The sequence below is a fragment of the Bos taurus genome, chromosome 1 (assembly GCF_002263795.3).
Source record: "Bos taurus isolate L1 Dominette 01449 registration number 42190680 breed Hereford chromosome 1, ARS-UCD2.0, whole genome shotgun sequence".
In the NCBI taxonomy this organism is placed as follows: Eukaryota; Metazoa; Chordata; class Mammalia; order Artiodactyla; family Bovidae; genus Bos; species Bos taurus.
Window position 1 is genome coordinate 144,858,585 of NC_037328.1, and position 230,455 is coordinate 145,089,039.

General features: G+C 50.9%; 1 protein-coding gene across 8 annotated transcripts; it reads left to right on the top strand.

The window, feature by feature from the left end:
* The first annotated feature begins 79,148 nt into the window (after nt 1-79,148).
* ADARB1 (adenosine deaminase RNA specific B1) lies at nt 79,149-195,646 on the top strand. 8 transcript variants are annotated; one of them, XR_233448.5, is made up of 13 exons: nt 79,149-79,356; nt 125,121-125,275; nt 147,228-147,263; nt 153,691-153,765; nt 153,929-153,967; nt 157,501-158,435; nt 162,075-162,189; nt 162,894-163,062; nt 163,673-163,821; nt 165,095-165,263; nt 170,385-170,566; nt 171,046-171,138; nt 188,768-188,856. XR_233448.5 is itself a non-coding variant. In XM_005202040.5 (13 exons), exons 3-13 carry the CDS (start codon nt 147,251-147,253, stop codon nt 191,420-191,422), a joined length of 2,205 nt encoding a protein of 734 aa, XP_005202097.1. In that variant the 5' UTR covers nt 79,149-79,356; nt 125,121-125,275; nt 147,228-147,250; the 3' UTR covers nt 191,423-195,646. The 8 variants fall into 8 exon arrangements, 7 of the variants coding, with proteins under 7 accessions (XP_005202097.1, XP_002685172.3, XP_005202098.1 ...); XM_005202040.5 differs by lacking the exon at nt 171,046-171,138 and adding an exon at nt 191,243-195,646 and having other exon boundaries at nt 188,768-188,946; XM_002685126.7 differs by lacking the exon at nt 171,046-171,138 and adding an exon at nt 191,243-195,646 and having other exon boundaries at nt 188,768-188,902.
* The last annotated feature ends 34,809 nt before the right edge of the window (nt 195,647-230,455 follow it).

Genomic DNA, 230,455 nt, shown 5'->3' on the forward strand with positions numbered 1-230,455 from the left:
TACTCCGGCTACTACAGGTCCTTTGCATTTCCTTATGGATTTTAGGGGACATCTGTCAGATTCTACTGAAGAAAGAGAGCCTCCTGGGACATTGGTTGGGTGTTTTTTGACTCTATAGATCAACTGGTTGATATTGCAAGAACATCACTGCTTCCAACCACGATGCAGAGTAACCTCGAATTTCTTTAAGTCCTCTGCAGTTTTCCTCAGCAACGTCTTATTGTTTTCTGTGTACACATCTTACACATCTTCTGTCAGTTTTATCCTTACATATTTTAAACTCATGTGACTATAAATGGGGTCTTCCTTTTCATTTCACTTTCTGGTTGTTCATGGCTCACCGCAGAAACTCACACTGACCTTGATCTCACGACCTGGTAGGCCCCCTCCGCTCCAGTCACTTTTTTTGTGGATTCCGTTACATTTTCTGCATAGATGAGCCAGTCATCTGCAGACAAAGACAGCTTCATTTCTTCCTCTCCAGCCGTGACCTCAGACTTCCGTTCCTTTTTTTCCCGCCCCAGCGGGACGGACTGTGAGAGCAGACCTCCTCTCCTGTCCTGATCTGAGGCGCAAAGCATGCAGTCTCACCCGTAAGTATGACGTCAGCTGCAGATTTTTCTAAATGCTCTTTATCAATGGAGGAAGTTCCTGGCTATTTCTAGTTTGCTGAGAGTTTTTATCAGAATGTATGTTGAACTTTGTCGAGTGTTTTTTTCTGTGTCTATGAGATAATCATATTATTTTTCTTTTAGTTTTAGTATGCTGATTTACACGGATTAAATTTTGAATGCTAAGTCAACCCTGAATTCTTGGGCTAAACTGTGTATTACATTTGTTGTATATTGCTGGATTTGATTGAGTAAACTTATTTGGGATTTTCCATCTATGTTCATGAAGGATGCTTTCTGCATCTGTTCTTGGTGACTTCTTGTCTGGTTTTTTCTCTCAGGATAATGCTGGTCTTATAGAATGTGTAGCTGTTGTTCAGTTGCTCAGTTGTGTCTGACCCTGTGCACCCCCATGGACTGCAGCACACCAGGCTGTCCTGTTCTTCACCGTCTTCCCCAGTTTGCTCAGATTCATGTCCACTGAGTCAGTGACGCCATCTAAACATCTTGTCCTCTGCCACCCTCTTCTCCTTTTGTCTTCAGTCTTTCTCAGCATCAGGGTCTTTTCCAGTGAGTTGGCTCTTTGCATCAGGTGGCCAAAGTATTGAAGCTTCAGCTTCAGCATCAGTCCTTTCAATGAATATTCAGGGTTGATTTCCTTTAGGATTGACTGGTTTGATCTTGCTATCCAAGGGACTCTCAGGAGTCTTCTCCAGCACCACAGATCACAGGCGTCAGTCCTTTGGCATTTAACTCTGTTTGTGGTCCAACTCTCACATCCAAACATGATTACTGGAAAAGCCACAGCTTCAACTGTACGGCCTTTATCAGCAGTGATGTCTCTGCTTTTTAATATGCTGTCTAGATTTGTCACAGCTTTTCTTCCAAGGAGCAAGCATCTTTTAATTTCATGGCTGCAGTCACCATCTAAAGTGATTTTGAAGCCCAAGAAAAGAAAATCTGTCACTGCTTCCACTTTTTCCCCTTCTATTTTCCATAAAGCAATGGGACCAGATGCCATCATCTTAGTTTTTTGAATGCTGAGTTTCAACATAGTCTCATAGAATGACTTGGGAATTACTCTTTTCAATTTTATGAAAAATTTTATGTAGAATTACTGTGAGTTCTGCCTTAACTATTGGGTGGAATCCTCCAGGCTGCCATTTAGGTTATTTGTGTGGGAAGGTTTCCAACCTCAAATTCACTTTCTAACCTGTGCTCTTCTGCAGATGCAGGGATTCTGGGTCTCCCTGGGGTCTGTGTGCAGCTCCATCCTCACGGGTACATGACTAGAGCTGTCAATGCCTGGGTCTCCCTGGGTTCTCAGTATCCTCAACCTGGGAGGTCCACCAGCCTCTGCTGGGTGCCCTGTGCTGAGGCGTGGAAACTCTGCACGACAGCGGCCCAGGGCTCCTCTGTCACCACCTCCCTGGCTTCGTGGCTCTTTGTGGCCTGATGTCTGGGGCCTTGGAAACCCTGGTGTCACGTGTTCCATCTGTGGTGGTGGTTTCAGGTAGGAAAGTAATCCAGTCCCGGTCACTCCATTTGGTGGGAAGTATTGTCCTTTTATTAGACAATAAGATGTTTATTAGGGAGTAAGAACTAAAGAGCCTCTTGATGAAAGTGAAAGAGGAGGGTGAAAAAATTGGCTTAAAACTCAACATTCAGAAAACTAAGATCATGGCATTCGGTCCCATCACCTCATGGCAAATAGACAGGGAAACAATGGAAACAGTGAGAGACTTTATCTTTTTGGGCTCCAAAATCACTGCAGATGTTGACTGCAGCCATTAAATTAAAAGACCCTTGCTCCTTGGAAAAAAAGCTATGACCAGCCTAGACAGCATATTAAAAAGCAGAGACATTACTTTGCCAACAAAGGTCCATATAGTCAAAGCTATAGTTTTTCCAGTAGGCATGTATAGATGTGAGAGTTGGACTATAAAGAAAGCTGAGTGCCGAAGAATTGATGCTTTTGTCCTGTGGTGTTGGAGAAGACTCTTGAGAGTCCCTGGGACTGCAAGAATATCCAAACAGTCCATTCTAAAGGAAATCAGTCCTGAATATTCATTGGAAGGACTGATGCTGAAACTGAAACTCTAATACTTTGTCCACCTAATGCAAAGAACTGACTCAATGGAAAAGACCCTGATGCTGGGAAAGATTAAAGGCAGGAGAAGGGGACAACAGAGGATGAGATGGTTGGATGGCATCACCGAATCTATGGACATGAGTTTGAGTAAGCTCTGGGAGTTGGTGATGGACAGGGAGACCTGGTGTGTTGCAGTCCATGGGGTTGCAAAGTGTTGGACACAACTGAGTGACTCAACTGAACTGAAAAAGTTTATTGTAGGAAATCTAGAAAATGCAGACATAGGAAGAAACAAGTCGGAATCACAGACAATCTCACTGGCAGCTGACATGTTTGATGTTCTTAATGGCATAATGTTTCCTGTGCCCACCCCAGGAGAGGGATGCCCCATCTCCTGCCTCCTGGCACCACCAGGCCAGCGCTGGACTCAGAGAAACCAGGTGGGCCCAGGATTGGCAGGCTGAGGCGCAGCTCCCCTCCCTGCCTGCTGCCCCTCAGCCTCTGGAGCCCGCAGCGCCTGTCCAGACCTTGGCCCTGCCCAGGCCAAGTCCTAGCTGGTCAGAAAACCCTGCAGGAGGGCTCCCCACCCCATCTGCAGAAACTGGGGAGCAGTTTCTTGAACTTCGGATGGGTGGGGGTCAGGCTTCTTCCGTGTGTGTAAATGGGTCTCAGTGTGGCGCTTCCTCAGGGCAGATCTGAAAAATGAAATTCCTGAGTCCAGGTGTGCTAAGCACATGGGCTCCTGTTTACCGAGGTCTGGGTGTGCAAGCCGTGTGGGCTCCTATTCACTGAGCTCCGGGTGAGCAAGCAGAGTGGGCTCCTGTTCACAGAGAGGCTAGGTAAACCCAGACAGCAGCGTGGGTGCTGGGCCCCAGAGATGACGTGGTTTTCTGGCCATTTGTGACCTCTTCTGGTCCAGAGATGGCTCTTGGGGTATCTCCCGGCTCCCTGAGGCTGGTGGGTATCCTGTTTCCTGTCACGGGGGCTGCAGTTCTCAACACACCCCTTCCGGTCACGTTGAAACTGACAAACCCTTCCTCTTGCCCCAGACCCCTCCTGGCCAACCCCTCTCTGCGTCCACAGCTGTGGGGCAGGACCTGGCGGTGGAGGTTGCCAGGAGTGAGGGGGAGGGCCCCGTGGCACACCGCCCGTCACCAAGCTGTGGAAGGTCAGCTTGTCCTGATGCCACTTTCGTGGAGCGTGTGCTTTTAGTGGCTTCATCCTGTCCACGAAAACCCTAATCAATAGTCAGTCTAAGAAAGAAATGGACGCTTGTACATGAGCCAAATCGAGCACTGGCCCCGTGGGCAGCCTCTCGTAACTTTGAGATCTGTTCCGAGGAGGTGACGGTTGTACACGTGTGGCTTGGTGGAGGAGTGTGTGTAACCAAGCACACGTCTTGGTGGAAGGCTGCTGCTGGTCCCCGGGAACAGACGTCTCCATTAGTGGTTTAGTGCTTTTCTAAGCATGGAATCTGCAGGAATCCAGGATCATAAACATTTTCTCCTGAAGATGTCATCTGAGGGCCAGTTCTGCCTGTCTTCCCGGAGCACAGAGAGCCTCAGCCTGTTCTTCACCTTGAACCCCCGATGACCTGATCCTCATAGAGCTGGAGGCGGGGGAGTAATGTTCCTTATTTTAGAATCCTCTCCCTTTCAGTCTTGTGATGTGTGCTGTGCTTAGTCACTCAGTTGTGTCTGACTCTGCAACCCCACGGATTGAAGCCCGCCAGGTTCCTCTGTCCATGGGAATTCTCCAGGCAAGCATACTGGAGTGGGTAGCCATGCCCACCTCCAGGCAATCTTCCCAACACAGAGATAGGACCCAGGTCTCCCACATTGCAGGCAGATTCTTTACTGACTGAGCCACCAGGGAAGCCCAAGAATACTGGAGTGGGTAGCTTATCCCTTCTGCAGGAGATCTTCCCGACCTAGGAATCAAACTGGGGTCTCCCACATTGCAGGTGGATTCTTTACCAACTGAGCTACCAGGGAAGACTTTCAGGTTTAATTTCAACCAAAGTTTGGAGGCATTTCATGATCAGTTTGTCCCAAGGCCCTCGGGGGCTCATTCCCGGGTCAGGAGAGGATGTTGTTGCGAGGCTGCTCCCTTCATGTGCTGTCCCCAGATGAGGCCCAGAGCCTCTGGGCTGCCTGTCCTACTGGTCTGTTCAGGCCCAGGAAATGAGTCCCTCATGTTGCTTCTTCCATGAAGCATTGCACGATCACAACCATTGATCTTTATGTTCAGAACTTCCAGCCCAGTATCTCCCTGGGTGTCTGAGCAGTCTGTTCTAAATCACTGCCTTTAAGGGGAATGACATACTGGCATTTTACTCCAAATTCACCGAAGATGTCTGTGTACAAGGCCAGTGTGTGTGTGTGTGTGTGGGGGGGTGGTCACTGTGACCTTGTACGGGACTGAGAAAGGGATGTCTTCTCAGAAGTTACATGACTGGTGTCAGGAGGAGAGAAGTTAAATCATGGCTGAGTTTCCTGTCCTTGGGGCGGTTTGGTCAATGCAGGTGAACACTGAAGTCCAAAGGGCAGACAGAAGCTTTCTGCTTCAATTTTTCTTATCTTGCCTCAAAATGTGAATTTAAAGTTTGAATCAGCAGGTATGGGAAGCAGTGACTGGTGGCCAAGGGGTAGCAGAGCCCACCCAACATCCCACATGATCCCACATGGTTGCTTGGCTGGGCCATGCGACCCTGGTCCCCTGAGCCCCCTCACTGTAGGCAGCTTGGGTCTAGGGGGGTGGCTCTCTGCAGGGAAGGGCAGAGCCCTCAGCTCTGCAGCCTGGCCTCCCCTCCCCTGGGCACCACACACCCTCTGTTCTTCGGCTGGGCAGACAGAGGGTCAGGCCCCTGGAGCCTCCTGAATGGAACGCCGGAAGTGGGTGTGCGTGCCCGTCACTGGGGATGTTCTGACAGAGCCCCCAGCCGCGCTCCCAGAGACTGGCGCTCCGAGGGCCTGGTCCTATGATGGGAGCTCTGAGCTCCTATTCTAATGGGCAGTCAGGCAGCCAAGACAGAGGACTGCAGGGAGCAAAGGAACCACCCACAGGTGTTGGGCAGAGAGCCGGCAGTGGAGCCTCGGGGGCTAGGGGGAGAATGTTCCCATGGGAAGGGCATGACCACCGGAGGGAGGGCAAGGGGCTGTGTGAGCGATGGGGAGGGTTGGGGACGGGAGGGACAGGAACCACCCTAGTGTCCCGGGTGTCTGGGGATGTTTAGGTTGGACTGGATGTGACAAGCACCCTGCAAGTTTCCAGCCAGGAAGAGAAGATCCCACCTAGCTCAACAGTGCACGTTCATGAACCGCTTTCATGCCCATTACACAGGAATGGTGAGTGAAGTCGGAAAGGCCACCTGCAGAAGCCTCAGAAGCAGATGGCAGCCCCCCTGCCAGCCACCGACTCTGGGCCGTGTCCACCCCACAGCACAACGACCTCTCTGTTCTTTCCATTTTTGCTGGCCGGATGCGTGGAGGCAGGCTGTTTTCTAAGTCAGCAAACCCCTAGCCTCTGTGAGGCTGAGAAGCCAGATGTTCAGGGAATCACCCACCCAGAGATGTGGCCTCATTCACCCAGCAGCCCTGCTGGAACTCGGCCTGGCCTCAGGCCCTGCGCCCCGGCAGAAGCCCCTCTCCCAAGAATGGCTCCGCCCAGGAGGCGCAGACCAGCAGGCAGCCCATTTTAAGTAGCTCTGTTCATTTGCCTGATGGATGTTTGACCAGAGAATTCAGAACTGAAGTGTAAGCAGTGTCTGCTTTAAGTGAATTATTCATCAGAGCAGACCAGGCATCCCATGAGATCAATTTTTGGACTCCTGTTTTTATTTTCCTACCAGAATCATTTAATACTGGCAGGAGGGCAGCAAGGAGCCAGGGAGGTGATCTGGGGAGGGACTTTGAGTGGGGTCCGTGGCAACCAGGTTTCGGGGGGCTGTGACCCTGCATGGAGGCTGTGACCCTATGTGGAAGCTGTGACCCCATGTGGAGGCTGTGATCCTGCATGGAGGCTGAGACCCCAGGTGGGGGCTATGACCCTGCATGGGGGCTGTGACCCCGTGTGGAGGCTGTGACCCCGTGTGGAGGCTGTGACCCCGTGTGGAGGCTGTGACCCCATGTGGAGGCTGTGATCCTGCATGGAGGCTGAGACCCCAGGTGGGGGCTATGACCCTGCATGGGGGCTGTGACCCCGTGTGGAGGCTGTGACCCCAGGTGGAAGCTATAACCCTGGGTGGAGGCTGTGGCCTCATGTGGGGGTTATGACCCTGTTTGGAGGCTGGACCCCAAGTTGGGGGGTGGCTGTGATCCCAGGTGGAGGCCGTGTGTGTTTCTGTGACACCACCAGACCTCTCTTTGCTTGGTGGAGGGGGTCAGGGTCCTGCTGACATGTCTCAGCAGCTGGTGAGTGGTGGGAGGGGGGCATCATGGGGAACGTGCCCTCTGCTCAGGGCAGACAGAGGGCCTGACCGGGTGAGGCCTGGTGTGAGGTCCTGGGCCCACGGCTAGGGAGACGGGGCCTCTGTGAAGACCCTGGGTGTCTGCAGTCCTCACCTCTCTTCTGCATGGAGGATGACCAGCTGGCAGGCATGCGGTGCCAGGCCATCCACGCAGCCCACAAGTGACAGCCGAGAACAGCACTGTCTCCTCACGAGAACACATCCGTTCCCATAGCCCCTGCCGAAGCTGAGCCGGGCCTGGGGTACCCGCGGACATATATTAATAGCTGTGCTTTCCCCTTTATTATAGAATTAATGTGCGTTCCTTTTAGAAACTTGAGAAAATGTAGATTGTCCAATGGAGGACAATAAAGCCCGCGGGCACCCTCCCGCTCTGAAGAAATCTGTGTTGCTGTCCACTTGTCATGCGGCATTTCAGACACTGTGGGGCCGTCCTGTGGCTGTCGCTGGTGGCCTGTTTTCTTACGTCACACTCCGTCTGTGCGGGCGACTGGGAGCCTCCCTGTGCGTGTCCTGGCTACTCCACATCCCGCCGGGTGTGCAGACCTGAGTGGGTCTAACCCAGCCCTGTGGTTGGGTGCTGGTTTTTTCCTAGAGTTTTCACTCTGTGAACAATCAGTGGTGAGCCCTCACCCTGCCCTGCAGTCGGCCTCACGTCTAGTATCTGCCTCACCGCGCCCTGCAGTCGGCTTTACGTCTATTATCTGCCTCATGTCTGACCCGGCGCCCCGTTCTCAGACCACATGCTTCACTCCAGATAGGGCTCCAGACCTGGCTGTGAGGCAGCCTTGACCCATCATCCTGGTCAGAATGGGTCAGGGATGGTCATGTGGTCTGAGCTGAGCCATCTGGACACTCTCCCCGGCCCCGGGGAGAGGGCCCTCTCTGTTCCTGGGGCTTGCTAGCCATGGAGGTCACCCCGGGCCAGCCTGGAGGGAGATCCTCTGCATAAAGAAACAGGCCTGGGAGTGGGTGGGACAGTGGCCCGGGATCCACCTGGACCCCTGGCTTCCCTGGCCCAGATCAGTCCCCTCACCTTTGTCATTGCTCCAACCACCATGCTATTTGCTTGTCTAAGTGGGAGATACACCAGAGAATGGACCTGGCTTTGCAACCTGAGCATCTGGACAGATGCAGAAGTGGTACCAGGCCCGATGTTGCACGTGGCAGCAAGGGGACAGGCCGGACAGACATGGGGCTAAGGTGAGCAGAGGGCTTCTCTGCCCGAGGACGGCTCCTGGGGACATGCAGGGCCACCCACCGGGCAGTGGCAAAGAGGGCCTCCCACCCCATCACAAGACTCAGCCCAGGGGCATCAAGGCACAGCTCAGCTCGCTGATCCCAGAAGCTCGCTCCTTCCCGTGAAGGAAATACAGCTGTGCAGGGATGGGGTGAGCCCCTCCCAGGCCCTCCCCAAGACAGTGGGGTCCGGTAGACGAGGTGGGAGGGCCGCGTGGTCCTCCAGGTGAGAGAGCTGATGCTCTCCCTCCAGCTGAAGTGGGGGTGGGGGTGAGGCCCCTCCTTGCACCCCTGTCTCCCGGTCCCCAGGGTTTGCTGTCACGTGGGTCCTCTGCTGGCAGTCTGGGGGTAAGACATGTGCCCCTCCTCCCAGCCTGGGGACCCTCATCTCTGGGCCTCCGGCCTGGGCAGGCCTTCAGGGCCAGTGCTGAGAGACCAATGCCCCAGGCCAGGTCTTGGTCAAATACCATTTTCTCCATCGGTCACGGCTTCCCGGTTCTGCCCCCACAAGTAAGTGGAAGCAGTCAGCCGACGGAGACCCAGATTCTGCGGTCGAGGATCTGGTTGCTCCCACCTGGGCGGCCCCGGGCCTCTCCTCTCCCCGTGCCTTCTCTCCCTTCCCCCAAGTCCTGCCCACCCGGAACTGGACAGCTCCCAGCCGCTCCCAGCCCCACTGTCCCACTCCACGTGTGGCCACTGGGGAAATGAAGCAGCATTGTTAGGGGAACCAGAGCAACTGGACATGGCCCTCCTCCATGGTCCAGTTGGGCTGTCCGGGCTGTGGCCTGAGGCCTGGCTCTGCCCACTTTTCGCCAATGCCAGGTCCGGTCTACTGTTTCCATGACCCAGACGTTCCCACGGAGCCGAGTGGCTCCATCCTGACCCCTTGCCGGGGGAGCAAGTCACTGGGGGCTGCACGTGGCAGCCTCTGCGTGGCTGGGGGCAGGGGGCAGTCAGCCTTCCTTTGTGTGACTTGGGGAGCAAGACCACCCTCTGCAGTTAACACACCTGTGACCCCAGTGAGACCTCACAGGATGTACCCCATGGCCAAGCATGAGCCAAGAGCAAGCCCTGGATTAGGGGCTGGGACCCGTGGGAGGAAGGGAGAGGGGCCAGGGGAGCAGTGGTGGGAGGTCGATCGAGGGCACGCGGCCCCTGTGATGACCCCGATGGCCCCAGAGCCTCTGGCGCGGCCTGGGGAAAGGCAGAGAGATGGCACCAAGACAGCTGAGGAGGTGCTGGAAGCTAGCACGGATGGGTTTCCCACTGCGAGGGGGACAGAAGAGGAGGGAAACAGCCAGGGTGCTGGGCTGAGCGCCGCTTGCACGGCCCCATGTCAGGCTGACCGCTGGGGGACAGGCAGGCAGGGCTGAGGCCCCCAGGGTGGTGGTGGTGTCCCAGAAGGGCAGCGGCTCCAGCTGGGTCGGGCTTCCCGTCAGTACTGCTCGACCTTCACACTGCGTGCAGTTATGGCTCTGACCAGGTAGATGTGTAAAGGGAGGAATAGCCATGGCAGTATGCCCACGCTCGGCCCAAACCCGCCAAGGGACCCCCGGGTCCCATCCCCCTGCACTGCTCAGCCATGCTCATCAGCAAGCCCGTTATTTCCTGATAAGCCTGGTGACAGGATGCCAGGGAGTCGCTCTGGCCTCGCCAGCCCTGCATTCCCCCCTGGAAGCTGGATCTGGATGTGGAGGGCCCGAGCCTTCCCTCCCCCCAGCCTGTCCTCTCCTGTCCCCTGACGTCGGGTGCAGTGTGGGCGCTGCTAGTGCCAAAGTCAGCAGAGGCCGGGAAGGGAGCACAGCCTTATCTGTCCGCTGTTTTCCTTGAGGCCCACTGCGCCCCGCTGGCTGCACACTCTCACCCTGCCCGCCCGCCGTCCAACATTCCCAGACATTCTTCAGCCCTGGGCCCCTGGCATCCTGGTGGGCGGTGCTGGGAAGCGGTCCGGCTTCAGCTCCCACATGTACACTCTGTCGCTGCTGGGTTCTGGCGAGGCCTCTGGTTACTGCTCTGTTTTTGTGGGCAGGACACCCTGGGGCTCCATTCCCACACCGCCCCCAGGCTGCCTGTTTCAGCCACCATGTGGGGGACAGATGGGGGATGGCTAACCTGTTGCCACGAAGGTCCCCACCCTGCGGACGAAGCCTGAGGCTCCTGGGTGGTGGCGTGGAGGCAGTGGCCACACCTGCCCCACGCGGCCTGTATAAGGAGGAGTCTGAGGTCCCAGCCAGGACGGCTTTGGAACAAACAGAGCTGTGGACGAGAAGACTTAGAGAAAAAGAACCAAGTTCTCCCCCAGCCAGTGAGCAGTGTGGCCACTTGCCTGGCTTGTCTGTGTCCTGCTCCACAGGACGAGCCCAGGGTGCCCTCATCCGGCACTCTGTGTGGCCATGGCCTCGGTGTAGGGACCTCAGCTTCCAACCTCATGTCTACACAGCCAGCAGCAACCGCCTGGGCCGGCCTGGTCTGTGGACACACCGGCTTTTGACATCAGCATGGGGTTGTGGCAGTGACGGGGCACAGACACAGAGTTACTGCAAGTCCACTGCCATGTAGGACTGCTCTTGCTGTTGGGGGGACATGGTGGCTGTGGTCTGTGAGGTCACTGGGGGTATCCAGTGGGTCTTGCACTGGGCCTTGCCTTTCCTGGAGGCTGTGGCTTGCTGGGGGAGGGGCATCCACGGCTAAAGACGCCACCGTCCCCACCAGTCCCTGCCTTCAGGGCTCGTCGTTCCTGCGGCCCCATTGGTGGGTCATTGACCTGAAACCTAAGGGCTCCAGGCCTGGTGTTGGGGGCTGCCTGCCCTGGCCCTGGGCCATGGCTCCTGGCAGGTGTGATGGGCTGGATGGGAGAGGATGGAAGGAGAGGCATACAGTGGCCCCGGCAGAGTAGGAGGTCCTAGGGAAGAAGGGCGCCCCTAGCAGGGGCCAGAAGCCCCACCAGAGACCACAGACCTGACACCCCATTTTCCCATCGCTGCCAATATAAGCGAATGGTCCTTGCAGAGCTGGAGGCCAGGTGTCTGGACAGCATGGGCATCCCCAGGGCGGAGCCACATCTGCCTTTTCCTGCTTCTCGAGGCTCTGAGAGTCCCGAACTTGTGGCGCCTCCTCTGTCTCAAGGTCTCGTAGGGGCCATCCCCCCTCCCTCCCTCTCTCCCTCTCTCCTATCTCCTTCCTCCACGTCCAAGACCCTGATGTTTGCATTGGACCCACCTCCTCAGCCAGGAGAATCTCCCCAAGGTCAGCTGTTGGCTCCCCTTCATCACATAGGCCACCAGAGTCACTGGTCTAGGGATCCAGACGTGGCCGTCCCTGGGCCCACTATTCTGCTGACCAGAGCCATCAGGGCTCTGACAGGTCAGAGCCTTGGCGCTGGGCCTGGATGGAGAGGGCCTGCCTGGGGACCTGGCAGAGGAGACTGGCCATCGAGAGAGGTCAAGACCCTGCCTGCGGGCCCCTGGGCAGTGGGTGGGGGGAGCCATGTTAAGCAGTCCACGGCTGCGCCTGCTCCTGCAGGGGCCCTCACTTGGGCCGCCTTGGCTTTTGTCAGCCACAAGGGCTGTTCTCAGTGTCAGGAGGGCAGCGGCGAGGAGCGGGGCTTCTTAAGTGTCATTCTCCATCTCCCGGGGACCACGCGGATCTGGGGTCAGTCAGGGTGGCCAGACGTCAACGGTGCTGCCCCAAAACCTCACTGTGATGTCAAGGGATGGAGGCGGGAGAAGGAGTAGCATGGTGTGGCCAGGAGCAGGAGTGGGTCAGAACCCAGGACGGCCTCCATAGCGCACCGGACGCTTGGCCTCCAACCCGGCCAGTGCAGCAGGGACAGCCAGCGGACGCACCCTGGGGAGACCAGGATGGCCTGTCACCATCAGCAGTGCTGCCCTGGGTGACGCCCCAGACCCAGGGGCACTGTCTGTGGCAGCAGGGCCTGGGAACCTGCCTAGGAACAGATCAATCGGACTGGCTCCTCCTTCATTCATAAGCATTGGAAGCCCGCCACCAGCACCCCTCCAAGGCAATCCGCCTCCTGCTCTACCCTGGCCCCCACCCCTACCCTGGATACAACAGCTGCAGGGCCACTCCCCAAGGCTCCTGCCTCCAGGGAACCCAGCCCCGTGCACCCGCTCGCCTCTGACCTCACACATCCACCCAGCCGCACACCAGCAGCACCGTCACAGTTAGGCAGGCATCTTCCTGCAGCTCTCTGTCCAAAGTAACCTCCTAGGGCTTCCTCCGCCACCACTATAACATAGACCCCCACCCCCGACCCCAATACCAACCGCCGGCATCGATCCGCATCCTCCCAGCCACTCCAACTTTCTCCCACCACGTGACACTGGTGACTTGCCGCTGGTAGTCCTTGTCTCTGGCAGCTGGGCTCCCTGCTCTGTGTGGCACCCCGGCACGCCTGGTAAGTGAGAGGTGCTGGTCGATAAGTGAGTATAGAGCCACAGAAAACACCCCCCAGAGAGGAACCATCTAGAAACTGAGGCATGGCTGGGTCAGCACATGTAGATGGGACAGATGACAAGAGGAGACACTGGTGGACAGTGACACCTGCCCAGACACCCAGCCTGCATGGCAGGCCTCACAGCACACGTGTGTGCAGGGGAGCAGTAAGGGGCCAGCTGGGCACCAGGCACACAGCAGTGTCCCAGGAAGAAGGACGACTGGATGGGACAACGTGGCCAGTCACAGAGGCGGCCTCTGCAGTGCAACTTGGCTGCCATGGTGAGAGGTCAGATGTGGGGACTGGCCCGGGCAGCCCCTTGTCCTTGCAGAGCAGGCCCACGTGCCGGGTCTGCGTGGCCTCGCTGTTCGCCAGATGGATGCAGATTGCTCGGGGCAAACTCAAAAGAGGACTCGTGGAGGATGTAATCTTAACCAATTCAAATCTTACTACAAAGCCACAGAGGCCAAAACAGTGAGGTGTCAGCCCCAGGGCAGACATGTAGACCAACAGACTAGATGGGGAGCCAACCCCCGCACATGTGGCCAGATGGTTTTGACAAGGCCACCAAGACCATTCAGCAGGAAGGATGGTCTTTGCAACAAATGGTGCTGGGAAAGCTGGATCTCCCCGTGTGAAAGGATGAACTCAGACCCTCCACTAACACCATATAAACAATGAACTCAAAATGGATCAAACGCCTAAATCTAGGACCTAAAACAAAACTCTTAGAAGAAAATACCGGATGCAAACTCCACGACACTGAACTTGGCAATGATTTCTTAGGTATGACACCAAAGGCACTTGCAACAGAAGGAAAAAAACGACCAATTGGAGCAAGAGATCTTCTGGCTGTGCCAGAGCCCCATGTCTGTGCAGGCCCACCTGGTCACAGGCCTCTGCTTCCACCGCCGCCGCCCCCCACCATGCTTCAGTCTGCTCTCACCGGTGCACAGCAAAGCCAGATGCTGTCCGGGCCCCCTGAGACCCGGCTGCTGATCCCCGGCCACTAGGATGAGCCCCGGGGGAAGTGTATGCAGCTAAACAGTTCATCGAAGTGGAGAAAAGGCGGAAATGCCTTTGACCTCTGCAGAGTCAAGCAGGGCAGAAATCCGCAGTGCTTCTCATACGCAGGTATGAGGGTCATGGGGCAGAACAGGAGGTTTGTCATCTGACCTCTGGGGAGAGGCGAGGCTGCAGAGTCCACGCTGCCCCTCGCCTCACCGGGGCTGGTGTCTGATCCCCAACAATGACTGCCGTCAATGTGCTGAGGGACACGGCTCTGTGTGGCACCACCCTGAGGTCGTCATCCACGAGTACTGAAGGCAGAAGGAGGTGGGAGAGGGGCGGGGACAGGGCCACACCCGCAGGGGCCTCTCCATGCACCTGGAGCTCAGCAACTCTCCTGCCACCCTGCTGTCCAGATGGTCCCTGGCTCAAAGATCTCCATCCCTGGAAAGGAGCAGAGGAGAGGCGGGCTGGGGCCCCACATGAGACAGGATGGGACACGATCCTGTGTAGTTATGTGAAATTCAGTGTCGGGGTCCATGGTTTACTGGCACACAGCGCGTTCATCTGTGTCTTGTTTATGTACAGTCTGTGGCTGCCATCGTGTAGTTGAGAAGCTTCAAGAGGCTGAGGGGCCCACAGAGCCTCACAGAGCCTCACAGACTGGCTCTCTGCCTCTCCTGGGAAGAGTCACGAAGCCCAAGTGGAAGGAGCAAGCACAGCCGCCCATTGTTTGGAGAGCAGTTCCACAGGGAGGGGCGGCTTCGGCCTCTGTGCAGGCATTGTCCCTGATCTTGCCCCCAAAAGAACTGGAACCCCTGGGCAGCCCCAGCCGTGTTCCCGTCCTTCCTCAGCCTGGCGGGCTGAGCCGGTAGCAGGGACTGGGCCTTGACTTTACCCTGAACCTGGAGGCCACTCCCTGCCCTGTCCACACAAGTGCCCAGTGCTGGGGAGGGACCCATGTGAGAAAGTGCGTTGTAGTGTAAATGTTTGCTACTGTTATTCACAAAAGGGACTTATGTCGTTGATCTTGTCTAGATTTATGCCATTTTCTGTTACAGACATAAACTCAAAACTGGGCTGTTCAGGGTCCAAAACGCCCCCAGCCTCACAGCCCCTCCAGGCATCCCTTGCCAGCTTCTCACCAAAATACCAGTGAGGAGTCAAAGAAGCCACCTTCCAGATGGGTGAAACACAGTGATTAAAACACGAGGAATAGACGAGCACAACGTTTGTATTCACTGAGTGAAGAAATACTCTCTAAGCATCTCATAAAAGCAGAAATTAAGGATTCAGAGTTAAATTAAGAATTGAAACTTTTTTGCAGGTCTGAAAATAGTCCACAAACAAACTGGGAAGGGAAACGGCTGTGGGAGGCGGGGATTTCAGGCTTTCCAGTGCACGCAGTGTGTGGCGAGATAGTCAGCGCTTGGAACTGTGCAGAGACCCGGAGGACGGGTGCGTGGCTGACCTGCCAGACATCCTGGCCCCCTCACTTGCCACCCGAGTCCCCTGCACCTCTTTTCAGGGCCTGCACGGTGGTGGCCTGGAGTCCTGGGGAGCTGTGTCCCAGCCCCATCTCCACCAGCAGCCTCAGCAATGCCTGATGGGGGCTGGGGTCAATTGCTCAGCTTTCCCAGCCTTGGGAGGAGGCACCCAGGCCAGTGGGACAGCAAGTGGCTTATAGGATCCCCGCACTGGCTGCCTTCTCTTTTGGCCCCTTTCGCCTTCCCTAGGTGGGTGGTGGTGGTTTAGTCGCTAAGTTGAGTCCAACTTTTGCGACCCCATGGACTGTAGCCTGCCAGTCTCCTCTGTCCACTGAATTTTCCAGGCAAGAATACTGGAGTGGGTTGCCATTTCTTCTGGATCTTCCTGACCCAGGGATCTAACAGTGTCTCCTGCATTGCAAGCAGATTCTTTACTGACTGAGCCACATGGTAAGTGGTGGCTTATTCTCCCAAACAAGCCACTTAGAGGCAGTCCTGGACTCAGGATCTAGTCCTGAGGGAATCAAACCAAGACACATCTCTAATTAAAAGTGAGAGAGAGGTCCATTACCAGGGAAACACAAGTAGCCAGGAATTACATGAAAGGTTTAGGAATCCAGAATTACAGATTGTAACAGAGAAGTGTGCAGCCTCCAGAGGGTGACAAAGCAGAGCCAGGACTTGTCATCCCCACCCCTCTGAGACATTTTGGGGCCACATGCACGCAATCGTTGAACACACGCATGGCAGGAGTTCGGCTTTGTCTTTTACTCTAAAGGACTAATTAGGTAAGTGTGCAAAGAGATCCATGTATGCACAAGATGTTTAAACCCCAAACAAAGAAAAGCAGCAAATAGAAATGTCCAGTAACAATGGACAGTTTGTTTAAAGCATCATTGATTCCCACAGTGAAATACCATATAGTCATTAAAAATGATGACAGCATTCTTTATTTACTGTCATAGAGAGATATTCATGATACTAGGTGGTGAAAGTGGGATTATTCAGTAGTGTGTAGAGCAGAACCATTTTACGCATAGACGCTGATGGGTATAATTTCTGCTCAGGAGAATGTCTACAAAAGGAGAGAGCAACCGACTGCTGTTACTTTGGAAGTGTGGGCGGCGTATATCACTTTGTTTTTGCCTGTTTTCTCACTTTTCTGTGATAAATATGCACTAGTTATGTGGTTGGAAAAAACCTGGCACCTGCTTCTGCCAGAGCATATTTGCTGATTGCCGAACACTCTGAGAGCTTATACGCTGTTCACACCTATCCTCGCCAACGGGTGGTGTGTACCCAAATGCAGGGGTGTGGTCTCCACCCCACCACTCTGACCCGTCAATGCGGGAGCAGGACACCCCCACACACCCGCACCTGAGGCCGGCTCTGCTCTAACCAGCTAGACCCACTCAGGGGGCTGCTTTCCCGGGGTACCTGTGCCTTCAGCCTGGGCAGAGTCATCTCTGCTTCTCCCCTTGATTCTTGTGAGTTCCTGTTAGCGCCACTGTCCATGGCCTTGGCCAGCCCCAGGGTCATGTCCCCCTGGCTGACAGTGCTTCTTTCCTCCTGCTGCTGCTGCTGCGTCGCTTCAGTCGTGTCCGACTCTGTGCGACCCCATAGACCGCAGCCAACCAGGCTTCCCCTCCCGGGGATTCTCCAGGCAAGAACACTGGAGTGGGTTGCCATTTCCTTCTCCAATGCATGAGTTCCAGGCAATATCCCAAGGAAGATGTTCATTGGTCAGGAAGGAGTCACATGCTAATCCTGAACCAATCATGGTGGTGAAGCCAGGGTGGAGTGCATTGATTGGTCAGCCAAGCCCCCCCCCCCCCCCCCCGCTCACCTCTGAAGTGGAGGAGGCTGGGTCAGCCTAAGAGGACCACCTAAGGAGAGAAGGGGGTATAGGGGCTAACAGGAGGGTGTGGACATGCCTACCACCCTGGCTGGATGTTCTGCACCAAGGGAAGGTCTGGCTCTGTGTGACCCCACTGAGTCTGCTGATCCTTGTCCTCACAAAGTCCACCTTGAGGAGCTGCTGCTGCTCCCAGCCCCAGGAGGGCAGGTGATCACTAGGAGGGTCAGACCCTGGGCTGGGCTAGACCCGAGGCAGGACAGGGAGGCTCTGGGCTGCAGTGTCCAGGAACCCCTTGACCACAGACAGGCTTGGTTGGGGAGCAGGGCTGGGGGGAAGGTGGGAGGACTCTTGGCCCATGTCGTGGGGAGCCTGGCTGATGTCCTGAGCACCAAGGTCGAGTGGCAGGGCTGGGGTGGATTGCCCACCAACACAGGAGAAGAGCCAAGGGGGCATTGGGAGGTCAGTACCGGAAGGTCCCCAGAGCCCCCAGAACATGGACTGGATCTGAGATTGGGCAGCCTGATTCCAGGCCAGCCACCCCAGGGACCTCCTGCTCCCACCTGAATCCAGCCAGCTTCACTGGGGGAGCAGAAAGGTGTCTGAGAATTACAAGGCCATGGCCAACAGCCTGTACCAGCCTGGACATGGTCACTCTGGATGCACAGGACACTGAGAACGTGGACGGGACCTGAGGAGCAGCTCAAGCCCAGAACAGCCCAGACTCACGCCATCCCTTTGGGCCCAGACCCAGCCAGGGAGCACCCTCCCTGGGACTGCAGCAGAACAAGGAGAAAAGACTGGGACCACCAACCTGGGAGACCTGACCCTGGGGCTGGCGGGGCCATGGAGAGTGTGGCTGTGGGGCCATGGGGAGCAGGATGTGAGTTATCCCTGCTGAGGGCTATGAGGGTTGAAGCTGGCGGTGTATGTGACAGTGACCTATGAACAACCAGCCGTGTGCAGAGATGACTTTTACCTTCCCGGTCCTGCTGTGCTGGCTGTGTTCTCCAGAAATCCATGTTCAGGCCTTTCACACTCCCTCTCAAGTAGGGAGGTCCCTCCCTGGATCACCAGATCCCCTGCTTACCCAGTGACTGCTCAGCTGACAGTCCTGCCCTGAGTTGGCCCCATAGGATCGGCCCCTTGGTCTCAGTGTCCTTGTTGATAACACGAGGCCTTTTCATTACTCACCGTGCTGTTTTGGGAGCAGAGAAGCCAGGACCAGGTGGACATGTATCTTGGGCAAGTAGGGACCCAGATCCAGGACACCCGAATGCTATGGAGTATCCTAGTAGCAAGAACCTCTCCACACAGCACATGTGGAAACACGGCTACAGTTCATGCATCTTACCAAGCAGAGCTGGCCTGGTACCACACATGAGCTGCATGACCCGTGACCCATGTGGCAGTAACAGGGAACTGGCACACACGTGCTGCATGACTGGTGTAGCAGTAACAGAGGAAAGAGTGTTTCTCCCAGACCATCCTTGACTCTCCAGCCCCATCCCGGTCATCGATGCAGAGGTCACCTCTGGGCAGCCAGGGCCATCCCCTGCCTTCCTCCCCTCACATCCCAGGTCCAGGCAGGGGAGCCCTCTACCTGGGCTTACACACACCAGGGTCTTACATGCACACGGAAGACTTCTGCTTTTGGCACATCCCTGGACTTGGTTCCCTGCCCGCCACTCGCATTGGAAGCAAAAGTGCTGAGCAGTGTTTCCTCAGACATTTGCAGGAGCTGGCAGGTGAGGAGTGAAGATGCAGGGGCTGGAGCTGGAGCGTGTGCAGGAGCTGGGGGAGCAGGGGAGACCAGGTGGGGGAGGCTCAGGGGCCGTGCACTCCAGTGGGGGACAGTGCACTCCACTGGGGGGTACATTCTAGTGGGAGTGCACTCTGGTGGGGGTGCACTCTGCTGGGGGGAAGTGCACTCCAGTGTGGCCTCCTACCCATGGAAGAGCCAGCATCCTCCTCACATGGATGAACCAGAATAGCACCCCAACCCTCACCCAGGGGACTGCTGGCCCCTAATTGCCATTGAGCAGTGGAAGAAGCCTCTCCCTCAAGATTTGTGTCCACCAGCAGACCCTCAGGAGGTTGGCATCCCAAATTCACATTCCCTGTGGGGTCCAAGGCTCATAATTTCAGCTCAAGTAGTTTCAGGCTGGCAGTACCTCTGGGAGAACCCAAGTTCAACCTGACTCCAAGGGCTCCCAGGGTAAAAGTTCAGGACACAGGAAGTCCTAGTAAAAGCTCACAGTGCACCCAGGCAATAAGGCACCACAAATAAGCCAAAAAACCACAGGCAGCAGAATAAGGCTCACGAACACTCTGTCTGGGGGTCGTCAGGGCAGATAATCTAGTATGTAGTTATGCTTAGGGGCTTCCCAGGTAGCTCAGCGTAAAGAATCTTTCTGCAATGCAGGAACTTCAGGAGACACAGATTTGATCTCTGGGTCAGGATGATCCCCTGGAGGAGGGCGTGGCCACCCACTCCAGTATTCTTGCCTGGAGAATCCCATGGACAGAGGAGCCTGGTGGGCTACAGTCCATGGGGTCACAAAGAGTCAGACGTGACTAAAGCAACTTCGTAGCAGTGGCAGCATGCATGCTTAAATGCATAAAAAGGAGACAAAAGTAGGAAGTCAAGAAACACCTGGAGTAACAGGCAAATTTGGCCTTGGAATACAGAATGAAGTGGGGCAAAGGCTAATAGAGTTCTGCCAAGAGTACGCACTGGTCATAGCAAACACTCTCTTCCAACAACACAAGAGAAGACTCTACACATGGACATCACCAGATGGTTGACACTGAAATCAGATTGATTATATTATTTGCAGCCAAAGATGGAGAACCTCTATACAGTCAGCAAAAACAAGACTGGGACCTGACTGTGGCTCAGATCATGGACTCCTTATTGCCAAATTCAGACTTAAATTGAAGAAAGTAGGGAAAACCACTAGACCATTCAGGTATGACCTAAATCAAATCCCTTATGATTATACAGTGGAAGTGAGAAATAGATTTAAGGGACTAGATCTGATAGAGTGCTTGATGAACTATGGTCGGAGGTTCATGACATTGTACAGGGGACAGGGATCAAGACCATCCCCATGGAAAAGAAATGCAAAAAAAAGCAAAATGGCTGTCTGAGGAGGCCTTACAAATAGCTGTGAAAAGAAGAGAAGTGAAAAGCAAAGGAGAAAAGGAAAGATATACCCATTTGAATGCAGCATTCCAAATAATAGCAAGAAGAGATAAGAAAGCCTTCCTCAGCGATCAATGCAAAGAAATAGAGGAAAACAATAGAATGAGAAAGACTAGAGATCTTTTCAAGAAAATTAGAGATACTAGGGGAACATTTCATGCAAAAATGGGCTCGATAAAGGACAGAAATGGTAGGGACCTAACAGAAGCAGAAGATATTAAGAAGAGGTGGCAAGAATACACAGAAGAACTGTACAAAAAAGATCTTCACAACTCAGATAATCATGATGGTGTGATCACTCACCTAGAGCCAGATATCCTGGAACGTGAAGTCAAGTGGGCCTTAGGAAGCATCCCTACGAACAAAGCTAGTGGAGGTGATGGAATTCCAGTTGAACTATTTCAAATCCTGAAAGATGATGCTGTGAAAGTGCTGCACTCAGTATGCCAGCAAATTTGGAAAACTCAGCAGTGGCCACAGGACTGGAAAAGGTCAGTTTTCATTCCAATCCCAAAGAAAGGCAATGCCAAAGAATGCTCAAACTACCGCACAATTGCACTCATCTCACACGCTAGTAAAGTAATGCTCCAAATTCTCCAAGCCAGGCTTTAGCAATATGTGGATCATGAACTTCCAGATGTTCAAGCTGGTTTTAGAAAAGGCAGAGGAACCAGAGATCAAATTGCCAACATCTGCTGGATCATGGAAAAAGCAAGAGAGTTCCAGAAAAACATCTATTCCTGCTTTATTGACTATGCCAAAGCCTTTGACTGTGTGGATCACAATAAACTGTGAAAAATTCTTTAAGAGATGGGAATACCAGATCACCTGACCTGCCTTTTGAGAAATCTGTATGCAGGTCAGGAAGCAACAGTTAGAACTGGACATGGAATAACAGACTGGTTCCAAATAGGAAAAGGAGTACATCAAGGCTATATAGTATCACTCTACTTATTTAACTTATATGCAGAGTACATCATGAGAAACTCTGCGCTGCAGGAAGCACAAGCTGGAATCAAGATTGCCGGGAGAAATACCTATAACCTCAGATATGCAGATGACACCATCCTTATGGCAGAAAGTGAAGAAGAACTAAAGAGCCTCTTGATGAAAGTGAAAGAGGAGAGTGAAAAAGTTGGCTTAAAGCTTAACATTCAGAAAACTAAGATCATGGCATCCGGTCCCATCACTTCATGGTAAATAGATGGGGAAACAGTGGAAACAGTTGCTGACTTTATTTTTCTGGGCTCCAAAATCACTGTAGATGGTGATTGCAGCCATGAAATTAAAAGACGCTTACTCCTTGGAAGGAAAGTTATGACCAACCTAGACAGCATATTAAAAAGTAGAGACATTGCTTTGTCAACAAAGGTCTGTCTAGTCAAGGCTATGGTCTTTCCAGTGGTCATGTATGGATGTGAGAGTTGGACTATAAAGAAAGCTGAGCACAGAAGATTTGATGCTTTTGAACTGTGGTGTTGGAGAAGACTCTTGAGAGGTCCTTGGACTGAAAAGAGATCCAACCAGTCCATCCTAAAGGTGATCAGTCCTGGGTTTTCATTGGAAGGACTGATGTTGAAACTGAAACTCCAATACTTTGGCCACCTGATGCGAAGAGCTAACTCATTGGAAGGAAAGTTATGACCAACCTAGATAGCATGTTCAAAAGCAGAGACATTACTTTGCCAACAAAGGTCCGTCTAGTCAAGGCTATGGTTTTTCCTGTGGTCATGTATGGATGTGAGAGTTGGACTGTGAAGAAGGCTGAGCGCTGAAGAGTTGATGCTTTTGAACTGTGGTGTTGGAGAAGACTCTTGAGAGTCCCTTGGACTGCAAGGAGATCCAACCAGTCCATTCTGAAGGAGATCAACCCTGGGTGTTCTTTGGAAGGAATGATGCTAAAGCTGAAACTCCAGTACTTTGGCCACCTGATGCGAAGAGTTGACTCATTGGAAAAGACTCTGATGCTGGGAGGGATTGGGGGCAGGAGGAGAAGGGGATGACAGAGGATGAGATGGCTGGATGGCATCACTGACTCGATGGACGTGAGTCTGAGTGAACTCCGGGAGTTGGTGATGGACAGGGAGGCCTGGTGTGCTGCGGTTCATGGGGTCGCAAAGAGTCAGACATGACTTAGCAACCAAACAGCAACAACAAAAACATGAATAAAGGGCATGTGACGGTAAAAAGGGTATCAACCCAAATTGAAAATAACCAAATGGAATTTCTAGAAATTAAAAACATAATACATGGAAATAAAACTCAATGGATTAAAAAATAAAGTTAAAAACAAAGATTCAATTGATTCAGTTGCAGTTAGATGTAGTTGAAGAAAGAACTAGTAAAATGGAAGATGGAGCTGCAGAAATGAGCTCTAATTCAGCAGAAACGGAACCATGGAAACATGAAGAGTACATGAGATGGAGCTGCAGAATGTGCTCTAATTCAGCAGAAATGGAACCGTGGGAAACATGAAGAGTACATGATTAAGAGCAAAAAAAGTGGCAAATGTACAGTTAAACCTACTGAGTAAGTAGCTGATCCAAGACACCACATGTGGAGGTGCTGGATGCAGAGCACACAGCAGCTTGACTTTTAAGGGGGAAGAGGCAGCCAGGCAAGAGCGGAGACTAAAAGAAACATAGGGAAAGAGAGACAAGTATCAGGTTTAAGACAAACATGCTGTGGCAAGTCGACAATGCCAAAAGTCACTCCTTGAAGATGGCGAATAAGATAGACAAACTCCAGTCATCCTGGTCAGGAAGAAGGAGTCATAATGACTAGTGTTAGGAATGGGAGCAGGAGACAAAACCACAGATGCTCCACCAATTACATGGGAGATATTATGAATAATTTTATGCTAAGATATCTGTCCACTTGGATGAAGTGGATAGAATTCTAGAAAAATATAACTTAATAAAAGCAAACCAAGAAGAAATAAATAACCTGAATAGTCCTTTAGTTAAAACAAATCAGTAGATAAAAATCTTTCAAAGAAAACCAGTCCTAGATAGTTTTACTATGATGTTTTATCAACATTTAAGAAAGAAAGAATTCTAATCTAAAAAACTTCTTTCAGAGTATATAGAAAGAACGTTTTTCTAAAAGTCTATGTAATATATCGTATTTTAATGGTAAACTCTTAAAAGTGTTCCCTTTAGGATGAGGAACAGGTGGAGGTGACCACTGTCACCATTCCAGTCAACACAGTATGAGTCCAAGGAAAAGGTCATAGGGAGGACAAGGAAAGAAGTAAAAAGCAGCCTAAATAGTTAGAATTTTCTTTTTCTCATGTAAATGTAGAAAAAGACTCAGGACTGGGACTGGGGCCCCTTCCTCAGTTTATCCCATTGCACAGTCACCCTCAACACCTGGTTGCTAACTCGTAGTCCAATATTGCTGCCCAAGTGCCAGCCATCACGTTTGTATTCCTGCCACGTGGAGAAATTAAATGAGAAGGAGATATGACTGCTGTCTGCTTGGATGTTACTTGAGAGGCATATTTACCACTTCTACATCTATCCTGCTGGCCAGAGGACATTATCAGACTCAGCTGTCACCTTGATTCTGGGTGGCCATTAGTGGAGAGAGGTCGTCCCTGTGGCTGAGTTGGTAAAGAGTCTGCCTGCAACGCAGGAGACCTGGGCTCAATCCCTGGGTCGGGAAGATTCCCTGGAGAAGGGAATGGCAACCCACTCCAGTATTCTTGCCTGGAGAATTCCATGGACAGAGGAGCCTGGTGGGCTGTAGTCCATGGGATCACATAGAGTCAGACATGACTGAGTGACTAACACACAGTAGTGGACAGTAAATGGAGAATGGGACAGGCACGCAGGGACAGACACTCAGAACCCGGGGGGCAGCCCAGACAGTGGGCCAACTGAAGGCTGCCCAAGCCAGGGTCAGAGGTCATCCTCTGCTGGGAGCTGTACCATGCCACTGATACCCTCTAGCGGTGCCCACCCAGCCTCCAGCCCCTTTGGGGGATGACGGAAGGCGGCGGGGAGGGGTGGCCGTTGGTGCTCCACAGCACCTGGAGCAATGTGGGCAGAGGTGATGGGTGCGGAGCTCTGGCTCAGTTTGCAAGATGCTGCATGACCTTGCTCGTTTCAGTGCCACGAGTGAGAAGACGCTTTGAGCAGCCGTTTTGCTGCCTGGATCCACGTATTGGCAGGAGGACTTTCAGCAAATGTGCAGAGCACGTTGCTTTTGTCATAATTTCAGCAAGTGTATTTTTAGCTTAAAGACTCAGGAGCAACCTGACTGTGCAGCCTCAAGAGCCTAAAGATGCTGTCAGAGCCGGGACAGAGGTGGCAGGTCTCCCCAGTCCAGACGGCGCCCTGTCAGGAGGGCCAAAGCCAAGGTCTCATGGGTCACACACTCAGGAATGTTTAGGACGCTTGCCAGATGAAGGACTGGCTGGAGCGCTGGGGCTGCATTTAGCAGTGGATGAGCAGGGGCCACGGGGGCTGCAGAGCCTGCAGCTGAGCAGAGGGGACCTGGGGATGCAAGTGGAAGGGCGGGGTCTGGGGGCGGCAGGACCCTGGCTTCTATTCCCTTGTTGTGGACCCCTCTGTCTTCACTGTAAGGTCACCAGGGAAGGCCTCTGCGACAGGGGAGCCCAGACGTGCAGCCTTGCAGGTTCCCATTGAGGTCATTCTCAGAACGGAGTGGCCAGGAAGATGGGGTGGGGTGGGTGGGCATCTGTCAAGGGTGGGGCCGAAGTGATCGCCAGGCAGTGTGCCCTGGGAGCGGAGGGGTTCTGGGGAGGGAGATAACAGAAGTGCTTCCAGTGCAGTCTAGCCGGCTGCCCCACCCCCATGTGGGACAGGATATTCAACAAGCCTGCAGCCCTGGGGCACTGTCTTCTTCGGGCAGGCCCTGTGGCCCCTCCACATCCCACCCCCACCTTCCATTAGAGCCCACCATGGCAGATGACCTCATCTGTGACACTCAGCCTCAGAGAGCTCGATCCCCTGGCCAGTTCAGGGTCTGGAGGAATTGGCCCTGACATCACCCAAGGGCAGCTTGGGGGCTCTGGGTGTTTAGGGGGCGACAGGACTTCATATTGAGAACAGGGTCCACTACCGACCAGCACAAGGCCGTGACATCCTGCCTGCCCTGGCACTGATTGAGGCCAGGCTGCATTTGGTCCCTGCTTGGTGGAGGGGAGGGGCACACAACTCTCGTCCCCAAGAACAGGCGTCATCAAGTGTGACCCCGATGTACGGTCCCCGGAGTCACCACGCTCTCGCTCCCTCTCCCCTCTCCCTGAGTGGAGGGTATGTAGAGGCGGGGAGCTCTGGCCTCCCTCTGTCCCCTTGGGTGTAAGGAGACCCAGACGGGCAGAGAGTGCCTAGTGCAACAGCTCAGAAAATGGCACTAATGAGGGGCCCCGGACAAAGACGGCATTCAGTGCATTCTGGGACGGCAGGTCCCTCCCCGCGGCCGGCAGCAGGCAGGCCCAGATTCCCGCACCCAAAGCTTGAGTTTAACAAGCAGCTCCCCTGCACAGCCATCTGGTCCCCTTACCCTCCTGACCCCGCCTTGGCTGGAGTCGCCTGTTCCCACAAGGCTGCCGGGGCCCCAGCCTGGCTTCACCCACGGGGCCTCCCGCTTCCGAAAACGGTTCTGCCTCGTCATCTCGTCTTCCTCAAAAATGGGCAAAAACTAACCAAGGGTGGCTTTCTGCAGCTTTGGTAGCTCTAGCCCCGTTTGAAACAGTTTAAATGAGCAAAGAGCAAAAAGCGGGTAAAATTGCAATCAGTGTACAAATAAAACACACTTTCCAGTTCCGTGCATGAAGCATGATAGCATCATGAGTAAACACGTGTGTGCCCTACTCGACTTTAGAGTCAGAAAAGAGCAAAGCTGCTGTGGTATCACCCAGGGTGCCCCATACACTGCAGGTGTCCCCGCCTCTCCCCAAACGTTCACCCGATTCCTGTAATAGTTCACGGTTTTTGGAGCTTTGATACTTGAAATGCCAGTTCGTCTCAGGCGCGAGCGAGCGCATGAACCGCTGGGATCCTGTCTGGGCCGGGGTGGGGGATGCGTTCTGAGCAGCACCCTGGGGGCAGTGGGGCTGTCATCTGGGGGTCTGGGGGGCAGCACCCACTCCAACGGACTCCAGGGGCGTCGTCTGGAATCCGGAGGGAGGCTTGGGGCTGGAGGAGAGGAAATGGCCATGTCTGGAGGCGAGGAGCCGGCAGAGGTGACGGGGCGCGGTGGGAGATGGGTGTGCTCCTTTTCAGATTGTAAATGATGCTGTTTGAGGTAGAAAACACGGGAAACCTGCGAGAATCTTGGCAGGAGGAGTCACACTGCAGTCAGCAGCCTGTATTTCGTCTTCAAATTATCTCTGTCCTTATGAGTCCCCCATGGTAAGCCTACAAGGTGTAAGGAAGTGTAAACACATCCCTGCTGTATTTAAAACCCTGTCTAGGAGTCAGGGTCCCACTTAGGCGGGTGTACTTGCAGGGGCCGGGCTGGGGCTGTGTCCCCTGAGGGGGCCCAGGGAGGCGGGGGACAGGATAACAGCTGTTTCTCTGAACCCCACTGACATGGCCCAGCGTGCTCCAGGTGTCAAGAAGCCATGTGAGAACTGGGGTCCCTGCTGCCCCGAGACCCTGAGGCTGTGGGAACCTGAAAGCCAGGCCCACCTCTCATCAATCAGCTGCCTCGGATGTCAGGGCTCAGAAGTCAGGCATCAGGGTCTCCCTGGACTCAGTCCCTGTTCCTGGACATCTGGGGACTCCATGTCTTCTAGAGCTGGGAGGAAGGAGCACCTGGTGGGGTGCAGTCGGGGGGCCGGGGCCAGTTCACCAGGCCCTGCTTGGGGGTCTTGGCCCCGGGCCTGCCCTGAAATGGACCGCCCGCACTTCCGTGTTATTCTGAGATGCATTAGGACTCCATCGGTTTCCCCTGGAAGAACTTGTGACTGGAGGAGAGAAAGTGGGCGAGGGGAGGCAGACACCTGACCGCCCCCCCCCCGCCCCGCCCCGCCCCCAGATAGTGCCCTCAGTCCCAGTTCAGAGAAACAGGAAGCTTCCCTGCTAATCACGTTCCATCCATCTTCGTGTTGGCCTTGAAAGCAGGCTGCGGCGGGGCCAGCGGGGGGTGGGGGCACTTGGACCCTCACACGGGCTGCACGGAGCCGCTGCTGGGGGAGACCGGCTGCCCGGCTGGCAGCGCCCTCTCTTCTGACTCACATGTGTATTTATAGCAGAAAAGATACTCTGAGGCCAAGCTCCCACCTCGGGAGTCAGGAGAAATTAAATCTCTGCACAGCCCTCAGCCTATCTGCCCCTTCTGCCCACCTGGCATCTGACGGCCACTGGTGAGGCCATGTACATAGGCTTCCATGAGTTCCAGTTCTGGACGCGGGGCATTTGTCCATCACCATCGTGAGAAGAGGCCAGCCCCAAAGGGGGCAGGTTGGTGCTCAGACACTGGGGCCTGGACTCAGGGAGACACCAGCACTCCCCCCAGTGGAGCCCCCCGGGGTGGGAGCCACAGCCACAGCCTCATGTGCTGTGCCAGCCACCTTGTGTCTGGTGGGCCCGCATCTCTCCTGGGGAGGGTGGGCCTGGGTACCCTGAGCAAGGCTGTGAGGGGAGCCAGTGGGGTGCCTGGTGGCTGAGGAAGGGCTCCTCTGGGCTCGGCCCCTAAGCATGTAGAGTTCCTGCAAATGAAACAGCTGGAGGAGGGGATGGCTGGTATCCCCGGGGCTCCGTCACAAGTGTGACCTGAGTCCTGGGTGTCACCCAGCCTGTCAGGCCAGTGAAGTCTCAGCTCCTCCCCCACCCTGGGGTCTGGGCAGTCACAGACAGGAGCAGAGAGCTGACAAACGAAAGGAAGGCCCAGGACTGCCGCGTCTCAGCAGACACGCAGCTGGGCAGAGAGCGGGTGGGTTTCCTGTCCCAGCCACCTAGGCTCCATGTCCCCTCAGGGCTCCCTCTCCAGAGAGGCCGGGGCGCACCCCCCAGATGTCCTGCTGCAGAGAAGGAGCTTCTGGAGAGGGCTCCGTGCCCCGCTCCACCGCACCCCCAGCCACATGGCTGTTTGCCCTTGAGGCCTGGGGTCAGCCAGGCACCTGCCCCTGCAGGACAGCCCCACGTCCCCCTCCCACCGGGCTCCTCCGAGGCCACCTTGGGTCCTTAGCCTCCCATCCCCAGTGAGGTGCACACAACCTTTTCGGGAGGGGGTGGTGCTGAGATGACAGATGCTGCCTGAAACATCCCCGCCAGGACATGCCTCTCATGTGCATGAGAACCCCCCTCTGGAAGCCCCCAGGAGAAATTAAAAACCCTAACCTGAAGTCTAAAGGAAATCAACCCTGAATATTCATTGGAAGGACTGATGCTGAAACTGAAGCTCCAATACTTTGGCCACTTGATGTGAAGAACTGACTCATTGGAAAAGACCCTGATGCTGGGAAAGATTGAAGGCAGGAGGAGAAGGGGACAGCAGAGAATGGAATTGTGATGGTTGGGATGGGATGGTTGTGTGGCATCATTGACTCAATGGACATGAGTTTGAATAGGCTCTGGGAGTTGGGGATGGACAGGGAAGCCTGGCGTGCTGCAGCCCATGGGATCACAGTGTCAGACATGACTGAGTGGCTGAATAACAATAATAAAGCTAAAGTCTGAAAGAAAGTATGAAAGTGCCAGGTTCTTGGGAAATTCTCATCCCATCTCAGAGATCTGGTTTCCCCTCTGGGTAGGCTCAGCAGGGTCAGAGGTCAGCTGTTAGCGAGGCCAAAAGGGGACCCTAGATTCACACATGCCCCTCAGCTGTGGCTGTTGGGGAGGGTGTCCCTAGAAGCCCAAACTCAGGGGCAGGGACCCTGGCCTAGGGCTGAGGGAAACAAGAGAGGAAAAGTGACCATCTTAGGCCAGGTCTCGCCAGCACCCTGCCAGCCCCCGCCTCCCTGTCCCGCTCCGGGACCCACAGAAGTGCTGGCAATGGCTCTGGTCACTGGCCTTACCTGGGGGGAGACTCCACCGTGTCCGTCCCCTCCCAGGGCACTTTCCACCTCCTGAAGCCCCCACTCCAGCCTGCTGTGACACTGTCCTTTACCCTCAGGGTCCCCGTGCCCACTCCCCTGTGTGCCGTGGGCGTTCCCGGTTCCTTGAGCTGCAGGGAGGGGCCTGGCTACAGGTTCTGGGTCCCTAACTTGGGACGGCGGTCGCCTCCCAGGCCGCTCCCTCTGGTCTGGGAAGCCTGCATCCAGGCAGGCCCTCTCCTCCCCCGTGCCTTTCAGGAGACACTCCCCACCCTGCCCTGTGGAGCTCTGACCTGGGGCTGCACAGAGGATCCTGACCTATGGAGAAGAATCCTCATGGTTTCACCTGCACCCCTCAGAAGGTGAGAACACGCCTGTGCTCACCCAGGTGAGCTTCACACTTAGATGTGTACACGCACGGCTGAGACCACGGCAGCATTAGAACAGAACTAGGAAAGCAGCCTGAGATGGTGCAGTGGCAAGGAATTTCACACGACCCAAGGCCAGAACCATAAAGCTGCTGGGACATGTCTGATTTTCTAAGAATCTGAAATTTCTCTCGAGCAGGGTTTAATGAACATGGTTGGAACATAACCTCAGGCTGGGGAGATGGAGTTCACCCCAGTCCTACTAAGGAGCTGCTGGTAGGTTTGAGGGGCTTTTCTCCAGCACCTCCTTCCTTGCTGAGGAGGGATTTTGGCCAGCCCTCCGGCTCCTCTCTCCCACAAGAAGTTCATCTCGGGGTTTATGCTTGTCCTCCTCTCTCTCTCTCTCATATTTAATCATCAACTTTCCTGTTCTCACGAGCCCTTCCCATCTGAAGACGTGAATCTGTCTGACTCAGGGGGAAGGCCTTTCCCTGGGTCTGTTTTTCCTCTGTCCCCACGTCAGCTGTGTGCCCCCAGCCTGACTCTGTCTCCAGGACTCTTGGCCACCCTGGTCACATTCATCTCTACCCCTGTCTTTTCAGTCCTGGGAGGATTTCTGAACTTCTTTTTGAATTCCTGGGTTTGTTTTTTAGGGGTGTGGGGCAAGCTACCCTTTGCTTTCAAAGTCAACAAGCCTACCACTCTCTCCAAGACCTTAGCCTACTCTCAGAGTGATTCTTGCCCATGGCCTGGGCACAAGATCCCTTTGAGATGAGTTGGGTGCACAGGTGGGCTATCTGAGTCTAGCGCCCACTTCCTAGAGGGGCCAGCTCAAAGGACTTGGATGGAGGAGTATTGGAGTGCCCCCTTGCCCCCTCCCTTCCTGGAGGGGCTGGCTCAAGCACAGTAGTGTCTGTCTGGGGAGCTGAGATGTCAGATTCTTCAGCCCTGTGGTCAGATGGCCCTGCCACCTGGGGGGACCACCCCCGCTCACCCCCCACCCACCCCGCTGTCCGTCAATCCAGCCCCAGGGTGAGGGTAGGAGCTTCCCAGGAGATTCTGTGTCTGAGCCTGGTGGTCAGGGTGGAGCCTGGCCCCTCTGGGGGTAACTTCCCCTGGGGATGCCTAACTGGTCGGTAACCCTGGAGGCCTCCCCTGCCCCCTATGAGCAAGATGGGGTGGTCACCCTCCCTCTATCACTCAGGGCTGTGTATGTATTCTAGAAACTCTGAGTCATTTCTCCTATGGACAGGCACTTCCTGCTCGTGAGACCATGCTCGGCTTGTACCTAGGACACTCGTTTCAGTGACTGTCCTGAGTGAGCTCCCACACGCCAGCCCCCAGCTCCCTGAGATGGGAACTGCCCAGTGAGGTTGAGATGGTGGAGACGATGCCACCTGACACGGCCCCTCAGGCCAGGCTGGACAGCTGGACATGACAGGGCTTGCATGGGGATACTCGTCCCCCCAGATAAAAAGGACTGGAGGCTTACCCTACCAAGGAAGGAACCCAGGCCCCTGCAGTGGAAACTTGGAGTTCTAACCACTGAACAGCCAGGAAAGCACCCTTCGGGTGAGTTCAATAAGAACCGGTGAGAGAGTGCAGGATATCGAACTGTAGGCTGGGCTGGCATCCCCGCTGTGAACATGGAGCCCCAGCTATTTTTCATGCTTCTACCAAGAGGTTTGCAGATGCGGTCACCCTGTGTGTAGGGGACATGCATGTTCCAGGGCTCAGGGCACCTGCCAAGGCCCCATGGGTGAGGGGCACTCAGACCTGCCGCCTGAGGCCCAAGCCAGAGAGGTCTCCCTTTACTGGCGGAAATGCATGTGCAGGGGAGAGGCAGGGTTGACGGCCGGTCGTCGTGGCAGCAGAGGGCTGTTCCCGCACGTCTGTTTGGGAGCACGGTGATTTATTTTCCTGTCCGAGCCTTGCTTTGCAGTGGGATTTGCAGCCACGAAAAGTTCTTGGCCAGGACATTTGTGTCTTAGGAAATGTTGGGTTGCACTTTTATTTTTAGCTTTAGGAATGCGACACTTGATATTATTTGGGTTGTTTAAGATGGGCCAACTTTAGGATGAGAACTATGTCCCCTAACCCACGCCAATCCTGGAACCTTCTCGTCAGAAAGGGAGGGTCTCAGCTCCACACTGGAGACAGCAGGCTGCATGTGCCCTGTTTCTGGGGAGGCTTCTGTCCAAGGTTCCCCCACCCCGTGTGTGCTGAGTTCACGCCATCAGCTGGGAACAACTGGTGAATCAGAAAGCAAACCTGTTGTCCAGGAAGTGCAGGAGTGGGTTCCCAGTCCAGGGGACAGGTTTCCCCAGGAGGGGCCTCTCTGAGTCATGACCCCTCACCCCTACCCCATGGGTTGCAGACCCAGGAAACCGCCTCACTTGTGCTGTCAGCTGAGTACACAGCCATGTACACAGAGCCCTGGAGCTCTAAGCCTGGGTGGGGGGCTTCTGTAGCAGTGCCGGGGGTCCTGCTGTACTGAATGGCCCCTAAGCTGGGATCAGGGTGTTCTGGAGTCACACCCAGACCCCTGCCCTCAGCTGCTCCCCCAACACCCATTGGAGGGGGCTGAGCAGTCTCCATTCACTCCAGCCTCGGGATCCACACTTCAGTCTCTGCCACTGGGAGCAGAGCCTGTGGGGGAGACTTGGCCTGGACACGGAGTCCCAAGCTTGAGTTTTGTTTCAGTGACTGTCCTGAGTGAGTTCACACACGCTGGCCCCAAGCCCCCTGAGATGGGAACTGCCCAGTGAGGTTGAGATGGTGGAGATGATGCCCCCCGACACGGCTCCTCAGGCCAGGCTGGACAGCTGGACATGTCAGGGCCCTCATGGGGATACTCTTCTTCCCCCAGACAGAAAGGGCTGGAGGCAGCCGGTCTTCCCTGCTCCGTGCCTCATGGTGGGGGAGCGGCCGCGCTCCATGAAGTTGGACCCAGTGCATCTCCTTGATGTCCTGAATTGAGTCCCTGAGTCTCTGAGCGCTTGTCTCTCAGCTTCATTTTTTCCATTTTGCAGGGATTTTTAAAATGGAAGGCGAAGGCTTTTCCAACAGGAAGTGGAATGTGTGTCCCGTGGGGCTCCCCGGGAGAAGCCGACCAGACAGAGTCCGGGAGAGCAGGGGGGCAGGCACAGGTCACCAGGGGTGGGGGGTGGGCGGGGAGTGGGATGGGCTTCCTGACCTGCAGAGACCACAGCCTCTCCGTGACTCCAGGTCCTGGTTCAGGGACCACAGCCCTGCCGGGAGGTCACACACTTGTCCCTGAGTCCCCACGTATGGCAGAGCCTTACAAATGCCAATACATTGAATGTGTGCTGAGCCCCTGACAGCTCCGCAGGGCAGGACGTGGCCACCTGGGCTCTGACCACACTGCAGAGGGTTCGAGGGATTCCCTGGAGTTTTCGGCTGCTGCAGCAGAGGCAGGGGCAGCAGAGCCGATGCCCCGGGACAGAGTGGTCTGGAGGCCTCAGACCTGTGTTCTCACACTTGCAGGATGTGGGCCAGTTGGCAGGGACTCTGCCCCTGGGGCTAGAGTCAGCGGCCCACCTCAGTTCCGTGGAGCTCTGAGAGCCAGCTGGGGCTTTGGGAGTAAGACTAGGTTTGGGTTTGGGAGGCTCCCCGTCTTCTTCCTACTTCTCTGGGTTTCTCACATTTTCCACCACTTTTCATAATTTGGAAAGCTGATTTTTAAATGTCTGAAGTAAGTTTGAAAACAGCATTTCTGTGTATCCTTGTTGCCAGCCTTGCTCCTGAAGGGTCTAGGATGCATCCCCTCCATTCCCAGGATCATGGTGGGATGAGCTCGGTCTGCTCACGGCCCATCCGCCTGTCGGGGGGTGAACGTCCCTCTGTGCCACATGCTCCTCTCCAGGTCTGCCCAAGTACTTCCCCCCCTCCCCAGGTTCATCCTGTGCCCTTGTGTCCAGACCTGAAATGGCCACTTCTCCAAGTCCTGGCTCCTCAGAGTGACAAATGGTCCCAGAGACCACAGTTTGTGTGTGCTTATTGTTGGGCTTCCCTGGTGGCTCAGTGGTAAAGAATCCACCTGCGATGCAGGAAATGTGGTTCAGTCCCTGGGTCAGGAAGATCACCGGAGAGGGAAATGGCAGCCCACTCCAGGATTCTTGCCTGGGAAATCCCACGGACAGGGAAGCCCAGCGGGCTGCAGTCCATGGGGTCACATCGAGTCAGACACGACTTAGTGACTGAGCATGCACATGCTTGCTGCTGCTACAGTGCCGTTGTTTCCAAGCTTCTCCAGCCGACAGGTTTAGGAAATACACATATTTCTAAGAGGAGAAAGCAGGGGCCCTTACTATTTGTTCAAATTTATTATTAACAAGCTTTTACTTCACTCCATTGACTTTACACGGGATCTCTGAAAATCTCCCTTGTGTTGTGTAAAAAAATTCTGGCTGTTACCAGCAGTAACTTAATTCCTTGTTTGCTTATTCCTACAGTTTATCTAAATAGTTTCAAGAAAACAGCACTGATAACACTGCCAACCATAAGGGGACCGGATGCTGGTTAAGACTTCTGTGTGATTCTGTGAGTCCCGAGAATATGTCCTGCTGGGGAAGTGCACTCAAAACCCTGCATTTTAAAATCTCTTGAAATAAGGTAGAAACCCATGCAATACTATAAAGCAATTACCTTTCAATTAAAAATAAATAAATTTTTAAAATCTCTTGAAATAACAAATTTTGAAGTCATTTACTAACCACAAATTCATTTCCAGCTTTAAAAATATTTTTTTAGGGATTGGTTTTACTTTCGATTTCTTCAAAAAGTTATAAAAGACAACCAAACAGTCCCCCAGTCAAAACTCTATGACCAAGCACATTCTAGAAAACTAACCTCCACCCCTCCCCTTCCTCACCCATCAGGTAAGCATTTACTCATGGCATTTGGTTTACCTTCCATTGCTCCTTTTCAAAAGTTTGAGCAGAATGAATGCCCCTTCCTTACATCAAGTGTAACTTTGCTCTTCGTCCACATAAAAACCCGTCCTGGGCCCCCTTCCAGGTGGACACATCTGGCCAGGACAGCACCGCAGGGCAGGCCCTGGGGACAGAGGGATGGAGGTCTAACAGTCACAGAGGGGAAGTCATGGCCACCATGTCTCCTGCTGTGAGGAGCACAGGCCCAGGAGAGGCAGGAGTGGGGGGCATCACAGAGGCACAGGAGGGAAACGACCCCACCCAGGATGGCCATGAGGGACATGGGTCCTGGGGTGCTCTGAAGGTAGAGGTGGAAAGGTTTGCAAAATTAGATGCAGTATGAGAGGAAGAGAGGGGCCGAGAAGGACCCCAAGGAAGTGGGCCTGAGTTACAGGATGGCTGGAGTGGCCCGCAACTGAGACCAGTTTCTCAGAAGAAAGGACCCAGAGAGGAGACATGGACTGACCCAGAGGGCTCAGCTCCTTGACCAGCACCCCTGGCAACTGCCCCTGACAACAGCCCTCCCCCAGCAGCCCTGGACATCAGCTCCCGGCCCTTCTCTGTGAGGTGTCAGCACAGAGGTGGGCACACAAGGGGTCTCAGTACACATCTTTGGAACGGAACTGTAAAAGAGCAACCTATTTTAGCCTCTTAGGGTTTAGGGGATAAGCTGACACCCAGTGATGTTAGTGGTAAAAACCCATCTGCTAGTGCCACAGGAGATGCAAGAAACTTGGGCTCAATCCTCGGGTCAGTTGGGAAGATCCCCTGGAGAAGGGTATAGCTATCCACTCTAGTATTCTTGCCCGGGGAAATCCAATGGACAGAAGAACCTGGAGGGCTTACAGTCTCTCCAGGTCCACAGATACGGACTTGACTGAGCAGCCGAGCACTGACACCCAGAGTGTGGGTGCAGAGAGTGCCTGAGGCTACTCACAGGCAGAGCCAGAGTTAAACAAGCTCTGTCTTCTCAACGGTTCCAAATTGCCCCTCAGGCGCCACGGTGGGAATGCGGCCCAGGTTCTCATAGATACTTAATGTTTCAGAGCTGGAAGAAACCTTTGGAAACCATAGTTACTGTTGGAACAGGCTCATGGTGACACCACACCCACAGCAAGAACAGGATTCTCTGAAGAAAACAAAAAAAGAAACAGCTGGAGAATAAGCCAGAGTTCTTGAAATTTGAAATGTAATTTCCAAAATAAAAATTCAGTGGAGGGCTGGAAGAGAAAGGGAGGGAAGTTTCTAAAAGGCAGAGAATGTAGACAAAGATGTGGATGAATTTGGGACAAATTAAGTATGGCAATTTAACGCAGGTGCTCCAAAAACCACCTGATAGGATTTTCAGAATGAGAAAACAGAAAACTGGGGGGAGGAAATACCAGAAGAATTAATAGAAGAAAAGTTCCCAGAGTTGAAGAAAGTCAATTAGACTGAAAGGCCACAGCATCCTGACTGGGGGAAGGACAGAACATCAGCCCTGATGCACCTGCTGAGATTTGGGAATGCCAGTGCAGAGAGAAGTTTTTACAAACTCAGCCAGAAGAAGACAGAGCTCCCTGCAAGGGAACAGAAGCACATGAATTCAGCATCATGGGTATTAGATTTCCATGTAGGGCCCTGGAGCTTCTGATCAACAATGATTTGGAATCTGGAATTCTATACCCAGCCAAGTAGTCCATCAAGGCTGATGGAGAAGCCAAGCCACGTTCAGACCTGCAGGAGCTCAGAACATGTGCTTCCCATCAGCCTTGAGACAAGGCTTGGAAGGAAGAGGAAGATGTGGGATGGAGGGAAAGTGCCCCCTCTCACCTCACCTCTCCTCACCGAAGAACACAGAGAACAGGTGAGGACATGGCCCAGGTCCAGACGGCACCATCCAAGTCAGGCGGGGTCAGAGCCCCTGGTGGAGTCGTTCAGCAGCAGAATCATTAAGCAGCAGATGAGCTGTGGTGAAGACACATGTTTCCATCATCAAGAAGAAGGAAAGCAATTAGAAACTCCAGGACAAATACAACGTGCTGAGAGACAGCAGACATCCGGCTGTGCAAGAAGCCGATGCGGGGGAGTGAGGGCAGCAGAGGACGTGTGGGCTGAGGGCTTCCACCTGCCCATCCGCCCTAGCGGCCCTGCTCATCCACAGGACCCCCCGTTCCTTCTCGGCACACTCAACCATGGTGCAAAGGGAGAGCGCAACTCCAGGCCACGGCTGGCGGAAGGGTGGAGCAAACCCTCTGTCTGACTTGGGAACCAGAACGCCAGAAACTCACCTGCAGAAGGCAAACTTTTTAACAAAAGAAGAAGTAAAATTAAAATTGAAGAAAAACTCAGAACGGACATTTGGCCTGATGGTAATTTATTTCATTATTAAGTGCTAAATCCCTTCTCTATGCTGATGAGCAAGGCTGGAGGTTAAGTATCATTTTTGGTCCAGGGAGTGAAGCACTGCTGTGGGAGGTGGCTGGGTAGGTGAGGCTCTGAACAGGGTCAAAAATAAATGTGACACGTCCTCTGTCCTTCATTCCCTCTGGGTCAGCGTCAGACCCCACCCCAGCCACATTCCTCTGCAGGAGACTCTGGGGCCAGAGGGTTCACACTCAGAGCCTCTCAGGGAGAAGGAGGAGGGGAGGGTGTCTGCACCTCTGCCAGTCCACCCTCCTGGCCTGGATGCTGCATCTGCCATGAAACACCAGCACAGCTGTGGCCCAGGATGGGACTGCTCTGTTCTCCTTCCTGCTAGAGATGTTTGCACTGGGCTTAGAGCACCGAGGATGCTGCTGACAGTGCCAAAACCCGAAACGCAAAGCAGAGGTTTGTACTCCTTGACATAAAAGGGAGTGTATGTGGCGAAAATGTGGAAGTGTGAATGTAGGGCTGTAGCTGATGGAGGGGGAGGGGGAGAGGGGAAAGGAGGCGGGAGAGGGGAGGGAAGAGGGAGAGGAAATGGGGGAAGCAAAGGGGGAGGGGAGGCAGTGCTGCATGCCCCTTCCTCAGCTTTCGGAGGAGGAGCTGAGGATGTCCACAGGGGGCCTGGACCTATAGCCCCAGGCCCCACAGGGCTGCGAAAGCTGGCATGTCCCTTTTCTCCTTGTAGAAATGACCCACAAGCAACAGGGAGAGAAATAAATGTGCAACTCCATTTTCTGGAAACTGAGGAACACAGAATTGCCCAGACCTCCCAACAGCTGAAGCCAGGAGCCTGGGATGAGCAGGAGGGAATGAAAATTGAGGACCTGCTCACCTCCTAGAGTAACGGAAATTAAAACAAAAATTAAACAAGTGGGACCTAATTAAACTTAAAGCTTTTGCATACCAAAAGAAACTATAAACAGGGTGAAAAGACAACCCTCAGAATGGGAGAAAATAATAGCAAATGAAACAACCGAGATTAATCTCCAAAATGCACAAGCAGCTCAATACCAGAAAAAACAACCCAATCAAAAAGTGGGCAGAAGACCTACAGAGACATTTCTCCAAAGAAGAAAACCAGATGGCTAATAAACACATGAAAAGATGTGTTTTCATCTCAACATGGTTCATTATTAGAGAAATGTAAATCAAAACTACAATGAGATATCACTCACACCAGTCAGAATGGCCATCATCAAAAAATCTACAAACAATAAATGCTGGAGAAAGTGTTAGTTGCTCAGTCGTATCTGACTCTTTGCGACCCCATGTACTGGAGCCTGCCGGCCTCCTCTGTCCATGGGATTCTCCAGGCAAGAATACTGGAGTGGGTTGCCATTTCCTTGTCCAGGGGATCTTCCTGACCCAGGGACTGAACCTGGGTCTCCCACATTGCAGGCAGATTCTTTACCATCTGAGCCACCAGGGAAGCCCAAATGCTGGAGAGGGTGTGGAGAAAAGGGAACCCTCTTGCGCTGTTGGTGTGAATGCAAAGTGATACAGCCACTATGGAAGAGAGTATGCAGATTCCCTTAAAAATCAGGAATAAAACTATCATACGACCCAACAATTCCATTACTAGGCATGTACCCTGAGAGAACCATAATTGAAAAAGACACATGTACCCCAGTGTTCACTGCATCGCTATTTACAATAACTAGGATATGGAAGCAACCTAGATGTCAATCAACAGATGAATGGATAGAGAAGCTGTGGTGCATATACAATGGAATATTACTCAGCCATAAAAAGGAATGCACTTGAGTCAGTTCTGATGAGGTGGATGAACCTAAAGCCTATTATACAGAGTGAAGTAGGTCAGAAAGAAAACAAGTATATGTTAATGCGTAAATATGGGATCTCGTAACACGGTACTGATGAACCTATTCGCACGGCAGCAACGGAGGCGCAGACATGGGGAACAGACGCGTGGACACAGTGGCGGAAGGAGAGGGTGGGGCGAACGGAGAGAGTAGCATGGAAACATGTACTTACCATATGGAAAATAGCCAGTGGCAATTTGCTGTGTGACTCAGGGAGCTCAAACCAGCTCTGTGACAACCTAGAGGGGTGGGATGAGGTGGCAGATGGGAGTGAGCCTCAAGACGGCAGGGACATATGTATGTATGCCTATGGCTGATTCATGTTGAGGTATGGCAGAAACCAAGACAATATTGGTAGGACAATTATCTTTCAATTAAAAATAACTACAATTTTTAAAAAGAAAGAAAATTGAGGATCTGGAGGGGACAGAAGGCACCTCCTGGCACTCCTGGGGGCTGCAGCATCAGGCAGAGAGGGCAGGGCAGCTGGAAGGAGGAGGAGGTGCAGGAGGCGGCCCGCACTGAGCAAGGTGGGTGAGGAAAGAGGGTATTCCTGCAGTGTCAGGGGAACCACTGCAGGGACTGCCAGGGTGATTTCTAAAGCGAGGAGTATTTAAAACAAGTTACAGGGAATTTCCTGGTGGCCCAGCAGTTAGGACTCTGCACTTCCACTGCAGGGTCCCAGGTTCCATCTCTGGTTGGGGAACTAGGATCCTGCATGCTGATTGGTGCAGCCAAAAAGCAACCAACCAACCAAACAAACAAAAGTAAGTTATGGAGCCTCAGTGTGTAAAGTAGCACCAGTTGGTGTAACTAAATAGAAGGTTCAGAGGTCGACGCCCTCACCCCATGCACACGGGGGTGTAGTGTGTGCTGAGACTGAAACCCGCATCCATGGGGAAATTAGTAGGAGCCTGGGGACACCAGGTAGCTACCTAAAAGCAAAGTTAGTGACATTTATACATTACCCTGTCCAGCAGGATACACTCCAGTTGGCTTGAATATTTAATAATTAAAAAACAAAATCTTAAAAGTTGCTTTTAATGGAAGAGTCCTTTAAAACTTCAGAAAGGAAAAGGCTTTTTAAACTGTGACACAAAATCTAGGAACTGTGAACAGCTGACAGAATTGACTCCATAAAAATGAAACAATTTCTACATGACCTGAGCTGTTGTAACCAAAGTCAAAAGGCACTATGGGCTGTGCACTTGGTCTCAAGGGCTGTAATATATAAAGAGCTCCTAGGAGTCAAGAAGAAAAAGACTAGCAATACAAAAAGTGAGAAATAAAACGTCAGAGAGACGGCACACATGGAAAGTGAGAGTTCTAAGCCCATAAGAAAGTGCCCTTGGCTCTGTCTGGGGCCCCATTTGACAGACTAGACTGGACAGGGCCCCTGTTTGCTGGTACTGGGCTGCAGCCTCGAGAGTGGGCCTGTCACACCACTGACATTCTGCACACAGACCCGTGGACCCACATGTCCTCGTCCAGGAGTTTTCCTATAAATGCACCACAGACACGGAGCAGGGGACACTCTTTCTGTCCAAGGGTTGCTCAGATGTCCTGGTTCATGGTTCAGGCAAAGCCCAGCAAGGCCATGGACATAATGATCAGCCTGTGTCATCTCTGGAAGACCATGGGATTCCAATCCTGGCACAGTCCATTCTCCTTTATTTTGAACTCTGTAAATGTATTATCTATACTAAAAAGTGGAAGTGTTGTTGCTGTTTAAAGAATTCGAGTGTAAAGCTCTTCAGTTCAGTTCAGTCGCTCAGTCATGTCCGACTCTTTGCAACTCCATGAATCACAGCACGCCAGGCCTCCCTGTCCATCACCAACTCCCGGAGTTCACTCAGACTCACGTCCATCGAGTCAGTGATGCCATCCAGCCATCTCATCCTCTGTCGTCCCCTTCTCCTCCCGCCCCCAATCCCTCCCAGCATAAAGCTCTTACTTGGGTGAACTGGCCTCCCCTGGAGGAAGGAGCAGAGGCAGCCCATGCTTCCCTCCCGGAAAGGGCAGCAGGGATACAGAAGGAGCCAGAAGGCGTTCCTGTACTTTGGTTTCATGGTTTGAGTATTTACCATCATTTTTATCACTTTTTAAACTGCCATTTTGGCTTATGCTTATGATTTGAAAAAAAATAAATGGAGAGAACCAAATGAATTGGAATTGCATTGGCATTTCATTGACAAGTAGAGGTTTAAGAACAGTGTCTGAAATACACCGTTGGTTCACAGGAGAGGTGGGGGCCCTCATTCAGCTGCGGCTGTATCCCAAGATGCCAGAACACTGGGGCCTCCCTGGGATCCAGAGGGGACAGACCAACCAGGGGCCTGCAGATGGTGGGGGCAGTTGACTCGAGAAGCTCTTTTCTATCTGATTTATATAATGGGATAAGATTTTGCTGGGGAAAAAAGGCCCTGCCATTAAATGTGCTGTGTTTAGTCGTTCGATCATGTCTGACTCTTGTTGACCCCATGGACTGTAGCCCGCCAGGCTCCTCTGTCTGTGGGATTCTCCAGGCAAGAACACTGGAGTGGGTTGCCATGCCCTTCTCCAAGGGATCTTCCCAACCCAGGAACCGAACCCAGGTCTCCCGCATTGCAGGCAGATTCTTTACTGCCTGAGCCACCAGGGAAGCCCACCATTAGATGCTGCAAGAGTGAGGACCTCTGTATGCATGGCCCGCACGGGTACTCATGTCGGCTGATGCACTTGGTACCAGTGGCCATTGGTGGAGCCTGGAGCAGGGTTCCCTCACTTCTGTTTTTATGTGGAAGCCGCAGGGAGCGGGAGATGGGCCTTCGTGCCTTGCGCCCAGCACAGAAGCCTTTCTATTTACGGACGTGGAAGTGGTGATTAAGGTGGATCAGCCTCACCACAGTGCCTGTTATTTTAAGGCTCCACAAATGTTTACTTTCAGCCTGAAGTTTTCTGTCTAAATTCACATTTTACGGTTTAACTAAATTAGTTTCATTTGTTTTACAATTTACATACGGTGACGAATTCCTTCCTTGCCACTTTAAAGGCATCTTCAAGGGTTTTGCTACGTTGCCCACAGATAAATGCAACACAGATGAGACTCAAGAGCTGAAATGTTTGCTTTGTCTGGCTGCTGAGAGTTCCCCCTGTCCCTGGGTGATTCTGGGAAGAAAAATAAAAACTAACAAAATTATAAGTGAAAAATCACTTGGGCTCCATGAGTTGGGAACCTCACCAAAGTTCAGAGCTGTTTGTGCCTGGAGGCTCGGGGTGGGGGGGAAGGGGAGCTGCTTGCTCTCCTTCCAAGTGGAGTGGAGGGTCTCCTGTGGTGGGGGGAGGAATGACCTGGGAGCTCCGCCTTCACCTTCACACCCTTTTCTTGCCTTTTTCTCAACATCCACTTCAGGGAAGAGAAATTAGGAGAATTCAGCTAGGCCTCGGCCCTTCCAGGATGCTGGCCCCTGTCTCTCGCAGCCCCAAGGGACTGTCTTGGGGACAACTTGTTACCAGGGCAAGGGCGGTAGCCAAGGCCAGGAGGGCTGGTGGGCAACCCCTCTTGTTTATTTCCCAAGATCACTAAGGCATGAACAGAAACATGTTTTCAAATCATAATAACGTAGAATAAAGGTGACAATACCAGCAGCATCCTCTTCTATACATTAACACACAAAGTAGGTGTTTATTATTGACTCTATTTCCTTTTAAACACAAATCATCTTTTTTTCAATGGTTGACACCTCATAATAAACATATGGTGACTACATGAAATAATGATAATCATAAATTTGATCATACATTTGTTCAGCACCGTATGTATATAAAAATGTTAGATAAATCATTTCAGGGTGTCTACAAAATACATGTAACATGGCAAAGCACGTAGGAATGCCCCGGCTTTTAAGAACCAGACGAGACACAGCGTTGAAGACGGAGCACGCCTGCTGTGTATGCGCTGTGTTTAACACACTGTTGGATCTGGGTTAGCCAGGACACCTTGCTCTTTAAAAAAAAATCTTTCAGCTGTACCACATGGCATGTGGGATCTAGTTCCCCAGCCAGGAATCGAACCCTCACCCTCTGCATTGTTAGTGCTGAGGCTCAGCCTCTGGGCCACCAGGGAAGTAAATCCCTGGAACACCTAGTTCACAAGCCACTTGGCTATGCTTTTCCCTCTGTGCCGTCTCCTCCTCTCAGCCCCCATTCCTGCCGACCCCAGAAGCCCCATCTGAGCCATTTAACCAGCGGCCCAATAGGGTGAGGTGTCTCATCACCGTTTAGACACATTGCTGCGTTCACTGGCTTCATTCTGGCCTAAAGAAAACCGTTAGCAGCTCACGCTTTCCACACTTCATCACTCTGTAAGTGTCCGGGAGGCACCGTGCTGCGCGACTATACCGCCGTGTGACGCCTGTGAAGCTGATGTAGCAGCTGATGTAAAATTGCCTACCTAAATGCTCCTCTCTCTCAACCTGGTTAAGATTCCAGGGACTGTGTCTCGCCAGGAGCGCAGAGCCCACCCTGTAGCCGAGGAGCGGCTTGAGGCAGGTGGCGCTACCTGAGAGTTCCTCAAGGACTGCCCCTTCCCTCCAGACTCCCCATCAACATGAAGCCAAGCCCAGACTTCTGTATCTGCAGACACAAAGCCAAGCTGTGATTGTCCGAAGGAGATGTTGTCTCTTTGCTTAGAAAGGAGGTGAAACTCGGGGAGGACGGAAGAGAGGTGGGATGCTGCCCGGGGTGGCAGGTTCGTGCGGCCCAGAGTCAGTGAGGCTAGGGGCAGGCAGTGGCCGGGACGTGACCTGCAGATCCAGGGCTTGGGGTAAGCACGGTGACACTGCTAGTGAAAACAGTCAACTTCGGATTTTTTTTCTTTTTTAGTGAATTTAGCAGTCAGGCAAAGGAAAGTGGAAAATAACAGGACAAAATCTATCCATTTCAACAGAGCACCCAAGGCCACTTAGGCTAGGTCATCATCATTCCCCTCGTGGCCTCCCCAGGAAGACCACACCCCGAGTGGACAGGACGGAGCCCAGGGAAACCTGCTCATGCCCACAGGACAGCTACAGGAAGGCCTTTCCTGTTATTTGCATAAAGATGATTTATTTGTCAGTCTAAGTATAAATCTGGAGAAGGCAATGGCACCCTACTCCAGTACTTTTGCCTGGAAAATCCCATGGACAGAGGAGCCTGATGGGCTGCAGTCCATGGGGTCGCTAAGAGTCGGACACGACTGAGCGACTTCCCTTTAACTTTTCACTTTCATGCATTGGAGAAGGAAATGGCCACCCACTCCAGTGTTCTTGCCTGGAGAATCCCAGGGACGGGGGAGCCTGGTGGGCTTCCATCTATGGGGTCACACAGAGTCAGACACGACTGAAACGACTTAGCAGCAGCAAGTATAAATCAGTAAACTATTTCATCATTAGAAATAAAATGTGAACTGCTTATTTGCATCAGATTTGAATGTGGAGTTATAAAAATTTGATCAGGGAATATGATTCTTCTCTGAAATTTCAGACAATGGTGAATTTTTCCCCTGCTGGTTTTGTCTTAATATTTTAAAATATTTCTGTTGTGATCTCCTTGTGAAGAAAAGAATGAGCTGTGACATGTTCTGCTTCCAGTCATGGCTCCTAAACAGACCCTCCTCTTGTCCTTTGTAGGTGACAATTGTAAATGCTGAGTAGTACATGAAGGCAAGTCTGTGACGGTGCTGGGCGGTGATCCAAAGTGGCCAGTTCAGCATTCTAAAATCAATTAATGTAATCTCCCACACCAACAGGGTAAGGAAGCAAAATCCCATAATTATGTCAATAGAGGCAACAAAGGATTTGACAAAATGATAGGGAAGCCTGGTGTGCTGCAGGGCATGCAATGGACTCTGCGAGGACAGCAGAGAGGTGAGGAAAGAGTCAGACACGACTGAGCAGCTGAAATGGTGCTGGAATAATTGGATATCATGAAAAACATCAGTCTAGACGCAGACCTTACACTCTTCACAAAAACTGACTCACAGTGGATCACAGACCTAAATGCAAAATATGAAACTATAGAACTCCTAGAAGATATGGCAGGAGAAAACCTGGAAGCTCTGGGTGTGTCAACAACTTTTTAGATAGGACACCAAAGACATGATCCACAAAAGAAAGAACTGGTGGACTTCATCAAAATTAAAGTTTCTGTTCTTCAAAAGACACTGTCAAGAGACAATAAAAAGACAATCCAAAGACTGGAAGAAAATATTTGCAAAACACATATCAGATAAAGGGCTGTTACCCACAGTATGCAAAGAACACTTAAAATTTGAAAATAAAAAAATGAACAACCTGATTAAAAATAGGCCAAAGACCTTCACCAACACCCCACCAAATACAATATACATATAGTAAACAAATGTATTTAAAGATGCCTCACATCTGATGTCGTCAGGGAAATGCAAATGAAAACAACAATGAGATATCCCTATACATTTATCAGAATGACCAAATCCAGAACGTAGACACCACCAAATGTTGGTGAGGATGTGGAGCAACAGGAACACTCATTCACTGCTGGTGGGATCAGAATGTGCAGCCACTTTGGAAGACAGCTTGTTGGTTTCTTATGAAACTGAATAGACTCTTATCATACAATCCAGGAATCAAGCTCCTTGGTATTTAAACATAGAATTTTAAAACTTCCATCCATACAGACACCTGCATGTGGATGTTTATAGCAGCTTTATTCACAACTGTCAAGGTTTGGAAGCACCAAGATGTCCCTCAGTAAATAAATGGATAAATAAAATGTGGTCCATTCAGACAATGGAATATTATTCACCACTGAAAAGAAATGAGCTAGCAAAGCCTGAAAAGACACAAGGGAACCTTCATTGCATATTATTACTAAATAAAAGAAGCCAATCTGAGAAGGCTACATAGTGTATAATTCTAACCATACAACAATCTAGAAAGGGTAAAACTATGAAGACAGTAAAAATATCTGTGGTTGCCAGGGCTTAGGGGGAGGGAGAGATGAGCAGGTGGAGCACAGAGGATTTGGGGGCAGAGACATTGCTCTGTATGATATGACAGTAGTGGCTACATGGCATTATGCATTTGTCAAAACCAATAGAATGCACAAGACCAAGAGCAAACCCTCATGTCAACTATGGACTTTGGGCAATGATGTGTCAATGTAGGGTCATCAACAATAACAAAGGTACCGTCTGGTGGGAGACGATGATGCTGGAGGCCGTGCATGTGTGGGGGCAGGCAATACATGAACTATCTGTATTTTTTTACTCAATTTTGCTATGAAAGTAAAACTGTTCTAAAAATGTCATTTAAAAACTGTACAGCTAAGATTTGGAAGGACTGTTCCTGAAGCTGAAATGCGAATACTTTGGCCAGCTGATGTGAAAAGCCAGCTCACTGGGAAAGAACCTGATGCTGGGAAAGATTCAGAGCAAAAGGAGAAGATGGTGGCAGAGGATGAGATGGTTAGATAGCATCACCAACTCAATGGACGTGAATCTAAGCAAACTCTGAGAGATAGTGGAGAAGCCTGGCATGCTACAGTCCATGGGATTGCAAAGAATCTGATGCAATTTAGCAACTGAACAATAACAAGATTTGTGAATTTTGATGAATCTAAATGTAAATAAAAAACTAAAACAGTAATAGTAACTGAGTGAAGGGTGAGGAGTAAGTGGAAGTATAGATTATCAGGAATGGGAGAATGCTAATAATCAGTATTGAAGTGTTGGATACACAGAAGTATATTATACAATGTGTAACATGTTTGAAATCTTCCATAACAAAGCATTCTCTTTAAAAAAAAAAGCAATTGAAGAGGTAATGTTCAACAAGGAAGACAGTCAGAAGAGATTCAACACATGCACAACTGGAGCCCCGGAGGAGGAAATTTACACCACTGCAACAGAACAAATATTTAGGCATAGAATTCAAGAATACTCTTTACAATAAAATAAGACAAGTTTATAGATTAAAAAAGTCACATTGGATCTCAAGAAAAAGAACACTCCACAGCATTGTTAATACAAAGACTCCTGGAAATTTACCAGACTTCAAATAAAGAACAAATCTTTGCTCAGCAACCCAATAAGAATATGAAGTCAGTTATAAAGAGAAAAAAATCAGTCTGCCCCCAAACTTCTTCACAAAGCAATTGACACCAGAAGATAGCAGAGTAACGCCCTCAGGGAAAGACAGCAAGGATGCAGTTTTATATCCAGCTAAATTGTCATGAGTGAGAGGCAACTAACACACACGTTTGTGCCTGCAAAGCCTTGGGGATGCTATTCCTATGAGCTAGAATGTAAACTGCAGCCAACTAAGAAACGAATTGTAAAACATTACCAAATGTGGCTAGGACAAGTTTGTAAGAATGTAAGGTCATAAATTTCCACTACAGAGAAATTGTACTGCTAACAATGGTGTGAAGTGACAAGGAGCAAGGAGCTGGGAATAGAAAAGACTGCTGACTTCTGTATCTTTACAGCCAGGGGCTAACAAACAGTGTTTAACACCACTACAGCAAATGATGGAGGCACAGGTGTACTTACCAGTGAGAGGCTGGCACTCAGCAAGGAGATGGGGATGAGGAGGGGGGAGAGAGGAATCCCCATGTTGCTCAGCCCTCCACTCATGGTGGCACTCAGCACAGATTGCTTACAGATAAGAGACGAGCAGCAAACACAGAAACTAATTATTTAAAATTTTAAAATAAAATAAATACACTCAAAGTGGTTGTCAAAATACAGGGTGTTTATTTTAGGGCCTCCCTGTTGGCTGAGCAGGAAAGAATCTGCCTGCCAATGCAGGAGACACGGCTTCCATCCCTGGTCTGGGTGGTTCCTGCGTGCTGCGGAGCAACTAAGCCTGCCACAACGACTGAGCCTGTGCTCTAGAGCCCAGAAGCTACAGCTACTGAGCCCATGTGCCTCTAGAGCCTGTTCTCCCCAACAAGAGAAGCCACCACAATGAGAAACCCAGCACTACAACTACAGAGTAGACCCCGCTCGCCAACGAGAGAAAGTCGGCAGGCAGCAACAAAGACCCAGCACAGCCGAAAACAAAATAAATATAAAAGTTTTAAAAGTTGTTTATTTTATACAAAATGTGATGACAGAAAGAAGTACTGCCAGGGTGTACATCATTCCTTTCATGCTGATCTTTTTTATTTTGTATCCGGAAATGGTGGTGGTGAAGACAGGGCAGCCAGAACCAGTAGCAAAAAAGACGTTTCCATTTTGTGATTATATAACTATGTCATCAGCAGAGCTCGATAAAATAGGATTTTAGAGTTGTTTTTATCCTTTCGCGAACGATTATATTTCCTAGGCCAACATGAAGTTGGATGGTTAACTTTCAAAATTTTTCTGCAGAGTACATTTCGACATCTTAAAATTCCTGAGAGTGGAGAGTTGGCCTTCTGTTCCACTAAAAGCATGTGGCGGCTTTCTCAACCTGCCTGTGGACCTCAGGCGTTCCACTGTGAAAAGAAAGCAAGCCTGTTTCCGTCCCTAGACGAGATACTTCTTCGGTAAGAAATAACTCCCAAGGAAAATGCCATAGTTGATAGCTGCAGTTTTAACTTTGTTTTGGGGTTCTGCATATTAAAAACAGGCTGAGTGGAAACTGTTACCAATTAATACAGTGATGATTATGCTTCCAAGATAAACGTATCTTCTTCTGATCATCCTTATCCACTGCATGTCCTTCAAATTGAGAACAACTTAGGTAAGAGCACTGCTTTCCCCTCCTTGCATTGAAAGTCTCCTCCTCTCTAGATGCTGGCGGCTAGGAGACAGATGATCCGCCCACTGTGCCCCCATTCAGCCCGCGTTCAGGAAATATCACGACCATCTGGGCAGGATTTGGACGAGTTCTGCAGGGAACGCCAGACAGCAGCCCATCTGCTGAGCATTCAGACTCGCTGGTTGAGGTAACTCTCACATAGTTTTGGTACAAACTGGAAAGACAGTGTTGGATTACAAAAGAATTTAGAAAAATAAGTGTGGTCAGAGCAAAGTTGTCCAGTGATCAAAAAAATTTTTTAAATACCAGGAAAACACACTGGCAGAAAAACAGGAATATCGGTTTAAAACAAACTAAAAGCCATTCAAAGAAATGCGATGTTTGCCACAAAAGTTCTTTTTAGAAACCACATCTTCACTTCAACATTTTTATGGTATTTATATTAATTTTGGTTGAAAAGAACCACATAGATAAATACACTCAGTAATCTGTGAGTCTAAAATCATGATGTTTCTCTGTATGCTCATAAAATAACAATTGCTGTTTTCTAGTCACTAAGTTGTGTACAACTCTTTGTGAGATATACTACTTATATTTGCCCATTTAAAGGAAAAAAATAGTTCATAAATGCCAAGTATATATCTAGAAATCTCCTTGTTTCTTGCTGTTAGTGGCAGATTTAAAGTGACCTGAAACGACTTAGCAGCAGCAGCAGCAGCAGCTGTGTCTGTATGGATCCGTACCTCCGTCATCACCACATTCAAACCTGTCTTAATCATTTTCAACTCTAGAAATCTCTGGGGTTTCTCAAGTGCCGGCATAGTCAACTGTCGACTATGCCTGACCCACTGTCTGGTCACCTCGCGGTCTCCCTGTGGTCACTGGGCTCCCGCTGAGCTCCAGCTGACAGCTGAGCCAAAGGGGCTCAGCAATTCCAGACGCCTCTTCCTGCAGCAAGTGGGATGGGAGGCAGCCTGGGGGCCTAGGGAACCGAGGAACCTCAGTAGCCTGCTCCCTGAATGCCCCAGCGGTGGAAGACCTCTGTCTCTCCGCTGAGACCCCCATGCCCACCCTGCCCGCCCTCTCTCCACTGGTGGCTTGGGCAGTCAGCACGCTCCTCCTGTCTCTGCCTCTGAGCACTGTGCGGTCTGTCTCATGGTCCGCCCACCCCAGCACATCCAGTGAACAGTAAGGTTTCCTCGCAGCCTTCATCCTGAAGCACCATTTGGCATCCCTGTCTTCTGTTCACCAGCCCCCCTCCCCCGGGATATTAGCTTCCGTTCTGTCACTGGAACCGGTTTAGAAACGCTCCTCCCAGACACCGAGGTTTTGTTCCCAGCATCCCATCATTGTGGTTATTTCCTGGCAGCGACAGATCAGCTGTGCCTCTCGGAGGCTCTGGCACACTGGCCACGGTCAGCTCCATCCTGGGATCTGGACGCTGGGTGTCTACCAGAGCCCCTGTTCTGACCTGCTGCCGCTCTGAAACGTCCCGTCCCGGTGGGTCTGAGCACAGTCTTGCGGGGTCTGAGCACAGAGCCCACGTGCATGGGGTGATGACTGGCCCGGACTCCTGTGGGATCTGCTCGGGTGGAACCCTACTCAGCTGCAGGCTCCTCTCGCCCAGGGAGCTTGCCAGGCCTGTCCCTGCAGGAGGGTCTGCTCTGAGAAGGTGACGGGGCAGCAACCTGCAGAGGCTGGAGGTTCCAAACCGTGTTTCCAGAGAAATGAGACCTGGGATGTGAAAATGGGAAACACTGATCACTTTTGCTGTTTAAGCCATTCGTGTTGCTATGTAGTTGCTAAGTCGTGTCCCGCTCTTTCTGACCCCATGGACTCTAGCCCATAGGCTTCCCTGTCCATGGTATTTTCCAGGCAAGAATACTGGAGTGGGTTGCCCTTTCTTTCTCCAGAGGGTCTTGCTGACCTAGGGATTGAACCCATATCTCTTGCACTGGCAGGTGAATTTTTTTTTTTTTACCATTGAGCCACCAGCAAAGTCTATAAGCCATACATACCATCGCATAAATACATAGAGTTAATCATAAACAAAAAGAAGAAAGAGACACAGCTCCATCACACAAACAACTGACGTCTCTGTGAACACACAGAACTATGCTCGCTGTCCTACAGATGGCTGGGGATGCTGCATACGCTCTGTCCTACACAATTTTTATGGAGTAACTATACTGCTAGCATTTTCAAGATCAATGATGTAGATCTCCTGGGTCATTGTAACAGTGGCAAGAATGACATTGCTTTAAATAAATAAAATTGGAGCCTTTACTGTTGACCAGCTACTTATTTCAAGTTTAGCTATTATGAGAATGCTGTGAAAACATTGTTGGGCATATATTTGGGGGCAGGTCTCTTATTACATCTCAGGGTTAATTCTAAGAAGCTGTCCATGTTTCTGGTGGGTGTTATCAGTGTATCCCACAGAAATAAGTGGCCGAAATTCCAGCGTCCTCCACATCCCCTCCACACTAAGAATGACATCATTTTTTGTTGTTTTAGCCACTAAATCGTGTTCGACTCTTTGTGACCCCATGGACTGTAGCCGGCCAGGCTCCTCTGTCCATGGGATTCCCCAGACAAGAATACTGGCGTGAGTTGTCATTTCCTCCTCCAGGGGATGTCTTCAACCTAGGGACTGAATTTGCATCTCCTGCAATACAGGTGGATTCTTTACCACTGAGCCACCTGGGAAGCCCATTCTTTTTAATATCTGCTAATCAGATCACTGAAACGTAGTATATCTTTATTCTTTTTTTTAAATATAATTTTATTTATTTTTGGCTGTGTGAGGGCTTGGGTGGTGCGTGGGCGTTTGCTCTAGCTGTGGAGAGCAGGGCTTACTCTCTGGTTGTGGTATGTGGGTTTCTCACTGTGGTGGCTCCTCTTGTTGTGGAGCATGGGGTCTAGGGCACTTGGGCTTCAGCATCTGCGACAGGTGGGCTCAGGGGTTGAGGCTCCCAGGCTCCAGAGCACAGGCTCAGTAGTTGTGGCACATGGGCCTAGCTGCTTGCTGGCATTTGGGATCTTCCTGGATCAGGGATGGAACTCATGTCTCCTGCGATGGCAGGCAGATTCTTTGCCATCAGGGAAGCACTGTTATTCTTTTAATTTACAGTTTTATCTGTGGTGTTGATCTGTTTTCATGTAATTGACCACTTGCCGTTCCTCTTGTTAACTGCCTGTTGCCTTTTCATCAGTTCTTTCTTCGTTTGTCTTTTTTAAATTGATGCATTTGTTGTTCAGTCACTGTCAGGTCCAACTCTTTGAGACCCCAAGAACCGCAGCACGCCAGGCTTCTCTGTCCATCACTATCTCCCTGAGTGCTGAAACTCATGTCCATTAAGTCTGTGATGCCATCCAACCATCTCATCCTCTGTCGTCCCCTTCTCCTCCTGCCCTCAAACTTTCACAGCATCAGGGTCTTTTCCAATGAATTGGCTCTTTGCATCAGGTGGCCAAAGTATTGGAGCTTCAGTTTCAGCATCAGTCCTTCCAGTGAATATTCAGGGTTGATTTCCTTTAGGATTGAATGGTTTGATCTCCTTGCAGTCCAAGCAACTCTCAAGAGTCTTCACCAGCACCACAGTTCGAAAGTATCAATTCTTGGGTGCTCAACCTTCTTTGTGGTCCAACTCTCATATCTGTACATGACTACTGGAAAAACCATAGCTTTGACTAGATGGACCTTTGTTGGCAAAGGTAGTAGAGGTGATGGAATTCCAACTAAGCTATTTCAAATCATAAAAGATGTTGCTGTTAAAGTGCTGCACTCAACATGCCAGCAAATTGAGGCATAGATGTTCTTTAAATAGCGTGACATTAAACCCTTGTTTGCTATACTTGCCACAAATATTTCTCCCAGTTTGTCATATGCCTTTAAACTTTTGGGTTTTTGTTGTTTTTTTTCAATCTATCAGTTTTCCCTCCCACTTGACTTATGCCTTTACCCTCAATTGTTATAATAAGCGTGTAAGTTATTTTCTGTGTGTATCTGTGTTTGATTTTTACACTCAGCTCTTTAAATGTAGGACATTTTTCTGGTGCATGATATGAAGTGAATACTCTTTCCCATGGGACATGTGAGGGATTCTCAGAAGCTGGTAGATGTTAGGGAGACCCCACACTTCCTTCCTGCAAGGCAGGTATGCATGCTGGGGCTGCCAAGATGGAACCAGAGCCTACTCACCCCCATCCCTGGCTGCTGGACCCTTGAAGAGACTTGCCTCCTGGATACGTAAATCCACCCACCCTAAGTGGGATAGTAATAGAAATGCTGCTGTGGAGTTTAGCCTTAACGTTAAGTAGCTATATGATTATTTCATTACATACAATCACAGGTTAATTCCAGTCCTCCAAGAGTGACAACTTGGACCTGGGTTGCGGGTTACTTAAGAGAGGATGGTCTGAGCTGCAGCTGCCTGGGGACCCCGAGGACCTCACAGCAGGAAAATGACTGGCAGACAGTGTCCCTGGGAGGGGAAGCTTAGAGGGAAGACCAGAGTCCCCAGAGACTATCCATTAAACAGAGAAACATCCTCCAGATGCCAGCTTGCCTCCATAGCCTGGATGCTGCAGAGAGCCTGCAGCATCAGCCATGTAACCAAACAGGCTGGCATCCAGAAGCTTAATACGGCCACGGCTTATGGGCCGGGCAGACACGGGCAGATCTTGGGGGTGTGGGTCAGAGATTTCGCTCAATTTATCGCCTGGAGACGATGCCCTGAACTCTCACTTGGGCTGGAGGGAGCCAGTCCATGTACTGCCAGGGGATGAGAAGGTGAGTCCTTCAGTCCTGCAGGCCCGCTTTGGCAGAGATACAAATGGCACGGGTCCTGGGTAACTGCCACGCTGTCTGTGGAAGAAGGACGGGAGACAACAGCCAGGCTGTGACCAGGACGGACAGCACTGCTGGGTGCCCGCCAGGGACGCCAGTGGATCCCAGCCCCGCTCATCTGGCTGGCCGCCCTCCTGCCCCCCGGCCCGAGCTGACCTCTCTTCTCCCTTCACTCGCCTGCAGCCCTCCCGCGGGGACCGGCTTTGTCCAAGGCAATCCACCCACACCTCCCTCTGAAAGTTCCGTGGGCACAGCTGCACTGGTCAGGGCTCCGCAGGGAGACAGGCAGTGGGATGTGTGTACAGAGAAAGCATTATTGCAAGGATTGGTTCACATGACCATCAGGGAGGCTGACAAGACCCAGGACCTGTGGGCAGGCTGGACTCACAAGGGCTGGTGGGTTTGTTGAAGGGCAGAAAGGGGTCGATACCTTATTTAAAATGACGTTAGGCAAGAGAAGTCTTTCTAACTTGGGGGAGATCAATCTGATTGGATGAGGCCCACCCACATGGCAGAGGGCAATCTCTTAGTCCATGGACTTAGATGTTAACCTTGTCCAGAAACACTTGAAATAATGTTGGACCAACAAGCTAAAGAGGAATGAGGACGTAAGACAATTCAAGTAAGAGAATTAATTCCTGCCATGACAGAGGAACAGGGACCAAGTTAAGCTTCTGCTTGGAACAAAAAGGACCCAGGAGAGACAAAATACATGAATCAACTGTTCATGGGCTCAGACGAGGAAGAACAGCCACCTGAGAGACAGGAGATGGACCAGGGGTCCTGGGCTGCAGTAGGGGAGCAGAAATGTGGGGACCCTGACCTGGGCCATTTCTGCAAGCCTTTGGGACGGAAACACTCAGCATCTCAGAAATAGAGCCTGTTTGTCTGCCTCTCCCAACACCTGCTGATGGGGAGCGCAGAGTGGGGGCCCCGCGGTGTCGGAGTAGGGGACGGCACATCCGCCTCACGGTGGTGCCCAGTCTGCCTTAGCTGGATGCTGTCAACCAAAGGCTCTGCTGGTTTTCCTGAACTAGAACTGCTGGACGGGGACAGTCACGTTAGATTCTCAGCCAAGTGCCCTGAGCTGAGTGCCATCCCTGGCACGGGAATCCCGCCTTGAAAACAGCAAGGCTGGGGCTGGTGCTCCCACGTGCTGAGCCGTCTGGTGTAGGATCCCTCTCCACTGAGGACTTGAATCACCCTCTCCCACCTCGGGGCTCCTTGAATAACCAGGATCTAAAATTAACCATGAGAAGAGCAAAACAAAAGCCCATTCCTTGGTTGTGAAGCGGGAGACAAAACCCCAAAGCTGACCTGCGGGGCAGAGACAGCTCCACTCGTGGGCATTTATCTCCCTTCCTGCTCCGTTTGGCTTCCTCTATTCGTGGAAGGCCAGGATCGTGCTGCCTCAGAATGACAGGAAACGCAGGACAGCAGGCAGCAGCGGCAGAGCAGGACCAACGGCCGCCCCAGAAATCCTGAAAGGAAAGTGGTTTTCCCATGAAACATGTGCTTGTCAGAGATGTAAATGAGACACAGTTTTAGGAAAGATCAAGGCACTCAGCGCTAATTTGCAGACGGCCACCCCCTTCCCCCTCTTCTACCCAAGGTCATCTGAGTGACCGTTTACAATTCTTTCTGAGAGTAGTGATGTGGTTGTTTTTATAGGAGGGAGGCATGCACATTGTAAAGAGTCCAACGATTCCAAAAGTTAGAAGAGAGACAGCAACAACAAACAAAGCATTCACTGCTGGCCCCGAGGCCAGAAATACCCCGTCCTCATCAGTGGAGGCAGGCCCCAGCAGACCTCAGCAGAGCGGCTGCTGCGTCTCGATACCCCGTCCTCATTAGCGGAGGCAGGCCCCGGCAGACCATCAGCAGAGTGGCTGCTGCGTCTCTTGCGTGGATAGGCAGAGGGAAAGAGAGTAAGGATCCTCCTTGATTTTAACAGGAAAAAAAAAAAAGAAAAAAGAAATTGAGCACAATTGAAGGCTGTAAACTTCACATAGATTAATCTTTGTCACGAGAAATCATCTCTGAAAGACCCTGCAAAGAGAGCCAGAAAAGCCCCGAATAGAAGGCGCCAGGCTGGGACCAGGCTTCGTCCCACACAGCAACCCTGTCAGATGTGTGGACACGCAGCAGGCCCAGGAGAGAGGAGGAGCCGGGGAAAGGCCCACACGCATCAGGGAGTCAGCACGTGGCCGAGGAGGCTCGCACATCCCTGGGCAAAGTGGACTGTCTTTAAAAAGATTTGTTTATTTATTTATTATCACTACGGCTGTCCTGGGTCTTTGATCCTGCACGCAGGCCTTCTCTGGTTACGGCAGGTGGGGCCCTCTCTTGTTGCGGTGCTTGGGCTTCGCAATGCAGTGGCTTCTCTTACTGTGGAGCACAGGCCCTGGAGCACAGGCTCAGTAGTTGTGGTGCTTGGGCTTAGTTGCCCAAGGGCTCAGCCTATGAGTGCTTCCCAGACCATGGATCTAACCCCTGCATTGGCAAGCAGATTCTTAACCACTCAGACCACCAGGGAAGCCCCAAGTGGACTTCTAATAAATGGTGGGTCCCCTGGGACAGCATTTGGGAGAAAGATTAAAGAAGACACACCTGGGCGGGGTAAGGGGGCTGGTGGTAGGAGAAATAGGTGAAGGGGATCAAAAGGTACAAGGAAAAAACGGAGACAGAAAAAAGAAATATAGCTAAGCTTCCCAGAAGAAAGGAGAGTCTCAGGGAATATCTTTGGAAGTCACAAGGTCCAGTCTTTTTCCATATAAGGTAAGTGCAAGTGTCTGATGAGAAATTTAGGGAAAACCTAAGGATTGCTCATCACTCTTCATCTCCAAGGCCACATCTGATGTAAAGCAAATAAGCAAATATCAAATAGATCCTTAAAATACATACATATATATACATATAAATTTAAAATAGCCTTTCTATACCCAATCTCCTAGGGAGACATATAGGGAGAAAATAACTAATCATATTAGAGGGAAAAGGTAAAACACTTAATAGTTAGAAAAAAATGTTGGAGGTGGGAGTGAGAGGGGGCAGGGAGGAAGAACACAAGCCCATGTGAAAATTCTGGGGAAAGATGAAAGACGGGCAGAGTGTGAACTCAGGCAACAGCAGTGGCGTGGGGGCTTGAAAAGGCACGGGTTTGAGCAGCTATAAGAAAGAAGGATGAATATAACTTGACGGCTGATAGAATGTGGGCACTCAGGGAAAGAATCGGGGGTGACTCTCAGGTATTTGGCTGCAGTGGACAAACAAAGCTACCACTGGTCGAGGCGGGACTTGGGAAAGGCAGGGGTTGGGGGAGGCGGGGAGGAGAGGGTTAGGAAGGAGGGATGACCAGCTGACAAGAGGACTCTCCAGCACGTGGTGAGCAGAGCAGAGGGTCCTCTGCACACGGGTGACATAGCGCATGTGCACATTCCACTCATGCAAATCCCATCCCCACCTTTGAGGAAACAGAGGGAAAGCAGTAAGGATTGAGAAGGCGGTAACTGAAATGATACGGTGGTTTTTCCCACCATTCCTCTTTTATAGTAGACACCCCTTCCCTCCAAAATAGATCCACGCTTCACACCAGACCCAGGAATGGACTTCTGGTGGAGGGGACCTGGTGTGAAGCAAGAAACCACACGAGTACTACATGATGACATGGTGAGGTCCACTCTCACCTGGATGAGAAGTTCTTTCCAATGAGGACACAAAGAGAGACTTCCCTGGCAGTCCAGTAGTCAGAACTCTGTGTTTCCACTGAAGGGGGCATGGGTTCAATCCTTCGTCGGGGAACGAGGATCTTGCATGCTGCATGGCATTGCCAAAGAGACCCAAAAAACAAACAAAAAAATGATGATACAAAGAAAAAATTGAAAAGTATGAGAATAAAAAAAATTGCAGAGCAAAAAATGATGAACTGAAAACAACTAAAACACATTAAAAATTTTTTTTTCCAATGAGCCTTGAAAATTACATAGCCAGTCAGGCTCTCAAACTTTACACAATATGAAGTGTTCTCTTGTGTTTCCTGGGACCTGAGATTCCTGTGTTCCCTACCAGTGCAGTTGTGGGCCCAGCAAGTGCTTTAAGCAATGCTGCATCTCAGCTCTGGCCAGTGCAACAAGGCAGGAAAAAGAAATAGAATAAATCTGCATTTACTTCTAGGCAACATGACTTGGATGTAGACATTGTTTCATCGATTAGTCATATCTGACTGTTTGAGATCCCATGGACTGCAGCATGCCAGGCTGTCCTGTCCTCCACCATCTCCTGGAATTTTCTCAAACTCATGTCCATTGAGTCAGTAATGTCATCCAACCATCTCATCCTCTGTTGTCCCCTTCTCCTCCTGCCTTCTATCTTTCCCAGCATCAGGGTCTTTTCCAATGAGTTGGCTCTTTGCATCAGGTGGCTGAAGTACTGGCGTTTCAGCTTCAGCACCAGTCCTTCCAATGAATATTCAGGGTTGATTTCCTTTAGGACTAACTGGTTTGATCTTCTTGCTGTCCAAGGGACTCTCAAGAATCTCCTCCAGCACCACAGTTTGAAAGCATCAGTTCTTCGGCACTCAGCCTTCTTTATGGTCCAACCCTCTCATCCGTACATGACTACTGGAAAAACCATAGTTTTGACTAGATGGACCTTTGTTGGCAAAGTGATGTCTCTGCTTTTTAGTATACTGTCTAGGTTTGTCATAGGTTTTCCTCCAAGAAGCAAGCATCTTTTCACGGCTGCAGTCACTGTCTGCATGTAGATATAGACAATTCTAAAGAACCTACAAAACAAGACTGAAATTAGCCAACACAGCAAGGCCAAGGAATACAATGTAACACAGTAAATCGGTAGTATTTCTACATGCTAGCAAGAGAGAGCAGGAAAATCAGATTTAATGTACATTTAGAGCAACAGCAAAAACCATGGACTGCAGCCTACCAGGCTCCTCCATCCATGGGATTTTCCAAGCAAGAGTACTGGAGTGGGGTGCCATTGCCTTCTCCAAAAAACCATGAAGTGCCTAGTAATTAGGACTTCCCCGGTGGCTCAGACAGTAAGGCGTTTGCCTACAATGTGGGAGACCTGGGTTTGATCCCTGGGTCAGAAAGATCCTCTGGAGAAGGGAATGGCAACCCAGTCCAGTACTCTTGCCTGGAAAATCCTGTGGACTAAGGAGCCTGGTAGGCTCCTCATGGGGTCTCAAAGAGTCGGACAGGACTGAGCAACTAAATTTTCACTTTCACTTTTAGTAATTAATTAAAAAAAAAAAAACACATGGGACTTCTACCTGGAAAACTCCAAAATGCTGCCCAGAGAAAGAAGAGTGGCTAAGTGACCAGGGCACTGACCATGACCATGGAGGGAAGACTCAGCAGGAAGGCCCACTCTCCCCCGGATGACCGATCCAGCCATCCTCACCAAACCCCAGCAGGCTTCTGTGTGGAAACCGAAGAGCCAGCTGATTCTACAAGCGCGATGGAGATGCAGTGAACTCGAGTGGACCCAGGGGTCCTGGCAGGGTCTAGGGGTGGACACAGCTCCTTCAGGGCAGAGCTACAGGCAGCATGGAGACTGGTGGTGGTGACGACACTCAGACCAGCGGGACGGAACAGAGTCCAGAACCAGACCCGCTTTGGGTCGGAGAAGAAGGATGGCTTAACTTGAAAGGGACTCTCCGGGGGATGGTTGCTCTCATGTGATTAAACCTCTGTTGCTGGTTGTCCCACCGTGAGACTGAGGCCCTTAAGCACGCGAACTGTGTCTTGGTGCAGTGGGCCAGGGCGGGGCTCCCATGGGGCATTGTTGAGGTTGCGGGGGGCTAGGGGGGGAGGCTCATGTTTCTGGTAGAGCCACTGCAGGCTCTTTTTAGGGCAGCAGGGGATGGGGAATGTAGATTACTACTTGAACAAATGTGTTAAGTTTCTGTTACTTTCTAGAAATGTCTAATAATGAAGCTGAAATCCTCCTGCCAATTAACCAGTTGTGATGGCTGGTGGGACTGAGCCGAGCTGGGCGTGTTCTTGTCACACCAGCCTGAGAGGGCTGAGGCTTTCCTGAAATAGCCAGTGAAATTCCCCAGTTCTGTTCATAGCAAGAGCACCAGCGCCCACCACACACAACTTTAGGGCAACATGATGAGAGGGCCTCTCTCTCCCAGTCCCCCTCTCCCCCCTCCCCTCCCAGGGGGCAGATTTGAGACCTGAGACCTGGAATCCTCAATTATGGAGCAGTGGGCACAGCTAACACCCTTATTCAAATCCACCTACCGGGATATGGGTTACAAACTGAGGCATGAAAACCGCAAGCAAACAAAGAGAAGGCAGGGTGTGCACAGTCGCCTCCTGCTCAGGGGTCAGGCGGGCACAGAGCCCATCCAGACTAGAAGGGTGCACTCAAGGGCAACCGTGAGCTGTAAGACACTCAAGGCAGAAAATGTGTTTTTCCACTCTGGGAAATAGTCAAAGCTTTTCTATTCCACCAAAAATAGAAGTGGAATTCTAGAAAGCAAAAATAGGTGGGCTTCTCCGTGTGTGCAGCTCAAGCGCGTCTGCGCAGCCAGCAGTGCTGTCATCTCCGTGGAATGTGGGCCTGCGTTTCCACGAGGCTGCGGACCAGCTCGGGGGCGGCACCAGCTCGGCCCCCTTGAACCCTCCCCCGGCAGGCCCCGGCCCCCTCGGGGCCACTCGGGCCTCAGGAGTCTACATCACTCACAGGCCAGCCTTGCTGGCTGGCTATGCAGTCACAAGTCCCCGTGGTGGCTGGCACTGGATGGGTAGTAATATTTTCCTGTTAGGACCCTCAGTGGTTTAAAATTCTGATAGCCATGCCCATCTCATGGTGGTAGGGTTCTTTGCATACCCACCCCGCCCCCAAAGGCAGAAACATTGAGTTACACCTGAATGTGCCTGCGTGCTAACTCGCTTCAGTTGTGTCTGACTCTTTGCGGCCCTATGGACTATAGCCTGCCAGCTCCCCCATCCATGGGATTCTCCAGACAAGAATGCTGGAGTGGGTTGCCATGCCCTTCTCCAGGGGATCTTCCCAACCCAGGGATCGAACCGGTGTATCTTGTGTCTCCCATGTTGGTAGGCGGGTTCTTTCCCACTAGTGCCACCTACGATGTAAACCTTATATAATATTTATGTTTAGCTTACATTTTGTTTTACACACTTTACTATAATATCAGCTGTTTACTTCAATGATACATCATTTAAGACAACCTCTCTGAGGACAGGCCCAGAGAGGCCTGTGGCCCACCCAAGGAGTGATCTGTCCACCAGCACAGTGGCCCATCCTGCACGGGCCAGGCTGCCTTCTCCCAAGGGCATCCCCCTTGCCAAGCTGAGTCGGGGGTTAGGATGCAGTTCACAGGCGGGCAAGGCTCAGCAAGGCCAGCAGGAGGCCTGAGGCCCGAGCTTTCCCAGGCATTGCCTTAAATCACTCAGGCTGGGGGAGAGGCGCAAGGTGAGGGGGCCCTGGATGGATGCTGGCATGTCATGGGAATCCCAGAAGCACTGGGCACGCCACCTCAGAGGCACAGGGAGCAGGTGGCACCAGGCCTTGGGCAATGGTCAGGGTGTCAGCACTCTGGGGGGTCCTGCCATCATAAAGTCACTTCCCAGAGCCCCCATCAGTCCTCAACGGGTCATGGGCCAACCAGCCTGAGACAGCAAACAACAGCTTCTCAGTGACACTTAACGCCCCCATAGCTGCCACTGAATCAGGTTCCTGGGCCGGCCGGGGGCTCTGCTGCCGGTGGTGGGAGGCAGGAGCAGCCCCAGAGACTGTAGGGTGGCCAGTGTGGAGGCCACGCTTGGAGGACAACTCAGCTGACTCATCCAGCCATACTCTTCAACCGAAACATTGAGTTGTCTTCTTCCCTCCACACCTGCTGGCTGGATTCCACGAAGATCGGGAGCAAATGGGGAATAAGGAGACGAGAGGGCCTTTAAGCAATCACAACAAAGGGGTGGGGCAGAGGCCCCCCGGACTCTGCCCCCGGAGAGGAATCCACAGAAGCCAAGGCTGCTGGGCAAGGTGAGGGCAGGGCAGAGGCTCCCCGAGAGGAAGCCACGGAAGCCAAAACAGCTGGGCACGGTGAGGTCTGGGGTTCGGGGACAGCGGACTTCCCAGGGGAGGCAGAGGGCAGGAAGGTCTGCAGGGGCCATTCTGTGTGTGGGCACACGGCGCCTCTGCTGCGGTATCCTCGGATCACTCGCACAAGATTTAAGTCGCTTTTCAATTCTTAATGCATGTGAGGCCGGCGTTTCTTCCAAAGGGAACGTCATGCCGAGGCAGGTGAGTGGCTCGGCTGCCCTCTCCCACCCAGCCATCCTCCTCAGGGCAGCAGAGATCGGGTTTGGCAAGACCAGACTCTGACTTTTGCGCAATTGAGAAGAAATAGAAACTTGATGGTCTGATGGCCAGAAAAGAAATGGAATCTGTAATTATAAACTATCTCACAAAGTAAGCTGCAAGCTTTCCCCCAAGGCTTCTGAATTCAATGAAGGTTAATAAAGAATTACACATGTCTTATATTAAACTTTTCCAGAGAAGAGCAAAAAAGGGAACACTTCTTAACTAATTTTATGTAGTCTAATATAAACTTTGATACTAAAATCTGATCAGGACATTATAAAGAAAGAGAAAAGTATAGCTTATTTCCCGCTTAAGTATAGATGCAAAGGTCCTAACCAATATATGAGTGAACGAAATCCAATAATATACAAAAAAGATAACACATTGCAACCAAATTGGGCTTATTCCAGACATATAAGATTTGTTTAAAATTTGAACTTCAATCTAGTTCCTCATGTTGACAGAACAAATCAGAAAAATCATACTATCATCTCAATAGGTGAGGAAGAAAACATTCAATAAAATTCAACATGCATTCATGAAAAGAAACTCATAGTGAAGTAGGAATAAAAGGGAATTTCCTTAATCTGATAGAAGGCATCTATGTAAACGACATTCCTACAACAAATATCACACTCACTGGTAAACAGGGAATGTTTTCCCTCTGAGGTCAGGACCAAGATAAGAACATTTGCTATGGACACTTGTAGTCAGACCAGAAGTGAAGCGAGCCAAGAACAAGGCAGTGAGGAACGATGTTTGGAGAGGGAGAAATTAAAAAGTCAGCCTTCACAGGCAAAATGATTACGTGCATAGAAAATCCAACAGAACCCACAGATAACTCTTGATAAAATTATTAAGTGAATCTGGAAAGATGGCTGGATACTAGGTCGACACACAAAAATCATCTGCATTTTCTGTAAACTAGTAACCAGTGGTTACAAAATAAAATATCATCAAATATCATCAAAGCAGCAAATACCCAGGGATGAACCTAACAAAATATGTGTGAACCGTATACACAGAAGACTCTAATAAATTAATGAGGGAAATTGAAGAATCCTTAAATGAATGTCAGAATAAACAATAGCAGGGCAGCAATACTGTGAGAACATTCATTCTCACCCAACTGATCTATAGGTTCTCCACAATTATCATTATTCTGGCAGGACTTTTGGGGAAACTGAAAAGCCAATCCAAGAAGTTATATGGAAGTGTAAAGGAACATGTTTAGGAGAAAATTCTGAAGATGAACACAACTGAAGATGACTCTACCAGATAGTGAGACTGTGATCTACTCCAGTGATTAAGACAGTAAGTGTTGGTGTAAGGGAGTCTCATATGAACACGAGTCTTGCTTATGTGGGTTCTAGGTTTATGACAAAGGCAGCGTTGAAGAACAGCAGGGCAAAGGGCAGTCTCCCTATCAGTGCTGGGTCAGTGGATACCACATACAAACAGCAATAGCAGGATGAATCCCACCCCCTACCTCACGCTGACCAGAAAAAACAATTCCAGGTGGACTACTGCTCTGAAAAATAAAGTTGGGGGACTTCCACGATGGTCCAGTGGCTAAGACTCCAGGCTCCCAATGCAGGGGACCCAGATTTGATCCCTGGTCAGGGAACTAGATCCCCCATGCTGCAACTGAGACCCAGCCACATTCAAATAAATAAAATAAATATTTTTTAAAAGAAAATTGGAACAATAAATGTTACAGAAGGTAACAGGGCATGTCTTCATGAGCAGGGAGTTTAGTCAAGGTTTTCTAAACAGGGCACAGAGAGCATTAACCATAGTGAAAAGGTTGAAGAATTGGATCACACTGAAATTAAGAATGCCTGTTTGTGGAAAGGCACAGTACTGAGAGTGAGAAAATATCTGAAATACAACAGACCAAAGAGTTTGTGTCCAGAATACACAAAGAATTTCTATAAGCAAATGAGAAAACACTGGAGCAGTTTCCTCACCAACAGGGCATGCGCAGGGATCACCAGCTCCTGCAAAGATGCTCAGCCCATGGGCCACATGAGACCCACACACTCTCCAGAAGGGCCCCTAAGAAGAGGACCACCAGCATCAAGTACTGCTGAGGATGAGAGCAGCTGGAGCTCTCACAGGTGCTGGCGGGAGTGGGATGTGGCTCAACATTATATAAAACTGGTGCTACCTAACGAGTGGGACATACGTGTCACCTGCGATGTGGTAGGCATCCAAAATAAACCATGTACACATGTGTGCTGAAAGGCACATATGAGAGTGTTCACTGGGGCATCATGCACAGAGAAAGGATCAGGAAGCAATCCAGATATCCATGCACTTCCCTGGTGGCTCAGTGGTGAAGAATCTGCCAGCAATGCAGGAGACCTGCGTTCAATTTCTGGGTTGGGAACATCCGCTGGAGGAGGAAATGGCAACCCATGCCAGTGTTCTTGCCTGGGAAGTCCCATGAACAGAGGAGCCTGGGTGGGTTACAGTCCGTAGGGTTGCAAACAGTCAGGTGAGACTGAGAGACTAACACTCTCACTTTTCAGATCTGCATTGACAGTAGAATGAATCAATATATTGTGGAACTAACATTCTGGACGATTAATGTACTCGGGACAATGCTCGGACACAGCATGATGGCTTTCCCAAACGTGGCATCCAGTGGAAGAAGCAAGACCCTGACGAGTTTGAGTTGTATGATTTTACTTGTGCCAAGTAAAAAACAGGCACAGCCAACCCATGGCGCTGGAAGCCAGGGCAGAAGTTCTCTGGGAGCTTGGAGGGAGCAGGTGTGAAGGAGCCTCTGGTGGTGACCAGATTCTATTTTCCTGAGCAGAGGTTCCACCATGCATCCACTTTGGGTTAATTTGTCAAGCTGCACCCTTGTAAGATGGATATTTTTCTACATGATATTATCCTTCAACAAAACATTTAGAAATGCATGTGTGATTGTCCCTTTTCATGGCACCACTCCCAGCCACTGTGTTACCAAGTAATATGTGTAATAATCAGCTGGAATCCCTAGAATTCAAGTCTAAAGCTGTGACCCTCAAGAGCTGACTGCGTGGGAGCTGAAGTCCCCTGGAGAGAAGGCTTTAAATAACTGCACAACCATCTGAACTGTCATTAACCAACTTTCATCAGGCACTGGCTCAGCCTCCAGACCCCCCAGAAGGGCTCTGCCAGGAAGGGAGAAGGGGGCAGGGTCCCTCCCACGACCCCTCTACCCCTCTCTCACTTGCCCAGCTTCAGTTCTTAGTTGCCTTTCAGCTTCTCAAGAATGACTGCTAACATAATAATTAAGAGGTAACTCAGCAAGAAAGAAAAAAAGAAAGAAAAAAGAAAAGTTCCTTTTACCAGTACTAGTCCATGATCTTAGAATAGTATGTACCAGAAGCCATACTGTGTTTGCATCTGATTTATAAAAAAATACCCCAAACTACTACCATGCAGAAGAAGTGGGTGCAGGTACTAATTCTGTCTGATTTATGTATTTCTTTGCACCCATTTTGTCCCACAAGGAATGTGAGGTGTTTGGCAGTATTCATCCTTTGCATTTAGAGTCCCTTAGCATCCACAGAGCAGTCTGCTGTATGTAGTCCTCACAGTCAGGTGTGGTGTTACCACCCCAATGTCACCGTGGAGAACCCGTGTCCTCCCACACGCTGTCCTGGGGAATCTGCACGCACCCTAAGCCTTCGTGGAGAATGTGCTGAGTTTGCCCAGGTTTTGACATCATGATTTGAATTAGCTCAACTGGTATTCCATCACCTCCACTAGCTTTGTTCGTAGTGATGCTTCCTAAGGCCCACTTGACTTCACATTCCAGGATGTCTGGCTCCAGGTGAGTGATCACACCATCATGATTATCTGGGGGGTGAAGATCTTTTTTGTACAGTCCTTCTGTGTATTCTTATCACCTCTTCTTAATATCTTCTGCTTCTGTTAGTTCCCTGACATTTCTATCCTTTATTGTGCCCATCTTTGCATGAAATGTTCCCTTGGAATCTCTAATTTTCTTGAAGAGATCTCTAGTCTTTCCCATTCTATTGTTTTCCTCTATTTCTTTGCATTGATCGCTGAGGAAGGCTTTCTTCTCTCTCCTTGCTATTCTTTGGAACTCTGCATTCAAATGGGTATATCTTTCCTTTTCTTCTTTGTTTTTCGCTTCCCTTCTTTTCACAGCTATTTGTAAGGCCTCCTCAGACAGCCATTTTGCTTTTTTGCATTTCTTTTTCTTGGGGATGGTCTGGATTCCTGTCTCCTGTACAATGTCACGAACCTCCATCCATAGTTCATGAGGCACTCTGTCTATCAGATCTAGTCCCTTAATCTATTTCTCACTTCTACTGTATAGTCATAAGGGATTTGATTTAGGTCATACCTGAATGGTCTAGTGGTTTTCTCCACTTCAATTTCAGTCTGAATTTGGCAATAAGGAGTTCATGATCTGAGCCACCGTTAGCTCCCAGTCTTGTTTTTGCTGACCGTATAGAGCTTCTCCATCTTTGGCTGCAAAGAATAGAATCAGTCTGATTTTGGTGTGGACCAACTGGTGATGTCAATGTGTACAGTCTTCTCTTGTGTTGTTGGAAGAGTGTGTTTGCTATGACCAGTGTGTTCTCTTGGCAGAACTCTATCAGCCTTTGCCCTGCTTATTCTGTACTCCAAGGCCAAATTTGCCTGTTACTCCAGGTGTTTCTTGACTTCCTACTTTTGCATTCCAGTCCCCTATAATGAAAAGGACACCTTTTTTGGGTGTTCGTTCTAGAAGGTCTTGTAGGTCTTCATAGAACTGTTCAACTTCAGCTTCTTCAGTGTTACTGGTCGGGGCATAGCCTTGGATTACTGTAATATTGAATGGTTTGCCTTAGAAACAAACAGAGATCATTCTGTCATTTTTGAGATTGCATCCAAGTACTGCATTTCAGACTCTTTTGTTGACCATGATGGCTACTCCATTTCTTCTAAGGGATTCCTGCCCACAGTAGTAGATATAATGGTCATCTGAGTTAAATTCACCCATTCCAGTCCATCTTAGTTCACTGATTCCTAGAATGTCGATGTTCACTCTTGTCATCTTCTGTTTGACCACTTCAATTTGCCTTGATTCATGGACCTGACATTCCAGGTTCCTGTGCAATATTGCTCTTTACAGCATTGAACCCTGCTTCCATTACTGGTCCCATCCACAACTGGGTGTTGTTTTTGCTTTGGCTCCATCCCTTCATTCTTTCTGGAGTTATTTCTCCACTGATCTCCAGTAGCACATTGGGCACCTACCAACCTGGGGAGTTCCTCTTTCAGTGTCCTATCTTTTTGCCTTTCATACTGTTCATGGTCAGTTTTCATTCCAATTCCAAAGAAAGGCAATGCCAAAGAATGCTCAAACTACTGCACAGTTGCACTCATCTCACACACTAGTAAAGTAATGCTTAAAATTCTCCAAGCCAGGCTTCAGCAATACATGAACCGTGAACTTCCAGATGTTCAAGCTGGTTTTAGAAAAGGCAGAGGAACCAGAGATCAAATTGCCAACATCCACTGGATCATCAAAAAAGCAAGAGAGTTCCAGAAAAACATCTATTTCTGCTTTATTGACTATGCCAAAGACTTTGACCGTGTGGATCACAATAAACTGTGGAAAATTCTGAAAAAGATGGGAATACCAGACCACCTGACCTGCCTCTTGAGAAATTTGTATGCAGGTCAGGAAGCAACAGTTAGAACTGGACATGGAACAACAGACTGGTTCCAAATAGGAAAAGGAGTATGTCAAGGCTGTATATTGTCACCCTGCTTAGTTAACTTATATGCAGAGTACATCATGAGAAACGCTGGGCTGGAAGAAGCACAAGCTGGAATCAAGACTGCCAGGAGAAATATAAATAACCTCAGATATGCAGATGACACAACCCTTATGGCAGAAAGTGAAGAGGAACTAAAAAGCCTCTTGATGAAAGTGAAAGAGGAGAGTGAAAAAGTTGGCTTAAAGCTCAACATTCAGAAAACAAAGATCATGGCATCTGGTCCCATCACTTCATGGCAATTAGATGGGGAAACAGTGGAAACAGTGGCTGACTTTTTTTCCCCTGGGCTCCGAAATCACTGCAGATGTTGATTGCAGCCATGAAATTAAAAGACACTTACTCCTTGGAAGGAAAGTTAGGACCAACCTAGACAGCATATTAAAAAGCAGAGCATTACTTTGTCAACAAAGGTCCGTCTAGTCAAGGCTATGGTTTTTCCAGTGGTCATGTATGGATGTGAGAGTTGGACTATACAGGAAGCTGAGCACGGAAGAATTGATGCTTTTGAATTGTGTTTTTGGAACAGACTCTTGAGAGTCCCTGGACTGCAAGGAGATCCAACCAGTCCATTCTAAAGGAGTTCAGTCCTGGGTGTTCATTGGAAGGACTGATGTTGAAGCTGAAACTCCAACACTTTGGCTACCTGATGTGAAGAGCTGACTCATTGGAAAAGACCCTGATGCTGGGAAAGGTTGAGGGCAGGAGGAGAAGGAGACGACAGAAGATGAGATGGTTGGATGGCGTCACCGACTCGATGGACATGGGTTTGGGTGGACTCCAGGAGTTGGTGATGGACAGGGAGGCCTGGCGTGCTGCGGTTCATGGGGTCGCAAAGAGTCGGACACGACTGTGCGACTGAACTGAACTGACATCACGAACTCTGATGTGATACATCTCTCCAGAAACAGGTGCAAGCTTCCTGAGGGTGTGTGCTTAGGAGAGGGCCTGCAGATTCTCGGGGGAATGAATGTGTCTTTGCAAGACCATTCCAGATTTCCAGAGTAATTGATCACTCTGTTCCCTGGTCCACTTTTGAGGAGCCTTTGTGCCAGGACTAGTTTTATTATCCACCTTGACACCTGGCGGGGTGCCTGGGCGGGGGCAGGGCTTTTTCCTGCCTGATCCTTCTCTTGCCCAGCCTTCCCCTTCTCCTAAAATTTACAGTTTAAAATATTCTTAAAAACTTAAAAAATTGAAGTATAGATGATTTACAATGTTGCATTAGTTCCAGGTGAATACACAGTGATTCAGTTTTATCTATATCTGTATCTATTTTCAGTTCTTTCCCCACAAAGGTTGTTACAAGATATTGAGTAGAGTTCCTTGTGCTATATAATAGGTCCTTTTGGTTCTCTATCTTACATTTATAGATAAATTCATTTACATCTTTTTTTTTAAGATTACACATTGTCTTTCTCTTTCTGGCTTACTTTGATTAGTATGACAATACCTAGGTCCATCTGTGTTGCCGCAAATGTCATTATTTCATTCCTTTTTTATGGCTGAGTAATATTCTCTTGTCTATAGTACCACATCTTCCTGATCCATTCATCTGTTGATGGATATTTATATTGTTTCCATGCATTGGAATATTCTTAATATGCTATTTGATTGACCAAATGTTGTATGTAGCACATATGGAAGTTAAAAAGTATCGAATCCGAGCTCTCATCTACCACACAACCCAAGAGCATCACTATTTCTAGGAGCTCATGCACCCACCTGCTCTTTTCCAAACCTGCTCCCTGTTGTCTTCCTGCTGGAGGCAACCTCCCCCCAGAGCTTCATGTGCCTCACTCCCTTGCTAGGCCACTCACCATGTGCACACATGCATGTGTGTGTACATACACACACATGTACACATAACAGGTCTTATGTATACATAGTACTCTAAACACAAACGTGCCACGTGCATGCCTAAGCCTAAACCCTTGATGATTACTGTCCCTCGTTTCTTAGGCTCTAGAGAACGGCATGCTTTTCAGCCAGCATCTAATTTCCAAGATTCACCCACAGTGGGTGCCACCATTGCTGACTCACTGAATGGCTTTACCATGTGTGTGCCATGTGTGGATCAGCCCCGCTGCAGCTCTTCTTCCCCAGGAAACGGACAGTGGGCTATCGTGAGCACGGCCTGCTGCCTGTCTCCTGACCACACAAGGAAGGACTCTTCCCGGGGACACTCAGGAGTGAGGTCCTTGGCCAGTGGGGTACATAAATATTCAATTTTAAGAGACCAGTGTTTCCCCAAATGGTTGCAAACCATCCTCCCATAGCAATGATCCAGAATTCTGGTGATCCACGTCTCCTCTAACACCTGATATTTGTTGTCAGCCTTTAGAAGTTCTGCCAATATGGTGGCTGTGAACTTGCACTCCTGGGGCCAAGAATCTGTATTTGTCTTACCGATGCGTCTGAACATCTATTTAAGTGTGTTGTGGCCGCACAGACCCTCTCTGTCCATGTCTGTCCGGTCTTTTTCCCATTTTTAGTTAAGTTGTGTGCCTTTGCTCATTGGACATTTAGTTCTTTTTATGTCCTGGATACAAATCCTCTCACAGTTATATGTGTTGCAAACATTTTCTTCCTACTTGCTGTGTACTTTTTTTTCCCTTCATTGCATCTTCTGATGAGAAGTCATTCTTAATTTTAGTTATGATCAGATTTATCAGTCTTACCCTTTGAAGGTTAGCTCTTTTTGTACCTTATGAAATTCTACTTTCTTCAAGGTTATAAAGACATTCACCTATATTTTAGAATTTTTAAAGTTGTGTTTTCCTTAATCCATCTGGAACTGAGTTTGGGGTCAGGCGTAAGGTACATTCTTAATTCTAGTTATTACTCAAATGGCAAACACATGTCCAAGCATCATTTATTGAAGTCACTGCTTCCCCCACTGATCTGCAAAGCCTCTTCAGTCATATGTCAAGATGCATGGGGGTCTGTTTCTGGATTTCTCTTTTGTTTCAATGGTCAAGTTGCCCATCTGTGGGCCAATAACAGCACTTGGTTGACTAAAACTTAATAGTATACCTTGACATTTGCTGGTGCAAATCCCCTGCCCCCTTCTAAAGACTGTCTTGACCATTCTGGACCCTTTGCCTTCCTGTTACATATTTTAGAATCAGTCAAGTTGAATGAAGATCCATGTTGGGACAGTTACAAGAATTCCATTGACTGTATAGGTGATTTAGGGGAAAGAGATATTTTTATCTTTATCTGTTAAAATAGCAGGTCTCTACATTCACTTGCTCTTTCAATAACTTTTTAAAACATTTTTCTCCTTAAAGATCATACACTTTTTTGTTAGATTCATTTGTAATTCATACTTGACTGCAAACAGAATCATTTTTCTCAATTACAGGTTGCTCATTGCTGATGTACAGAAATTGGCTTTCTGGATGTGCGTTGATTCTATACCCAGTAATCTTGCAGGATTTTATTAAGTCTAATAATTTAACTGCAGATTATTTTTACTTTTCTGTATATGGAATCATATTACGTGTGACTGCTTGCTTTCTTTACGCATCTCGTTCCTCGGCCACGTCTGTGCTGTTGTTTGTACTCCATTACAATGCTGAATGGCAGTGGCGAGAACCATCACCCTTGCTTTGTCCCTGGTTTAGAGAGAATGCTGCTCACACGGCACCACTTTTTTTTTTTTTTTTTTAGTATTTATTTATTTGGCTGCAACAGGTCTTAGTTGCAGAACACAGGATCTTCAATCTTTGCTGTGGCATGCGAGATCTTTAGTTGCAACAAGTGGGACTTTTAGCTGTGGCATGTGGGATCTAGTTCCCTGACTAGGGATGGAACTCAGGCCCCCTGCATTGGGAGCGCGTAGTCTTAGCCTCTGAACCACCAGGGAACACCTGTACCAGTGGGTCTGCTGTGTGTCGGTTCCCTCACCAGGTTAAGGAGTTTCCCTTCTAGTCCTAGTTCTCTGAGAGTTTGTCTTCCTCGGTGTGAGTGATGCTGGGTTTCAGTTCAGTTTCTCAGTCGCATCTGACCCTTTGCGACCCCATGGACTGTAGCACACCCGGCTTCCCTGTCCATCATCAACTCCCAGAGCCTGCTCATTTATTAACAGCCTTTTCTGCACCTGCCGTGTTGATTATCTGGGGGTTCTCTGAAGTCCTGATGCAGTGATTTACAGCGATAGATTTTTAAGCGTTAAATCAGTTATATTCTTGGGTAAACCCAAGTTGTTTATGACATCTTTGTTTTCATTGTACATATTACTGGATTTTGGTTTGCTAAGTGTTCTGTCTAGGATGTGCCGATAACTTACTTAGACTTTGTTCATGAGTGAAGTTGGTCCATGCTTTTCCGCACTAGTCATCCTGTTTAGCTTTTGGGGTCAAGATTAGGCAGGCCTCATGTGGGAGGGGTGTTTCCCCTTTCTAGGCAGTTCTGTCCCCAGCACTCTCTTGAAGTTTTCAAGGTCACTATGACCTTCAGTAGATTTTCCGTCCTCATTTGCACTATCTTTTCTTCTTGAAGCACCACCCCGTTTGGCTTCCCGGGTTCTCAGCCTGCCTGCTCCCCTGTACCCCAGGCTGACGGCGGAGGCTCCTCAGGGGTGGCCCAGGCTCTCTTCCCTGTGCTCTCTCTCTGGGTGGCTGCTTCCACCTCCCAGACCCCCAGGTGTGTGTCCCCAGCACAGCCCCCTTTTCTGGATCCCCATCTTCCACTGAACACAGATGTCCACCGGGACATCTCCCAGGGCTGCATACAAGCACAGCCAGAAGGACCTCAGCTCTTCCCAGGCTCTACTTTCAGTGGTGGTGATGGTGTAGTCATGCAGTCGTGTCCGACTCTTTCTACTCCATGGACTGTAGCCTGCCAGGGTCCTCTGTCCATGGGATTCTCCAAGCAAGAACACTGGAGTGGGTTGCCATTTCCTTCTCCAGGGGATCTTCCTGATCCAGGAATTGAACTCAGGTCTCCTGCCTTTCAGGCAGATTCTTTACCCACTGAGCTATGAAGGAAGACCCCTACCTTCAGTACAAAGCACATCACTGGTCACCTGCTCCAACCCACATGGCCACAACCCTTTGCACACCCTGTACCCAACACTCCACCAGGTCCGTTTCCAGCAAGCACACCAAGTGCCCCTCCCAGCATGTCTGACCCCTTCCTACTCCCTCCACTGTCCCTGGTGGACGCCATCAGCAGTCCACCTGGGAACACGCATTAGCGCTGGGGCAGACCCCAGTGGGTGTCTCACAGCCACCTCCCCTTCCTAACGTGCCCTGGCTTGGGTTTGCATCTCACTCCTCCCAGGCACTCATGACTGAGAAAGGCTTTCTCTCTCCTTGCTGTTCTTTGGAACTCTGCATTCAAATGGGTGTATCTTTCCTTTTCTCCTTTGCCTTTAGCTTCTCTTTTTTCTCAGCTATTTGGAAGGCCTCCTCAGACAACCATTTTGCCTTTTTCATTTCTTTTTCTTGAGGAGGGTCTTGATCACTGCCTCCTGTACAATGTCACGAACCTCCACCCATAGTTCTTTAGGTACTTTGTCTATCAGATTTAATCCCTTGAATCTATTTGTCACTTTCACTGTAAGGTATTTGGTTGGGCTCCAAAATCACTGCAGATGGTGACTGCAGCCATAAAATTAAAACATGCTTGCTCCTTGGAAGAAAAGCTATGATGAACCTAGACAGCATATTAAAAAGCAGAGACATTACTTTGATGACAAATGTCCGTCTAGTCAGAGCTATGGTTTTTCCAGTGGTCATGAATGGATGTGAGAGTTGGACTATAAAGAAAGCTGCTGCTCCTGCTAAGTCGCTTCAGTCACGTCCGACTCTGTATGACCCCACAGATGGCAGCCCACCAGGCTTCCCCACCCCTGGGATTCTCCAGGCAAGAACACTGGAGTGGACTGCCATTTCCTTTTCCAATGCATGAAAGTAAAAAGTGAAAGTGAAGTCGCTCAGTCGTGTCCAACTCTTAGTGACCCCATGAACTGCAGCCTACCAGGCTCCTCTGTCCATGGATTTTCCAGGCAAGAGTACTGGAGTGGGGTGCCATTGCCTTCTCCGAAAGAAAGCTGAGTGCCGAAGAATTGATGCTTTCAAACTGTGATGTTGGAGAAGACTCTTGAGAGTCCCTTGGACTGCAAGGAGATCCAACCAGTCAATCCTAAGGGAAACCAGTCCTGAATATCATTGGAAGGATTGATGCTGAAGCTGAAACTCCCAACACTTTGGCCACCTGACAGGAAGAACTGACTCGTTGGAAAAGACCCTGATGCTGGGCAAGACTGAGGCAGGAGAAGAGGACAACAGAGGATGAGATGGTTGGATGACATCACAGTCTCCATCTGTGGAGCCTGAGCAGGCTCTGGGAGTTGGTGATGGACAGGGAAGCCTGGCATGCTGCAATCCATGGGGTCGCAAAGAGTCAGACGAAACTGAGCAACTGAACTGACTGACCTCCCAGGCAGGCTCTGTGCGCTGATGGAGCAGGCCAGCTCCAAGCTCAGGGGCAGGCCCTACTCAGCTAGAACCTGGGGCTGGGGGTGGGGGGTGGTGTCGAGGGGGACACGCCTTTTCTTTAAAGGTTCAGATGGTACTGTCAGGTGAGTGTATGCTCCTCGGTTCTGTCTCGTCACAACAAAGATTTGGAGCTATGGACATTAAAGCCCTCGTCACGTCACAGCTCTCGGGTCTTGGACAAACTGTGTTATAGCTCTTAGACAAATCAGTGTTACAGCTCTATTTTATTTAGAAGATAGCAAGAGAATCCATCCTCGAAGCGTGAGGGCATGCCGACCCAAAGATGTGAAGAGAGTGGAGGAGCACTCCAGTGAGAGGTGGGCGGGGGTGGGGGTGGGGGGGGGTAGAGAGAGAGACAGCGAGAGCGCGAGCGAGCCCTTTGGCTCCTCTTTTCATACGTTTTTCCCTCCCCCTGGGCCTGCCCTATGCAAATTGGGCTAGCCAGGAGTGCTGTTTGTTCCACCTGAAGTCCTCACTCTGGTCCTCGGACCTTCCTTTGTTCTATTTTTGCAGGCTTTTCCCTTCCTTGTCTTTTAGCCACTGCCATTTTGGACTCCTATTTCCTATTCTAACTACCTAACAGTACCTAGCTCAGGCTTTTCAGGTCACATGTGTGTCTGTTCTCTATTCCCCCTCCCAGCACTTTATGAGTGCACAAGTCATCCCAAGCTTGTAGACGATACAGACACAGGCCACAGGCCTGTCCCCAGGACTCACGGGTGGGCCTCTAGTGTGACCACTGGTGGCCTGGGAAGGGCAGAGGACTCAGGGGGCCCAGTCAGCACGACTCTCAGATCAAGTGCTGATGGAGCACCCCCCTGCCTGGGCAGCCTCATTCCCAAGGCCTCCTGGTCCTCAGGGGCTCTGCTCAAGGCTGTGGCATCACAGGGAAGCTTGCTCTGATCACCTGAAGCTCCTGGGATGAAAACATCTCAGCACGCAGGGCCCATGCCCTGACTTTGAGCCTCTCTGCACGTGGGGCCTTGGGCTGGCCTGGGACATGGGCGTCATGGATGAGGAGCAGGTTCTGAGCAGCCAGATAATGTCTGAGTCACAGGATAGTGAGGGGTAGGGTGGGGTGAACCTGTCCAGCCCAGCCTGTGCCCCTCACACCAGGCTGGCACAGCCCTGAAGACCCCTCCCCTCCCCCTACCTTCCCTCCCACTCTGCCCCCAGCTCCAGACTATGGACAACGTCACAGCAAGTTCATTTCCCAATGTGCACAGGACACATGGCCTGAGGCACCGAAACACCATCTGAAGGTCCTCAGTGTCCTGCCAGTCTGCCTGGCGCCCTGGAACTCACCTCAGGCCGCCTTCCTGGTAGGGGTATGTGGCAGGCGATAAGAACCAGCCTGACCACCTCTGGGTTTAAACATTTCAGGACTTGGTACACAGATGGGCCCTGGCTGAGTCAGTGCTAGCCCCAGGTTCCCAGTGTAACCACCCTGGGTCAGAACTCCTCCTCTGGTCCTGGAGATGGGGGTGGGCGGTGAGTGTGTGTTCCCAGCAAAGCTGAGGCTGCTCTGGGCCCATCCCATGCCCATGTAGGATTAATGGAGGGGGCTGGGGGCCCAGAAGAGGAGGTTCATCAGGAGCTGAACAGATGCCAAGCTACGTGTCCACTCCTGAGAGGAGCTGGCTGAAGCTTTAGTAGCATCTGATTTTTATCACTCTAGTCTCATGCTTTTTTAAAAAAAATAGGGCAAAAAAATATGTCTCAAATAAATATAAGACAGTATACTGGTTACCACTCATTAGCAGTTTTAGCTTCCTGACATTTTCAGAAACCAAGAAATCAGTAACTTACTTTTAGACTATCATCTGGGCTACCCTGGTGGCTCAGACAGTAAAGAATCCACCTGCAACACAGAAGACCTGGGTTTGATCCCCAGTCTGGAGAAGGGAAGCCATTCCCTGGAGAAGGGAATGGCTACCCACTCAGTATTCTTGCCTGGAGAATTCCATGGACAGAGGAGCCTGGCGGGCTATATAGTCCATGGGGCCACAAAGACTGGGACATGACTGAGCTTCTAACACAAACACACACACACAAACATTTCACAGGGACGACAAAGTGGCTTCCAAAGAACAATTAAATGTGGTCCTTCCCCACCATCAAGTGACCGAAACCAACACTCCCTGAGGTGCAGCAAGGCCTGAGTGAACTGTGGCTGTGGCGGGTGGCGGTCTCAGCAGGACCAGCCTGGACCATGCTCGGCCAGCGGGGGACAGGGACTGGGTCACTCGGGTCAGCTTGCCCCATGTGAGCAGGACGGGCGGCCCCCAGGCTAGAACAGAGGGTCAGGGAGCCAGGCTGACAGCCGCCCCTTCTCAGGGCTGCTGGACTGCCACACTTCGCTGGATTGTTGGACAAGACAGTGGTTTCTACACCTGGGACACAGCATTCTGTGGAAACCCGTCCTGAGAGTCAGGATGTGAACGCTCAGCGAGCAGCTCCTGGCCATTGGCCTGAGCCCCTCACCCCTCCTTCCAGCTTTCCCAAACAGCCCTGAGCTACCAGCTGAAACCAGTCACACACCTGCCCCAGAGCAGGCGAGGTCTTTGTCCTTTGTCCCTGACAAGTCCTTCTGCACCATTCTGTCCTACATGTGGCAACTGGAGAAGTCCTTGTTCTGCTGCATGGTCAGGCTGTCTGGTTCAGCTGGTGAGAAGCAGCAAGGCAGCCAGTGCTCCCAGCAGAGGCTTCATGCACTCACGTGGATCCTATCCCCCAACTCCTGGGGTAGAGAGGGGACAGCCAGATCCCTACAAGCACATTTCTAGGCATCACCTGCATTTCCTTGGACAACCTTCACTTTCACAGTTGCACAGGGAGGTAAACAGAATGGTGTCTGGGTGGTGGTGGTGCTCTGGCTGCTGCTCTTTGCACTGAAGGCTGTGCGATCACAGCTGCCAGCACCTCTGTGGAGGCTGGGGCCCCTTCCTGGACGGCCATGGGTCTGACACAGAGTGAAGGGGAGAAGGACCGGCTTTCCTCAGGGGGCTGTGGGATCCCACTTCAAGGAACCTGACCTCTCAGGCACCTGCAGGACCCTCCCTGTTTGGTGCACCCGTCTTGGCCCTGGGGCCTGAAAGTCGCTGTCTCCCATGTCCATGTGTACCGGCAAGCTCTGTGTGTCATGCCCCCAGGTCGGGAGACCTCCACCATAAACCCCTCTCTGGAGACGACGGAGGCAGAGGTTAGAGTACAACAGTCAGGGGTGACCTCAGGTTCTACAGCTGTCGTGAGGCTGACCACCCAGCAGGAGCAGCATGCAGGCCTTGGTCACGGAGGCACCACTCTCGACCCTGCTGCTGAGGTTCACACCACCCGCTTCGACAGGAGGGAGGCTCATGTTTCCTTGCAGGACACGTAGGAGGCCACGGCTTCCAGGGCACACACAGCCCCCCTGGATACGGGCTCGGGCTGGGCCCTTTGCCTGGCTTCTGCCAAGAGGATGTTAGTAAACACTGTGCAGTGGCTGAGAAGCCCTGTGACCGAGCTCTGCTGGCCGTGTCTCTTGCTGGTGACTGAGTCATGCCAGTGCAAGCAACAGCCGGGGCCACAGGGGGTCCCAGGCCACAAACCATAGGAGGGGAGTGGCCCATGGGAGTCCCAGCTAATACGGGCTGCACCCCAAGAAGTAGAGATGAGCTGTCCCACCTGCTGGCCCTCAGCATCATGAGCAAATAAAGGAATGCTTCAAGTCACTTAGTTTTCAGGTGGTTTTTGTTCATTAAGGATGAACTCCTAGGAGGCATTACAGGAGTCTTGACTTCTCCAAGCCCTCACAAGCACCCCTTTGAACCCTGTGCTGGCACTTAGCCCTCAGGAGGGTGTTGGGCTTGCCTGGTGGCTGGCTGGCCCCGAAGGCAGGTTTTCCTTTCCATCAGACAGCAACCTGAAACAGATGACTGGCCGGCTGCTGCACTTTCCCCTGTGGTTAAATTATGCTCCAAGCCACTGAGTCTCAGGGAAGCTCAGTTCTGTCTGATGACAAGAATAGCTGCAAGAGGGAACCATCATGGAGCGCTGCGCTAGCCTCTGTCCCCACATTTGACTTTTCTCCCCCATTTTAACAGGAGAAAACAGGCAGAGGTCCGGAGAGACCTCCTGGCCTCACAGCTGAGGAGGGCGGCAGTGGCACTTGACCTCGGAGTCTTTGCGGTCACCGGCCTTGCGCAGGTGGAGGCCCCAGGCTTGCCCAGCTGCCCTGGCGGACGACCAGTGGCCCAAGTGCCTTCAAGAATTAGTTTTCCCTACCCAACTATTGTGTGTTGAGTAGACGTGCTGCTTCGAGTTGCTTATTCCGCTTCGGGACGTGGCACTTCTACAAATGCTTGCCGTCCGGTGTGCAAACGTTCTTGGTGTAGCTGTTCAGGAGCCAGTGGATACAGACAAGAGTCCACGTACTGCCCGGCTGCAAGAAGCTTTCACTGCCTCACGGCAAACCCACCGACCACCACCCCCAACCGCTCATCTGGACTCGCTTCTGCTCGCATCCAGGGCGCCCCTGGGGCCGTGACCCCACCTCCTCCTCCTCCCAACTCGTCCCGACCAGACCCCGCACAGGCCGGATGCACCCTCGCGTCCCGCTCCCGGCGCGCCCTCCAGTGCGGGGATTGTGTGGACCGGCTCGCTTTGTCCAGGGCTTCATGCTTTAGGGCGGGGTGTCGTGGTGCGGGCCCCGCCGGGTTTTCCGCTTCTCGCGTCCCACCCGGGTCCCCGGAGCCCATCCCCACCCTGGCGCCGCGTCCTCCCGATCCTCCGCGTACTACCGGCAGGGTTCTGCGGGGCATGCGTGCGCGCGCCCTCCTGCGCCTTGGCGTCGCTCCCCGGCGTGCGCGCGGCCGGCGGCGGGGGCGGTGGGAGGGCGGAGCCGATGCTGGGGGCGGAGGGCGGAGGCTGAGGCGAAGGCTGAGGCGACGGCTGAGGCGGCGGCCGGTCTGGCCGCGCTCGGGGGCGCGCTCGGGAGCGCGCTCGGGGCCGCGCCAGGCCACGGCCAGCGCGCCGCAGCCCCCGGCGCCCGAGCAGAGTCCCGCGGACTCGCTGTCCGAGCCCAGGCGTTGAGCTGCGCGGAGCTGAGCGGCCCGCGGCTGAGGTGAGGCGCGCTGGCGGGGGCGGCAGGGCGGCGGGGTCTGGGGGGACGGCGGGGCTCGGACACCGCGGGCGGACACCACGGCCCGACCACGCTGCCGGGCAGCGCTGGGCAGCGCCGCGACCGCGTTTATGTAAGCGCCGCCGGGCAGGTGGTGAGGCCGCGCCGGGCGTGCGGCTCGAGCGGGACCCGTGCTGCCCCGAGCCCTGTCCGGAGGGCCCGCGGCCGCCCGCCAGGGGAGGCTTCGCCTAGGACGGCCCCGCGTCTCCTCCCCGGGCGCCGCATAAGCGCGGGATGCGCTGCGCTGCGCCGCGCCGCGCCGCGGGATGGAGGGAGGCTGCGTTCCCAGAGTGAAGCTGCGCCCCGGCGCGTGTACACCGAACCCGGGATGGAGGGGAGCCTGCGCCCCCGGGGACAACCCTGTCCCCTCCCCGGGGGTGCTGTTTCTGCTCCGGATGCGCTGCGCCCTAGGGAGGGAAGGCTGCTCCCGGGACGGCCCCCGGGTCCCCTTCGGGAGAGCGCCGTGTCCGCGCGGGGTGCCCTGCGCTGCGCAGAGGGGAGAGGCACCCCCGGGGGAGGTTGCGCCCCCGGGGAAAGGGAGGCTGCGCCAGGGCGGCCCGCGTCCCCTCGCTAGGGCGCAGTGTCCGCGTGGGATGCTTTTCGCCGCGGGCGTCGCGGGGCGGGGAAGTTCCCGCTGGTGCCCGGCGTCTGAGGCGACTGGGGGCTCGAGGTGAATTCTGTCGTGCTCAGGTCTGCAGTAGGAAAATCACCGAGCTGTGAACGGGTCTGGGGGAAGGTGTCAAGATGGGCTGTGGACGCTACAACGGGTGGGAGTCCCAGTATACAGACTGGAGAACCTGAAATGTGTTCTAATACCGATTTATATATGCGAGACCCACAGCGCCGTGTTTGGTTCGCAGTTCATATTTTTAGCCAGCAGGTTTGGGTTGTTACTAATGATAAGGGCGTTTATTTATTTATTTTTTTCCCCAACACAAGCAATAGTGGTTAGCATTCAGCCCTCTAAGTATAAGGAAAACTGGCTTGGTTGTCAGACTTACTTTTCTACTCTTAGTGCCCTAATTGAGATGATGATCAGTTAAGTTTTGAGAATAGGAATATTTATTTACCTCTCTTTAATCTCTCCTAAATTTACAGTATATTTTATTCCTTCAAAAGGTGCCACCTAGAGCTACAGTTTCCAAAACCTGGGATGTGTTAGGAGCAGTTCCAGCAGTGTCTTTTGATACCGTGGTTTCTCTGAGGCTGAGATTCCTTTACCTGCTTGCTGAGGGTTTCCCTGAGGGGAAAGGGAGAAGGAAAATGCAAAGGTTGGCTGGTACCCTTCCTCTTGGGTGTGAGAAGTCGCTGCCCTCCCTGCAGGGTCCCTCCAGGGACAGGGTCCCCTCCCCATGCCACCCACAGCAGGGCCTGTAAAGTATTGGTTGAGAGTGGCTCAGCTGGGTGGTGAGCCCGCCCTGCTGGGGTGGAGGCAGGGACTGACCCCTGCTTTGCAGGGAGAACCTTATCTCTCAGTGGCATCCTGTTTGACATCTGAATGTTCCTGAGACTGAGTGTATTCAGGGACATCTTCAACAAAAATTGAAGCTGTAAGTGGAAGGGGAAAAAAAAAAGGCTTTCTGCAGGGGGCAGTGGTGAAAAGAAAATTGGTCCAGCTCTGAGAAAGTGATGACACATGGCTCTGGAGATGCAGCATGCTCATGAGGTCAGTTCTGACCTGGGAGGTGAAGGACGGACAGTTAGCTAGTAACAGCTTCCTCAAGAAACTTCTCAGCCTATAGGCGAATCCAGTCCTCCGTAAATTTACAGGTTGTAAAAGTATCTCAACTGCTTTTAGGTTGGAGTAGGAACATTCTTTAAATTTATATTTATCTGGTGAACGAATGAAGCAGACTGATTCACTTGGCAGGTACTTATCTGTGTCGTGCTGCTCACTGTTTTAGGCTCCTTCGATACAGTGCTGAACAAATGAGGCAGAGTTCAAAAAAGCTTGAAAGCTGGCAGTTTGTTTTACTAAACTGTGTTATAGTATTACATTTTAAAAGTTACATCTGTACTTTTAGTTATAAAATTTTAAAATGTGTACTATTGAAATTTTTATTTATAGATGTGAAAGTATGAGCATGCATATGCACAAAGGTATAAACACATAAGAAAACCCCATTCCACTCCACCCCAGCCACTCGGGTCCCTGCCACTGCTGTGGTCATTTGACTGTGGATTGTCCCAGCAGTAGTCAAAATATTCATGATTATGTGTATGTTTTAATATAATTTTTAATATCTGCTAAAAGTACTGCAGTGAATTTTTTTTATATATTAGTGTGCAAACAAAATCCACTAATCATTTTTTATTAATTGTCAAAATTCCTTAGCTGTAAGGTTTATTTAAGAGCTGGTTTGTATTCCCTTGAATGCTGTGATGAGCTATGTAAGTACTTAGCACCAAGGAATTTATTTAAATATTTAGGTTGGAGATAGTTAGAAAGTACATTTTCAAGATTAATAGGTGAAGTTATCCAGCCTATAAAAAACTTGTTTAAGAAAAATTGTTGGAGGAATTCCCTGGAGGTGTCAGTGGTTAGGACTTGGTGCTCCCACTGCTGCTGCTGCTGCTAAGTAACTTCAGTCGTGTCCAACTCTGTGCGACCCCATAGACGGCAGCCCACCAGGCTCCCCCGTCCCTGGGATTCTCCAGGCAAGAACACTGGAGTGGATTGCCATTTCCTTCTCCAGTTCGTGAAAGTGAAAAATGAAAGTGAAGTCGCTCAGTTGTGTCCGACCCTCAGCGACCCCATGGACTGCAGCCTTCCAGGCTCCTCCGTCCATGGGATTTTCCAGGCAAGAGTACTGGAGTGGGGCGCCATTGTCTTCTCCATCCCACTGCTGAGGCCCTGAGTTTGATCCCTGGTCAGGGAACTAAGATCCTGCTATATGAGTGGTGGAGCAAAAAAAAAAAAAAAAAAAAGTCAATCTTCGTATGAAACTGAAGAGCTTAGAGAGGTCAGATTTTATTGGAAAACTTGATGTTTTTTTGTGTCAGATTTCTAAACACAAATTTCCGAATCTGAAATTTGGTGTGATAGAAATGCCTGTGTGTGCTAAGTCACTTCAGTCATGTTTGACTCTTTGTGACCCCATGGACTATAGCCCACCAGGCTCTCATGTCCGTGGGATGCTCCAGGCAAGGATACCAGAGTGGGTTACCATGCCCTCCTCCAGGGGATCTTTCCAACCCAGGGCTGGAACCTGCATCTCTTATGTCTCCTGCATCGGCAGGCAAGTTCTTTACCACTAGCGCCCCTGGTAATGCTGCTGTTGAAAAAAAGAAAAAACAGAAAAAAACCTTTAAAAACGTGTGTTCCTAATATGTGAGGTAGGAAAGACAATTTCATTTAAAAATTGTAAGTTGAAGCCATTAAGATTTTCTTGTTCCGAGAGTGACTTTTCTTTCCGAGGTCACGTTTTGCTTGGAGTGTGGACAGAGGTGTTCACCTGGCCTTGCTGTATTCTTGGCGGTCTGCTTAGTACTGCCAGCTGCTCTCCTGTATGTGTGTGTTGTGTTCTAGGAGTGTACCAAACAACGAGTTTGGTTTTCAGTTTGTGTTTGTGGTGGATTTAAAATGAAGACAGGGCAGGGAGTTGGGGGAAGTAGCTGAGAGGGCCTGGTATTCTTTCGGAGAGTGCAGTGATGCTCTGTTTGCATGGAGGGCAGTTTCGCTTCATTCCCATGCTCATCCCACAAGTGTTTACCACGTGCCAGGTCCTGTTCTAGGTGCTGGAGACAGAGGGGTAAACACGGAAGGGTAGTCCCTGCCCTCAGGGGTTCACATTCTGGAGGAGACAAGGATCGTAAACCCCAGCTCCAGCCCTAAGTCCTGGCCAGAGAAAAGCACAATTCGAAATGATACGTGGACCCCAGTGTTCACTGCAGCATAATTTACAGTAGCCAAGACATGGGAGCAGCCTAAGTGTCCGTGGACAGAGGAATGGACAGAAAGATGTGGTACACGAATACAAGGGAATGTTACTCAGCCATCAGAAGGAACGAAATAATGTCATTTGCGGCACCACGGATGGACCTAGAGATTATCATATCAAGTGAACTGTCAGGCAGAGAAAAACAGATATTGCATGGTATCCCTTATATGTGTAGTTAAAAAGAGCGATACAAATGAACTTACTTACAAAACAGAAATGGATGGCCAGACATAGAAAACAAAACTATGGCTGGTTACTAAAGGGGAAAAGTAGGGGGAGGGATAGATTAGCAGTTTGGGATTAACACACACACACACACACACACACACACACACACGCTGCCGTATATAAAATAGATAACCAACAAGGGCCTACTTACTGTAGGGCACAGGGAACTCTTCTCAATGTTCTGTAATCACCTATATGGGAAAAGAATCTGAAAAAGAATAGATGTATGCTTATGTATGAGTGAATCACTTTGCTGTACATCTGATATTAACATATCTTTGTAAATTAACTATATTCCAATGTAAAATTTACGAAGTCCTGAGTGCTCTGCTGGGATGGGGATGGGGCTAGCAGGCCGGGAGGTCTATGGGGAGAGCTCAGGGTGGAGGGAGCTGGGTGCCGCCTGGCTGGGCGCTGGTGAAGGGGGTTCTGGACTCACAGGTTGGCCCCATCGTCCCAGCTTCCTGTCCTGTGCTGATGATAGCCAGGAGCCCAGTGTGGCCTGGAGGGAGGGAGGGAGGGAGGCAGGCAGGAAGTGAGCCCAGAGCCTGGCGGCTGGCTGTGGCTTGCGGAACCTGGCTTGGGGTGTGGAATTTAGACGGTAGTCTCAGCCTTGCTGGGGCTGCCGGCCTGCCTGCTTGCAGTCCCCGTTGGCGTCACAGTTTTGGACAACAGATGACACGATCTGCTTTCTCTTTGAAAAGAATTGCTCTGGCCATTATGTAGCAGTGTTTATTGGGAGCTTGTGGTGTGCCAGGCCATTTAAATACTTCACATATATTAATTAAATTCTTGTGATCATCTGTAAGGCATGCAGTACTCTCAGTCTCCCACATTGCTGCTGCTGCTGCTAAGTCACTTCAGCTGTGTCCAACTCTTTGCGACCCCATGGACTGCAGCCTATCAGGCTCCTCCGTCCATGGGATTTTCCAAGCAGGAGTACTGGAGTCACGCCATTGCCTTCTCCGGTCTCCCACATTATGTGTGCGTAAAGCTCGGTGCAGGGAGACCACAGATCAGGGGCCAAGGGCGGACTCCCCCGTCCCTGCCCGGGGCTGGAGGGGAGCAGCCTGGCCATGGTGACCTGCTGGGTCACCGATTTCGGCACCATTTTGTACTGAATCAGAAAATGCTGCCCATGTGCCTGTGACACAGTGCTTTCCTGTCACTTGTGTGCGTGTGCTCACTTACACCCACTGAGATAGCTTTCAGACTTTACGAATAGACTTTTAAAACCATCCCAGTCTCATTTGATGTAGAAGGAAAATGAAAGTGAAATAAGGTGATTATAAAATTGTGTTTCACCTTTAGCATTCAGTTCCTCCGAGTTGGCGCCGTGGCTGGGTGCGCTGTGCTGTCACCATCTGTTGAGAGAAGAGCCCTTCTTGACTGTCCCGCTGCCGTCTCTGGGGCGCGTCCAAGCTTCGGGACACACGATCCCAGAGGCTGGGAGCTTTCTGTCCTACCAGCAGGTGTTAAGGAGAGGTTTCCGGTCCTCGAATGGTTTGTGGACTGACCCGTTGACGGGGTAGGGAGCTCACAGGGTAGGGAGCTCCTTCAGTCATGCCTCCTCGGAACTGCTGGGCTTGAGTGACTGCTCAGCCCCCACCCCACCTCAAAGTCACGATAATGAGGGAAAACTCGGGTCTTAGGGCCCAGAAGCCCTGGCATATTTGCTGGTGGGGATTGCTGGCAGACTCTGAGGTGGAACAGCCCAGAAACGCCCCCAGGTGCTGGCTGGCATAGCAGCCAGCCAGCGGAGCTGTCTCTGACCCTGGCCCACCAGCTGTGTCAGCCTGTGCTCCCTCTGCTGCCGTCCAGCGCTGCCGTTTTCTCTTCTGTAGATTAGGAGGAATGGCAACACCTGGTCCTCCATGGCCCGTGGGTCGATAGCCAAGCTGATGTAAAGGGCCTGAAACAGTATTTCACTGACGGAATTTAGGAGGGTTTACTCTGCTTGTTATCTTTGTGATCAGTCATTGAGTGGAGGTGTGTGGGTCTGCGCAGAATTTTAGGGTTGGGTTCAAGGAGAGGCTCGGGGTCATTTGTATATTGCTGGTGTTTGAGACTATAGGCTGGGCCCTGGGTGTAGACAGGGTGAGGACTGAGCCTGGGGGCTTTGGGTCCACAGAGGAGGAGGGTTTGGGGTTTAATAAGAGGCGGTGCCCTGTGGTGGGTGGAGAGCATCAGGTGTGGAGGACCCCCAGGAGGGGCCAGAGTAATGGGACAGTGACTGGAGGGTTGTGGGCTCAGGGAGCTTTTACTGTTAATTTTCAGGTAGAGTGATTGTTGTGTCTCCTGGGGCTGATATGACAGATTTCTAGCAAGAGGGGAAGCGGCCAGGGTGGAGCGGCAGGGCAGTACAGCCCCCCCACCCCACCACCCCGGAGCGAGGCGGGACTTCTGTGCGTGGGAGCCTCCGAGAATATTGCTAAGAGACACACTGCCCCTTTGAAAGGAGGGCATAAAATAAAATATAATTTTGTGCTCAGTCCAGGAACCTTGGGAACTGTGCTGTAGGACTTAGGATCTAGTTTCTTATTAGCTTGTGGTGCCAAACATACCTTGGGGTATCCTTACAGAAAGATACATGTGGAAATGGCATTTTTCTTTATTAAAAATATTCACTTGTCTCTAGAAGTACCATTAACTCAACTAGAAGTGCTGGCACCTTTATTCACCAAATCCAGTCCTGCGCAGAGGGCTAACCAGACTTGGCTTCTGGTTTGCCCTTTATTTGTCTGAAAGCTCTCGAGGGAGGTGCGTGGGAGCCGGCTGCCCCCACCGCCCGGAGGCTGGCACTGTTGCTTTGGGCCGTGTGGGCTGAAGCTCCCCTGAGGCAGCAGTGTTCACTTCCAGTTGCCTGGTGAAATGGTAGAACATCTGCCCTGTGTGTTGATTTGTACTCTGTGTGGTTATTTGGGGTTTTTAGGTTTTGGAGTTCCAAAATGTCAGCCTTCTCAGTGGTTCAGTCAATAGGATGAAACACACGAGTCCCCCCGACCCCTTGTCCTCAGGCCGTGGGGGAGCCGAGGGGGAGCTGGTCATGTCCCCCTGCCCTCTGTGGACGTGGAGGTTTGGCTGGGGACATTCTCTGGCCAGACTCGTGGAGGGGGACACTCTCTGCCTCTGGGAGCCAGCCTTCCTGTGGGACGACCCAGCCAGGTGGAGGTGGGGGGCAGACACCCTGCCCCAACGTGGTGGCCACTTATCAGAGTGACTGAGGGAGGCCAGCAGCCTCCATCGGGTTATGTGTGGTGATGCCAGCTGTGGGGACTCTCCTGGGCCTGGGAAGGGCCTGCAGAGAGGGGCAAGGGGCCCTGGAGCAGGACAGGGGGCCGTGGTGGAGGACAGACCTGGCTGGAGCCGTGTGGGGCCGCTGGGGAGGAGGGGCAGAGATGTCCGCGGAGTCAGCAGGGTTTGGTGACGCAGGGGGTCTGGGGGGTGGGGTCCAGGAGGGTTAAGAAGGGTTCTTGGAGCTGTGGATCCGATGCCGCTGAGGCCAGAGGGTCCGAGGTGGGGAATCTCAGTCATGGACGTCAGCTTATGGTGGGTTTGGTTTGAGTCTGCACCTCACTTCCCCCTGCTGTGAGGTGTGCAGAGTATTTCTTTGTACATACTTAGGTGTGATCTGTAGACATAACATGCATTGTTTGTGAAAGGCAGGCACGTGTGTGCTTACACTTCTGTGGGGCAGGACTTTGCTTCCATCAGCCTTTCCTCACAGTAGATGTTTCATTGCCCCTATTTTTCAAATCAGGAACTGGCAGAAGAGGCTCAGTAACTTCCTGGGAAAGCGGAATAATTTAATTTTATTATTATTATTAATAATAACTTAATAATATTTAGCTGACATTTATTAAGTTCCTGCTGTGTGTCAGGTGTGGTGGAACCAGTTTAATCTCGTTTACTCCTGAAGGTAATTTCAGAAGGTTCCTGTTCTATGGAACCATGGTTGTCCCCTTTTACCTGGCTCACCTGAGTAGCTACGTTACAGCCTCCGCTCCATTCCCCCCTGCCCTACCCACTTCTCCCTTCTCCCTGTCCGTTCTTGACCAGCAGCCAGATTCAAGCCTGTACTAGAGCCCTGTACCTGCCCCCACGTCAGGCCTCCTCTCCTGCCCTCCCCTCTGGCCACCCCCTCCAGCTGTCCCATGGCTTCACTCCTCCGTGCCCTTGCCTCCCCCTCTCCCCTGCTGTGGGCCCTTCAGTCTGTTCTGTTCATCTGCCCTCCCCCCTACCCCCTCCTTTTACCAGCCTGCCTGGCAGAGTGGAGGCCTCAGGAAGGCAGGGATCTTAATTCTGCCTTTCTCCTAAGGGCCCAGAACAGTGCCTGGCAGATAGAGGCACTAATCACAGTTTGCTGAATGAATGAATAAGTTTTTCTCACTTGCAATGTAGATAGTAGAATCCGAAACAAGGCTGTCTGCCTCTGAAAATATATTTTTTTCCACCCGAGCATACTGCACCCCCAGCTGCCCTCCCCGCACCAATGGGTCCCATTGTACTTGGTGAATCAGTCATATATTTACGGCCCATATGTCTGTGTTATCTCCAGATTTCTGTGCTTTTCTCTGTAGAACAGAAACATTTACAAAACATTCAAACTTGTTCTGAAACTATCAAGTGCAATATAGCAGTTAAACACAGAGTTCTCAACTTGAAAAAAAAATAGCTCTGTTCTGCTAACCCCTTTCAGGTGGCGGATTGAAATACATTCTCATAAGAACTAACAGTATCCGTTGTAGAGAAGTGATATTCCTAACTACATCTTGATGAAAGTGAGGATACTTTGAATAATTCTGGGAGATTTCAGAAAAGCAGCCAAATAAAATGAAGTAGATTCACGGTGGAGGCTCAAAGGGTTTAAAGGTTGGAAGGAACGTCATGTAAGAGCTGTTTGGCAGGGGGGCCAGTGGTAGGGGGTACCGGAATGGGGCGCTGGCACTTGGTCCAGCCCCACTGCCACGTGGTGGGCTCCTCCCGCGTCTCCTCCGCAGGTCCTTGAGTGTAAAGGGTGGTCGAGCTGGCAATGTCCAAGGTCACGCTATTCCTAGAAAGCTGTTGTACCTGGGAGTCAGATGACAAATTCTGAGTGCTCTGAGAGTTGACAGCTCTCAGTCAGCTGTCAACAAGTGTTTGTCAACAACAGCCCTGTGAGGATAGCACGGGGTGCCAGTCACCCAGTGACTGTGCATGCACAAGAGCCTGGGCTCGGCATGAGGCGTCCTGTCACCTCCCGGACCCACAGCTTTCCTGAAGGAGGGCGAGGAGGGCTTCAGGACACAGGACTGGTCTCTGGGACATCCCGATGACCCCGTCTCTTGTTTTCTCAGTCTCTGGGGACGAGACTGGATTGTACTCTGTCACATCTGACTCTGTGACACCAAGGCCCATAGTCCTCCAGGCTCGTCTGTCCATGGATTCTCCAGGCAAGGATACTGGAGTGCTGGGGAGTCCAGATGAGCCCTCTCTCTCTTTTCTCAGTCTCTGGGGATGAGACTGTATTAGTTGTTGAATTAAATTGGGTGAGGATTGGGTTTTCAGGTTTTCACAGTGACGCTTTCTACTCTTTAATTTTACCCTCCAGTGAAACCAAGGGTATTGATGACATTTCCACAGGAAAAGCAGGTGCTGTGTGACCCGGCCAGTGCCCCTTGAGTTCTCCCTGAGCACAGCTGGGAAGGAGGCGCTTGATGGCTTTCAGCATTTCTCTCTGAAAGCCTCACTGTAGGAAAAGCAGGGCTTTCCCTTCAGGTCACCAGGGCTTTGAGCCACACACTAGCCGTGTAGCTGGGTAAGGTGCTCAGGACTTGTGGGGCCAGAGCTCTGCTGGGAGCAGCTGGGGAGGGAAGTGCTGCATGGCCAGCATGTGCTATTCATGGGCACAAACCCCAGGAGCCCGCCCAGCCTCACTGGAGGGGGAGAGAAGCCACACAGATGGACAGATGGTGCGCACCGTCAGCCTGTGGCCTGCGTGTCCAGGCTGTGGCCTGCTTGGAGGTCGTGGGCAGGAAGTACAGGGACTGGCAGGGCCTGGGGAAGCTTTGCTTTCTTGCTTTAAAAGCTAGTGTGAGCTTCACCCCCGGTAAGTGGACAAGTCAGCGCTTTTCATGAATTCTGAGTTGTGCAGCTAGTACCACAGTCCAGTTTTAAAACGTCGCCGTCACCCCAAAGTGCCCCTTGTGTCTGTGGTCAATTCCTGTTCCCACCTCCAGCCGTGGGCAACCACTGATCCGCTTTCTGTTTCTCTAAGTGTGCCTTTTCTGAGCATTTCACGTAAATAGAATCGTGCAGCCTGGAGTCTTTTGAATCAGGCTTCTTTCGCCTCACCTGACTTTTTTGGGGTTCGCCTGTGCTGTAAGTGGATCAGTGGTTTGTCCCTTTTAGTGGTCGACTAGGACTCTGCTGCGTGAGGGGCACATGCCTGTATTACCCTCCACCAGGGACGGGCGTTTGGATGCGTTCTGCCTCTTGCCTCTGTGAACAGTGTGCTCTGAGTGTTAGCGGGTGCATCTCTGTGGGAACCGGCTCTCGGGTGGGGTTGGGATGATGGCACAGCCGCTCTCGGGACCCCAGGCACACTCAGGCCTGTCGCTGCGAGGGGCACTGCGCGTCCGGAGCAGTGTGGACCCGTTAATTCTGGGATGAAGTACTGTGATGTGATGGCGCCCTCGGGGCCGAGTGTTGGGCCAAGGAGCCCTTCCCAGTGTTCGTCTGGCTTTTCCTTTCATTCATCAGAAGCCGTCTAGGAGGAACTCTGAGGTTTGTTAAAATCCACACCCTGCCTGCAGACACCATGGGCTTCATGCTTTGACACTGCAGTCCTCTTCTAGGAATTCAGCCCGAGGACACACCGCTAATAAGATGGAAATACAGATGGAAGTGACCTAACTGTGCAGTCAGGGGCAGGCAGATGGGCTCTGGGTGACCACACCATAACGAGCTATGTGGAGGTGTTGGTCTCTGATCTGAGGCGATTTCCAGAACATACAGGAAGGGAGTTGGGCCAAGCACTGGAGCGTGGCCAGTGAGCACCCTTGAAGTGAGCAAACGTGTATCTGTGCCTTCGTGCGGAAGGGACACCAAAAAGGAAAGCCAGGGCGAGTGGGGTGGGGCCCCGGCCGGTGGGAAGGAGCGGGGACACAGGAGGGTAGAGGGCTGGCCGGGGCTTCTCTGAGCGACCCTCTCAGTACAGCCCAAGTCTGGGAACCACAGACCCCAAGACAAAATAAATGAGCGTCAGCCAGGATGTGCGGGACCCAGAATGGAACACAGACAGAACCAAAGCTCCGTGTAGGACAGACAGTCATGGAGCTACAGTGGGGGTGGGGAGGGATTAGCTGGATTTTGGAAAACAAACTTTTCTGGGTTCTGTAAGGGCTGCACACCATCTGTCTCTCTATCTCTCCCAGCGCCAGGTTAGTGGTGCAGTGTTCACAAAGGTGGGACAGCCAGTGTGTGGTAGGGACAGGATCCGGAAGGAAGGTGCGGACGAGGGGAGGGGACAGAGGAACCTGGGCACTGGGCTGGAAGCAGGTGTCAGTGTGCACAGATGGGCAGAGAGAATAAATGTCAGAGCCCAGGCCACTCAGCTCCTCAGCCAATCCCCCAAGGACAGTCAGGGGCTCTTCCGATCAGAGAAGCAGGGCTCCTCTAAGAAGATGCAACTGAAAGCCCTAGGTGCAGGAAGCAAGGAGGAGCCCGGAAGGGACCGGCCCACACGGAGGGGGTAGGGCAGAGCTGGTGGGTCTGAGCGAGGACCTTCATGGCGATGGCGTGGCTCATAACCTGTAGAATAAAGTAAAGCCCATCACTCCATGCTGGTGCACGTAAGCAGCAGTCAGTAAGCAAGGAGAGGGGAACCAAAGAGTTCCAGCTAAGCAACGGGGAAGGAATGAAGACACAGGATCACCAAGAGGCAGACACCAGGGTAATAATTACTTTAGGCAGGGCTCGGGACTCATGCTAAATTAGTGAGAGTTTGAGGAGAAACAGGATATTTGTCTCGTCTCAAAGTATCTGTTCCCCAAGTTACTTATTTATTGAAAAGGGAAAAGCAGTAACTTTAGAGTGGAGAGAGCCAGCAAGACACCACCCCACCCGATGATCTGGGCAGTGTCACCTGTGATAAGACAGGTCACCCTCGTGCCCTCCCTCCTGCTTGGGCACGGGCACAGTGCAGGCCCGCCCCACAGAGGACGTCCCCAAAACACCAGGCCAGGCCCTTCACATGTCCACATCCCGAGAGACCAGGCAATTGAGGGGGTCTCGGCCTGGAGGGGCCTAAGGAGACAGGGAAGCGTGTGTATGGTCCTAACTCTGTCCCAGGGGAGGGTCAGTGTCATCTCAACGAGAAACTCATGCCTTCTTACCAGAAGTTCTGGCCATCTGGACCAGGCATGGAGCATTCTGGAGACGTGTGACCTGCACCCTCGGCAGAGGGGCATGGCTCTTTCCAAAGTGGGAGCATTGGGGTGGCCTGGACCCAGTGGGCAGAGACCCTGTGACCCAGAGGCAGTGACCTCCAGAGGCACAGGTAGGGACTTCTCAGCAGCAGGAGGGTTGTCCTGGATTGTTCTTGATCTTTTGATTTTATTATTTTTTCCAAAGTGAAGTGAAAGTCGCTCAGTCATGTCTGACTCCTTTGCGACCCCATGGACTATACAGTCCATGGGATTCTCCAGATCAGAATACTGGAGTGGGTAGCCTTTCCCTTCCCCATGGGATCTTCCCAACCCAGAGATCGAACCCAGGTCTCCTGCATTGCAGGCGGATTCTTTACCAGCTGAGCCACAAGGGAAGCCCAAAGAGAAATTTAAAAATTTTAAATGTTCAGATTTGCCAGTCTTTTCCTTTATGACTTGGTTTTGAATCTGCCTGAGAACACTGTCCTGTTTCAGGAGTCATTCTTCTTCCAGCAGTTTTCTGTTGTTTTCCACACAGCCTGTTAATCCACGTGAAATCTGCTTCTGTACCGTTTGAGGCCAGGATCTAATATTTTTTCTGGTTGGCTAGCCAGTTGCCTCAGTTGTTGCTTGCTCTGCCTTTTGCCCAGTGTTCAGAAATGTATTTAGTATTGTATTAGTCATTGTATCCTGACTAAATTTATTTAATTTGCTATTTAACTTGCTATTTATTTTAATGTTTTCTCTCTCTTAGAATGTGTCTCTTCTCTCCCCCTTGTCCTGTGTGCCTTTGAGACATGGTGTGCACACTGGGAGGTGCCTGCAGGGCTGTGCTGACCGATGTTTAACAGATGGTTTTCTTTGGTGCTGGTGCTGGTGTAAAAAGCCCTGATTTGTAGCATTTGCCAATTTCCACAGCGTAAATCTTCTCACCATCACCTATTTCAGGATACTGATGAGCTATTGGCTGATGGTCCTGAGATATAACAGTCCTCTTGAGCTGGTAGGAGCTGGCCCAGCTGCCAAGTTTGGTGGGCAGCCTGCTGACTGATGGCCACACCCATGTGGCTCATGGGACCATCTCAGACATCCTCTGTGCTTCCTGGCCGTCCACTGGCAGCCACGCCCTAGGTCTAACCTTAGTCACCCAGGGTCCTTGCCCCGTCTGGAGCCCTGGCATTCTTTCCTGTGTTCACAGCTCCTCTCTCCCACCGGCCACCTCGTATAGAAAAGGTAAGACATTGGGTCACAGTGAGCTCTGTTGAAGAATTGAACATTGGACTCATGATTACTATTGTGGCACTAACTTTACTAGAAAACAGTGAGGGTTCTCGGATAGTGACTTTCTTTAAATCTGAGGGGTTGCTAGCATGTTATAATCATGCAGCTTTTCATCTTCCTTAGTATTAATTAGGGCCTTTTCCCTTCATTTATTTGTTCAGTCATTCAGTCGCCATTTAATGAACATCCACCAGTGTCAGGTATATGGGTGCCAAAGGTATAGCAGTAATAAAAGACTCAGTCTCTGTCTTCATAGTGGGCTTCACCAGTGGCACAGTTGGTAAAGAATCTGCCTGCATTCAGGAGCCATGAGATGCGGGTTCGATCCCTGGGTCAGGAGGATCCCCTGGAGGAGGGCACGGCAACCCACTCTAGTATTCTTGCCTGGAGAATCTCACGGACAGAGGAGCCTGGCAGGCTACGGTCCATGGGGCCGCAGAGTTGGACATGACTGAGCAACTGAGCACGCACGCGCTCTTTCTTCATAGAGCCCAAGTTCTGATATACCTTTAAGTTGTGTGTTTTTCTGATCTGATCATCCTTGTGAGTTTTCTCCTTAGACATCCACTTGTCTTTGCCGCTGGTGTTATCTTAAATCAACCCTAAATTAGTCCAATTCCTTCCACTGCTCCAGTTTTGAAATCCCCTGCTTCGATGCTAGTTGACATTACCTTAACTACTTATACAGCAGTTTCTACTTTTACCAAAATCTCACCAGGAAAAGGGAAAGAATTGCATCTGGTGACTTTTACGTTAGGAAAGATCAGTGTTTTTAAAGGGTTTGGTCAGTAGACTAATTGAAGAAGTTTAGTGAAATGACGTTCTTTATGGCCTGTTGTCCGAGGAGGAACCGGGGATGAGCTGGTGGTCTTCCACTACAGTTCTGGTTGCGGGGGACAGGTGTCCACGGGCTGCTCCCCAGCACCGTGGTCTCATCTCACTCTGGACAGCATCAGGGTGTATGGGACTGTGCCCTGGCAGCTCGGCTGCTCTGAGGGTGGGAGCCCAGCCACCGATCCTTGTTAGACATTCACTGGGAGCTCTGGAACCAGGCGAGGTGGAGGAGGTGGGGGCCAGGTCCCTGTGCCCATGGGCCACAGGCCAGGAGAGAGGAGGCTTCTGTGGGGAGGAGGAGCGAGAAGACCTTGATTGTGAGCAGCCGGCCTGGGGGCAGCTGGAAAATTAGGGTGCAGCCGGCGGGCCTTGCCAGTTTACCTCCCCGTCTCTGCTAAGCTGATTGTGATTTCTGTTTTTCAATCCTTTGCACAATTAGTTTGTCTTTAATTGAAAAGTCAGTATTTCATTTTAATAAGAACAATCAGTTGTAGTTTATTTATTCAGGATCTTAAAAGACCTCAGAGATCAACTTTGCTGCCTCTCCGGGAGGATATGAGGAAGTCAGATGTGTGAAAGAACAGCATGGGTAGGCCTTGGCTCCTGGCCCCTGAGTGTCCGTCTGCACAGAAGAACCTTCCAAGAAAGGACGGGTCACTCTGCTGCCAGCTGTTGGTCCAGAGGTGTGGTCTGGCCCTCAGTGTCAAGGATGGACAGAACCTCCGAGAGCCTTCTGCCATGGGTGACTTGTGACCATTAGTAAACGCTCCGCGAGCTGGCTCTCCTTTCTCTTCTGACTGTATTGCAGCTGGCTTATGAAGTGGATTTACTATAAAAATGGATGTGACGGAAAGTGTTTTTCATGGGATTAAATATATTTTGGTGGGGGTATAGCTACACCTTGGAATTTAGTCTTTGAAAGTAACAATTCTGGGGGTGCAGGCTTAATCTGAAGGTTGAATCCTCACAGACTACCTTTAAATCTTAGAATCAGAATTCAAGAACCCTTGTCAGAAATAATTTTCCATTGTTGTGGTCCTATTGGATTTTTAAATGGATACATCTTATTTATCTGTACTTAAACGTATAAGTCAGATACTAATAGTATCACAGAATATGAAAACAAAACATCCGTCTGTAGATACCAGAAGAATGGACGAGTTAGAGGTTGTACCAGACACAGCAGATGAGGTGGGGGAGATCAATGAGGCTCCAATGGCTCAAACCTAACTCTTGTGTCCTTATTTAATGTGTCTTAGTGAGTAGAGCCTCTCCCTACTGTGAAGTGGCAGTCATTCATCACTACACATTTGTATTCTTGGTTCTTTTTCCCGAAGCTGGATCCAGGGTCCTGGAGACGCCGAAACCACCGTCACTGAGTTTCCTAAAGCTGAGGGAATCTTTGTCCTGCTTCCTAGAGTCCACGAGGTGGTCTGTTCCAGGCCTGTGACACCCTTCTGGGGAGTCTCAGATTGCCCTCACCCCTGTGTTTACACAATAGGCACAATGAAAACCAGGAAACCGAGGCTCTGAGATAAGTAAGGTCTTTGGGAGGAAGGAAGCTTGGCTCCCGACACCCTGTGCGGTCACACCCACCCGCACGTGACTCTGGCCAAGAAGGACCTCGAGACCCTGGCTGCTGGGCGCTGGGCACGGAGGTGGGGGCAGCCGCTGGAGGCTGGCCTCCTTCCCACTTCCCGGGCAGCTCCAGAGCTGGACCTGGGCTGTGGGGCCCTCTTACACCCTGGGCGCTGCTGTCCCGGGGCAGCTCCCCTCCGGTTGGCCATTTTCCAGACGCACTGGCATCCCTGACTATCAGTTGGGAGAGAGAGAAGCGGGACCTCTCACGGTGCCACCTTTGGAGCCCCCTCTCTGTCCTCTGACTCTGCAGCCCTGGGACCAGCCTTGCCCTCCACGGGGAGGCTCGGTGGGCAAGCTCAGGGCTGCGGTCTCACTGCGAGGGCACAGCCACCCCTGGGAGGAGGCCCTGGGGCCCGGGGCCTGGGGAGGTACAGGCCTAGTTGGGGAATGCAGGGTACAGGCAGGCCTCCTGGATTTCTCAGTCACAGTCCGGAACCTCCTTCCTCCATGTCCTTCCTGCTGGGCACCTTGGGGCTGGGCTTCGTGTCCCCGCTGTACACGGTGCCCAGAAGAGGTTTGATACAATCTGATGAAATAACTTGCCTTCCGGCGTTTCATAGGACAATCTTTTTAGTTGCCTTCTCAACTTGTGACTCATCTGAGTATTTGTATTGCTCAATGTGATTGCAACGCTTTTATTCAAAGCATTCTTAGAGGTGGTGCCTTGTTTTTAGCATATAATGTCTTTTTTGTTAAGATGAGTTTCTGGTGATTTTGTATATAAAAAGTGAGGCTCTTTTCCGAAATGGAATAAATCAAATGATTTGTTCAGAAATGTCCAGAAGTAGGGTTCACAACTCTGAGAGCAGCTGGGTTTAAACACAGTCTTGAATGTGTCTCATTAAAGGCCCAGGAGAGCAGCCAGTGCAGGGCCGCTTGCCTGTCTTTATCGAGGGCGGGGCTTCCCAGAGGCTGTAGCCTCCTTTGGAGCCAGTGCTGGTTTAGTGCTGAAATCACCTTTAGGGTGGGAAAGCTTTCGGTAAAGTTTGGAAAGCTTAGGCTTCGTTCACCAGGGTGCTTTGGAGTTGTGGGTTGGGCGGATAACCTGCTTTGGATGGTTCGCCTCCACTGCCGCCAAGTGCCCCACTGCCGTCTGGGCTGGTGTGGTCACTGGTCGGGACACCCCCTGCCCGGAGAAGCAGCCCCAGCGTGTCTGCTTTGGTGGGGCCTGTCCCCTCACCCCAGCCCAGGTGAACGCAGGTCCCTCAAGTGCCAGCCTGGGGGCTCTCTGCACAGGTGCCTCCCGCCTCCTGGCCCCGCTGTCAGCATCTCCTGGGCTATTGTGGTCAGGTGGCCTCGCCATCCCTGCACGTGGCTCTTCCAGCCCCTGGGGACCTGTCTTTGTTGAGGACAGTGGCCCATGCCAGCCTATCTTCCTGTCCACCCTCAGCCCGAGACCACCCTCCCTCCTGCTCTGGAGTTGGGGCCTCTCCTGCCCACCCCTGCTCCCCACCAGCTGGCCATGTGCTCAGCCCCCTTCTCAGCTTCGCTGTGTCTCAGCCTGGCTGTCATCCTCTCCTCCCAGTTCCCGTCTCCCGCTTGAGCCTCGCTCCGGGCCGTGGATGCTCCTCCTCTGCTTCCTGGGTCTGGACTTGCTCTCGAGAAGCCCACCCTTCATCTGGCCTCCGCAGGCATCTCTCTGGGGGCACATCCTGCCCGGGAGCCTTCCTGGTGACTTCCCATCACACCAGGGGGGCGCTCTGTCGGCAGGAGTTCACAGTCTTCCCTGAGCCTGCTTCCCTCCGTTGCCCTGTATGCTGCTCTGGCGCAGAGCCGCCCTCCCCCCACCCCCCAGGGCCGCAGTGTCTGCTCTTCCTCCCGTGGGCGATGGCTGTCTCCTGGTGTTCATGGGGCTGCTGCTGCTCCCTGTTCAGCCATCCGCGCTGGCCCCCTGGTCTTCCCACCCCTATTGTGAGCACTCAAGGTGCCCCATTTGCTTGGAGGCACGTGTGCTGTCTGTCCCCTGCCCTGGCATGTGAGCTTTTGGAAACCAGAGGCGGTCCTGGGTCACTGGGGGCTTTCTCCCGGGCCTGTGTTTGGCTTGGGGGTGGTTTGGCAGCAAGTAGCAGACCACTGGCTCCTGTCAGGGGCCGGTACCCTCTGTCTCTCCTCTCTGCTGTGCCACTGTTCCGCTGGCTCCTTGGCCTCGGGGAGGCTGCTCTGAGGGGAAGCAAGGGACCGATCTCTTTCAGGAGCCCTGCCGCCACCCCGCTGGCTGGGAGGGTGTCTCTGGAGTCAGGCTCTGCAAGGAGCAGGGAGATAGTCTGGGGAGGCCTGGCAGGGCTAACGGGTATGGCCTCCTGTCACCTGCGCCCACTCTTCTTGGCTCAAGTTCCTCCATGGGGAGGGCCCCACGCCCCATGGACGGGCTTGTGGTTCCTCTGTGGGGACAGCCCCCATACCCATGGATGGGCTTGTGGAGAACAGAGGCGGTCCAGCCCTATGGGACGACATTATCATTAGCCTACAGGCTGCTCCTCTTTCATCTCAGATTAGTCAGACCGACACCCCTAGTGTCGAGCATGGCCAGGCAGGTGACCTCGACAGGGACCAGCCCCTCCTGCACAGTGACTTGAGGGGCCGGTCTCAGGGGTGGGCCACCCTCCCCCAGACCATCATTGCTGCCTCCTCCCTCCTTGAGGATGAGCTGGCTTCTCCCCTCAGGGCAACAGGAGCCAAAAGGCAGCCTCCTCATTTGCCGTGGGATTGGCCATCTCCAGTGGGGGCAGCCTGACATGGGTCGGCCTCAGGGATGGTGGCCCTGTCCTCACACAGCCCCTGATGAGCCCCTCTGCTACCTCTGTGACCCCCCGGGGGCCCTGCTGATCCTTGCCCCCTTCTTGCTGCCTCTTTGTGGCTTCAGAGGAGAACCCTCCCAAAGGTTGATTCCACAGTCCTGACAGTCAAGGGGCACCTCTGGGGGCACCCTTCTGGGATTTGGTAGCAGTGTTCCCCTGGCATCCCCCCACCCCCCACCCCCTTGTATCCTGCAGGGAAGGGTCTGGGTTTCCTCTGCAGCCCCAGAGAGGGGTGGCGAGAGCAGGTAGACAGCCCCTTCGGTTCTTCAGAAAGAGTCACTCACCACCAGGTAGGCCCTGTACCTTCTCTTTGTTAGTCAATGGGGATGGAGCAGAGCTTTGCTGGAAGCCTGGGTTGCAGGAGAGGAGGCTGGCGGAGGGTCTGTGGGCGGCAGGCGGTTGTGTCTGCTCTGAGAATTAGGGCAGGAGGAGAGCTCAGGCGTGTTGGGGCTGCGTGTGGGGCGAAGGGGTGCCTTTGCCTGAACAGAGCTTGCTGGGAGGCAGCTGTAGCAGTGAGGGGCCTGGAGCAGCAGGTCTGTTCTGCACGCACACACTTGGCTGTGAGGGAGGTTTGCGTTTCCATCTCCAGCTCCCACGCGTGGCTCTGGGCCTGGGCCTGCCAGGAGCACGGTACACCCCCCGCGCCACGCTGACGAGCCACAGGCCCCAAACTGAACGTCTGGAACCAATCCCTCTCTTTTCCTAAATTTTCTACCCTTCCCCCCCAGTCCGTGTCCCAACACCCCCGGGTGTCCTGCTAGAAACCGGCAGGTATCCTAGACTTTCCCTGCTGTCACCTCCAGCCCCTCTCACATTGTATCACTGCTGTCCCTGCGTTCATCTCCTCCTGGATGCCTGCTTCCCGTCCCCTGCCACTTCCCCCCCCCCCCCCCCCTGCTCCCTGCAGCCTGCAGGCCGCTGCTGTCTCTCCTTTGGCCTTGACAGAGGCATCCCACTGGGCCCTGAGTCTTACCTTGTCTCTCCGAGTGCTCCGCAAGGTAGTGGCGGTCAGACCGTCTCACCTTGCGCTTTCAGTCTTTCCTGACGTGCCTTTGCATCTGCAGAGAACCCTGACTTAATTCTTAGCTACCAGCGCCCTGCTTTCCCTGGCCTCCAGCTGGCCCCGGCTTCCCTCTGACCACTGTTTCCTTATGCCTGGTCCACCCCAGCCTTGTGCCTGGTCGGCCCTAGCCTCCCGCTTCTGACCATTCGGGTGCCCGCCCCCATCTGCCTGGTCCGCCCCAGCCTCCCAGCCCGTGTAGGTGCTTCAGTTGTTCCCACCTCCTGGCTTTCCCTGGGCTCTTCTCCATCAGGAGACTGCCACTGAGGTGGGCCTGGCGCACCTGTTCGTGGGGGTGTCTTCTGATGTTCTGTTGGGAGGTGGCTTCGGGATATGGTCATGGGCCTGGTCTCTGGAACCAAACTGGGTTTGAGTCATGCTGACCTTGCCTCTTACTGTGTGACCTTGACATTTAACCTTCTGGGCCTCAGTTTCCCCATCTGCAAGATGAGGATTAAATGGTCATGTGAGGCATTTGTGACAGTGTGTGTGTGGACAGCAGGTACTGGGAAGAACTGGACGGAACACCTGGCAGAGTGCCCTGCAGAGAGTGGCCGCGCAGGCAGTCAGGAACTGGTCTCCTTACCTTTGAGCCCTACTGCCTTGCTTTGGGATTGGACACATGGCCAGGCTTTTCTTAGTATTTCAGCCTGGTAGACCAGAGTGAGCACGTTCCCTGCAGAGCAGCCGTGGCTGACCACAGGACAGGAACACAGTTCCCCCAACAGAACGGATACCTGATGCCAGCAGGAGTGGAGCTGGCAAGGGCTGCTCCAGCCTTCAGAGGTGAAATCTAATAGATGCTGGAGATTGAAAGGAATTCCCATATCTTCTCTTAAGGGGTGTTAATTCAGCACCACTCCTTGAGAAATGGGTTTTGTAGGATTGGTGGCCAAGAAAATGTTTCCTGTGGGAGAGCAGCATTTTCATCATCATTTTAAGTGAAATAAAGCTGTTATTGGTCACCATTCTTTACTGCAGAGTAAAACCTAGCTGTTAAATTAGGATCTTTTTCTTTCAATTGCTCTATAAGCTTAAAAAAACTACCACTTATGTTCAGTGCAAATACTTTATCATTTTATGTAAATCAAAGCATAATTATACACTAAACACAGCGTGTGATGCAGGACATACGCAGTGTTCACACGTGCTGTCCTCCCGATCTCTGGCCCCGGTGTTTCTGGAATGCCCTCTAAGGCTGGCACGTGTTTGGTTATGAAGGCCTGTAGCCTCTGGGTGCCGGAATGTCCACGTGCAGCTGTGAACCACAGACTCTAGAGGGGGTGTCTGTGCATCACTGGCTGTATTAGAGTTACCTCTGGAATCTATTTTAGGCTTTGCCCCAGATACTATCTGAAAACACTGATAGCAAGCAGTCCAGGTGTGGATTTGTAAAGAGAAAACACACCTTATAAAAAGAGCATGAAATCTGTGTGAACTGAACCAGGCAAGTTCCAATCTTCCCTTTCCAAACGCTCAATTTTTTTACCCAAACCTTATGTTCAAGATTTTTAAATATGTTAAAAAAAAAACCCTCACCTTTAAATTGTAAAAATTATTGAACATAAAGAAATAAAGCAGTAGCGTCTACAGTTCAGGGAGGTTGTGTGCGTCTCTCTCTGGGTCAGGGTAGGGTGTGTGGGGAAGCGGGGTGCACAAGTGACTCACGAGGTCTGGATTTGGGGACCATCTGCCATCACTGTGTAGGCCCCTGTCACTTACTGTCCCCAGGTCAAATGTGGCCACCAGCTCCTAAGAGAACTGCAGCTTACGAGCTGCCCTGGTGGGAGGCCTGGCTGCTGCCGATGGCCCATGCTTCAGAGACATGCTTTGCCGTTTTTCAGAGACACCACCCAGCCATTGTTTGGCTTTATAATTTAATGAATCAAAGTAGAGATAAACTATCTTCTGGTTTCCTGGTACCCAGATTTCCTGAGCCCTGTCTTCAGTTCGCTGGGATGTGGCATATACTTTCAGGCTGTTCAGGGAGTCGCTGGGAGGTGTGACCTTGACAATCACTGACGGCACACGGGGTGGTGGTGGGGTTCTGCTTTCTGGACCTGTTTCTGTCCGTGAGGTCGAGACGTGGAGGCCGGCGAGGTGCTGGTGCAGTGTCCACGCTGGGCAGGCCTGATGCAGCGTCCCTACCCGAGGACCAGCCACAGGGCAAGTGGGGCCAGCAGGGCGAGTGGGCCAGGGACGGGGCTCGAGCTGCGGGCTCTGAGCTCGATGCCGGGCAAGGCCCGGCTCTCCGAGATGTTGCCCTCCGGGGTCAGGGTCGCGGTCGGGGTGGGCGCGGTGTTCGTGGACTCCGTGCAGGTCTGCGTGGGCAAGAGCAGCGCCAGCAGCAGCAGCAGCAGCACCGTCATGGGCGGGGTCGCCATGGCCGTGAGCTCAGGCACCTCCCAGTCAGGCCTGCGGGACGCGTCAGTGCCCGGTGAGTCTGCAGAGACCTTTCGGGGTCCTTTCGGGCGAGGTCTGGGAGGCTGCCCGCTATGAACTCGCGTCCGCTACTGTTAACGGTCGGCTCTGGGCTGGCCGCGCGCCTGCGCCCTCGCACTCTCAGGAGCCGCGGTGCGCGCGCCCAGCTTTGGGTCAGGGGTTAGCGAGCCGCCTGCTCTGGGTCTCCCCCTCCCACTTCCATCCGCCGCCAGCCCCACCCGATTCCGTAGATCCCCAGGTGCGGATATTTTAGGGGACGTCGGAAAACCTTGCCTCCTAAAGTATGCACACAGAGATTTGGTTTTAGAAACCTTGAAGTTATAAATTATACTTTTTCTTAAGTATACCTGTGATGTCACTAAAACATTTTTTGGCTAATTTTTCTCTTTTGCTAATGTACAACATTTATTTCCTGTCCTGGAGTTTAAGGGGTATCTGCCACCTCATGCGAAGAGTTGACTCATTGGAAAAGACTAATGCTGGGAGGGATTGGGGGCAGGAGGAGAAGGGGACGACAGAGGATGAGATGGCTGGATGGCATCACTGACTCGATGGACGTGAGTCTGAGTGAACTCCAGGAGTTGGTGATGGACAGGGAGGCCTGGCATGCTGCGATTCATGGGGTCGCAAAGAGTCCGACACGACTGAGCGACTGAACTGAACTTCTCAAGTAGGTTAAGAATGCTTTCGCTTTGGGGAGTTATGGTGAACCCCACCATCTTTGCAGCTATAAAACTTCTCAAGCAAAGCGTTTTGTAAAAGTTTCTAAATACTGTGTATTCGGCAAAAGCATTTGAATACTTTGAATGCTGTTCATGTTAGTTAACCAGAGTCTCTGCTGATTGTTAAATGATTGAGAGAGCAATGTAAAATTGTGTAAGAAAAAGAGTGGACACTAGACAGGTGGTGTGTGCTTTGCTAGACTCAGTCCATTCTGAAGTGAGCATGCTTTGTGTTCATTTTTATTCAAAATCAGAATTGTTACTATTCTCTCTCTTTCTTAGATTTGGTTTGTACTTATTGACAACACAAGGGTTTAAATTAATTTTTTACATTTTGAAAAATTTGTGGAAATAATACACATCCTTGGAAAAAGTTATGCAAGCAATTTAAAATGAAAAGTTTGGGCTTCCTCCGCCATCTTACTCCCTGCAGGTAACCCTTTCCAGAGGACCACCCAGTCATGTCCAGTGGGAGAAAGTCATTACTTCTGAACAAGGTCTAGGTGCTGTTCCCAGGAGGAAGATGCCTACCTTTGCAAGGTAGGCAAAGCTAGCTGTCTGCCACTCGTGTTTTTTTAACATGTAACTGCATGCTCCATAAATGAGCATGTGAAAAATAAAGAGTGAGGGTTTCTTTCTGAGACTGTGCAGGAAATACCCAAGATGACCTGGAGCCCCTGGTAGTGCCAGAAAGTACAGAAGTGCTAAAAACAAAACAAAACAAAAAGCCAGCCCCCATGGACGGGCGTGTCAGGGGACAGTGGAGCCAACCGAGGAACTCCCGAGGGCCAGCGCTGGAACAGGTTCAGCAGCAGAACAGAGTCGTCCTGGATCACGGCCCAAAGCATAAAATAAATAAATACCCCCGGGGCCAGCCTGACATAAACAAGTGACAGAGAAGGAAACCAGGAGGATCCACGTGGCTCTGCAGCTGTCCCGTCCTCAGAGGAAGGGAGCGCCCCTCCTCGGGTTGGGGGTGGGCACAGCGACCTCCTTCCAGAGGACGGTGGGAGGTGGTGGCAGCACAGTGGAGACACCTGCCAGACTCGCCTGAGCCGGGCGACCACGGTCAGCGTCCACCATGAAGGTCACGTGACGGCACGCACCCTGACGGGACGTGGTGAGGAGGGCCCCTCCCCTCTGTGGTCTTCCCTGAGGGGCGTCCTGAAAAACGCCTGGCTCCTCCAAACCGTCAAGGTCGTTAAAGACAGGAAGGTCTGAGAGACTGTCACAGCCCAGAGGAGCTCTGAAGGGGACACGATGGCTGCGTGTCACGTGGGGGCCTGGCTGGAGCCCTGGGGCAGCAGAAGGTCAGTAGGGGAAACTGAGGAGTCTGAACAGACTGTGACTTCCTGGTTTCATTAGCTAAAGTCCGACTTAGGTGACAGCTGTCCACTTGGTTCTCATAGATATCACGTTGGTGTGTTGCCCTGGTCAGTGTCTCTCGTGAGTTTGCCAGTGCAGACCCTGCTCAAGGGGAAAAGGTCCGGTCACTAGTGAGGGTTGTGAGCAGAAACTGCCCTGCTTGTCAGCGGTGCCTCTGGCAGAGTTGAGGTGCCTGTTTTTCCCAGTGGGACGCCATGCGGCCTTGGGAAGTGGGGCCTATGCCCTGCGGCCTTGGGGAGCGGGGCCTCTGCCCTGCAGTGGGTGGCAGCCCTGTGAGCCCCCTGCCTGCTGGCCTGGGAGCCCTGCTCCAGTGTTGCCTCTGCGCATGCTCCTGCTGGCTGGCTGGGGAGGGTCTTGGGTTTTATGACCTTAATACCAATCTCTGTTTTCCCCAAAAGGACACCCTCCCAAATGAAGGGCAGGGTTTAGTGGAAGAAACTCACCTCCCACTCAGGGTGACAGTGCTGGGGGCGTGTGAGCTGGCTGGCTTACCTCCTCCAAGGCTCTTCTGCTGCCTCAGATGCATCACTGAGCCTTTGATTTTCACTTTTTGACGGTGGCGTTTGTGTTTTTAGAGGAACATTTGGGTTCTTTTTGGCCCTTCGTGTGATAACCGAGGGGCAAGGCCAGGTCTCTTGTGTTGGTCATTCTCAGAGGATAAGTAGTGGAATGTATTCCTGGTGGCTCAGCTGGTAAAGAACACATCTGCCAGTGGAGTTGCAGTGGATGTGAGTTCCCTGGGTAAAGAAGATCTCCTGAAGAAGGGAATGGGAACCCACTCCAGTAATCTTGGCTGGGAATTCCATGGACAGAGAAGCTGGTGGGCCACAGTCCATGGGGTCTCAAAGAGTCAGAAACTGAGCACTCACACATACACGTACCCTAAAGGAGACAGCCCCCGAGAGCCGGCTGTAAGCAAGCAGGGAAGTATTTCGAGCACTGTACAGACGAAAGCACCCAGAAGTGTTGGTTCTGGCTCTCCGGTACACCTGCTATCTAGAGACTTGGTAAGGGGGTTTATTTCAGGAACTGGCCTCTTTCATGAAGGTGCACCAGAGGCCATGGGGGGATGTGGGACGGACTGCGTGGGGTTCACCGGCCTCAGAAGCAATGACTCCCTCACCCTGGCTGGGCTTTCTGGACCCGTCGGCTCTGTGCTCTTTTCATAACAGGTCTCTGTCTAGGAACTGGGGCTGAACTCAGCTTCTTTGCTTTTTCAGACTGTTTTGCTCGCGACACCGTTGCTTCTGTCCAGTGGAACAGCTGTGGGGGAATGTCAAGAACCCGGGGTCCCTTCTCTCCTGAAGAGAAAGCACCTTGATGCCATTTCGAGTCTTAAGATTCTTCTCAGCTTGTTTACAAAGCTGTTCTTAGGTTTTCAAGCGCCGTCAATAGGGTTCAGGCTTTCAAAGCTGCTTTTTTTTTTTTCCTTCTTCACAGCAGTGGTAATACCTTTCTTTGTTTTTGTTGCAATTGTATCCTGTAAAACCAGGCTTATTAAATTCCTCTGGAGGTTTTTATAGGTCCCTCTCTCCATGATGCCTGCTGAGTTTAAAGCCCTTTTCTGGGTCCAACAGAGCTCTCTGTGTTCAGGGCAGGAGGCGGGCCTGCTCCGTGTTGCAGCCTAGACTAGTATATTCAGTACACACGTGGTCTGTCAGCTAACTCATCCTTCTGTTTCCACGATCGTTTCTGCACCACCGTCCCACCACATGAACTTGCCTAGGCCTGACCACTGTGGTGCCTGCTTCCTGGGTGTGGTCTCCACAGTAACCCTTGCGAGAACACGGGAGGCCGCTGGCCTGTGGCGTGTTTGCTGACCCCTTTTTTCTTCCTCTCTAATAATGAATGACTTGGGAATTAGAACAACAAATTAATAAAAAATGAATTTTCCCAGCAACATAAAGAAGTTCAGCCCACGTCACTTTTACAAACCGTGTTACTGCATCTGCGGTGGCCTCGGGTCCTCCCAGTGAAAGACCCTGAGCAGCAGGATGCAAGGAATCCCACGTCCCTGTGTGAGCGCGCTGCCCGGGCCTAAGCATGGGGTCTGTGAGGCACGTGATCATTGGATGCTGCACTCATGGAACGGGAGGCAGAAACATGTGTTCTATTTGTTTCAAATTCTAGTGAACGTAACCTTTAGAAATCTTAAAGATCTCTTTTTCAGGTCCACAGGTGTCAATCATTCAGTTTGTCCCAGATGGAAGTTTTGTTTTTCTGTCTGAAAAAGTCTTATCAGAGGTTTAAATAAGAGTCAGAAAAGTAAAGAAGGTTTTACTGAAAAATAAATTTTAGGCGCTAATTGATCCTCCTTCCATCCCCTGTGCTCCCCTCAGAGACGTTGACCTGGCTGCGGACCAAAGGGAGGGCAGGAGGCAGGGGCTGCACCAAACACAGGTGTGTAGTATGACGACTGATCACAGTGTTCCTCCAAGCCAGGCTGAGGAAAGAACAGAACACAAGTGGGGTTTGGACCAGAGGAGGTGAGTGGCCCCTCTTGGCAACAAACCCGGGCAGTGCTGTCCAGCAGAACTTTCTGTGGTGGCGGCGGGGCTCCTCACACCTGGGCTGTCCACGCAGAGGCCACCACTCAGAGAATCGGTGATGAGAGCAACTCAGGTAATGAAAGAATTTGCCAAGGTAGTGGGAATACAAAGTTAATATGCAGATATTCCTAGTGCCTTTCACATTCACAGAATTAACCAATTAGAAGATACCAGGGAGAAGACAGCCCCCTTTACAATAGCAAAATAAAGTCCTTAGGAGTAAATGGAATAAGAATTGTTCAAAACCTAAGGAAGAACATTCTAAAAGTTCTCCAGAAAGACACACAGGTAGCCTTTGGCAGACAGAAGGACAGGCCTTTTTCCTGATTTGGTTGTTGCAGCACCAGTGAGATGGCCGCTCTCTCTACATCAGGTTTTTTTTTTTCCCCTGGGGCTGGACATGTTGATTGTGTCGTTAACAGAAGAACATGTGTGACCACCTAGAAAACTCAGAAGAGAAAGGGCCAAGGAGAAGAGCCCTGCCAGACATTAACTCATCCTCTAAGTAAGATAAGGTGATGACGGAGCAGGACAAACATGAGTAACAGACAGCCCAGCAGACAGAAGTGCAGGAAGAAACAGGTACAGACGGAAGCCTCAGGTCTGACGAAGGCGGCATCTCAGAGTGCTGGGTCAGGATGAACTTTCAGTAAGTGATTTTTGGACAGTCTGACACCATTTTGTAAAAGACAACATTAGGTTTATGCCTTAGACCATGTACGAGGATAAGCACCAAATGGATCCGAGGAGACTATTCTGGTGTTAGAAACACCGGCCAGTATAATCTCAGTGCTGGGAAGGGCTTTTAAAACATGACTCAGAGTTGAGAGTCAACCAGGAGAGGGAGAATCTTATGACATTACAGTCCTCCACCGATGAAGAACTTCTGACGAGGATTCAAACAGCAGCAATAACACTGTACATGAGGTCAGAAGTCAGAAAGGTCAGCTGTGAGAAACATCTCCGCAACATATCACACATGCACATGTGCATGCGTGCGTACACACAGACCTGCACACAGGCCTATGCGTACATGCTCAAGCACATGAGCACATGCAGGCACGCATGCATGTCTACATATATGCACACACCTGCGCAGTGCACACGATCATGCACACACACTGTATGCATGTATGCACACATGTGCATGCATACACATGTGCACATATGTGTACATGTGTTTGCACACACATATAAAAACGGCCCTTCAGCTTCTTGGAGGTACTGTTTCTCACACATCAGATGGGCAGAAATTCAAAAGCCCTTTGGCAAGCTGTCACTGTGTATGTGCTTAGTGGGAGAAGACAGTCAGTGGATGAAGGGGCCTCTTGGTTCCACCAAGAGGCTGCGTTCACAGTGGTTGACTCTGAGCTGACCTGCAACTGGCCTTGAAATGGACTTTATGATGGAAGTGACAACCCTGCCCTTGTTTTCATTGTTTGTAGGTTCTGAGCATAGAGCGAGTGTTTGGGAAGCTGTGTGTGTGAGCTGCTGGGCCCCGGGCCCCATCCTGGGTCCCATGGGTCCCTCGGGCTGTTTGTCCTTCCCTCTCCCCACGCCTGAAGTTTAGGAGCTGCTGCTCTGCTGCCCTTTCCTGTAGGTAGCTCTGTGCTCACATGGATTTCACGCTGTGCTTGGCGGGAAGGTGTCTGCGATGTGTGTGTGGATTTAGGGGGAAGGGTAACGCCTCGTCCGTGTAGGCCATGTGGGTGCCCCTTCATCCGTCCTCGAGCCGGCTCACCCTAGGGGCTGGTCTCTGGGCACGAGACAGCCCCGTGCAGTCAGTGTGGAGAGTGTTAGCCTCGCTCCGCTGGCATCTGTCTCGGGAACTTTATGCGAAGAAGCGAGACAGGGAGGAGGAGAGGCCAGAGGAGAGGTCAGACCTGCAGCCTGGGCTGTGCCGGGCCCTCCCATCCTGGCCCTCAGGCCGCTGTCTCACCACTGACAGCCTCTGCAGACACTGGACAGCCTTCTCTGCTCCTGGGTTCTGGTTAAAGGCCAAATTGTTTTGATTTTGTGTCCCTCGTGTGGACCTACGAGCCCACAGCCTTGCACACAGGGAATGCAGCCTCAAAGGTCTGACTGAATTTCAGGGCTGCTTCCGGCCCTGCTGTGCCCAGTGTGTGTGCGTGTGTGGGAGTGAGCATTCACCCAGGGTGGGGTGGGAAGCCAGGCCAAGGCCTCTTCCAGGCTAGGAGCCGTGCCCCCATTCCATGCGGGTGACAACATGGGGGAGTGTTGTCCATCCTGCCAGCCGCCTCTGAGGCTGAGGCCTGCTTCTCGCTGGGGATCCAGCTTGGCCCCGGCCGGCTTCAGCAGCCACCCTGTCGCTCACATTGAGACAAACCCCCACCACCACACCAGGGTCAGCAGTGGGAGAGTGTGACGGGTCCGCCCCATGGTGGGGCCAGGAGAATGGCTGGCTGGAGGCTTGCTCCCTGCCCTCCCAGCAGACACTCGCAGTCCTCCTCTGTGGCTGCAGCCTGGCCTGGCCTCTGTGTCTGCAGGAGAGACAGTGGGCAGTGGGTGAGAGGTCTGGCAGGCGCGCATCCCCCTCTGTCCCTCACTCCCCCCCACACACAGCGGGTGCCCCATCCTTTACAGGCTGCTCAGGCATCGCCCGCCACATTGGGAGCTTCCGTCCCTGGCATCTTCCTGCTCTGCGTGCCAGGCCTTGAAGCTTCGTTTCATCTTGGGGACCGGCTGGAGAGGAGGAGAGATGCCTCACCATGAAGAGGGCCTGGGAGGGAGGCACAGGAGCTGCCTCCCCAAGTGGCCATTAGGACTTGCAGGGACCCTGACAGCAGTGCCGCCTGCCATGCTGGTTTGCATTTAAATTAAATAGAGACAGAAGTTGGTCTGCTCAGATGCAATGGATGCTGAGGGCCTGAGTGGGGGACAGCAGGGACAGTGGTGTGGGGCACCAAGCCCAGCCCAGAGCCCAGCCATGGGTCTCAGGCACAGGGGCAGCCAGGGCTCAGCCACCTCCTCTCCTGTGGGGCTTGCCCCTCTCACCGCTGGAGTTTTTCTCTTGTGAGAATCGTTTGCTTTGCTGTAGAAAATTCAGACTGCAGAGATGAGCAGAAGAAAGCAAAAGACGTCATCTTGCCACCCAGAGGGGACTGCAGTGACCATCTGGGGTGGTGCCTCCTCGTGGACACATGTGGGCGCACGGGTGGGTGTGCCTTGACCCAAGTCCCCCTGGCGTGTCAGTGGCCAAGGGGACATGGGGTCCGGCCTCTCTGCTCTCATCACAGATCAGGGAGCCGAGGGGGACCAAGCAGCTGCCTGGGGGCTTAGCTTTGGGCTCACATGTGTGTCACTGTATAGCCACGCCCAAACATGCGTGCCTATCTGTGTGGGCTCATACCTGAGGTCGTGGCACCGCTGGCTTCTCAAGCACCCGTTTCTGTGTGTGAGTGCTCCCGTGGCCAGTGGTGTCCCTCCGCGCCCCTTCCTCTGGAGCTGGTGTGTGCTCCTTCTCAGCCCCTCCCCAGCACCTGCCTCTGGGGGCCTGGGCCCCTCGCTTGTTGGAGAGTGGCTGGGTACCCCAGTATTTTAATTCTGGTGTGCTTTTTGCTTGCCGCCAGGTTTGTTGTTTAACCAGTGTTTGCTGCGGCTCTTAGTGTGCTTTCAGCTGAAAGGATAGAGAAGCCAGTTCGATCTGATTTTCAACAAACATAGTTAATCTACCCCTGAAGTTCCCTTTGGGGTCCTGCCGCGAGCGGATCATTCCCAGTGCACAGCTGCTCGCCAGCCGCGAGGTGAGGAGTTTCCTCTCCTGCTGCTCATGGAAACGTGCGGGTCGGGCGCAGGGCTGCTCCGCAGTCACGACTCAGCCCCGAGTCAGATGTGAGTGTGTATTTATATCCTCAGCCTTTCTCCAGAAAGCTCAGACCGCTTTGCTTTCTAACTTTAGCTTTCTGCTCTATTAGCCAGTGCAGGGAGGAGAGAAGCCCAGATTAGTCAGTTTGCTTTGTATTTATTTTTACTTGGCCTTTTCACTTCCAGAGTTTGAGGAGAAAATGTGTGATTCTTTTCTCTGCATAATTTTGTGTCTTGACAAGAAGCCACTTTCAGCATGAGATGCTCCGAAAGTGGTGGGATTAACCTCAGGGTAGCATGTTCATTTTCCGTTCATGAAGCACACTTTAAAATGTTAATCCGTTTACTCTATGAAGCAGTTGTTAATTCTTTCTCAGCAAGTTGGAGAACAGCACAGACCTGCCTGAGTGGTGGTTGTGTTTTCCAGGCAGTCCGGCAGAGTCCCAGGGCAGAGGGTCTTGGGGTGGCCGCACATGAGGGCCGTTCTGTCAGAGAGCCAGATGAGGCGAGTGTGCGGTGGATCTGCTTACTGTTTGGTGTTTATTTATGTTTTCCTACAGGAATTAAACTAAATAATAGTCACTGGCAGGAATGTATTTTAATTCCTCAGAGAGTGAACCCCTCACTGGTGGCCATGGGAGGGGTCAGCCTGATGCGTTTAAGCCTCTGTCCCTTTGGAGCGTCTCACAGTCGAGGACTTGCTAGCATTTATAGCACCTTTGACCTTTCTAGTTAGCTTCCAGCAGGATTCATTTTGTTTTGAACAGGTGATGAATCTTTAGCCATTGTTAAAAGTAATAAACAAACACGTTGAATCTCATGGAAAGTGTTGCACAGACTCCTGTCCTGCCTCGTAAAAGCTCGCCATGCATCTCTGTCCAGTTTGGCTCTTCCAGAGAGGACAGCCATTGGCCCTGCGAGAACTTGTTCCTCTGTGGAGGCCCTCGTGGGAGGTGAGGGTGCTCGACTCTCTCAGGAACCCTCGTGCACTTCCTGTCTCACCTGTTCTGACTCAGCAGTGACTTAAAACAGTTCGTGTTTGAACTGTTGTTGAGAGGCATCACATGCACGGAACGCGCACAGAACAGAGACATGCAGCCCCATGGGCTGTCACAGAGCAGGACGCCGAGCACTGGGAGCGAGCCCTGCTGGCCCTCCCCACCCCTATCCCCCAGGGCCGCCCTGCAGGCAGGGTTCACCAGGCACGCGGAGCTCAGAACGCCACGGCACCCCTCACCCTGCCAGTGCCCTCTCCAGAGTTCTCGTTCCCGGGTCGCGTTGTGATGAGGGGTGATCTCCTGGTTGTGCATGCCTCTGGCTTCAGCACCCTCCCCCTTCTCCTGAAGTCTTGGGTTTTGAACTTCACATGTTTAAGAGCTGAGATGTCTTTCTTTACTTGTGTTGATGAAACCTGAGGATTCTTGCAGAAGTCGTTGAGGTTGTCTGGAAGGTGAGGGTGACTCATTTGCTCTGAATGCCCTTGTGGGGTCTGCGTCCTGTTGTGTAACACGTGGGGTTGCCAGAGCCAGGCCTCATCCCCTGAACTGTGGGGTGAGGTCATCCCCCTAAGTTAGTGTTTGGAACGCGGACTTGTCCAGAAAGGAGCTTGCTTTGTCATCTTCTGCACAGACAGAAGCTGGGGAGACAGACACCTGTTAGCTCAGTGACCTCTCCTTGGTTGCCACCACGCGGGGCCCGTGTGCTGCATCTCCACCATGGAGACTCTGCCCGCTCATTAGGGCAGGTAATGGGGCGGGGGTGGTGAGTGCTTCCAGGGACGCTGGTTGGTCAGCGTGTCCCCGTGGTCCTCCTTTGAGCCAGGTTTGTCTTACGAGCAGGGTCAGTCTGGGAACCACCTTGCCCGGGCGGGGCTGGCGGGACAGGGTTGTGCCCTCTGGCCCCACTGTCCCACCACGTGTGCCCTTTGCCTCAACTGCGGCCTCTGCAGAGCACTCCTCGCACTGCTGAGTTTGAGTGAGATTTTATGTTTTATTCAGAAACAAAATATTGTTGTGAACCGTGTACTCTGCAGGGATGCAAACTAGGAGCAGGGAGGTGCAGTGATCCCTCTGCCTGATGGCAGCTCTGCTGATAGCATTTGTCTGTGTCCTCTGAGTCTTCTTTCATACGGACATGTTTTATTTTTCCCTAAACACATTCAAGAGACTGCTGTTCCTCTGCGTATTTCTGCGGGTCTCTCATGTCATCGGAGCAACATGTGCTACAGATTAGCAGCAGCGACTGGAAGAATGGTTTGTATTTCGTTTTCACTGTACAGTGTCGTTTAGTAGGACTTTGCTGCAGGTCTCACGTGGAGTGGATGGCACTGTTGTGCATCTGGGGTTTCTTCCTCTGAGGACGGTGGCGCAGCAGAGGAGCAGCCCTGGGCACTGCCCTGGCCTCTCTCTCCTCCAGGATGCTGTGCCTGCTGCCCGCCTGAGTTTCCAGGGAGGCCGTCTCCAGGCACTCCGGCATCTTCCCATGATGTCTGTTCACTCTCCCGGCCGGCGTGTGGGGTGTGTGAGTGTGCAAGTGTACGTGCAGGATAAATGTGCTTGTAGCCCTGACTTCCTTCCATGCTGGGTTTGGGTCTGTCGTCATGTCCGTGGGCTTCCTGTGACATGTGTGGGGTTTCTGTTGTCTCTGTGGCATTTCTGTGGTATGTATGGGACTTGTGTTGTGCACATGAGATTCCTGAGATCTATGTCCACATCGTATAGCAAGCGTATACACATACATGACGTATGTGCGGGCTTTCTCCATTAGATACTGGCTTACTCTCTGTACAGTTGTAACACCTTTTCCATTACCTTGTGGGCGTGTTAGTGCACAGGGACCTCCCTCTTCTTAGAGCTGATACATTTTATCTGGTACATGTTTGCTTCCACAGTTAAAAATAGTTTCAGAAGCCTTCTGATTTTGTGTAACTAATACCATGCTCATAACCTTGTTATCGGGCTCATTTTGCCATATTTACCAGGACAGCCTGTCCTTCTGTCCTGCAGATGGACTGCAGTTGTTCAGCATGCCCTGATGGGTGAGGGTGCCCTTGCAGTTTAACTGTTTAAAAGCCCAGAGTGCTGTGAGCATGCATTCGGAACGAAGTCACCCGTCCCCTTCTGCCCTCGGTGCTCCCCGAGGTGAGCAGTTGAGAGTGTGTGGCTCCTCTGCTTCCCCATCCTTCTGGTCCTGACCGTCATCGCTTCGTCTCTCTTCTGTTTCTGTGCAGAGCCAGCAAGCAGCGCCTCTCCAGTGCTTGACTTTTACGAGTTACATTTTTAGATTTATATTGACTAAGCTCTAAACATTTGTAGTCTGTTTCTCATCTACCATTATTTTAGGCTTTCTGTGCTTTTTCTACAGCGTTAGTCCAGGAACGTTAACAGAAGGAAAGCGGCGTGTATAGTACTATGATCATATAAATGTATTTCACTGCAGAGCCAAGTAGCAGAAAATGCAATTCCGAATCACAGAGCTCCTGCCCAGCAAAGAGGACATTCAGACGGCACCTTCTGCCCTCTTGTGGGGCTTCTGTACTGCCTCTGGCTGCTCCAGCTGCTGTGGGTCCTCATACCCCATGATGTTCATTTCTTAGATTCCATTTCTCTTTTGATGGTGCACCTCCTTCATCCACTTCCTTATGGAATGCACAGCTGAGAGACTTCCTGGGTTCCTGCACACAGTCTTCAAATGTGGTTTTTTTTTTTTGTTCCTGAACTCAATCGATAATTGGCTGGGTCTAGAATTCTTGGTCCGTGTCACTTTCCTTTAGAACTTGGCAAGTATTCTCTAGTATCTTCCAGGGTCTGGTGTCACTGATGGGAAGTCAGGACGGCGATGCTCGTTCTTCTGCAGGTAGATCTCCTGCTGTCCCGTCACATCCCTGCGTGGCCTTGAGTGCTATTTATCTGACTTAGGATTGCCCTCTGCTCCCCTCTGCTTCTCCTCCAGTCCCATGCTTGGGCCTCCTTCAGACTCTTGGCCTGTCTTTTGACAGTCATTCTCAAGTCCTGCTCTTGGTTCCTTGGTCTTGGAACCCCTGCCCTGCCATCCTACACATGGCTCCTTCCACTCACATGAGTCAGGCTGGGTCCACCTGCCTTCTGCCATGATGCCTGTCCCAGCTTCCTCCACTGCTGGGCCCCCTTGGTGACTTTTCAGCACTATTTCGGCTCATTCACCTCCAGAATGTACCTTTTCTGACCCTTTGACAGGGCCTTGGGAAGGAAGGAAGGAAGGTGTGGACTTTATCTCTGTTTTCAATTAAAAGCCTTTTTAGATCACTGTGAGTGGCAAGGTTCTTGAACATCTCCAACAGTCGGGGTTCTTTCTTTCCACTGGAAGAACTGCCTAACATTATCAAAGAATTGGGAAGAAATTAAATGAGCCCATTCCAGTAAATTTGTCAGCAGCATATACTTGTCATTTTGTTTTATGTAAGTGTGCCCTATAAACTTAAAAATAGCTGGGTAATATTGTTACATTTACCTAGATACTGTGTTGCATGTTAGTTAAATTTCACAGACTCAGAGTCAGCACCTGGTTTCCTGATAAACGTCTCTGCTGCTGCTGCTGTTGCTAAGTCGCTTCAGTCATGTCTGACTCTGTGTGACCCCATAGATTGCAGCCCACCAGGCTCCCCCGTCCCTGGGATTCTCCAGGCAAGAACACTGGAGTGGGTTGCCATTTCCTTCTCCAGTGCATGAAAGTGAAAAGTGAACGTGAAGTCACTCAGTCGTGTCCGACTCTTAGCAACCCCATGGACTGCAGCCCACCAGGCTCCTCCATTCATGGGATTTTCCAGGCAAGAGTACTGGAGTGGGGTGCCATCGCCTTCTCCGGATAAACGTCTCTACTGGATCACAATTCAGAGGGGCTCTATACACGTGTTTAGCCATAAGGTTGGAGATCATTTATGATACTGAAAGTTTAGTTATTGAAAAATTATGGTCCAGGAAAACTGACCAAATTTCCTCCCTCTGTACCCAGATAGCCCATATTAAACTAATATGGAATGATAAAGCAAAGGTAATGTTATAATGATTAAAAAAAACAATAGTTAGCCATTGGAGTCCATGGAGTCCAAATTAAAGCCATTATTGATGAAAGAACTGTTCTTTCTGAACTTGGGAGTGCATGGCCCTCTGCAAACTTGAGAACACCCCAGGTTTGGGTTATGAATTACAACTTTTAGTTTTCCTTAATGATTCACTTTATAGGTTACCATCGAGTGATAGTTATATCAAAAAAAGAAAGGCTGTAACATCTTGTTGGTTAAGTGCCAAAGAGAGGAATGGGGGCTGCCCTGGCGGTCCAGTGGATAAGACTCTGCCTGCCAGTGCAGGGGATGCAGGTTTGATTCCTTCTCTGGGAAGATTCCACACGCCCCAGACCAACTAAGCCCATGCACCAAACTCCTGAGCCTACGTGCCATAACTGCTGACGCCCACGAAGCCCACATGCCTACAGCCCGTTGCTCCACAAGAGAAGCCACCACAGTGAGAAGTCCACGCAGGGCAACGAAGAGTAGCTCCTGCTTGCCACGGCTAGAGAACGCCCATGTGCAGCAACAAAGACCCCCAGATAAACGAGCAAATAAAAGAGGCTGAAAATCATTAAAAAAAATAAAAAGAGACTGGGTTTGAGGTCAGCCACAACCTGTGGTTAGACATGCCTGAAGCAGGGTGCAGGCCAGAGGGTCTCTGGGCGTCTGACTGCAGCTCTGTTCATCTGTCCTAGGAAGGTGTGTCTGGACACACACACACACCGTTATGTGTCTAATTTTATGTTTCCACAGACTCGAGGACCCCTCCATGCACCCCTTCACTAGATAAGGTGGTGGGGCCACTGTTTCCCTCTGCCCAGCACCCACCGGGCGGGAAGCGTCACGCATGGAAGCAAAGGACAGAGGGCCCACAGGCCGCTGCCCCCTCCTGCCACAGCCTGCGGCTCTCACAACTTCCTGACGGAAGACCCAGAGTCTTCCGAGGACACCGAGCCCTGCGGCCCTCCTCCTCCCAAAGGAAGGACGGGGCCGGGAGGCTTCTGTGTGCTTGGTTTGCATCTTTGCGATTTGCGAGGACGCAGACTTTCATTCTCTTGGCTTCTTTATTTCTCCTTGCCCTGTTTTCAGTTCTTTTCCGTAATAGAGGGTGGTTTTGGGGACGAGCACCAGGCTCGCCACACTAGTGCACAGTCAGGAGAACACCAGTTGGATCACTGGGGAGCCTTGTCGCTGGTGACGTGGGGACTAATGTGTTTTCAGATCCAGCCCACCGTACCCTCTCGGTATGAACACAAGGAGCTGATGGTGACATGTTGTCACACGTGCCAGGGTTTGAATTTGCTTGTATTTTCGTTATGGTTTTTGTCTCTCTGTTTCTAAGAGAAGTTGGCCATTAGGTTTTAATTCCTGTAACTGATGTCCTCAAGAGGCTTCCAGCCGAGGTCGTGGCGGCCATGAGGAGCATTGGGAAGTGCGCCCTCTTCCCTCCTCTGAGGGTCTGGGAGGCCCTCAGGCTGCCCGCCTCATCTTCATCCTGCCCGTCCTCCACCTCACCTCGTCCTGCTGAGATGACTACTGCACCCGGCTGCAGGGGGCCCCAGGCGCCCGTCTGGGCCTCTTGGCTTTCCTCACTGTGGAAGGACTACTGCCCACGTCTCTTGCTTGTGGGGGTCTCACCACCCCCTCTCCAGGCCTGGGCTCTCTGGGGTCTAAGCTCATAGTTTTTAATAGCTTCATTTATTCATCTGGAGTGACTGGGCTGGTCCCCCACCCCCTCAGCCACCTGGCTATTCCCTCCTTCTAGTGACCTTCCCCCTTCTCTTTTCTGATCTCTAACCAAAGACCATTTTCTGGTTAAAAACTTACATTTAGTTCATCTTATGTAAGAGCAGGGAGACAGATTTGAGAACTTTCTATCAAAAATGATTAAAGGTTTTTCTTGTCTAGACAGCTCATCTTCCTGCAATGGATAATAGGATATATTAATTTTCAGTATTTGATACATAACCTTACTGACGGCTTTTAAAATTATAACATTACTTAAGAAATACAGAGATCACATTTGTTTGGGCTTTAATTAAGAGCATCTGAGAATGTGTTAGTTTGACACATGAATCGGATCCAAGAGGTTGATGGCTGGCCCAGGTTTATGTAACACAGGGACGTGACGGTGGAAGCTGGCGCTGCTGTCACTCAGGGACATGCGTCCTTAGGGCAGTTTCCGCATTATTGGTATTTTTAGACCTTGCAGTGAATGGTGGATCCCTGCACTCCCTGCCAGGGCTGCTGCCCCAGCATCTCTGCTTGTCCGCTCTGGTCTGTACGGGTCTCAGAGTCTTGTTCTTTCTTTCAGTTACAGGAAGCTTCCTGAGTTTTGCTCTGCGTGTTAATTCTTCCTGTCACTCTGCCTTCCATACTTGGCTTGTGCATTTCAGTCTGGAGAGCGTTTTGTTTTCTCCAGTTGTTCAGTTCATGATCCAGTCCGGGTTTCTTGGGGGAGTGGCAGGGCCTTCCTTGTGGGTTTCCTGGTGTCTGTGGGCAGTGGCTGCAGACTAGGGGCAGGCAGGCATCCTCTGGGGCAGGTCCCCCTCACCTGCTGCTCTGGGTCCTGTTGTTTGTCGGCTGTGATGGGGTGTGAGGCTCCACTCTAGGCCAGTGTGCCTTTGGGGTCCCCTTGGCAAAGACACCTCCTCTGCTCACCCATTGGTCTCGCTGGTTTGTCCTGAAGGGTGCAGGGGCCGAGGACAGGGCAGGCTCAGAACGCCTGTCCCTCCCCATCTGCTGTACCTGCTGTTCTGGTGACCAGGCCTCTGCCCTGTGCCCAGGATGGAGTCACTCCTGCTCCGGGCTGGTGATGCCAGTGCTGCCCGCAGCCCATGTCAGCATCAACTGTCCTGGGCCTGAGTGTGGAAGGGCAGGGGAGGCCGGGCCTTGGGCGCTGGGTGACGGCTCGCTCTGTTCCTACCAGCCTCTCTGGCCCTCTCTCGCTGCCTCTCTTCCCTCTGTGTGCCTCTCCTTCTCTTTGGGTGTGTGTCTCTCTCTGTGTGTCTTTCCCTTTCTGGGTCTCTCTCTCTCTCTCTCTCTCTCTTCCACTCCATCTCTGCTGTCTTCCAGTGGAGACCCAGGGCTCATTCCTAGTGTTGGGAACATTGGGTTTCTCTAAAAATGATCATAAAACAATAAAATATATCCAGACAGGGGGCAGCCTCCCACCTACTTAATGAATTGTTTTAATATTTGCAACATGCTTTAATTGCCCATGAAGCATTTGATTGTTGAAAGTTTGAAAAAAAATAACATTTCCTTCAGGTCATAAAAATATTTCCAATAACTTTCATCAGTTCACTTCAAAAAATAAGTGGGGTTTTAAAATACAAAACAAAGTAGTCTTTTTTTTGACGGCAGCCTTTTTGGGGTGCGGTTGACGTATGCCTGGAACCTGCACGTGTAACGGGAGCAGCTGGCTGAGTGTTAAGCCCCAAGGGACCTCGCCCTGTGAAGGTGGTGAACGCCCCCACCCTGCCCTGTCCTGTCACGGTGGATCCTGTGCAGCTCCTGGCTCACGTGGATGGGACCAGGCCATGCGTCCCTCTCTGTCTGGCTCATTTCACTCAGCGCGATGACTCAGAGACCCAGCGTGTTGTTGAAACTGTCAGTGCTTCATCCCAAAGGAATCTTTCTTATGAGGGAAAGGACAGTACTCTTGCTTGCTCAGAAGGTGGGGTAGATCTAATTCACTGAGGGGAACAAAGTCCACTTCGACTGGGGCTATTAAGCCCCAAAAGTGGGGGGAATGAAAGGCTGGTGAATTGAGGCCCTGCTGGGCGGTCCCAAGGTCACGTGAGAACCTGTATCTGGCTGAGCCTTCAGGACCAGGCAGATCCAGTGCTCTCCCCTGGACCCCGTCCCCCTGGCTCAGACTGGAGTGGGCCCTGCTTGGGAGCAATGTCGAGGGTGGTTCTCGGGTGTCGTGGAATAAATGCACTGTCCGGAGCGTTTCCTCGGCGTGCAGGGTCTTGGATCCCCAACCAGAATTTGAACCTGGATCCTGGCAGTGGAAGTGCCGAGTCCTAACCACTGGACTGCCAGGGACTTCCAAGTGGAATGTAAGTAATACAAAAAGAGATGAAATCAAACCAAGGCCTCTGGACTAGAGAATCATTTCCTCCGGCAAGTCTTTCTTCATAGACTTCCCAGAGGAAGTGAGGGCCAGTGCCCCCCGCCCACTTCCCTTCCTTGGGTGTCCCCTTCCTCGGGATGTTTTTACATTTAAGTGCTTATTGTAGTTTTACCACATGAAGCTGCTGCTTGTCTCCACAATGGTCATATACCAGGATCGACTTGATTCTTCTGAAATCAGCCAGGGAAGCTTCTGTCATATTGGAGCTGCAATATCAATGCTCAGAGGTTTCCCTAGTTCAGAACAGTTGAAGACACCTGTCTTCCAGAACTTCCTTTGCATTTTCTCATGCTAGTTGTTGAAGAGCCGCTCTGCCCTCTGGGTGGAGGCAGGATCCTCGGAGTGAGGATCCTGAGTCACTCGGCTTCTATGGTCTCCTCCACCCATAGGCCTCATCCCCGGGGCCCGGCCACTGAGCCTCCCAGTGAGAAGCCTGACGTTTCCATCTCTGTCATCCTTCTGCCCCCAGCTGTCCCGGCCTTACCCCTGGCATTGCTCACAGAGCTATCAGCCTGATCTTTCAGAAAACACATCCCAGATTCCTCTATCTCACACCAGCTTCTGCCGAGAGCCCCTCCTCTACTAAAGGCATCCTGAGGGGGGACTCCTGCCTTCAGTCTCAGCCTCAGCTGAGGGGCATCTGCACCCCCTGCCTGGCTCAGTGACTTGGGGGGCCCCTCCTGGCTCAGTGACTTGGGGTCCCCCTTGCAGTCCCTCGTCTGGTGCTCCCCTGTGATCCCACCTCCTGGTGCCCCCCCTCCCAGCCTCTCCTCCTGGTGGCCCCCCATGGCCGCTCTTCCTGGTGCCTCCCCTGTGGCCCCTCCTGGTGCCCTCCCTGCCCGCTCAGTGACTCAGGGGGCCCCCCCTGCGACCCCTCCTCCAGTACCACCCCCTGCAGTCCCTTCTCTGGTGCCCTCCCCAACGGCCCCTCCTCTGGTGCCTCCCCCATGGTCCCTTGCAGCGCCCTCCCTGCCTGCTCAGTGACTTGGGGTCCCCTCTGGTGCCCCGCCCCCGTGATCCCACCTCCTGGTGCCCCCTTCCCAGCCTCTCCTCCTGGTGGCCCCCCCATGGCCCCTCCTCCTGGTGCCTTCTCCATGGTCCCTTGTGGTGCCCTCCCTGCCCGCTCAGTGACTCGGGGGGCCCCCCCACGACCCCTCCTCCAGTACCAGCCCCCGTGGCCCCTCCTCCGGTGCCTCCTTTGGTGGAAGATGGCAGGACTAGTTAAGCACTTGAAGCGGTGGTGGCAGCAGTGATGCGGAAGCACCCCTGTGTGTCAGCATCCCTCTGCTGACCGTTTTCGTCCCCTGCCTTGAGCCTGTGAAGCCTTGTGTCTCAGACAGTCGGCATCTCTAACATCAGGGAATCTGGTGTGTGTAACTGCATACTCACAAACTGCACTACACACCCGCAAGGTAGAATGTCGGGGCAGAGTGAGCAAGTAAATGTCCGACTCTGCGACCCCGTGCAGTCCATGGAATTCTCCAGGCCAGAATACTGGAGTGAGTAGCCTTCTCCTTCTCCAGGTCTTCCTAGCCCAGGGATCGAACCTAGATCTCCCGCACTGCAGGTGGATTCTTTACCAGCTGAACAAGGGAAGCCCGGGAATACTGGAGTGGGTGTCTGCTTTGTGTATCTGCACACTTACGAATGGTGCTAAGCATCTGAAAGGTAGAATGTGAGATACTTATTTGGGGGCGGAGTGAAGCCTTGATTTCCAGTCAAGTAAAACTGTAACGATAAATACCACTTCTCAAGGGAATTTGAGAGCTTCATTCAGTCAGCAAGGTTCCCAAGGGCACAGCAGTCCATCGGGTGCCGAGCAACGCGTTCGTGTAATGGGACTAGTTCTGTGTTTGCAGTTAGTGCCCACGAGCTCAGCCCCACCTGACCCTGTTCCACCAGCACTGCTGTGGCATCTGAGCTCCATTTGTCAGCAGAATGGTGAAGCCCTGCAGAAACCCTTGCAGCCTGACTAATGAGTGGTCACGCTGCTGTCAGAGGAGGGTGTCCTGAGCCAGGCGCAGCCACCAGGAGAGGGCTCCGGGAGGTGGTGGCGGTGGCGCCTGGGTGTGTCAGGGACTGGAGACCACGGAGCCTCCAGCTGACAGGGCTCCTCCATGTCCCACCCTGTCCACCCCTTCCGGAGTTTCAGGGTGCCCAGGCCCTGCCCTTCTCCTGTGGCATGCCGGGTGTATCAAGCCGGGCAGGATCTGGCTCCTGACCCTGTGCCATCAGCTGGCCTCCTATCCCTGCAGCCTGGCTCCCTGCGCGCCTCTTCTCCCACAGGGTCTCTCTTCTCTTTTGCAAGAAATAGGAAACCTCCCTGATGGTTCAGATGGTAAAGAATCTGCCGACAATGTAGGAAACCCAGGTTTGAACCCAGGTTTGGATCCCAGGAAGAACCCCTGGAGAAGGGAATAGCAGCCCACTCCAGTATTCCTGCCTATAGAATCCCATGGACAGAGGAGCCTGGCAGGCTGCAGTCCATGGGGTCACAAAGAGTGAGCCACAGGTGAGCGACTGACGCATGCACTTTCACTGGCAGGAGCGTTCCAGCTGCCTCTCCTGGCCTTCCCTGAGGTCCTGCTGCCCTTTACACCCAGGCTCCTCGGCTCTCTTTGCTGCTGCAGTCAGTGCCGCTGTCACTGGTCTCGTCTGGTTCACAGTGCAGCAGGTATGGCTGGCCCTGGCCCAGCTTGGGTGTGAATGGGTTGCCTTTCCGTCAGTAGTAGTTCTACAGCACTGCGCTACCCGAGGACATGGGACCTGGGCACTCGGGGCACCACGCATGGCCGTGTCGTTTCCGGGTCATTCTCAGTTCAGCTGTGCTGGGCTCCATCGTTAGTGACAGTGCTCCCTAACACCATGGGCACCATGGCGGGTTTGTCTTCTGTGCCTTGTAATTTTCTCCTACATCTGTATTATAATAAGCTGTGTGACTCCTACAGAGGCATGAGGGTCAGGAGAGCGGTTCTGATGACACGTCCATCCTCTGCCTTCCCTAGGGTAAAAGCAGACGTGTCTCAGTCTCCCTCGAGCTCCTCCTTGACCACAGCCCCTCCCCATGTGGACATGGCCGCTGTCCCAGGTTTCAAAATAGCACTGTGCTTGCCATTCTCTCTACATCAGCACGGAAGCCTGTGTCCCTTGGAATCCAGCTCAACTGTGCCTGCTACTGAGCTGCCAGTAGTGGGGTCATGGGATGTCCTCGTGTGGCCCTCTAGGTTTATTAGCGCGGAGGATCACATCAATAGATGTCCACGCATGCAGTCGTTCTCGTGTTCCCAGCACAAATCCAGCCGGATCACGCAGGATTAGTCAGGACTGCACTCGCTGATGTTTTGTCACGGGTGTTTACGTCTGTCCCTGGGAGTGGTTCGGCTGACACCTCTTCCTTCCTCCTCGCACTTGGCAGATGTGTTCCTGCTGAGTGTTGGGCGAACTTCCTGGGGGAGCCACCCGGGCATGGACTGTTGTTCGTACAGTGATTTTTTTTCTCTCTTGATTGTACTTCTGTAATGTTGGTAGTCTAGTCAGATTTTCCATTTCTTCCTGAGTCAGCTTTGATGAGTTGCATTTTTCTTGGAATTTGCTCATTTTACCTAAGTTTACAAGGTTTTTGGAGCAGCTCCATTCTGGGGGGTCTCTTGCTGCTTAACTTACACACCCAAGACTCAGCTTCAGAGAACAGTCACGATGTTGTTCTGCTTGTGTCTTCATGGGTCAGGGATTTGCAGGGCGTGTGTGGATGGCCTGTCTGTGCTCTGCAGTGATGGGGACCTCAGCTGGGCTCGCCCAAATATCTGGAGGTTGGCCATGTGTCTGGAGCCATCATTTAGGCTGATGCCTGGGTTCATTGGTTCTTAGTGTCCTGCCCAAGGAGGCTTCGTGAGTGGCATGGGGTGGCACCTCACGCAGCTGGGTGATGATGGTTGGGCAACGCTGGGCACGGCTCTGGGCACTCGGCTCAGAACCTTTGTGCTGGACAAGATGGCTGTGTGACCATAACCCCAGGCCTGAGGGGCTCTGCAGCGAGTGCCCGTCACACCTGGTGATGCTGGAAAGGAGATGGGGACGCCATGTGCCCTGTCCTCACTGACACATTCTAGGGGCATCTGAGCCAGTCACAGCAAAGAGTTGTGGCGGAGCCTGAGGACCTGCAGCTGTGGCTATGCAGAGGGAGGGTCCTGGTGGCTGGGGATGGGGTCTGCACAGCTTCGCTGCGCTGTGGTCAGATGCACTGCCCGCCCGGTCTTGCCACTGCCCCTCTGAGACCTGCCGCTCTCCCCACAGACGTGGGCCGGTAGGTCTGCACTGGAGAAGCAGTGTCGTTTGGATATCAGTTTGTTTTTCAGAAAGAAAATACGGGCGCTCCATTGTCAGGTCTCATAGGTATATCAGCAAGTTCCATCGTCCCACTGGTCAGGAGGAAGTGATCTGAAGAGTTGTTTCCTGGGCTCCGCTCCAGACACAGGGCGGGCTGTTGGCGCTGACTAGGGCGGGAAGGGGCAGGGGGATGCCGAGCCCGCAACTCCAGGTCTGTCTGGACTCACACACGTGTGCACAGGCCTGCGAAGGTGGCATCTGCTCTCTCAGAAGATGGGTCCGGACAGGACTCTGCCTGAGGCCTCATTCCTTGGCGTGTGGTTGGTGCTTGTTTGCGCTGGCCTGTTGGCGAGTGGAGATCTGATGGTGTGTGTCACGCATGCCTCTGTCATGGCAGGGGGTGAAGGTGGAAGTTATCATGGGGCATCTGCTTTAAAAACCAAGAACACGTTAGGAGTAAGTGAAACATATCTAGGAGTTGTTCAGTCGCTCAGTTGTGTCTGACTCTTTGTGACCCCATGGACTGTAGCCCGCCAGGCTGCCCTGTTCATGGGATTCTCCAGGCAAGAATACTGGAGTGGGTTGCCATTTTCTTCTCCAGGGGTTCTTCCCGACCCAAGGATTGAGCCTGCATCTTCTGCATTGGCAGGCAGATTCTTTACCACTGAGCCACCAGGGAAGCCCCCATATTCAAGAGAGGACTGGTTTTTTGGGGGGCTGTGCTGTGCTGTGCAGCCTGCAGGGTCAGTTCCCTGGGAGAGGACTTTTCATGAGCAGCATGTGTTATGGAGTTGTTTTCCCTGGTGGCTCAGAGGTTAAAGCATCTGCCTGCAATGCAGGAGACCTGAGTTTGATCCCTGGGTGGGGAAGATCCCCTGGAGAAGGAAATGTGCAACCCACTCCAGTATTCTTGCCTGGGAAATCCCATGGACGGAGGAGCCTGGTGGGCTACAGTCCACAGGGTTGCAAAGAGTCGGACACAACTGAGTGACTTCACTTTTTCACTTTGACTTCTGCAATGGTGGAAAGGCTTTATTGTTGGATTAAAGTTAACATGAAGCACGGGAACCGTCTGTTGCAGGGGGAAAGCTTTCCGGTTGGCATGGAGAGCTGGACAAGGGCCTGAAGGAAGACAAGGGCCTGAAGGAAGCTCGCCCAGCCGGCGCCACGCTCGGATCATCTCAGCTCCACCCGCTCTGCAGGGCCCAGGCGGCACAGGAACACGAGGGAGTCACGGTAAGAGTGGAACCTGTAAACGTTTGCTAACTTTCGACTCATAAAAAATACCTCTGGCCCCACGTAAACTCATTAGTTAAGCCTTTTGGCTGGCCGTTTAAAATGCATTTTGTTAGGAGCTTCCTACAGATGGTCTGTTCCTGTCCTCACAGCCTCTCAGCTGGTGCTCTGCTGCCCCCCAGTGGCTGCCGCGGGTGGCCAAGGGCTGGGCATTACTGGGGACTCGCTGTAAAGCCTTTACCGCAGGTTACTTTCTTTGAGGTAATTAAAAGAACATTTCTTCGGTACTTATTGTTGGTGACTATTACATGATTCAGCGTCTGCTCTTGAGGGAAGCTGAGACGATAGCTAATCCCGGTAGTTAGTATGACGTAAGGTTAGTTTGTGGCCTGCAGAGTGACTGAGTCAGGAAGGTCGAGCACTGAACTTTCACATAGGTTTTTTTCTTGGGGAAGAAGTATTATAGGAAGTGGCTGCCAGGGGCTGCTGCTTGCAGAAAGAAGGCGTTCTGTGTTCGTCCACTCCCTTGCTGGGGGCTGAGGCGTGTCAGCCAGGACACAGCCCCCACTGGGCCGTGGTGGGCGTGGAGCCCATGGGGTTGCTTAGGGGCAGGAGATGTGCCATGCCTGACCACAGGGCCCTGGAATTGTACCTGGAAAGCCCCACCTGTCATTTCTGTGTCCTTAGACATCAGGAACATCAGGTCCCTGGTTTCCAGGGAAACCTTTAAAAGAGGTTTTGTCTAATCTTCAACTGGTGCTTTCTTTCTGTTGTCTTTTTTTTCCCTCTTGTACATAGCCAGCAAGTGTACGGAGAGGGCAAACCATGGTTACTTTTACCACTGCTTGTGCCAGTAGGATGGAGTTGTATTTTTAACCACAACTCATCTTTTAGTTCAATTAGTGATCTTAAACCAGTTTCTCTGTAGCCAGAGTTGATTGGGAGATGGTAAAAAGCCCAGACTGAGACCATGCTTCAGCACTGCAAGTGAGCTGGGGTTTACAGCCACCTCCATCCAGGGTGCTGTAGGTGCAACGCTTTTGTTTAGTCGCCCAGTCGTGTCTGACTCTTTATGACCCCACGGACTGTGGGTCACCAGGCTCCTCTGTCCATGAGACTTCCCAGTCAAGAATCCCGGAGTGGGTTGCTATTTCCTTCTCTAGGGGATCTTCCTGACCCAGGGATTGAACCTGTATCTCCTGCACTGGCAGGTGGATTCTTTCCCACTGCGCCATCAGGGAAGCCCCCAAAACATTGCCCTCTTAGGCCCATCTGGGATTCAAACCCAAGATCTCCTGTTTACTAGACAGGTGCTTTCACAGCTAAGCCACAGAGCCAATCATAATGTGATGTGAACTATCATTTTAATTATGCTGTTGAAGTGAATTGGAAAGTGTTTTTGAATGTGACGTAAGCATGCACTGAAGAAGCGAATTGTTTTCGATCCTGTGCACAAGTCAGTTGTCCCTGAAGGCACGGGAGAAAAAGCAAGGACAAAAGGTGGCATCCGAAGCAGAACGGAGAGCGGGATGGTCAGACGCCCGGAGTCAGGAATCAGGTCTTCTGCTGAGTCTGTGCTGATATGTGGTACCTGCAGAGTGGACACTTCACATTTGTGTCATAAAATGAGAGCTAATTCTAGCAACCGTAATCCCGTGTATTAATCTTTTTTTCACAGTGATTTGAAAAAGAAAAAAGCACGCAAGTTTCTGGCTGGATAAAGTATCTCTTGGCTGACACGCTCCTGCTTGGTAGCCTCATTTGCTGTCTGGCGGGAGCGCTGCAGGCAGCCTGTATTTTTAGCTCCAGGCCAGTCCCTGCTGCCACCTCTCTTGCTCCTTAAACAGGCTGAAGTTGCTTCCTGTGCCTCACAGGTGAGAACACCTTCTGAGGCTGGGGCCTCTTGAGGTTGTGCTGTGGAGCCCCTGCAGAGTTTAAGGGCCCGTGTGCTGTGCGGGCCAAGTTGCTTCAATCATGTCTGATTCTTTGCGACCCTATGGACTGTAGCCCATCAGGCTCCTCTGTCCATGGGATTCTCCAGGCAAGAATACTGGAGTGGGTTGCCGTTCCCTTCTCCAGGGGATCTTCCCAACCCAAGGATCGAGCCGAGTCTCTTACATCTCCTACATTGGCAGGCGGGCTCTTTACCACTAGTGCCACCTGGGAAACCCTTAGGCTCCCTCAGGGGGTTAATTTGAGGGGGTCCCAGGGAGGCCTGGCTCTGCTCAGACACTGAGGCTTTCCTCAATGTCTCATTGCCACCAATCCCCGCAGTCTGCTTATGACAAATATGTATAGACTCCCCCTCTAATTCTGAAATGAAATCATTACACTTATGACCATATCCAAATGTAGTAAAAGAGAAATTGAGGACGCACGATGAACAGCTCTCACGTGGACCTGTGAATGTCCTGTGCTGCCCACACGCCTGTGGACGCAGAGCTGCAGGCGCTGCGATGCTGACGTGGGACTGCGGTGCCTACTGGAGTGGGGTGGCCCTCAGCTCGTGGACTGGCTCTCAGAGCTGCAGGATGCGGCCCTCTCTGCCTTCACACAGCAGTTACACTCTGGACGCTGGGTGTGTGGGGAGTTGTGACTGTATTGAAACAGGCCTGGTCTTGTGTCCCCATGAAGCTCTTTGTCACCTGCGTGTCAGTCCTTCGGGCAGGACAGTTATTTCTGGGACGGTCCTGCTTGTCTCACACATTCCCTCTCCCTATATGGTGCCCGAGCGCCTCAGCCCTGTGACGACCGGACCACGTCCACACGTGGGTACCACTGATAGGAGCCTTGGCAGAGAGAAGAAGGTGGCAAGGAGGGTGGCCTCCAGATCCTCAGAGGCCTGCTGGGAGTCCTGAAAGCTGGTAGCTGTGGGCCTGGGAGGGTCCCCTGGGGCATCAGGCAGGCCCTGGCAGGTGCAGGTGACCCCGGGTGCTCCTGACTAACCCCAGTGGGGGAAGCAGGAGGCAGCACTGCGAGGGCACCTAGTGCTCAGGCAGGTGGCTAAATCCTCACATATTGGGGTAGAAACTTGACTTTCCCCCCTCACTGTGATTTATTGGCGAACAGAATCTGTTTAACACAGATGACACTTCAGTTTACAAACACTTCTGAAGGTCAGTGAACTAAAGAAAAGTTTGGCTGAGAATGAAGAGTGTCTCAGTGTGCTTCTGGCATGAGTCACTGCTGCCGAGGTGTCCTTGTGTGGCCTGCCTGACTCACCAGCGTCAGCTCAACAAGGGGCGTCCAGGCAGAAGCGTCCCTGTTTGTGAGGTCACGGGTCTCGGGCAGCCAGGGGCAGAGACTGGCCCTGTGGGACCCCGGTGCTGCCCAGGGATCCGAGGTCTGCCCAGCTCAGGTCTGCCAGTGTTCACTCTTCTGCTTGGGAACCAGGAAGCCGAGCGGGAAACGGATACTGCCGGGGACCATGCTCTTCTCCTGGAGGCTTCTGCATGTGCACCTTGGTGGTCCAGTCATCACTCATTGGGAAGCTTGTGTCCTGCCTCCTGGGGCGGCGAGGGCCTGCTTCCCCAAGCCATGTGGAGGAGACGCGCGCAGGGTCCAGAGAGCCCAGGTCGTGGGCGTGGCCGGTGTGGCTGGCGTGGCTGGTGTCGTGGGCGTGGTTGGCGCAGTTGGTGTGGCTAGCGTCAGGCAAGCCATACTTCCCCGGCCACCACAGGTCACCCGCCGGCTCAGTGCGGAGTGTGAACCCAGTTCTGTCCTTGGAAGCATCGGTGGTCAGCATGCCCACGGACTAACTTCTTGTCACTGAAAGAAACCGCAGCAAATGTCCTCCAGCTGTCTCAGGGTCAGGGCCAGATTCCTTGCTCCCGCTTTCACCTGGTCCAGAGTTTAGAGGCCCAGGGGCCCTACCCAACCCACGGAGTTACTTGTGGTTGCAGGATGCAGGCCTTTGGCCCCAACCCCATTCTTTCCTCCACCCTAATTGGGTGAGCCCACCCAGGGAAGCCAGCTGATTTGGGACCTTCATCGTATCTGCACATCCCTTCCCCATGCCTCCTGTGGCAGTAGGCCCGTCACGTCTGCAGCTCTGCCACCATCAAGGGGGAGGGAGAAGCAAGGTGTGGAATGAAGTGTGGCGCCACTGACGGGGAAGAACTTACTGCACCCGCACGTGGTTGAGGTGTGTGTCTGAGGTGTGTGTGCCTCTCAGGATGTGTATCTGATCGGTGTGTACCAGACAGGCAGAGGCCTGCGTGGTCTCTAAGCACATAATGCATACAGGCCCCTGCAAACCAATATGGACAAGACAGTGGGGGAAAAGGGCAGGAAAGCTTGCACAGGTTTGGTACCAGAAATGAAATAGGGGTGGCCAGTGAACATATGAAGCAGTGCCCACTGGCAGCGAAACCCAGCATGTCTGGAGGTTGGGCCAGCACCAGCCCGAAAGCCACCTGGGGATCCTCCCGGAACCATCCCCAAGGTGGGCACCTGGGCCCCAGGTGGGCCTGGCATTCTACTTCTGGGGCCTGTTCCAAGATATGTGCAGCCTAGAGACTGAGACCCTGGCAGCAGCCCTTGACTGAGTCTGTGTACGTGGACTTGAAGCCAGAGTGGAGAGCTGGTTCCTGGGGAATCCTCCCTTGCTCACCCTCTCCCCATTCCTGCTGCTTGGCACTCCCGGTGCCCAAGGAAGCCCTGAGGGTGTTACCGCAGCTGTTGTCTCAGCACTCAGTGCAGGATAGACAGTTAGAAGCTGCTGTGAGCATACTCACAGGGAGACCTTATGGGCTCATCAGCAGAGCCAGGAAGTCATTCTGAAACTGCTGGCCTGCTTCTGCGCCTCACTGCCCATCAGACAGGCTGGGAAGGATGGGGGCCTGCTAAGTGGTCAGGTGCGTGGAGGGTGCTGCAGATGGACTTCTGGGGGGCTTGGGGTTGGGGCGAGGCTGGGATGAGTGGACCAGGGCCTGGAGCTAGGGGGAGGGAAGAACTCCATCTTCTCCCCCCACCTGGACTTCACCTTCTGGAAGGGCTGTCCCCAGGCTGTCGCCCCTGCCGCGGTCCAGCTCCGGCCTCCTCCCCACCCCTCATGGTGGGTGATGGCGCGGACCAGGCACTGGGTTCATGATCTCCTGGCTGATCTTGCATAATTGGGGGTGCCCCCTTCAATGTCCTGGGCCCCTAACGCGCCTTCTTTCTCAGCTCCAGGGCCTCAGGTAGGGGCTCAGATGGCAGGGAATGTCTGAGTGAAGCTTCTTAGCACCTGCAGCAGTGTTCAAGGAAGATCTCTGTTGCACTCTGGACCCAGTCTGTCATTTATCTAGCAGATATGTGCCTTCCACCTGTGGGCAGGCACTAACGGAGGCCCTTGGGACCTGGAAGCAGAGGAGTCATGGTTGCCATCAGGAAGCGCTGACTGTGAGGGGGACCTGCAGGCCAGGGGTGGGACCTCTCCCAGGGGGCAGCATCCCAGCAAGGACCCAGGAGGGGACCCCATGTGCCTTCTCTGCATATCCCTGGCTGAGGGTGGCTGCAGGCAAAGTAGTGCTCAGTTAACCTCACGAGTGGGCTTCCCTGGGGGCTCAGACAGTAAATAATCTGCCTGCAACGTGGGAGACCTGGGTTTGATCCCTGGATTGGGAAGATTCCCCTGGAGGATGGCATGGCAACCCAGTCCAGTTTTCTTGCCTGGAGAATCCCATGGACAGAGGAGTCTTGTGGGCTGCATTCCATGGGTTTGCAAAGAGTCAGACACAACTGAGCAGCTAAGCCCAGCGCAACTCAAAAATATGACTCGGCAAATAAAAATCCAGTTGCCTGTGCAGTGTTGTGTGCTGTTGCATCTGTTGTTCTTGGAGATTAATTGGTGATTTTTTTCTAGCTGTTTTGAGCTCTAGTCAATACTAGACTCAATACTAGATAATAGAATCAGACACTTAAGACTGATGTGTAAAAGAAAAATTAAGAGATTCATTTATATTGTTTAGTCGCTAAGTTGTGTCCACGTCTTTGTGACCTCATGGACTACAGCTCACCAGTTTCCTCTGTCCTCCAGTGTCTCCTGGAGTTTAATCAGATTATGTCCATTGAGTCAGTGATGCCATCCAACCATCCCAGCCTCTGTGGCTCGATCATTGTAGATACAGGAAAATCTGGTGTCCTTCCCTGTGTCCTCATGGAGGGAGTTTTAGAAATACTAGCATCGCCCTCTTGTGGATGGGTTTATTACGTAGTCACCACTCTAAAATCTGAAAGGCTGAATCTATGAGACCCCCTGGCCCTCCTGTGCACATGGAGAATTCTAGAAGATTGATGTTTCCTGACCATCTTATGAATGCACTCTTGGCTGTGCCCAGGACGCTGTGGACTGCTGCTGGGTTTGTGGTCCACCTTTTGAACGTGAACTGGGACATTCCATGTGGTCTCTCATCACTCCCAGGAGTTTGTCAGGTGGCAACTGGCAGCAGTGATGAGAGCTCCATGGGCCCAATTCTGGAAGAACAAAGCCCAGAGCCGCTTAGAGGACAGGGCAGGTCTCTTGGTTCCTGGGGACCCTCAGGCCTCTGCAGTGCTGCACAGGCAGGCCCTGGAGGACGGGCGTGGCTGGGGGTGGGTTGGAAGCAAGTGATGACAGTGGTGTCTGCTGCTGCTGAGACGAGAGTGGGGGCAGAGGCCGGCGACCTGCACTCTAGGCAGGGCTGCAGGCTTCATGGGGGTGGGGAGTCCTGAACATTGTGTATTTTCCAAGCAGATGGCACGGGGAAGTGGGCACGGAGCAGGGGATTGGGGACAGGAGAGGATCCCAGCAGCCTAGTGGGCCCAAGTGGGCTGCAGCTGTTGGGGTGGGGGCATGGAGGGCACTTTAGCCTTATCATTGGGTCGTGCCTTTTTTGTTCAGTGTTATCCTCTTCTCCCTGCATTCTTGCATTGTCTGGGGTGGTGGAGCGGGCGGTGAGAAGTGGCCCCAGTCCAGTTTGGACTTCGGCCTCCATGACACAGCTCTGTGCTTGAGGCAGTTTGCCGGCTTCCCAGCCCAGTCTCCTCGCGTGATATGTCACCCGTAGCAGCGAGAGCTGGTGGCACCATCCTCTGCTGTCCTGATGAGAGAGACCGTGCTTTCCAGTCTTTTCCAGCTGATTCATTCTGTGTTTGGAATCCATGCATTCCTTCTTGAAATCCACATACCTTTTATTTCAAATTGAACGGTAACTTTCTCATATAATTTGTGTTTTTTTTCCTGGGATTTTTTTTTTAAAAGCTGACTTTATTGAGATATAGTTGACAGGCAATAAAAATCACTTTTCTGTGAGCAGTTAGACGTGTGCTGACAGTGTGTGCACTTAGCACAGCACCGCCGTGTCTCCTTCCTCCCAGAGGTGCCCTCTGGCCCGCTCAGATGTCCCCATCCACCCTCATCGCAGAGTGGCCTTGTCTGTTGGTGGTATTCTACGCCATTGCCTGCCACGGACAGAGAGCCAGGACGTAGCAGTGGAGAGGGCGGACCGCACTGTCCAGCGTGCCCAGAGCTCCAGGTGGACGCCTTCAGACAGTAGGTGGCGCTGTGGGGTTGTGCCGAGATAACGAGAGAAGCCTGTTTCCCATCCTGAACCCAGATACCAACTTCCTGTGGGAAGTCTTCGGGAAAGTTTCGGTTCACTGGCTTTGTTTCAACCGTTTTAAAGGAGCCAGGAGACAATGGCATGGAATACTTATGGCTGGTTTAGTTTACTGAATGACCTGATTTATACATTTTATCAAATAATTTATGTTTAACTATACTAATAAATTGAGTCTGTGTTACAGACTTGGAAAGCACAGTTGCATAATTTGTTCTCATCTTTAAAAAAGTATTGCTTTGCTTATTTATGTGTAACATAATTCTGTAGTTCTACTGTTTTAGCTTAATATTTCACATAGGCAATAATTAAGAAAAAATGCAAAAGAAAAAAAAAATCCCAGTCTCTACTCTCAAGTTCTAAATGTGTGGTAACAGATTGCTGATTTTAATAAGACTAACCAAAATTTGTATGTGTGTGTTTGATCTTTTGTGAAGACAACTCTTCACTAAGTGAAAAAATAATGTGACTGCTTAAGGTTTAAAATTCCTCTTCCATAAACCCGTGTCTTGCAGCCCTACGGCTGTGTTGAAGCCACGCCCACTCTGTTGTCCTGTCCCCACCCTCACTTGCTCTGCTGAGGCTGACCTTGCAGCACTGTGCACCAGGGAGGGCGGGGGGGGGGGGGGGGGGGGGCGGGGTCAGGTCTGGCCAGGCAGTAGCCTGGGTCCATGGTGTAATCCAGGGCCTCCAAGTCGTGGCTCAGATTCTGCCTATGAGATCCCAGGGTGCTAGACTGTGGGGATGAAGGCATACTCCAGCCAGTAGAGATCCCTGCGGGCCAGAGTGAGTAAGGGACCTGTTCCCACACCTCCCTGTGAACGTCCGTCCAGGATGACACTCACATCTCCTGAGGGCCTCCTGGCAGTTTGGGGATACAGATCTGCAGGTGGGGTGAGGCCTGTGGGCTGCCCCACCCTGGAACTCGGGGTCTCTTAGGCTCCCACCTTTGTAGGTGATCAGCTTCAGGGACCTGAGATGGGTCACCCCCTCTCAGACTGGGTGACACCCTGCCACTGCCCTCCAGCCCATCTTCATTGCCTCAGTAACCAGACTGCTTTGGTCTCGACTCCGTTGGTGCTCTCTAGTCATGGATTTCAGTGACAAAGATGTGGGTTTTCGTTGTTGCCTTTTATTGCCGTCTCCTTGCACTTGGCATCCATTTGGTGGTAGATTCGGATCTTCACACCCTGAGATGTTTCCCCTCTTGCAGCTCTGAGTGTGCCCCTCGTGTGTCTGTTCCTCAGGCTTATGAATTGCATGCCTCAGGTGCCACCTGCGGTCCAGGCTTTCACACCTCTGGTCTCTTTTCAAGTTGTTTCTTCCCCTTCAGTCTTGCTGATGTTTTTAGTCAAATCTGGTCACTTTTGTCCTCTTGGGCTCCAGAATCACTGCAAATGGTGACTGCAGCCATGAAATTAAAGGATACTTGCTCCTTGGAAGAAAAGCTGTGACCAACCTAGGCAGCATATTAAACAGCAGAGACTTTGCCAGCAAAGGTCCATCTAGTCAAAGCTCTGGTTTTTCCAGTAGTTATGTGTGGATGTAAGAATTGGACCATAAAGAAAGCTGAGTGCCAAAGAATTGATGCTTTTGCCCTGTGGTGTTGAAGACTGTTGAGAGTTCCTTGGACTGCATGGAGATCAAACCAATCTATCCTAGAGGAAATCAATCCTGAATATTCTTTGGAAGGACTGATGGTGAAGCTGAAGTTCCAATACTTTGGCCATTTGATGCGAAGAACTGACTCATTGGAAGAGACCCTGATGCTGGGCAAGATTGAAGGTAGAAGGCGAAGGGGATGACAGAGGATGAGGTGGTTGGATGGCATCACCAAGTCAATGGACCTGAGTTAGAGCAAGCTCTGGGAGTTGGTGATGGACAGGGAAGCCTGGCATGCTGCAGTCCATGGGTCACAAAGAGTCAGACACAGCTGAGCAACTGAACTGAACTGAACCTTCCTTGTACATACATACGTTCACATCAGCTCTTTCACCTACGCATACCCAGTTAAAAAATGACAACCCTGGAATCATTTATAAATAGAGCAACTAGGCCAGAGATTTTCTACTCTAGATTGAGCAAAGTCACTCTGTCTTCTTTGAAGAACCAGCCAGATTTACTTTGTATTTCAAAAAGTTTATGTTCTAATTTGTTATTAATAATGAGTAATAGCTAAAGCATTTTAAAGGATACTTCAAAAACTAATGTTTAAAGAAAAATATACATATATGTATATCTATGACTGATTCATGTTGATGTTTGAGAGAAAACAACAAAATTCTGTAAAGCAATTATCCTTCAATTAAAAAATAAATAAATTTAAAAATATATACAGTAGAGGAAAAATACCTATCCAATCATGACTATCAATTGTGTACTCAGTTTAGCTTCAAATTTATGTTCAGACTTGATGGCAGTGTTTATTTCAGACTTTCTTTTCATCTTTAGCTAGGTGTCTGAGCCCTCCCCGCACAGCCCAGGCCTCTTGGGTTTGAGAGGCCTCTGCTGCGGGCACTCATCCACGGGCCACCATGGCCACTTGTGGATCACCTCCGTCATCCATGGAACACTTGAGCCATCTGCCTACCACCATCTGTGGCTACTTCCTTGCCTGACTTTGTTCAGTTGCTCAGTTGTGTCCAACCCTTTGCAACCCCATGAATGGCAGCACGCCAGGCTCCTGTCCTCCACTGTCTCCTGGATCTTGAGCACTGTCTTGCTCAAACTTATGTCCACTGAGTCAGTAATGCCATCCAACCATCTCATCTATCACCGCCTTCTGCCCTCAGTCTTTGCCAGAATTAGGGTCTTTTCCAAAGAGTCGACTCTTCCCTTCAGGTGGCCAAAGTATTGGAGCTTCAGCTTCAGCATCAGTCCTTCCAATTAATATTCAGGATTGATTTCCTTTAGGATTGACTGGTTTTATCTTGTAGTGCAAGGGACTCAAGAGTTTTCTCTAGCACTACAGTTCAAAAGCATCAATTCTTTAGTGCTCAGCCTTCTTTATGGTCCAACTCTCACATTCATGTATGACTGCTGGAAAAACCATAGCCTTGACTATAAGGACCTTTGTTGGCCAAGTGATGTCTCCATTTTTAAATATGCTGCCTATTTGTCATAGCTTTTCTTCCAAGAAGCAAGCATCTTTTAATATCATGGCTGTAGTTACTGTCCCCATGATTGGCTATTGGAACTAATTTCAGGGCCTAATTTCAATTCAAGTGTCTCCCCACTTTTTTTTTTTTTCAGATTCAACACCTGCTTTACCTATTTGAGCTGTGTAGATTCTTATTTTAATCCAAAGTTCCTTGGTAAAGTCACTTTAAAAGAAAATGGAAAAAGCTTGCTTGAATCCGTGATCTTAACTGAGTGGAGCAATGTTGCAAGTAGACTGACAACTACGCTCACCTTAGTCTGCTGGAAACTGTTCTATCAGAGAAGGTAGAAACGTGCAATGTTAAAGAAATATGGGCGTGTCATTTTGACAATACTGTAGAATCTTAATACACTAAAAAAGTAAACTTGAGTGGCTGTGCTTTTGCTATGTTGGCTGTGTTGCAGAGGTTGAAGCGCTGGGTCTGAGCTGGGCATGTCCTGGATTCTGAACAGGGCCCTGCTGCCTGCCCAGTTGTAACTGTGGACAGGTCACTTAGTTTCTCCAGCTGGCAGGCTCCTCTGTAAAGCGATGCTGCTAATGCAGGAGCAGCTACAGCTGAGGGTCCCCGCCCTCCCTGCGCACTGTCCTCATGTGGTCTCCCCAGCAAGCCGGAGCGAACCTTCACCGTCACCGGGGAGCCAGGAGGGTGAGAAGTTCCTGTGGCCCCAGGCCAGGAGGAGGTGGAGCAGGGCTTCAGCCGGGAGGCCCCTGTGCTGTAATCAGGCTGCACTGCACCACTCCCCTCACAGAGGCTTGACTGGCATCCCTTCTGGCCGTGAAACAGCTGGTGTTGTGTCCAGGCTGCCCCTCGTGCGGTCATTGCAGTCTTCTTTACTGAGATTTGGTGATGTTCAAGTGAGCTAAAGCACGGGCAGTGACCGACAGGCGATGGTCAGTGGATAAACCTGTCCTACGCACACCAGCACACCACCTCGTGGCTGCTCCCTCTCCCAACCGCCCAGCAGCAGCGTGTGTCGCATCCACACTCAAGACTCTCGCCTCCTCTTTGTGTAGGTGAGTCCCACACTTGAGTCTCCAGCCCAGACCTTTCTCTTGCTCTCTGTACTCAGACCCTGGGTTCCCCCACATCTTCTGGGGGACTACCTCATCTCCAGCTTGGCACATCAGAGTGAACTCCCAATGACCTGCCCCCATCCCCCACAGGCCTCTGAGCTCAGCGGCTCCGTCCTTCTGGGCTCTCAGGCTGAAAGCTAGGCATCCTTTCCCTCTTGCCCCAGACCCGAGCCATGAGGCCGGCCTGCCTGCTGTGTTGCTCCACTCCACTGTGGAGTCTGGCTGTTTCTCACCTCGCCACTGGTGGGCTCCGAGCCGCTGGGGCTGTTGGCACTGGCCTCCTGCCCTGTCTGCCGCCTCAGCCCTGCCCCGCACCCACTCCTCCCCAGAGGACGGCCGGACGAGTGAGTGAGCGAGTGCTGCTTTTCTTATTAAGAGATATTTCTCAGGTGCCATAATGTTAATATTAAATCAAGTACTGTTACAATCTCCCATGTGTTGATTATATATGAGTAACTAATGAATAACTGACTCATTTAGAGGGTTTAGAATTCTAATAGAATAAACTTTTTTTTTCCTTCTTGTAGGAGTAGAAAAATAGTTTTCAAGAGTCTTATTCTAGATTAATAGTCTAGGAGCATTAAATTTTGGTGTCTTTACTCTAAGACCTGGATAAAAATAAAGTTAATTAGGTACCAGGAATGTCAGATGCTAAATGGTGTCTGGCTATTTATGACTTTTTCTTGGAATTCAGTAGTTATTAACTTGCAAAGATGTGACAGCTGAAGTCCAAAATTGATGTATTTTTAAATTAGAAAAAGAGCTTTGAAGTATTTTTTTAGATTATAAACTGTCAATTTAATGCTTCTGGAATCCCTATCTGAAACAGCAAATCATTGCCATTCTGCTGTGAATCTCTTGATTCTCATGAACATGGGAATTCTATTTTTACACTTCTCTTAAATAATCCTAAAGGTGGAAGGAGGAAGTGGGAAGAAAGAAGACTATGATAGATGCAGAGAGAGGTCATTTCTTCACCTCTGGGGACTCCGTGTGGAGTGGCTCTGAGATAAATTAAGACGAATAGAGAAGCATGGTGCTCCTTGAGGGCGCCGCCTGACCACAGCCACAGGCTCAGCATGGTCAGGGCCCCACTCACCTTGTCATTCTGGTGGATTCTGCCTCACGCTTACTCTTGAGAATATGGCATTCATTACTTGATGAAGATTCATTGTGCATTGGGTCATGTCATTTGATGAGAAAAGCAAGCTGTCAGTTTATGAAGTGAAGGCTGTATGCTTGTAACTGCCGCTTTGCCTGCCTCTTGATAAGAATGTAGAGCGGGTGTGAAGTGGGCTTGTGCACATGCTTGTAGGAAGCTAACTTGCCCTTGTGTCTCATGGACTGTTACGTGCCCTTTAGTTGAAAGGAACCTAAATGGACTCAGTGTCATCACACCAAGTGTCTTGAGAACCAAACTGTGTCCTCTTGCACCCACGGGATCATCGTGAGCAGTGGGTGCCCTAGAGAAGCGGGCTGCACACATGCCCTGCAGAACATGGTAGCACCCACTGGGGTCTGGAGGGATAAGGCAGTGAGAAGGCCTTTTGGGGAGTTTGCATGGGGACAGCTAACAGAAGCAGAAGATATTAAGAGGAAGTGACCAGAATACATAGAAGAACTATATAAAAAAGATCTTAATGACCCAGATAACCATAATGGTGTGATCACGGACCTCGAGCCAGACATCCTGGAGTGCTATGTCAAGTGGGTCTTAGGAGGCATCACTACAAACAAAGCTAGTGGAGGTGATGGAATTCCAGCTGAGCTATTTCAGATCCTAAAAGATGATGCTGTTAAAGTGCTGCACTCAATATGCCAGCAGATTTGGAAAATTCAGCACTAGAGCCCCAGGAAGGGAAAAGGTCAGTTTTCATTCCAATTGCGAAGAAAGGGAATGCCAAAGAATGCTCAAACTACTGCACAGTTGCACTCATTTCACATGCTAGCAAGGTAATGCTCAAAATCCTTCAAGTTACAGTTCAATAGTATGTGAGCCAAGAACTTCTAGATGTACAAGCTGGATTTAGAAAAGGCAAAGGAACCAAGATCTAATTGCCAACATGTGTTGGATCATAGAAAAAGCAAGAGAATTCAAAAAAACATCTACTTCTGTTTCATTGACTATGCTAAAGCCTTTGACTGTGTGGATCACAACAAACTGTGGAAAATTCTTAAAGAGATATAATACTAGACCACCTTACTTGTCTCCTGAGAAATTTGTGTGCAGGTCAAAAAACAGCAGTTAGAACCAGACATAGAACAATGGACTGGTTCCACGTTGGGAAAAGTGTATGTACGTCAAGGCTGTACATTGTCACCCTGATTATTTAACTTCTATGCAGAGTGAGTGAGTGAAAGTTGCTGAGTTGTGTCCAACTGTTTGGGACCCCATGGACTATAGAGTCCATGGAATTCCCAAGGCCAGAATATTGGAGTGGGTAGCCGTTCCTTCTCCAGGGGATCTTCCGAACCCAGGTCTCCCACATTGCAGGCAGATTCTTTACCAGCTGAGCCACAAGAGTACATCATGTGAAATACCATGCTGGATGAATCACAAGCTGGAATCAAGATTGCCAGGAGAAATAACAACCTCAGATATGCAAATGATATTACTCTAATAGCAGAAAGGGAAGAAGAACTAAATAACTTCTTGATGAGGGTGAAAGAGCTTAAAACTCAACATTCAAAAAAATAAAATCATGACATCCTGTCCCATCACTTCACGCCTAATAGATGGGGGAGAAATGGATACAGTGACAGATTCTCTTTTCTTGGGCTCCAAAATTGCTACGGACCGTGACTGCAGCTATGAAATTAAAAGACACTTGCTTGTTGAAAGAAAGGCTGTGACAGTCCTAGATAGCATATTAGAAAACAGCAACATCACTTTGCCTACGAAGTTCCATATAGTTGAAATTATGGTTTTTCCAGTAGTCGTGTATGGATGTGAGAGTTGGATCATAAAGAAGACTGAGCACCAAAGAATTGATGCTTTTGAACTGTGGTGTTGGAGAAGACTCTTGAGAGTCCCTTGGACAGCAAGGAGATCAAAGCTGTCAGTCCTAAAAGAAATCAACCCTGCATATTCATTGGGAGGACTGATGCTGAAGCTGAAGCTCCAATACTTTGGCCACCTGATGCGAAGAGCTGACTCACTGGGAAAAACCCTGATGCTGCAAAGGATTGAAGGCAGAAGGGGATGACACAGGATGAAATGGTTGGATGGCATCACTGACTCAGTGGACATGAATTTGAGCAAACTCCGGGAGGTAGTGAAGGACAGGGAAGCCTGGCGTGCTGCAGTCTGTGGGGTTGCAGAGTCGGACATGACTTTGTTGTGTTAGCAACTGAGTAACAGCATGGGAACAGCGAGGTGGGGCAGAGTCAGCTACACAGGACTGGTCGGTGTGGGTCGTGCTGACAGGCTCCAGGCTGGAGCGGTGACTTCTGCTGGCCTGGTCCCTGCCTGAGGGCTTCGGGGTGAGGCAGAGGGGTCTGGGGAGAGGTTGGATGGTGGTGGGCACTGGGGTTTGCACTGCTCCTGGCTGAGCCCTCTGCTGTCTCTGGGAATTGGCTCATTGGGAAGGGGCAGTCTGTCTTGGGGTAATAATGTGATGTATGGATGCCACGTGGAAAAATACTGGACAGAGTCCAGAAAATCAGAGTTAGCGTGACTGCCTCCATCAGCCGCATGAACGGCTGGGCCTGGGGCTGGGGACAGTCCCTGGGCTCTGCCCACCAAGCCGGCCCACCGCTTGGGTTTGCGCTCTGATCCCCCCCCCTCCACCCCAACCCCAGGCCAGGGGTGGATTCTGTTCCCCTCGTGCCCACTGCCTGGAGCCTTGGGGAGGGGGCTGTGCAGGGCAACCTCTTCTGTGGGGCACATTTGGATGGGCACACCCACAAGCCTAAGGTAATAGGAGCTGCTCGACGTGACAAGACATGGCTCAGCTCTGCGTACAGTTGGTGAATCCGGTGTTAATTCGTGTACACCTTTGGAATACTAAATTGTAAAAGGGATGCTGGCATTACTGGGAAAGAAACTTTTTTTTTTTTTTGCAAGACACAGTCAGTCATGTTGTAAAGAAGAGTTTGACACATTGATTGACTTTTCTTTGGCTGAAGGACTGTGCCATTCACGTCCTCCCGGCTGCAGCTGCCTTTTGTTTGGAGGACAGGCCCCCCTAGACGTGGGAGAGCGTCGACACCGCCTGTCTGGATGAGGGGGGCCAAGGGCGTGGGTTGTGCTGGGCCAGCCCGAGTGCGGGGGTCCCATGCCCCGAGATGTGCCTCTGTGTGTGTGTGCAGGTGTATAACTCTGTGTGTGTGTGTGCGCGCGCGTGTGCCTGTGCACCTGGATGCATGGGAAGGGGCGAGTGGCACTGCCTGGCCTGGCTGCCCACATGCAGGTTGGCGGCAGTGTCCCCAGACGGGGTCCTGGCCCCTGTGTGTTCTCCCTGGCCGCGTTACTTTGTGCAGTGTGTTTTGTGAACTGGCCTCCTGGCAGTTCTGCTTCATTACTTGAGGGTTCTGTGTGTTTTGAAGATGCTGGGCTTTTTCAGGTCAGATTCTGTTTGCTGGGGAGAGCATGTCTCTCCTCCCTTTCAGGGTCATGTCCCTGCTTGTGTTTCAGGGCTGAGGGTCCCGGGCCACCCTCCAGCTGGTGGCCCCTCCGTCTGCCTCTGATGAGTGAGCCTGGGGCGGGGGAGGAGCCGCCCTCCCACGTGTCCCTGGGCGGCCGTCGCAGCTGTGCAGCTCCAAGGGTTGGCTGAGCGTCCACCCCAGTAGCTGCAGGGCCAGACTAGGGCCGGGCTGCCCCGGGCTGGCTCGCTCATCACGGGGACACAGGCTATGGGGACCGTCCTCAGCATCAGGGGCCGCCGGTGTAAGAGGAGGCGCAGGAGACGCTCCGAGAGGAAAGGTGAGTCGTCCTCTTTTATTCTGAAATGCAGATCCTGGATGCAAATGCGCTGTGGGAATGTGTTCTGACTTGTGGTGCTGTGAATTCATCTTATTGATGCCAGTGATTCCAGCTCTCCATTTAAAGCCCTCCTCTTTTTCTCTGTTGGCACTTCATAGAATGTCAGTGAGGGGCCAGCTTACAAAGGCAGATTTAAAGAACATGTCTAGAAACATGTCTAGAAATCCCTTTGGCTTCCAGGTTTAAAGTATTGTTTGCAAAGACGTTTATGGAATCTCAGAAGTGTGCGGCTTGGAGTCCTGGGGGATTCTCCCTCTAGAGACGGGCGCTCTGTGATTCCCCTTCTGCTGCCACGCTTTCTCACTGACTTTTCCAACCTTAAAACTGCTCTTCATGCTGTTTGCCACCGTTACGTGTTTGCCTTTTTAAAAACGCGGAGAGCGTTCCATTCACCACTTCAGATGATTTCGGTTTTTAATTCAATTTAATGTGTTAAGATGTTAAAATCATTATTTTTTTCTTAACACCAGATTCAGAAGTTGCCCTTGACTATAAAAATCACACACTCCTGGCCTTGGGGCAAATCGCTGCTTTAACAGATGTTGAGAGTTTGCTGTTTCCATGTAACGTGCGTGAACTAACAGAAAACATCATCAGTGCAAAGACGCCCCTACTGAGGGAAAAGCCAGGTGTTTTCTGGGGGCCACCTCGTTACCCAGCAGCCGACAGGGCTGGAATGGGTCTTTCAGGAGCACCGCATCTTTGGGGTCTTCTGCAGCAGGAGACAGTGACCTCTCCAGGAAATAGAATGAGCTTGTTTTTAGTGCATGTCCCGAGAGGAGGAAGAGGAAACCCACCTTGATACTGGCAGTCTTTCGATACCACAGACAATCACACTAGTGGGAGCAGTAGGGCTGGCTCACAGTGTGAGACCTCCGGGGGTGCCGTGCCCACGTGCTTGTCCAGGATCCGAGGGCACGCGGGTGCTGCCTCAGTGTGTCCCTGCTGCTCCCACCCCGCATCTGGGTGACAGTATCAGTCAGGCGTGGGAGAGCAAGATGGCAGGAAGACAAGCAGCAGGGAACTGAGACAAAGGCAGGAGCCCAAACTGCAAGAATTCTCATCCAAAGACCCTAAATTTAGACTTGCCACCTTTTTCCCCATGGTCCTTCATCACTAGACATTTAAATTGGAGAAAGTTTTGAGAAGTGTAAGAACAGTTGTGTCATCATTTGGAACTTGCTGTGACTCACGTGGTTTGTGTTAGCCCCACCGTACATAAATTCTGAATGTCTTCACGCGTGCTGGAATCTTTTTCTGCAGTAGGAAAGCTGTTGGCATTTTCAGACCAGCATCTTGGGAGGCTGAGCGTGATGAGATGTAGCAGTGCTCACTGCACATCGCCATGTGTGCACACTCGTGGTGGACACTGTGTGTGCACGCTCATGGTGGACACTGTACGTGCATGCTCATGGTGGTTGCTGTGCGTGCACGCTCATTGTGGACACCGCTGATGAGTGGGGCACACGTGAATGCCTGCTCCTGTTTACCACACACCCTATGTTTGAAACTAATAAGAATGCCTTTCGAATTTATGAGTGTTATTAGGACTGGCCATCCCATTTATGGGATGAATTTTACAGAATTTGAAATGTAGTCTTTACTATTGTGTAATTTTAAAGTGCTCCCAGTCACATGTAAAGCCTGGTGTGACATGTGGCTTTTCGAATGTCATTAGTTGTCAGTATAGCATAGCAGCAGGTGACTTGCTCTTAGTAGTGATGGAGTCTCAGTGGTTTTTCACCAATCCTGAATTATCCCTGTGGTCACCCCCTCCACAAGGCAGATGTTAGCTGTGGCTGTGGATGAGACTCTGGGGATTAACTCAGTCGTCAGGAAATGAATGGCAGTTAGAAGAGAGTGATGTGCAGTTTAATTACCAACCACCAACCAGGACCTGTGAGGCAGACGCTGCTGCCCTGGTGGGCACTGTGCCCAAGGCCCAAGGTGGGCTGGAGCCCAGGTCACACCCGGGAACAGTGGAGCACACCCCAGCCTCCCCAGGGCCCCGAGGAGTGCCGCCAGCTCCACTGTGACCTCCTCCACTCCTGGCCTGCTGCTGAGAACAGGTGGGGGAACCCCATGTGAAGAGGCTCCTGTGTTTTGGGGTTACGGGCTTCCCTAGTGAGTGCTGGGTCCTGAGTGTTACAGCACCCTTATCTGTGTGCTCTGTGATGGTCACTGTCCTGTGCTCAGGCCATCTGGGCACCCCCATCTTTCCAGAATGGAGAAGTGGATGGGCATGGGGCCTGTTGTAGAAATGGAAGCCCAGACCCACAGCAGTGAGCCTCCTCTGAGCACCACCAGAGGACAGGGCAGCAGAGACTGGGCCAACTTCCCCTCATAGATGGAGGAGATACAGACAGTGCCTGAGGCTTCGGGCTCCTTCCCTGCTTCCGCCTTGCTGAGAGAACACCTCCTTGTGAGGGGTGGAGCACTGTGCCAGCTGGAGGCATAGGGAGGAAGAGCATTTATCCACCCACCCATCCATCCATCCTTCCATCCATTCATTTGTTCATCCACTCATTGATCTAGTCCATCCACTCATCCTACCACCCACCCTCCCACCCACCCATCTATCCTTCCATCCATCCATTCATTCACCCGCCCATCCACTCATTCATCCAGTCCACTCACTCATCCCCCCACCCACCCACCCACCCACCCAGGCATCCTTTCATGCAACAAGTAGCTATTGGCGCCCTCAAGTGCCAGCACCAGGATTGGGGCCTGTGTGTGCAGGCATGGGTGATAGGATGGTAGGCCTGGACACCGCTCTGCAGCGGGCCACCTGAAGTGCCCTTTGGTGGGTGAAAGAGAGGAGTTCCATGTCTGCCTCAGGAAGGAAGGATCTGAGCCCGTCTCTGGCAAGAGTAGGTGACGCCATGTCTGCCAGGAGAGGATACAGGGAGGGGAAGTTGCTGACCGCTGATGAGCAGCAGTAGTAGACAGAGGGCCCGAGGCTCCCAGAATTGACCGTGACATATGTGTGGGTGCATGTTACTGTACTTGTACTACTGGGCTTCCCAGCATGAGTGGGGACCAGGCTCCCTGGGGAGGAGCTCCTCCAGTGGGGGACCTTTGGGGTGGACAGAGCCACCCTCACCTGATAGTTGAAATTCTAAAACAAACGTGGGGTTAGGTCTGTGGACTGTACTGCTACTACTGCTGCTAAGTGGCTTCAGTCGTGTCCAACTCTGTGTGACCTCATAGACGGCAGCCCACCAGGCTCCCCCGCCCCTGGGATTATCCAGGCAAGAACACTGGAGTGGGTTGCCATTTCCTCCTCCAATGCTTGAAAGTGAAAAGTGAAAGTGAAGTTGCTCAGTCATGTCCGACTCTTAGCGACCCCATGGACTGCAGCCTACCAGGCTCCTCCATCCATGGGATTTTCCAGGCAAGAGTACTGGAGTGGGGTGCCATTGCCTTCTCCAGTGGACTGTATTGGGTTGGCCCAAAAGTTCATTCGGCCCGATTCCCTGGGCACTCCCAGGCCCTTTGTTGGATCCCCAGGCTGGGAAGCCTGATGTGGGGCTCAGAACCTTCACAACAGCAGGGGAACTTCTTTGGTATTACTGTTCTGTAGCTTGTGGGTCACCCACCCGATGGGTATGGGGTTTGATTTTTCTGTGGTTGTACACCTCTTCTTTGTCTTTGGATGTAGTATCTTTTTTTGGTGGGTTCCGGTGTCCTTCCGTCGATGGTGGTTTAACAGCTAGTTGTGATTTTGGTGCTCTTGCAGGAAGAGATGAGCACATGGCCTTCTGTTCCACCATCTTTGTTCAGATCTGTCTTGATTCCTATAGCTGTATACACAGTGAGTCTTGAAGTCACAGACTGTCAGGGCCCCTCTGTTCTTCTCCTTCATATTATGTTGGCTGCTCTGGGTGTTCGCCTCTCCATATGAACATGGGAACAAGTCAGTTGGTTTCCACAGGATACCTTGCTGGGATTTTATTGGGATTTTGTTGAATCTATAAGTGAAGTTGAGAAGAGCCGATACCGACATTGTTGAGTCTTTCTGGATTATATCTCCACTAATTTAGTTCTTTGGTTTTGTTCATCAGAGTTTTGTACTTTTCCTCATATGGATCTTTTACATATTTTGTTAAATGTATTTCATTGGGGGGAGTGATACTAATGTAAGCAGTATTGTTTTTTATGTCAAATTCTAGTTCATTGCTCGCATGTAGGAAAGCAGTTGTCTTTGTGTGTTAACTTCGCATTCTGCAAGCTTGATACAACTGCCTCCAAGAGTCTTCCTGTCGGTTGCTGTGCGTATTTTAATTATTCTCTGTTGCGTTTCACTTTCATTTTCGGAAAGTAGTGCTTGAGCCTTGTTTGTTGTACACAGTCTGCCTAACCGTGTCCAGTGCGTACCGCGTCTCTAAAGGGAAACTGAACTGAGCATCTAGTATGTGGGTGGTTTCCTAGAAAGGAAAATATTTCATTGTAAAGTATTATAAGTTGATTGTTTTGAATATTTTAGTGATACTACTTTGTTTAGAAAGCAAAATATTGGAAGCAAAATACAAGTCATGAATGCATTTTCTAAACATGCATGATTAAGTTGTTGAATTTGAGATTATTTAAACTTCAATCACCTTTGTTAAATAAATAATTGAATCAGCCTTCAATTTTTTTCCCATAGCTGCAAAATTAGTCTATGCTGTGCTTAGTCGTGTCCTACTCTTTGTGACCCCATGGACTGTAGCCCGCCAAGGGTCCTCTGTCCTTGGGATTCTCCAAGGCAAGAATACTGGAGTGGGTTGCCATGCCCTCTTCCAGGGGATCTTCCCAATCCAGGGATTGAACCCAGGTCTCCCACATTGCAGGCAGATTCTTTACCATCTGAGCCACCAGGGAAGCCCCTTAACAAGTTGATTGATTTATAGTAAAAAGAATTAACATGAAGAATCTTCATTTTAACAATTCTCTGTTTAAAATTTTGTAGTGTATGGCTCCTAACTGAAACCCATAACAGTCATTAAGAATATGTAAAACCTTTTCAAAACCATCCTTTTCAGAGCATAAGGTAGATTAAAATGAGTAATAATTACTAGTAAGTTTTGTCAAGTTTACTGTCTCTCTTAACATTTTTAAAATTTTTAGTGAATTCCTCAGGATAGCTTTTTTTTTTTTTTTTTTTACCAGCACAACAGAGAATTCATGTTCTGATGCATCTTGAATGTGAGTAAGTCCTGTTCTTCGTATTTTATTCCAGAAACCCTTCTTTTCACCAAGGGAGGGGAGGCATGTGTGCAGGTTGGTGTTTCCACAGTGAGAGATAAGATGCAGAGAGAAATGCTATAGTTTACGTATTTATTTATACTTTATCTTACATCAGAAACACCTACAAGTGTGTAAGGAATCACACAACAGATGACCATCTACCCACCAGCCACTTAGAAAGTAAAGCTTTGCCATTGGGTGGCGTTATGGGAAGTCAGACGCAAACCCACAGGGAGCTGACGCCGACACTGACCGAGGGCCCTGGCGGCTCCAGCCTCCTCTTCCTCCAGGGGTCACCTAGGGTCTGGCCCCACTTGTTTTAAAGGGCACTGGTCAGTGCTGGGGAAGCCCTTCTGTCCTGAGTCTGTCTCTCTGCTCTGCATCCATGAGCCGTGAGCACATTCTGGGGCTCCATCCTTTCCAGTCCGGGAGGACCAGCCCCACCTCGTTGCTCCTCAGTTCAGAGTTTCCCTAATTATTCAAATCTGATTATTTCTCCACATAAACTTTAGCATCAGTGTGTCCAGTTCTACTGTAAAAAAGAGTTGAGATTATAACTGGAGCCAAGTTAAATTGAAATCCCAGGTCTTTTGATGCCGAGGTTAATCGTCTTTCCTACCTCACTGCCTACTTCTTAACGCTTTAGGGGAATCCTGCAAAATGAAGAAATTATTCGAATGTTGCTATCAAACAGAGCTTTTCTTTCACTGGCAGTTGCTGGAATTTTGTTCATATGGGATTTTTGATGGGGTTTTCATTCCTCGGTGTTTGTGGTCCAGGCCCTATAAGGTGCTTTTCAGAATGAAAGAAAAATGGTTATGTAAAATGCTCTGAAGTGCTTGTATTTGCTATTTTGCTTTGTTTTATAACCTTCAGTATGAAAGCTGGCATTTGTGCAAGCTGGAAGTGCCAGCTTCTGCCCTGCAAGAGGTCTCCGGCTTCCATTCTGTTACACACGTACTCAGTGGCACGGTGCACAGCCTGACTATTTTCTACTGTGAGACATTTTCCCTGTCCTTTTTTAGGACTTGGGTATGAAAGAGCAGGAAAACAAGGCACGTCCTATAGACCGAGTGAACTCTGGGGCCACAGGACTCCTCCTGTGGCTCAGACTGCCCGTCGTGGTCACTGCCGGCGTGTGTTCCCCTCGTCCTAGACCCCAGCGAAGCCAGCCTCTCAGCACACCAGTCACTGATTAGTTACATATGAATATGCTGTGTACCTTCTGCCTACTTTTAAATCGACATTTTTATTTTGAGAGAACCCACATTCACAAGCAGCTGTGAATACAGGGGAATTGTGTTCCCTTTACACGGTATGCAGTCTCAGTGGGAGGCAGACCCCAGGGAGAGGTCCAGAGCATCTGTTGTCACCAGGACCCCCACCCCCTTGTGCTTTGTAGCCACGCCCACATCCTCCCTGACCCCCACAGCCACTGCTCTGCTCCCTATTTCTATGATTTTCTCATTTTAGGAACCCTTGAAAGTTGACCCTTGAACTGCGCAGGGTTGAGTGTTGACCAGAGCTGCCGTCAAAAACCCATGTAATGGGTCGTCGGCCTTCTGTGTCCTTGGCCTTGGCTTCAGCTGGCCTTGGGATGTGCAGTGGGCAGTATGCGTTTAGTGAGAGGAATCTGTGTCTGAGTGACCCACGCAGTTCAAGCCTGCCTTGCCCGAGGCTCCCAGTGTGTAAATAGGTGTAACATATATGACCTTTGGGTTGGCCTTTCCACTCAGCTGAGTCCTCTGGAGACTCATCCAGGTTGTGGTGTGTTAACGGTTTGTTCCTTCTTATTGCCTGTGGCACTCCTGGTGTGGACGGCCGACAGTGTGTCCAGCCGGGCCCCTGCAGAAGGGCATCTGGGTTGTCTCTGGGTCGGGGCTGTTATGAAAAAAGTTGCTGTAAACATTCGCCCACACTGTTTGTTTTAATGTGAATGTAAGTCTTCATTTCTCTGGGATCGACGTCTGTGTTTAGTTTTAAGAACCCACCAGACTGGTTCCCAGGTGGCTGTGTGGTGATCCAGTTCGCCTTGAGCCCGCTGGCCTTGGGGTCGTCAGCCCTCTGCTTCAGCCATTCTCGTAGGTGTGTGGAGGATGCATGTGGCTCTCAGTCCCTTTCACTTGTGGCTGATGCCGATGGACGTCATTTCCTGTGTGTCTCTGTCTGCGTGCACTCTTTGGTGAAATGTCTCTTCCTCATGTGAGTGTGTGTTCTGTTCTTGAGAGTTGCATGCGTGGTTTTCACATATCTGCTCACAGTCCATAGCTGGTCTTTTCCTCTTCTTAACGGGGTTGTTAGCAGAGCAAAAGCCATAAATTTTGATGGATTCCAGTTTATCATTTTCTTCTTTTATGGATTTGATGGCTAGTCTGCAAACTCTTCGCCCAGTCCTGGTTTTGGGGTATGATTTTTGTGAAAATTTTCTAGTTTTATGCTTTGTATTAAGCCTGTGGTTCATTCCGAGGACCTGTGTGGGGTGTGAGCTAAGATGGCTGGTTGACCCAGCGCTGTCTGTGGGCAAGGCCGTCTTCCCCTCACCGCGTGGCTTGTCTGCCTTTGTCAACAGTGAGCAGGTTTGCTGTGCGGGCTGGTCTCCAAGTCCCCTGTCCTGTTCTGTGTGGTCTGCCTGTCTCTCTTGGTGATGCGGGCTGTATAGGCTGTGTTGAGATTGGTTACTGATCCCTCCCACTTCTGTTTTGATTGCTGCTTGAAAGCCCTTCTCAGATAATGCTGACGTCCTGGGGTAGGCATCTCTTGCCTTCGTTCATTCAGTTTGAGGTTCTCAGTCTGGTGAGTGACTTCAAGTGCAACCTGGACATATTATGTTCCCTGATCCGAATCCTGCTTGAATCTCTGTTTCAGCTGCTTTCTCTCGTGGCCTCTGTAACAGAGGTGAGATCTGCCTCATTGCTGCCAGTGGGAGTGCACGTCTGGGCTTCCTGGCCTCCACTGGCACTGCTGGGTGGGGCCTCCTGCGTCACCCCAGCAAGGAAGGGGCAAGCACCTGGGTGCCACGGGGTGGGGGCAGCCCAGGCTCCCACCCCTTCTCCCTGACTGCATCGCAGGCAGGGTGGGAGGGGTCGTCACAGCCCAGAGGGCATGGGACTCAAGGCTCCCCCACCCTGTATTCCTGCTGGATGGGAGGCTGGGGTCTGGCTGGAATGGGCAGTTCAGTCTGTCAGTCTCCTGTCCTGCTGGGAGGGCCTCTCCTGGGCCCTTGGCCAGAGAGACAGTTTTGCTGGGAGTTTGGGTCTGCCCAGTGGGGCTTCCAGATTGCTGGTGTCTTCAGCTCCAAGTCTGGGGTGGCGATGCAAGCAGAAGACTAGGGGACTTGCAGCCACACCATCCTCGGGTCCCAGCTGTCTGCCATCTTCTCCCCCACCCCTTGCCCAAGCCTTCTTGTGTGCTGTGCTGCGCCGTCTGGGGTTTCCAGTCGGGCTGAAGGGGAGGGGACGGACGTGCCCTCTGACCTCCCACCACATGAGCCCCTCTGCCCGCTTCGAGTCCAGCTCTCAGCCAGAGAGAGCAGGGTGCTTGGACGGCTTGTGTGGTTGCTTCCAAGACTGGTCTTCGAGTCTCTCAGCAGTAAGTCCTTTCTCACTCAGCCTCTGTGCTTCCCAAAGGCCCCTCCCCTCCAGGCTCAGCACAGCCACCGCACGAGGCTCCTCAGAGCACCCATGCCTCACCCGGGGTACTCACGTCCACGCTAGATCTCAAGGGCATTACTTTTAACAGCCTCCATAGTGGGAAGGTTACACACCAACACAGAACCGCAGCCTGAGCCCTCACCCTGGCAGCACCAGCACTGCCAGCTCCCCAGTTTCATCTGTATCTACTTGCCCCACTGCACTGGGTCATCTTTTATAATAAATCCCAGGTGCCATTTCATCTGTAAGATTTCAGTATATATCGCAAAAGATAAAAACACTATTTCCACACCTAAAATGATCAAAAGTAATTCCTTAATATAGTCAGCTATCCAGACAATATTTTTATTTAATTTTCTCAGTTGCAGAGTCCATCTGATTCATTTTAGGTTCTTATAGTATCCAGTACTGTGCTTTTCCTATAGTACATTTTCAGAAACATATATGTTGAAGTAATTCATGAATATAAAATATTAATACTTTAAAGACTATCTGAAACACTTTGTTGAATAAAGGAGTCTAAATAGAAACTCAGAGGGGCTTCTGGTGACCCAGCGGTTAACACTCTGCTTCCACTGCAGGGGCCCAGGTTCGACCCCTGCTTGGGGAACTATGATTCCACATGCTGCATGGCACAGCCAAGAAACAGAAACCCATTTAACTTTTAACTCATTTAACTGTATTTGCCAGATACACAGTAAGGGTTAGTGTTATTAACAAATGATTGTCATGGAAACTATTTTATGTATGTGTTATATGAGAGAGATGTATAAGATACAAGCATGATTGAGCTCATTTTCGTCACCATTTTCTTAAAAGCAGTAAATTTGCCTTTTACTGATTTACAATTTAATTTGTATACAAAGCAACATGTTACTACAAAATTTGCCAATCTCTTTTTTCCTCAATGGCAATTTGATGGGATTCTTTATTATGGGTTTAGAAAAGGCAAAGGAATCAGGGATCCAATTGCCAACGTCAGTTGGATCATAGAGAAAGCAGGGAAATTCCAGAAAATTATCTGCTTCTGCTTCATTGCTAAAGCCTTTGACTGTGTGGATCACAAGAAACTATGGAAAATTCTTCAAGAGTGGGATACCAGAACACCTTACCTGTCTCCTGAGAAACCTGTATGCAGGACAAGAAGCAACAGTTACAACCGGACGTGGAACAACTAACTGGTTCAAAATTGGGAAAGAAATACATCAAGGCTATATATTGTCATCCTGCTTTTTTAACTTATATGCAGAGTACATCATGAAAAATGCTGGACTGGATGAAGCACAAGCTGGAATTAAGACTGTTGGGAGAAATATCAGCACCCTCAGATATGCAGATGATACCACTCTAGAATGTGAAGGAGAGCTAAAGAGCCTCTTGATGAGGGTGAAAGAGAAGAATGAAAAAGCTATTTTGAAATGCAACATTCAAAAAACAAAGATCATGGCATCCGATCCCATCACTTCATTGGAAATAGAAAGGGAAAAAGTAGAAACAGTGACAGATTTTATTTTCTTGGGCTCCAAGATTTGGACAGTGATTGTAACCATGAAATTTAAGATACTTGCTCCCTGGAAGAAAAGCTATGTCACATGTAGACAGCATATTAAAAACCAGAGATATCAGTTTGCCACCACAGTCAAAGCTATGGTTTTTCCAGTAGTTATGTACGATGTGAGAGTTGGACCATAAGGAAGGCTGAGTGCCGAAGAATTGATGCTTTCAAATTGTGGTGCTGGAGAAGACTCTTGAGAGTCCCTTCAACAGCAAGGAGATCAAACCAGTCAATCCTAAAGGAAATCAACCCTGAATACTCGTTGAAAGGGCTGATGCTGAAGTTCCAATACTTTGGCCACCTGATGGGAAGAGCCAACTCATTGGAAAAGACCGTGATGCTGGAAAAGATTGAGGGCAGGAGGAGAAGTGGGTGGCAGAGGATGAGATGGTTGGATGGCATCACCGACTTAATAGACATGAATTTGAGAAACTTCATGAGATAGTGGAGGACAGAGAAGCCTGGCATGCTGCAGTCCATCGGGTCCACAAAGAATCGGACCAAGCAGAGGGCACGACTTAGCAACCAAACAGCAGCAAACACATTAGTATGATCCTGCAAAGTACAGCCAAAATATTTAGGAAGAGGAAACTCTTGAATTTGTTAAAAATTATATAATTGAAATAATTGTTCTTTGAGGATTTCTTGTGGTTTCTCCTGCCAACAAAATAATAAATTATACATAGTTAAGAAATTAGGTCAGATTTGAGGAATTGCTTACTTTTTAATGTCATCCATGCGATGCTGCTCAAGATGAGAGGGGACTGGTGGGGTGAATGCTGAGGCATGTTTGTTCTTGCTCCACAGCTTTATCTTATGACCCAAAAACTGAAGTCTCCCCAGAGCAGAGATCACGTGGCAGCCGGGCCTGAAGTCTGTCTGGGGTCTGTCTTGATGAGTCTGGGATGCATAGGTCCTCACCCTGCCCTGGCTTGGAGCTCTCCATGGTCCTGACCCCAGAATCCAGGCTGCCCTTTGCAACGTGGCCTGAAATTTGCCCCACCCCCACCCCAGCTGCAGAGTCCTGGCGGGGACCCTGGGGTTCCTGGTATGTGCTCAGGATGTGGGAGCATCAGAATGCTGTCCAGAGGGCAGACCTAACCATCCTGTTTTGCCATTTTCCCACAGAGGAGACTTACATTACTTGTACATTCAGTGTGGTCTTCTTGATGTCTTTCAGACAGAAACAGCCTCCGCCAGTCAAGAAACCCTCAGAAGTATTTTGCCATGGATATAGAAGATGAAGAAAACATGAGTAAGATCCAGGCCTATCCTGTAGTGTCAAGTGGCTCATTTTTCTATTAAAATCTTAGTGTTGTAAATTTATGCAATGGGACCGATTTGGGGAGGGTTATTTTTTTCCTTCGATACAGCCTGTTCACAGTGGCATGTGTTTAATTTTCATATATTCTCTACAGTAGGTCTCGGAGTCTGCTGTGGGCGTTTTCCTTATAGCGGTTTGTCTGAATTTTTATTCTTGTTTTCGCCCTGGGGCCCCAGCGCACATGGCTGAAAGGAGGGGCCCAGCCTCCAGGCACACACGCCATAAAGCCGCATGCTTCATGTCCCTATGTGCTTCTCGTAACAATGGCCGTGATTTCCATCTGTGTAAATCTAAGGTGGCCTTTGAGATTGGCCGTGTAGGTGCCTAGAACCTTCAGGTGCAGTGGGCTGTCCTGCACTTTGAGGGAAGGGCTCACACGAGTCTCTTGGTCTTGTTTGATGAGCCTCAGGGCTGGAGTTGGCTGAAGCCCCTCCTCACTGCCCTCCCTGGCTTTGGCTCCACCCTTGACCCTGTTCCCTATAAAGAGTCAGTAGACACACTTCTCTGTTCTGTTTGTTGCTGATCCCAGGTAGCAGAGCAGTTAGATAAGGTTACAGGTTCCCACAGAGGCTGGGCGTGTTCTGTAGGGAGGTCACAGCAGAGACCTGAGAGTTCTGGTGTGTGTGATATGTGCCCTTCCTGTTACCTGTGTGTGTTGAGGTATCCCTGGAAGAACCCATGGGTGTAAGGGATGAACGGTCACTCGGGATGAGGACACACTTCAGCCTAGCGTCCTGCGGCCTCACCCAGAGCCTATAGCTGAGGCGTTGGGGTTAGCTTGTCTGCTCACAGAATCCAGGCTTCTGTCCCCGAGGGTAGTGGGTACTGTGGGTTGCTGGGTCTCTGCCAGGTGACCCTGCAGTTGTGTGCCCTCGTGTGGGAGGCCACCCCCAGGACGCTGGCATGAGAAGACGTGACCAGGTGCGGTTTCGGGCCACATGGCGGCGTGGGTGCGGCCTCTGGCTGCCCGCGCTTTCTCCAGGCCACTGCCCCAGCGGTCACTCTCGGGGGGCTTTGGGGCCAACCCACTCCCCACGCCCACTGTCACCCATGCAGCCCTCCCCCTGCTGTCAGGACTGTGAGCTGTTGTCCACGGTGCTGGCCGTCGGGTTTGGGAGGAAGCTTCACAATGCTGTAGGTTATGTAACTGTCCCCAGACTGCTCTGGGGGTCAGTTACTAGATAAAGAGTCCTTCTGAATACGTTTTCTGGAAAGATAAGCTGCTGGTTCTAGTGCTGAAACTGAAATGCCAGTCCCATATTTTTCTGTCATTTTGAAAGCAATGATCATTTTTATCATGATTAGTATTCACATTTATGAAATAAAATAGCATGATATGGAAATAGAAAGCATCTATTTAAGAAGAGTTGTGAGGGTGGGATGTCTTCTTGCAATTCTGGTGTTTTATTTGCCTTTATGTAGAAGCGTTTTTAGGAAAGTAGAGCATGAGTAGCATTTCCGAGCTTCTGAAGTACATGAGAACGTAGAAGCCACGTGAACTGAAGCACAGAAGAATGTAGAATTCATGTGAACTCTCTTGTAGAAAGTGTATTTTTCTATAATCAACACTATTTTTATTTCTTAAAGGAAAGCATTGGTTTCAGAGAGTATGAACATTTGATTAAATGCATGTCAGAATGTTTACCATGACTTGACTTCTTTACTGATAATTGTTTGGCAGTAACATGAGAATGTACGCAGCCGTGCGGTGTGCCGTGCTCTCGCTCACTTGTTAACCTAAACTCTGTCTCGCTCTGCCCTCTCTAACCTTCTGTTTCCTTGGAGCACCGAAAGGAGTAACCTATTGAGCTTTTGCTGGAGGATGTTATAAATGAAAATTTAGTGTCCATTCCGTCAACTTTGTCAACTGGGAAAGTGGTGTGTGTGTCAGGTGTACCTGGGAGGCAGTGAGTCCCAGGAAGGCGTGAAAGTGAAAGTGAAGTCTCTCAGTTGTGTCCCACTCTTTGCGACCCCATGGACTGCAGCCTGCCAGGCTCCTCCACCCATGGGATTCTCCAGGCAAGAATATTGGAGTGGGTCGCTGTTTCCTTCTCCAGGGGATCTTCCTGACCCAGGGATCGAACCCTGGTCTCCCATACTGCAGGCAGATGCTTTACTGTCTGAGCCACCAGGGAAGGCTTAGCAGTGTCCTAATCTCAGCCATAGCAGAGATAGAGCCAGTCTCCCTGTGGCTGTTTACATGAGCACCATTCTTGCATCTCAGTGAAGATGGCAGCCCGGAGCCCAGGAACTTGAACTGTGGGCACTGGCAGCCGGGGACCCAGACTTGCTGCCACGTTAAATGCCTCCCATGGGTCCAGCTGGAAGGTCTTTATGGCTATCCTCAGCCTCCTTAGCATGGTCAGAATCTACTTTCACGTTAAGTAATAGAAATGGCCTCCTTAGCATAGTCAGAATCTTCTTTCACGTTAAGTAATAGAGATGGAGCGGGGGCCACCTAATGGGGCACCTGTAAACCAGCTTATGATTGTGAGCAATATTCCGTTGCTGAAAACACTTGTGGATTCTCAAAAGTTAGCAGTAGGGCTTTAAATACACTCACATCAACAGTATTGTAAAGCCCAGTGGTCATTAACCATGTGCTTCCTGCAGCCAGTGGCCTATGCAAGCTAACTAGGAAAACAAGAAGTTACTGCTTTTTCTCTTTTCCAAAAAGCTTGATAAACTTAAAGAGAAGAGTGAGTGCTTTTTTATTCCCATTTTTTTGAAGTTAAAATCATGTTTATTTTGCCATGAACTTTTAGAGTTCTAGAAATTATTTTTATTAGTTGTAAAAATAAACTACCTTTAAAAGGTAGTATAACCAAATTATTTTGTAATTTCATCAAATATTTGTTTTTCTAAAAAGGAGCACATTGCCACCCTCAGGAAGTTGGGAAGCCGTGGCCACCACCAGCGTGTCAGTCTTCATGTCTGGCCTTATATGTTTTTTTGTATCATGGGGTGTATTAAGGATTCAGAGACAAATCGGCCCCCATAACATATTGAAAAAATGTTAACTGAGCACCAGAAGTGAAGCTGTGTCCTTCAAAATAATTTCTAAAAGGCCAGAACACTTTACATAAACAGTTTTCTAAGACTTATCCATGAACCAAATCAAACAACTGCACATATTAATTGAATATTTTAAACCAGAAAAACTAAGTGACTTGTGAATGTGTATTTTAAATCATGTTTTCTCTTCTGGAAAGGCTGCAGTTGAAAGCCCAGTACGGGTATAGGATGAGAAACAGCCTTGAAAAGAAGGAAATGCTAGAATAAAAGGCGCTTTGTTGATACTGGTGTTAGATTATTAATGTAAGGTCTTCTTGGATTCGTTTATTCCACATTTTGATAAGCTTGAATAGATACCTTTGATGCTTCAGAATATTCTCATAGAAAAAGATGACTTGAAGATTCACCTTTTGATGCAAAAGCAGTCGTTGATACTAAATAGAAACAGGATTAGCCATTATTTAGCAGAACATCAAATTGCTTGTTCCAATGTAGGCGGATAGTTCTGTGGTTAAAAGTGCAGCCAGGAATAAGATATATAAGCACACATCACTTAACCAGTTACAAAGAGAGATAAAGGAATCTATAAATTTTGCATTTACAAGATCCTGCAACGAAGGCGTTGTAAGTTACTCTTTCTGGGCACCGCAGGTTCGAGCAGCACAGATGTTAAGGAAAACTGCAATCTGGACGGCGCGCCCCCCAAGGACAGCAGCGCCCCAGGGCCTGGCGAGGGTGCCCCGCTCTCCAACGGGGGCGGCGGGGGCACCAGCAGGAAGCGGGCCCTGGACGAGGGCAGCAACGGCCATGCCAAGTTCCGCCTGAAGAAGCGGAGGAGGGCGCCGGGCCCAGCACTGCCCAAGAACGCACTGATGCAGCTGAACGAGATCAAGCCCGGCCTGCAGTACACGCTGCTGTCGCAGACGGGGCCAGTACACGCGCCCCTCTTCCTCATGTCCGTCGAGGTCAACGGACAGGTGTTCGAGGGCTCCGGCCCCACGAAGAAGAAGGCCAAGCTGCACGCGGCCGAGAAGGCCCTGCGCTCATTCGTCCAGTTCCCCAACGCCTCCGAGGCCCACCTGGCCATGGGCCGCAGCCTGTCCACCAACGCGGACTTCACGTCTGACCAGGCTGACTTCCCTGATGCGCTCTTCAACGGCTTCGAGACGCCCGACAGGTCGGAGGTGCCCTTCTACCTGGGCTCCAATGGCGATGATTCCTTCAGCTCCAGTGGGGACCTCAGTCTGGCTGCGTCTCCGGTGCCCGCCGGCCTGGCCCAGCCGCCCCTGCCTGGGCCCCCGCCTTTCCCGCCGCCCAGCGGGAAGAACCCTGTGATGATCTTGAACGAGCTGCGCCCGGGACTCAAGTACGATTTCCTCTCAGAGAGTGGGGAGAGCCACGCCAAGAACTTCGTCATGTCCGTGGTCGTGGACGGCCAGTTCTTTGAAGGCTCTGGGAGGAACAAAAAGCTGGCCAAGGCCCGGGCCGCACAGTCTGCCCTGGCGACTATCTTTAACTTGCACTTGGATCAAACCCCGTCTCGCCAGCCCATCCCCAGCGAGGGCCTGCAGCTGCACCTGCCGCAGGTGAGAGAGCCGCTGAACGCCGTGTGTGGCTAACGCTCTTAGACCAGGTGCGGGGGTCGGGGTCAGTTTCTCCGCCGCCCTGTCCCCAGGAGAGAGAGAGCTCCTGCAAGCCAGGCTGCCGGTGGCCTTCCCTCTACTGTGCTGCTTGTGTGGGCGTGGGAGCCCAGCCGAAGCCAGCGCCAACAGGTGCTCTGTGGCCAGTGGTGCCCACGGCAGGCAGGCCAAGGCGCCCTCACCTTGTTGCCCACCCTGTGGCGACCACACCCCGCAGGGCCTGTCTCAGAGCAGCGGGAAGGCAGGAGAGGGACCGGAGCCCTGCACGGGTCACAGTTCGGCGGTCTCCTCCCTCCACCTCCCACATGGAACCCCGGGTGCAGGACAGGTGAGGCTGGCTGGTCAGCCGCTGAAACCCAAGTTGGGGTCAAGGTCCCAGGGCCTTGTGGAGCGTGTCCAGGCAGAGGCCAAGCCTCCACAGTGGTGAGCATGTGTCACAAGGCCTGGGGTGTTGGGCTTCCACGAGAGATCCAGAGCCCCAGGGTCCCAGGGGTCTCTGCACCTGGAGTCCCCGTGGGGTCCCTAGAGCTCTGCCTGCTCAGCCACAGGTGGGCACTGCTCTTAGTTTGCTCTTGGACAGGGCACGAAGCAGGAAAATTAGAAGAGGGGAGGGGTCATCTCAGGGTGAAGGAGGGTCATCTTGGTGAGGGAGGGGTTGTCTCAGAGTGAGGGAGGGGTCATCTTGGTGAAGGAGGGACATCTCAGGGTGAGGGAGGGGTCATCTCAGGATGAGGGAGGATCATCTCAGGGTGAGGGAGGGGTCATCTTGGTGAGGGAGAGTCATCTCAGGGTGATGGAGGGGTCATCTCAAGGTGAGGGAGGGGTCATCTCAGGGTGAGGAGGGGTCATCTCAGGATGAGGAGGGGTCATCTCAGGGTGAGGGAGGGTCATCTCAGGGTGAGGAGGGGTCATCTTGGTGAGGGAGGGGTCATCTTGGTGAAGGAGGGTCATCTCAGGGTGAGGGAGGGGTCATCTCAGGGTGAGGGGAGGGGACATTTCAGCGTGAAGAGAAGGGACATTTCATTGTGAAGGGTGATGTCATCTCACAAGAAGGTGAGGGGTCATCTCAGGGTGAAGAGGGGACATATCACGGGGGGCTCTGAGGAGAGTGAAGGAGAAATACTTAGTTATCTCAACACCCTAGAACTGTTTGGTTATTTATTGCTGCTTTTCATGGAAATCCAACATCTTTCTGGTCTATTGTGAAGATGTTTATTTCAGGGAGAAAGTCTCACCCTGTTCTCTAATGCTTTCTATCATATGATTCAGTTTGAGGATAAAATACACATTGATGTGATGAGAAGGTATGGAGGAGCCCAGGTTGACAGGAAGCCTGCACTCCCTCAGGAAAACCCACCCCCATCCAGCCTTTGGGGGACTCTTGAGGACCAGTAGTTCTCAGCTGTGAAAGGAGGAACTTTATTTATTTATTTTTGCTGAAAACAACCAATACAGCCTCAATGTAAAGTAATATATTCAAAGTATATTACTGTTTTTTTAAAAAAAATGAGCCAAGTAACTGCTTCCTGTATTAGCCTCTTGTTATATGATTTATAAAGACTATTGGTCCATTCATCATTGCACACATCAGGGGCACCAGCTCCCGAGGGACTTTCTTTTCCAGTTGAGCATTTGATGCAGTCTTTCCAGCCAAGCTTCCTCCACGCTGTGGTCGCGGCGACTCGTGACGTGCGCCGTCCTCTAGTGTCGGCAGTCGTGTAGAGAGACTGGGGTCGTTGGAAGCTGCATGGAGTCACCTGTGGAGGGAGGGATGCGTGTGCATGCGTATGTGCATGTGCACTGGCAGCCTGCTTCTGTCCTGGCTGTGACAGCTGTGGGGAGCAGTGACTAGAGCTGCTGGCTTGGGAGGGGCCTCCTCAGCCCTGCCCAGCTGCCTCTGTGGCCCAGGCCAGCTGGGTCTGGTGAGGTGAACTGTCTCCCCCCAAGCCCCCACTGCTTCCAGGGGCCCCACAGTGGCTCCCTGCCCTCAAGCAGTACTCAAGGATGCAGTCATGCCCTCCTGGGAGGACCTGTGGGTGGCCTTCAGAGTCGGTCCTCTTAGCGTCATTTCTGGACTCAATGGCCTTTTCCAGACATACACTCTGGGAGTGAGGTGTCTTGCTGGCTTCCTGGGGTCACCCTGAAGGATGTGGGGGTGCCGTCCCTGGTCCCAGGGACTTGTTGCTTCCATGTTGCCTTCATGGGGCATTGAGAGTTTATAAAGTCAGATGGTGCTGCCCACGTGGTGAGCACAGGGCTACCCATGAACCTGATGGACGTGGCCCAAGCAAGGTGTCCCAGGAGCCCACCCAGTCCCCACTGACCGTGAGAGCGTGCTTGCTGTGTGACCTTGTCCGCCCCAAAGCTGGAGGGAGGGGCTTCATGCCAGTGTGTGAGGGGGATGGTGGGTGGGGGACTGCCCAGGCAGAGGCGTGGCAGGAGCCCAGACTCTGCGTCCGCCTGTCTGGAGCTCCTCACCCTGTAGGGGGGCCGCTGTCTCCTCTCGCTCACATTCCCTCCACGTCCTGTCCTGTCCGCGGTCTTGCTGCCTTTCTTGCGCTCACCCATAGCCTTGCTCCTTTTCCGAGGGTGCAGGGTGGGGTCCTGGCCCTGTCCCCACTCTCCTGTTCCCCTCCTACTTGGCTGTGAGCACCATCTTCTGGGGCTAGTTGCTGGTGCGAGGATGGGGCAGTGACCTGACGACTGTTCTTTCCAGATAAGCTGCCATTGAGGATGATGGCTCTTCTGCCTATTCAGGAGTGTTTCATTGAGGGCTTAGCTGGGGACTCGAGACAGGTGTGAGCTGCTGGGACATGGGTCCCACGTGACTCCTTGAACCCCTTCCCATCAGGCATTGTTCCCAGAACACAGGGGGTCCCTCAGTCCATGCTGTAGAAGGAGGACCAGGTCCACACTCTCGAAGCCGTTTGCCCCCAAGTGCAGTGCTGCGCACCCCCCAGACGCGACCAGCACTGTGCGCAAGTAGCCTTGCAGCCCTCCCCTGTCGTCCCAGCTAGGGGACAGAGCCCTCGCCTGTGGGGCTCTGAGCAGTGCTGCTCTCTGGTCTCAGATGTGGAGGTAACAGGCGCAGGTGGACTGGTGCCTTGGGAGGGAGGTGCTGAGATACGGTTTCCCTTCTGACTCCCCTTTCCATCTTGAGTGGCCCCTGCAGGGCCGTTCTGGCCTCCCTCCTGTGCTCTTACTTCCTCCAGAAGCCCTATTGCTTGGGGAGTGTGGCTGCAGGACTCAGAGCTCTGGCTCCAAGCCACAGAGGGAGGCAGGGAAGTGATCTTGCCTCCCTGGGCCTGGGTTCCCCCAGAGACAGGGCTGGGATGGGAGGCCTTAGCTGCTCTATGCAGCTCCCACATGGCTGGGCTCCTGCCATCCTGTCCGTAGAGACCCTCGTATGCCCCTTGGGTGCCTGGTTCCAAGAAATGTCTTGGAGGCAAAACTGCACATGCACACGTGTGCGTGCCCGCGCACACACACACACTCACATGCTCATTTGCCAGACCTACCGTGTGGCTCAGAGAAGAGGCCCCAGAACGTAACCCCAGAGGGCGCTGACCCCCTCTTGGTCCTCAGGTCCTGGCCGATGCCGTGGCCCGCCTGGTGCTGGATAAGTTTGGGGACCTGACAGACAGCTTCGCCTCCCCCCACGCGCGCAGGAAGGTCCTTGCTGGAATCGTCATGACAACAGGTAACCGTGTCAGTGTGTGTCCACTACGTGTTCTCACACTTAATGAAGAAGACACGCTCTCAGTGTACAGAAGTCTCTGAAAGGAGCAGAAGGCTACTTTTTCGTTCTCCTTCAGAATGTCTGCTGTGTGCAACTGGAGGAGCTGCACTTATGTTTTTTCCCCCACCATTTCATCTGTTTAACCTGAGTGTTTTGTTTGGAGAAAGCATCCTGTATTAGTATTTGATTCCAGTAATCTTACATGAATCCTCTCGAGTGAGTCTGGGAAATGCAGGAGACCTCTTGGTTTTCACTTCACTGAGAGTAGCCATCTCTGGTGTGTCAGTTCACGTCACTGTTCCCTTCCCCGAGAGAGAAGGCTTCTGCAAGCGTAGGGACTCCGTGGGGGAAGCACCCTCGGGACGGCAACAGAAACCCAGCTAAATTTGCCCCTAAGTTCCCAGCTGTGACGGGATCCCTCCCCAAGTCCTCTTCCACCTTCCAGAAGTGAGCCCTCTGAGCAGTGTCTACATGGACCACTCCTGGGAGCAGGAACCACAACCATGGCCAGTGCCTGTGTCCCTGGGGCGGCCAGAGGACCTTCAGCTCCGGAGGGCCGGGTCTGAGGCTGTCTTGGGGCCCTCTCTTCTTGGAGTATCCGCTCAGCCCAGCTGGCTGAGCCGATTCCTGGGAGGAATCGCGAGACGGTTTCTCCTGTGTTCCAGGCACAGATGTGAAAGACGCCAAGGTGATCAGCATCTCCACGGGAACAAAGTGCATCAATGGCGAGTACATGAGCGACCGTGGGCTCGCACTTAACGACTGCCACGCGGAGATCATAGCCCGAAGGTCCCTGCTGAGGTTCCTCTACACGCAGCTTGAGATTTACTTAAAGTGAGTGTCCGAGGAAATGGGGGAAGGAAGCTGTTTTCCATAAAAAAAATTTTCTTCCGATCAAAGTGTATTGCATCCTTTTCACTGTGTCCGTCATCACTGAAAAATTCTCAGCATAGTAACTTTCTGGGTTACAGGTTGGGAACCCTTTTGCCCTTGAAGCTCAGGCTGTCAAGTAGAGTTGGCTGAGTTATATAACGCACATGCCCATGTACATACCCGCCACACGTGCAGTCAGAGGGGTCATGTCTGTGCTCCAGATGCCAGGCTTTTGCTTTATACAGGAATAAGTGCTGGGGAGGTCACCATGCCCGGACGGCTGACTGTGAGTCTGACTGCTTCCTGCTCCAGGCCACGTCCTACTCACAGCCTTTCTGTTCTGAGGTTGTAAATGAAGAGAACGGGGTTACTTGTGTACTGATGACCTGTCTCATTGGTGAGCAGGCAGGAACCATGCTAATTATCATAAACATGTCAAGTAAATACCCCAGTGCAAGCTTATCTTACCCTGTTGAAAACACTGGCCTTTGAAAATCATCATAAGCTATGAGAGACTGAATTTTGATTGTGTTCAGCTTTAAGGTTTATGTTTGCAACTTACTCCTTTCAGTAGCAAAGATGATCAAAAGAGATCCATCTTTGAGAAGTCCGAGCGGGGCGGCTTCAAGCTGAAGGAGAATGTCCAGTTCCACCTGTACATCAGCACCTCCCCCTGTGGGGACGCCAGGATCTTCTCACCACATGAACCCATCCTGGAAGGTACCATGCCAGGCTCAGCAGCAGCTGCCATTTCCCAAGAAAGTTCATGACTGTGTTGTAACAGAGAAAAGGACAAACCTGTATTAATATCGTTTCTTCTTCAAAAATTTCCACCTTGGTTGTGGATCTGATAGGGATGTATAAAAACATGAAGTTTTCTTCTCAATTAGTAATTTGAAATTTTTAATGAATGAAGATGTGGATTCAAACAAGAAATTAGAATACAGTGAGGATATTAAAATTGTGTTCATATTTTGAATTTGGATGACACGCATCTCTGGATTGGAAATGCATGTCGTGGTCCATGTTTCTGGTGGGTTGTGATATCACGAGAGTGTGCCTAAGTCTCAGAAGCAGGTGTCGGTGGGCAGGACGGCCTCTCTCTGACCTCTGTGTTGCTCTCATTCTTATTCGTGCTCTTGTTTCATAGTAATTTGTATCCACAACCCTGCTCACAAGCTTAAGCATTATTTGTTCCAAATAGAACATTTGATTACATTATTTTTATTGATTATAAAAGCAACATGTGGGGTCACCCTGGCTAAGACTTCTCGCTACCAATGCAGGGGGCCTGGGTTCAATCCTGGTCAGGGAACTAGATCCCACATGCTGTGATTAAAGATCCCGCGTGCTGCAACTAAGATCTAAGATCTAAGATCCTGCATTCCACAAAGAAGACCCAGCACAGATAAACAAGAATTTTTAAAAAGAAAAGACAAAATTGTAAAAAAAAATTTTTAAAGCAACAAATATGCACTGTTAGAAATGGCCGAATATTTTTAAAACATAAAAAATAACATTTAAATCAATGTATTCATGTAAAAAACCTCTGGGTGTTTGTGAATGTTTCCTATGGATTTATTTCCACATCCCTATAGATTTATTTTTGAAAATTTAAATATGCAGCAGAGAAATATAGCAAATACTCTAATATCCATCACCTAGAATTCGCAAATGTCAGCCTTGTGTTCTGTCTGCTTCAGCTAGTTTCTAATCCTAGAAATACATCAGTTGGTTAAAATGGAGGCCCTCTTTTCTCCCAACCACCAAGGAAACCACTTTTGTGAATTTGGTTTGTATTGTATCCTCCTGTTCAACTTTTTGTGCTTGCATCATACGCACATGTCTTGGGTGCATGTAGAATGAACACATGCACACGTGCGTGTGAACCATATTTTGAATTGACAGAGTGTTGTTAGACATGCTTTCTGGTGAGTTAAATAGGTAGTCGACCGGCAGACCGTCTCCAGAGAACCTTGTGTCTCTGTCTTAGAGCCAGCAGACAGACATCCAAACCGAAAAGCCCGTGGACAGCTGCGGACGAAGATAGAGTCTGGTGAGGGCACCATCCCCGTTCGCTCCAACGCCAGCGTCCAGACGTGGGACGGGGTGCTGCAGGGGGAGCGGCTGCTCACCATGTCCTGCAGCGACAAGATGGCCAGGTAAGTCCCCTCGGACACATGCCTGGGCCCGTCCCCACCCCTGCACGCCTGGGTGCCCTGGGGTGTTTCCAGGGACACCTGGGTATGTGTCCCACAGATTCACTGAAGGACTCAGGTTTTAAAAGGTGCTTCAGGGCCACCTTGAGAGGAGAGGTGGGGTCTCTGTGGACAGAGGCTCTGAAGCCAGGTCCTTTTGGGTTCTTACGGAAGCTTCACTACAAAGGCACCATTGATTAAAAATCATGGCTGTTGGTATGGGAACTCAACCTCCAGCCGCTGTCCCCTACCGGGAGGTCAAGAGGATGGGGCTGAAAGTTCCCACTGTATGTAATCAGTATTTGGCTCCACAGCCAACCAGCCCCTGTCCTCGGGTAGGTGACACAATCTACCTCATTAACATAGACACCTTATGGTTAATCACTTAGAGAGTTCCCAGGGCCTGGGAGCTGTGAGCCAGGAACCCCAGAAGAAGACCAAACATATATAAGAAAAATATATTTCTGATCATCTGAGTGACCAACTGTACTTTTCTGATAAATCACAAGCTCAGTTACTGTAGCTTCATAGTAGGTCTTGAGGTCGGATAGTGAGTCCTCCAACTTGGTTCTCCTGTGTTGTGTGGGCTCTTCTGGCCTTCTGCCCCTTATGTAAACTTTGGAATCAGTTTGTCAGCATCTGCAGAATACTGTGCTAGAGTCTTGATGGGTTTGTGCTGAGTCTGTAGCTCAGGTTGGAAAGAATCGAGTCTTCCTCTCCATGAACATGGGCTATCTCTCTGTTCACTTAATTCTTTGATTCTTTTGTCGGTTTTATAGTTTTCCATGTACAGGTCTTGTATTTTTGTTACATCTGTACCTGTATTTAATTTTGGGAGGTGTTAATGTAAACAGTGTTGTGTTTTAAACTCAAGTTCCACAAGTTCATTGTTGGTCACAGCTGATTTTTGATCAAGGTTCAAAGCCAGTTCAGTAGAGAAAGAATAGTGTTTTTAACAAATGATGCTGGGACAACTGAACATCCCTATGTAAAAACAAGCAAGTGAACTTCATATTTTGCACCATATACAAAAGTTCACTGAAAATGTGTCATAGACCTAAATGCATAAAAGTTATAGAAGAAAAGAGGAGAAAATCTTGGCCACTGAGATGCAACACCAGAAGTACACTCCTTGAGAGGAAAAAAATGGTGTTAGACATCATCAAATTAAAAATTGCTTCTCTGAAAGACTCTGTTAAAAGAATGAGAAATAAAGTCACCGACTGGAAGAAAATATTTACACATCGTACATCTGATAAAGGACTTAGATCCACACTATACAAAGGCTTATGAAACCAACAAGGGGGAAAAACAGTTTTTAAAATGGCCAAAATATTTTAATGGACACTTCACCAAAAAAGATGTCAGATTAGCACATGAGAAGCTCGTTAATCACGGGGACGTACAGAGAGCTATGAGGGCACATTCTTCACTCCAGGGTTAGAGCCCTGTCGGGTACGGTGGGGACCCCAGGCCCTGGAGCGTCATCCTCCCAGGCTGGGAACAGACAATGCAGCCAACTGTGAGGACAGCTCACCTGTGTCTTAGATGTTAAAGGCGTTTCTGGCCTGTGTTCCCTCCACTTTACTCCTGTTTCCCGAGAGAAACGGAAGCACTGTCCATGCAGACTCACCTGGAGCAATTGAAGCAGCTTCTCCATGTCTGGGAGCAGCTCAAAAGGCTGTCAGTCTTTAAACAGGGTTAAATGGGGGTATCTGTGCCTCGGGGCACTGCTCAGGCAAGGGACATAATAAGCTGTCATGTTCAGTCAGTGGTACGTGGACACATCGCAGAAGAACTGTGCAGCATGCCAGGAACCAAAGGAGTGCTTACCATGTGATTCCATTGCTATAGATTTCTAGAATGTGATAGAAGCAGGTCAGTGGTGGCCCAGGGATGGGGCAGAGCAGGAGGGGCAAGAGGAAGGCCTGGAGCAAGGGGGGAGGAGACTAGAGAGCTGGGAGTGGGGGTTTTGTTGTTTAGTTGCTAAGTCATGTCTGACTCTCTGCAACCCCATGGACTGTAGCCTTCCAGGCTCCTCTGTCCATGGTATTCTTCAGGCAAGAATACTGGAGTGGGTTGCCATTTCCTTCTCCAGGGGATCTTCCCAATCAAGGAAGGTGTTTACATGCTAGGACTCCCCAAATTCTGTGCTCTAACACCAGGCAGGGCACTGTGTATCCATCAAGCCTCAGCAACTCACAGAAGAAATTGCAGGGGAAGTTCAGAGATGGTCGTAAGTGAACGACATAAAACACCACAGCTGAGAACAAGAGAGCAAGTCCAAATTCTCAGAAGGGAGGGAAGGACACAGAGCAGACATTAGTACTCGATGCAGCAGCGATGAGCAGCGAACAGTCAGAAACCCAGAGTGCTGCTTTGAAAAAGGTAATAAAATTGGCAGACCTCTGGAAGTCTGACCAAGACAAAGGGTGCAGCCAAGTCAGGGGAGGAGGAAAGGGTGTCAGGATATAGTAGGAATGGACACGTGCGCATCTGGCTGCAGTGAGAGTTACAGACACCATTAAAACCGAGATGACATAAAAGCTTTGTAGAAATGTGTATGTTCCTAAAATTGAGTCAAGCATGTGTAAGAAATTTGAATGGAATTCCAAATATATTAAGAAAAAGTAAACCAATCACGCCCTCACTCCCAAGAATTAAATAAATTGGAGAAAATCAAAGAGGTGGCTGCAGAGAAAGAGGATGCAGCTCTTGCAGGAGACCGTTGAGTGAGTTCTCTGCATTCTGGGGAGGTATCCTCTTCATACATACAGTCATTTCTACAGATCAGGAAGGTGGGGAAGGACCCCAGCTCATCCCGTATCCCCAGACCAAGCCAGGAAGGGAAACAAAATGACGGGGGCCGTCTTCTAATCTAAAACATGCATGTATATGCCAAATCCAATATTATTTCTAATAGTTTAATTTTCTTCCAAATCTATAACTTCGATCAAAATCTCATCATTTTTCACAGCTCTTGACACTCAAGTGAAAAAGTCTCGCTGAGTGGTTAAGGCAGCAGGGCGTGGATGGAGGACACTCCCAGCCCTGTCCTCTGGAATCTCCCTGCAGATGATTAAATCCTTGGTCTTTGGTGATTCACTCAACCCCGGAAGTGGGGGCGGGGCTGAGCTCCCACCCTCTGATCGATCTTTGGTGCCCCTGGAGGGCTGCCCCTGCCTCTGGCAGTCACGTGGTCACCATGAACAAGGTCTGGGGGGCTGGCCTGGGTCTCACAGAGGGCAGGGCTGCCTCCCACAGATGGTTCCGGTTCCAGAGGGGTCAGGGCAGTGGGTGGGCTTCGGGTGAGACCACAGTCGGGGGGTGGCGGTGAGGGGTCCCCGGGGCTCTCACCTCTGAGTGAATTCTGTTCACTGGGCCATGGGAGGGGGTAGCACAGCCTGTGTTCCACGCAGAGCTGGGGAGAAAGCAAAGACCACCTGCCTGAGGGCAGCAGTGTGCACGACCATGCAGAGCCCTGTCCCCCACCACCGCCTCCTCCCCCTCCCCCAGACACAGAGGGGGCCAGGGGCATCGGCTGTGAGCCCCCCTGCCGTGGGGAGACTGTGGGGTCACGGGGACAGCCAGTTTTCACAGGGGGTTGCTGGGGGCGGTGGGCTTGTACGGCACACATCCCACGAGTGTTTGCTGCTGGTAAAGTCGGCGCCTCCGTGTTCCCCGTGAGGCTCGCCCAGGGGAGCTGAGCCGAGTGGGTGGACCACTTCCCACCAGGGCCTCCGTGGAGCGATCGGGGCCTAGGATTCGCCTGCGAAGCATGTGTTCAAAATTAATGACTTGTAACTCGTATAAGTTTCTGCAAGAGCAGGGTTTTCAAGTTTGCCCCAGGAGGCTGAATTCAGCTTAATGGGGCCTAACCCCCCTGACAAGACTCTGATTTACATAAGAAAGGGCTCCCTGTGGGTTTTGTGTGCACTGAATCCTTCCCTATTGTTCCTTGCTAGATAGGAGGAACCCTGTGCTCTAATTTCCTTCTTAGAGGGTTGGGGGAGCCGAGGATTTGTCCAGTCAGCGCACACTGAGCTGTGAGGCCAGGTCCCTAAATGCTGGGATGTTTTAGTATGCTAAACAGACGAATCCCTCCCGCTTAGAGCCTGTTGATGGGAGAAGGTAGGGGACAGATGGTAAGGTCTGCAGGGGTTCAGCAGAGGGGGCACCTGGTGGGCTCCAGTGGCAGCTGAGAGGACTTTGCACAGACCAAGGTGGGGGCACTGGGGACCCTTGGCTGAGGGCTGGAGCTCCGCAGGGAGCAGAGGATGCCCATGCTGCTGGCTCGGGGAAGGGGTGTGAGGGAGAAGACCCCTAGAGCCAGTGAGCTTTGCCCCCTGGGTGCTGGGACATGGACCCCTGAGGCCATGGAGGGCTGCTTTCCTGCTGTCTGTGGGGCTCAGAGCGGTGAGGCCATGTTCGAGTTGGCACTGAGACGAAGCCATGGAGGGTTGGTGCTGTGACCTCACCCACACCAAATGCGGGGTCAGAACGGTCGATGCCGCTACCAGGGAGCAGGAAGAGACCAGTTTCCGTCCTTCTGGAGCTGCCGTTTTTTATTTATTAGAAGTAATGAAATAAAGGTTTATTTTTTCTTTTGATTTTTCTCACAAGAAACGTGGCTCGATATCTTTTTAGAACTAATCTTCAGTAAATGTGTCATCTTGGGAAACATGGAGGCAAAAGATCGTTCCAGCATAAAATAATTAAGTAGATTTTTCTCTTTAGAATTTTAAACTAAGTCAGTTATTTAGTGAAAGTTGTTCAGTTGTGTCTGACTCTTTGCGACCCCATGGACTATGCAGTCTGTGGAATTCTCTAGGCCAGAATAGTGGAGTGGATAGCCGTTCCCTTCTCCAGCAGGTCTTCCCAACCCAGAGATCGAACCCAGGCCTCCCGCATTGCAGGCAGATTCTTAACCAGCTCAGCCACCAGGGAACCCAAGTCAGTTATTTAACTGCCTTTTAAATTGGTTAACACTTGTATGGAATGAGCAGTATGCCCATGTGAGCATGGTGCTATGGAGGGCCCAGGCCAAAGGGACCCCACGCTGAGTGCCTCTTCCTCTGCCTCCAGGTGGAATGTGGTGGGCATCCAGGGGTCCCTGCTCAGCATCTTCGTGGAGCCCATTTACTTCTCCAGCATCATTCTGGGCAGCCTGTACCACGGGGACCACCTCTCCAGGGCCATGTACCAGCGCATCTCCAACATCGAGGACCTGCCCCCGCTGTACACCCTCAACAAGCCTCTGCTCAGTGGCAAGTACCCCCCCTTCCTGACTGCAGCGTGCAGGTCTCACGAGTAACACACCAGTGGGGGCTGCACTGAGGTGGGGGGGTGGCAGGGAGTGTTGGGCCATTCAAAAGGGGCGGAGGCAATGGATGGGTCGTTTAAGTGGGTCCCTCGAGGTTCCCCTCTCTTGCCAGTTGAAAACCTCGCCATTTACAGGGAAATTAGAGCCCAGACGCGGCACCTATGGGCTTTCTTCTCACCCGTACTCGTGCTGCTGAGTCCTTCGTCCACTGTAGAGGCTTGCAGGAGCCGTGAAGCTCCACAGGCCTCAGCTGCCCAAGATGATGCTAGGCCAGCCCACAGAGGATTCACGGCCACAGAGACGAGCTCTGCAGGAGGTCGGCAAGGGGGCTGTGTGCCCGTGGCAGGCAGTGGTGTCTCTCAGTGGGACGTGCACCTGCCTAGTGCGCCCTGGGTTACTGGTTGTTTATTGTTTTTCTTCTAGAATGTCAGTGGCTAGCAGTAAAGTGAACAAGAGCTTTTGAATTCAAGGGCCCTAACTTCTCAGTTCACCTTTACTTAAAAGGACACAGTTAAGGTATTTTTATCCTTTGGAAATCTCGCTTTACCTACTTTTAAAGCTAGAACTAAAACCCTAACCGTGAACTAGAATGCCTCTTGGTGTGTGTGTTTTGCCGTGGTCTGTGGTCTTGCTACTAGCCCATCTCTAACTGAGAAAAGCAACGTGGAGCTTTGTTTGAAAGCATGTCTCTTAGAGCACATGGATCACACGGGAATGGAGAAAAAGTTGCTCCAAATTCAGTTTCACAGCTCTCTACTGTAAACCGTTATCTTCTTAGGAGAAAAAAGATAAAAGTAGACGGATAAAATCTGATGGTAAGTTGAAATTGTAGCGTCCCTCCCGTTGAACGTACACTGGTAGATGTGAAGCAGGTGTACTTGGATGTGTGTTTGGGTGTGAATCTCACACGAGTCAGAAAACAGTTTTCCTTGTCCGGTCTGTGCTTTGTGTGTGGGGCAAGCATGCTTTGATTCAATCAGCTGTCACTTGTCTAGAGTGTTTGCAGCCACTGAGAACATCATATGTGAGAGGCGTGGTGCCGGGGGCTCCTCGGGAGTCACCGCTGCCCAGTGCCCAGTTGGGTGACTCTGGGTGTGTTGCTCCACCACCTGCTGAAGGAGTCCTGGGCACTGACCGGCTTGCTCACCCATGAAGTCCGGTGTGCTTTGATCACGTCGTCTGTGTACAGAGTGCGTCTGGATCTATGAGCACCTGCTGGAGAACAGTGTTTCACCACGTATGTTTGTTAGAAACGTGAACTTACAAATAAGGAAGACCTGTTCTTCCCTCTTCCTCCCCAGTATTGCCCTGAGGCCCACAGACACCACGCAGGGCATCTTCACAGACAAAAGGATTCAAACAGGAGAAATCTGGAGGAGAGGGTGTCGGTGTCTCAGTAACGCAGGAGGTCACACTCCTTTCAAACGGGCCCATGGCACCACCCTCAGCTTGCTCACAGGGAGTCCCCACAGTCAGTGAGTGGCCAGGTCCACCTGGGCTGTCCCCTCCCAGTCCTCCTGCTGCGCACACCTGGTGCACGGCTATGTGCCTAGCAGGTCATGCCCTGTTCGTTGCTCTTTTTCACCTCATAGTTTATCGCAGGTCATTCCCATGTTGGAACGAGAAAGCCGTGTAACAGCCATGAGAGAACGGTAGTGTCTGCAGGGAGCAAGAGAAACGGACCTGAATGCCACACAGAGAAAGGTTGAGGTGACTGAATGAGGTTCCCTGGAAACTGGAGCAGATCTAGATGGACTTATTAAAAGGTTTATCAGCAGACTGTGTTTGAAAATGCCGTCGAGGTTAAGAATGAGAATTTTACTTTAATTTCAGCATGAAAAGTGTGTGTTTAAGAAAGAACTTCCTGGAGGTGAACCTTTGCCTTGGGCACTCGCGTGATGCGCGTTCCCATCCTTCTGAATGCTCTTGTCTCTCCTTTTCAGATTAGTTTCAAATCCAGCACCTGCAAGTGCAGGGCAGCTCTGGCTGCTGGCTCTCCTCCACTGGCCCCGCTTGCTGTCAGGCACACTGAGAGAACTCAGCGAGGAATACCAAGAGGCTTGACTGTCGTGGTCACAGCCAGGATGCCCGGGGTCGTGGGGTGAGACCCACTATGCCGATCTCACTGCCAACAGTGTCACAAAACAGTAACACACAGAGAAAGAGCACAGGGTGGTGGGGTGAGCATGTGGGGCTCACCTACCGCCTGAACAAAAGCACAGGAAATGGAAAATTTAATGAAGCCCCAATCAGAAATAGATGATTCAATATCTGAAATTAAATAGCACTCTAGAAGCCATGGATAATAGACAGAATGACCCAGGAGAACACAGAAATGGTCCACAAGAGAGAGTAATGGAACTCACCCAACCAGAGCAGCAGACAGAAAGACAACAAAACAAAACAAAAACGAGTGGGACACATGGGGTCTCTGGGGTAACGTCAAATGTGCCAGCATTCATGTTGTAGGAGTTCTAGAAGGAGAAGGAGGGGTAAAAAGTGTATTCAAGGAAATTATGGCTGAAAACTTTTCAAACGTAAAGAAGGAAACAGATATCCAGGTACAGGAAGCACAAAAAGTCCCGAACAAGATGAACCCAATCAAACCCACACCAACACATCATTAAATTGGCAAAAGCTAAAGAATTCTTAAGGCAACAAGAGAAAAACAAGGAGTTGGTTACATGAGATTCCTGGTAAGGCTATCAGCAGCCAGAAAAGAGTGGCACAGGATATTCACAGGGCTGAAAGGGAAGAACATACAACCCAGGATATGCTTCCCAGCAAGATTAGAATAGAAGAGGAGATGAAGAATTTCTCAGACAAGCAAAAACTAGAATTCCAGCAGTACTGAATGTACCCTAAAGGAATTATTGAATGGCTTTCTCTAAATGGGAAAAGAAGTAAGAAAATATAGGAAAGAGAAAATCCCATTAGGAAGGCAAATATGGAGTAAGGCGATCACTTAAATAATCCAGTATGTAATTAAATGACCGAAAAAATATAAAAGCAACTATGACTACGATAAACCGTAAAGGAAAATAGACACATGCACCCCCAGCATTCACAGCAGCACTGTTTACAGTCGCTAAGGTATGGAGGCAACCTAAATGTCCATCGACAGATGAATGGATAAAGAAGACGTGGTGGAATGTTACTCAGCCGTAAAAAGAATGAAATAGCGCCATTTACAGCAACATGGCTGGATCTAGAGATTGTCATCTGAGTGCAGTAGCCAGACAAAGGAGGAGAAGTGATATGATACTGCTTTTGTGGACTCCAAAAAGAAACGACACAAACGGACTTATTTACAAAACAGACTCACAGACTGAGAATGAACATGTGGTTACCAAGGAGGAAGTGGGGGGAAAGGATAGTTAGGGAGTTTGGAGTGGACATGTATACACACTGTTACATTTAAAATGGATAACCAACAAGGACCCACTGTATAGCACAAGGAACTCTGCTCCATATTCTGTAATGGCCTAATTGGGAAAATAATTTAAAGAAGAATAGATACGTGTTATGTGTATTAAAAATAAATGATAAGTTAAAAAAAAAAAAACAACCTGTGGGGCTTTCACAGAATTCACAGATAGAGATACATGAAATTCTGTTTCCTTCCTACTCCATTATTGTAGTATTCCCCATAAAAGCTCATCTTAACAAAAACAGCTGCTAATATTGAGTGGTAATTCTCTGTACTGTATTAGTTGTGTCTTTTGGGATAAAAAAATTGATTATCTGACCTTAACATAGTGAAGACTTTGCAGGGTGTGCTGCCTTCTACCTTAGGTAGTAACTTAGTTATATAAACAGTGAAAAATAAAGTACAGGAATATTGTAATTTGATTAGGAAAACAAAAAAATGAAAAAAACTAGGCTTATTTATTTATATTTTCCATAGCAAGTTATGGATTAAAATGCTACTGTCTTAAATAATGCATTTTATAGTGAGTTTTGATATTATTTGTATGCATATTCATAAACTTTTAACAGCGAGTTGATGGGAAAAGAAGTGACACTGAATAGAGTTATATATGATGATGCCCATATTTCTGTCCAGTGGCAGACATGCTTTTCAGCTTAGAACTCATAGAGTATGACAATTTCCATTCATAACAAAACAGATCAATCACAAAGAAATGAACATTTCCCCCTATTCAAACTTGGTTAATGTTTTTCACCCATTTATCAGTTCTGAGGAATTAGAAATTAGTGTGAACCCCTAATATCTGTCTGAATGACAAACATTTTAATGTATATATAATCTTGATTTAACTATTTGTAAAACAACTTATATTGTTATCAGATATAGTAAATATTCAACCATAATTGACAGCATAAAACAGTAAAGGGATAAGCATGGACGATGTAAAATATGATATCAAAAACACAAAATGTGGGGAAGGAGAGTGTAGAATGTAGCTCTTTCAGTGTGTTTGAACTTAAATGACTTATCAGTGTACACCTAGTAGATATAATTATGGGTCAACACATATGAACCCCAAGGTAACAACAAATCCAAAAGCTACAATAGACTCACAAAAATCAAAAAGAAAGGAACCTAAGCATTGCTTTTGTTTAGTCACTCTTTTGTGACCCCATGGATTGCAGCCGTACTACTAAAGAAAATCACCAGAGCATGACAGGAGAAGCAAAAAGAAGAAAAGAACATAGAAGAACTATGAAAACAACTGGAAAACTAGTAACAGAAGGGCAATAAAAACGTACATATCAGTAATTACTTTAAGTGTTGATGGACTAAATACTCTGATTAAAGGACATAGGGTGGTAATTGGATAATAAACAGACCCTTCAATATGCTGCCTACAAGAGACTCACTTCAGGGTAAAACACAGACAGACAGAAAGGGGATGGAAAAAGATATATAAATAGAGACAACAAGAAAAAGGAGATAGCAATACTCATATCAAACAAAGTAGACTTTAAAACAAAGACTATTTACAAAGACAAAGAATGGCATTATACAGTGATAAAGGAAATCAATACAAGAGGAAGATATAACATTCTTTAACCACGTATTGACTAGAGATAATACGCCTTTTGTTACCTGAATGTTATTAACTGGAGTGTTTCAATATTTACTTATATAACAAATTGCCAGCCACAGGAATTAGTTTCTGCAAAAAACCCTCAGTCAATAATATGTTAACATATACAGGAGCACCTAAATTTATAAAGCAAATACTAACAGGTGTAAAGGAGCAAACTGACAACAATACAATAATAGATGACTTTAACCTTCCACTGACACCAGTGGACAGATCAGAAAGAAAATCAGTGAGGCAGAGGCGGTCTTAAATTACAGACTAGACTGGTTGGGCTTGATTGATATCTATAAGACATTATGTCCCAAACCAGGAGAACATGCATTCTTCTAAGTGCACATGGAATGTTCTCCAGAATAGATTACATACTACGTCACACAACGAACTTCAGCAGTCTTAGAGGGCAGAAATTACATCAGATTTTTCTTCTGCCCATAGTAGTATGAAACTAGAAATCAACCACTGATAGAGAAACAGAAAACAAATCTGTGGACACAAAACAACATGCTACTAAAAAAACAATGGGTCAGTGATGAAATCAAAGAGGAAATCAGAAAATAAATGAAAATGGAACACAACTTTCCAAAATATATGGCATGCAGCAAAAGTAGCACTAAAGGCCAATTCATGGCAACACAGCCCTTCCTCAGGTAGGAAGAAAAAGTTCAAGTAAACAACTTAAGCTGCCATCTAAAAATTTAGAAAAAGAACAAATGATGCCCAAAATCAGAAGGAAGGAAGTAATAAAGATCAGAGAGAGAAATTTAAACATAGTTTTTAAAAAGCAATAGAAAAGATAAACGAAAGCCAGAGCTGGTTTTTTGGTACAGACACACAAAGTTGATAACTTTTAGTCAGACTCATCAAGAAGACAAGAGAGAGGATCCAAATAAACAAGATAAGTGAAAGAGGGGAAATGGCAAAAAATACCACAAAAATACAAAAGATCATAAGAGTACTGTGAATGGTTATATGCCAACAAATTGGACAATCTAGAAAGTGGACAAATTTCTATAAGCACACAGCCTGGCGAGATGGAGTCAAGAATAAACAGACAATTTGAATAGACCAGTCACTAGAAGTGAAATTGAATTTGTAATTAGAAAAAAAAACTAGCAAACAAAAGTTCAAGACCTGACAGGGGAATTCTACGAAACATACAAAGGAGAACTTCCACGAATCCTTCTTAAACTATTCCCCCAAATTGAAGAGGATGAAACACTCCCAAACTGATTCTATGAGGCCACCATTGCCCTGATGCTAAAACCAAAGATGCTATAAAGAAACAAAACTTTGAGCCAATATCTTCGATGAATATAGATGGAAAATTCCCCAACAAAATATTAGCAAGCCAAATCCAGCAATACATTAAAATCCAGCAATTTGACCATCATGTATCATGGTCAAATTGATTTACTTTAGGGTCACAAGGATGGTTTAATGTTCACATGTCAGTCAATGTGATATATACCACATTAACAAAATGAAAGAGAAAAATCATATGATCATCTCAATAGACTCAAGCATTTGAAAAAATTCAATGTGCATTCATGATTAAAGCTTTCATTAAAGTGAGCATAGAGGGAACATAGCTCAACTATATAAAGGTCATTTACAGCAAACCCACAGCCAATATAATAATGGTGAAAAGCTGAAAGCTTTCCTATTAAATTCAGAAAGAACACAAGTGGAAATACTCTTGCCACTTCTATTTAATACACTTTTGGAAGTCTTCGCCACAGCAGTCAGACAAGAAAAAGAAATAGAAGGTACCTAGGTTGGAAGGGAAGAGGTAAAACTCACTGTTTGCAGATGATCTGATAATCTCTACAGAGAACCCTAAAGTCTCCACCCAAATACTATTATAACTAATAAGTGAATTCAGCAAGGTTGCAGAAGCCAAGATTACTATCAGTTCAGTTCAGTTCAGTTCAGTTGCTCAGTCGTGTCCCACTCTTTGCGACCCCATGAATCGCAGCACGCTAGGCCTCCCTGTCCATCACCAACTCCCGGAGTTCACTCAGAATCACGTCCATCGAGTCAGTGATGCCATCCAGCCATCTCATCCTCTGTCGTCCCCTTCTCCTGCCCCCAATCCCTCCCAGCATCAGAGTCTTTTCCAATGAGTCAACTCTTCGAATGAGGTGACCAAAGTACTGGAGTTTCAGCTTCAGCATCATTCCCTCCAAAGAAATCCCAGGGCCCATCTCCTTCAGAATGGACTGGCTGGATCTCCCTGCAGTCCCAGGCACTCTCAGGAGTCTTCCCCAACACCACAGTTTCCTTGCAGTCCCAGGCACTCTCAGAAGTCTTCCCCAACACCACGGTTTCCTTGCAGTCCAGGCACTCTCAGGAGTCTTCCCCAACACCACAGTTTCCTCACAGCCCAGGCACTCTCAGGAGTCTCTCCAACACCTCAGTTCAGAAGCATCGATCCTTCAGCGCCCGCTGACAGTGACTTCCCAGGCGGTGCAGGTAGTGAGGAGCCAACCTGTCAGTGCAGGAGACATGAGAGGTGCGGTTTCAGTCCCCGGGTTGGGAAGATCCCCTGCAGGAGGGCATGGCAACCCACTCCAGTTTTCTTGCCTGGAAACCCCATGGACGGAGGAGCCTGGCAGCACACAGCACACACACTAATAATAAAGTATCAGAAAGAGGAAATTGAAAAAGAATTCCATTTAAAATGCATCAAAAAGAATAAAATACCTAGAAGTATTTTCTTCTAGGAGAAATCAAGGAGAAAAAAATAAACTTAACCAAGGATCTGAAAGACCTGAAAATTATAAAGCATTGATGAAGGAAATTGAGGGTGATGCTCTTTGATTGGAAGTATTAATATTATTAAAATGGCCATTCTATCCAAAGACAGCTACAGATACAATGCAGTCTCTATCAAAATGCCCATGACATTTTCCAGATCTAGATCAAATAATCTTAAAATTCTCTGGAACCACAAAAGACCCTGAATTGGCAAGACAATCTTGAGAAAAAAGAATAAAACTTGAGGAATCGTGCTTCCTGACTTCAGACTATACAACAAAGCTACATTAATCAAAACAGTGTTGAATTGGCACAAAAAGAGATGCATAGATCAGTGGAACAGAATAGAGAGCCCTGAAACTAACCCACACACCTGTAATCAATTAATCTTTGAGGAGGGAAGCAAGAATATACAATAGAGAAAAGACAGTCTCTTCAGCAAGTGGTGTTAGGAAAGCTGGACAGCCGCCTGCAGTCAGTGAATTAGAACACACCCTCACACCATACCCAAAAATAAACTCAAAATGGTTTCTAAAGACCTAATTGTAAGAACTGAAACCATAAAACTCCTAGAAGAGAACCTAGGTGGAACCCTCTTTTATAAAGGTCATAGCAGTATTTTCTTGGATCAGTCTCTGAAGAGGAAAGAAATAAAAGCAAAATTAAACAAATGGGACCTAATTAAACTTAAAAGCTTTTGCATAGCAAAGGAAACCATCAACAAGATGAAAAGACAACCTACCAACTGGGAGAAAATATTTGCTAATGATACAACTGATCAGAGGTTAATATCCAATGTGTACAAAAAGTGCATACAACTCAGTACTAAAAAAACAAACAAAATTTGGGCTGAAATCCTGAACAGACATTTTTCTAAAGAAGACATGGATGGTCAACAGGAAGAGATGCCCAGAATCACTAGTTATTATTGCTGTTGTTGAGTCGCTCAGTCGTATCTGATTCTTTGTAACCCCATGAACTGCAGCATGCCAGGCTTCCCTGTCCTTTACCGTCTCCCCGAGTTTGCTCAAGCTCATGTCCGTTGAGTTGGTGATGCCATCCAACCATCTTGTCCTCTGTTGCCTCTTTCTCGCAGTGTCCTCAATCTTTCCCAGCATCAGAGTCTTCTCTAATGAGTCAGCTCATCGCATCTGGTACCCAAAGTATTGGAGCTTCAGCAACAGTCCTTCCAATGAATATTCAGGGTTGATTTCCTTTAGGATTGACTGGTTTGATCTCCTTGCTGTCCAAGGGACTCAACAGTCTTCTTCATGCCCACAATTTGAAATCATCAATTCTTGGCGCTTAGCCTTCTTTATGATCCAACTCTTACATCCATACAAGATTACTGGAAAAACCATAGCTTTGACTTGGTTGGCAAAGAGATGTCTCTGCTTTTTAATACACTATCTAGATTTGTCACAACTTTCCTTCCAAGGAGCAAGCATCTTTTAATTTCACGGCTGCAGTCACCATCCACAGTGATTTTGGAGCCCAAGTAAATAAAGTCTGTCACTGTTTCCATTGTTTCCGCATCCATTTGCCAAAAAGTGATGGGACCAGATGCTATGATCTTAGTTTTTTGAATGTTGAGTTTCAAGCCAACTTTTTCACTCTCCTCTTCGCCTTCTACCATTAGAGTTGTATCATCTGCATATCTGAGGTTGTTGATATTTCTCTCGAAAGTCTTGATTCCAACTTGTGATTCATCCAGCCTGGCATTTCGCATGATATACTCTGCATAAAAGTTAAATAAACAGGGTGACAATATACAGCCTTGACGTACTCCTTTCCCAATTTGGAACCAGTCTGTTGTTCCAAGTCTGGTTCTAACTGTTGATTCTTGACCTGCATACATATTTCTCAAGAGGCAGGTAAGGTGGTCTGGTATTCCTACCTCTTTAAGAATTTACCACAGTTTCTTGTGATCCACACAGTCAAGCTTTAACATAGTCTGTGAAGCAAAAGTAGATGTGTTTTCTGGAATTCCCTTGCTTTCTCAATGATCCACTGAATGTTGTCTATTTAATCTCTCATTCCCTTGCCTATTCTGAATCCAGCTTGTACATCTGGAAGTTCTCAGTTTGTGTACTACTGAAGCCTAGCTTGAAGGATTTTTAACATTACCTTGCTAACATGTGAAATGAGTGCAATTGTACAGTAGTTTGAACATTCTTTGGCATTGCCATTTTTGCAATTGGAATGAAAACTGACCTTTCTCAGTCCTGTGGCCCCTGCTGAGTTTTCCAAATTTGCTGATATATTAAGTGTAGCACTTTGACAATATCATCTTTTAGGAGTTGAAATAGCTCAGCTGAAATCCCATCCCCTCAACTAGCTTTGCAGAGAAGGCAATGGCACCCCACTCCAGTACTCTTGCCTGGAAAATCCCATGGACAGAGGAGCCTGGTAGGCTGCAGTCCATGGGGTCGCTAAGAGTCAGACATGACTGAGCGACTTCCCTTTCACTTTTCAGTTTCATGCATTGGAGAAGGCAATGGCAACCCACTCCAGTGTTCTTGTCTGGAGAATCCCAGGGATGGGGAGCCTGGTGGGCTGCTGTCTATGGGGTCGCACAGAGTCAGACACGACTGAAGCGACGTAGCAGCAGCCGCAACTAGCTTTGTTTGTAGTGATGCTTCCAAAGGCCCACTAGACTTCATCCTCCAGGATGGCTCTAGGTGAGTGACCATACCATCAAGGTTATCTGGGTCATTAAGACCTTTTTTGTATAGTTGTGTGTATTCTTGCCACCTCTTAATATCTTCTGCTTCTGTTAGGTCCATACCGTTTCTGTCCTTTATTGTGCCCATCCTTGGATGAAATGTTCCTTTGGTATCTCCAGTTTTCTTGAAGAGATCTCTAGTCTTCCCCAGTCTGTTGTTTCCTCTCTTTCTCTGCACTGGTAACCTAAGAAGGCATTCCTGTCTGTCCTTGCTGTTCTCTGGAACTGTGCCTTCACTTGGGCGTATTTTCCCCTTTCTCCTTTGCCTTTCTTCTCTTATTTTCTCAGCTATTTGTAAGGCCTCCTCAGACAACCACTTTGCTCTCTTGCATTTCTGTTTCTTTGGGATGATTTTGGTCATCCTGTACAATGTTAGGAGCCTCTGTTCATAGTTCTTCAGGCACTCTTATCAGATCTAATCCCTTGAATCTATTTCTCACTTCCACTGTATAATCATATGGGATTTGATTTAGGTCATACCTGAATGCCCTAGTAGTTTTCCCTGCTTTCTTCAATTTAAGCCTGAATTTTGCAATAAGGAGCTCATTATCTGAACCATAGTCAGCTCTTGGTCTTGTTTTTGCTGACTGTATAGAGCTTTTTCATCTTCTGCCGTAAAGAATATACTCAGTCTGATTTCGGTATTGACTATCTGGCGATATCCGTGTATAGAGTCATCTCTTGTGTTCTTAGAAAAGGATGTTTGCTAATGACCAGTGTGTCCTCTTGGCAAAACTGTTAGCTTTTGCCCCACTTCATTTTGTACTCCCAAGTCCAAACTTGCCTGTTATTCCAAGTATCTTTTGACTTCCTGCTTTGCATTCCTGTCCCCTCAGATGAAAAGAACATGGTTTTTTTTTTTTTTTTTTGGTGTTAGTTCTAGAAGGTCTTGTAGATCTTCATAGAACTGTTCAGCTTATTCAGCTTTAGTGGTTGGGGCATAGACTTGGATTACTGTGATGTTGAATGGTTGCCTTGGAAATGAACTGAGTTCATTCTGTCATTTTTGAGATTGTACCCAAGTACTGCATTTAGGACTCTTGTTCACTTTGAGGGGTCCTCCATTTCTTCTAAGGGATTCTTGCCCACACCGGTAGATATAATGGCACATGGAGGACTTGAACCCTGTCTGAGGTGCGTCCCGTGGAGCTGCATGTTCTGTGTCTGTCCTGGGATCTGCTGCCCTCCCTGCCCTGCCCAGATGTCCTTTTCCCCCTGCACCAGAGTTGGAGCTCCCCTCTCATCCTCAGGGCGTGTTGCTTGGGGTGGGGGCACTTTCCCTTCCACCCACCAGCCCTGTTCTTGGGATGAGGCTGGCTTGATCCCCTGTCCTCTGGGCCAGGTTGTCAGCAGCGTGCATTTCACCTTGTGGACCGGAGCACCCAGTATTTCGCCTAAGTTGGTGCTTTAAACACCCCCCACCCCAAGCTGGTGTAAGAAGGGGGTCTGATTTGGCCTGAGGTCCACCAGGTGGAGCCCACAGTCTCACAATCTGTGTCTGGGGTTGGGGAGCTGAAGATGACAGAATGGGTGTGTGTGGCTGCCTTGCCCTCACAGACTCATGTTTCCCATTGGTTCCCACCCCCTCCATCAGCCCAGGGGAAATGAGATGGACATCCCCAGGTGCTCCACTCCAGGGGCTGCAGGCCCGGGACACACGGCCTGGCCGACGGACTGAGTGGCCATTACTGTGCTGTGCACTTGATTTCCTTCCCCTTTAGCTCTGCTCGGGGTTTCGTGTGTTTGCAGAATGAAGGCCACACTCAGTCCAGATTGTAACTACACGTTGTCCTGGCCATTTAATGAGTGAACAGTAGCCTCTGTAACAGGAGCCCTGGTCCCCCAGGCATCCGTCACTCTTCACTGTGTGTGTGATGCATCTGATCACACCATGTGTGGCACAGGAAGCACCCTTACAAGAGAAGCAAGAGAAGTACCAGCGCCGCCAGCCAAGTTTCCTGTTTCCCTTGTGTCCGTTACTAGGCCAGTTCACAGTTTTTCATGCTTTTGCTCTAAAAGCTCTGACTCAGCATGCTGGATATACAGCAGCAGACACACTCTCAGGACCACCAAGCTTTTGCTGCTTTTACTGTTTTCTGCACAGTAGCCTGTGGTTAGCTCGTTACCCCAGTTCTCACTTTGCAGCCCCGGAAACACAGGCTCCTTCTGGGTGTCTGTCCTGCGGGAGTATTGACCCCACAGACTTACAGACAGGATCTCCTGGGCCCATGTGGGCTCCCTGCCCTAAGAAAGTACATGGCTGGTGCTAAACCTTGGACTGCCTGCTGTCTTGTAGCTTTATTTTCTCCATTCTTGCTAAAGATGGTAGTTTATTTAACTTAGAATATGAAAAGTATTTATGGAGTTTCCCTGGTGGCTCAGACGGTAAACAATCTGCCTACAATGCAGGAGACGTGGGTTCAATCCCTGAGGTGGTATGATCCCCTGAAGGAGGAAATGGCTACTCACTTCAGTATTCTTGCCTGGAGAATCTCATGGACAGAGAAGCCTGGCAGGCTATAGTCCATGGGATTGCAAACAGTTGGACATGACTGAGTGACTAGCACTTTCATGTGAAAAATATTTATACAGTTAGTTAACTGACCATGTCTAGTTTTAATGTAAAATGGTGCAATTCTAAGGTTTAAGTATTACTGAAGAGTAACCCTTGATTTTGATCTTATGTCGAAGAGTCATGGAATTGCCAAAGAAAATAATGTAAGCAATAACAAGACCGAGAGCTGATTGTGGCACAGATCATGAACTCCTTATTGCCAAATTCAGACTTAAATTGAAGAAAGTAGGGAAAACCACTAATCATTCAGTATGACCTAAATCAAATCCCTTATGATTATACAATGGAAGTGAGAAATAGATTTAAGGGACTAGATCTGATAGAGTACCTGATGAACTATGGACGGAGATTCGTGACATTGTACAGGAGACAGGGATCAAGACCATCCCCATGGAAAAGAAATGCACAAAAGCAAAATGGCTGTCTGGAGAGGCTTACAAATAGCTGTGAAAAGAAGAGAAGTGAAAAGCAAAGGAGAAAAGGAAAGATATAAGCATCTGAATGCAGAGTTCCAAAGAATAGCAAGAAGAGATAAGAAAGCCTTCCACAGCAATCAATGCAAAGAAATAGAGGAAAACAACAGAATGGGAAAGACTAGAGATCTCATCAAGAAAATTAGAGATACCAAGGGAACATTTCATGCAAAGATGGGCTCGACAAAGGACAGAAATGGTATGGACCTAACAGAAGCAGAAGATATTAAGAAGAGGTGGCAAGAATACACAGAAGAACTGTACAAAAAAGATCTTCATGACCAAGATAATCACGATGGTGTGATCACTGACCTAGAGCCAGACATCCTGGAATGTGAAGTCATGTGGGCCTTAGAAAGCATCACTACGAACAAAGCTAGTGGAAGTGATGGAATTCCAGTTGAGCTATTTCAAATCCTGAAAGATGATGCCGTAAAAGTGCTGCACTCAATATGTTAGCAAATTTGGAAAACTCAGCAATGGCCACAGGACTGGAAAAGGTCAGTTTTCATTCCAATCCCAAAGAAAGGCAGTGCCAAAGAATGCTCAAACTACCACACAATTGCACTCATCTCACACACTAGTAAAGTAATGCTCAAAATTCTCCAAGCCAGGCTTCAGCAATACGTGAACTGTGAACTTCCAGTTGTTCAAGCTGGTTTTAGAAAAGGCAGAGGAACCAGAGATCCAATTGCCAACATCCACTGAATCATCGAAAAAGCAAGAGAGTTCAAGAAAAACATCTATTTCTGCTTTATTGACTATGCCAAAGCTTTTGTGTGGATCATAATAAACTATGGAAAAGTCTTCAAGAGATGGGAATACCAGACCACCTGACCTGCCTCTTGAGAAACCTGTATGCAGGTCAGGAAGCAACAGTTAGAAGTGGACATGGAACAACAGACTGGTTCCAAATAGGAAAAGGAGTACATCAAGGCTGTATATTGTCACCCTGCTTCTTTAACTTATATGCAGAGTACATAATGAGAAACACTGGGCTGGAAGAAGCACAAGGTGGAATCAAGATTGTGGGAAGAAATATCAATAAGCTCAGATATGCAGATGATACCACCCTTATGGCAGAAAGTGAAGAGGAACTCAAAAGCCTCTTGATGAAAGTGAAAGAGGAGAGTGAAAAAGTTGGCTTAAAGCTCAACATTCAGAAAACGAAGATCATGGCATCTGGTCACATCACTTCATGGGAAATAGATGGGGAAACAGTGGAAACAGTGTCAGACTTTATTTTTTTGGGCTCCAAAATCACTGCAGATGGTGACTGCAGCCATGAAATTAAAAGATGCTTACTCCTTGCAAGGAAAGTTATGACCAACCTAGACAGCATAATAAAAAGCAGAGACATTCCTTTGCCAACAAAGGTCTGTCTAGTCAAGGCTATGGTTTTTCCAGTGGTCATGTATGGATGTGAGAGTTGGACTGTGAAGAAGGCTGAGTGCCGAAGAATTGATGCTTTTGAACTGTGATGTTGGAGAAGACTTTTGAGAGTCCTTTGGACTGCAAGGAGATCCAACCAGTCCATTCTACAGGAGATCAGCCCTGGGATTTCTTTGGAAGGAATGATACTAAGGCTGAAACTCCAGTACTTTGGCCACCTCATGCGAAGAGTTGACTCATTGGGAAAGACTCTGATGCTGGGAGGGATTGGGGGCAGGAGGAGAAGGGGACAACAGAGGATGAGATGGCTGGATGGCATCATCGATTTGATGGACGTGAGTTTGAGTGAACTCTGGGAGTTGGTGATGGACAGGGAGGCCTGGCATGCTGCGATTCACGGGGTCGCAAAGAGTTGGACACGACTGAGCGACTGAACTGAACTGAAATGATCCATTCATTCACAGAAGATTCTGTCCCATTATGAGATTCCCCACAAGTTGTACCTAAACAGACCGCCTTTCTTCCCCGAGCCACTCTTCCTGACTCCGTCCTCAAGAGGCTGTGGCCTTGAGTGCACCCAGTGCTGGCCAGGGGACCTGCAGAACCACCTGCATCTGCGCACATGTGCTCGGGACAGCTGCCCCAGACCCAGCAGCCGATGAAACTGCCTGAGGCGGCCCCAGCTCGCAGCGTAGAAGCAGCCTGGGGGCAGAGGGTTGGTGTCGAGGATGTGCTGCCCTGGGACACCCGGAACGAAGCCAGAGCTTCCCTGGTGGGAGTCCTGCCCACGGTGAGGCTCCCGTGCCAACATTCAGACAGGGGCCAAGCTGGACTCTGGACTCTTGGTCTAGACGGACGTGGGTCCAGGCTCTCCCTGTACGCGCAGGCCCTTCCCAGAAAGAGGCTCAGGAGGGCCATGCCAGCTGCCTCTGTTCATCAACCAAGATGTTTACTCACAAACGTGAATGAATGGCCATCAAACTTCTGAGGAAAATAAACACAGAAGAGAGTGATCTATATGAGAAAACACAACTGAGAGAAAGTAACTCTGAGAACAGAGAGGATGTAAGGAATAAGCCTTATGAATACGTGTTTTTAGTAAGTACAGAGATCACACGTTAATTCGAAGGTCTGGAAAGCACTTGTGTAACACATACTAAGGCAGGCAGCAGTGATCAGTGATGTGGTGTCGGGCTGCTGGTGGCTGCCGTGGCGGAGGAGCAGGGATGGGGCAGACTCTGGGGCCAGAGGCTCAGTTTATTGAGGGTTTGCTCACTCTGTGAGATGTCCGATAATTTAGTTAAAACATTTATGGGAAGTGAAATCATTCAGGGCTCATGTCTTAGAATGAAAAAAAAACGATTCAGCAGTTTCACGGAGAAGGCAGAAACCTTGAAAAAAACCATGAAGATTTTCTCGGAACTGGGTCTGTCTGCCTAGCGGCTGTCGAGTCCCCCAGGCCAAGCTGGAGGCAGGCTGCTGGGGAGCAGCAGCCCTGGGCATCGGTGGGGGCCTGCACAGGGGACTGGCCTTGCTGGGCGGATTCTGCAGGCGGGTGCTGTGTACACCTGAGGAGACAGGCAGGTCGGCGGGCTGGGCTGCAGGAGAAGCCACTGGAGGCCAGGACCAGCGCACCTCTGCTCTGTGCGTGCGGTGGTTCTCCACTCGGCCCCACTGAGGGCTCTCACCGCTCCCGTGAGGCTCTTCACTGCCTCTGGGAGGAGGGCGTGCAGCCAGTCAGGCAGCTGGACCCCCTGCGTGGGGCTTGGACAAAGCCCTCAGAGGTGGCCACTGTAGCCAGGAGGACTTGTGAGTCAGAACAAGTAGCAGGGCCAGGCAGTTCTGTGGGCAGATGACTCGAGGGGATGTGCACCTCTTATTCTGTACTCTTTCCTGGGGACAAATCATCATTTTTCAAGTGTTCACTTGCTGACCTGAAGTCACTCTGGCAGTCACCTCAGAAGGGCAGGTGACCCAGGGTGGAGTGCTCCCAGCACGAGCTCCCTTCCGGTGCCCAGTACCTATCCTCTGCTGTGGCAATCCCGCCCCCCCACCGACTACCTGGGGAAGACACACTGGGCAGCCAGCCCGGGGGTTCCATTGTGGGGTCTGTGTAAAATACCCGGGTCTTCAGGAAGCTCCACCCAGTGCTATCCAAGTGTGGATTCAGACGCCAGCACCCACCAGGCAGTGGAGGGGCAAAGGGGAGGCTGGGCACAGTGGGCACCCACCCCTCCCCTGCACATCTGGGGGAGGGGGCAAGGACATCACATTGAACACATATTGTCCCTTGAAATGAATCCCTGAGATTGGTGGCCTGTAAGCATGAATTTTCCCAGTTCCTTCTCATGCTGCTTTGCCCTGAAGAAGTGAGGCTTCTGAGCGAGGCCTGGGTGCCAGCCTTGGGCTGCCTGGACCTGCTGCCCTGGCTTTAACACTCTGTGCAAGGGGGAGGAGGGGGTCACCAAGAGCGAGGAGCCCCGGGGAGCTCCCTGAGGTCCGGCACTGCAACCGTAAGCCAGCTCTTGTTGCAAGCACTCTGGCCTGTGTCTGGGTCCATGGGGTTGCGTCACTCTGCCCATGGTGGGCACCTGCATTCAGTCCTCAGTGACCTGAGGGCATCCACCTGTCAGCCCCACAGCACAAGCCTCTATCTGGTTAAGACAGGAGACTTGTACCCTGCTGAGAAGGCACCGACACACTCGCTAAGAGGCAAGTTTGCTGGGTCTTGAGTGTCATGAGTGTGGGCAGGGGTGTGAACCTGCCTGGCCCCGGCGGCAGGGCCCAAGCACAAACATGCTGAGGTGCACAGCCACGTGGCCCCTGAATTAACCTGGAAACGGAGCCCATCTGCTCCTGGATGTCAGCAGTTTTGGCCCCAAGGGAACTCAGTGCATGAAGTCTCAGGTTTTGGGGTTTCTGTGGACCTGCTCGCCTCCCCACAGGGGCGTGTTTCTGGGCTGCATCACTGGACCGAACTGAGCTGCTGGGAGGGCGGATGTGCCCGATGGACCGAACTGAGCTGCTGGGGGGGCGGGTGTGCCCGATGGACCGAACTGAGCTGCTGGGAGGGCGGGTGTGCCCGGCTGACGACTCAGACCTGTCCCCACAGCACCCGCGTCACCTTCCCGCTCTCGCCCCATTCCAGGCATCAGCAACGCGGAGGCGCGGCAGCCAGGCAAGGCCCCCAACTTCAGCGTCAACTGGACGGTGGGCGACTCGGCCCTCGAGGTCATCAACGCCACCACGGGGAAGGACGAGCTGGGCCGCGCCTCACGCCTGTGTAAGCACGCCTTGTACTGTCGCTGGATGCGTGTGCACGGCAAGGTACTGCCCAGACCCCCGCTCACAGCCGCCCTCCCTGTGAGGCGCCCAGACCCCCCCCACCCTGTGAGACGCCCAGACCCCCCAGCTCACGGCCACCCTCCCTGTGAGGCGCCCAGACCCCCCCCACCCTGTGAGACGCCCAGACCCCCCAGCTCACGGCCACCCTCCCTGTGAGGCGCCCAGACCCCCCCCCCACCCTGTGAGACGCCCAGACCCCCCAGCTCACGGCCACCCTCCCTGTGAGACGCCCAGACCCCCACCCGCTCGCGGCCGCCCTACCTGTGAGGCGCCCAGACACCCCGCTCATGGCCACCCTCCCTGTGAGGCGCCCAGAGCCCCCCGCTCACGGCCACCCTCCCTGTGAGGTGCCCAGACCCCCACCCGCTCATGGCCACCCTCCCTGTGAGGCGCCCAGACCCCCACCCGCTCGCGGCCGCCCTTCCTGTGAGGCGCCCAGACCCCCCTGCTCGCGGCCGCCCTCCCCTGTGAGGCGCCCAGATCCCCCCGCTCACGGCCACCCTACCTGTGAGGTGCCCAGACTGCCCCCGCTCGCGGCTACCCTCCCTGTGAGGCGCCCAGACCCCCTCGCTTTCGGCCACCCTCCCTGTGAGGCGCCCAGACCCCCCCGCTCGCAGCCACCCTGCCCTGTGAGGCGCCCAGACCCCCCCCAGCCCTGTGAGGCGCCCAGACCCCCCTGCTCGCCGCTACCCTCCCTGTGAGGCGCCCAGACCCCCACCTGCTCGCGGCCACCCTCCCCTGTGAGGCGCCCAGACCCACCCCGCTCACGGCCACCCTGCCGTGTGCTCCCTGTGAGGCGCCCAGAGCCCCCCGCTCGCGGCCACCCTTCCCTGTGAGGCACCCAGACCCCTTCCCCCAGCCCTGTGAGGCACCCAGACCCCCCCACCCCACTCACGGCTACCCTTCCTGTGAGGCGCCCAGACCCCCCAGCTCGTGGCCACCCTTCCCTGTGAGGCGCCCAGAACCCCCCCAGCCCTGTGAGGCGCCCAGACCCCCCTGCTCGCCGCTACCCTCCCTGTGAGGCGCCCAGACCCCCACCTGCTCGCGGCCACCCTCCCCTGTGAGGCGCCCAGACCCATCCCGCTCGCGGCCACCCTCCCCTGTAAGGCGCCCACACCCCCACCCGCTCGTGGCCACCCTGCCCTGTGAGGCGCCCAGACCCCCCCGCTCGCGGCCACCCTCCCTGTGAGGCGCCCACACCCCCACCCGCTCGCGGCCACCCTTTCTGTGAGGCGCCCACACCCCCACCCGCTCGTGGCCACCCTGCCCTGTGAGGCACCCAGACCCCCTACCCATCTACGGCCACCCTGCCCTGTGAGGCGCCCAGACCCCCCTGCTCGCGGCCACCCTTCCCTGTGAGGCGCCCAGACCCCCGCCGCTCGCGGCCACCCTGCCCTGTGAGGTGCCCAGACCCCCCGACTCGTGGCCACCCTGCCCTGTGAGGCGCCCAGACCCCCACCCACTCACGGCCACCCTTTCCTGCCTCCTCGGGCTGCTCTCAGCTGGCAGTCAGGCCCTGCCTCCTCAGATCCAAAGCAGGCTCAGCCCGTAACCCCCGGCCCCCACGCCCATATGAACCCAGAACTCAGCACCCCCTCCACTTGGCCCCCCACCAGCTCTGCCTGGCAGGCACTCCACCTCACTGCAGATTCCTGGGCCCTGCAACCTGGGGCTGCCCTGAGTTCACTCAGCCCTTCAGGAAGCCTCTTAAACCTGTTGATTTTGAGGTTTGGTTTGGAGTTAGAGGGTTTTTACAGCAACAGGTCCCCTTTCCCCAGATAAAATCTTCTCTAGTGGATCCGTATGTGACCAGTTTTCACCTATTACATCGAGTCAGAAACTTTTATCTGTGATGGACAGAAGTTGCCGTGTCCACGTGGCAAGAGGGTCACCACACGGGCAGCCTCACAGCAGCTGCCCTCCCTGCAGATCCTAGCTGCACAGAAATGCGTTGGCCTCACGGGCCGAGGCACAGAGTTCTCTGTGACCAAACAGCAGAGTGGTGTTTGCTCAAGACCTGAAAGCGTTGGTGTATCGTTTGAGTCCCCTGCTCGTGGGTCGCCAGCAGCCCGCCTGTTTAACTGCGAAGCCGCCACTGGGGCTGAGGATGCGGCACACTTGGGCGTCTGGCGTGGCTCTGTGTGATGTGGTCCTCGGGGTCAGTGGGGTCCCCCAGAAGCAGCACAGGCTGAAATGCTGCTCTTTGAACACCATCCTGGATTGCGTTTTCCCCTGTTACGGCTTGAACAGTTGCACTTGCCTTTTTGTCTTTTCACAGGTTCCCTCCAGCTTACTGCGCTCCAAGATCACCAAACCCAACGTGTACCATGAGTCCAAGCTGGTCGCCAAGGAGTACCAGGCTGCCAAGGCCTGTCTGTTCAGAGCCTTCATCAAGGCCGGGCTGGGCGCCTGGGTGGAGAAGCCCACGGAACAGGACCAGTTCTCACTCACACCCTGACGGCGTGCAGCACAGCCCCAGCCTCACAGCCGGGCTGGGGCCGGTGTGGGTGTGCGGGCGCCGTCCTGGGGGCAGGCGTGCGGTTCGGGGCGGGGGTGGGGTGGTGGGTGTGGGCTCGGGGTCCCGGTCCCCACCTGCATCTCAGCAGCAGCGTTTCCCCTCTGAGTCATCCAGTGACTGCTTTCAATCTCAGTTTACGTTTAGAAATTGAGTTCTACTAAGTAGGGCTTCCTGAAGTTTAGGAAAATAGAAATTACTTTGTGTGAAATTCTTGAATAATTTATTCAGAACTAGGAATGTGGTTTATAAAATAAGAAATAATTATGCCAGGTCACTCTTATGCCACATCGTTTTAAGTGCAAAGAGGCATTTCCATATGGAGGGCGCTAGGAAGTAGCGAGGAAGCTAGCCTAAGGAAACCGTCCCTGTCTGCCCGTGGCCCCTTCCCCCACAGTCGCTGCCCTCCCACAGAGGCCGATCTGCAGCACAGTGATCTGCTGGGTGGCCCCCGGGACCGTGGCCCAGGTCCTGCAGCCCCCTCTTCTAGAAGCTTCTGTACCCCTTGTTGGATCATATCCTGGAAAACCTCTCAGTAATCACAGGTCAAACGTGGCCAGTGAGCCTGGCCCTTCACTTGGGTTTTTTAAACAGTGTTTAACTCTTAAGGACCAGAAGGAGTCTGCAGGCCGACCGCACAATAAATGGCCTAGGATTCCCTCTGGTCCCTCCTCTGAATCGTGTGGATGTGAACGACCATCCCAGAATCCTCGCAGGATGGAAATAGGATGAATTGCATAGATATTCACTCTTGGAAAATGCCACTGAGGGCATATTTTTAAATTATTCTTTCCCACTTTATCAAAGACGTGTTTGAAATATAAGAAGTGTTCAGGCTGAAAGTTAGCGAGACAGCGTGTCGCTCACGTGGTCTCGACCGGGATTGGGTGTTGGTGTCACGGCAGGGAAGGGGGTGGTCTGGCGTCTGGGACACCCAGGACACGGGCCGGCACCCCACTGTGCAGGGACAAGCCCAGGCAGGCCGAGCCAGCGAGTCTGGGGTCGGGGCGGGCGGAGGGGCCTTGGGAGGGCATCCCCACTGAGCACAGAGTCCACACTGACTGCCTCCTGCTTCCACTCAGGACCCTGGAGGAGCTTCCCGCCCTTCATGGGGTCAGTGCCAGTTCCTGGTCTTGGGGTGCTGTGGGTGAGAAGGCAGACCCCACTCCCCAGCCAAGTCCAGGAGTCAGACTGTGTGCCCAGGGGGCGTGTTGGGGGGGTGTCCTCTATGGACTTAATAAGCAGGAGCAGGGTGGCCCTGGCCGTGACCCCTGTGCTCAGGGTGGGAGGTGGGGCTGAAGAGGGCTGGCCTCCAGGTGTCCCCTCGCACCACAGAGACGTGAGAGGGTGTGCCCTGTGGGTGCATGCTGAGGGTGCTGTGTACACACGGGCTGACCAGGTTAAAGGACAGATCTTTGTCCTTTGAGACCCACACCTCCCTCTGCGGAGTGTGGCTTAGCCTGACCCTGCCAGCACAGGGGCCGGCGGGGCCTGCACACTCAGAAAAGACGTCTGTGAGCCCCTGCGTTTGTATTCTCGTCTCTATAGATGGTATTTTTTTCTAATGGGGAGTGGAAGATGGACTTAGTTTTTTAAAAATACGTGGATTTTGGTTACAAAGTCTAGAGGAATGGTGTTGCGCACACAAGCTACCCTGCACGCCCGACCCCTCGCAACCCCCACCCCAGATAGTTGAATGCCTTATGTGCGGCTCCCCAGGGCCTCAGCCGGGTGCCACTGCCTCTCCCAGGCGGATCTGTGCCACCGGGCAGCACGGGCCTGGCACAGGGCTCCCGCCCCAAGAGTGCTCAGGCCTCGGGAGATGCTGGGGGGAAGGTGGCCAAGGTTCACAGGGGTAGGGGTTCAGGGAGCCCTGGGTGGGCAGGACCCCTGTGTGAGGCCACGGGGAGTCGAGCCAGGGCAGGAGGCCAGCCCTGCTCCTGTAACAGGACAGCTGGACGCTGCTCATAGGCAGGAAGTCTCCAGCCCTATCGTCCTGAGTGTGGCCAGTCTCCTCCGTCTGTGTGTCTGTCTGTCTGTAGGCAGGAAAAGCAGGGCAAGCACCCCCTCAACCCCCAAAGAAATCAGGGAGCCCAGCATCTTACACCCCCCTCCCAGATGCCCACATGGCGTCACCACGGAGCTGTTCCCTTGAGGAGTCCTTTACATCTAGGGTCCTTAATCTGGGCTTTAGAAACAGAGATTTGACGAAACCAAGAACTTGATCTTTTGAAAAAAATCTTACATTTTTGAGGATAGCTTGACCAGCGGGGATGGGAGGGGCTGTTTTGACTTGTTGGCTGAGCCTGGAGTGCTAATTCTCCCAAGACACTGGCCCCTCTTCAGTGCCCAGCCCAAGGGGCAGCTGTCCTGTGTTGTAGAAAAGTGAGCCAGGGCTCGTGGGGGTGGGGCCGAGGCAGGCCCCCCATCCTGGGTTCTCCAGCCCTCACCCCTGCTTGGGGTCAGCACACTGTACTCCTCCCTGCTGGTTGACTCTGAGTCTTAAAGGGGCTTTTCTTTTCTGTTTTGGAGATTTTTATTGTGATCAAAACGAGTTACTTTTATTTTAAAATGTACAAGCCAGCATTGTGTGAGATCCGCACTTCCCTGGAATTCGTTTCCTTGGAATAGTTTTGTTGCCCTCCAGACTGCAGAGCCCTTACTCTCCTCGTCTCGGGGCCAAGCCCTTGGGTCTCCTTGCTGGGCATGTCCCAGGGGCCACCGCCTACCCCTTTCCTCAAAACAGATGAAAAGGATGGATGTTCAGCATTTCCAGAATGCCTCACACCAATGTGTAAGGTCTGCCCCAATCATCACTTTGATCCGGCCTGAGAAATAAAGTGAGCTGGCACTCCCATCTCTAAATTCTTTGAAATCGGTGAATCTCTCAGAAGGTTTATTTTTCATCAAACCTATGCAGATGGTAAAAGCAGAGTGTGACTGTGTGGGTCCAGCTTTGTGAGTCCTGGGACCATCCCTCCCTCAGCAGCAGCCAGCCCGGGGTGCTGGGTTTTGTGTCCCCACAACTGGGAGCGGGGGATGGGCACTCTCACTTAATCCCGACTCTGGGCTCCTGTTCCTGGCAGCATGTCTGCACCCCCTTGCTCAGGGTCTGGAGGGACAAGGCGCCCCGCCCCGCCCCCCAGCCAAGGACTCACGTTTTGGCCACAGCTTGTGCTGACAGTGCATCAGGGGCGCAGCCGTGAGCAGTTTAAGGTGGTCTGTGGAGTGAGCCCCGAAAACGGTTTGCTTCTCCGACTTTGGGTTCTATGCTTTTAATTTTGTTCTAGAGTTCAGACACCTTCTATGAATGTAACTCAGCTGAGAACACTGTCAATAGGGCTCAGCCCTTGGTGTCCCCACGTCTCCACTAATGTCCAGGCCACACGTAACCCCCGCATGAGCTTCCTCCTGCACTGAGACCAGCCAGAACCGAGCATGAGACGCTGTCACTCAGACAGAGGGCATGAGATGTTCTCAATAAAACCATGTTTCACCACCACAGCCTTGCCCAGACTCTCTCTCCTCCTGGGTGTCCCCCTTCTTGCTCGGGAAGAGGTGTCAGGAGCAACACCTGCTGGGCCGTTGCGGCTGGGCCCTGCTCCCCGCCTGTGTCTGCTCTGAGCGCCTGCCCTGGGGTCAGCCCTCCGAGTCCAGTCCCCAAGTTCAGGGCAGAGGAGTGGACACTGCACAGCTGCCCTGCTCCTACCCCATCTGTTGGGGAGGAGGGGGACATGAGTCCACGTGGTAGGAGGCATGTGGAGGGACATGGATGGGGCAGCAAAGAGGGGCCACACTCCAGGGTGGTGCTGACAAGACCATCTGGGTGTTGGGGCCATGAGGTAGCCCCCTGGTCGCAATAATGTTCAGGGCCGGTGTTTTGGAAGGATGTTCCCAATAGAGTGGAAAACTGGCTGTAAAGCTAGTGTTGAAGTTCACAGTTGTGGAGATGCTTCAGGGAAGGAGGGTACGCACGGAACAATCTGAAAGGACTGAGTCTGGTCACCGTGCGTGGATGACGGGATAGGAAGTTGTTTTCATTTGATTTTCCTTTTTAAAAAATCTGCCTTTGTCCAGCATTCCTACAACGACATGAAAAGCAAATAGGAAAAGTTTTTGGAAAGTGAACAGTCCCATGCAAATAAAAAGCAGCACTGTTAGAGACAAGTGGTTTGCTCTCTTTTGTGTCAGTTTTCATTGTTTCCATTTCTTTCCCCACAATAAAAGCAACGTTCAAATGAAGGTATGTGTCATCAGAAAGACCAATGACACTTCAGAGAAAAGGCTGGGAGCAGCCTCTTCTTCACAGGTTCAGTCCAGACTTCCTGTGGCTCCTTTAGAGAGGTGGCAAGACCCCGGGTTCTGTGATGGGGCTGACCACACGGAGCACACGTTCTCCAGCAGGAAAGGCTGAAAATCCGCTCCCAGGTTGGAAGCGGGTCTGGGGGCTACCTGAAGACTCGCTCGACTGCTAGACATCTGGGAAACCAGCTGCTTAGTAAGTTGCTGCTGCTGCTGCTAGGTCGCTTCAGTCATGTCCGACTCTGTGTGATCCCACAGACGGCCTCCTACCAGGCTCCTCTGTCCCTGGGATTCTCCAGGCAAGAATACTGGAGTGGGTTGCCATTTCCTTCTCCAATGCGTGAAAGTGAAAAGTCAAAGTGAAGTCGCTCAGTCGTGCCCGACTCTTCATGACCCCATGGACTGCAGCCTACCAGGCTCCTCTGTCACTGAGTCATTGTTAATATTAAAATCCAATTAATCACGTCATTAATAATTTCCTTACTAAAGACAGAAGGACCAGCCTGAGTGGTCCTGGGGCACTGGCCCAGCAGTGAAGCTACAGCATTCTGGGGAGAGGTGGAACCCAGCTGCTGTTTAAAGCCACACAATACGAGCTCACAGCTGTGTTGAGAAAAAGATGCTGGATCCTCAGAGTTGTTGGCTCATCGTTGTGCCTGAGCCTCAGCCTGCTGGGCGCCCTCTGGGCCCTGGGGGAGGCTTGTACCTAAGACGCCCCCTCTTGGGCCTGGTTGGCCACCCTGCATTTCCCAGGCCCGAGAACGGGGTGCAGACATGCAGATCACACTGAAGCATACCTGTTAGGTTGCAAGGGCCCCGGAATTGAGGATGGGTTGGTGCAGCCTCTGAAAGCTGTTATGAGAGGCATTGCTTGTCCCAGTCAGATGCGAGAGTGACAGTGACCCCTCTCTGGTCAGAACCACGGTCCCCGCACTACTGGCTCCGGATACGAGGGCACAGTGAGAACCCACCAGGTGTCTGTGGAGGCAGCAGGCCCCAGGACTTGCCAGATCATCATACTTTTTTATTGTTTATAAAGCATGGGCTGCTGTCTTCACAGCTGTAAAATTGATGATTGGCTCTGGGCCATGCAAGGGCCCTGAGCTGGGAGCGTCCACCTGTAGCCCTAAGTGCAAGGCTGCTGAGCTGGGGCACCCCCGCCCCGGTGCACCCCACCTCTCCCCACCCCTCAGTTCCCTGGGCTGTGGCCACTGAGGGCAGCTGTCAAGCAGCCACAGCACCCTGAGGAATGACCTGAATAGAGGACGTGTGATGAGTACAAGTATTTGATAATTAGAATGGAGACAGTGATTTAGACTCCATCACAGTTTATGTGCTAATATTTTCAAACAGAGAGCCCAAGAATTTCAAATGAGCTCAATTAACATTCTAAAATAGAAAATGTGAGAGCAAAGAAGAATTTGAAATAGTGAACATAATGGACTATCTCAATAAAAGAATGCATTTGCAATCAGAAAACTGATGGAAAAAGGAAGAGAGGAATGCTAAAATATTTGGACACTAGCAGCAGGGTACTGACATCTGGCTAATGGGGAGTCTGTGTCATTTGTCAGCATCACAAAGGCGCTGCTAGAATGCGCAGTGAAGTCTTTGCAGATGAACAAGTCTGGAACTTGCTTAGAAGAAAAAGCATAAGTGATGGGAAGGTCTAGATAAAACGTTATTGGCCAAACGTAGGAAATTGCTAGAGCTGACAGAAATTCACTACACTGTTCTTTCTGCTTTTATGTGTTTAAATTTTTTCCTCGGGTAGGAAACAGTGGGGCCAAAGTGAAAGTCAGCTATGTTTAGATAAAGTCCGGCCTCATGAACACGAGCTTCTCGTGAATACCGAATTCCTCCCCGCCTTAAATGATTTCAAGAGTCAGACTACTCACTTCCCTACTCTTTTCTTATATGGATAAACTGAATATTCTTAAATAACACTGCAGACATACATTGGAAAGTGCTAGCTATCAGACTGATTAGTTTTAGCAATGCATAACTTTCTTTTTCATTAAAAATGAAGGAGGCTTTGATCATGAATTAGTGAGGCAGGGCTTTTTTAAATGCTTTTTAGACTTAATTCTTACTTAGCCTTTAGCTCCTGGGAATAATGTTCAATACCAACATATACACATTTTTTTGTCATCATTCTCCTTACTCAGTGTATAACCTGAACATTTGCCTACATACTTTCATTAAATTTTATGAGCTGAGTAAGGAAATCAGTATATAGACTGATTTTCTTTTAATGGCACATTATAAAGTGGGTCAATTAATTACATCATAGGTGTTCTAAATCTTGGCTTCACTGCCTTCAGACGTTTAAAGGTGTATCCTATAATTTTATTTCTCAGGATTTTCTTTTTGAAAATCGCTGGAAAATCATGTTAATGTTTTTATTTCAATCAGAAAACTGGCTCAGACCTGGTTGGACAGAAGGTAAGTCTAACTCAGTTCCCAGGCTTGACAAGGAGGGTCAGGCTGCGTGGCAGACATGGGCCATTAGGATCAGTAGAATGAAAATAATCTGCACCTCCAAGTTTTGGTGAAAATAGATTTAAAATAATGGAATGGCCAGAGCATTTTAATAAAATGTCAAATGGGCTAAAAAGCAATGAAGTGAACATTTGCACATTCCCAACCCTCTCAGAATGTATCAGGTCGAACAAAGGACCACCTGGTGATGGAGAATCACTATAAGCAGAGGTGAGGCTGTGCCAGTAAAGGTCCCAGCAGTTGAGAATGACAGGGTAACACATCGTCTGACAGGTACAGAGTTTTGGATCCTTTGCTTTCAGAGCATTTGAATGAAAAGGTAACCTGGACGAGACCTGATAAAGCATTTTAAATGTTTTTATAATTTTTACTACAGATCACCTTCTGATGAAAGGATACTAGGTTGGCGTTCAATAAGCAGTTGAGGGACATTGCCATCATGTATCACTGCCTCCTTCTCTGTGTATTCTGCAAAGTGTCGTGGCTTTACAGCTATTGAAAAACACTAAGAGCGTAACTAAGACAGAGCTGGTCTTGTTGCAGGAGACTGCCCCTGATCCTTGCACCTGAGAACCATCTAGTTAGAAGAACAGTCCTCATCTCATTAAGGAATGCCTTTTACCTCAGATGTTGCTTTTGTGTGTAATCAGTTCAGTTCAGTCACTCAGTCGTGTCCAGCTCTTTGCGACCCCATGGACTGCAGCACAACAAAATTCCCTGTCCATGACCAACTCCAAGAGCTTCTCAAACTCACGTTCATTGAGTGGGTGATGTCATCCAACCATCTCATCCTGTCGTCCCCTTCTTCTCCTGCCTTCAATCTTTCCCAGCATCATGATCTTTTCCAATGAGTCAGTCCTTCCCATCAGGTGGCCAAAGTATTGGAGCATCAGCTTCAACATCAATCCTTCTAATGAATATTTAGGACTGATTTCCTATACGATTGACTGGTTTGATCTTGCAGTCCAAAGGACTCTCAAGAGTCTTCTCCAACACCACAGTTCAAAAGCATCAATTCTTCAGCTGTCAGCTATCTTTATGGTCCAACTCTCACATCCATACATGACTACTGGAAAAACCATAGCCTTGACTAGATGGACCTTTGTTGGCAAAGTAACATCTCTGCTTTTTAATATGCTGTCTAGGTTCTTCATAGCTTTTCTTCCAAGGAGGAAACGTCTTTTAATTTCATGGCTGCAGTCACCATGTGCAGTGATTTTGGAGCCCAAGAAAGTAACGTCTGTCACTGTTTCCATTGTTTCTCCATCTATTTGCCATGGAGTGATGGGACTGGATAACATGATCTTAGTTTTTTTGAATGTTGAGTTTTTGAGTTTTAAACCAGTTTTTTCACTCTTGTGTATCAGTTGCCTATCAGTGTTGTTATGTAGTTCCCCAGGCTCCTCTGTCCATGGAATTCTCAAGGCAAGAATACTAGAGTGGGTTGCCATTCCCTTCTCCAGTATGTATTTATGTTGTTTGAATAATTGTCACCTGAGAGTATTTAAAAAGAAATACAAATCCAGGAGATATTATTAATAAGTAGAATCTGGTGATCACAAAGATGTGAAAAGGAAGGATAGGCAAAGAGGATAAAAGATGCTGGAAAGTCAGAGAGGAAAGTGGGTTGTGAACAGTCGAGGAACATGGTGGAGTGAAGAAGGTAGAAATGGATCATGGATGATGGTGGTGGCTGGTAAATGGTAGAAGGTAGATGGGCGGGATGTAATAGGTCCATGGTGGATGGTGTGTGGTAGAAAGTGGCTGGTGGGGGTGGTGGAAAATAGTGGTGTTTGATGGAAGGTGAATGGTGGAAGGTGACAGGGGCAGGTGGATGGTAAAGTGTGGAAGGTGGAGGGTGATGGTGGAGGGTTGGTGGCAGGTAGACAATGAGTGGTCACAGGTGGAAGGTGATTCTTCTGGTTGAAGCTGAAAACTTATGTGGATGTGAGTAGTGGATATCATGTGATGGACAGTGAAATATGGGTTTTGGAAGGTGGAAGATGGGCAACGGAAGGTTGAGATTGTAGGTGACAAGTGGAAGGTGGATGGCTCAAGGTGAGTGGTGGCAGGTGGATAGATGGATGGTGTACAGTGAGTTTTGGGTGGTGAGTGGTAGGTGATGTGTGGTGGCTAGTAGGTGGTAAATGTGGGTGGTGAAAGGTGAGCGGACGTCAGAGGACAGTGGAAGGTGAAAAATCAACAGTAGAAGGTGGTGAGTGGGGTTGGTAGGGAAAGGAAGATGGGTGGTGGAAAGTGAAGTAAGAGTGGAGGGGTGGTGGTGGAAGGTGGATAGTAGATACTGGGGTTTGAATAATGGCGCGTGATGGTGGGAAGTGGATAGTGGGAAATGGGTGGTGAGGTTACAGGGTTTTAGGTGGATGATCTATTGTGGATAGAGGATGTTGGGTGGTAAATGAATGGTGGATGTTGTGTGGTGGATGTGTGCGGTAAAAGGTGGGAAGTAACAGGTGGACTGGCAGAGGTGGATGGAGGCTGGCAGATGGTGTGTGGTGGGTTTTGGAGGGTGGGTGGTGGGTGGTAATTGGGGAAACAAGTGTGGTGGAGTGTGGAATGTTGAAAGTGGAGAGCCAATGGCCAGTGGTGGAGGATGGGATGAAGAAAGTGAATCATGGGTGATGGGTGGGAGGTGGTGAAAGGTGGAATGTTGATGGTGGAAAGCAGGTGGTGGTGACTGATGGTTGCTGAAGAATAGTGAGGAGTAAATTGTGGATGGTGGATGTGGAAGAGTGAGAGGTGGTGGGCTTTGGGAATTGACTGGGGGATGGTGGAACGTGGTTGTGGATATTGGAAGATGAATTGTAGACCGTGGAACGTCAATGTTGATAACATAAAAATTCCAGTTATAAGAACACATCCCAGGAACATAATCAGTGTTTGGACTAGATATGCCAAAAAAGAATATTTATTACAGAATTACTTGTTATAGCCGAAACCTAGAAATGTTACTGAAGGTCCAAACACAAAGGGACAGTTCAGTCCATTCAGAGGTAGGTTTAGGACGATGTTCTATGAGTAGGGGGAGTGCGAGGCCTTGGGGAGAGGGCGTGGACACCACTGGTGACTGGTGAAGCTGTTGCTATGGGAGACGTTAAAGGGGCTTGTTGCATCACTAAGGATACACTCATATGTGTGCGTGCATGGAACATACCTGCCAAGCATGGCTAATGATGGAACCCTCCATGAACTGAGGATTATAATTTAGCCAATTCAGAGAAATGATACTCACACCAGATGGATGATACAGATGGATAGATGATAGATAGACAGGCAGCAGATGTGAACACAAATACACATAAATGTATGTGTGTGCATATATAGATTTCTATATATTTTTATATAATATTTAACAATAAAAATTTTAAATACCCTTTATAATATTATCCAAAAACATAAAATACTAAGATAAATTTAAGAAAAGTTGTGTAGGGCATATAGAGTAAAAAATATAGTAAATGAACAAATACCTAATACATTAATTACAATAAACTATAATGGCAACCCACTGCAGTATTCTTGCCTGGAGAATCCCATGGAAGAGGAGCCTGGTGGAACTACAAACCAGAGGGTCGCAGAGAGTCAGACACAACTGAGAGACTGAGCACAGACCCGCATGGTAAATATACTGAGATATATAAAATGGAACCCAAATTAATGGTAATCTATAGTATTTACATCATGAACTCCTTATTCCAAAATTCAGAATTAAATTGAAGAAAGTAGGGAAAACCTCTAGACCAGGTATGACATAAATCAAATCCCTTACGATTATACAGTGGAAGTGACAAATATATTCAAGGGATTAGATCTGATAGAGTGTCCTGAAGAACTATGGACAGAGGTTTGTAACATTCTGCAGGAAGTGGTGATCAAAACCATCCCCAAGAGGAAGAAATGCAAAAAGGCAAAATGGTTGTCTGAGGAGGCCTTACAAATAAGAGAAAACAAGAGAAGTGAAAGGCAAAGGAGAAAAGGAAAGATATATCCATCTGAATGTAGAGTTCCAAAGAACAGCAAGGAAAGATAAGAAAGCCATCCAAAGTGATCAATGCAAAAAAATAGAAGAAAACAATAGAATGGGAAAGACTAGAGATCTCCTCCAGAAAACCAGAGATACCAACCAAGGGAATGTTTCATGCAAAGATGGGCACAGTAAAAGACAGAAATGGTACAAACCTAACCAAAGCAGAGGATATTAAGAAGAGGTGGCAAGAATACACAAAAAAACTACAGAAAAAATAATGACGCAGATGACCACGATGGTGTGGTCACTCAGCTACAGCCAGACACCCTAGAGTGTGAAGTGTAGTGGGCCTTAGGAAGCGTCACTACAAACAAAGCTAGTGGAGGTGATGGAATTCCAGCTGAGCTATTGCAAACTCTAAAAGATGATGCTGTTAAAGTGCTGCACTCGATAGGCCAGCAAACTTGAAAAAGTCAGCAGTGGCAACAGGTCTAGAAAAGGTCAGTTTTCATTCCAATCCCAAAGAAAGGCAATGCCAAACAATTTTCAAACTACCAACAATTGCACACATCTCACACGCTAGCATGGAGAAGGAAATGGCAGCCCACTCCAGTGTTCTTGCCTGGAGAATCCCATGGACGGAGAAGCCTGGTAGGCTGCCGTCTATGGGGTCACACAGAGTCGGACATGACTGAAGCGACTTGGCAGCACATGCTAGCAAAGTAATGCTCAAAATTCTCCAAGCGAGACTTCAACAGTACATGAACCGAGAACTGCCAGATGTTCAAGCTGGAACCGGAGATCAAATTACCAACATCTGCTAGATAATAGAAAAAGTAAGAGAATTCCAGAAAAACATCCATTTCAGCTTCATTGACTCTGCTAAAGCCTTTAGCTGTGTGGATCACAAGAAACTGTGGAAAATTCTTCAAGAGATGGGACTACCAGACCACCTTATCTGCCTCCTGAGAAGTCTGTATGCAGATCAAGAATCAACAGAGGAGATGTGGAACCACAGACTGGTTCCTAATTGGGAAAGGAGTACATCAAGGCTGTATACTGTCACCTTGCATATTTAACTTATATGCAGAGTACATCATGTGAAATTCCGGACTGGATGAATCACAAGCTGGAATTAGGATTGCTGGGAGAAATAGCAAAACCTCAGATACCCAGATGACACCACCCTTATGGTGGAAAGCAAAGAGGAACTGAAGAGCCTCTTGATGAAGGTGAAAGAGGAGAGTGAAAAGGCTGGCTTAAAACTCAACATTCAGAAAACTAAGATCATAGTATCCAGTCCCATCACTTCATGGCAAATAGATGGGGAAACCATGGAAACAGTGAGAGACTTTATTTTCTTGGGCTCTGAAATCACTGCAGATGTTGAGTGCAGCCATTAAATTAAAAGATGCTTGCTCCTTGGAAGAAAACCTATGACCAACCTAGACACCATATTAAAAAGCAGAAACATCACTTTACCGATAAGGGTCCATATAGTTAAAGCTATGGTTTTTCCAGTCGTCTTGTATGGATGTGAGAGTTGGACCATAAAGAAAGCTGAGCACCTAAAAATTGATGCTTTTGAATTGTGGTGTTGGAGAAGACTATTGAGAGTCCCTTGGACTGCAAGGAGATCCAACCAGCCAATCCTAAAGGAAATTAACCCTGAATATTCATTGGAAGGACTTATGCTGAAGTGAAGCTGAAGCTCCAATACTTTGCCACCTGTTGTGAAGAACTAACTAATTGGAAAAGACCCTGATCTGAGAAAGATTGAACTCAGGAAGAGAAGGGGTCGACAGAGGATGAGATGGTTGGATGGCATAACCGACCTGATGAACATGAGTTTTGGAACAAGCTCTGAGAGACGGTGAAGGACAGGGAAGCCTGTGCTGCAGCCTGTGGGGTCACAAAGAGTCGGACATGACTGAGTGACTGAACTTTGGAGTTTACAGGATTGGACACAACATTTCTATGATGTCGGTTTGCTTCAAATTTACCTGTAGAAGGAATGCCACCCTCAAGCACCAAACAAGCTTCTGAAAAATTATATTAAATTCAAAATCCCTAGAGTAGCCAATAGAAGTTAATAAGGAACAAACTTGGAGAAATTATAATACATTAACTGACTTCCAGGTTTAATGCAAAGCTTCAGTAGTAACAACAGCACTGTGTTAGTTAAAAAGAACAGACAAAAAAAGGATCAACGGAATCAATAGAAACCAGAAATAAACCAAGCCATCTGCTGATCACAGAGATCAGGACAGAAGTGAGTGTCCAAGGCCAGCTTCCCCAAGGATGACTATGCATCCGAGATTCCTGACGTTGCTCTGAGATGGTCTGTGTCCTCAGGACTGTGTGGATCCAGGGGAGAGCGGAGCTTCTGGGAGGAAAGCTTGGTCAACTGACCTGCTCATCTTACACACCAGCTCTGCCAGGCTCCTCCTGCCTCCAGTATGTTTGTGGCTGCCCTTGAGGAGAAATGTCCCTGCCCATCATTCCCCCTTCCTGCTCCATCATCTTCTAAAGATCATGTTATTCCTGCCTGGTCCCAAACTGAGGGTCTCCAGGGAGAAGAGAAGGGTCAGACCCAGACCAGAACCTGGGAATCAGGCCCTGCTTGGCAATAAGCTCTCCGGGGGTCCCTGTGGCCTAAGGTGTGGGAAGCACTGCAGAGAACTCTTGCTCCTCCATCACTACCTAGCTCGGGCCAGCCCCTCCAGGGAGCGCTCCCTGAATCCTCCCTCCATTTCACTGCTCAGACAGATGAAGAACCGGGCAGTTCCAGCAGTAAGGGTACAGGCCCACTCGAGGACACTTGGGTGCCTGGGTCTGTCTCCTCCTGGGCCGTGCAAGTGCAGGAGGAAGCCTGGTCCACCCTGGCCCCTGAGGAGTGCCACACGGGCTGCACTCAGCAGGCAGGAGAACCCCCTCAAGAGGCCTCACCTGCATCCAGCCCCTGCTCCTATCCTGGGAGGCCCCGTGTGGGAGTTCCTGGGAGGTGAGACCTGATGGCAGGATGTGGGGCGGCAGGAGCCCCATGAGTCCAGATGGACAGATTCAGCTCACTGTCCTCTGTCCCCAGGAAAAGCTCTCACAGGCCTCCCCGCCTTCTCCAGGGCTTCCCAAGGCCTCCCACAGACATGGTACTTGGGTTCTTTAGGACCTGATGACAACAGGGCCCTTAGAAAGCTCTGGGTCATCCCATTCCCCTCTGACACCACAAACCCCACCGGCCTCCTCCTCCATCCTGTGATGACCACCCGAGGGCCACCCAGCACTCCCTGCAGACCCAAGAGGGCTCTCCCCCGACTCCTGCCCCTACATTCCACTCTTTCCACCCCCACAGGGGTCTGCAGGGAACAGCCATCACCCCACTTCCCTCAACTCCCTGCCCAGGGCTGCCCCTCTATGGTGGGGTCTCAGCCCTAGAGGACCTGCTTGGGAGCAAGAGGCCCTGCCCTTCCCCTAACCCAGGTCACCTTTGCCACATTTCCAGCCCCAGACACCGAATCTAAGGCATTCCCACTCCTGCACCCTGCTTGGGACGCTGTGCCCCTGGCTTCCAGGCAGACTCGCCCTGCTGCAGATGGACAGCATCACTAATGTCCGCCGGTGGGGGCTGGCCACCCCGCTGGGCAGCTGGTGGACGAGTCGGGGGAGCAGATGGGACCGTCTCTTCCTTGGTTCCTTTCCTCCCGAGAGCTAGACACTTGGTCCCCTGGACCATGCACCTGGGTGACGTTTTCGTGCCCGGATCCAACACCCAGGACAGTGCTGGGGACACTGGAGGAGCCCGGAATGTTAACTGAACAGACGGATGGAAATAACACCCGCAGCCCAAACACACACCCTGATCCAGGACACTGCAGTGTGGGGCTCACTCCCCGCGCCCCCTGGCATCCACTATGGCCTGGCCTGCCCCAAGGCTCCCCTCTGCGGGCACCAGCCCAGTCTAGGGCGCCATCCACTGCTCCTGCATCAATATGGGGACAGCACCCAGGTGGGGGCCCTTTCCGTGCTCCTGACAAGCCCCTCCCCAGAGCAAACCACACCTCTTCCCCTCCTCCCTCCATACCCAGGGCAGGGACAGCTTCCCTGCTGACCCCTGGAGGCCTGTCCTTGGTCCTTCCCTCCTTCCTGCCTCCGCTCAGGACACAGCCTCAAAAAGAAGACTTCTAGAAAGTCTTCTTTTACATTTTTCAGGTACACGACACACATAACAGGGTCTAATACCTGTCTTGTGAAGGGTGTATGTGTGCGTGAGTATGGCATCAAAATAAAACTTGTGGATTTGAGTGCGTATATTCAGAAAAGTTGAACGAAAATATGATCTTAAACAAAGCAACAAAGATTAAAAAGAAATTAGGCGTGAAACAGTAGCTGCAAAATCTTAGCTTTTTCTAATCTGTGAATTAAGAATAAATTACAAGTGAAAACTAAACTAATACAAATATTAAGTAGTTTGCCTAGCTTTTTCCTAATCTATGAAGTAGGAGTAAATTAGGAGTGAAGATTAAACTAATACAAATATAAGTAGTTTGCCAGGAGTTTGTTTTTCCTTAAGGTTTTCTTGTTTTGTTTGCCTTCCTGCTTCTGTTTTAAAAACCAATGAAAACTTATTCCGGTCAGTTTTAGTCCTGGCCCCAGTCACAGAAGAGTTCTAATCCTTTGAAACATTTCTATCAAGGCCCACACAGAGGAGGCTCACGATCACAGTGGGCATCTCAGTTAAAAAAAACCACGTGACTTATGGAATATACTTCTAAAGGCTCCCTGGGGGAATTTCATCATCATGAGAAGTCATGATGGGATCTGGAGTCTCTGGGGTATCTGTTTAGTCACGGGAGCTGCACGTGGAGAGGAAGGAAGATTCCTTCACAGACACACGTGGGTCTTGGGTGTGGTGCTGGCGGTGAGGCTGGATGCTGGAGCCGAGTCAAGACTGGCCTGTCTCCCGAAACCCCCGAGCCTCCCACTCCTAGGGGGTCCAATCAGCCAAGGAGCCTCTAGGGCAGTGGCTGGTGCTCCGGGTCCCTGGGGGCAGGGCCGGGAGGGGGCCAGGTCAGCGGCCAGCTCCTGCCTGAGGCACGCGTTGGAGCTCCTGAGCTCCTGGACCTTCCTCCAGGTCTGCTCAGCAGCCATCCAGCTCTCCCACACCATCCTTTCCTGGAAGAGGGTCTGCTTGTGATGGAAGGTGACGCTGACCTCCAGCTCACGGCCCAGGCACTCGGCCATCTCGCGGTAGATGTTGCGGGCCTCCTCCTGGGCGGCCAGGTCCTCCAGCATGGCGGGCAACCTCCTCTCCAGCTCCAGGCAGCGCGTCTCCGCCTCCAGCTCCCTCTCCTGCAGCTCCGCCAAGAGCCAGGCGTGCTGTCCCGGCAGCACCTGCAGCTTGTGCTTTAGCAGCTGCACATCGTGCTCCAGCTGAAAGGCCGCTCCCCACAGGGCCGCCTGCTCTCGCTGCAGACGCACCGTCTCCCGCACAAGCCTCGCAAAGCGCCACCTTTCTTCTGTCTCCTCCTGTCTGTCTCTTCCCTGGGGCTGGGGCTCCAGGCCCGGGAGGGAAACGCACAAGTCCCCGCCAGCGCCCACCTTCTTCAGGACACCTTTTGGCTGCTGGACCGGGGCACGGCCAGCCGGCTCGACGTCCCCGTCACCCCCACGGCCCCCAAGGAGGTCGGGAACCGGGAAGACCCTCAGCAGTTGCTCACCCAGGGCCTCTACCTGGCAGATCAGGGCTTCCAACTCCTGCTGTCTCTGTGCGTTCACCTCCTGCAGCCTCTCTTTCTCCTCCTCCTTCTCCTGGACTTTCTGCTTCCATCTCGCAAGTTCCTGGGCCAGCAGCCCTGGATGCTCAGCAACAAGAGTGTTTCCATTCAAATTGCTCACAGCTTTCGGGCAGCACTGCCCCCCACTCTTCTCAGATGCTCCGAGGCCAGGTCTGTCATCGGTCACTCGGGGGTGTTGAGGTGCCCGGCTCTCCTGGGCCTTTCCCACCAAGTCCCCGGTGTCCTGATGAGAGGAGCCTCTCAGGTGTGTGTTCAGTGCCGACAGGCACAGGGTGTGGCCCACAGGTGGGCCGGGTTCCCTGTTGGGTGGTTCGGGGGCTCTGTCGGCCTGTGCTGTGGGGGAACCGCCTGTCTCCCTACTTTGTCCACAGACCTCATCGCAGGCAGCACACTTCCTGCATGGCACCTTCCCTCTGCGGACAATGTGCCATCTCCTCAGGACCCAAAGCAGCCAGACAACACTAACCAGGGCCCCCCAGGGCAACAGAGGGAAGCCTAGGACACGGGTCAAGCTCTCAGAAGCCATCAGCAGAGCGCTCACTAGCAGCCCCAGGTTTAGCTGGCTGTGGACCCCAGGTGCAGGCAGTGGGCCCTCCATGGCAGGGAGGGCTCCCCAGCTCTGCCTCCAAGGGCCAGTGTCCTGTGGGCCACTACGAATCACTCAGAACCTTGGGGAGTGTTCCGTCTCCAAGGGAAATAGGTGCCTGACGACCAGGAATGGTTGCTGAGGTGGGGGAGGGGAGGCACGCCAGGTTGAAGAGACAGTTCTCAGGAAAGGCCCTGAATTAGAAGGGGATCGCTCGTGTCCAGGCTGGGGGAGGTGGCCGTGGGGGAAGACAATGTGTCCCACCCAGGCTCACAGCAAACCTTGGGTCAGGTACAGGCCCTGGGGAGGTGGCCAGAGGGCAGCCTTGGGGCAGAGCCACCTGCAAAGGACCCCCACAGGTATGCTGGAGTGAGCATTGCACTGCAGTGTCCTGAATCCTGAGTATATGTTTGGGGTGGGCGTGTTCTCCATTATTTCCATTCTTCTGTTCAGTTAACGTCTCGGGGCTCCTCCAGTGTCCCCAGGATTCTCCTGGGTTTTGGATGCAGGGATGAAGAAGTCACCCAGGTGCATGGTCCAGGGGACCCAGAGGTCCAGTTCTAGGGAGCGGAAGATCGGGTAACACGAACCAGAAGAGAGATGGTCCCTTCTGCTCTGTAGACTCGTCCACCAGCTGTCGGGAGGGATGACAGACTCCAGCCAGGACAGACACTGGTGCTGCTGTCTGAGGCAGGAGGAGTCTGCCTGAAAGTCAGGGGCACAATGTCCCAGGCAGGACCCAGAGTGGGAATATCTGTGATCTGAAATTTAGTCATAAAGTAAAGTATATGAAGAGATACTGCTCAAAATTATCCAAGTTAGGCTTCAACAGTATGTGAATCGAGAACTCCCATTGCTCAAGCTGGACTTAGAAAAGGCAGAGGAACCAGAGATCACATTGCCAACATCTGCTGGATCATAGAAAAAGCAAGAGAGTTCCAGAAAAACGTCTGCTTCATTGATGATACTAAAGGCTTTCACTATTTGGATCACACCAAACTGTGGAAAATCTTAAGGAGACGGGAATACCAGACCACCTTGCCTCCTGCAAAACCTGTTTGAATGTCAGGAAGAAATAGTTAGTTAGAACCGGACATTGAAAACTTTCAAAATCGGGAAAGGAGTACGTCAAGGCTTTATTTTGTCACCCTGCTTATTTAACTTACATGTAGAGTACATCACGTGAAATGCCGAACTGAATGAAGCACAAGCTGGAATCATGAATGCAGGGAGAAATATCAGTAACCTCAGATATGCAGATGACACCACCCTTCTGGGGCTCCCCTGGTAGCTCAGACCGTAAAGCGTCTGCCTACAATACGGGAGACCCAGGTTCGATCCCTGGGTCAGGAAGATCCCCTGGAGAAGGAAACAGCAACCCACTCCAATATTCATGCCTGGAAATTCCCATGGACCGAGGAGCCTGGTGGGCTAAAATCCATGGGCTCTCAAAGAGTCAGACACGACTGAGTGACTTCACTTCACTTCCACCCTTATGACAGACAAGTGAAGAGGAACTCTAGAGCCTCTTGATGAAGGTGAAAGAGGAGGGTGAAAAAGCTGGCTTAACTCAACATTCAGATAACTAAAATCATGGCATCGGGTCCCTTCAGTTCAATTTGGTTCAGTCGCTCAGTTATGTCCGACTCTTTGCAACCCCATGAACTGCAGCACGCCAGGTCTCCCTGTCCATCACCAACTCCCAGAGAACACCCAAACCCATGTCCATCGAGTCGGTGATGCCATCCAACCATCTCATCCTCTGTCGTCCCCTTCTCCTCCTGCCCTCAATCTTTCCCAGCATCAGGGTCTTTTCCAATGAGTCAGCTCTTCGCATCAGATGGCCAAAGTATTGGAGTTTCATCTTCAACATCAGTCCTTCCAATGAACACCCAGGACTGATCTCCTTTAGGATGACTGGTTGGATCTCCTTGCAGTCCAAGGGACTCTCAAGGGTCTTCTTCAACACCACAGTTCAAAAGCATCAATTCTTCAGCACTCAGGTTTCTTCACAGTCCAACTCTCACATCCATGCATGACCACTGGAAAAACCATAGCCTTGACTAGATGGACATTTGTTGACAAAGTGATGTCTCTGATTTTTAATGTGCTGTCTAGGTTGGTCATAACTTTCCTTCCAAGGAGTAAGCGTCTTTTAATTTCATGGCTGCAGTCACCCCCCCAGAAAAATAGTCAGCCACTGTTTCCCCATCTATTTGCCATGAAGTGATGGGACCAGATGCCATGATCTTAGTTTTCTGAATGTTGAGCTTTAAGCCAACTTTTTCACTCTTCTCTTTCACTTTCATCAAGAGGCCCTTTAGTTCTTCTTCACTTTCTGCCATAATGGTGGTGTCATCTGCATATCTGAGGTTATTGATATTTCTCCCGGCAATCTTGATTCCAGCCTGTGCTTCCTCCAGCCCAGCATTTCACATGATGTACTCTGCATATAAGTTAAAGAAGCAGGGTGACAATATACAGCCTTGACGTACTCATTTTCCTATTTGGAACCAGTCTGTTGTTTCATGTCCAGTTCTAACTGTTGCTTTCTGACCTGCATACAGGTTTCTCAAGAGGCAGGTCAGGTGGTCTGGTATTCCCATCTCTTGAAGAATTTTCCACAGTTTATTGTGATCCACACAGTCAAAGCTCAATATTCAGAAAACAAAGATCATGGCATCTGGTCCCATCACTTCATGGGAAATAGATGGGGAAACAGTGGAAACAGTGTCAGACTTTATTTTTTGGGCTCCAAAATCACTGCAGATGGTGACTGCAGCCATGAAATTAAAAGACGCTTACTTCTTGGAAGAAAAGTTATGACCAACCTAGATAGCATATTGAAAAGCAGAGACATTATTTTGCCAACAAAGGTCCGTTTAGTCCAGGCTATGGTTTTTCTAGTGGTCATGTATGGATGCGAGAGTTGGACTGTGAAGAAAGCTGAGCACTGAAGATTTGATGCTTTTGAACTGTGGTGTTGGAGAAGACTCTTGAGATTCCCTTGGACTGCAAGGAGATCCAGCCAGTCCATTCTAAAGGAGATCAGCCCTGGTTATTCTTTGGAAGGAATGATGCTAAAGCTGAAACTCCAGTACTTTGGCCACCTCATGCGAAGAGTTGACTCATTGGAAAAGACTCTGATGCTGGGAGGGATTGGGGGCAGGAGGAGAAGGGGACAACAGAGGATGATATGGCTGGATGGCATCACCGACTTGATGGACGTGAGTCTGAGTGAACTCCGGGAAATGGTGCTGGACAGGGAGACCTGGCGTGCTGCGATTCATGGGGTCGCAAAGAATCGGACACGACTAAGCGACTGAGCTGAACTGAACACAGTCAAAGGCTTTGGCATAGTCAATAAAGCAGAAATAGATGTTTTTCTGGAACTCTCTTGCTTTTTCAATGATCAGTGTTGGCGATTTGATCTCTGGTTCCTCTGCCTTTTCTAAAACCAGCTTGAACATCTGGAAGTTCACGGTTCATGTATTGCTAAAGCCTGGCTTGGAGAATTTTGAGCATTATTTTACTAGTTGTGAGATGAGTGCAATTGTGTGGTAGTTTGAACATTCTTTGGTATTGCTTTTCTTTGGGATTGGAATGAAAACTGACCGTTTCCAGTCCTATGGCCACTGCTGAGTTTTCCAAATTTGCTGACATATTGAGTGCAGCACTTTCACAGAATCACCTATCAGGAATTGAAATAGCTTCACTGGAATTCCATCACCTCCACTAGCTTTGTTTGTAGTGATGCTTCCTAAGGCCCACTTGATTTCACATTCCAGGGTGTCTGGCTCTAGGTCAGTGATCACACCATTGTGCTTATCCAGGCCCATCACTTCATGGAAATAGATGGGGAAGCAGTGACAGACTTCATTTTCTTGGGCTCCAAAATCCCTGCAGACGGTGATTGCAGTAATGAAATTGAAGGTGCTTGCTCCTTGGAAGGAAAGTTACGCAAACCTAGTATTAGTATTAGTCGCTCAGTCGTGTCCGAGTTTTTGCGACCCCATGGACTGTAGCCCGCCAGGCTCCTCTGTTCATGGGATTCTCTAGGCAAAAATACTGGAGTGGGTTGCCATTTCCTCCTCCTGGAGGAGGTGTGTGTTAAAAAACAGAGACATCACTTTGCCTCCAAAGTCCATATAGTCAAAGCTATGGTTTTTCCAGTAGTCATGTATGGATGTGAGAATTGGATCATGAAGATGAGCGCCGAAGAATTGATGCTTTTGAACTGTGGTGTTGGAGAAGACTCGTGAGAGTCCCTTGGACTGCAAGGAGATCAAACCAGTCCATCCTAAAGGACATCAGTCCTGAATGTTCATGGGAAGGAGGGAGGCTGAAGGTGAAGCTCCAATACTTTGGCCACCTGATGCCAAGAGCCCACTCATTAGAAAAGTCCCTGAAGCCAGGAAAGATTGAAGGCAGGAGGTGAAGGAGTTGACAGAGGATGAGATGGTTGAATGGCATAACCGAGTCAGTAGAGATGAGTTTGGGCAAACTGCAGGAGATGGTGAAGGACAGGGAAGCCTGTTGTGCTGCAGTCCACGGGGTCACAAGAGTCAGACACAACTGAGCCATTGAACAATAATAACAGGGTATCAGGAATCTCTCAGAGATTGTCAGCAAAACTGAAATTGTGAGGGCCTCTCTTCGAGACCCTCTCGCCCCACCAATCCTGTCCACACCGAGAGTCCCATGGAGCCTTTTGCTTGGGAACGTTGACTGCCCCACTCCTAAGTCCTGTGGTGGGCTTCTAGCCAAGACTGATACCCCTGAGACCCCGTCATGAGGCTGTCTGGGCCCATAGGGCATAGGACAGACCCCTGAATGTCATGGGCTCAGGACCCTCCCAGGTTTGGGTCTTCAGGGCTGAGTGTCCAACTGTGTGTCCTGAGCCCACTTCCTACAGCCTCCTTTGGTGAGAAAGAACCAAGAGATTGAGAGAGGGTGGGTGGGAAGGGCTTTTTTGGAGCTGGAATATTTTTAAAGCAAAGTCAGATGACATTGACCTTCAAAGCAGTGTTTGTTTTTCTCCTTCCACCCAGAACTAATCAGCTCATGATGATGCCCTGGGGCCCTGGGATGGGGTAATCCACTGAATCCAAAGTGTATCTTTTATTGGAAAAAAAAAAAAATTCCATGTCTCACAAGTGCCTGGTTTATTCTAGACCTTGTCTCAGGAACAGCTAACACTGGGTCATGTAAGGGACAAAGTGGAGACAGTTTCTTTTCCGGATTATTTCCAACTGCTTGATCTTTAACCTTTTAGGGTGGAAATGCCGACTGTAGTTTAAAATGTTGTCACCTGCCCCGCAGAGCCTGGTCACTCGCCTTTCATCCATTGGGGGATTGGAGCCCAGGCGGCTGGAGACGGGCTGCAGTTCCTTCTGTGCCCCGTCACCTGTGCTGCCTGAATCCAGAAGAAGGTAACCTTTTTAGGGTTACCTGTCTGTGTTGAAACTGAAGCATCGTGGGGACACAGCCAATCCCTGGACTCCTAGTGACCAAGAGGGTGGGTGACTTAGCCCCTGACAGTAAAAGGACACTGCAATTCAAATTTAATTATTGTCCCTCAGTTTGCTGTGCTTGCCCACTTTCCCACCCCTGGCGACAAAACTAAGGAGAAAAAATAGGTGTGTTTGGAGGGTTTGTAGTCAGGGTCACAGCTGGAGAGAATGTCATGCTCACTCTGGCAACAATAACAGATCCAATCACATTGGAGTCTGTGAGCCCTTCCTGAACATCAACAGTCCTAGAGCAAACAGTGAGACCTCAGGGGGACAGTCCCACTCAGAGGGCCACCAGATACAGATGACGCAGCGGGGAGAAATGGACACAGAAATGACAGGAAGGTGGGCCCGCGCCCAGGGTGCATTCCTGGGAGTCCTGAGGTTCCTCGGAGAAGAGAGGATACAGGGGGAGACTGGCTTTTTGTCCTTCACAACCTGCGGGAGAAGATGCAACAGACACGGCCACTCCCGGCTGCTGGTCTTAAGACTATGTCGTCTCATACTGATATCAGCAATTCAGCCTTCTTTCATTAGTGCCTCTTTATCTAACTTTGACCTTCTATTTTTTCAATGCCCTTGTTTTTAAGGTTTATCTCTCATGGAGAAGAAAATGGCAACCCACTCCAGTATTCTTGCCTGTACAATCCCACGGACAGAGGAGCCTGGCAGGCCACAGTCCATGGGGTCACAAAGAGTCGACAAAACTGAGAGACTGAACACTCCTATAAGGGGGGGAACTGTACTTCCTGATCTGCCCTGGAGAGCGATGGTTTATGCCATCCCTGGTTCTAAACCAGAAGCAGGTTTAGAACCCCCTCTTATGGTCCAAAGCAACGTGGTTTGGACAATGTGGTATATGATTGCCTGACTTCTAAACAGTAGATAATTTGGAATTCTAAAAGCTACCCAGGGACTTTCCTGGTTCCAGTGGCCGGGACTCCACGTGTCCACTGCAGGGGGCCACGTCTGATCCCTGGTTGGGAAACTAGATCCCACACGCTGTAGCTAAGACCTGGCGTAGCCAACTATCCACATGGACACTATGCATCTTTGAGTGGTGTGACTTAGTCCACGTTTATACACTTCATCCATGTAAATGCTGACAAATAGGATTTTCTCCATATTCTTACCTGATTCCATCAATTCTAAGATGTACATTTTTCACATAATGTAGAATTAGGATGTGTCTTATAATTGATGTGGTAAGAAATTATCATCATCCTTTAATTGTCACTGTTTTTTCTTCCTTAATTATACACAAAACGGTAAGATTCACAATAGCAGTACTTCAGATCTAACGTGTATGCTTTCAATTTGTCCCCTTATAGATTTTTCCTCCCTCCTTTTTTATCTTCGTTTTTGTTTACTGACATGTTTTGAAAATCCTTTTGTCATTTCCTTTTTTCCCCTGTGTGTTTACAAGTTGTGTTCTCTTGGATCATTCAGGTAGTAAGTGCCCTTTTGTGAATACATACTTAGTTTAAAAAGTCTGTGGTGTATGGGGCTTCCCTGGTGGTCTGGTGGTTAAACTTCCAATGCAGGGAGTGCTGGTTCAATCCCTGGTTGGGGAGCTAAAATCCCACATGCCTTGAGGCCAAAAACCAAAAAAACGAAAGAAGCTTACAAGTCAACATTACAAAAGCTAAGCTCATGGCATCCAGTCCTTCATGGCAAATAGGGGAAACGTGGAAGCAGTGACAGATTTTCACGGGCTCCAAAATCAGTGCCCAAAGACAGTGACTGCAGCCATGAAGTTAAAAGACACTTGCTACTTGAAAGAAAAGCTATGACAAATCTAGACAGCATGTTCAAAAACAGAGACATCTCTTTGTCAACAATGGTCCATACAGTCAAAGCTATGGTTTTTCCAAATCTTGTACAGATGTGAGAGTTGGACCATAAAGAAGGCTGAGCACCAAAGAACTGATACTTTAGAATTGCAGTGCTGGAGAAGAATCTTGAGAGTCTCTTGGACAGCAAGGAGATCAAAACAGTCAAACCTAAAGGAAATCAACCCTGAATATTCACTGGAAGGACTGATGCTGAAGCTGAAGCTCCAATACTTTGGCCACCTGATGTAAAGAGCCGACTCATTGAAAAAGACACTGATGCTGGGAAAGATTGAAGTCTAAACAAGAAGAGGGAAGCAGAGGATAAGATAGTTAGATAGTATCACCATCTCAATGGACATAAATTTGAGCAAACTCTGGGAGTTAATGAAGGGTCACTTATCCAATAGAACTTGCAGTGATGATGGAAAGTCTGTGCTTTTCAGTCTGGTGGTCACCAGCCACACGTGGCTCTTGGGCAACTGAGATGTGGTTAGTGTGATTGAGGAGCTGAATTTTTTTATTTAATGTAAATTTCACTTAAATTTAAAGAGCCATGTGTACCTAATGGCCACAGTATCCGACAACATGGATCTAAAGTATTCTTTCACTTTTAGTTATGTATTTCTGTGTTAAACTCTCACATTTCTTCTTTGTTTGAAAGAAAATTACCATAATTATAGTATGATAGTTTCTGTAACACTAGGCTATCTTCTCTCAGGACATTGAAGACAGTATACCAATCATGGCTTCCATTGATACCAATGTAAAATAAATAGTCTAACTGTCATCCTTTCATGAATAATCTGATTTTTCTTTTTGGCTATTCTTAGACATCTCTTTTCCCTTGGTTTCTGCAGTTTCACCATTATATATTTTAATGGAGATTTATTTTTTTTATCCTCCTTTGGGTTTATTTGGCTTACTGGCTCTTCCAGGTATCTTTAATCTACCAGAGAAGTTCTCAGTGCTGTCTCTTGAAACGTTGCCTCTTCTCTGCTTTATCTATCATTTCTTTTGAAAAATCTTATCAAACATATGGTTAATCCTCTATTTGTATCCTCCAATTTTTTTCAGCTCCTTGTACGTTTTCCGTGTCTTTGTTTCTCTGTATTGCAATTTGGATAATTTCTTTGGACCTATTTTCCAGTTCACTGTTTCTCTCTTTAGCTGTATCTAATCTGTTGTTAGACATTGAATTTTATGGTGGCTTTCTCTTTTTTATAATTTGATCACCAATTGCTTGCTTGCTTTGGAAGCATATTTGGTTGGAATTCTTTGAGTCCTTCACTTGGTTTTTCTGACTAAAGTTTTGTGTTCACTTCTGTCACCTGGGGGATGCCACCAATATGGGACCATTATTATAAATAATCAGCTTGAAATTTGGGCCACATGGTTAGCGTGAGTTTAGATCACCAACTTCACTGAGGTCTGGCTTGAGTTGATGAATCCTCAGGGGGACTTTTATCTTTCCCTAGTATCTGGGCTACCCACTCCAGTGTCCTTGCCTGGAAAATCCCAGGGACGGGGGAGCCTGGTGGGCTGCAGTCTATGGGGTTGCAGAGTCGGACACGACTGAAGTGACTGAGCAGCAGCAGCAGTATCAGGGCTGATACAGGAATCTTTCCTGTGTGTCTTCTACTTCTGCCTATATGTTTCCAACCAGCTTTATGAACTGTCCTTGTCTGTTTCCCACTTTGGAAGATTCTCAGCCTTGTGCCTCCCTCCAAGCCCTGGGTGGTTGTCAGAGCGGCACCAGGTCTGTAGGACCCTGCGTGGCACCCCACATCTGAAACCTGGTTTGGACTTAGCTTGCCTCCTGGGTTCCTGATTTGCTTCTGTTTGCTGCCATGTGATTTCTTTGTTTTCATGAAAAGTCTGCAATATATTGTATGTTTTCTTTTAATTCAGCCATCCATCTATTTTCTTCAGAAGGGTTGTTCAGGGCATCTACTCTGCCAGACCCAGGAAATAGAAGTCCTCACGGCAGTTCTTCACTTTTGGGGTCCCTTAGGTATGGCACGTCTTAGCTGAGGTTCTCCAGAAAACAGAGCCTAAGGCCAGGATGAAAGTGCTGGTACTTTAATTGGGAGGTGCATAGGGCAGAGAGTGTAAGAAACTGGCAGGTGGGCAAGGAGAGATGTGGTCAGTGCAAAGGGAGGCACAGGCCCCAGCTGCTGCTTCAAGAGGGGCTGGAATGACCCACCTTGGCAGCTGCATCCATTCAGTTCTAGGGACTCCCCCAAACAGGCTGCACAGAGAAAATGGCTCTGGGAGCACTCAGGGGCAGGGGAGAGGGAAGGTCTCTGCCTGGGCCCCTCCTAGTGCCCACTGTCCACTGATTGAAGTTCTCGCCCCAGGGAATCAGCTGCCCTGGTTTGCATCTCTTGGCCTCTTTACGGCGCTCTGGGTACCATGTCGTCAGGGCGGCAGAAGTGGCAGGAGGGCTGTACTGAGGTGGTTGACGAGGGAGGAAGGAGTGGGAAGTGCAGAGACCTGTGCACTTCTGGCCACACCTGCTGGACTGGGGTGTCATTGCCAGGCCAGGTTATGATTTCTGACAGAAGTAAAATCTCAAGTTTTTAGAATAGTGTGAACTGATGATGTTTCCATCTTCCTGACCTGCAGCTATCCTATCATCCTGCCCTGGTGGGTGGGCCCTGGGGAAGGTCACCAGATACTCTGGGGGTGGGTCATGGGACAGGGGTGGGATGATAGGCTCTGCTCTCTGAAGGAGAGGCTCTTTGGTGGCAGGTCGACACCTGTCCCCTGGCTGCTGTCACTGCACTCACAGACTCTCAGACCCTCACTGACACCCTAGTCCTTCCAGGGCAAAACTCCAAACTTCTGCGGGGCCCTTGGCCAAGCCTCCACTCATCTTTGCCCACCTCCTCCCCAGCCCACAAACATCACGTGACCCCTTGAAAGTCCTGCACAGATATCTTTTGGCTGGGAGGCAATCACTGACCCCAGAAAACATTGCCCAGAGTTTAGCACAAAGGGCCTCGTGGCCAAACACACGGCCACCTGCTGCTGTGCTCCCAAGGCCCACGCTCGGACAGTCACCCGACTGGGGCCAGGCTGCACCCTCCACTGTCCAGGGGGATGCGGCAGCTTGACTTCCAGGTGTGGGGCACAAGGGAGCCAGAGGGACAAAGGTGCTGAGGGGAGGCAAACTAGGCCCCCCTCAGACCCCACACCACCGTCCGCCTGCTGATCTCCCCCTAGGAACATCCTGGGGACGACGAGTCAGGAAGGTGAGGGGGATCCGGTCTGGCCAAGCAGGGACTCTCACAACGTTAGCCAGCAGAGCAGAGCAGTTGCAGCAGCAGAGAAAATTCATGGCGGGTGACGGTGGGGGCTGTGCTTCCAGCAGGAATTTGTTATTTAAGGATTTTGAGTCCTATTGAGTAATCGGGGGGACAGCATCACAGCCCTGGCTACTTCTCTCTGACTAGGGAGTTGGCGAGACGCCGCGGGTGGCAGTCTTTCTGCTTTCTGCTCCTCTCAAATGCCAGTGGCTCTTTGCCTCTCCTGAGTCCCCCTCTTTCAGCAAGGGTGGTGGAGGAGTCTGGCGGCTGCTCGGGCAATTAGTCACCTGGACCTATGGGTGAGCCTACAGTGTGTGGGGGTCCCTGTTACAGGGAGTTCATGGTCTTCTAACCACATGTGGCTTTTCAGTTACACAGACATGTCCCCAGTCCACGATCAGGGCTGAGAATAACCTTCTCTTGGACGTGTGGCCACAGGGGCCTCTTCAGGGTCACCCCCACAGAGCGGTGTCGACTGAAAAAGGGCACGATGTCAAGAATCATGAATTATGTCTTCTCTGGGGCCAAATGAGGACTGCAGCCCGGGAAATAGCACCTCAGATAGCTCTGAGACACTGCTCCAAAGAGGCAGGTGGAGGTCCGTATACGTGTGATTTTGGTGAAGGGGGAGTACATGAAATTTAGCACACATTTTTCCAGAAGGTTTCTGCTAGCCATGGGGAACAGTCGTCACCATGATGGATTTTAGTGCTTTTCTAGATATGTGATAAGTGAAGTTGCTCAGTCATGTCCGACTCTTTGCGACCCCATGGACTGTAGCCCACCAGCTCCTCCATCCATGGAATTTTCCAGGCAAGAATACTGGAGTGGGTTGCCATTTCCTTCTCCCAGGGATCCTCCCAACCCAGGGATCGAACCATAATGCAGGCAGGCACTTTACTGTCTGAGCCACCAGGGAAGCCCCTTTCTAGATATGAGCAAAAACTGGGCTCACAAAACCGGGTCCTGAAACCATCTAACTATCTGAAGACCTGTCCTGCCAATTTTCCCTGAGCACAGATGCCTCATTCCTGCTCTCCACCCTGAACTCCTTCAGGGGGTGTGGCAGGTCAGCAGCTGCAGTGCACATGACCTGATCCTTGTCGAGGTAGATGGTAAGCACCCATGGCAGGTGCCAATTTGTAGCTGACACTGTCCTTCAAGCACTGGAGTGCGTTGCCATTTCCTTCTCCAGAGGATCTTCCCAGCCCAGGGATTGAACCTGCATCTCTTATGTCTTCTGCATTGGCGGGCAGGTTCTTTACCACTAGCACCACCTAAAGCCCCTTCTTATCACAAGAAACCAGAAATACTGAAGACAAGCCAGAAAATGAGCAAGTTATCTGTAACCCACCAAAGTGGACACATTAATGCTCATGTCTTACGTTAATTAACTCATGGTTGTAAAGACGGAGTTTGTGCTATTCTGATATTGTCCCTTTTCCATCTGACTTCACATCAAGGCTCGTCTACACACCTGATTCTATTATACTTTTCAGTGCCCCCCTTGTCCACTTAGGACACGCACATTGACCACCGTGTGTCCTGTCATCGCACACTTTTATAACTAACACTGCAGTGGAAACCTTCATGGGGGTTTCAGGTGAGATATTTTCTTAAGCTACTCCCCCTTCCCCACCCCCCACACCCCGAGCAAGATTTCTGGGTCAAAGCACACACCCATCTCTGGGTCTTTTGCTAAAACTGATAATATAATAGTGATTTACTAAGTACTATTTGTAGAGGGGTTGTGTTTAAGTTGGTTGGAAAGAGTCAGGACTCTTAGGCTCTCAGACACATCACAGATGTTCTAAAGGAAAGAAAGAAGATGTACACAGTTGAGCAGAAAAAAACAGTCTACCATCTCCATTGTGTTTTTCACTAATTGAGCCTTTTTCTTTGTACCGTGGTTGACTTTTTTTAAAAAGCTTCCATTTCAGAAGATTCACTATCTGTACTGATAATGCTCGTTGGCTGACACCTACTGAAGCCTTTTTATGTTCCTGAAGGGTGGAACCCGCCCTAAAATGCAGAGCTCAGTTTCAGGTCCCAGGCAACATGCTGCACCCCTCCGCAGCCTGCACCCCTGAACCCCTGTACCATCTATACCCCTACAGAGTCTGCACTCCTGCACCCCTGTTCCACTTGCACCCCTACACAGCCTGAACCCCTGAACTCTTGTATCCCTGAACCCCTAGACAGCCTGAACCCCTGTACTTACCTGCACAACAACACAATCTGCACCCCTGAACCACTGCACCCCTACACCACTGGCCCCCCTGAACCCCCACTGGCACCCCTACACATTCTGCAACCTGTACCCGTATACAACCTGCATCCCTTCGCCCTTCACCCCAGCACCCCTGCATCCCTGAACGGCCTGGCCCCCTGCAGTGCCTGCACCCATGCACTGGCTTTCTGATCCTGCCCTGGTTGCACTTAACAGAGCTTCTGAGGAGACAAACACGTGGGGGTAAAAGCAGGAAGCTTGCACGGGAATCATATTTCCCTCCATATTTGGAACCCAAACCCTGACACGGCCCTGCTGCTCCCTGCGGGTGAAGGTTAACAAAACTCCCCTTCTGGGTGAGGCCCTCACCTCTGGCTACTGGCCAGCTCCATCCCCCTGGAAACCAACAGGACATCAGATTGACTCAGATCCTGGGTGTGGTTGGCAGAAATTGGCCAGGTCATCTCTGTCCCTGGGCAAGATGCCCAGGAACCTCTTACCTTACACAGCACAAGCCATGGTGCCAACGCACGTCAGCAACCAAGGCTTGGATCTGAGAACAGGAGGCTGTCCTGGGCTACCCAGGCAGGTGGGTGTGGCCATGGGAGTCCCCAGGCAGAGGCAGGCGGGGGTCGTGATGGGACAAGTGCGGAGAGCCCGGTGGCACCAGACTATGAGGCACTGAAGATGCAGGAGCCGCGTGGAAATCATGAGAAGGGCTGAGCTCCCCAATAGCCGAGGGAGCCAGAAGTTGATTCAGGTAAGACCTCTTCGTTCGGGTTCCATGCTGGACTTCTGACCATCCGAGCTGTGTGGTTTGAAGCCTTTGGTGTGAGGATCCAAAGCAGTGGGGCTGTACCCTCATTGTGGGGCCCAGAGGGCCAGCCCATCCCAGCTCATGTCACAGCAGATGCACCCAGAGGCCTGGCCACATCTCCCACCCAGAACAGGAAAGGCCTCTCAAGAGCAGAACACAACTCTACTAAAGGGTCAGTCTCATTCTTTACTCAATCTAGTCTTTTCATTGGAGGTTTTCTGTGTTTAAATTTATTGGAATCACTGATATATTGGCGTTTGTTTATCAATGCAAAGAAATGGAGGAAAACAACAGAATGGGAAAGACTAGAGATCTCTTCAAGACAATTAGAGATACCAAGGGGATATTTCATGCAAAGATGGGCTCGATATAGGACAGAAATGGTATGGACCTAACAGAAGCAGAAGATATTAAGAAGAGGTGGCAAGAATACAAAGAAGAACTGTACAAAAAAGATCCACACAACCCAGATAATCACGATGGTGTGATCGTGAGCCAGACATCCTGGAATGTGAAGTCAAGTGGGCCTTAGAAAGCATCGCTGCAAACAAAGCTAGTGGAGGTGATGGAATTCCAGTGGAGCTATTTCAAATCCTGAAAGATGATGCTGTGAAAATGCTACACTCAATATGCCAGCAACTTTGGAAAACTCAGCAGTGGCCACAGGACTGGAAAAGGTCAGTTTTCATTCCAATCCCTAAGAAAGGCAATACCAAAGAATGTTCAAACTACCGCACAATTGTACTCATCTCACACGCTAGTAAAGTAATGCTCAAAATTCTCCAAGCCAGGCTTCAGCAATACGTGAACCATGAATCTCCAGATGTTCAAGCTGGTTTTAGAAAAGGCAGAGGAACCAGAGATTAAATTGCCAACATCCGCTGGATCATGGAAAAAGCAAGAGAGTTCCAGAAAAACATCTATTTCTGCTTTATTGATTATGCCAAAGCCTTTGACTGTGTGGATCACAATAAACTGTGGAAAACTCTGAAAGAGATGGGAATACCAGACCACCTGACCTGCCTCTTGAGAAACCTGTATGCAGGTCAGAATGCAACAGTTAGAACTGGACATGGAACAACAGACTGGTTCAAAATAGGAAAAGGAGTACATCAAGGCTGTATATTGTCACCCTGCTTCTTTAACTTATATGCAGAGTACATCATGAGAAATGTTGGACTGGAAGAAGCACAAGCTGGAATCAAGATCGCGGGGAGAAATATCAGTAACCTCAGATATGCAGATGACACCACCCTTATGGCAGAAAGTGAAGAGGAACTCAAAAGCCTCTTGATGAAAGTGAAAGAGGAGAGTGAAAAAGTTGGCTTAAAGCTCAACATTCAGAAAACAAAGATCATGGCATCTGGTCCCATCACTTCATGGGAAATAGATAAGGAAACAGTGGAAACAGTGTCAGACTTTATTTTTGGGGGCTCCAAAATCACTGCAGATGGTGATGCAGCCATGAAATTAAAAGATGCTTACTCCTTGCAAGGAAAGTTATGACCAACCTAGATAGCATATTAAAGAGCAGAGACATTACTTTGCCAACAAAGGTCCGTCTAGTCAAGGCTATGGTTTTTCCAGTGGTCATGTATGGATATGAGAGTTGGACTGTGAAGAAAGCTGAGCGCTGAAGAATTGATGCTTTTGAACTGTGGTGTTGGAGAAGACTCTTGAGAGTCCCTTGGACTGCAAGGAGGTCCAACCAGTCCATCCTAAAGGAGATCAGTACTGGGTTTTCACTGGAAGGATTGATGCTGAAGCTGAGACTCCAAAGTTTAGCCCCCTCATGCGAAGAGTTGACTGATTGGAAAAGATGCTGATGCTGGGATGGATCAGGGGCAGGAGGAGAAGGGGACAACAGAGGATGAGATGGCTGGATGGCATCACTGACTCAATGGACATGAGTTTGGGTGAACTCCGGGAGTTGATGATGGACAGGGAGGCCTGGCGTGCTGTGATTCATGGGGTTGAAAAGAGTCGGACACGACTGAGCGACTGAACTGAACTGATACCTTTCTATGGGACTTCCCTGGTGGCTCAGTGGTAAAGACTCTGCCTACGATGCAGGACACCTGGGTTGACCCCCTGGGTTGGGAAGATCCCCTGGAGGAGGGCATGGCAGCCCACTCCAGTATTCTGGCCTGGAGAATTCCATGGACAGAGGAGCCTGACAGGCTACGGTCCATGGGGTCACAAAGAGTCATACACAACTGAGTGACTGAACTGAACTGAAGCTATGTTTTGTTCTGATTCTTGAAAGATAGTTTTGCTGGTAACACAAATCTTCATCCTGGGCCTGAGGCCACCTCTGCCCTGAGTCCTGTGAAAATGTCGGCAGCTGGTCTAGCTGCTCTTCATGGGTTATCAGTCCCCTGCCTCTAGGGACTCGGGGACCTTCTCTGTCTCAGTTCCTCGGCAGTTTCACCGTCATTCTCTGCATGTGCATCTCTTGACTTAACCTGCTGGGATTCACTGAGCCTTCTGAGTATGAGAGCCAGCATCTGGAAATCCTCCAGTGACATCTCCTTGGACATGGCCTGTGCTGCACCCCAACTTCCCTCTCTGGCCTTTGGGGGCTCCCCTTCCATGCTCCCAGGCTCAGCCTTGCATCCAAAAAGGGGTGACCAAGATGCTCACTAGGCATCTTCAGGGAGCAGAAGTCCTCTGCCAGAAGCCCCCTCCTCGCCCTGCTCCCTGTGTGGCTGGGAGCCCCACTCAGAGTCACCGAAGGTCCACAGAGCCCCTTCCCTGTCAGCCGCTGGTGCTCAGCACCACTCCTGGAAGAGGGAGCCAATCCTTCCTCGTCCACTCCTTCCTCCTCTTGGGCCGTGTTTCTCCTAACCGCTTGCAGGACTGGTCTCGCCACCCCTGCACGTCCTGGCAGCAAAACACCACTCGTCCCCCAAACTGCCACCTCCCCCATGTCGCCTCAAGTTGCTGTCACTGTGGTCACTTGGCACTTGCTACCCTTCCTCGCCGTCCCTGGGAAGCTGAGGCAGGGGGCAGTGCAAGGAGCTGAGTCCTGGACCCCAGCGTCCAGTCCACCAGCCAACAGGCACCTGCCCTGCAGGCTAGCTTTGCCAGCAGGTCCTCCGGAGACAGGCCAGGGTGTGTGGGGGTGGTGGGGTGGTGGAAGGGGGGTGGAGTGGGGGGGAGGTGGGGGGCCTGCAGCGGGGCTTGTGTCATGCTTATCCCAGGACACGGTCCACGGCATTGTGTCCCCTCTCACACATACCCGACTTGCCCACTGTGCGCACAGCCCAGCCATGAAGAGAGAGGCCCCAGAGACACAGAGCCTCCCTGGTTTGTCCTGAAAAGGCCTTTTAATAGAATCAAGAGATTTAATTTGTCACAGGCCATTTCTTGCAGTGTCTAACCTCCATTAGCCAGCTAATGTCATCCAGGAGTGATGGACGGTCCTGGGACAGATGGCTCTGGCGCCCAGCAGAAAGGACTCTGCGTCCTGTTACCTCCCCTGGGCCTCAGGAACCGGGTTATTGAATCTACAGACCAGCTCGGTTGACTTCTGGGGAGCGCTGGGCTCCAGCCAGCCCTCCCTCCTTGGGCACCCTGTGGGTCAGAGGGGAGGAAGGGCGCCCCTTCAGCACCTGGCTCCAGGTGGCCCTCATCATCCCCTTTGGTGGTGAGCTCCCCCAGCCCACCACCCCTGCCCCACACACCCTTCCCCCAACCCTGCCCTGCTGAGGACGGAGGTGCTGGAACCAGCTGGAGGGCACCCGGTGGTTGGGGAATCTGTCCGTGTGGCCGTGAGGGTAGCAGGGTACTCCCGGGAGCTCCCCGCTGCCCACTTTGAGGGAAGGGCACCAAGAACGTTCTGGTCTTCAGGGCAGGAGACCCTGCGTCCAATCCCACAAGGCGTGCAGGGTGGCTGGACATCTCCCCGACCGTGAGAACGTGGCTTATCTCCAGGTCAAATCTGAACTTTATCCCCATTTTCAGGGAGGACAGTCACCCAGCTCCGGGCGTGGATCCTAGTCATGCTGGTCAGCAGGGCAGCCCCAGGGCCAGAGCTGGGTGGAGAAGAGGGGGGAGCCAGGTCCACTCTGGCCCCTAGGGAACAAACCCAGAAGTGTGTGGCCGGTCCTCTGTGATGCCCACAGGGGCACTGTGTCAGCATCTACAGCAGCGTGGATGTCCCTGCCCAGAGCCCCAGGACTGACCAGGCCGTGGGGGCAGCCCGGACGCGGCAGCTCCTGGGCCCTGCTGGGGCTCACGGGTGAGCTGCCCCCTTTCTCAGGCCCCAAAGTCCTTCCCCCCCGCAGTAGGGGCCTCTGCTGTGTGACCCCTCAACAAGCCTGTGGGGGTCCAGGGCTGGATGGCCGGGAGCAAAGCATGATGGTGTGTTGGTGGCAAGCCAGCCACAGGCACTGGGCGAGGGTGGTCCTGTCTCCCGGGAGGGGTCCCTAAGGCCAGCTGGGGCCCAAGGCAGGCAGCATAGGTGCCAGCAGACGGAGCCGGCCCAGAGGAGAACCAGGGCCGAGCGTGAGCCCAGTGGGACGGGAGGTCAAGACCAGGAGGAGCATCTAAGTCAGTTCAGTGCATTCGTCTCCCGTCTGCTTATGAGGAGGGTTTGGGCAGCTCAGAAGAAGGGACAACGTGAGCAGAGGAGTGGACGGCAGAGGGAATCTGGGCAAAGAGTGAAGGGAGAGGAGGGCGGCAGGGCCTGGCAGGGGTGAGAGGCAGGGGGACGGGCTGAGGGTCTCAGGGGGGTGTGGGCCAGGCCAGCCGTCTCGAGAGCCGAGGAAAACTGTGGGGCGGTCTTGGCGAGGGGGGGGTGTGGTCTCAGGCTGCTGCTGCCCATTCCAGGTGGGCTCTGGCTGCCTTGAAGCTGGGGGCCTGCAGGTAGGAGGGAGGAGAGTTTGAGTGCAGGGCTTTGGGGTGTGGATTTGGGGGAGCCCTGGGCAGGAGAGGGGACCCGTGACAATGCCCCATGTGCTCAGCCAGGGAGGAAGCACCCCGTGAGCTCAGAGCCCCTGACTGGGATCGACCAGGCTTGCAGCCGGGGGTGAGGGCTCTGCTGTGAGGGTGCCGTGGAGAGGGCCAGGGTCAAGTGTTCACAAGGGACGCCCCCTGCCCTGGACACACGCAGAGCTCAGCCAGGGCAGAGGGAGCTCTCAGGGGCAGGACAGGGCGTGGCAGGGGCCTGGCCAAGAGGAGGGGCCGGTGGGGGACCTGGCAAGGAGCTGTCTGGAAAGTGTTTCGGAAACCAGGGCACACTCTTGGTGGGCAGCCTGATTCCTCACCCAGTCTCCAGGAATAGGGCCCTAGCTTCCACGTCCACTGGGCCAACTGGGCAGGAGCCGTGGGTTGGTGGGCAACGGGGTGGCCCAGAGAGGACCCAACACAGGCTTCTTCATGGGTCAGGAGGAAAAGAGGCAGGTGAGCAGCTGGGGTCTCCAGCGGCATCATGGTGACCGTGGGCAAGGAGCTCTTACCCTACCCTTTGATGGAAGGGCTCAGGGCCCGGCTGACCCTGGAGGGAGCTCGCACACAGCAGAGCCAGACAGAGACCAAAGCCTGCAGCCTTTCTGTGGCCAGGCCCCCAGGCCCAGCCCTGCAGGTCAGCAGGAGAGTGGGCAGGAGGCAGCCCCATGGCCTTCCTCCTGAGCCCTCTCTGGAGCTCAAGCCCGGGGGCACGGCTGCAGCCAACTACTGGCAGTCTGAGGCCTGGCCTAGCCATACCAGGGTGGCTGCGATGGGGCAGTGGGGAGTCAGAGAGGCTCACGGCGTCTGGTGCCCTGGGCAGACACAGGGGCAGGTGGGGTGTGGAGGCTCTGGAGAACCAACCCCCACCAGGCCCCCGGAGATACTGTCATCTGAGGATCCAGGGGCTCCTAACTTTCCTACACCGGTCTGGCAGCCTGGGGCAAGAGCTCAGGGAGGCCTGGGGTGAGGGGCTGAGGTGTGTCCAGGTGAGGGCTCAGTGGTACCTGAGGTGGGGGGCTGAGGTGTGTCCAGGTGAGGGCTCAGGGATGCCTGGGGTGGGGGGGCTGAGGTGTGTGCAGGTGAGGGCTAGAGGCTGAGGTATGTCCAGGTGAGGGCTCGAGGTGCCTGGGGTGAGGGGCTGAGGTGTGTCCAGGCGAGGGCTCAGGGGTGCCTGGGGTGGGGGGACTGAGGTGTGTCCAGGCGAGGGCTCGGGGGTGCCTGGGGTGAGAGACTGAGGTGTGTCCAGGCGAGGGCTCAGGGATGCCTGGGGTGGGGGGGCTGAGGTGTGTCCAGGCGAGGGCTCGGGGTGCCTGGGGGCAGCTCAGGTATGTTGGCCCCCTGTACCTTTCCTGCACCTCCCTGGACACCAGCAGGTGAGAGGTGTCTGCTGGTAGAGCCTTCCCTGAAGCCAGGCGAGCAGAAGTCCTGTTACCAGCCCCAACCCAGGAGGTGTCTGGTTTCCACTGGTTCGTACGTCCCATTCCCTCAGCTTGGCCTCCTTGGCGGTGGCCTCAGGAGGCAGATATGATTTTTGGAGGGCAGAGTTTGGCAGGGTTTCTGTTCTCTTGAATGATGCTTGGTTTCAGGAAGAGAATCCCATCTTCCCATCTAGAGGGGGCCCAGGCCCAGATGCCCGCCCCCGGGACATCCTCTGGGCCAGCAGGCGGGCTCCTGCCGCAGAAGTCTCTTCCCTCTCGGAGGAGCCCAGGCCCTGGTTCTCTCACCCAAATTGGTCACCCAGGGTGGGATGCCTGGACGGGAGCTCCCTGTCCCCATAGAGGGGGCTCCTGCTCTTCCCAAATCCATACCTAGACATCATCGGCCTTGACCCCGGGGTCCACGGCCAGAATCAGGTACATGAGCCAAGACAGAAGGATTTCTGGAAGTCCATCTTCATTGTAAGTGATGTCTTTGAATTTTCCACTCTCACCTCCCTCTCTTGGTTGGAAAGGACCACATGATTGTCTGGGTTTCTCTGAATGCTGGTGACAATGTCCTGAGAGTTAATTGGCTGTGTCATGGCCTCCCTGAACAAGGGCTGACTTAATCACAGAGATAACCAGCAGGCAGGAGGGACATGAACATTTATCTCAGGCCAGCCTCTCCACTTGGTTGAGGTTGAACTGTGCCTGCCCAGGGGTGGGGCGGGGCGGGGGCGGGGCAGGTGCGGAGGGTGGGAGGCGATCAGAGCACTGGCTTGGCTCCTGCCTGTGCACCAGACTCCTGGCCTTCTCCACAGACAAGGAGACGCAGCCCTGAAAGTTCAAAGGTCTGCGTTCCAGAATGTCAACGCTGAGTGATCAGTGCGTCAGCAGTCATCAGCTGGAGCAGATCTGGGGGTCTGGAGGAGAGATTGGAGGGGCTTGGTGACGCCCCTCCTCACCAGGTGTTACAGCCTCTGAATGCAAAAACAAAGATCATGGCATCTGGCCCCATCACTTGGTGGCAGACAAATGGGGAAACAATGCAAAGACTGACAGATTTTATTTTCCTGGGCTCCAAAATCACTGCGGACAGTGACTGCAGCCATGAAATTAAAAGACGCTTGCTCCTTGGAAGAAAAGCTATGATAAACCTAGACCGCATGTTAAAAATCAGAGATGTTACTTTGCCGACAAAGGTCTGTATAATCAAAGCTATGGTTTTCCAGTTGTCATGTATGGATGTGATTTGGACCATGAAGAAGGCTGAGTGCAAAGAACTGATGCTTTTCAACTGTGGTGTTGGAGAAGGCTTTTGAGAGTCCCTTGGACAGCAAAGCGAGTAAACCAGTAAGTTCTAAAAGAAATCAACCCTGAATATTCACTGGAAGGACTGATGCTGAAGTTGAAGCTCCAATACTTTGGCCACTTGCTATGAAGAGTCGGCTCATTGGAAAAGACCCTGATGCTGGGAAATACTGAGGGCAGAAGAGGGTTACAGAAAATGAGATGGTTGGATGGCATCAACTCAATGGACGTGAGTTTCAGCAAACTTCAGGAGACAGTGATAACAGGGAAGCCTGGGGTGCTGCAGTCCATGGGGTTGCAGAGTCGGACACAACTGAGCGACTGAACAACCGCCCCCCCCGCCCCCGCCCCCAGGAGAGAGGGTGCCAGTTCCAGAGGGCGTGGGTCATCTGCCACCTGCTCCTCCCACCCTCTGACCAGA

What these genes read in the sequence shown, in the direction of transcription:
- ADARB1 (XM_005202040.5), top strand. An exon ending in TGCAGCGACAAGATGGCCAG is followed by an intron (nt 165,264 to 170,384) that starts GTAAGTCCCCTC and finishes CTCTGCCTCCAG; the next exon opens with GTGGAATGTGGTGGGCATCC. An exon ending in GGATGCGTGTGCACGGCAAG is followed by an intron (nt 188,947 to 191,242) that starts GTACTGCCCAGA and finishes GTCTTTTCACAG; the next exon opens with GTTCCCTCCAGCTTACTGCG.